General features: G+C 39.3%; 2 protein-coding genes and 3 long non-coding RNA genes across 24 annotated transcripts; 1 reads left to right on the top strand and 4 right to left on the bottom strand.

Annotated features, from left to right (window-relative positions):
• Nucleotides 1–51,079: 51,079 nt before the first annotated feature.
• Nucleotides 51,080–55,120, bottom strand: LOC114678862 (uncharacterized). The gene is made up of 2 exons (XR_003730460.2): nt 54,934–55,120; nt 51,080–52,376 (listed from the first exon to the last, which is right to left on the bottom strand). It is a non-coding gene; the product is annotated as an uncharacterized LOC114678862 (long non-coding RNA).
• A 3,821-nt stretch (nt 55,121–58,941) lies between these two features.
• On the top strand, nt 58,942–92,693 carry ERAP1 (endoplasmic reticulum aminopeptidase 1). Of its 3 annotated transcripts, none has more exons than XM_028849584.2 (19): nt 58,942–59,002; nt 63,414–63,954; nt 66,391–66,529; nt 69,900–70,034; nt 72,375–72,495; nt 73,610–73,764; nt 74,117–74,230; nt 75,440–75,571; nt 76,979–77,110; nt 77,255–77,326; nt 78,939–79,093; nt 81,006–81,085; nt 81,584–81,767; nt 83,501–83,657; nt 84,327–84,511; nt 85,407–85,568; nt 86,050–86,190; nt 86,736–86,817; nt 90,664–92,693. In XM_028849584.2, exons 2-19 carry the CDS (start codon nt 63,431–63,433, stop codon nt 90,817–90,819), a joined length of 2,826 nt encoding a protein of 941 aa, XP_028705417.2. In that variant the 5' UTR covers nt 58,942–59,002; nt 63,414–63,430; the 3' UTR covers nt 90,820–92,693. The 3 variants fall into 3 exon arrangements, with proteins under 3 accessions (XP_028705417.2, XP_001094790.4, XP_077861128.1); XM_001094790.5 differs by having other exon boundaries at nt 58,942–59,026; XM_078005002.1 differs by lacking the exons at nt 58,942–59,002; nt 63,414–63,954 and adding an exon at nt 65,547–65,801.
• On the bottom strand, nt 80,451–90,790 carry LOC106998865 (uncharacterized). Its single transcript, XR_013418435.1, has 5 exons — nt 90,650–90,790; nt 90,261–90,345; nt 82,879–82,988; nt 82,493–82,555; nt 80,451–81,069 (listed from the first exon to the last, which is right to left on the bottom strand). It is a non-coding gene; the product is annotated as an uncharacterized LOC106998865 (long non-coding RNA).
• LOC144341468 (uncharacterized) lies at nt 83,793–87,229 on the bottom strand. The gene is made up of 2 exons (XR_013418436.1): nt 85,370–87,229; nt 83,793–84,578 (listed from the first exon to the last, which is right to left on the bottom strand). It is a non-coding gene; the product is annotated as an uncharacterized LOC144341468 (long non-coding RNA).
• A 1,226-nt stretch (nt 92,694–93,919) lies between the features above and the next one.
• Nucleotides 93,920–204,422, bottom strand: CAST (calpastatin). 18 transcript variants are annotated; one of them, XM_015140464.3, is made up of 33 exons: nt 204,079–204,422; nt 203,751–203,896; nt 190,524–190,586; nt 170,412–170,483; nt 144,039–144,098; nt 139,823–139,888; nt 139,157–139,198; nt 137,431–137,487; nt 136,920–137,033; nt 135,780–135,860; nt 131,816–131,884; nt 130,144–130,242; nt 127,963–128,043; nt 127,296–127,334; nt 126,691–126,783; nt 126,470–126,556; nt 125,285–125,386; nt 121,767–121,850; nt 120,800–120,847; nt 119,416–119,511; nt 117,367–117,462; nt 113,320–113,421; nt 112,743–112,826; nt 110,044–110,094; nt 109,884–109,955; nt 105,155–105,253; nt 102,188–102,292; nt 101,376–101,468; nt 100,048–100,092; nt 99,538–99,630; nt 96,956–97,027; nt 95,456–95,514; nt 93,920–94,523 (listed from the first exon to the last, which is right to left on the bottom strand). In XM_015140464.3, the coding sequence occupies exons 2-32, from the start codon at nt 203,823–203,825 to the stop codon at nt 95,464–95,466; spliced, it is 2,391 nt and encodes a 796-aa protein (XP_014995950.3). In that variant the 5' UTR covers nt 203,826–203,896; nt 204,079–204,422; the 3' UTR covers nt 93,920–94,523; nt 95,456–95,463. The 18 variants fall into 18 exon arrangements, with proteins under 18 accessions (XP_014995950.3, XP_077861130.1, XP_077861129.1 ...); XM_078005004.1 differs by having other exon boundaries at nt 102,188–102,289; XM_078005003.1 differs by having other exon boundaries at nt 204,064–204,196.
• Nucleotides 204,423–235,627: the final 31,205 nt, after the last annotated feature.

Genomic DNA, 235,627 nt, shown 5'->3' with positions numbered 1-235,627 from the left:
TCCACTACTGATTACCAATTTAGAAAACAAAACCTCAGATTTATTACTTGTAGAGAACAATTACTTATTTACCAAGTATTTCTGTCTGGGTATTTTGACATCATTTCTGTAGCTTGCTAATGTTAAGCAAATCTCCATTTCCTAATTTACTTAGAACTAGTTTGTACTTTGGAAAGGAGTGGGGCTTTTATACACATTTTTACAATCGGAACAGGAGCAAAGGCCAACAGGTTATATTAGTTCAGTGAAGATGTTAGAAATAAAGGAAATGGACCTCCTTCAATTCTGTTCTGGTTGGTTACTTTAATCACATTTTTTCTATAAGTTGCAGGTCTTGACTAATTTTCTGTGTCTATAAAAACATTCAGAGACATTTCCCATGATATGGATACAAATTTCACTCATTTAGAAGACAAGGAGGATGGAACAGGTCATAAGTTCAAAGGAAACACCTTAGCGTACTATCAGGGACCATATCCCATCACTTCAATTGTAGTTAATTATTGGCTAAAAGACCATAGAAAAAGTTCTAGGAAGAGTGCATACAAAAGGTAAAGAACAAAAATAAAACATTAACTTTAATCCAGGGCTTGTTTTTAAAGTTTTTAGCTCTCTGTTCAATTTCCATGCCTTTCAAAGTATTAGCTCATATTTGCATTTCTGTATCAATAAGATTTTTACTGAAGACACACTTTTTTATAAATTGGACCTTTGATAATATTTTTATAGTTTTAACTTGCACATATATAAGTCACTTTGAAAAAGAATCGTATTGTTCCCTGTTCAACCTATCAAATCTTTCCAGTGTTCTAAGAAAATTACTATTGAACTTGCGTTTTCAAGATACCCAAATCAAAAGTGTAAAATATGATAGAGCTAACTAAAAAGGATAATTTCTTTTAAAGCATTGTATCCTTCCAAGGGATTATAAAGGTTTCTTGTACAATCAATTGGCTTAATTTTATTACAAATTTATTTTTTTGAAAAATAACCTTAAAACCTACCACAGCTGAAATATGATTTCTGTTTATCATGTATTGGAATAGATCTGTGTATTCTTTTTTTTTACCAATGTGATGCGTAAAAAAGATAGCAAAGTAAATCTGAGACTTTTCACTGTCATCTTGTGTGTACTAAGATACATGTCATTTTGAATGTACATTCATTTTCCATAAAATCTTCAAAACATTAAGTGTAACTTTTAAAGAATAAAAAAGCACCCGTTGGCCTCTCTAAGGGAAAACACAAAGACACATGGCTTTGACATATTTAGCACAAGTTAAATAACTTTTGGCTCAGCTACTGTGTCAACGATAAGGCAATTTCATAGCTTTGGGAGGTGAGTGTCAAATCACCACTAAATCTAAGTACAAGGAAAATGGTAACATTATTCATTTGGCAGCTTTTTTGTGTGTGTTTGCAGTACCTGCAAAGTGCCACAATAAGTATTGCCAGGGAGTGAACTCTTGCCCCTGCTTGAAGCATCTTGTGTGCATGTAAATGTGAATGTGTATATGAATGTACCCATCTTTAAAAACATCACAACAGTATATGCACATGGTAAAAAAAAATCAAGAATTTATACTATAGAACTTAACAGTGTAGCTGGAGTCAAGGAAGCCTTTGAAGATAATACACAACATCAGTTCGGCTTTAAATGATTATTTGAAAAGGAGGAAAGAGCACATAAAAAGTGATACTAAAGGAGCAAAGTAATTGAGATGAGATTTTTTTTTTTTTTAAAGATGAGATTTCTAAATTTCCTGGTTGGAATTAGGGGTTTGTACCAGAGAGGAGTGGTAGGCATGATGGATCCCGAACACATCTAGCTTGAAGAACTAGTAAGAATTTTCACATCAAAATCAGTGGGTAGTTAGAAATGTGAACAAAAATGTATGAAAAAGTCAGGTAGGAATTCACATAAAAAGGCAGCGAAGTCATGACCATGAGTGAATCTGCTAAGAGAAAATACAGAGTAAAAAGAGAAAGAGGCTGAAGGAGCTTATGTTTTGGGGAACGAGAAAAAGAAAAGAGAGTCAGAGAAATCAGGGCCGGGGGAGGATTATAAGAACATGACACAGAAGCCAGGGGAAGAGAGTTTCATGAAAAAGGGGTTGTCAGGGGACACAAATGAAAAGTTAGTGAGGATGGTGATTGAGAAAAACCCACTGAACTGGATGACACAGATCGTGCCTCTAAGAGAAACCACTTAATTTCAGGGGTGGGCAAAGGGTGAAACCACACTGCAGACAGCTAAGGGGGTGGACGCGGGAGTAGAGCTGTTGGTAGAATCTGTAGAGGTTCTGGTGTAGAGGCTCTGCAGCTGACAGAGGGCAAATTGGTGAGGAAGGGTGCAGGAAGAGACTGATTGGGGACTTAGAATAGAGAGGAGCCTGAAGAGGGCACACAGGGAATGGGAAGGTGGGGGCAGGGGGCAAACTTAGGGTACAGTGGTGGATTTAGAGAAGAGTGACTTGAGAGGATAGTGTAGGTAGATCTTCCGACAAAAGAAGAAATATTTATGTAAAAAAAACTAAGTGAATCATAAGGTTCCAAGAAGCACAAGTTAACATGGCAAGTGTGTCACTTTTAGTTATGCCCTGCTCAACCCAGATATGGGTGAGGGTAAAAGAGAGAGCTCTGAAAGGTCCAAGGCATTTTGGTAGGAAGTAACAGCAAAATGGCAGGGGGACAGCAAAAGGTCAAAATGAGACCTTTTCTTGGGGATGGGCCCAGAGAATGGCGCAGGGATGGTCTTGTAAGGAGCACTCCTCTTTCTCCTTAATCTCTCAATTGCCTCATATCCTTGGAATGAGGCAGAACATAAAGAATAATCTCTAGGCAATCATGGTGGCTTCAGGGAAGGTTACCCTGTTGCCATCAAGAAAAGATAAGCTTAAAATGAAACAACAGAGGTCCTTAAAACTCATTTGCTACTAAAAGTCAACCATTCACCAGACAATGATGGAATCTTTTAATGCCCTTTATTCATAACCACTGTAATTTCAGGGAGTTTCTGTTATAAGTTCCAGGTCTCATATCTGGCTTTGACACACTGAAATATTTGCTAATAGCTGCCTTCTGATTTTCTGTGACTACTTGGGTTAGGCTGATTCTCAGGCCATCTTTACCTGGTTGGCAGCCTCAATTTCACTAATAAGAAGGCAAGTTTATTTATTTAATTTATATGACTATTTATTGTAAAAGTTTACTGTTTATTGAGATAGCACTTGGGTAGCAATGTCTTGTCCACTAAAGAACTTATAGTATCACCTTTTGTAAAGATTGATTTAGACTGGGCAGGGTGGCTCATGCCTGTAATCCCAGCACTTCGGGAAGCTGAGGCAGGATTGTTTGAGGCCAGGAGTTTGAGACCAGCTTGGACAACATAGGAAGATCCCATCTCTACAAAAAATAAAAAGAAAAAAATAAAATTAGCTGGGCATGATTGTGTGCACCTGTGGTTCCAACTTCTTGGGAGGCTGAGCCAAGAGGATCACTTGAACCCAGGAGTTCAAGGATACAGTAAGCCATGATTGCACTATTGCATTCCAGCCTGGGTGACAGAGAAAGACCTTGTCTTGATTTTTTTAAAAAAAGAATCTCACAATATACCTTGGTTCACAAGTCATACAAGCTTTTTAGAATGGGATGCTTTAAATTTCAAGTTTATTTTGATCATTAAAAAGTAATAGGCAAGATTACTGTTGGATAAATGCAACAGAATTCCCACAAGGATGCTGTGTCTGCTCTATAGTCACAGTGGAGTGTTAAGCACATAGGCTTTGAAGTTAAATGTCCTGGATTCAAATGCTGGGTCATGTACTTCAGTTAGATGTTTATGTTCTGTTGCCTCAGTTTCCTCATTTGTAAAGTGGGGATAATTAAAATACCTGCCTTGAAGCGCTGGGGTCAAATGAGATGGCATGTGATGAAGCCTGGCATATCCCAAGTGCTCCAGAGATATTAGTGGCTATTACTACTGAGGAGGACGAATGGTATCCACAGCATCAGAGGAAACATTGCCAGTTCTGACTAAGGCTTTCAGAAATATCTTCAAGTACCTTTGGAGCTGCTTATGAACCTTGAGACTATCCCTGTGAAATCTTTAAATGAGAATAAGCATGTACCAGTCAAAAGCCACCTAGATTTTTACCTAATTTGCATTCAGATCCACTGGGGCTCAGACTGCTCATCAGAAACTCTCTTCAATTAGGCCATTCTGTCCTTTGTTACCAGAGAGTTAGTCAAAGGCTGCCTTAGTGAAGTATCCATGTGTTCGTTACCTCTGTAACATGAAGATGTCCCCAGGGAAAACTCACACTGATGCCACCTGCTTCTGGATGCCACAGCAGGTGATAAGACCTGTAGATCAGAGGCACGGGCCCTTGTTCATACCTTCTTTGTTGTGTAGTGATCAGAAGCCTTATTTGTGGGAATTGATGAAAAGATTTTGGCATTTCAAAGAATTGTCAGGAAGGCTGTAGAAACAGACTTACAAACTTCTAGGGAGACAACACCTATAATTTGGCCCCAGAATCACAAAGGCAAGGTTTTGACCTTATAATGACTGCTCACTTCAATGGGTAGAGGCTTCTGCCTACACAATTTGACAAAAAGAAAAGAAAAGAAAAGAAAAGAAAAGAAAAGAGAGCTCTACATGAAGACCGTTTACCTGTGTTGCTTACTTGTAAATTGAAGTTGTACATTACTGCATTGGATTGGCAGAGGTAAGTCACATGTCTGCAATTTGGCTGTAAAGGAGGCTGGAAATTTGAGTCTGATTTCTTTGGGGCAGTGGGACTGAAAAGTGAGGCAATCATTTAGAAGATGATAAAACAGCAACCAACTGACAAATGTGCATTAGCTCCCCCTTTTATTCCACTCCCCTGGATTCTAGCCAACTCCTTCTTGTGGAAGTCTTCCAGAAACTGACTCTTACTCAAGGAAACCTTCCTAGACCCCCTTACACTCAATTGGGTTCCCAGACAGTAATATCGTAAGGTTTGGGCTCATGTCGTTTTCATTCAGTGCTATATTTTAGTATCTAATACAGTGAGCTTGGCACACGGTAGTTGCTAAATAATTTTGTTGACTGAATGTAAGACTAGTTCTTCTCCTCTGTAAATTCAGCCTTACTGTCACCACCACAAACGACAACACAGGCCTAATTTATAATTACTTATATTTATAAATACATATCCTGTGAAACACATCCACATTATAAATTTATAGACAGGGCTAGGTGCGGTGGCTCACACCTGTAATCCCAGCACTTTGGGAGTCTGAGGCGGTGGATCACCTGAGGTCAGGAGATCGGGACCAGCCTGGCCAACATGGTGAAATCCCATCTCTACTAAAAATACAAAAATTAGCCAGGCCTGGTGGCACATGCCTGTAATCCCAGCTACTCTGGAGGCTGAGGCAGAAGAATTGCTTGAGACAGGGGTTGCAGTGAGCCGAGATCATGCCACTGTGCTCCAGCCTGGTCAACAGAGTGAGACTGCCTCAAAAATAATTAATTAATTAATTAGTATTAACAGATTGATAGACAACATGTATTTTGGGGCTGTATTTTATCTCAATATGATGTTAAATCACAAAATGGTATGCCATTCACTGTAGCCCAGCCCAAGCTCAGGGCGGGTAATATGCTAAGTATTATTTTACACGAGCTAGAGGGTATTTTAAATTTCATGTGTGAAAGATCTCCCTCAAACATTAGCATAGCCTGCTTGGCCTTACTGATGTTATTAGGCTGATGTCAATAGATCGGAGTCATAGTTGCCAGCCAAATTAATAATGCCACAAGTACTACCAGGCTTACTTAGCAGTGAACAAAAAACTTTGATATATATTATGTCTTTGATCCTCAGAACAATCTCTACAGAAATCAGGGGAGGTATTACAGATGAGAAAACAGAAGCCCAGTGAGATTAAGTGGTTTGCCGAGGTCTTAACAGTGACTAGATGAAAGGCCAAGGCAGGATCTAGCCTCTCAGCTCAGTCCCGGGCATTCCCCACACTGCACTGTGCAGCTTGTGTGACACTGAGGCTCAGATTGCCCCAATTCTGGAAAGACACAAGCGGGGAACCATCCACCCACAGAGGAGAATGGTCTTCTTTGGTTCAGCCAATCTCGTATACCAACACAAACGGTCTGGAAGCCTGAGGCAATGCTCTGGGCAACAGAACTGTTCCCTCAACTCAACCTGCACTCTCAGAGCAATGATGTGTTGGGAACATGAGGGTGAATTTGGCCCCCTGCTGTGCTTGAACCCTGTTTTCCTGGTTTTTGTGTCTGGTGTGTGTTTTTTTTTTTTGGCAGTGCGGAACGGAGGCTTTCTATTGACAGCTCCAACTACAGACCGGGATGGACAAGAAGGACACTCCTGTGTGGCCCAGAGACCCAATTCAACCAACAGCACAGACGCCTAACAAAGGCCTTGTGCTAATTACTTAGGGGCATGGAGAGGAATAGGACATGTCTGTTGTTCAGTGTGAGTGTGTGTGTGTGTGTGTGTGTGTGTGTGTGTGTGTGTATGCATGTGGCAGGGGCTGGTCTAACATAAGCTTTATCTTTTTCATTTGGAATTGTAGCAACCAATATCATCTTTTGAAAGAATCATCTTCAGAGCCAGAGTTCTTGGAACCTTTTTGTGATGTTGTTGGATTTGTGTTTGCCTGTGAACCAAGAACACAGGGAAGTTTTAAAGCGATGAGAATGCCTTGCTGATGTTCCACACTCTTCCTCTTCCTTTTTCTCACTTTTATTCCTTTGCTGGGCTTCTATTCTGGACGTGACATTTTAGCTACAGTAACTATCTATTTACATACCATGATTAATCTAATCTGGGGACTTCTCTGGGCTCTAAAAAGGCAGCAGGTATAACAGGTGCAATGCTGATGGGGTGGAAGGCGTTGTCATGCACTCTAACTTCAGTACTGCCGACAAATACTGTCACCCAAGTTTAGGGTTCGGAGAACTCTTAGACACACTCAGTATTCTTTGGCATAAATCCCCAAGTTGAATGGCTGTCATTGATCACCAAGTAATTAGTTCAAGGCTTTCAGGTACAATTAAAGTGAAGAATAATTTACAATTGGCCAGGCGTGGTGGCTCACACCTGTAATTCCAGCACTTTGGGAGGCAGACACAGGCAGATTGCTTGAGGTCAGGAGTTCGAGACCAGCCTGGCCAACATGGTGAAACCCTATCTCTACTAAAAATACAAAAATTAGCTGAACATGGTGATGAGCACCTGTAATCCCAGCTATTCGGGAGGCGGAGGCAGGAGAATGACTTGAACCCAGGAGACGGAGGTTGGAGTGAGCCGAGATAGCGTCACTGCACTCTAGCCTGGGCAACAGAGTGAAACTCCATTAAAAAAAAGAAGAAGAAGAAGAAGGAGAAGGAGAAGGAGAAGGAGAAGGAGAAGGATTTACAATTGTCAACAGTGGCTCAATGTTTGCTGTAACCAAATTAATCAGATACAAAACTATCTCCCACTGTGGCTTGACAGCAAAACCATGCTGGTAGAATCCACAGTTCAGCCTCTGTGCCCTTCCAAGCTGCTGTTCACTGAACTTGCTTTCTCAGGTCCCTGCCACCGCCCTTGCTATATGACCCATTTGGAACATATTTTGAAAACTTGATCTTCATTTTATCCTTTATACATGATTCTTGATATTTTCCCTCTGGCCCTACTTCTTTGCTTTCTTACCCTCTACCCTGCCCCTAGGATCTGCCATCAAGGCCTGGACACAAAATATGTATGCTCAGTCAGAATTAGAAAAGTCTGAATACAAAACAGGTGTTCTCACCCAATCTGTAGCTTTTAAATTTAAGGTTATTTTGAAAGTTAATGAGAAGTGATCTTTTATAATGGCTATGGTTCTATCCCTAACTCAAAAGCAAGAGGCGTAGATTATAGAGTGGCAATTAAGTATATAGACTCTGGAGGCAGACTGCCTAGATTTGAAACTCACATCTGTATTTCTTGGCTATGTAACCTTGGGAAAGTCACTCAATTTCTCCATGCTCAGTTTCCTTATATTTAAAATGGGAATGATGATAATACCCACGTTTTATGTGGTTGCATTAGTAGTATCACCTATTTTTATTAATTTTTAGTTTTGTATTTCATTACACAAAAATACTGAGAGTTTTCTATGGGCAAGGCCTTGTTCTAGATGCTGAGGCTAAAATTTTCACAAGATGAAGTTCTTTCCCTCAAGATGATCACTTCTTAAGTACTTCACTTAACCAGGGAAACAGTCAAACAAAAAGGCAATAATAACCCAGTGTGACGTGTGTGCTAGGAGTAAGACAAGGTAAGAAGCTTTGAGAGCACATGGGATGCTAATCTAACTCGGCCCTGGGGGATCAGGGAAGGCTTCTTCGAGGAAGTGGCATTGATGCTGAGTCCTGAAAGATGAGAAGCAGTTAGCCTGGCAAAGAGTGGAGGTCACATCCTAAGCAAAGAGAAGAGCAGATGCAGAGGGCAAAGGCAGAAGAAAGTATAGGAGACATTTGGGGAAATAGCCAGGGAAGTAGTTCAGTGGAATGATTGTGGTGGAGCATGAACTTGAAAGATCTACAGAGATGAGGCTCTGAGGTAGGAGCCCAACCGAAGGCATCAGGATGCAGAAAACCAGACAGGCACCAGGGATCTGGAGAGAAGAAGGGGAAAAGTGGGTGGTCTGAGCCCACAAAGTCCAATAAGAGGTAGCAGATGGAGAACCAGCAGAAGAGTGAAATGGGTAAAATGTTGATATTTGGATCAGAAAGCCAACAGTGCCAATTTGATATGGTATCAAGTGGGAGAGACCAGTGAAGACAGGGACCCAGTGAGAACTTTGCCAGAAGTGGGGAGAAGGAAAATGAACCAAGCATAATTGCAGGGGCCAGTTAGGGATCTATGGCCAAAGGCCAGTTAATGGGATGAGAACCCAAAGCCAGAGCAGAAGCAGCCAGAAACAGCAGCAGAATTGATATAAGTAATTACTGAGAACAGTGAACTAGCTCTAGCTCCATAAATGTTCTTAAGGACAGGATGGCTGCCAAGATACAAGGTAGAGTTTGAATTTGCTGGAAGGAAAGCAGAGGTTGGTGTCAAATTGCTCAAATATCATTGCACTGAAACATACTTATATCTCAAAACTGCAAATAATTTGTTCCTTTAAAACTAATGTCTTCAAGTATTGGCCATATCTCTCTCTCTCTCTCTCTCTCTCTCTCTCTCTCTCTCCATATATATATATATATATATATTTTTTTTTTTTGAGACGGAGTCTCACCCTGTTGCTCAGGCTGGAGTGCAGCGGCGCGATCTTGGCTCACTGCAATCTCCACCTCCCTGGTTCAAATAATTCTCTTGCCTCAGTCTCCCGAGTAGCTGGGATTATAGGCATCCGCCACCACATCCAGCTAATTTTTGTATTTTTTGTAGAGATGGGGTTTCACCATGTTAGCCAAGATGGTCTCGAACTCCTGACCTCATGATCTGTCAGCCTTGGCCTCCCTAAGGGCTGGGATTACAGGCATGAGCCACTGCGCCCAGCCTGCTCGAAATATATTTATAGGAAAGATCAACTATTGCATGTAAGTAAGAGAGAATAGTCTTTCTTCTGTTGTCCCAGCAATTTGGTCATGGCCGCACACAGTCATTCTCAACATTGCAGTTAACAAGGCTCACACATGCACATATGTGTGTGCATGTGTATGTGTGTATATATTTGCATAAATTATTTGAGAACTGAAAATTCCCTTCTCCTACATCTTTCTATTCCCTTTTACCTACAAGACCAAGGAGGAGATGTCTTGGGACTCAAATTCACTCTTGACTGTGAAATCAGATCTAAAAATGACTCACGCTGTCAAGTAAGTGGGAGAGAAGTGCGAATGATCCGACGGTGGCCAAAGTTCTGCTGCAATTGCCTCTGATGGTTAGCTAAAGTTTTCAAAATGCCATCACCCTTTACTTTGGAGCAAAGTGCCCGGTTTCTATAAGTCATGGAAAGGAACAGACAGCCTTCACTGTAAAATCACAGAGTTCTATGCAATAGCTGGTGAAGCTCCACAGGGAATGTTCATTTGGTTTCACTGCTACCCACTCACCTGGGTTTTTTTTCCTCCAAAGTTTTTCTGCTACACAATTGTCTCAAGTGTGAGAGATAGACAATGTATCCTGTGAAAGCAGTTTTGACAGAATCGCTGTTTACATTCTTACAGCTCAATTTCATGGATATTTATTCAACTCTGCAACGATCTATTCTTTTAGAACAATCTATTCCTTATTAATTGAAAGTGTTTTTCAATAGGCAATAAGGGTTACATTTGTTGTCATTATATTATGCAATCATAGTCTGTTCTCCCACACTGTGTTTCTTTAATGCTAATTATCTCTACTGTGACTGGTAAAGAGGAGGCTGAGTTCAGTGGAAGTTATGTGGGTTTATGCAATTTCCCCCAACATGCTAATGTTTTAAACCCATTATAGTCAAGCTTTCTCACTAAAAGAGAAAAAGCTTCACAATATATTAAGACTTTAAGATAAAACCTACATATTCTGCAGAAACGCCTTTCATTTGTGTAAAATATGACTTATTTAGTGGTTTGAAAAACTGCTAGATTTTCTGTATGTTAAGGTCTTTGGGGAGTTTCAAGAAAAGATGAAGTCTGAGGATATTTCTTTCATGTTGAAAAGAAAATTAATTATTAAAAAGGCTACCCTTGGATTGTATTTTAAGTTTTGGTTAAACTTCTTTCTATAAAGTGACTGTTTGAAGGACATTCATTTTAAAAGAAAAATAAAGCATGACTCCATGGTAAAAGGCCACAAAGGTTGGAATGACTGAAATTTTATGGCAAATGCCCATGGAAATTGAACCATAATAGCATAATTTCTTACTAGGATTCTAACTGGTTGTGTTAGAGGCTTGATTTCAAAGCTGTATTGGATTTAAGTATCTTATTAATGCATTTTTTTCCAAAGACCCTATTATTTTTAGTGTGCAATTTTTCCAAAATGTGAAGTTTTCCAGGGAAACACAAGGTGCTATTATAAGATGCCTATATTTGTCATTTGAACAAAGAAGACAAAAATGAAAATTAAGAGTGCTCAGAGGTTTTTATTTTTTATTTTTTACATTGGCCTTCAATGATTTGAGTGCATAGACCTGCTCAAGGTGATTCATCTATACACCCAAGTTAAATTATGGACTGTAAACCAGTTCAAGTATGTTTACATACTTGAGGTATCTATTGAATCATAAACATAGTACTAATTTGCAACATTGACTGCAGTCTCATAATGACATTTGCCAGATAGACACGGCTAAGTGATTCGCATGATCATCTCGTTTGATTCTCATACTAGATTTAGGAGGTTGATACTATTATCCATATTTTATAGATAAGAAAACTAAAGTAATTAGCTCTGATAACATAGCTGTGTGTGTGTGTGTGTGTGTGTGTGTGTGTGTGTGTGTTTATTCAAGATTTGGGAAGGAAGGCAATGATTAGAACAAGGTTATTTGACTCAGAACAAAGTCAGAAATGGCTGTGTTCACAGATTTCTTCCATTGAGGTGACGTCTTTCAAAACCCATCTTTTACCTGTCCTTTATAAATGAACGTTTCTTCCTCTGTGGGCACAAATGCAATTGCTATCACTATTAAGAACATGTATTATTTTGTTCACTTTTCTAAGGTGCAGAAAAGTCATCATGCTTCTTTTTTTAGAACTTTTAAATAGCTTAAGGTTGATTGATCATACTTGTAACTGTGTCTTCTGCTACCTTAGGTACTCTGCTCACAAAACACATTTAAAATACTACATGAAGCAGGTGATCTTTCCAAAGCCACAGTTCACTATGAGTTCCAAATTCTCATCTGCCACTGGCTTGTGTGCAAAATGAGTTTTGCCTTTCTAAGTTTGTTCCCTATTCTATGATGTGAATAAATACACATCATAAAACGCTCTTCTGGGAGAAGATGGGTTCATCGAGCTAAATTAAGTTGATTGTAGCTGTCCCCTTACCTAAGAGGTGCTTTTATTTCTCCTAGTTCTTGGCATTTGTTGATCTGTACACATGTCTAACTAGAGATAAGTATATAAGGCATTGATATTGACTTTTGGAATAATGCTTTTGAACTCAGTAGTGTACCTAAGGCAGGTTTGGCCTCTCTGTCCTGGAATCATAGAATTAGATTTACGTGCAGACTTCTCATCTTTTTCCACTATAGTCTAGATCCTGTTCTTTCCTTCTTCTGCCCTCAGGTTGTTTCAAACTAGGGCAGAGAGCAAACAACCTCTCTCCTGGGATCGGTGGCTACGATATTATCTTTAGAGAACAAAGGTTGGCTATTCCTTTGTCAGTAGGCTTTTGGACCTAAAGGCTCATTTATTCTTTCTGTTTTAGCAGAGTCTCTGGTCTTGATCCCTTATATGCATTTATCCTGCATATATCCCTAATCCTGCATTTGTTGAATAAATGGACAAGTGCATGTATTGCCAGCTCAGTCCAGTCTCCCAAGCCTGCCCCTGGAATGAATCCAGAAGCATGATTTTTAGCAACCCAAGAGATGGGTTTTAATAAAATATCTGAGAAAATCAAATTTAAAGTCATCTACAGTCTACTACTTGTCACTCTGCCTCATTGCGGGTAGAATACACTCATTTTTCATGGTGGATTAATCATAAGTTAATTTAAAACAGTTTAGCCATGAAAATTCCTGTAGCATGAGAAGAAGTAAGATTAAATTTAAGGCAATAATAATTCCCTGCCAAGAGAAAATGAATATATTCATCAAGGTGCTTCATTTGAAAAGTCATTGAATCACCATTTCTATTCACATTACCATCTGAACATTGTAAAGTTGAATTTAAAACTGTGGGATTTTAAAATGATTTTTTGAAAAGTCTATTTGAATTGTCAGCCTTGAATATAGGACTTTGCGTCTAAAATGTTGTTCTTTCAAAAGTAGGAAAGTACTAAATATATGGAAAATTATACCATTTGTTAAATAGGGAGACTATATCCTGTCCTTAAATTTTAACTAGAAAATTTTGGGAATGGAAGTTTTAAAAACATTTCTTTCAAATCAAACCTAAGAACATACTTTCCTAGGCTAGAAACCTAGATGTCTAAAAATCATATTTAAATTTTCTTTTCTATAACTGACTTCTACTTTGATTCCCAAAGCCACCTGCTGATGGAGACATCAGTGTTTCTGTACTACCTGGAGGTGGGGAGGGCACTGAATGTTACACACAGATGGGAGAGGTTGAAGACACGGATGTGTCCACACTCAGCATTTGTCCATGTTAGCATCCTTTCTCATAAAAACAATATTTTATCTATGTCATTTCTGCCAGATTTCATGATCCTGAGTATATAAGACCAAAACATTTTTTAATAATAACATTTAAATCATAATAAAATTTAAAAATAGTAGAAGTGGGTGTTTGGAAGTGAATCAAGTTTAAGCTTTTCCCACAGAGTAAGTTTTTGTTGAATGAATGAATGAATGAGTGAATGAGTGAATGCCTTAATTGCTACGCTTTTGAGGGCCAGGGGCCTATTTGCCCCTCTCTCCACATGACAGAACTGCTCTAAGTTTCTTTGGTGCTATTCTCAGCTGTCAGACGACTTGCTGCTTGTTTTCCACACCACCATGTCTATTCTGTGCTGTCCTTTACTCTTCCTTTTTTTTTCTTTTGTGTTTCTTCTGGCTCTTGTCCCTTTTCCCACGTGTCTCAGCTTTCCTTTATTGCCACTTTCAGTCAGAGTAGTCCTGTGCTTCTGGTGCTGGCATACAACACATACTTGAGTTTCTTGGCTTTTCTTGACTGTGCATCTGTTACGTCAACACGGGAATAGCCTGTCATAGAATTTCTCCAGTTCCAGGGCTCAAGAGGGAGATTGCCAGAAAACTGAGGCTGTATTCACTGTCTGGGATTGAATTCATAAAGCAAAACCAGTGTTTGTGTGAGGGTTTGCTGTGTCGTGCCTGTAGGTTGTTTGGGTGCAAACCTATAGAACCCAGCCTGGGAAAAGAAAGAAACCAGAGATTAGCAGCATCAGAACGATGCTTGATATCACTTCTCTAACAAGCAGTCCAGTCTAACCACAGTAGGAGACTGTGCTAAATGCTGATCTGTCTCCTAAGTTTGCAGAGAGCTCGAGATTTTTATTTCTCCCAGAGTTCATTTTACAATCTAATTAATTTGTAAATTGTGATGTCTCTGTTCATCCTTTACCTGTGAAAAGAGACACGGGATGTGAGTGAGGCACAGTGCAGCCTGATTAAGGAAACCAAGTTTACCTACGTCTCAAACTATTATTTCAACAGGGACAGAATTATTGCTTAGAAAATTACTTTTAGATAATCAACTCTCAAAGTCATGTCTTCAAGTAAAAGAAAAGTTAATTTAATTACTATGAAGCACTAATTAAACATAGACCATAATATAATTATCCTGGGCTTTTAATTACCTGAAACCCTTTCTTATTAGAAATAGTGTTCACAGATACTATTTACGTATTCAAACAGATATTTTTGAGGAAGCAGAAAGAAAAATGAAAGAAATCGAGCATGTCAAAATGTTTTCTGACTCTCCCAACCTCTGTTATTAGGTCTGTGACTCTAGAGCAACATTTTACCAAATGTGTACCCTGGGATGTTAGCGTGTAAGGGAGGTTTCTTTGGACTAATAGGTTGCGAAAGCAGTGGCCTAGATAAGGTTGAGAAGTTTTGTTTTATTTTCTAAGTTTTTGCAAGAGACTTTAGCAACAGAGCCTTTATTAGCGTGCAGTATAAATCTTGAGGAGAAAGACATGCACGCAGCATTTCCCGATGTTATTTGAACAAACTGGAGGAAGAATTTGCTGTCTTAGTGTTCTATGGAATACATTCTGGGAGCTCTACACTATATAACATTTTTTAAGGGAGGGAGGAAAAGGGAGGGAGAGGGAGGGAGAGAGGAAGCTACACTATATAATTAATAAGAGAAATTATCAAAAGAAATATTTCAATATGATGTTTACATTAAAAGGAGGGTTATTAATGGATAACAGAGCAACACAAGAGCATAAAGATCTGTATTGCGACAGTTACACTTAGTACACCTCACCAGAATTCACTTACACTTAGTACACCTCACCAGAATTCACTTACACTTAGTACACCTCACCAGAATTCACTTACACTTAGTACACCTCACCAGAATTCACTTACGCTTAGTACACCTCACCAGAATTCATTTGCGCTTAGTACACCTCACCAGAATTCATTTACACTTAGCGCACCTCACCAGAATTCACTTTCACTTAGTACACCTCGCCAGAATCATTTACACTTAGCGCACCTCACCAGAATTCACTTACATTTAGTACACCTCAGCAGAATTCACTTACACTTAGTACACCTCACCAGAACTCATTTGCACTTAGTACACCTCACCATAATTCACTTTCACTTAGTACACCTCACCAGAATTCATCAGAATTAATTTACACTTAGTACACCTCACCAGAATTCACTTACGCTTAGTACACCTCACCAGAATTCATTTACACTTAGCGCACCTCACCAGAATTCACTTTCACTTAGTACACCTCGCCAGAATCATTTACACTTAGCGCACCTCACCAGAATTCACTTACACTTAGTACACCTCACCAGAATTCACTTACACTTAGTACACCTCACCAGAATTCATTTGCACTTAGTACACCTCACCATAATTCACTTTCACTTAGTACACCTCACCAGAATTCATTTACGCTTAGTACACATCGCCAGAATTCACTTACACTTACCACACCTCACCAGAATTCACCAGAATTCATTTACACTTAGTACTCCTCACCAGAATTCAGCAAGACTGAGACTGAATATCTCTCAGTCTCACTAGTGTTTTAGGTTGCTAAACTAAACACAAAAAATTGAAGTGTATATTTAGCAGAAAATTAAATGAGTTTTTTAAAAAATCAGCACGATTTAATGGAAATCAGTCTGGTTTACTTTTAAATTATTTTTCAAGCAAGTAAGGTTTTATTTAAACAGATGGAGAGAACTTCTATTTCAATAATACAATGTATAGTCATTACGAAATTAAAATTAAGAGATCATAGGGCACTTCTCCCAATGCTGAAGTTCCTCATTAGCATAGAAAGGTTTTATGAAGAAAAGGTTCTCATAAACAGTATGTTAGTATTCATTTATTTCTCTCAATTATTCTGTGTACAAATATTGGCTTTCCAGATATCTTTGACCAGTAAATCTTTTTTAAAAAGTTATTTTTATTTTTAATTGACAATAATTATACATATTTATGGGGTACAATGTGATGTTTTGATACATGTATACATGGTGGAATGAGTGAATCAGGCTAATTAACATATCCATCACCTCACTTTCTTACTATTTCTTTGTGGTGAGAATATTTAAAATGTACTACTCTTTTAGCTATTTTGAAATATACATTATTATTATAGTCACTTTGCTGTACAGTAGATCACCATAACTTCTTCCTCCTAATTGAAACTTTGTACCCATTGACCAGCATTTCCTCATTTCCTCCATCCCCATATCTCTTAACCTCTGGTAATCATCATTCTACTGTCTACTGCTATGAGTTTGAATTTTTATATTCCACATAGAAGTGAGATCATGTGGCATTTGTCTTTTTTGTCTGGATTATTTTACTTAGCATAATGTCCTCTAGATTCATCCATGTTGTCACAAATGACAGGATTTCCTTCTTTTTAAAGGTTGAATAATATTCCATCTTGTAAAGATACCACATTTAAAAAATCCAGTCAACTGCTAATGGATACTTGGGTTGTTTGCATATCTTGGCAGTTGTGAATGGTGCTGCAATGAACATCGGAGTGCAGATATCTCTTCAATATAATGATTTTAATTTCTTTGGCTATTCACCAAAAGTGGGATTGCTGGATCATACGGTAATTTTATTTTGGACTTTTAGGGGAACCTCTGTATTGTTTTCTAAAATGTCTGTATTGACGCACATTTCCACAAACAGCATACAAAAGGTCCCTTTTCTCCACATCTTTGCTAATACTTATTAATCTCTTTCATCTATTTTATTATAGCCGTTCTAACAGGTGTGATGTAGTACTTGATTGTGGTTTTGATTTGCATTTCGATCAGGATTAGTGATGTCGAACATGTTTTCATATATCTGTTGGCCTTTTCTTTGTCTTTCTATGAGAAATGTCTATGCAGGTTTTTTGTCTATTTTTAAGTAGGGTTATTTGTTTTCTTATTATTGAGCAGTTTGATTTTTTAATATATCTTGGATATCAGCCCTCTATCTGATGTATAATTTTCAAACATTTTCTCTCAGTTTGTGGGTTGTCTCTTCACTCTGTTAATTGTTTCTTTTGCTGTGCAGAAGGTTTTTAGTTTATGCAATCCTGCTTGCCTATTTTGCTTTTATTACCTGTGATTTTGGAGTCATGTGCAAGAAATCATTGCCCAGACCAATGGGTAGCTTTTCCTTTATGTTTTCTTCCAGTAGTTTTACAGTATCAGGTCTTACATTTATTCTACTCTATTCCATTGGTTGATGTGTCTTCCAGTACCATGCTGTTTTGATTACTATAGCTTAGTAATATATTTTGAAGTTAAACAATGTCATGCCTCCAGCTTAGTTCTTTCTGCTCAAGATTGTTTGGGCTACTTATGGTCTTTGTGGTTCTGTGAGAATTTTAGGATTGCTTTTTCTATTTCTGTGAAGAATGACATGACAATTTTGATAGGGATTACATTGAATCTGTAGATCATTTTGGGGAGTATGGACATTTTAACAATATTAATTCTTCTAATCAGTGAACGTAAGATATCTTTCCATTTATTTGTGTCCTCTTTAATTTCTTTCATCAGTGTTTTATAGTGTTCAGTATGCAGATCTTTCACCTCCTTGGTTAAAATTACTCCGAAGTATTATTTATGCTATTGTAAAGGGGATTATTTTCTTAATTTTTTTCCAGATACTTCATTGTTAGTGTATAGAAATGCTAGTGGTTTTTGTATATTGCTTTTGTGACCTGCAACTTTACTCAATTTATTAGTTCTAACAGTTTTTTAGTGGAGTTTTAGGGTTTTCTACATTTAAGATCATGTCATCAACAAACAGACTACTTCATTTAATTGTTTCCTATTTGGATGCCTTTTATTTCTTTTTCTTGTCTAATTGCTCTGGCTAGGACTTCCAGTCTTATGTTGAATAAAAGCGGTGAGAGTGGACATTCTTGTCTTGTTCCTTATCTTAGAGGAAAAATCTTCAACTTTTGAGTATCATGTTAGCTCTGGGTGTGTCATATATGCCTTTTATTGTGTTGAGGAGAATTTCTTTAATGCCTATATTATTGAGAGTTTTCATCATGAAAAGATGTTGAATTTTGTCAAATGCTTTTTTTGCATCTATTGTGATGGTGATATGGATTTTGTCCTTCATTCTGTTAATATGATCAATTACATTTATGATTTGCATATGTTTAACCACCCTCGTATCCCAGGAATAAATCTCACTTGATTACGGTGAATATTTTTAATGTACTGTTGAATACAGTTTGATAGTATTTTATTAAAAATTTTTGCATCTATGTTCATTAAAAATATTTGTAGTTTGTTTTTTTTTTTTATTTCTTGCAGTAACCTTGTCTAGCTTCAATATCAGGGTAATGCTGGCCTCATAAAAACAGTTTGTAAGTATTTTCTCCTCTTCAATTATTTGGAAGAGTTTGAGAAGGAGTGGTATTAGTTCTTCTTTAAATGTTTGGTAGAATTCAGCCATGAAGTCATCTGGTCCTAGGTCTTTCTTTGATGGGAAACTTTTAAATTACTGATTTAATGTTGTAACTCATTATTGCTCTATTCAGATATTTCATTTCTTCATGATGAAATTTTGGTAGGTTACATGTTTCTATGAATGTATTCCTTCTAGATTATTCAATTTGTTGGTGTACTATTGTTCATATTAGTCTCTTATGATTTTTTGTATTTGTGTCCTCTGTTGTAATGCCTCATCTTTCATTTCTGATTTTTTATTTATTTGAGTCTTCTCTCTCTTTTTTAAGTCTAGCTAAGAGTTTATCAGTTTGTTTAGCTTTTCAAAAAACAAACTCATGGCCAGGCGTGGTGGTCATGCCTGTAATCCCAATACTTTGGGAGGCCAAGGAGGGCAGATCATTTGAGGTCAGGAGTTTGAGACCAGCCTGGCCAACATGGTGAAATCCCATCTCCACTAAAAATAAAACAATATAGACAGGTATGGTGGTGCACACCTGTAGTCTCAGCTACTCTGGAGGCTAAGGCAGGAGAATAACTTGAACCTGGGAGGCAGAGGTTGTAGCGAGCCAAGACAGCACCACTGCACTCCAGCCTCGGCAAAAGAGTAAGACTCTGTCTCAAAAAACAAAAAACAAAGCAAAAAGCAAACTTTTGGTTTTGCTGATCTTTTCTTTTGTTTTTCTAGTCTCTATTTCCTTTATTTCTGCTCTAATCTTTGTTATTTCCTTCCTTCTACTAACTTTTGATTTAATTTGCTCTTTTTCTAGTTTGTTGAGGTACAACATCAGATTGTTTATTTGAGATTTACTCTTCTGGTGTAGGCATGTAATGCTATAAGCTTCTCTGTTAGAATTGCTTTTGCTGTCACATAAGTTTCAAAATGTTTTGTTTCCATTTTTGTTTATCTTAATATATCTTTTCATGTCCCTTTTAATTTCTTCTTTGACCCAATAGTTGTTCAGGAGTCTACTGTTTAATTTCCACATAATTGTGAATTTCCTATGATTCCTCCTGCTGTGGATTTCTAGTTTCATACCACTGCAGTCTGAAAAGATACTCAATGTGAGTTCAATCGTTTTGAATTTATTATGCCATATTGTGGTTTAACATGACCTATCTTGGGAAATGTTTTGTGTGCACTTGAGAAGTATGTGTATTCTGTTGCTGTTTGGATGGAGTGTTCTGTATATATATGTTAGGTCTATTTAATCTAAAGTGTTATTCAAATCCAATGCTTCCTGATTGATTTTCCATCTGAATGATCTTTCTATTTTGTTGGGAGCAGGATATTAAAATCCCCTACTAGTATTGTACTGCCATCCATGTCTCTCTTTAGATCTCATAATGTTTCCTTTACATATTTTGGCAAACAACTTTTTAAAGCTGTATTTGTCTCATTTGTACTCAACCTTTTTTTTTTTTTTTTTTTTTTGAGATGGAGTCTTGCTCTGTCGTCTAGGCTGGAGTGCAATGGCACGATCTGAGCTCACTGCAACCTCCACCTCTTGGGTTCAAGCGATTTTTCTGCCTCAGCCTCCCAAGCAGCTGGGATTACAGGTTTATGCAGCCATGCCCGGTTATTTTTTTTTTTTTTTGTATTTTAGTAGAGATGGGGTTTCACCATGTTGGCAAGGCTGGTCTCGAACTCCTGAGCTCAGGAAATTCATCCACCTCGGCCTACCAAAGCGTTAGGATTACAGGCGTGAGCCACCACACCTGGCCCTGTACTCAACTTTTAAATGGCATTTTCCTGGACACTCTTTTATGCCATCCCAATGACCAGTTGATTACAGCATCCAAACAGAACCTTCAGTTCACAATTTGTTCCAGTTTTAAATTTCTTTACATCATCAGCAGCACTCTTCAGAGAAATCATTCATTTTTTTACCATGGCTTCTCCATTTCTGAGTTTATACTTTTTTGCATGTTTTGGTTGAATGGATGGGGGAGAAAATGCTGGGAGGGGGGTTGGGAAAGAGATATAAAATTGTTTTTCAGGACTTTAATACTCATATGTGATCCCCAAACCAGCAGCAACAGCATGTCCTGGGTGCTTGTTAGAAATGCAGGAACTCATGTCCTACCTCAGACCTACTGGAATCTACATATTAACAAGATTGCCAGGAAATTCATATGCAAATTTAAGAAGCACTGGTAGAAAACACTAGTTCTCAAACTTGGCAAAACATTGAAATCCCCTCAGCACGTACAAAAAGTACTAATACCTGGCTTTCTTTTCTAGAGTTTCTGATTGAATTGTTATGAAATGTGGGCCAGTGAAGCAGGATTACTTTTTTTTTTTTAAAGCTTCCCAGTTGATTCTAACGTGCAGAAAACTTTCAGACCTACTGGTCAGAAAGAATGAAAAACTAAATAGACCAGTGCAGTGGCTCTCAAACTTTGATGTGTATTACCATCAGTTAAAGCAATACAGAGGACCAGGTTGGTGGGTAGGATAGATCCTGGGCCTCTGTTTATACCAAGTTCCCCAGTTGATTCTAAACACACTGACATTTAAGAACTACTAAACTAGGAAAATACATTACAATCATGGGGCAACTTTAAGGACCTACAAGGCTCCTGGAGATCTCCCTTGGGTTCTGATTTTTACGACTGAATTAGGACACTGATACACACATCTGTGGGTGATCCTTCTATTACCTTACTATTTTATCCTCTAATATTTATCAATAACTGTTTCCTCTAGGGATTGAATTATGCCCTGGTTGTATGCTGGACTTGTACTACCAAGAACATTTTTTTTCATATATGACCTTCAAAAAAAATCCAAAGGTTTAAAATCATGTACTTGTATAATTTCTCTCCTTTTCTCAGAACATATACAAAACTTTGCATGTGAAAGTGTGTATAGATTCACAGACTGTTAGAGCTAGACTAGGTCTTAGAGATATCTAATCTAATTGTCATTTTCTGTTGAGGAAATAGAGGACCAGAAGGAGTGAGTGATTACCTCAAGATCATACAGGAAGTCGCAGAATATGAGCAGTACTTCTGACAATTTTTAAAAGTCCGAATAGACAAATATAACTTAAATTATTCAGACTAATTAATATAAAGATAAATTAGTCAAATAAAAGAACCAATTTTATATGTAAAATATTTACTGATATGCATATAATTAATAAGCTGCAGCCAGGCACTGTGGCTCTTGCCTATAATCACGGCACTTTGCAAGGCCAAGGTGGGCAGATCACTTGAGGCCAGGAGTTCAACACCAGCCTAGCCAATACGGTGAAACCTTGTTTCTACTAAAAATACAAAAATTAGCCGGCCACGATGGCATGCACCTGTAATCCCATCCCAGCTACTCAGGAGGGTGAAGCATGAGAATCACTTGAACCTGGAAGGTGGAGGTTACAGTGGGCCGAGATTGTGCCACTGCACTCTGGCCTGGGTGACAGAGGGAGACACTGTCTCAAAAAAAAAAAAGTTGCAATATAATTAAGCCCAAATAATGACAAGTTTGAATAAATGGTTGTAATTTTATACTGATATTCTTATTTATTAAATCAATTTTTCTATTCCTGGTTTAACTCCCTATTATATATTAATATAATCATCACTAAAACTTGGTTTTCTCCCCAGTAATATACACAGTTTATCATATTAAACATACAGACCATTCTGTAGACAATTTTGTAAAACTTTGAAAAACACAATGCTTTAGTACCCTGACGTATCTGGGAAGAGGAATCAGACATAATTTTTCTCACCCAATTTGTTATCCCTGACTCTTCTCTGCTCCTCAAAGCGGCAATACCTAACTTTCTTTAAAGAATCTAAGATGATGAGCACTTGAAAATAACCCTAGCTTCCATATTATTTGGATCAACAGCCCTTTTTAAAAGTTTGAGCAATTCTTGCCAAAGGAAGTGGAGAGTGCCAGAAGCCATGCTGGGCAGAATTCTGAAGATAAGGTTTGTTTTTAGCGTTCTCTTTTCTTCCACTTGTTTTCAGTGTCTGTCTACAAACCACAGTGCCCTGGAGCTACCATCTGGTTGCTCAATGATCACCCATTGGAACTGAAACCAGTCTTGCCTTCTAAAATATGTTCCTACTTCTCTCCGGACTTGTAAGTTACTTGCTTGGGCAAGTAACTGATAAACTTCCTCAAAGTAAAACGTTAATTCATTAATAAGTGACCATATTATTTTCAGGTTCTTTTAATTGCACATATCAAAATTGGTTGTGACTAGCTTAAGCAAAAATAGATAAATAAATAACAATAATAACTTATTGGGAAGGAAATGGGTGGTGGCGGTGGTGGTGGGAGTTGTCTCAGAAAATTTAAGATAGAGTTACACTGCTCAGCCCTGGGAAATGCAGGAAACAGAGCAGTAAGTATATTTGAATTTTACCTGAAGAGCTGACATTAAAGTGACTGAGTTCGACTGGTGTGCTGGAGCTCGCTCATAACAACTGGGGAGAACCAACTGTTGAAGAGTTGGAAGTCATCATATCACTGAACGACATTAGATTAGCAGTGTTATTGAACTGAACTGAGGTCCCCTCACCCAGCACAGAGAGACCAAAGATCCACATCAAAGTTTGCAGTGGGAGAAAGAAGGGTGTTTATTTGTGGGGCGCCAAGCAAGGAGAATTAGGCAGTTCAGGCTTAAGACCTGACCTCCTAGATAGCTTGCAAGTAAAGGTTTTTTTTTTTTTTTTTTTTTTTTTGAGACGGAGTCTCGCTCTGTCGTCCAGGCTGGAGTGCAGTGGCCGGATCTCAGCTCACTGCAAGCTCCGCCTCCCAGGTTTACGCCATTCTCCTGCCTCAGCCTCCCGAGTAGCTGGGACTACAGGCGCCCGCCACCTCGCCCGGCTAGTTTTTTTGTATTTTTAGTAGAGACGGGGTTTCACCATGTTAGCCAGGATGGTCTCGATCTCCCGACCTTGTGATCCGCCCGTCTCGGCCTCCCAAAGTGCTGGGATTACAGGCTTGAGCCACCGCGCCCGGCCTACTAAAGGTTTTTAAAAGCAAGGGTAAGCAAAATCATGAATCAGTACATGGAGATAATACAATGGTTTGGCAGAAAAAGGTAGGTTATCTTGAAGCAAGGGCTCATAGGTCATAGGTAGATTCAGAGATTTTCTGACTTGCAATTAGTTAAGAAAGAAAAGCTTGGTTTAAAAATTTAGGGTCAGTAGACAAGAATGTTAGCTCTGGCTCTTGGGCTTGACTCCTTTCAGACCCCTCAAGAAGAAATTTAGAACAATGAATGGCCGTCAGAGTTTAGTCCTCAGTTCCCCCTTACCTGAGGTCTATGTGCCAAGTGAATCCATTTGGTGGGTGTCTGAGTTTCTGAAAAACAACTCAGGGATATATGTTAATGAGGCAGGAAAATAGGGTATGAGGCAGGGAACCTAAGGCCAATTCACGCTGAATTCCTACAATTAAATTAAAAGGAAAACCCCAAATTTCTACACCCAAGTTAACAAAAGGGTTACTCCCTTTGCAACCTCCCCTCTTTTCTGCATAGCAGATGAAAAACTGAAAGTACCTCTGATTGGTCCCCTCCTGTAACCAGTCAGGCTGGTCATGGGCCAAGTCTTCATTTGTAAAGGAGTATAACTTTGTAACTTCACTTCCACCTCTGATCAGTCACTTTCTGCAACCAATAAGACATTTGAATAGGGTGTAACTTTGTAACTTCACTTAAGCCACTGAATGGTCGCTTTCTGCAACCAATCAGACTGATTGCATGCAGGCCACTACGTCATTTACTTAGGGTGTACACAAAATAACCGGTGGGAAACCTCGAGACGGTATTTAAACCCCAGAAAATTCTGTAACCAGGGTTAGAGCTGCTTGTGCCAGCCTGCTCCTACCCTGTGGAGTGTACTTTCATTTTCAAAAATCTCTGCTCTTGTTGCTTCATTGTTTCCTTGCTTTGTTTGTGTGTTTTGTCCAATTATTTGTCCAAAGCTGCCAAGAACCTGGACCTCCTGCACTGGTAACATTAAGATGTTATCTTTAACTGGCAAGCCAATTAAGGAATGTAGTAGAATGAAACTGGATCCTCATCCCTCGCCTTATACAAAATTCAACTCAAGGTGGATCAAAGACTTAAATCTAAGACCTGAAACCATAAAATTTCTAGAAGATAACAATGGAAAAAAAAAATCCTTCTAGACATTGGCTTAGGCAAGAATTAATGTCCAAGAGCCCAAAAGCAAATGCGACAAAAACAAAAATAGATAGATGGGACCTAATTAAACTAAAAAGCTTCTGCACAGCAAAAGAAATAGTCAGCAGAGTAAACAGACAACCCACAGAGTGGGAGAAAATTTTTGCATGCTGTGTATCAGAAAAACAACTAGTAACCAGAATCTCAAACAAATCAGCAAGAAAATATAAATAATCCCATCAAAAAGTGGGCAAAGAACATGAATAGACAACTCTCAAAAGATGTACAGATGGCCAACAAATACATTTAAAAAATGCTCAATGTCACTAATGATCAGAGAAATGCAAATCAAAACCACAATGTGATACCACCTTACTCTTTCAAGAATGGCCATGTATCAAAAAAATCAAAAGATAAAATATGTTGGCATAGAGGTGGTGAAAAGAGAACACTTTTACACTGCTGGTGCAAATGTAAACTAGTACAACCACTATGGAAAACAGTGTGGAGATTCCTTCAAGAACTAAAAGTAGATCAACCATTTGATCCATCAATCCTACTACTGGATACTATCCAGAAGAAAATAAGTCATTATATGGAAAAGACACTTGCACACATGTTTATAGCAGCACAATTCACAATTGAAAAAATATGAAACCAGCCTAAATGCCCATCAACCAATGAGTAGATAAAGGAAATGTGGTATATACAAATACCATGAAATACTAGGCCACGGAAAGGGATGAAATAATGGCATTTGCAGCAACCTGGATGGAACTGGAGGCCATTATTCTAAGTGAAGTAACTCAGGAATTAAAAATCAAACATCATATTGTATCCAGAATTTATTCCTTCTGGTAGGTTTTTGGTCTCGCTGACCTCAAGAATGAAGCCATGGACCTTTGCAGTGAGTGTTACAACTCTTAAAGATGGTGTGTCTGGAGTTTGTTTCTTCAGATGTTCAGGTGTGTCCAGAGTTTCTTCCTTCCAGTGGATTCGTGGTCTCACTGCCTTCAGGAGTGAAGCCGCAGATCTCCACAGTCAGTATTATAGCTCTTAAAGGTGGTGCATCTGGAGTTGTTTCTTCCTGCTGGTGGGTTCATGGTCTCACTGACTTCAGGAATGAAGCGGCAGACCCTCGTGGTGAGTGTTATAGCTCATAAAGGTAGTGTGGACCCAAAGAGTGAGCAGCAGCAAGATTTATTGTGAAGTGCAAAAGAACAAAGCTTCCCCTGTGTGGAAGAGGACCCAAGTTGGTTGCAGCTGCAGGCTTGGGTGGCAAGCTTTTATTCCCTTATTTGGCCCTGCCCACATCCTGCTGTTTGGCCCCTTTTGCAGAGCACTGATTGGTCCATTTTACAGAGTGCTGATTGGTCCTTTTTTACAGAGTGCTGATTGGTGTGTTTACAAAACTTCAGCTAGATGCAGAGTGCTGATTGGTGTGTTTATAATCCTCTAGCTAGGCAGAAAAGTTCAAGTCCCCACCGGACCCAGAAGACCACCTGGCTTCACCTCTCAATATGTTCTCAATTGTGAGTGGGAGCTAAGCTGTGAGGACACAAAGGCGTAAGAATGATATAATAAACTTTGGGGACTTTGGAGGAAGGGTGGGAAGGGGTGAGGGATAAAAGACTACACATTGGGTGCACTGTACACTGTTCGGGTGATGGGTGCACCAAAATCTCAGAAATCACCACTAAAGAACTTATCCATGTAACTAAAAACCACCTGTTCCCCAAAACTACTGAAATGAAAAAAATTTTAAAAATAAAACGAGAGTAAAATGAGTAAAGCTCAAAAAAAAAAAAAAGAAAAAAAAAAGAAAAAAGAAAAACGATGTTAAAGTTTCTGGAGGGAATAGAATATCTTATTACTCTAACTTCCTTGGCTATTGTTTTAAGTTACTGTTACCTTCTTGCTTATCAAGTTGCTCATTTACTTCTCTGGGTTAGTGAGATTGCCTGAAATTTCCCTTGGAGGAACTCAAGATTTTTGTTTATTTCCATGCTTGTGGGCATTGCGGGGGGTGGTGGTGCCAGGGTGGCACAGCCTCCTGAGAGGGATCTCTGCTCCATCTCAGCAGCTTGAAATTAGTCATGGTGTATTTATGCCAAGGAAATCAGTAAATGTTACAAAAAGCATTACTAGAACAGTATGGCTAGGCTCTAAATTTGTTGTAAACAGCAAGTTCTAAACAGAGGTTGTTGAAATGACTCCATTTGTGTACACTTGTGTTAATTATGTAAGACCAGCAGGACAGGGTTATAATATACAGATGCAGTCAACCCAGAGTATCAGTGGTGTCTTTGGGGAAGGGACTTTTTTAAACTGGGCAGCCACCCAAGGGCTTTCTGCACAGCTACTATCCCTTTTCAGATAATGTATTTGCATTTTAACCAGGGTTAAGCAAGTAGAAAATTAGGAGACATGACATATGCTCCTGGTGGGAATGAATTTATGTACCCAGCCATGACTGTGATTAATGCTTTAGCTACCCCAGTGGTCATGACTGACGGCACATTTTTAATCACTTGGTACCTTTAAAAATAGACCAATGCCTGGCCGGGCACTGTGGCTCACGCCTGTAATCCCAGCACTTTGGGAGGCTGAAGCAGGCAGATCACGAGGTCAGGAGATCGAGACCATCCTGGCCAACATGGTGAAACCCTGTCTCTACTAAAAATACAAAAATTAGCTGGGTGTGGTGGTGTGCGCCTGTAATGCCAGCTAGTTGGGAGGCTGAGGCAGGGGAATCGCTTGAACCCGGGAGGCGGAAGTTGCAGTGAGTGAGATTGTGCCACTGCACTCCAGTCTGGTGACAAAGCGAGACTCTGTCTAAAAAAGAAAAAAAAAAAAAACAAATTCGGCCAATGCCCGAGTTCCATCACACAGAGATCTACTTTAACAGAGTATCAGCATTTTTTTTAAGCATTCAGGTAACTCTAATATATAACCAGGATTGAGAGCAACTGAGATTACGAGGAAACATTATTAAGAGATTTAGAGAAGTGAAACCTTTACACATCTGTCACTTGTTGTTAGGTTAGAACAATTATCTTTTTTTGGTAGTCTATTGTCATTAGACTTCTAGACTATTGTATCTAGCAGGCTTAAATTTTATGTTATGGACTTTAAGGTGAAACCTGATTCACTAGGGGAAAGAGGAAAAAAAGAGTGAAAATAAAGCAATTAATCTGTCTTCCAGGATGAGGGGATTTTACTCCCTGAGGAGTGAGAAAGATTATAATCTGGGGCTGATGAACTGCAAAGAGAAGGCTGTAGTTAACTTGCCAATAATGTTGGGGTTAATAAGTCACATAGTCCCGACATATAAATCTTTAAAAGTTTTGAGACAGACAGTACAGATCTAAGGAGTTTTCACTATTGGAAAGATGGAGGTCCTTACGAATGCTTAAAAGCAGTATTTACTCAGTTATTGATTCCATTCTTCCTTTCATATAATAATTGTTTATTGGAAAAAGTATTATATTCAAGGAATTGTATTAGGCTTGGATAATACCTGAGATTATTGAGTTACTGTTCTAGTGGAGGAGACAAGCAAGAAACAACTCGTTACACAATTAAGCATTTACTTACAAGTATAAACAGTGAGGAGAAGTACAGATTTTATGAGAACGTACAACAGGAAGAACAGAAACCTGAGAAATATTCTGGGAACTCAGATGAGGTCAGGAGATTTGGGGAAGTAATATTTGAGCTGAGATCTGAGTATTTTTGGGATTTATTGAGAAAAATTGAGGGTAGAGATTGTTTCAGGAAGATAAAATATATGGAAAGGGCTGTTTGACAGGAAGGAGCCTAATGTATTTGAGAAGCTAACAGAAGTCCAGCATATCTGTTTGCTCCTTACCTCTGAGCAGGGAGTGAAGGAGGAAATGAGACAGGTAAAGAAGGCTGAAAAATGATCATGTGGGGCCCTGTAGACCATGTCGATATATATCCTAAAGGTAATGAGAAACAATGAAAGGGTTTTAAGAATAGTATTGTGTATTAAACAATTTGGCTGTTCTTTGTCCCTGGTTCCTGGGAGGCAACCTCTAAATCCTTAGAAGTTTCTGAGTGTCTTCCTTACTCACGGTGGGCCCCTTGGGTTACACTTGAGTTTACGCTAATGAGATAACTCAGAATGGGGCTGGTCACACCAGAAAGACCAAACATGTGATTAGAAATCTGGGATCTTGAGCCACATGATATCAGCCAGATCTCTGGGGAGTGGTGGGGAGGGGAGCTGGAGACTGGCTTCAAGCAATCATGTTTCCATAATGAAGTTTTAATAAAAACTCTAGATATCTGAAGCTTGAGGGAGATTCCTGGTTAGTGACACACCTTTATGTGCCACAAGGATGACATGTCCTCAAGACACAGAAGCTTCGAGTTTGAGACGTCCCAGACCTTGCCCTGTGAGTCTCTTCATTTGGCTGTTTCTGAGTTGTATTCTTTATAACAAAACTGTGCTTGCAAGTATAGTGTTTTCTTGCGTTCTGTGAGCCATTCTAGCAAATTATCAAACACCAGGGATTGTGGTAACTCCTGGAGTTGTAGCCAGCTGGTCAGAAGTGTGCATGGCCTGGAGAATACCCAAACTTGTAACTGGTATCTGAAGTGAGAGCAGTTTTGTAGGAGATTGTGCCTTAACCTGTGAAATCTGCACAGATTCCAGGTAGTTCACATCAGAATTGCATGGCAAATTGTGTGTGTGTGTGTGTGTGAGACGAGTGATTTGCACAGTTCTCCCATATTATTGTTTGGAGCTCCAACCTAGTTCTGGCACTTCCTCTGTGAGGCCTTTCCAGTTTACCTGGCTTCTTACATGGTGTTAAGCTATTGTCATGTGTGGACTTTGAGAGGAAATATATGGAAGGAAGTAATAAAACTGGGCGACTTTATCTACAAATTTAAGAATTCAAGTGGACTTTGGAAGGAAATATATGGAAGGAAGTAATAAAACTGGGCAACTTTATCTACAAGTTTAAGAATTCATGTTACAAGATAAGAATAATTATATCACTATCTATATGCATGTACTATTGCATACAAACAGATAAATCTACACCTCTGAACCACCATGTTATCAAAAACTGGGGAGAAAGAAAGCCTAGGTAAGAGTGTATTTTCCAATGTAGATTTTGGACTACTGGCACCAGAATCCCCCTGAGGGCTACCTGGTCCTTCTCAGGAATCTGTTCCACCTCAGAGGTGCACAGTCTGAAACTCTGGCTGGACTGGGACCTGCACATTGGCAGCCTTGGCAGCCTGTTCAACAACCCAGGCATTTGGAGATATTATTAATGATAGGGACAGGAGGCAGGAAATTCTGGGCAGAAGAGGGTAGGTTTCTGGTGAGGTCCCCACCCTTAAGCCTGGAACCACCGCCCAAAGTGAGAACATGCATTCCCGTTTTCCCGCTCAAATGTTGCCTTTCCCAAAACCACCCATGGCCCGCCCCACCCCCAATGCCCGTGCCCATAAAAGCCCCAGGCTCCACCAGGAGAGAGAGAAGAAGAGGAGAAGAGGAGAAGCAGTGGGATGTCAGAGACTACAGTTGGACACTGGAGAGAAGCAATTTGACTTCAGAGGGACGGCTTGATGGTGTAGTTTCAGAGAGGGACGGCGGGACTCTGGGGAAAGCTTGTCTTCCTACTCTGTCCCTCTTTCAGCTCCCCTTCCCACTGAGAGCCACTTTCATCGGCAATAAAATCTCCCGCATTTACCATCTTTAATTTGTCTCTGACCTCATTCCTCCTGGATGCCAGACAAGAACTCGGGTGCAGGTGTGAAAGGCTGTCACACTGACTCTCCACTGTTAACACTTAAGCCATCCACGGACAGCAAAACTAAAAGAGCACTGACTGTAACATTGCTTCTGGGGCCTCAGGGGTTGCAGACACCTCCCTAGACGCTGCCACGGCACCCACACAAAGTTTTGCTCCTGTTGGCGCCTAAAGGCACTCGCCCCGGCTCTTGCACCACCCACCTGTGCTCCCCGTCCCACTGGGGTAGAACGCAGTGGGTTTGAGTGAGTGGAATTGACCCTGGCTGAAGCTCCTGGCTAGGTCCAGCGACCGTGCACTCCAGTTCCTCTCCACGAAGGGGTCAGGGAAATTTCCTGCTTCATTGACATATAACTACTGACCTAATGTAGCTGTTGTGTTCTGTACAATAACTTTGAAAAACTATGTACCTTTCCAACACTTAAAAATGTTATCTCTATATCTAAATTTCAAATATCTTAAAGTTTTATACTTTTAATAGTTATAAATGATTTAATTCCTGGTGTATCATAAATATTGACATTTAAAACTCATACTACATTTTTAAATGTGTCCAGTGGAATGTGACTATCATGAGGAATTGATGCCTATATATCTACACTAAAAATATGAACATGTTCTTTTTTAATGGTTACAAATTCCTCCTTCCTCGCCATTTCACTTTCTCTCCCAAATTTTAGCCTAATATATTTTGATTGAAAGTCCTTATGCCATCATAATTTTTTGAAACAGAAATATGTATGTAAATTGAAATATAAATAAAAATTTAATTTTCAGTAAACATAAGGCTTAGCTATTTAAAAAATCTTCTGATGTGCATTATCATTATAATTTTTATTGGTACCAAATCACAACAAGGTAAGTACATTACAAATTTTGACATATTATTTAACATTACATATCTTTTAAGGAGAAGAATGAGTCCTGCTTTTCAATGGATGCATCTGCATATGGCTTTTTATTGCTAGAATGAGTTGGAATTCAGCATCAGTTTTATTCCTATTTTAAATTATTTTTATGTAAGTGCTAAGGAATCTTATTCATATTAGTTGGTGGTTGGGGATGAAATGAGTTTTGTTTTAGCAATGTCACTCAATTATTTGAACTCCTTGCCAATGATATGCCAAAAATCACATAGTGACCTATCATCAAAAAGTATTTTTAATGATCTACTAGTTAGGTCTCCCTTTAATTTTGTTAAAAGCAAAGATGTGGACCGGGCTTGGTGGCTTGCTCCTGTAATCCCAGCACTTTGGGAGGCTGAAGCGGGTAGATCACTTGAGGTTAGGAGTTCGAGACCAACCTGGCCAACATGGAGAAACCCTGTCTCTATTAAAAATACAAAAATTAGCTGGGTGTGGTGGCTCAGGCCTGTAGTCCCAGCTACTTGGGAGACTGAGGCAGAAGAATTGCTTGAATCCAGGACGTCGAGGTTGCAGTGAGTCCAGATTGCACCACTGCACTCCAGTCTGGGTGACAGAGTGAGACTTTGTCTCGAAAACAAACAAACAAACAAAAAACAGGAAAAAAACAAAACAAAACAAAAAAACAAAAAAAACCCCAAAAAAACCCAAAGAGGTGGAAACTCCGTGAAATGTTTTCTGGTCATTGAAGACATTCATTTTTTCAGTACCAGAAACATTATTTCACATTTCTGTCTGACTCATGCAGGTTTCTCATCTCAGAAATTGTATCATAGTAGTGTTAGCCACGGACAGAAATTGTTCCTTCTGTTGTCAAGTGAAAGCAAAGGTGAAACAGAGGTCCCATGTAACCTTAAAACCTCAAGAATGTTCGCAGATCATGTTTGGATAGAGTATGCCTGCATTGGAAATTGATGCCCTGTTAGAACCACCCGTTGGCCTGGGTGTCCCTTGGAAAACCTCTGTGGTTTCCCAGAGGTCCAACCCCTCCTTTTTAAGACCCTGCTCCAGCTGATGAAGTTCGTAGTACCTACTAGGTAGGATGGGCCTTTCCAACTTGTGAGCCTTGGTACTGCTGGTTTTTTGAAGGATTTATTCATGTTTGTATAACTGTAAATTTGTTGTGATAGTACAGTAAAACATAGTTATACAGAAGAAAAACACACTGTAAACTTAGACTTTAAGATCATACACATAGAGATGCTATTAATATATAACAAAATAATCAGCAATAATTTTTTTTAAAAGCACCTGGAATTTTTTTACAAAGATATGTGGACAGGAAAAACAGAAGACACATGGAGAGCTGAACCTGAAGAAAAGAAAATGCTGTCAGAATTCACAAGTTATTTTCTTTTTCTTTTCTTTTCTTTTTTTTTCTTTTTTTTTTTTTTTTTTTCCGAGCCTTGTTCTGTCGCCAGGCTGGAGTGCAGTGGTGCAATCTTAGTTCACTGCAACCTCCACCTCCCGGGTTCAAGCGATTCCCCTGCCTCAGCCTCCCAAGTAGCTGGGACTACAGGCATGCACCACCACGCTCAGCTAATTGCTATTTTCTTATACAAGGTGAGGTCAGGAACCATGTGACTAAATTCTACTTATTTTCATGTCTTCCCACTCCCTAAAATAGTGATCTGTATATAGGAGACCCTCAATGAACCAACATTTTGAATTGACTTTATGATTGGGAATATATATGTCCTTCAAAGTAGCTCATTTTTATCTTGACACCATTTTGATCACCAGCAAATATAACCACATACACAAAACCCTTTTGATCTCAGTAAACAAATATACATTTCCAAAAATAACCTGTTGAGAAATATTTATATGATAAAAGCACAAAAAATGTAATGAACATCTTTTATGCATGAAGCCCATGACCCCATTCACTGGAGAAGCATAATGGAACACAAAGAGATTTGCGGTTGGACAACAGCAATCCTAAACTGTCACCTTTGGCAGATTGAATAATGTAATTAATACTTTCAGTTTCCGTCTAAATATTGGTCTCCAAATTTATCAGCTATCTTAGTTTAGGCTGCTGTAACAAAGTATCATATGTTGGGTAGCTTATAAACAATAGAAATTTATTTCTCACAGTTCTGGAGGCTAGAAGTTCAAAATTAGGGCGTCAGCATGGTTGAGACCTCTTCCAGGTTGTAGACTGATGAATTCTTGTATCCTCAGGTGGCAGAAAGAGAGCAGTATTTCTCCCTGGGATCCCTTTTATATGGGCACTAATTCATTCATGACAGCTCCACCCTCATGACCTAATTAGTCTCAAAGGCCCCATCTTCTAATATCATCACATTGGGGGTTAAATTTTATCAAATAAATTTTCAGGAAACACAAACATTCAGTCCACGGCATCAGCCCAAAGGGATCATGAATGCAATTCATGCAGTGTGGAAGAACATCAATAAACTTAAAATCGAAGATAATTGTAGCATCACTGTCTCTTTGTATGTACAATGTTATCTGCTACTTATAGCACATTTTCAGAGACTTAAATCCATTTTACAAATCCTGTTCATGTTTATAAAGATGATTAAATATTTTCAAGGATAAAAGTCATAAAATAACACAAGCTGGAAGGGGCCCAGAAGGAATTTTTTCAAATCCTTTAATTTTGTGCATTCCTCATTTCAAAGGAAGACTTTAAAGACATTTGTGGAAAAATCTGAATGTGTAGTTCTATATTTTCACAACTTTTCTCAGTCTTTTGCAGCTTTATATATACCCCTAATTCCACCCAATTTAATCAAGACTTCCCAAAATATTCAACTTGGTGGTGTTCATAGGTGCAACAACATTCTATTCTACCCATTGATTTAATAACATTTTATTAACTTAAGTAACTACCTAAAGAATACAACTGGCAAGTCAGGTTTGGAACAAATGTAACTGCCTCCTGGCCAGCATTCATCTCGGGGATAAAAGTTCTATCATACACCAGGAGCAAAGTTTGCTTTGATACCAGTCAACATGTTTTACAGAGTGAATAGAGAGCTTCCGTTAATATAGTGAGTCTGTTTCTGTACCTAATTATTGTAAATTTGGTATGTTAGGTAGGACTCTTTTTTCAGCAAGATTACTCCCCCTGCATGGTTCTGGTACACTCAGACCCATTCTGTGAAGCCAGATTTTCCCCATCTCTTAGGTAAAATCACAAGCAGCTTCCATAATTTTCTCTCATTATTCACAAACGATAAAAAGTTCTAATTACTTTTATCTCAAAATACTGTCACAGTGATAGTCAATATGTCCAGTTTACTGTAATAATAAAAATGTCTGGCCGTATTCAAAGTTAAAGCTCTTCTCAACCCAGCTCGAGCCCACCACAGCAGCAAAGTCTGCAGTGGGCGAGGCGGAGGGCTAGAGAAATGGGGAGAGGCAAAGATTTGGGCTAGCGGATTCTCTACTTCACCATGTTTTGCTTCCACCTCTGCTAAGCCTGGATTCTGGAGGAAGCAGTAGCAGCATTTCCCTAGCCAGAGAGATGCTATTCCTAGGACTGATGGTAGAGAAAAGGGCACATTAGACTATATCTAATTGATTTTGAGAGATGCTATGGATAAGACCCTTGAAGATTGTATCCCAGAAGTATTGATAGATCTGGAAGGAAAGTAGCTTTTGCACAAACTGCAAATTGGCCTTATGATTAATGAAAGGAACATACTCTTTCCCTTTTCCAGAATAAGTCATACTATGCATTTGTCCCTTGAACATCATAGGTTGAAGGGCGCAAGTCCTCCTGTGCGTGGATGGAAAATACAGTATTTGCCAGTAATATGATTTGGATGTGCATCCCCACCAACTCTCATGTCAAATTGTAATCCCCAGTGTTGGAGATGGGGCCTGGTGGGAGGTGATTGGATCATGGGGGCAGAGTTCTCATGAATGAGTTAGCACCTTCCCCTCAGTGCTGTTATGGTGATAGTGAATGAGTGAGTGAATTATTGTGAGATCTCGTTTAAAAGTGTGTAGCACCTCCCTCCTCTCTCTTCCTCCTGCTCCAGACTTGTCAAGTGCCTTGCTTCCCCTTTACCTTCCACCATGATCGTAAGTTCCTGAGGCCTCCCCAGAGGCAGAAGCTTCTATGCTTCCTGTACAGCCTGAAGAACCATTAGCCAATTAAACAATTTTTCTTTATAAATACCCAGTCTCAGGTATTCCTTCATAGCAATGTGAGAAGGAACTAATAAAACCAGGATATGAAATCCACCTATGTGGAGGGCCAACTTTTCATACACACGGGTTCTGCAGATGCCTGCTGCAAGATTTGAGTATACTTGGATTTTGGTATCTGCAGGGATCCTGGAACTAATCCCTTGTGTATTCTGAGGGATGACTGTATTTGGAGGATCATTAATGATTGTCTATGCAGAGACATAACTAACATAGCTGAAGCACCCTGTGTGCACTTCCTTCCTCTCCAGGGGCAATCAGGGGCCCCAACTTTATCTTGATTGTTCCCTTGCTTTTAAACTTGACTCCAAGTGTATATATTACTAAACAATATTCTTTGTCTCGCTTGCTTTCACTTTATATTATTGGTATCACAGTATATATAATCTTCTGCTACATGCTTGTTTGCTGAATATTGTATTTGTAAGATTTATCCATATCGATGTAACAATAGTTCATTTATTTTTACTGTAGCAATAGATCACTTATTGTTTACTGCTCTATAATGTCCAATCATATGACTATCGCATCTTGTTGATGAACATTTGAGTTGTTTCCAGTTTTCAGTCACTGCTATACTGCAATGAGCATCCTTGCTCACCTTCCGTGGTGCACCATGCTACAGTTTTTTGAAGTTACAAATCTGGAGTGGGGGAATCATTGAATACGCACATCTTCAAATTTCCTAGAGACACTTCGAGGCTTAAGGTGTTATTTTCCTCAAAAGAGGATTTTTAAATTACCTTTTGTCAAGTGCCCAAAGGCATCAGCCCTCTAGGATCATCATTTAATTTCTGGAGCCAGCTTGGGGACCACAAGCTGGTCTGCAGTCTGTACATAGGCTACTTTCCTTCTAGGTTTATCCTTACAGCTGGGATGCAGTCCCATAGGCTCTCATCTCGCAGTAAGATATTTACCATAGTCCCTACCTCTGAGAGGTCTTGGACTCTAACTTCTTGAAATTTCTTTCAAAGTGATCCTGAACATCATTCTTCAAGATCTTGTTAACTCTTTGATGCATTTGATAAGATTTCTTTTAAAATCTTTCAAGCTTTTTTAGTTGTTGTCAGAGGGAAAGCTGGGTACAATTTACATAGTCTATCATTATCAGAAGCAGAAATTCCACACTTTCAATCTTACTAGGAAAACTAATTTTCTGTTCAAAATGGTTTATACACCTGTTAAAACTGAATAGCATTTCTGTTGATGAGAGATATTTACTTTTCTATGCGTATCCTTTTGTACTCTTTGCCTTTTATGCTCTGGGCATAAATTATATACTCAAAAAATCCATACAAAAATCATTAAAAATAAAAAATAATCTATCACTAATTCAGAAGGCAATTTACTCTCAGGGAAACTAAACCGCCTGTTGTAATTGCTTAACTCTGCTTCCCTGTGTCCTCACTAATTTAATATTGAGCTGATTGTTATGTTAGCCTAGGAATTTTTCTTATAGATGACAATGTCTGGATTCACAGACTCTAAAATGATTAGTGTTGCTGGATTAGCATGGATCAGAAGATCACAGTGGATGGAAATAATTCAATTCGGAAGTCTTAATGTATATTAGAGAAATGACTAGTTCATTTGTTGCTATGGGGAAAATAATGTTTTCAATTCCTTCCCTACTAAGGGTGTTCTTTGACTTAGTAAAAATCAAAACAAGTCAGTAAGCCAGCAGTATTAAGGCTGTAAGATGCAATCTTATATGTAATCATATTACATTTTGGAAATCCATAGAATTTTACTTGGTATATGAGAAAATAAGTATGTTTTTTCAAAAACAAGTATGAAAAAACAACCTATTACATCAATACTATCTGTATACATGTGTAAGTTATTCGGTCTGGGACCCTAGGGTACTGCACAGTTTATTTAAAATAAGAATTAAAATGTCATAGGCTGGGCGCAGTGGCTAATGCCTGTAATCCCAGCACTTCGGGAGGCCGAGGCGGGCAGATCACAAGGTCAGGAGATCGAGATCATCCTGGCCAATATGGTGAAACCCCCGTCTCTACTAAAAATACAAAAATTAGCTGGGTGTGGTGGTGTACACCTGTAATCCCAGCTACTCAGGAGGCTGAGACAGGAGAATCACTTGAACCAGGGAGTCAGAGGTTGCAATGAGCCGAGATCGCGCCACTGCACTCCAGCCTGGCGACAGAGTGAGACTCCATCTCAAAAAAAATAAAAAAAAAAGTCACAAAAATATTATTAAATTAATTTTTATTGCTAGTAAATGGGTAATTTCTTAAAATCTATATATTTTTTTCTGACCTTCCCCAGACCCCTCACCCCATCCCAAGTGTCTAGAATAACTGAAATGTACTACGTTCAAAACTAGGGCAAATTCTCATATGTCCAGGATGGGGTCAGTATGGCTCTCTGCTCACACAGAAGAATGGCCCTGAAAATCTCCCACTCTTTTTACCCTGGTGATTTTGTAACTATGATCCAAATGCCACCCTGCCCTATTGAAAGTGTGGCTTGATTGGTGGATCTGCTCTAATACAAGTTCTTTTTGAAAAATGAACTTTGAATGTAATCAGTTCTCATTTATTTGTTTTATTTTTCTCTTAGTAAATATTTAAATTAGTAATGTTTATAATTGAAAATTTAATATTTGAAAGACTGATACCAAAGTGCCTGACAAATATTATTATTATTACTAATGTTTATTTACACTCAATCTAGAATCTTTTATATTCTTAGTAATTCATTTACGTTTGTAGTTGGATTAAAAACTTTCCTAAATGTATCAATGTTTATTTTGTAGTTATAATTAAAATGTAATGACCCACAAAAGACCTATAAATTAGAGGCTTATCCCTGTAATACATACAAAATCAGAAGGCACTTGGAGCTAGACATCATAAAAGGCAACAGAGACGGTCTCTACTTTTCAATGGTTCTGTTTACTTATTAGAAAATGTTTACATTTGTATAAATGCCGGGGAATTTCAGGCTAAAATTTGAAATAATTTGCAAGATTAATGTATCCACTTCTAACAGGCTTAGTTTATCATGATAGCTTTAAATAGGTTAGTCTGTGAACTACAAAGTCTTATTTGGAAAATAATAATAAAACCTAATAAATTCGAGTTTAAATTGGTCTAGTAGAAAAAATAATGGCCAGTGTTTCAGAACCCACTTATCTTCTATTATCCTCACAGGGTTTCCACCAATACAGGAATCTCAGTGTCTTTTTAGATTAGCATTTGGTAACTTAAATTTTATTCAGGGTGGTGGGTAAACATAGAGAGGGTAGAAGTCAGGGAACGAAGTGAGGTAGAGGGGAAAAGTGAAATGGAAACTACTATTTAAAAAACTAAAAGAACAAATTTCCAAAAAAATTGTTTTCATTTATTTATTTTGAGACGGAGTCTCCTTCTGTCACCCAGACTGGAGTGCAGTGGCATGATCTCGGCTCACTGCAACCTCCACTTCCCGGGTTCAAGCAGTTCTCCTGCTTCAGCCTCCCAAGTAGCTGGTACTACAGGCACACGCCCCCATGCCCGGGTAATTTTTTTTTTTTTTTTTTTGTATCTTAGTAGAGATAGGGTTTCACCTTGTTGCCCAGGCTGTTCGCGAACTCCTGAGCTTAGGCAATCCACCTGCTTCGGCCTCCCAAAGTGCTGGAATTACAGGCATGAGCCATCTCTCCCAGCCTATATTTTTATTTCTTAAACAGAGGGAAGCATTCCAATTTTATTTTTAACTTCTTAATCACTTGTCTTCTACCCCTAACTGACTTTTAAAAAGGGAAACAAAGAACACCTATCCCTTATGGCTATGAATTAAAAGACTCACAAGAACTACTCTTTGCAATTTCATCCAACACTGACTTCCCCTGCCTTTGCTTTTTTAAAATCCAAGCAAAAACACAAGAGAGATCTGTTTGAAGGAATGTGAGTTAGAGCCAGAATTAGAGGGGAGTCTCGGTCTCAGATCCAAAAATTCTTGATGCAGTTTTGAATGCTAACATTGTCACAAGAATTTTAAAATTCTATCTACTCTCCTCCCCTTTCCAATACCACCTCATAAATACCATGGATATTTGAGCTTTGTGGGGATAGAGTCGGCGATTATTTTTATAGCTATTCCCTGAACTAAAAATATATCTAATAAACATTTCTATAACTAGTTTATTTCAACTTCACAGTATAGTTTTCCCTATAGTTAGGGAAACTGATCCATCTCTAATGGCAAGTACTTCAAAATAAGAGTAACAAAATTAGGGGACACAGTGAGCTGGAGTTCTTCCTGGAGAAGAAAAACCATAACATTCAAGGCAGGGGTAAAAAATTCAGATGGTTTTAAGGGGCCAGTGGGTGTTTAGGAGTACATGAATCAGCTACAGTAACATGGTTAGGAAGTCATGTACTGGCTGACTGGAGGAGGCATAGCCGACTTTCATGTCTAAAAAACACCATACTGGCTGAACCTGGCTGGCTACATTCATCCACCACAACATCTACTTGTGGCTCTTTTTTCAAAGAAGTCCTACTTTAAAGGGATACAAAGGGATAGGGCTTATTTAACTGGGGAAGAAGATCCCTAAGAATTTTACTTTCTTCTTTCTTGCTTTTCCTAAGTAGATATTAAAAATAAAGCTTAAGGAATGGCCAGTCTAGTGAATAGACAAGTGTAATTATCTATTTATTTGAAGCTTTCAGAAATTCTCTCTGCCCAAATACTCTTCCTCTCTCATTCGCCACAGCATCTGAAACCACACTGTAACTGTATTGAGGGAACGGGGACAGTGGGGGAGGACATTAATGTACCACAGTAGCTTCAAGAGCACACACGTGAGTCTGGCAGATGTTTAGTTGTACTGCAGCTAACAGCATACATCGAGTTTATTAGAAAAGTGGAAAAGAGTCAGATTTTTGTGGAGCAGAGGCATTTCAAAAGAAATTAAAATCTCTGGCCAGCCAGTAACGCCAACAGCATTAGAGTATAGAAGATATCAGGGATGCAGAATGAAGGAAAATCAGGTGGCTGGTGGTGCAGAATAAGTAACAAATCAAATAACTAAACCGAACTAATGTTACTGAGTACCTTTACCACATACTATGCTTGGTGCTGGGGATACAAAGATACATAAGGATAAATTCATCTAGAGGACCAGATAAACTTTAGCTAACCACAATATTTCATCAACTCTCTAAGTCAAGCTTTTGGGTTTTTTTTTTTTTGGATGTTTAAACACCTTTGAACTTGATGGCATTTATGATTTTGTTAGCAGCATTTATTTTTTCTTATACAGTGGTATATAAAATAATTGTGTGTTGCAACAGAAGAAATACAGTATATGGATTGTAAAATATTGCTAGGGAGTAGAAGTAACAACAGCTAAAATGTATCGCATAGATTATAGTGAAATATTGAAAGTGTTTAATCCCGGGAGTAACATGTAAGATCTCTGTATTCATTTTTCCCTTCCTGTGCTTGCCTTCTTCCTTTCATTCAGTAAGCATTTGTGGAGCACATTCTATAGGTCACATTCTCTGTTAGATCCTGGGAATACAGTGGTGAAAAAGAGAGATGTAACCATCAATCAACTGGATCTAATTTTCATTTATAGAACACTTCATCTGACAACAGCAAAATACACATTCTTCTCTGATTCACATAGAACATTTGCTAAGATACACCACATTCTGGATCATAAAACACACCTTGACAAATTTAAAAGAATATATATCATACAAAGTGTGCTCTCAGACCAATGGAATTAAACTAGAAATCAATAACAGAAAGATAGCTGAAAAATCCCCAAATATTTGAAGACTAATCAACAGACTTCTAAATAACTTCTGTGTCAAAGATAATGTTTCAGTAAATTAAAAAGTATTTTGAACTAAATGAAAATGAAAATACTGTCTATCAAAATTTGTAGGGTACAGAGAAAGCAGTGCTTAGAAAGAGAGAGACAAAGTCCTGGCCTCATGGAACTTACTGACCAATGACCAAGTAAATAGAAACATTTTTAATTAATTAATTAATTTATTTATTTATTTTTGAGACAGGGTCTTGTTCTGTCACCCAGGCTGGAGTGCAGTGGTGCAATCGCAGCCCGCTGCAGCCTCCACTTCGCAGGCTCAATCGATTGTCACACCTCAGCCTCCTGAGTAGCTGGACTACAGGCGCATGCCACCATGGCCCGGCTAATTTTTGGTAGAAATGGGGTTTTGCCAAGTTGCCCAGGCTGGTTTCGAACTCTAAGGCTGAAGTGATCCTCCTGCCTTGGCCTCCCAAAGTTCTGGGATTACACTTGTGGGCCACTGTGCCTGGCCAGAAACATTTTTTAAATGGAATAAAAATAATTATGATTACAGTCGTGTTAGAGAAGTAAGGGGATGTGACTACTTTTTGATAAAATGGTCAGGGAAGGTGACATTTAAGTTGAAGTTCAGTTGTTGGCAGATGGAAAAGTTTTCCAGGCTGAGAGAATAGCATGTGTGAGGCAGAAAACTGCTTAGCATGCTTATGGAAATGAAAGAAGGTCAGTATGATAGAAACTTAGCAAAGAGAAAAGAGATAGGAGATGGTTTGGAAGGATGGACAGGGATTAGAACACATAGGGAGGTATAGACCTCAGGAAGTGTCAAGGGAAGTCATTGAGGGATCCTAAGCAGGAGGATAGGATCCAATTTTCAGGTGGACACAAGATTCCTGGGCCAGCAGAAGAGACATTTGAATGCTGGATTAGACATGACCAAGAACTGTAGCAGAGGCAAGAACCTGAGCTCCCAACCCAGGCTGCCAGTGGAGTGTCTGAGGAATATGTTTTCTGAGGTAATTTGTACTCTCAAGGGGATGAACATTTGAACATCAGGCATTGGGTGTGAATACAGGAGTCTACCCTTATCTACATTTCCTTTGGTTTCAGTTAACCAAAGTCAATCTCTGTCCAAAAATATTATGCGGAAAATTCCAGAAACAATTTACAAGTTTTCAATTATGCATAATCCTAAGTAGTGTGATAAAATCTTGTGTCTCTCTGCTTTGACTTGTCTGGGATAGGAATCATCATGTTGCCCAGCATATGCCCACTGTCTACACTACGAGCTCAGTAGCCACTTAGTAACCATTGTGGATATCAGATCCGCTGTCATGGCATGGTCATGCTTGTGCTGAGCCCCAAAGCACAAGAATAGCGATGCTGGCAATCTGAATATGCCAAAGAGAAGCAGCAAAGTACTTCTTTTAAGTGAAAATGTGAAAGTTCTTGACTTAATAAGGAGAGAAAAAAATTGTATGTTGAGGTTGCTAAGATCTATGGTAGAAACAAATCTTCTATCCATAAAATTGTGAAGAAGGAAAAAGAAATTCTTGCATAGTGTACTTATGGTTCAGTACTATCAGCAGTTTTATGTAACCACTGGGGGTCTTGGAATTTCTCACCAGCCTAGTAGGGTAGGAACTTGGGATAGAATTTATTGATTTAAATAAAATAAGAAAATGTGGTATTTCTTGCACATTTGAGTGAAGGAAGAAGATTTTTGCCCATTTTAAGAAAACAACTTTGCCTGCTGTGTGGAATGGATTTTAAGGAGGCAAGTGCAAAAATGAAGCGAATTTGGAGGCTCCTATAGTATCTATGCAAGAAATACTGTGGACTCGAATGAGGAGGATGGCGGTGGAAATGGTGAAAAGTAGAAAGATGGGAAATGCCATCCGATATTTTTGGTGCCTGTGATAGAGAGACTCCCAAAGTGTTTCTATCACCCATGCCTCCTGGTGTTGTCTTCATGTGATCCCCTCCCCTTGACTACAGGTGGCATCTGCCACTTATTTCCTCCAAACAGAATATGACAAAGGTGACAGATGCGTACGATTATATGACTGTGTTTCATAAGATTGTAAGGCTCATGGAGTCTCTCTCTCCCTTGCTTCCTTGAGGAAGCAGGCAGCCACATTGGGGTATCCCACAGGGTAAAGAACTGCAGGTGGCCTTTAGGAGATGAGGGCAGCCTCCAGTCAACAGCCAGCAAGAAACTGAAGTGCTCTGTCATACAACCTTGTGGAAATGAATTCTGCCAACAACCTGAGTGAGAATGAAAGTGGATCCCTCTCTAGTCATGCCTCAGGTGAGACTGTATCCCTGGATGACACCTTGATTCTAGCCTCATGTGACCCTAAGCAAACGCCCCATATAAGCTGTGCCTGGACTCAAGGCCTTCAGAAACTGTGAGATAATAAACATGTGTTAAGCTATTGAATTTGTGGCAGTTTGTCACATGGAAAAGCAATGCCTGCCCAGTAAATTGACCAGTCTCGGTTATGTCTTTATCAGCAGCATGAAAAGGAACTAATACAAATGGGGTCTTGCTATGTTACTGAGGCTGATCTCAAACTCCTTGCCTCAAGTGATCCTCTTGCCTCAGCCTCCCAAAGTGCTGAAATTACAGGCATGAGCTACCATGCCTGACCAAGAAATATTTTACAGGCTACCTGGGCATCCCTTAGTCCAACCAATTTGACACATAAAATTAACCATCACACTGCCTGAGACAAAATTCTTGCATTGCTGTTTGATAACATTTGGAATTATACTTTATCTGGATTTTTTTCTAGGTTTCTGGGACCACCTTTGTTCCTGAGCAATGTTTTTGATTCTGCTTTGAAAATTCTTTCCCATGGCAGAAGTTGCTCTTCTTCTTAAATCTCTTGCCAAAATCTGGCTTCCTGATTTAGATTTCTGGGCTTCCTGCTAGCCTGGGAAGGTAGTTCAGACAGATGACAACACAAAAAAACAAAGTAAAGAAGAGAAAGAAGTTACAGATTTAAAATATTAGTTAGGAGGTGTTGTAATAGCATAAGTGAAATTATTTGAAGCCTGATTAGAGGCAAGATAAATGAAAAGGAAGGGAAAGGCTCAAGACACCCTTTGGCAGTAAAATCAACAGGACCTGCTGAAATAGAGCAGGGAAGAGATGAATGGCAGGAGATGGCACTGATGTGTTAATGACATCTAGCTTGGGTGGTCAGGTAGAAAGCAAGACAATAATCACACTTGGGATAGTTTATTCGTCCATGATCCCTTTTAAATAAATATGACACATGAGTATACCCACACCAGGAAAGATTTGAAAGGCAGGATTTCTTTCTGGAATTAACCCCAGCCTCTCCACCAACTAGTCTCTATAGCTTTCTAGCTCTGTATCTCACAAATTATTCACCTGACAGAGCAGAAATAATTGAAGATTTCATATAAATAAAGCTAGTTGATATTGAGGATGTCCTGCTTGGGACACAGGAAATGCTCAATATAAACTAACTCTTCTTATTGAGCTGTGTTCCCTCTGGCACAATCATGCTTTTACCAGCCTCAGATTTCCTACGACCTTGATGTCTCTTTCTTTGACTACATATCTCATTAGCTTTCACTGAGCACTTAGGTTTCGTTGCTTTGACCTTGGTGCTCCTTCTAGGTCTAGGACATGACCACAGTACCTGGTAGAGGATACCTCTGCCCCTGCTCTTGCCTTCATCCTGTGCTTCCCCGTGGGTTCCATCAGCCTGAATGCTCAGGCCTGCCCTTCCCCTACATATGCCCACAGGAAGGAAACCGAAAAGGGAACACAAAAGGAGATTGAATTTGTGAGCAATGTGAGGAATGTGGCAGTTTCTTCTGGAGTCTGTTTAACTTAAAAGTGTTTATAGAACATTGAGATGGTTAATTTTATGTGTCATCTTGGCTAAGCTATGGCACCCACATGTTTAGTCAAATGTGAATCTATATGCTGCTGCTATTTTTTAGTATGATTAATACTTAAATCAGGAGACTTTGTGTAGATCTGATTATCCTCCATAATGTAGCTGGGCCTCATCCAATCCACTGAAGGTCTTAAGAGAAAAGATGGAGGTACCCTGAGGAAGAGGGAGTTCTGACTCCAGACTGCCTTTGAACTCAAGACGAAAACATTGTCTCTTCCTTGGTTTCTCCAGCTTGCCAGCCTGCACTGGAAATTTTGGACTTGTCAGTCCTCACAATTGTATGAGAAAAATCCTTAGAATTAATCCCCCTCTTCTCTTTTCTCTCCTTTCCTCCTCCTCTTCCTCCTCCTCCTCCTTCTTCTTCCTCCTCCTCCCCCTCCTCCTCCTCCTTCCTCTCTCTCTCTCTCTCTCTCTCTCTCTCTCTCTCTCTCTCTCTCTCCCCCCTATAAGTTTTATTTCTCTGGAGAACCCTGATACAAATATTCAGATATTCAAGAGAAGCCTCTAGAGTAAGTGTTTATACAGATTTAGAGCTCAAAAGAGAAATCTAAGTAAACAAACAAATTAGATGTTATTATTATGAGAGTGGTATCTCTGAATCTGAGGGAGCTGAGAAAATGCAAGGGGAGCTGAGAAAATGCAAGGGGAGCTGAGAAAATGCAAGAAGGAAGAGGTTACAGACAATATCAAATATGGCACAAAACCCAACATGATTGAGAAAAAAATATTTAATCTGGCAGCTAACTAATCAGCATTTGCTTATTTGCCATTTAGCAAACAATAGAGCTTAAAAAAAGACAAATGAAAGAAAATCTCATTTTCACAATCAGTAGTAATTTTATAGGACTCACTTAAAAATTATATGGTTGTACATATTATATGATCCTCAACAGTTTAAGGAAAACTAGTAATGTTTAGATTTCAGCAAACTTTTACAAGACTGTTTAAGATTCAAATCTCAAATACCACTTGAGTATATATTTTCTCCCATAAAATGCAGTAAAATGATTTTTAGAACTTTGAGAGATCAAGAATGTTCATGAAATTATAGAAATAAAGGGGTTTTTTTTGTTGTTTCTGTTGAGATTTTATCACTTGAGAAAGTGAGTATGCCTGTGATGGCAAATGGAGAACAACAGAATTGGGTTGGGATGTGGATTCTGAGTCATTGGCACACATATGGGTCAAATGGCTCCTTCTCTTGCATCTGTTCATGTAACTCTAACCTAGGTCTTGGCAAAATTATAAACTACTCAAGCTCTAGAACTTCAGGTCACCCCCAAATAGTCAAAATTGTAAATATTAAATCCATAGGTGCTTGAAGTCTGTTACACGCTCAATCTTTTGATGATGTCCTGAGAGATAATGACTTAACTCACTAAATACTAGAATACTGTGCTGAATAAGCAGGGTGCTCAGAAAGATCCACATCAATACTGGAAATTCATCCCTAATTTAAACCTTCCTTGAGGGTGATGATTTTGTATGCAATACTTCTAATTGCTGATCTGATCTGGTCTTCAGTATGTGAAAAAACAATCCTAGGAAAAGTGTTTGGTGTTTCAAACTTAAAGTATTACAAGTTTTGAAGAAGTTTCAAGGCAAGTAAAGGAAACACACCTGAGTTTTGTTGGTAGAAAACATTTTATTTTCTCTCTCTCCCTCTTACACACACAGCCCTCTGGAGCCATAGGCCCTCCTCCCTTCCTGGTCTCACAGTAATTTTTCTTTGGCTCTTCCCCATTGTCAGTGACACAGCTGGAACTCACCAGTCTACACAGCTGGTGATTGTCTACAGGATGAAAATATGATGATATGGTGGTAGCAGCTGTAAATGAGGCTTCTGACAAATGAAGTTGTTCTTAGTGAGTACTTACCTGAAATTGAGTGATGTTACAAAATCATTGAAATAAAATCTGTTGGTCAGAAATGCAGTTCAGGTTTAGGCTTCATTGGCATTTAAGTTGACCTCAAACAATGTATGGGAAAGCAAAGAAAAAAATATCACTTTTCTCACGGAACACAAATGAAACTACCTTCCTTTAAGTGAATAGTGGAATAGCAGGTTATAAGATTGAGACTGTGGTTTATTTGTTACAACTCTTAAAACTCAATGCTACTGATTCTCACCGCAATAAAACTATCTTTATCCAAAAGGGAGGATTTATGGGATGGATTCTGGATGCCTCAGGCATTGAAGAAAGTTGCAGGAAAGAGGTAGTCCCGGGCCTTAATTAAGGATGAACTCAGAAAACCTGCACAACAAAAAAAGCCTCTCAAGCTTGGCCTCCTTTTCCTTCTTCTTTGGGGTTATTCTCTCAGCCATCACGCATAGTGGGAACTTAGCCATTAACTCTAGGGCCATATTTGTACAGTGCTGGAAACATAAAGGAAGAAAAAAAAGAGGCTTCCCTGTTAGCTTCAGCCAGAACAATCCCGGGCTGGGAGTCTGCTTGGACTGGCTTTGCCCTTGGCCTCATCACGGTGGCCAGAGAGTGGAGGTGCTGTGTTCATCTCAGACTGAGCCTGAGCAGTGAGCCTAGGCAGTGTGATTATTCACTTACAGGAGGAAAGGGAGGCGTGTTGAGCAGGCAAAAGCGGGAAAAAAGGCCCCTGGAGACATTCCAAATATACCAAATGATAACTTGATTTTTGGCAATATGCTTATGTCACAATGTTAAATATTCATCTCACTCCCAAGTGCCCTGTGTCTTTCATAATCTAAATCTACAATTGGTAGCCCAATTGTTATTTTTTATTCAAAATTACAATCAACATTACTCGAGGCCTCCTCATAATTGCTTTATTTCTTTTTTATTTGTTCAGCCTCAGTACAGTTTAACATTTATTGCAGATACTGGGATTGGCTCACTCAGCATCTCTTCCAAACGCTTTTCAGAATTTCTTGCACCACTGCAGAGCCTGGAAAGCAAATACTTTATTTTCCAGACTCCTTGCTCCTAGATTCTGGATGTGCTTTAGGTGGGAGACTTGAATTTGGAATTGAGTCCGGTAGGGAGAGAGGCAGTGCTTGAGGTATTCATTTTGTGGGGACAGATTGTGGTACACATGGTATGGTTCTGGAGCCAGCAATTGTGGCAGAGCCTGCTCAGTTTAGCAGATGGCTTCTGGATCATGGCAAGAGAAACAGTTTCACTGGTAGCCAAGGTCTGCATTGCAGTTTTGGGATATGTTTCTGGAAGCTCAGTCTAGTATATTTTTTAAGGCTTCCCAATGATTATGTAAGTTATGTAATAGCCTGCAGTAAATCCTTTTCTGATTAAATAGCTTGAGTGATTCTGTGCTCTGCCTTTGAACCCTGACACAACATAGAAATCAGTTTTTAAATGTCACTGACCTTTTTGATTGTGTTATTTTTCTTTTCCTTCTTTGTAATTGCATGGATACAAAACACGAAATGAGGTTGGCATTATATGTTGCTTTTGATGAGCAGGTGAATTAGGTGATCACAGTTGCTAACTGATGCTTGGTTAATTAGACCCATAGGAAACACCTGCTGTGGTTCAACAAGCTGAGGCTGGAGGTCTTCCATTGGCCCCTACAGGTCCACTCCTCACCCTTCTCTCACCCATATCCTGCTCTGTGCCCTGGGACTGCCTAGCAGGAATGGTTTTCTGTGCCCCCTGGCTTTGCCCATGGGGAGACTTGATTTATGCTGGTTGTCCGCTCATCCAACCCCAAGTCTTTAGGTTACCATTCACTTTACCTTTCAAAAGTGTCCTAATTGATGTAATCCTCCTTTCCGCTTAGAGTCTGTACTCTCTAAACAATGAACACTTATTAATTCCTTACTATACAGTTCCTTTCTTTTGCCAACTGAGAATTTATAGTCCAAAACTCACAAGCAGAATGGCCACTCTGGTGCTGTAGCAGTCTGCCTTTGACTCTGGAGTTTGGTGAGGTCTGGGGTCTTATCTCACAACTACAAAAAAATTAGGCACACAGACACGGAGGGTGAGTAGGGCAGAGTAAAATTTATTAAGGAAAAGGAAAGCTCTCAGTGAAGAGAGGAGTCCTGAAAGCAGGTTGCCAGTAAGATGTCTGTGTTCTGTGTCTTTTATGTGGCAGAAGCCAGGAAGTCTTCTGTGGGTTTTGCCCAGATGGGAGGGATAAAATTCCCTCCTGGGGTACTACATCTATGCGTGCCTAAGGTTGACCAAAATGACTCCAACTGGTTATCATCCCTGAATGCCTAAGTGAAACCCATGGTGGGGGGTGCCTAAAACCACAATGCTAATATTATGTTAATGGCATCATAGTGAGCTCCGTCAAATTTAGGACATTTAGGTTGATTTATTGCACCTGTGCGTAAGTTGAGACAGTCCCTGCTGAGCAACATCCTGGCATAAGGGCAAGGTCTTAACCACATTTCTTCCTGTTAGCTGCAGAGGCGGAGTAGGTGCTGCCCTGCAGTTGTTCCTCTGAACATTGTTCCTTTCTGTCCCTTCTCCCGAGACCCTCCCTCTCTATCTGCCTATCCAGCTCCTAACTCCTCTCTGTTTTCCCTCCAGTACCTACACATATTTTAATTTCCAAGTGTGCAATTTTCACGTTTATAATTTGTTAAGAAAGAATGCAAGGGAATGATTCAGATAGTTGTCAACTAACTGCAGCTGAGTCCAGACTCTGTCTACCTTTCTTCCCTCTTCTATATGCATCATTTCCAATAGTTCTTCTAGGATCCAGAACTGATACTGATGCTACCCAGTTTTGAGTGCTGGCCCTTTGAGGTTTAGTGATTCTCCCACATTTCTGGCTAACGTGTGGAAAATCTGCTTTGCTCCTAGTACAACAGTGATAAAATAATTTTTCTTCCCCCAAATTCCCAAAAGTAGCTTATACTTGCCCTGAAGTTTATGCTATATCTCGATCTCTATCTTTCCATGTATCCATCCATCCATCCATCCATCCATCCGTCTATCCACACATACATATATGTGTCTATTTACCTCTCAAGATTTACAGTATCAGAATTTTTCAGTGTGTGGCTCAGGAATCTTTTTTTTTTTTTTTTGTTAAGCAAGTTTCTTAAGTTGTTCTGATGTATTTTTTTGCTTCAATTTACTTATTGCATCTATAAATAAATTACTGCTTACAAAAACAGGAAAGAAAAAAAAAAGAATTAAAAACACCTTAATGACTGGGCGTGCCTGTAATCCCAGCACTTTGGGAGGCTAAGGCAGGTGGATAATTTGAGGTCAGGAGCTCAAGACCAGCCTGACCAACATGAAGAAGTCCCATCTCTACTAAAAATACAAAATTAACCAGGCATGGTGGCACATGCCTGTATTCCCAGCTACTCCGGAGGCTGAGGCAGGAGAATCGCTTGAACATGGGAGGCAGAGGTTGCAGTGAGCCGAGATCACACCATTGCACTCTAGCCTGGGCAACAAGAGCGAAACCCTATCTCAAACAAACAAGCAAACAAACAAACAAACCCACCACCTTAATAGTTTGGGTGTTTTATTTAGCAGTGCATTTACAAAGATCAAATGAGTGATATAAACTTTGAGTTTTCTATTTTCATCTTTTAGAATGGGAACAGTCAGAATGGTAAACTCACACAGATTTTATAAAAGTTTAGCGATCTACCACCAGGATTGGAAAACCAAGGAAAAAACCAAATCTAACACAATGCTACAGAAACAAAAAAGCCCAGAATTCACATCTTTGGCTGATCCAACCACTCAGTCTTGATCTCTTTCCCTACTCTTAGTCCTGCTGGATTGGGAGTTAGGTAATAAAAATGAGCCAAAGATTCTCAAACTTCTGCAGAGGTAGAGATGGGCTGGTCTTGCTGTCAGAGCTGGTTAGTACTTTGGGTCTTTCTAGAATATTTGGTGCTAGGCCCAGATAACTCAGCTATATCTGTAGTGCTTCTCTGTGGCTCTCAGGCCTTCTCAGGTCTTGCTCAGACCCCTAGTCCCAAGGACGCCTTTTCCTTTGTCTTTCTGTTAAAAGTCTCTCAACTTTGGGCTTCCATTGGGCCTATACTATTTTCTCCAGACTGTAAAGGCTCTTTCTACCTTTAATCATCTTCTTCACCGATATTCGAATCCAGTTATCGGGCCTTGGTCTCTTTGTTGGTCAGGATGTTGGCTGCCTTCTTTCTCCTGAATTTGGCATCACTTCTTCTGGTGAGCAGAAGCTAATTCATTTTTCCATCAGGGAAAGTTTCAGCCATCATTAATTTCTCATGAATATCTCCTTATTTGGGAGATATTCCTATTTTCAGCTCATTGAAGAACGAAATCTTTCTAATCTCTAGAATCTAGTCACTTCTGTAATTTCTTCCCAATTATCCAGCCACCAGTTATTTTCTTGATATATGTCTCCTTCCCTGCCTCAAGAACACAGACTATGCAAATCCTAAGATTATAATAATAGAAATACTTTCAATGTGCAGTAACATTAATGTGGCAGATGTAATCTAAGTTGCCTCCATGATCCTTGCCTCCTGGTATTCATTCTCTTGCATAATTTCCTTTCTTTGAGTGTGAGAGAAACCTGTGACTTGCTTCTAACCCATAGGATATGGCAAGGAACTAGTCATATCTTAGAGAAGCCTCCAGACAATAATCAGCAAAACACTGAGGTTCTCAATCCGATGGTCAATAAGGAACTGAATGCTGGAACAATTATGTGAGCTTAGAAGCAGATCCTTCCCTTCTGCTGGGCCTCAGATGAGATGGCAGCTCCAGTCATCACCTTGATTGCAGCCCACAGAAACTCCCAACCGACAGAAACTGTGAGTTAATAAATGTGTTGTTTTAAGTTGATATGTCATATTATTGATATACAATAATAGATAACTAATACAATTAACAATAAGAGACACTGTTTCCTCCAAGGGAAGGAAATGGGCCATTTTCTTAGACAAGATACTAAAAGGTGATGAGGAAAACTTCCTAAACAAATACCATAACAGTTGGATTCACTAAAAAAAATTATCACATGAGAACACATATTTGAAATGAATTATCTCTTTATGGCTTGATCTGTAATGCTATCTTTTAGAATTTCTTTTAGCTGGAGATAACAGAAGGCTGACTACAGTTTGTTAAACAAGTAAAGTAAGGTGTTTATTTTCCTCATGTATGAAGATGCCTTATGCAGGCAGTCCAGGGCTTGTGAGGCAGTGCCAAGATGTCAGTGGGGATGGGGTTCCTTCTGTCTTCCTATTCTAGCATTCTTAGTGAGTGGATTTCATCCTCATGGTTGTAAGATGCCTGTTCCATCTCCAGGTATCTGTGTTACAGGACAGTGAGTGAAGAACAAAGGTGGATTTCAGCTGATTCTCTACTTTTTAAAAAAGGCTTTTCTGGATATTTCTATGAAGAAACTTCTACCTACATCTGAATGGATAAGACAAAATAATAACACAGTCACCTGAAATGGAGTATGTAGGGGAGGCTGGGTATTTTATCTAGGTATTTTGCTGAGGTATGCATAAACAAATCAGCATCTGTTAGTAAAGAAGAAAAGGTGAGAGGATTTTGGGTGGGCTACTAGGAGTGTCTGCCACCACAGTCATGTAGTTAAATGAGAGTCTCTGCTTGGAAAAACAAAACTTACAGAATAACCCTTGGAGCCAAACAAGTCCAGATGAGTGATCAAAACTTGTTTTTAGCATAGAGGTCATTTTTTTTTTTTTTTGAGATGGAGTCTTGCTCTGTCGCCAGGCTGGAGTGCAGTGGCACAATCTTGGTTCACTGCAACGTCCGCCTCCTGGGTTCAAGCAATTCCCCTGCTTCAGCCTCCCAAGCAGCTGGGACTACAGGCACGCACCACCACGCCAGGCTAATTTTCTGTATTTTAGTAGAGATGAGGTTTCACCATGTTGGCCAGGGTGGTCTCGAGCTCCTGACCTCATGATCTGTCTGCCTTGGCCTCCCAAAGTGCTGGGATTACAGGTGTGAGCCACTGTTCCTGGCCTAGAGGTCTTTTTAATTATTTCCCTAAACCTGCCTATAAGACTACTCTTAAAATTTTACAAAGGCTTAGATTATCTTGCATTTTAAAATGTTTATGCCTAAACTGTTGCCCTTCTCTTCAATTTGATAACTAGTATTTCTTTATCTCAAAGGGTCTCTAAACACTTGATTTATTCATTCTTTAGATAGCTTTGTAAATAAAACCAAGGGTTCCTCCTATGGTCTAGCTTCTTAAGGACAGATAAAGTCAGCATTTCTAAGCACCAGGGTAGCCAAGGGAGTGTTGTAGATTTATAGGGGTAAGATATTGTCTCTTTCTTCCACTTCCCACCACTTAGTTCAAACCCATAATTTTAATTGAGATAAGGAGAAGTGTCTCTTAGGAAGAGTTGGGAAAGGAAAAAAAAGAAAAGCTGTGGTGACCTGAAGACCATTTGAGTCATTTCTTCCGTAATTACAATCTAATTTTCCAATAAATTGCAAGCATTCCTAGAACCACAGACTTCACTTAAGCCAAACTCTGTCAATTTCACACTGCCATGTATGGATGAGCATAAATGAGTTTCTCTTTTCAGGCCCCAATTGTGTATACTTTACAGAACTTCATCGAGAAAGTTATTCGTTTCTTTCCTTTTCTCCTCTGTATCATAGCTCATTTAATTTCAATATAATAAAATCCACTAACCCTCTAGAAACTAAGGTTTAAAAAAGTTATTTTTCCCATGTTTAGTTATTGCAATTACTATTTAGATATTCATCATAGCTAAGGCAAGACCACTATTTAGTAGCATAACACCATGGTCCTTCAAAAAATAACCATAAACAAATCTACCTATTTTTCATCCCAATATTTTTATCGTTTCTTTAGGCATATGCAAAGATCATGTTCACTCCTGGCTGGATAATTCATTCTTTCTTCGTGAAACAGCTGTGGCAGAGGGAGCCATAAATAAAATAAAGCCTCCTAAATGAAGGTTTGCTTTAGTGTGTTCAGATTGACACATCTAGTAAATTCTATCTAGTAAATTCTGATATTTCAAATGACTCACCATAACAGGTATAGATCTGGATTTTTAAAAAATTGACATGATTTATCGACACATCTGTGGGTTTTCTTTGAAATAGTAGAGCTTTACTGACTGTGACATTTTGCATTTTAAAGAAATTTCATTGCTTTCTCTTGTTATAGGTAATTTTTATATAACTGAATCGTGATTCTCCAGTAAATGGACAAGAAACATAAACATATAATTCTCAAAAGAGAAAACACAAAGCAAAAACAGCGAATTAATATATGTTCAGTGCATGTGTTCAGTCTCATTAGTGATGAAAGAAATACAAATTTAAGAAATATGTCATGGTGACTTACCTCCTTGTTGACACGAGCAAAGGAAAAAGCAACAGGAATAGAGAAGACTGGCTAGAGAGCAGTGAGATGGGCCCTGTCACCTACTGAGGAAGGACGGAGATGGTGGATTCCCTGGGTTCTGTAAGGCTACAAGAACTGGAAACATGCTCAGGTTACCTTAGGCAGCAGTATCTTGTGAAATAAATGCCTGAGGGAGGGAAAATTGGAAACATGTGATCAGTCCTCGTGGCACCTAGAATGTTCTTCAGGATCCACAGTTCTAGAAGTTCAAGGGCAGCTACGGTCACTCAACTTGCTTGAGTTGTTCCTACAGAGTCTGGCATACATTTCTCCCTCCCATAGTCGTCTGTCATATGGTAATACAGTACTCTCTCTGAAGACTGACTCCACTGGCTAAATAAAAAAGGAGAGCATTGGTCCTCTTGAATGGAAAGTCTAAGGACAGGGTTTGCTCAAGACAGCTGGAGCTGAGGGCTTTAGTGGAGGTATTCTCTGTTTCCATCAGCCCTGCTGTCCTTTGAACTGGCTTCGCTTTAAGCCAGGCTTTTTCCATATGGCCCCTGGTAGGTCACTTCACATCTCTAATCCTGTTTCCTCATTCTAGAAAAATGGAGCTACTAGCCACCTGCATAAGTACAATGTGAGGATTCCATGAGATAGATGATATGTAAATGCTTTCAAGCTGCCACATTTCAGAGGACTTTATTATTTGATATGAGCTCAGTGGCCTGCTTCGGAACAGTCTTTAACATGGCATCTACACCATCTTCCCTGTTTCTGATTATTAATGAGATGGTATTGCTGTTGTTAAGCAGGACTGCTCTGCAACTTGGCACAGGGGGTGAAAAAAAGTCATCCTCTTTATCAAGAATATCAAGAATGAGCGGCATTATTATTCTTTTTTAAATTGGCATTTAAAAAAATTAAGTTCTAAGGCCCTGGGAGCCTACGGAAGAGTCTCAAGGACCACACTGTGTGTGGAGGGGCCGGGTAGCAGTGGGCAAGGCTGACTGGGTGGAGCTGCCCTGTTTAATAAGAGCAGGCCTGCTTTTGTCTGTTTTCTACACCATGATTCTGGATGAGATTTTACATCAAAAAGGAGAGTGGTAATATGATTAAAATAGGAGCACCTTTGGCAGCAAAACAGAAGAAATGAGCCAAATGCTGACATTAATTGACTAAAAGCTAATGAAAGCAGAACTGAATCAATCAATTACAGCAAAATTGAACATCACTTGACAATATCTAGAATTCAATATTTTTTAAGTAGATCAGTAATAGCTCAAAGTGGTACGTATGTCATTGGTCTAGGCCTGAGGAGGACCTCTATCATTCCTCTGGCTCACCTCTGAGACTAAGGACACTGAGAAGCCTCTGCAATGGATGGGCTCAACCGGCCAACCAGCCCTCATACACTATATGGTACACAATATTATTACTGTTTACCAACCCCTCCTTATTCTGGCCAATGCAATGTGAGTAGAAGTAGTGTGTATTTTCTCTTTGACTCTGAGCAAATTGCCTACCTGTCTCATTTTTCTCATCTATAAAGCATAATACCTACATTACAAGGTTGCTGAAAAGATCAAATTATAAACACACACATGCACGTACAGCTAGCATTTAGCAGTATCTAACAGTTGGTAGGGAATCAATAAACCTAGGTAATCTTTCTCTCTGTTTCCCTCCTTCTAACTATTTCTAAGTTTGGTAATTTGCTGTTTTGATCTCACAGGCTCTAGAACTAGGACTCCTTAAAGTCCTTACTCCAAGGTCTGCCTCCTCTACATCCCTGCTAGGGCTTTGAAACTAGAAGTGAATGCTGCCAAATCCTCTGGCTCATCGCTCTTTGTAGTGCACTTCAACTCTGAAGACACAATCATGGCCAGAGTGACAGGCTAAAGTCTGAGTCAGGGTGAGCTTTTGGGGAAATAGCGTGGAGCGGGTGGCGGTCTCAGCTCTCTTCTTGCCCACACTTTAACTGCTTTCTGCCCACATCCATTCAGGGCATTGTCCTGTTTGTCTCCTCAGCTGTCTTCTGTATTAACCTCCAGCCTGTTGGGTGCATTCACTTCTGCCAGCTGGACTTTCAATATGTATTTAAAAAGACAAACAAACAAACAAAAAACTTTACTAGAAGCAAAAGGAAAACCATCATATTCAAAAATATAAATACAAAAGCAAAGAAATGTACACATTTACTGGACAAAGAGGTCTCATCTTGAGTAAACTGGTAGCACTCAGAGATGTCTGGAGGTCTTGGAGGCTACACGCTATCCATTAATACCTCCTGTCAAATTCTGAACATGCAGAAATTACCAGATCTCAAAGTCCTCATTTCTTGTTGAATTTTAGTGAAAAAACTTTCCTGGATCCCACCGTAGTTGAGTCTTGGAACAGGGTGTTAATCTTTATATTATAAAATGTGCTTGACTAGAGAGAATAGGCAGTACGAAACATTATAGTTTTCAAACGGAAACATAATATCGAAAAAAATAAAGAGAAATACTGTTCCAGTGACTTGGAATCCCAAGTTCTCAAAGGGAAGGCCAATAAAGAAGTGGGAGGAGAAAGTCTGAGAACCGCATGAAAAGGGTCCTGTTACCACTGGGGCCATGGTCCACTCACCAAATTGTCAGAGACGTTTGAACCAGAGCAACTCCATCTTGAATAGGAGCTGGGTAAAATAAGGCTGAGACCTACTGGGCTACACTCCTAGGAAGTTAGACATTCTAAGTCACAGAATGAGATAGAAGGTAGACACAAGGCACAGGTCATAAAGACCTTGCTGATAAAACAGGCTGCAATAAGGAAGCCGGCCAAAACCCACCAAAACCAGGATGGCAATGAGAGTGACCTCTGGTCCTCACTGCTACACTCTCACGAGCTCCATAACAGTTTACAAATGCCATTGTAACCCTCTATGGTCTAAAAAGGGGAGGCATGAATAATTCCCCCCGTTCAGCATACAATCAAGAAATAACCCTAAAAACGGACAACCAACAGCCCTTGGGGGTGCTCTTCCTATGAGTAGCCATTCTTTTATTCCTTTAGTTTCTTAATTACTTGCTTTCACTTTACTCCATGGACTCCCCTCAAATTCTTTATTGCGCAAAATCCAAGAACCCACTCTTGGGGTCTGGATCAGGACCCCTTTTCAGTAATAAACTTGTAGCATTTGGTGTTTTAATGTTTGTGTTTTCTTGATTGTTACATCATTTAGCCTCAACTGTTTAAAGATGGTCTTTTTGGCCACTTTATTCAGCTTTAATTGTTCTAAGGGGAGTGAAGAAATGGTCATTTACTTTGAAAAATCAGAGGGAACGTGTTGATGCGGGAAGCAGCTAATCCTTGGGGTACAGTGGCCCTTGGTAGTGCAGGAAAGTCCTGGGGGCCACCTATAACCCACCCTTCTCCTCTACAGCATCTCCCACTGTAGTCATTCTCCACCGAAGCCCCAGAGGGTGCAGCACTTTGCCACAACAGAGTACTTCTGGGTTTGTGTTTCTTTCTGAGGCGGGCCAAGAGCTCTCAGCCCATTGGCAGGGGCGAGATGACGGCCACCCAGCGAGTCCAATGGGCGTCGAGCGCGTCTAGGCTTAGTGGACTTGTCAGCGCCTGCCTGCCCTAAATCCGCAGCTTGAGCACTGGGTCTTTGCTGCATTCGCCTAAACCTGGCAACGCTGAACAACGAAAAACAAAAAAACAAAGCAAAAAAAACCCAAAAAACAAAGGCAAAACCAAAAAACATCTTAAAACACACCACACAAACACACACACACACACACACACCCGCGTTAAGAAAGGCGTGCACTTCGCACGCCTGATACCGTGCAGCGCTCATTTACCAATTCCCTTCCTGGGAGCTGCAAACTCCCTCGCTCGGCCCCACTCCGTTTTACCCTTTCCCCAGCTCTTGCCTTAGCCAGGGGCTTCCCCGCCTGCAGCTAGAGTTCGGGCCAAAGCGCCTCTCCGCGCCCGCCTGTCGCTCCCCGGGCTCCACTTTCACTTTCGGTCCCGGGGCTGCTAGGCCGGCGGCGGCGGTGGTGGTGGCGGCGGCGGCGCAAGGGTGAGGGCGGCCCCAGACCCCCAGGTACAACGCGCCCGAGCCGCGGGGAGGGGACTGCTGGCCGGGAGGAGAGCGCGGCACCCGTCCCTTCCCTGCGCCAGCTGGGAGGGCCTGAGGGCTTGGGGCACGGGTTGAGAGAGACTGGGCGCGGGAGGAGGGAGACGGGGCGCGAGACAGGGCGCGGGAAGGGCGGGGGAGTCGCTGGTTAGGCCCGACTCCGCGGAGTACCCGGCAGGTCGGCGGCGGGCCCACCCCTGCCGGTCCCTGTCCCTGTCCCTCCGGGCGCGTGGCCGGCGCGCCTGCTCCGCGGGTCTCTCCGCTATTCCGCCGGCGGGAGCCTCCCTCCGCGGTCCGCGTAGCGCCTGGATGCCTGCCAGTCCTCCAGGCCACCGACGCCCGCGCGAGGCCAAAAGGCGGGGTGGGGCGGGCGGCTGGCTCAGGCTGAGGAGGGCACCTGTCCATAGCTGCCAGAGAAACCCAGAGGCTTTGGGTTAACGACTCTGGTGGGGTGGGAAGCGCGGGCCATGTGTGTCCATAAGGTCACTTCCCTCCCTGCTTCTCCCGTTCTTCTGGTCGGCAATTCTCTCTCTCCCTTTGGCTCTGACTGGGTTTTATTCAGATAAAGCACCTCTGTTGACGCAAATTAAAAGTTTCCTATCTGGGTGCGTCACTGGCCAGGTGGGCCTACAAAGTTAATTCTGTGAGGGGAAGGGGAAGAGCACACACTTCCTCACGCTTTTGGATTTCTTTGTGTAAGCTAGGTTCGGGAAGAAATTATCTGTTTCCTATTAAACACCCAGAGTACGCGCTTGACATGGTCAACAATTAACAAAACAAAACAAAAAAACTTGAAAATTGGGCACAGTTGTCTCTTCCCTGAGGATTTGGAATTAGTATAAGTAGCACATTTTCAGGTGGTACCTGAAGAGAAACATTCTAGTACTTTTTTTTTTTTTTTTTTTCAAATTCAGCATTTTATTATTTACCTACAGTGCTTGTTAATTTCATTGTTCAGGAAATTCTGGAAGAATCTCAATTACTTCTTGATGATCTATTTCATATAGTATAGTGCCCCAATAAAAGGAGGGGAGGCAGAGGTTGCAGTGAGTCAAGATCGCGCCACTGCACTCCAGCCTGGGAGACAGAGCGAGACTCCGTCTCAAAAAAAAAAAAAAAAAAAAAAAGGATCTTGGTAAAGCTAAAACAGCAGGGAGTTTATACTTACTGCATTCCAACATTCCAACTTGTTGGACTGCATTCCAACAAGTTGTGTGAACTTAGCAAAGTTATATGAATGTCTTTGCTTCAGTTACCCCACCTTGAATGAGAATAATAGGCTATTAGAGAGAGTAAGCATGTGTAAAGTGCCTGGCGCTTTGGAAGAGCTTAGTAAATACTAGTTCTTTTTCTTCTTTGGCTTCTATTCCTTTAAGTGTTAGTGGGGTGTAACTTCAAAGAGAATTGTACTTCTCTTGGGAAGTGCTGCTTATATTGAGTAGACTACTGTTTTTGAGAGCTTTCTTTTTTTTAACTGCATCCCTTTCAGAAAGTTGTTAGTAAAACCAGACCCTAGGAGACCAGCCAGAACCATGAAATGCCATGTTTCAAATTGGAACACTTACTATTGGAAGCAAAGCCAAACAAGAGCTAATTTTTCAGGGGAAGAGCCAAACACAGGAACATGATCACAGAATCTTGGGTGTCGTCTACTGTTTGGGATTAATAAGATAATTTATCAGTGAAGCCCTTTATTCACTACATGGAGTTTTTACCAAGCCCCACTCATGCACTGCATCCTCCTTGAGACATAACTGTTTCTCTTTGGCCCCCTCATGGACCCAACCCTGCAAAGCCTCTGATACAAGGTCCCAGTACCAACCTCTTCCGCAGCCCATCAGCCTTTCTGTCAGCTCATAACCAGCTGGAATTTCTAGATCTCCTCTGGGGCTGTTGGAGAGGTCTCCGGGACTTCCAGAGTCCTTACATGCTTGAACCTGCCACCTTCACAGAGCCCTCTGGATCCCATCTTGGGGCAAGGGCAGTGTTCATTAAGCTGTTGCTGCCAGCCGTATGGAAAGCAGAACACAAGTTCCATTTACTGTCTAGTTCCTCAACTTCTAGGGAAAAAAAAAATGTTCTCCCTGTTCACACTTCCTGTCTCACCTGGGTGGTGCCTTTTGAACTGGGATTATGAGATTTCCAAGACTCTCTCTACTGTGTAGGTATCCTCTCTGTTTAGCCTCCAGATTGCTCCAGAGGTGAGGAGAAGGGAATTCCCTTGAGCTGTGCATTTGGAAAGGGTGCAAGGAAGTGAGGGGTTAGGGGAGGCACTTCAGTCATTGCCTTGAATGAGTATCCCATCACATAGAGTTGAAGGGGAAAAGCCAGGGTTTGGCAGGGATGAGCTTTTCAATCTTGGCTTCTCAGTAAAATCTCTGGACAGTTAAAAAAAAAAACAAAAACCCAAAACGAGTAATCAAACAATCCATAAAACCATACCCTGATCCTATCACCATAGATTCCAGTTTAATTGTTGTCAGTAAGGACCCAGGCATTGAAAACTTTAAAAGCTTCCTAGGTTACATTAATATGCAGCCAGAGTTGAGAAACTTGACATCTCAGAGAGGGAGAATTCCGTGTACTGTGAACACTCTGAGGGATCCACATTGTAAGGTTGCTACTTTTCCCAACTGGAGCAAGAGGAGTTTGGGCCAATCACTTGCATTCAGCTGGTATGGGCCCCTCTTGGCAAACACTCATTAGAAAGGTGTGTTTGTGTAAGAGAAATAAAAACTTATGTTTGATTCTTGGGGTATGGATTGCCAACTCCCTTAAAATTCACATTGCCTTTTTTTTTTTTTTTTTTTTAGACAGAGTCTTGCTCTGTTGCCAGGCTGGAGTGCAGTGGCACAATCTCGGCTCACTGCAAGTCTGCCTCCTGGGTTCAAGTGATTCTCCTGCCTCAGCCTCCCAAGTAGCTGGGACTACAGGTGCACGCCACCACACCTAGCTAATTTTTGTATTTTTAGTAGAGATGGGATTTCACCATGTTGGCCGGGATGGTCTCGATCTCTTGACTTTGTGATCTGCCCACCTTGTCCTTCCAAAGTGTTGGGATTACAGGCGTGAGCCACCACGCCCAGCCTAATATTCACATTGCTTATATGTCTGATGGCCTTTAAAATTAAGTGCAAAATAGGGTCTGCAGCATGACTTCCACGTGTTCTTGGCAGAATCTTGGAATTACTCCTCTCCCCGCCTTTATATAACCATTCTCCATCAAGTCCTCTGGGAGTTCCCTTCTGTCCACATCGATTGCCTGACCTGCCTATATGTCCTCCCTTTGTGCCTTAGCTCTCCTGCCCTGGTTTGCTCTACCTGTGGTGCTGTTAATGCTCTCCTTCATTTCAAAATCTGACCTATCCTTTCACAGTCAAATGCTGCTTTTGTGTGAAGGCATCCCAAGGAGTCACTGCAGCCAGAGTCTCTCTCTTTGGAAATTTAATTTCATTCTTTCCAACACCTTTTATTATTATTTAAAAAATATCTCACACTTTCCACATTGTGTTTTATTATCTGTGCGTGTTTTCTCTCCTTCCATATTTTGAAATCCTTGAGGGTGGGGCCGGTGTCTTGTGTATTGTTTCGTCCCACTCAGGACTCAGCACACTGCTTGTGTGTAGCAGGCATTCAACACATACTTGGATGATTGTAAGAGAGATTCTAGGTGATTGATAACGTTTGCCACAAACTACTGGGAAAATTAAACTCTTTAAGCTCTTCCTGGCTAAATAAATATGTAATTAACTTTTGGCATGACAATTTGAGGAAGACACTGAAGTTATTAAAGGTTACTGCTACATGTACTCGCAGGGGCAGTGGAGACCTTGTTTTAGTGTTGGCTGCCGCAGTGTCACCATTTGATTTCCAGGGCATTACGGTGGCTTTCTCCAATGTCCAGTGTCAATGGGGAGTGGTAGCTTGATCAGATGTTCCTCTAATATGGTTCCAGTTTTGCTTGTTTCATGAACCTGGCTTCCCAAATGTCCTGCAACTCTGTGACCCATTTAGTGAGCCACTCACGATCCCCTAATGATTCCTTTTCTGCCTACATCAGCCAGAGCTTGTTCAGTTGCTTTCAACCAAGAACCCTGACAGGTTGAATTAATTTAAACTTTGAACATCAAATGATGCTCTCTAGTAGGTGTTAATGATTGTTGCTAACGATAAACATCTTTCTTATATGCAACCATAACATAGGGAAGGTCCTTTTACTTTGAGGAAAAGAACTAGTGCTTTTGGAATTTTATGTCTATTTCTGTGAATGCTGGGTGGATACATTCTGAAATTTTGCTATGTCAATAACATTTTAATGACATATATTTTTGCTTTTGTACATTTGTGCCACTAGGTAGTTAGAGCAAGAAGATGGTGTTTCCGTCCCTCAAACGGTCCCTTGCAACCATGTCATTTCTACTTTCCTCACTGTTGGCTCTCTTAACTGTGTCCACTCCTTCATGGTGTCAGATCAGTGAAGCATCTCCAAAAGGTAGTAATGGGATGCCATTTCCTTGGAATAAAATACGACTTCCTGAGTATGTCATCCCAGTTCATTATGATCTCCTGATCCATGCAAACCTTACCACGCTGACCTTCGGGGGAACCACGGAAGTAGAAATAACAGCCAGTCAGCCCACCAGAACCATCATCCTGCATAGTCACCACCTGCAGATATCTAGGGCCACCCTCAGGAAAGGAGCTGGAGAGAGGCTATCAGAAGAACCGCTTCAGGTCCTGGAACACCCTCCTCAGGAGCAAATCGCGCTGCTGGCTCCTGAGCCCCTCCTTGTCGGGCTCCTGTACACAGTTGTCATTCACTATGCTGGCAATCTTTCGGAGACTTTCCACGGATTTTACAAAAGCACTTACAGAACCAAGGAAGGGGAACTGAGGTATTTTTTTTTCTCTTTTTCTTTTAAACTGCAAGTGCTGCCCATGCTAAATTCATTATTTCAGATTGATTGTCTTTTAAAATTACCTTTGTTGTTGAACTTTTTCTTCAGTTTTGCTTTTGCATCTTCTTTATAGTGTTAAAAATGGCTTTTTCCCTTGCTTTTTGAATCTCATTTTAAAATTCTATTTTAACCAATTTTCTTTCCCCCAGCTCTATCAGAGCAAATATCTATTTGTTTATTTAGTTTGATTTCTGAGACATAATAAACATGTTTAATTTTCCTGACCTATGCATTAGTTTCCTAGGGCTGTTGTAACAAAGTACCACAGTCTGGGTGGCTATAAACAACAAAATGTATTCTCTGTCAGGTCTGCAGGCTAGAAGTCTGAAATCAAGGTGTCAGCAGGCCCGTGCTCCCTCCAGACTCTGGTAGAATCCTTCCTTGTGTCTTCCTAGCATCTAGTGGTGGCCGTGGATCCCTGGCACTCCATGCCTAGCACCTGCATCGTTCTAGTCTCTCCCTCTGTTAGTGGCATGGCCATTCCGTTTCCCTATGTCCCAGTCTCCATCGTCTTATAAGGAAACCGGTCATACCGGAGTAGGACCCAGCCTGGTGGCCTCTTCTTCACCCCATGATACCTGTAAAGACCCTATGTCTAAATAAGGTCTTGTGCACAGATACTGCAGGTTAGGACTTCAGCATATCCTATTAGCATCCTATTAGAGGAAATACTTCTAGCTCAGTTAAAACTTTTTTAGAGATCTCTACTCACCTTGCTTTGGTTCTGTTTTTAAGGAGGAGACTTATTTGAGAGAGATTTTATGCTAAGTTTAAAAATGGAATTTTATTTGTTAGTAGATTATACTAATTTATTTTTCAAATTCCATCTTATTCTATCAAGGTAAAAAAGTAAAATTTGTTTCACTCATAGCCTCCTGAACTAACTACTACTTCTATTTCAGTGGAATATTCTCCCAGACTTCTTTCTGGATATGCATATATGTTATTTTATATAAATGGAATTCTTATATTTTCTCTTTTATAAGGAAATTTTTTAAATTAGTATGTTGGGAAGATGCTTTATATAAATGACTATTACTAGGTATCATTTTAATGATTTTATTAAAATACATAGTTGTACGTTAATATCTTCAATCCCTTGGGAATGGAAATGAAATTATTTCCAGTTTTTCAGTATCAACAACACTTCGATGAATATCTTTGTAAGTTATTTCTTTAGGATAATTGCCTAGAAGTAAAATTGGTAAGCCAAAGAACCTATAATTTTTTAATAAACGTTGTCATTTTTTCTTACCTCTCATCAATACTGTATATTGGCAGTCTTTTTAGAGCAAAAAAGGCCCCCAAATGATATCTCTTTTTAATTTACATAACTTTGATTAAGGAAGTTGAGCAGCTTTTGATATGTTTGTTAATGATTTGAAGGTTCTTTTATGAGTTGCCTGTTTATGATCTTTGACTTTGCCCGAGATTCCCTTGGTTGTTGGCGATTCTTTTTTATTTCATTTCCTTGGTTGTTGGGGATTCTTTTTTATTTTGTTTTATTTTACTTTATTTTATTTTTTGAGGTGGAGTCTTGCTCTGTCACCCAGGCTGGAGTGCAATGGCACGAACTTGGCTCACTGCAACCTCCGCCTCCCGGTTTCAAGCGATTCTCCTGCCTCAGCCTCCTGAGTAGCTGAGATTACAGATGCGCACTACCATGCCTGGCTAATTTTTGTATTTTTAGTAGAGATGGGGTTTCACCATGTTGGCCAGGGTGGTCTCGAACTCCTGTCCTCGTGATCCGCCCACCTTGGCCTCTCAAAGTGCCGAGGTTACAAGTATGAGCCACCATTGGGTATTCTTTTACACATTTTTAGGATCTCACTATCTGTTAAGGCTATTAAGTCTTCGTCGCATACTTCTTAAATGAATTTTCCCAGTTTTTTACTTTTTTAAAAAACTTTTTTTTGGAGACAGGGTCTGGTTCTGTTGCCCAGGCTGGAGTGCAACGACGCAATCTCAGGTCACTGAAACTTCTGCCTCATGGGCTCCAACCATCCTCTCACCTCTGCCTCCCGAGTAGCTGGGACTACAGGTGTGCACCACCATGCCTGGCTAATTTTTGTAGTTTTGGTAGAGATGGGGTTTTACTGTGTTGCCCAGGTTGGTCTCACACTCCTGGGCTCAAGTAATCCTCCCACCTCAGCCTCCCAAAAATGTGTTAGGACTACAGGCGTGAGCCACCATGACCATGCCCAGTCTAACTTGTCTTTTAACTTAGTTTATGATAGCTTTTGTGATGTAAAATATTTTTTAGTAGTAAAATCCATCAATCTTATAGTAACTTTAGGAATTATAAAGCCAACACCTGTTTTAGAGTTCCTGGTGCTTCATGCTCAATTTTTATTTCACTTGCCTTAATTTTAGGATACTTGCATCAACACAATTTGAACCCACTGCAGCTAGAATGGCCTTTCCCTGCTTTGATGAACCTGCCTTCAAAGCAAGTTTCTCAATCAAAATTAGAAGAGAGCCAAGGCACCTAGCCATCTCCAATATGCCACTGGTGAGTCTGCACTCCTGTGTATTTTCTACCGGAAAATCTACTGATTCTCTGTGACTTGCATTACCCCAGTGACAGTCCACATTGGGTCACTTGTTTTGTTTTATTGCCTGGCAGATCATTACTAACTTTTCATTTACAACCTGTGCTTTTGTTTCAAGCCACAGTTATATGTAATCAAAGTAAAAATTGCCCCTAAAAATGCAAGATTTCAGTAACAGTGCCATTCCATGTTATACATGCTGACAGGAGGGAAGTGGTATAAGAAATTCAGGTCAGGTTTAAATAGTAGTGCCCTTCAAAAAGCACTTTCACCCTCATTTGCTCATATGATCTTTTAAAATGATTTTAAAGGTAATGCTTTGTCAGGCCATATTTTTAGCATATAGTTATTTTCTATAATTTACATATACTATATAGTAATATTCACTATATAATTTGTAACTGAATGTACAAAATTGGGCGGACAGAAAAAGAGAATAAAAGTAATCTTTTCCGAATGTTATGGTGCTGAAGGTAAGTCATGATAGATAGCTTAGCTTTCCAAGAGAAATCATTATTCTCCAATCTCAATGCAGATGTGGACAGCATTCCCTCTGATTTTTAAAAGTGGCTAGAAGATGACCATGCCAAATGAATAAAACTGTTCAGTAAGTGCCATTATCCTTTGATTCTGGTAGTTTAGAAAAGCATCAGCTGGGCCGTCATTCTGCAGCTGGTATATAACACCTCCTGGAAGCACATCCTTTGTTCAGAGAAACTCACTGGAGATGAGACTCAGGGTAGAGTAGGCTTTGCCTAGAGTTGAGGGATGAACAACTTTGTCCCTGTGCTGACTGGGGAAGCAGTATCGTAGCATGGAGAGATACCAAGAGCCACAGACCGACCTCTAGTATGGTGCTTCTCAACCTTAAAACTCTATACCTACCTGCCTTCATACCATAAGGATGCCTTCCTCAAACAAGATTCGGATTTCCCACCCCCCGCCAGAGGGCTATCCTCTGTGCAAACCACTCTTCTGCAAATTTTCCTACCAGCCAAGAACTTTTGTCCCCACTCCCACTCTTATATATGAAAAGACAAGAAACAATTATGCTATTTTCCTAATATAAATTTAAGATACAGGATGTGCTTTTTCAGAATATAGTCCTCTCCCCCAGTATTGTGGCATGACTCCCTGGGACAGAAGTGAGTTCTTTAATTGGTGAATCAAAATTCTAGGAGAATAAAGGATCAGGGATGGGAAGGAGACAGGAGAGAGACTGAAGGACCAAACAGGATTAGTGGAGAAATTTGTAGGCTTTCAGAAAGCTCCAGGCTCCAGGAAGATGCTACAGTCTAAATCCATGGATATCCAGGATCCACTTATTGAAGATAGGAAAACTTCTTTTTTTTTTTTTTTGAGGATAGGAAAACCTCTAATGCAATGTTGTCCCTTTGGACAGAAACGTCTCTCACTAACAGAAATCTAATATGAGTAGCCTGACCTCAGGCTGCAGATATTGAGCTCAGGGGAAAACAATGGGGTCTCAAAACATCTTTTTGGAGACCAGAAAAACAAAATATATACCATTGGGACATTGCAGCTTTTGGGCATGGGGCAGAAATTAATCACGTTTAAATTTGAATTAATTTAATCAGGTTATTTTCCTACTAATTAACACAACTCGAGAATGGAAATTTTTGGCCAGGTGTGGTGGCTCATGACTGTAATCCAGCACTTTGGGAGGCTAAGGCAGGTGGATCACCTGAGGTCAGCCTGGCCAACATGGTAAAACCCTGTCTCTACTAAAAATACAAAATTAGTTGGGCTTGGTGGCACATGTCTGTAATCTTAGCTACTCAGGAAGCTGAGGCAGGAGAGTTGCTTGAACTCGGGAGGTGGAGGTTGCAGTGAACCGAGATAACACCATTGCACTCCAGCCTGGGTGATAGAGTGAGACCCCATCTCAAAAAAAAAAAAAATTAAAAAAAAAAAGGAAATTTTTGTTGTGGGTAGGCACAAGCAGAATGCATTTAAAAAGAAAAGATGATTTGGGATCCTTTATGAGTAATCCTAGGCTGGCTAACAGAGTTGGTTTGAATGATCAAATGGTGACCAGAAGTTGGTGGCTGATGGGTGTTAAGAAGGATGAGGGCCAGGTGAGGTGGCTTATGGTTGTAAAGGATTACAACCATACATTACAACACTTTGGGAGGCAGAAGAAGAGGATTTCTTGAGGTCAGGAGTCCAAGACCAGCTGGGGCAACATAGCAAGACCCTATCTCTCAAAACAAACAAACAAAAAAAGATGAGGGCAGAGCAATAGAGGTGAGTATAGGATTACAGGAAAAATGCCCGTGACTGTGGTTTCACCTGGCTAATTCTGGCTGGTTCTTTTTCCAAGGTCTCATCTCCGTGCTTTTTATTGCTGAGGTGTTAGACTTTCTTCTTTAGGTGCAGACCTCTAAGACTGTACCTCCATCAACCATACCCCACCTTTACTCTCTGATTGCACTTAAAAAGGTGATTCCAATGAAGCAAATCTAAGTTTGGAAGAAGCTTTGCAAGAGCATGCCCAGGAATAGGTTACTTTCAATTATACAGAAGAACAGAAGCTCTTTTAGGTACTACAGGGTTATATATTTTCCCCGTTGCGTATATGCTCAACAGCTCGACATTGCATTGCCAGATAATTCTCAAACCTGTATTTAAGGACAAATAGATCAGCCATATCTTCGCAAAACTCACAATCTTGGTTTTGCTTCGTCTCATCCGGGTTATCAATCCACATATGCCAAATATTAGTCTGTTTACAACCATCTGAATTATTAAAAGAAACTGAATATTGATAGTTGCACAACTTTATGATTACATTAAGAGCCACTGAATTGTAAACTTCAAAATGGTAAGTTTTGTGGTATATGAATTATATCTCAATAAAAAAGAAATTGAGTAGAACTGTTGGACCTTAATATCTAAATTATAATTAGGTATCAGAAAGATAACTTTTAAAGTAATTATAGAAGCGTCATTAGACAAGGTCTGCCTCTGTCACCCAGGCAGAAGTACAGTGGCTCAATCTTGGCTCACTGCAACCTCCACCTCCCAGGCTTAAGGCATCCTCCCACCTCAGCCTCCCCAGTAGCTGTGACTACGGGCACGCACCACCAGCAGGGCTAATTTTTGTATTTTTTTTTTGTAGAGATAAGATTTCATCATCTTGCCCAGGCTGGTGGCAAACTCCTGAGCTCAAGCAATCTGCCTACCTCGGACTCCCCAAGTGCTGGGATTGATATACTTTTAATATTATGTCTGATAATTAGGAAATTTCTCAAGTTCAGTGTATTACATAATTGGATTACTTGATAATTTGAATTATTCTGATTTTAGGTGAAATCTGTGACTGTTGCTGAAGGACTCATAGAAGACCATTTTGATGTCACTGTGAAGATGAGCACCTATCTGGTGGCCTTCATTATTTCAGATTTTGAGTCTGTCAGCAAGATAACCAAGAGTGGAGTCAAGGTGAGTCTGTGATTGTCACATATGGTGACCAACTTGTTCTGGTTTGCCTGGAACTGGTTTTTTTTTTTTTTTTTTTTTTTTTTTTTTTTTTGAGACAGAGTCTCACTCTGTGGCCCAGGCTGGAGTACAGTGGCCGGATCTCAGCTCACTGCAAGCTCTGCCTCCTGGGTTTACGCCTTTCTCCTGCCTCAGCCTCCCGAGTAGCTGGGAATACAGGCGCCCGCCACCACGCCCAGCTAGTTTTTTGTTTTTTAGTAGAGACGGGGTTTCACCATGTTAGTCAGGATGGTCTTGATCTCCTGACCTCGTGATCCACCCGTCTCGGCCTCCCAAAGTGCTGGGATTACAGACTTGAGCCACCGCGCCCGGCCTGGAACTGGTTTTAAAACTGGAAGTCTGGCTGAGCACAGTGGTTTGTGCCTGTAAACCCAACATAAACCCAACAATTTGGGAGGCTGACATGGAAGAATCACTTGAGGCCAGAGGTTTGAGACCAGCCCAGACAACACAGTGAGAACCTGTCTCTGTAAAAAATAAAATAATTGGCCAAGCATGGTTCCTTGTGCCTGCTACTAGTCTTAGCTACTAGGGAGGCTGAGGTGGGAGGATCCCTTGAGCCCAGGAGTTTGAGGCTTCAATGAGGTATGATTGTGCACTCCAGCCTGGGCAACAGAGCAAAACCACGTCTCTAAACAAACAAACAAAGACAAAACCAAATAACGAAATCCTGGAAGTCCTGCATCCTGGGAACCTCCTCAATCTCAGGCAAACCGGGATGTTTGGCTAGCCTGTTGTCATGGATGCTCGTTTGTATAGTGAGGTTCTAATAACAACAACGTGGAGAGAGTGTGGCCTGGCCTGAGTCGTGATCCTGGCTTTACCGCAGTCACTTCACTGACTCTCTGACCTTGGCCCTATTCTCTCTGGAACTTAGTATTTACTTCTTTGGAAGGTATAACTTGGATTAGATCCTGCAATGGCCTATAAGGTTGTTTCTGGTTATGGCTTTCTGCAGTTTGGAAGTAAATGTTACTATCTGGCAGGGGATTTCTGGCTATAGTAAGGAAGATAGAGCAACCTGCTTGGAATGGCCAGAGGTTTTGGGCCAGGTAACACTGGAATGCTGGAGAGAAAAATCTTGTTTCAAGGCACACTTGTTCCTCATTTGGGTACCATTGCATAGTGGTCAACCAATACAACCATGTGCCATAGCTCGGGAATGCAAGCTGGTTTTTCTGAGGGGAGGAAGGGATGCTTTGTTTGAAGATACCTTATGTATTTGTGCTGGTTTTTACTGAGGTCTGAGTAGATGGGGATTCCCTGCTGAATTGCTTTGGGTTCCTCTAGTGCTGAGATTTCTTATTCTTGTGGAGGTATCTTTACTTACCTGGGGATTTGAAGGTGACGCTTGAGACTTGGACGAAGGGAACATTCTTAATTCAGCAGTGAAACTAATCAGCAAAACACCTGCCCCTTGTTTTGCCACTAATCTGAATCTCTTAGAAATGATTATTTTAATAATGTCTAATCTATACTATTATTTTTCTTTCATTTCTGTAAACACATTAAGCATACATATTATATATCTGTGTCTGGTAATTGTTTTATCTGAAATCTTTGTGTATTTGATTTTGTGGTTTGTTTTTTCTGCTGGCTCTTGCTTATGGTATCTTGTTTCCTTGCTTGTATTATGAATTATGTTTGTGAGCTTATGTTACCTGAGTCTAAAGTGGATTATTCCAGAGAGAAATTGTGTTTGCTCTTGCAGAGTGTCTGGAAGTACTTACTGGTCCAGGGATCACTTTACTTGTAGTTTCCTTGACAAAGGGTAGTTATTTCTAGTTTACCTTTACATTAAAGGCCTGGCCTTTGGGTACTAGCTTTACGTAGGGGTTGTATGTCCTGTAGACTTTCTACTTTGGGCAGGCCCTGGACTTGGTCTTTTAACTCCTGAGTCCTTCAATGCCATAAGAACCAAAGCTCAAGTCCAGCTGTGTTGGGCTACTGCCATCAGGGCTAAAGCTGGCTGCAGTGCTCTCCTGACATTAGAGGGTCCAGCTGTCATTTTACTTTTGCCTCTAAATCTTGCTTTCTCATTTGCCATCTTATAAACACATTTAAGAAGACTTTATATATGTTATCCAGCATTTGTTGTTGTTTTCAGAAGGGGGATTAATCAGGAACAGTCAGTATTAATGCAAGAAATGGAATTCCCACTTATTTTCCTTAATATTGGCAACCATATCCCACAATATGAGGACATTAATGTCAGTCTTCTACACAATGTGGAGAGAAGCCACTTAAGATATTTGAATTCCTTTCTTGTGCCTTCCACTTTAGGTTTCTGTATACGCTGTGCCAGACAAGATAAATCAAACAGATTATGCACTGGATGCTGCGGTGACTCTTCTAGATTTTTATGAAGATTATTTCAACATACCATATCCCCTACCCAAACAAGGTAGAGATTTTGTACAGATACTACACATGACGTTATGACGTTTGATGAACACAGTCATAGATTTGTCATTTTAATTGGCGTATCCCTGTGGTTACCTCAGCAGCCCCTCAAGCCACAAAAACCCTAGCAAGTGACAAACCTGCAGTTGATCTTTCTGAGCATCTTCTCACCCTTGATGTGTACAGTAACTTCTAGTGATAGTGAAGAAGGCAGATCTTCATAGAGTTCCTGAGGCACATGGCATGGGGACTCTTTTGCCTTCTGATTTTATTAGTGGGCAGACAGCACAGGGAAGAGGCTACATTTTTCCTTACTGGCATCTGCTTGGCAGGAACACAGAGGATGCTCAACAAACTGTTTTGAATGAATAAATGTATATAGTGTAAGACAATCTGCATTTTCTTTCTTCCATGAGCCCTTAAAACTATTGTATGTTTGATTTTTTAGGTATATGTGGGTCTTGGGCGTTCAAAATAGAGTGGATTATTTTAATTGTTAAGTTTTTCAATTTCCAATATCCTCATCAGAAGGTTAGAAATGGAGTCAAGAGGCCTGAAGAGGCCGGGCACGGTGGCTCATGTCTTGTAATCTCAGCACTTTGGCTCATGTCTTATAATGTCAGCACCTGGGGAGGCCGGGCAGGTGGATTACTTGAGCCCAGGAGTTTGAGACCAGCCTGGGCAACATGGTAAAACCCTGTTTCCACAAGAAATATAAAAATATTAGCTGAGTGTGGAGGTGCACTCCTGTAGTCTCAGCTACTTGGGAGGCTGAGTGGGAGGATCACCTGAGCTTGGGAGGTTGAGGCTGCAGTGAGGTGTAATTATGTCACCGCAAATGCACTCCAGTATGGGTGATAGAGTGAGAGCCTGTTTCCAAAAAAAAAAAAAAAAAAAAAAGGCCTGGGCTGCAAGTCTGACTTTGCCACATTTATAACAAAGTGACGCTGAGTCACTAAGCTTCTTTTTCTCCATCGTGAAAGATTCTTCAGTCTAGAGCTCCATGATTATGCACGGTTAACTGGTTCAAATACCTATCCGTTCTGAAGATTAGTGTGTTTGGGGGAATGTGTAGCTTTGAGACTGGTAATGTATTCTATTACTTCCTTCCCAAGATCTTGCTGCTATTCCCGACTTTCAATCTGGTGCTATGGAAAACTGGGGACTAACAACATACAGAGAATCTGCTCTATTGTTTGATGCGGAAAAGTCTTCTGCATCAAGTAAGCTTGGCATCACAATGATTGTGGCCCATGAACTGGCCCACCAGGTATAAGCTCGCTCACACTTTTAAAAAAGTATGAACTACGATTATATTGCTTTTATGGGATATATAAGGCTATTTATATATTATAATTTTTACTCTGTCTTTTTTTTTCATAAGAAAAACTGTTTCTCCAAAGCATTAGTTTTTATGTCTTATAATACATGTTGACAGTTTTTTTATTTTTACCTTGATTAAATATTGGCCCTGTAAATATACGTTAACATTCATAAACTTATATTAGACATCTAAAATATACTTCTTTCTGAATGTCTTTGTTTATGGCTGCCAGTCTAGATAATAGGTATCCAGTCTCCATGGAAATGTGTGAATAAACTGAGACATGTTGTGTTTTTAGTGGTTTGGGAACCTGGTCACTATGGAATGGTGGAATGATCTTTGGCTAAATGAGGGATTTGCCAAATTTATGGAGTTTGTGTCTGTCAGTGTGACCCATCCTGAACTGAAAGTTGTAAGTAATTATTTATCCTTTACATTTTAGGTTAATTTGTTGTTTTGTTCAATATTGCTGGAAAATATTTACTAATCTTTGATTATAGAACTTATAAAAAGATTTCATTGATAACTTCCTTGACAGTTTAGATATGAATCGTGTTGCAGAAATGCTAGTGAACTTTCAAGATATATCACAAAGACTTATTTACAAACTCAGTTGTGAATCTATGATTGTTTGTGAATTGTCCAATTGTATCTTTCTTAATATCAAAGAAATAGAAATAATGGCAACCTAAATGTTCCATTTCGTTTTCCCAACCTTCAGGTTGCTCATTGCAGAATTATTAGGTATAGATTACTGATACCTCAATAGGACCCTACTTGCCAGATCAAATGAGTTATACTTAAGGTAACTGCACATTTGATTGTATACCAACCTAGGCTTCTGGGTCACAAATTTATTGCTTTGGAACTGCTATAGGGTTTAATTTTTAAATCACCATGTTTAACTTGAGAAAATCACATATAGCAAAATTAAACATATAAAATTTTTTTATCCTACTCCAATGATGCTATTATTTGTAAATATTTATTCCTATTTTCATCTGCCACATACATTATTTAAAATATACATTTGTGAATATTTATTACTACCTATTTTCATCTGCCTGTGTACATAATTAGAAAGTACATATCAATATTGCATTATAATGGATTATAAATATTTTCTTATGTTTCTACATTATCTATAGTAATAAAAATGATTATGGATACGTATTATCCTATTGAGCTAATGTGCTCTAATAAAGCTGGTTAAGGTTCTCCATTTCTTTTTGTTACATGTTTTTAAAGGTAAATATCTTTGCTCTAAAACAGTACAGACGATGATTGGAAATGTTGAAATTACTATGCAGTTTAGTTTCTTGTTTTGTTGCTGTTTGGCTATAGGCATAATCGTTTCGTTTTTAGATTAATATGAATTTTTCTTTATTCTAAAGTATTTAAGATGAACAAAATCTATAATGTTTACCTAAAATCATTGTTTCTTGGGTGGTTTTTAGACTATATTAATTCTATTTTGTTTCATAAATATTAGGAAATATGGAATAAGTTGCCCCCAAAATGTGAAGTATGGACTTCTTGCCTCAGATAAAACGTCCCACCTTTGACATTTTTTATCTAAATGTAAATCATAGGTGCTGTTTTCTTTTTTCTGTCTCAATAGGAAGATTATTTCTTTGGCAAATGTTTTCATGCAATGGAGGTAGATGCTTTAAATTCCTCACACCCTGTGTCTACACCTGTGGAGAATCCTGCTCAGATCCGGGAGATGTTTGATGATGTTTCTTATGATAAGGTACATGTAGATTGAGTAAAAGCATACAGTTTGGATACTAAAGTTATACATACTGGGGTGGAGAAGTTATAGGGAAGGTTGTGGGGTTAAACCCACATTGAATGCCTTCTCTCTTGACATGGCTGGCTGGAGTTTAACTCTTTTAGGCCTAACTTGCAGTTTGGCTCATAACCCTAAAGCCTATTTTATGGGAAATTCTTCATATATTCTTTCTTGGGTTGAAAATTCATGGCTTACAGAAACTCTGCTTTTATTTATCATTCAACAAATAGGTATTGATTGACCATCAACTTTGTACTAGACAAAAATTCTGCCCTCGTGTAGCTTACTTTTCAAGCCCTTCAGCAATGGTTAATATTGTTGAGATGCAAATAATTGTCTTGCACAGTGTGTTTAGTAATAGAGTTGGGAATTGTTGCCAACAGTTTAATGATTGATTGGGAGATTTTATGTAAAATCCAGATTTCTAGCTTCTCTTGGGGAAGAAAAAGGAGGATTTGTCCATGGTATTTCCTTTGCAGCATAAGCTGGAGCTAAGTTGTTGTTCTCTCTTTGTAAGATCAAGGCTCTGCTTTTCCACTTCCCCTACCATTCCCAACTGTTCTGTTGTCTTCTCACCGAGGCTGAGAATGTGTTGCCAGTTACCATTGTGCTTGGCTGTTGTTTTACTGGTAGCAAACAGAAAAGTCTTTCTGCTTGCATGTTTCCATTGAAAGTACAGGGGAAAAAGAATGTAAAAGAGCGTTCTTCTTATCCTTGGACTATTTCCTTTATTTATATGCCCTGTCACATGCCACTGGAGGCATTTGAGTTTGTGACTCGCCATCCATGGTAATGGGAGTGGAGGGGAAAAGAGCCCTTTACCCAGGAATACAGGGTGTCTGGGAAGACTCTTGTTCCCTTTCTCCAGCTCCATCAGCCCTCCATGCTCAAGGCTGCCTGGGCTCCCTGGACATACCCACTTTTCCTTCCCTGGCGTCTACCTCTGCTTCCATCTCTAATGCTTCACCCCTTGTTGTACCGGCCTCTCCCTAGTCCTGCCCTGGAGTGGCAGTGGGAGAGCCAGGTAGTAGCTGAAGGTCCAATGTTTAATCTGTACCATTATCCACTCACATGAGAACAAAAGGAGTTGGCAGATGATGCCAATTTGCCCCATGAGGAGGTCTGGCTACTGATAGAAAATAAGGGCCCCAGTGGGCTCAGAGCATAAACAATCACATTAGACAAATCCCCTGCCTAAACAGGTCCAGGTTTAACCTGCTTATGCTGTTTCACAAATTGCCAGACATTAACAATGTTACTGCAGTTGCATTTTCAAAGAAATGTGTTTTATTACAAAAGAATATGTGATTTCAGATGAGATTGCAACCAAACTATAGATAACAATTATTTCTATTATCTTTTCAGGGAGCTTGTATTCTGAATATGCTAAGGGAGTATCTTAGTGCTGATGCATTTAAAAGTGGTATTGTACAGTATCTCCAGAAGCATAGCTATAAAAATACAAAAAACGAGGACCTGTGGGATAGTATGGCAAGTGTGAGTATGTTTTTGAATATCTCTGCATTTGGGATTGACAGGCTCATCATCTTGTTTTGTTTCCCCAGAATCATCTTAATCCCTCTGAGGAGAATAATTGTTTTCTATAGAAATAAGAGTGATGTGTTTAGTTTTGGTTTTTAGATTTGCCCTACAGACGGTGTAAAAGGGATGGATGGCTTTTGCTCTAGAAGTCAACATTCATCTTCATTCTCAGTAAGTTTCTGTATCTGTACATGTTCCCCCAAGCACATTCTTTTGCTACATATTCTTTGAAAGATAGCTCTGTGCCAAACTTTCTGAGGTCCTTGATTATATCACCCTCATTCCAGATAAGACTGCATTTAAACTATACAAGACTCATAATCTTTTTCAATTTTTCTTAAAATGTGTCTATACACGAGGGTTGCAGAGCTTTCCTTGGTAATGCTTCTCACTGATACTAATTTCTTCAGCTTCACTTTGTAAAGCAGTGAATTTATGACATTTCTATAGCAGATTATGGCTGCATTGTAGCAGTCAAAAGGATATGTCAGTCATTTCCAGAGCTCTGCATTTGTACAAAGACAATGGCACTGAGCATTCTTGAACACTTGCCATGAATCAGGCACATGTTAAGCACTTATATGTATTATCTCCTTTACTCTTCGTAATAAACCTGTGAGCCGGGTACTATTACTATCCCTATTTTTAAAGTTGAGAACATGAAATACAAAGACATTTGATTGGTAAATTGCAGAGCAGATATCTGAATTTAGATCTAACTCATGTTTTTAACTGCTAAGCTATAAAGTATTCATAACATCTAGTCACAAAACAGCCTGAGTCTCTGTTCATCTGGATTTGTGGGATGTTTTCAGAGGAAGCTGAGGGTGAGTCTGGAGATTCGACAGAATTTTGTCTTTCTTTTTTCTTTTTATATTTTTTACTTTCTTGGCCTTTTTTGTTCCTAGAGATTGCTTTATTCAGTAGTTTCTAGATTTGACCTGTGGCGCATGTTATCTTTTTAGTGATACTCTTTTTTTTTTTTTGAGACAGAGTCTCAGTCTGTCGCCCAGGCTGGAGTGCAGTGGTGTGATCTCAGCTCACTGTAGCCTCTGCCTCCCCGGTTCCAGCGATTCTCTTGCCTCAGCTTCCCAGGTAGCTGGGATTATAGGCATGTGCCACTACGCCTAGTTAATTTTTGTATTCTTAGTAGAGACTGGGTTTCGCCTTGTTCGCCAGACTGGTCATGGTCTCCTCACCTCTGGTGACCCACCCACCTCAGACTCCCAAAGTGCTAGGATTACAGGCATGAGCCACCACACCCAGTCTTTACTACTTTTTAAATAATTTCTTAAAAGCTTTTTTAGTATTAAAAAACAGCTCCTTTTGAGTTCCCACTATTTGTTGAGTGTGGGTCATCTCCGTATCCTCACTTTCGAAACACAGGCTCTTGACTGAACATTGTTTCCACCTTGCTTGTCTGAAACCAGCATAGTTATGTAGGTATTGAAAACCTGGCACTTTCTCTCCCTTCTCCTCCTTCATTCATTCACATGCCTGCTTTGTGCCCAGTGTTATTGCCAGCCCCAAAGTGTGCCCGGCAGAACTAGGTATGCTCCCTGCCCTTTAGACATGTATGTGTAGTGGAGGAAAATGGCACGCAAACAGTTGGTGCTTTAATGGAAGTGTGATGGCTGGGAACATCACACTGAGAAAGGGATCAGAAAACACTCCAAAGAGGGGAGGTTGGCAACTGGTAGTGACTGAGCACAAGCTGGTGTTCTGTCTTTTCTTAGAGCTGGGTTAAGTGGGTGATGTGTCTGCTTTTTTGTGTACACACCAGCATTGGCATCAGGAAGGGCTGGATGTGAAAACCATGATGAACACTTGGACACTGCAGAAGGGTTTTCCCCTGATAACCATCACAGTGAGGGGAAGGAATGTACACATGAAGCAAGAGCACTACATGAAGGGCTCTGAAGGCACCCCGGACACTGGGTAATGCTCATAGAGTAAAATTTGTTTTGTTGTCTAGATAACATCTGCCTTGTAGGATGGAACCTTGTTTTTGAAATAATGCCCTTACCGCTATTGCTAAAATATTTCAACTGCATCTGTGTATCCTATGAAGTTGACTTATACTCCCTGCCCCCATCTTCCCAAAAGGATTAAAGAGGCTTTAAACCTTGGTTTTTCTCAGTAAAGTTGATGATATAATTACTTTAACATTCTCATATTTTGTAATTTGATATGATGGTAATTTCTGGTTACTGACTTGAAATCAGCTCCAACCTAAGCAACTGCTACTAGATTACAATAGCGCCTAGCATTTGGTTGGAGCTGAGGACAAAAAAATTTAGGTGATTTCTGAGAATTATGAGAGACTCAGTTGTCTTCTTCTGAGTTAGATTTGTTCATCAGCTTAATGCTATAGAAGAATATTATTAGAAACAAGATACTGCAACTTGATTGACCCTGGATGGATACCATTAAAAAATTCTTTTATCTTGAAACAATTTCAGACGTATGGAGAAGTTACAAGAATAGCACAACAAATTCCTATATATCCTTTACCTAGATACATGTTAACTCTTTATTCCTTTACTTTCTTCTATTTCCACATATGTTTGTGTGGATATATATATGTGTGTGTGTGTGTGTGTGTGTATACACTTCCCTCCCCCATCTTCCCAAAAGGATTAAGGAGGCTTTAAATCTTGATTAATCGATATCCATCTATCTACATAGACACCTATATACATATCTCTGTATGTATATACTTGGCATGTGTTTTTCTGAACTGTTTGACAGTAAGTTGGTGACATGATTCCCCTTCAAACCTAAATGCTTCAGCATAGTATTTTCTAAAAAAACAAGAACACTTATGGCCAGTCACGGTGGCTCACGCTTGTAATCCCAGCACTTTGGGAAGCCGAGGCAGGAGGATCATGTGAGGTCAGGAGTTCGAGACCAGCCTGGCCAACATGGTGAAATGCCATCTCTACTAAAAATACAAAAATTAGTCAGGCGTGGTTGTGGGTGCCTGTAGGCCCAGCTACTCAGGAGGATGAGGCAGGAGAATTGCTTGAACCCAGGAGGTGGAGGTTGCAGTGAGCCGAGATCCCACCACTGCACTCCAGCCTGGGCGACAGAGCGAAACTCCATCTCCAAACAAACAAACAGACAAACAAACAAAAACAAGAACATTCACTTATATAACCATAGCCACAGTACAATTATCCAAATTGGGAAATAAACTTGATACAATACTGTTATCTATAAATCCCATTCAACTTTTTTCAGTTGTCCTAAAAATATCTTTAGAGCAAAATAGAAAATAAATTCTGACTTAAGATTTAATACAGGATCACATATTTTATTTAGTTGTTGCATCCTTTTGGTCTCCATGTTTTTCTGAAACAACTTTTTAGTCTTTTTTGGGCTTCTTGATACTGACATTTTTAAAGAGTACAGGTCAGTTATTTTATAGAATGTCGTTCAGTTTGGATTTTCTGCTGTTTCTCCATGATCAGATTCAGTTGATGTATCATTGACAGGAATCCCAAAGAGGTGATGTTTTGTCCTTCCTAGTATACGATTCAGGAGGCACATGACTCCTGAAGTTAGGCCTCTGAGATGCAATCAGCCAATCACTGTAAAAAGGCTTTCAGGGTTCACTTGAGTCCAAATTCTTAGCTCTACTCACGGAGTCCAAGAAAAAGAAATAGTGCCTGAGCTGACACTCCCTGCAAAGTTGGAAAACAGACTGGGGATGTTTTGAGAGCTTGGCTGTAGCAGTTTTGGTACTGTCTTTTTCTAACTCACCAGTGCTTGGCACATGATAGGTGATTTAGTAACTGCTTGTTGAATTGAATCAACAAATGAACAATCCATCTCTCCTTTCTTTTAGGTACCTGTGGCATGTTCCATTGACGTTCATCACCAGCAAATCAGACATGGTCCATCGATTTTTGCTAAAAACAAAAACAGGTAATTTATTTTGGAAACAACCAGTTTAATTCAAGGAGGAATGTGAAAATGTGTAGGGTTAAAATGCTGTTTCTTTTGCTGTTTATCTCGGTTAAAGCAAAAGGGATCAGATTGGAAATACTTTCTGGTTTCAAAGAAGAATGGCCAGTATCTTGCCAGATAGAGATTATAGTTGAATTATATAATGCTAAAAAGGAGGGATTACCAGTGAACATTCCCTATTACTTTGTTAACATTACTGTTTTATATCATATGTATGGCCAGATACGTAGTTGCATTCTTTTCATAGATCTATAAATCTCACAAAATTGATGTCTAAAGCTAGTGTTAGCTTTTGTCTATTGAGTTGCTGTTTTCTGGTTTCTGAAAGAAATAAGTGATGATTTCAGATTGTTCAGTATTAAACCCTTCTCTAATTTCCTTGCCCAGTCTCTGATGAGAAAAGCTTTCATCAGGCAAGGGAGCAAATGGAGCTTTGATTTATTTTATTTACTCTAGATGTGCTCATCCTCCCAGAAGAGGTGGAATGGATCAAATTTAATGTGGGCATGAATGGCTATTACATTGTGCATTACGAGGATGATGGATGGGACTCTTTGACTGGCCTTTTAAAAGGAACACACACAGCAGTCAGCAGTAACGATCGGGCGAGTCTCATTAACAATGCATTTCAGCTCGTCAGGTAATACACGCTGCACAAAGTCTCGGTTTATTTCTGAAAGCAGATGTTATTGTTCAAATTCTTGATTTCTAAAGACAAAAATGATTGATTGACAACAAGAAGTTGAAAGGTGTTTTCCTCCAAGTTCTTCTAACAACCCAAGATTGCTTTTAGCCTTATGATTAATCTCCTGTCTGTGACTACTAAGGCACTTGAAGGAAGGAATCTGTATCTTAATCTTTCTCATTAACAGTTTAGATCATACTGAGGCAGAAGTGTAGATAACCAGGAGATCAACATCCTGGCGAAACTCCTTGCCTTGTCCCTGCGGTGGCGTGGTCCCTCAGCTTCCTCTGGCCCTGCTATACCGGATCAGGTTTCTCCCATCACTGGGTCTTTAACAGCCTTGAAGGCTTTTTAGAAGACTAAGTGACACAGGCCCAAGTTGTTTGCATTATATTTCTTGGATTAAAGAAGGGATTTTTGTTTTCTTTCCTAAACCAGATACTTGAACTTTGCAGTATCTTTATGGAATATAGCCCATAAAATGTAGCCCAACCAAATGATCTCTGAGTGTGTGAGGACAGAATTAACACTACCCCCTCTTTTTTTTAACCCCCATGACAACGGTTTTTAAGGAAATGCTCCCAAAGCCTAAAACTCAAACTTCTTCAACATGTAGGCAGATCTCAAGTCCTAAGAGGAAGCATGCAGGTGGGAAGGATTCTCTCTGTTTCTCCTCATACCTGTATCCTTCTGGCCTAAATTTTGAGTGCCTTCTGGTTCTTCTCACCACCATACTGGGCCTCCTGAAGTGAGAAAACGCAATGGGGGAGAAAGTTAAGGGTTGCTTACCTAGCTGTTTCTTTCTGCCTAAAAAATTCCCCTCTGTAGAATATTTCTGCTTGAGCCGTAGAGGGCTCTTTCTTTTTTCTTTTTTTTAGCTTATATAATATATACCCTACCACTGAGGTTTTTAACACTAACCCTTTGTAATGAAGGGTTTCTAAGGATATGCAGTGTCTTTTGAAATGGAGAAGAAAATGTGTTTCCTCCAGGGACTCATAGTTTTTACCAGATGATAGTCTGACCAGACTTCCTAAAGGGTCTTTGATGGAAATCCCTTGCTTACCCTAGAAGTTCAGCACACAATCCAGTGTTTCACAGGGACAGATGCTGATGTGCTTCCATTCCGGCTTATCCACGTTAGCCCTGGATGTTACTGTTTGAGAAACTTCCTCCCTAGTGTAAACATGCCAGATGTTGTGTTACATGTGATAGAAAAGAGACTTATATAGTAGTTATCTATTTATTTATTTACTTATTTATTGGAAATGGAGTCTCACTGTGTCGCCCAGGCTGGAGTGCAGTGGTACCATCTCAATTCACTGCCTCTGCCTCCCAGGTTCAAGCAATTCTTCTGCCTCAGCTTCCCAAGTACCAAGTACCTGAGATTACAGGCACGTGCCACCATGCCTGACTGTTTTATGTATTTCTAGTAGAGACACGGTTTCACCATGTTGGCCAGGCTGGTCTCGAACTCCCAACCTCAGGTGATTCACCCGCCTTGGCCTCCTAAAGTGCTGGGATTATAGGCATGAGCCACCGTGCCTGGCCGTAGTTATCTATTTATAAGTAGTTATCCATTTATATCTGATTGCTTGTTTTGCTAGAAGACTAAAATATATTTTGAAGCAAAATGTTGACTTCCTGGATTTACTTTTAAACTACTAACCACAGTGTCTCTTGTTCAGCATTGGGAAGCTGTCCATTGAAAAGGCCTTGGATTTATCCCTGTACTTGAAACATGAAACTGAAATTATGCCCGTATTTCAAGGTTTGAATGAGCTGATTCCTATGTATAAGTTAATGGAGAAAAGAGATATGAATGAAGTGGAAACTCAATTCAAGGTAAAAGCCTGAAATAAAATAGTTATGTAATTACTATTTCTTTTGTGTTAAAAAGAAATCGTGTGTGTGTATGTTTGTGTGTATCTTTATATACATATTAAGGAAAAGCAAATAAATATTAATTCAGTATTTAGATGGATTAGCAAAAATTTTGGTTTTATTTGGCACCAAAAATAGAAATGGCATTCTCAGACTCTGCTCAATTTGCATGGATTTGTTTTTTCCTTCCTTTCACAAACCTTTTATTTCATTTTCCTTTCCTACTATGATGGCTGACATTCAGATTTTCTGGGACTCTTCATGGTACTTGAGGAAGAGGCACAAAATTGTTATTCTTGGCAAAATGTCATGAAGTCTTGTTGCATAATTTGCTCTCAAAATTTAGTCATATAAACTCTAAGTTTGTTTTAAAAGTGGCAATTCATCCTGACTTTAAGTAGATAGGATATCTTATAAAAGTTTGTTATGAAAATATGAAAGTCATTCATCATTATTTATTGGTTTTGACCCTTTTATAATTAAATATAAACAGTGCTGCATGATTTATACAGTAAAAGTTAGATTATGCTTTAAAAATTAGCCCCTATCATCTGAGACCATAATGGATTATATTAACATGAAATGACCTGTGACAATACTAGTCCCTGTTCCTCTGTGCAATGCCGTCAGGCCTTCCTCATCAGGCTGCTAAGGGACCTCATTGATAAGCAGACGTGGACAGATGAAGGCTCGGTCTCAGAGCGAATGCTGCGGAGTCAGCTACTCCTCCTCGCCTGTGTGCGCAAGTATCAGCCGTGTGTACAGAGGGCAGAAGGCTATTTCAGGAAGTGGAAGGAATCCAATGGAAACTTGAGGTCAGTCCTTACTGAATAACCACTTTGTTGATGTGAAGGGTATCTTTTCTGTTTTCCATCATCGGTACTAAACATTAGGGAAAACAAAAAGTATAAGTGTCTCCCCTGCTGCCCTGTTTTGAAAAATAAATTACTTTTTAAGATTTATCTATGCATCTCTCAACTTTAAGAAATGCTAGGAGGGAACTTCTGTGCATAAAAGTCAAATATCTGGGGAGTTAGGATGGTATTGGAATAATTCCCATTTTTGTATAGGCAATGCAAAATCGTTTTAAACTGTGACAGCCATGCCATAGAGAAACACAGGCATTGTATTTTATAGAAGCTTCTTTGGGCTTCTAAAGTCCCTGACAGGGATGCATAGTAATTGCTGATGCTGTCTAAGCAAGGTAGGATTTTACCATATCTGGAAATCCCTATTCAGCTACATTTCAGTCCTTTTACATTTGGAGCTTAAACCCCACCCAGGAAACATTTATGCCAACAATCTACATGCTTCAGCTTAGAGAAATCCAAACAGTGGTCCTACTGCAGTCCTGACTTGTGATCATGGTGTACATTTTGAATATAGTTTGAATTTCTTTCTTTTGGCTTGAAAGGTGATCCCCTATGGAATCACCCAGCATCATTAAAGTATTTAAATATGTAGGTATTTATAAAAATGGCATTTCACATTACATTTTTGAGAAGGCTACTTAAAACCTAATTTTAGATAGTTTTCTCTTGCCTTTTTTTTTTACAAAGTGTAACTGAAGGAAATCGGTAGCTTTTGTTTATATTTTCAGTTATGCTTCTCTGATCATGGGGACAGTTTAGCAGTTCATAATTGGTCACCATTATGCCTATAAACATACTTACTGCATCTCAGATTCTCATTGTGTGTTGCTTTCTATAGCCTGCCTATCGATGTGACCTTGGCAGTGTTTGCTGTGGGCGCCCAGAGCACAGAAGGCTGGGATTTTCTTTATAGTAAATATCAGTCTTCTTTGTCCAGTATTGAGAAAGAACAAATTGAATTTGCCCTCTGCACAACCCAAAATAAGGAAAAGCTTCAATGGTGAGTCAGTCATTCATTCATGTTCATGTGGCCAAGGGAAATTAGATTAAATTAGATCATTCTGGCATCTATTTTTGTTTTCTTGGCCAGGAATTGTCTATTCTGCTGGGAACATACTGCAAGTCAGCATACATCTAATGAGAAAGGCAAATAATTAGGGAGAACCAGGTGTCAGGAAAAATATTTAAAGGCATATACATTTGTGTATCTTTAAAAAGACAACATATTTAAAATATTTACTAGAGCTACTCTTCCTTAACTATTCTTTTGAGCAAATGAGAGGGTATATGAGAATACTATATAAATGTTAGTTTTTATTACATAGCTATAGTGGGTTTATCAGGATTCTGGTTACCCATTTATCTTTTTAACCTTTGTTATTGGCAGACTTTTTTTTCTTTTACAAGTAATTTTATTGCCGTGATTCATAACTGTTTCACCACCTATTCATTGCTAACATTTCTTTTCTTAATCCTTTCAGGCTACTAGATGAAAGCTTTAAGGGAGATAAAATAAAAACTCAGGAGTTTCCAGGAATTCTTGTACTCATTGGTAGGAACCCAGTAGGATACCCACTGGCCTGGAAATTTCTGAGGAAAAACTGGAACAAACTTGTACAGAAGTAAGTGGTGCCAAAAATTGTGCTGTGACTGGATAAGTTCATAACCTTACTGTGTTTCAGCCTTGTTGTTTGTAGAAGAACAATAACAGTCTAAAGGTACTTTTTTTAATTGAAGATAGGCAGTAGAAGTACTTAAAGTATTTGTAGAAAATATAAAACTGGAATTCAGTGCTAATTTGTGAATATGTACAGGGGTATTTTCCATTCCATCTGGCATAACCCCTTCCTGAGCCCATGGACTTATGAAGCCTTTCTCCTCAGAGTTCAGCCCAGGCCTTCCACGAACACATTTGCTTGTTTGCATCTGTCATTGTCTAACTCTTTTAGCACTTCCTGCCTGTGTCATGTTCTGTTGGATACTTAACTTTTTATTAAGCTGTTGATGTGTATTCTTTAGAGCTAGATCTTTACACATTGGATAGACATCATATTTTATACTTTCACACCCATCAGTTTTTAGTTAAAAGGTATTATATATAGGAGGCCCTTAAAATATATGTTAAATGAATATTTCACAACCCATTTTTGAATATTTCCCTCTCTAGGTTTGAACTTGGCTCACAATCCATAGCCCACATGGTAATGGGTACAGCAAATCAATTCTCCACAAGAACATGGCTTGAAGAGGTAATATATATATCTTTTTAATCATAAATGAAAATTAGCTAATTAATATGGGGTAGACAAAATACTTTGAGAGTGTGGTGAGTTAGATATGGATTTTGTCATTTAGAAGTTATTTTTGGATGGTATGGTACTGACGGCAGCATAAATCAGTGGCAATTAAACTAGTGAAAACTGCCTCTTAAGACATGTTAAGAGGTCTTAGCTCTGCCATTTAAAACCTTAGGACTTGAAGAAAAATTACTTGAGACAATTAGTCCCTGTTTAAGGATGTTAAAAGTGGGCATTGAGGTATAAATGACTGAAGTGGTCATCCAGCTACTGTTAAAGAGGCAGATCTGGAATCTAGGTTCTTTATAAACCATCCAAGTTCATGGTTCCCTGTCACTTATTATATAACCATCTACCTTCAGACAGAATTTCAGGCAGCTTTAAGATCCATGTATAAAAGAAATGTTAAAATGAAGGACAAAAAGATACATAATGGACAGGTGATAACCATGTGAGGGACTTATGGCTGAGGATAATTCTCGCAATTGTCCCCTGAATTTATCACAGAGATTCCTAGAAGTCAAGGAAAAATGAGGAATCAGTATGAGTTATTCTCATTGTCTGGTAAAAGAGAACATGAAGCATACACGTTTTCTACAAAAGCAGACTTTTCTTCAGTCCTAAACTCAAGGACTTTGATGTGTGGGCCATTGAGTTCTGTGGTGTCCCTTTTATAATAAGGTTTCATATAGTAAAGTTGTAGAACAAATTTTACATGGCTCTTAAACTATGGTACGTTTAGATAAAAGCTGAGAGGCTAATATTAACTTTTTTAGGAGTGGTTCCATTGTGTAGTCTGGTTATACTATTTTCTAGCTTGAGATGGGGAGAGAGCTTTGGAAATGGAAAAGAATGAAGGGTTGTTACAGTCTCGTAGCTTTTTCCAGTTTTCAGTAGCCTCATCCAGGCTTGTCAAATTAACTTGCATATAATAATTCAACCTTGAACTCCAGCGAGGTCTAGAGCAGAGATATTCTGTGTGGTGACTGAAGAGCTGTCCAAAGACTTGACCAGAAAGGTAGTCATCCATAGACAAGATCTATAGCAACAAAGCATTTCATTCATTCATTTGTATTCATTCAAGACATATATGCCACACATGGTTTTAGGTTATGTGGCTGTAACAGTGAACAGACAGACAAAACCTTTGCTGTCATGGAGCTGAAATTTCTGCTGTGGGAATCAGACAATTATAGACAAATCAACTGATGTCAAGTAGTTACATGCTCTGAAGATGAATAAGGCAAGGAGAGGGATTGGGGTAGAGGGTTGGTGCCGTTTTATAGGATGATTAGGAGACATTTGAGGAGATATTGAAGGAAACGCTGATATCTAGAGGAGTATTGTGTGCAGAGGAAACATCAGGTGCAAAGACCCTGAAGCAGGGCATGAAAATTAAAGAGCCTGAGATGTTATCATAATGGAGAGCAAACTATGGACATATAAAATATAGGAGTCATCCTGAGTCCTTCCTTCCCCACACATCTAATTACGCAAGTCCTGCTGGTCCTCTCTCAGCACATGCACTGGATCTTGCGCACATCTCTCTGCTCTTACCCTCATCCAGTCCTTTCTCATCTCTTGCCTTGCCTATTGCAATAGTGTCCTAACTGGCCTCCCCCTTGCCACTTTGCCAATAGCAAAACATTTTCCACATTTAAGACTGCAAGTCAGCCCATAACTGACCCTGGCTTCTTGAACCCTGCCTATTGTTCTTGCAGTAAATTCCAAATCCCTCCTTCCCATGTGTCCACGACCTTGATGACCTGGCTTCTGAGGACCTCTCTGGTGCCAATTCCCACAGGCTCTCCTGGTTTACTCTCTCACAACACTGCAGCCACTCAGTCTCCTTCTGTTCCTAGGCTACCACTTGGTTCTCCTGTCTTTAAGCCTCTGCACTTTTTCTTCTCTCTGCCTGGCTTTTCACTAGAAAGTATTCACCAACTTTTCACTAGAAAGGGGCATTTTATCTTTGAGAGGTCTCGGCTCAAATCACCTTCCCCAAAACCATGCAGTTCAATGCAGGCCACATCTCCCCAGTTACTAGCGTACCCCTGGCATATTTTCTTCATAGCAGTTTATTTACAGTAATCATATTTACTGCGTGTATCCCCCAAAAGACTGTAAACTCCATGAGGGGAGGATGCTTGCCTGATTCACTGCTACATCCTCAGTGTCTAGCATGGTAATTACAGCAGACAGATGAATAAATATCAGAGTAAATATTGGTGAACAAATGGATGAGGTTAAGTCCCTGATACATGCTGGGTTTGGGGTTTTGCACTTTACCTGCATTATATAACTACATCCTTCACCACTGCTCTTCATTTTACAGATGAGGAGACTGGGTTCCATGAAAGTTAAATCATTTGCTCAAATCAAGTTAGTAGGATAAACCTGTTTTCCTATCCCTGTATTGTGCCACTTATTGCACAGAAATTGTTCTTGAAGAGCCAAGTCTGAATCAAATATTCAGTTGAGATGTTGCATTTCCAAGACAGGTGAAGACAGAAGAGATGATTTTTGGGTCAGGACAAGGGTAAGAGTAATGGTTAGCAGCTGGCTTCACTGTTGTAGAAGGTCTGTTTTTAGTGGAGCTATCATAATGAGCTCCTTCAGGAGTAATGATTTGAGCAATTAGTAAGATTATTGATGTGCTTTGACTGTTGAATAGTGCTCAAAGTGATTTTTAATTGACTGTGAATTAATCTTGTGTTCTGAGCGTGTATGAAGCAGTAGGTTGAGCTACAACTTAAGGTAGACAGTGGAGAAGTATTTTCCAGGTTGCTACAGCAGGAGGCCATGCCTTCTGCTCATTGAAAAGTTGTACCGTATTGACATATAATTTTAAAACAACTCTGCATCATTTAAAATTGAAATCTTATCTTTCTAAAACCCATTCCTACTCCCCTCTTTATTCCCAAACTAATAATATGGTATTATGACATGGATTTCTAAGGAATTGACTATCTGGAATCTATGCTGAATAAATAATACATCTTGGCCTACATTTGCTTCCTGGATACCAAATCAAAAATTGATGGATTAATGCTGTGAAAATTTATGGGAAAAGGGTCATAACCCTTTAAGGTGAAACAGAATCGCACAATGGCCAATCCTGTGGCAAAGCCAGCCTATCTGTCATGTGAGCTCAAGAGGTTAAGATACCCAGAAATGAAACAAGAACAAAGATATTTTTCAGGAGATAGACAAGAGTTTCTTATCTCTTTAAAATCATGGGGAACTTTGAGACAACAATACATTAATTGTAGATTAGGTTAAAAAAATTTGGCAAGGTTTGGGTTTTACCACCGTAACTTGCTAAGAATCCCATTCCCCACAGTGTTTCTATAATAACATACAAGGCCAGGCCCATGGAGGAAGACGGCACTTACATGGTGGAAACTGTTTTGCTTGGCAAAGAAGAGATGGCACATTCTGCTTTTTAGATATCATGTTTTTAAAAAATGAAGTTTGCATCTGTGAGTATAGAACAGAATAACACATTAAATAGACACAATTAAACCTTAATTATAAAATGGTAAACAGTGAAGTCTTTTAAAGTCTGGCAGCTGGGAATAAACAAAAGAACTGCAGAGAAAAAACACAGAACTTGACATCATGAGGCATGAGCTCATTTCATACAGCTTATGTGTACATAATCCTATTCAGACAGCTGGGACTGCCTTCTATATAGAATTTTGACAAATGCTGGAATTTTGGCTTCAGTTTTAACTAAAGTTACATCTGGTTAATGTAATAAAATTAATTTTTTAAAACTCACTTTTTCCTCACAAGGTAAAAGGATTCTTCAGCTCTTTGAAAGAAAATGGTTCTCAGCTCCGTTGTGTCCAACAGACAATTGAAACCATTGAAGAAAACATCCGTTGGATGGATAAGAATTTTGATAAAATCAGAGTGTGGCTGCAAAGTGAAAAGTTTGAACTTCTGTAAAAATTCCTCCCTTGCCAGGTTCCTGTTATCTCTAATCACCAACATTTTGTTGAGTGTATTTTCAAACTAGAGATGGCTGTTTTGGCTTCAGCTGAAGATACTTTTTTCCCCTTCAACTCATTTTTTGACTGTCCCGGTGAAAAGATTGGCTGTTAGTTTTTCATGAGTGGGCTATCGCTACCATGTGTTTCATTCATCACAGGTGTTGCCCTGCAATGTAAACCCAAGTGTTGGGTTCCCTGCCACAGAGGAATAAAGTGCCTTATTCTTCTCATTTTATATTTTACGGTTAAGCCCCCCAGTGTCCAAAACCCTGTGGCCCACATTTGTCTTCATAAACTGTTTCATCAATTTCCTCGAAAGACTGAATAGTCGACTACTGAACAATGAATACCTGGATCCGAGACTAAGCCAGATGATGGCTGGGTTAAAGCTCTGGCTCTCCCCGCTGACCCCTCCAGACCCGCTGCCCACCCCTCTTTTCCTTGCTCCATGCCCAGGGGCTGACTTGTAAAGGCCAAGTCCTCAAGCTTCCTTGCCCTTTGGATGTTGGTCAGTGGGGAGCCAGAGAGCTGGAGCTGGGGTCAGAGGAGGTAGTAGGTGTTCTTCCCTGATTCCCTTACTGGATGCCTCGGGCTGGCATCCCCTGAGGGTCTTAGCTCCTGAGAGGGGACCCTCTTTTCCACACAGCCTTCTCCACCTCTGGATTTTGGTAACTGCTCCCTCCTCATCCCTTCAGGATTAGGGGCCTCAGTGGGAGCCTGGCTTTTACTAGTCCTGGCGGGACTTGTGGTTTCCACATAATGTGCTTGTACTTTTGCAAAAAGTCTTTTTATAGAACCCCCCTCAGATAATTCTGAGTGTCATCTATTTCCCTGACTGATACAGTATCTCTTCTGAAAAAGCAGAGTGCATTCAAGTCTGTAGGAAAACCCTTTTCTTAGGGAGGTGATTCTTTTCTCTCTCTGCTTCTTATTTGGCCTAGTTTACAATTTCTAAATAACTAGTTATTGGCATTTACTGACAGTAAATTATTGCAGGGTCACCAATAAATGATAGTACATTGTGAAACAAAATATTTGCTCATATTAGCAAATAGGACATTCTTTGGCTTTGAAGTCTTTTGTGAAGACTTCACACACAGTTGCTTCAGCACACAGTTGCTGCTCAGGTTTTATGTATAGGTAATAGAAAGCACAGTTTACTAACATGGTAAACCAACAGAGTTCAAGTCAGATAATACCCTAAGAATTAGATTTTATTTCTTATTCTGAAAACTTGCTACACAGGGACTTATCTAACCCACAGTGTGCTGTGTTGCTGACTTGATTAAAGTTGCAGCGTGTTTTGTGCCGACTATAAGGTGCGGAAATCCTCACACCTGGCAAAGAATTCAAACTGAACTTTTTGAATATAAGGCAGAAATTTCAAGATACGGGAATATGATTGATATGAAAAATGTCAAAATGTGGTCCTCTAATACACGACAGAATAGAGTGACTTCTGGACATAAATCTCCAATTTATTAAACCATTCACCACAACAAATAGGTATAAAAGTGGAATTGGAATTTTTATACTTGTTTGTTGTAGTGAATGGTTTAATAAAAATAGAAATCACTGGTAATTTCCACCCTTTTAACGATTTCCCTTTTAAAAAAAATACATAACCAAGATTTTAATGTAAAATATTTTGCTTTAATTTTATTTTATGCCTTGATTAGTGAAACATGGAAATACTGATTTTCAGTTTTGGTCACCTGAGGAACCTACCTTCATTTGCTTTTGGAAAAGCCCATTTTCTAAACAGATACAATGTTGCCACAACAATGTGCAGAAAGCTTTTTGGTAATAAAAATTGTTCTTTGCCTCTAAGTGGGTATTTGCAATTATTTTCTCCTAACTAGATTGTAAAAAGGGCTGCTTTAGATCCTGTAGCTTACTCCAGTTATTAGTTATTAACAAACACCCAAGTTTTGAAGATATTTCTAATTAAAAAAGAAGGCATATTCAGAGTACCTTAAATAAATGTTTACTTTTATAGGCGTCTTTAAACTTCTGGATTTTGGTATGCCATTTAAAAATACTTCTAGATACGCATGGAAATTAGTAATACTGCAGCCATATCCTTGCAGACACATCTGTCAGTGTCAAAGGCTTCAAGATTTTTCTTAAAAAAAGAAAACAAAAAAGCAAACACCTCTACTGCCCAAATGGGAGGATTAGATACAGTTAGAAATCCCTCAGGAAAAGTGTTTTTTCTTTTCTTGTTGCTGCCTTAAAAATAGAATAATGACTATTTCTGATGGACAGAGACATAGCATTTTAAGCTGGTGGAGTGTGAAATCCCACAGGTATGTGCATGACTTTCAGAGAGTTATTTGGCGGGGAGGTTAACAAGATGTGGTGCCATTTACAAGCAGTGTTTTACTGTTTTTGCTTGCCCCGCTGCCACAAGTCAGCTAAGTCATAACAAAAGCTTCAAACTGATGCTAAGGAAGGCCATGCCCTTTGGAAACAAGAAATTCCCAATCTGTTTTATGTTATGTTCCTGACATCTTTTCCTGCATTCACTACCAGGAAATAAGGATGAAATTAAATATCAAAATTCTAATCGATATCAGTGCAATGTTCAGGAAATATTCATTCAGAAAGATCTGAGAAACCATTCAAAATGGTGGGACATCAGAACCTACTTACACTGCTGTGGGGGAAATGCAGATTTAAAATTATATATATATATATATTTTTAAAGCAGAAGTTTCTTTTTGTATTTGGTAAACGTAGGTTCCATAAAGCCAGATGCTATACAGTGCAAAGACTAATGTGGCAATAGTTCTAAGGACAAGTTGCTGCTCAGGTTTTATGTATAGATAACAGAAAGCACAGTTACTAACATGGTAAACCAACAGAGTTCAAGTCAGATTAATACCCTAAGGATTAGATTTTATTTGTTATGCTTGAAATTTGCTACACAAGGACTTATCTAACCTATATTTTGCTCTGTTGCTGACCTGATTCAAGTCTCAGTGTGTTCTGTGCTGACTGTAAGATGCACAAGTCCTCACACCTGGCAAAGAAGAGTTCAAGCTGAAAAGGGGTTTGGTGCTTCCTGGTTTGTCCAGGTTACCTGTTATTAATTTATTATTAGCAGCCCAAGAGGAGATATGTGCCCAATGTACAATATCTTATGTTTGACTTATAAACATTATCCCAAAGCAACATCAAATACAGTTCAAAAGCCCAAGAGGAAAGGGGGTAATAAGAAATCAGAACATTGAAAAATGTTTAAAGCATTGTTTTCCAAACACTAACAAAAAAATTAAGTGCAAACTAAAAATACAAATGAGATTTACAGGCACTGTGTGTAGAATGTGCAAAAATTCGCTTAGATTTTCTTTTGTTTTTTTGGTGTTGCTTTAAGAAACTTTATCAAATATATTTATTACAAATATAAAGCTTTCTTTCTCTCCCAATTGAAGGCAATTAAAAAAATTCAAAGTTTATCAATACCCAGTACAATAACACAGGTGAACCAGTCAAATTCATTTTCTTTCTGGAAAAGAAAAACAAACCAATATTTAGGATGTTCAAAGGCTCAACAAAAACCAGTCTAGAAATCACCCAGAACAATTGTTTTGTTGCCAAAGGCTTTTGTTCTTCAAAAGTCACCATCCACCAGCTGAAGATTTTATATGCAGATACCTTGAAAAATTCAAATAAAAAATGCAGTGAATCATTTAATATGTAATTTTCTTGTTACAGGCATAGTAAATACCACTTAGCAAAAGCATTGTATAACAGACAAGAAGGAATTTCCTATAAGTAAACATGAAAGTGGATTAATAGAATTTTTTTAATTTTGGGAAAAATGTTAGAACAGTTCTAACTAATAAAGCTCCTTTTTTTTATAGGAAATACAGATAGATCATGGTGAGAGAGCTGAACTCGATTTAACCTATACTTGATTTCTTTTACGCTTTGGTCAGTAAGTGCTTGTATGCTTTTAAGGCTTACATTAAGCCTTCTCCTTTCTGAAGATTAAGATAAGGGCCCAGCTCTGAAGATCTCAGAAATTCCTTCATCTGTCCAATTTCTTCAGTAACCATAAATTAGAGTCAGACACAGTACTTTACTTTCCAAAATAATGACAAATAAAAATGGCCAATTTTTTCCTTTGCCCTTGTTCCCAAAACCCTGTAATTTCCACCCGACTCTAAAGGGTACTTCTCCCCACCCCACCACGTACTGGTATTTTGGGGAATACCAATATCTTCATGACATTTTGCTAAGTTGTAACATGCTAAATTTGCTTTGCCACAATAACCTGCAGTAATGAGCATTTGGATTTCAAAGATTCAGCTAGCCTCAGATGGTCATTTTAAGTGCCTGGCCTAATATTTTAAAAAGCTTTTAATTACAAGATTAAGGTTTTTAAACATTTCAATAGCACAGTCATCCCATTTAGTGCTTTCGAAGAATGACCGATTACTCTGTAGAGCTTGCAGTATGCATTTCATGCCAACAGTGTAAAGTGAGCATGAATTACTCGAGGTGGACTTCACTTCTCTCCTCTGTAACACATGAACTGGCAGGAGGTACAGTTGTCTTCATTTACAAATAAACACCCAACTTACCAGATACTTTAACTTGTATTTCTTTCATCATCTTTTGGCTTGGAAGTTTCCTCTGTTGTCTAAAAGGGAAAGCAAAAACCATCCATGAGCTCTTTCTTTTCTGTATTAAGTGTGAGGAGACAGCCTTCTCAGAATTAGGGGACAAAAGGTGGCAGTCAGTGGGGAAAAATAAGATGGTCCTTTCAGTTTCTCTTCTTCATTTGGCCAAAACATTGTGAGTTCTTCCTCCTCAAGTTTATTAGCTAAAAATAACCTTAAGTGATCCTGATCCTCAATGTATCACTCTCAGCTTTATTGTTTTAAGGCTAGGGTAGGTTACAAAATATGCATAGATGTTCTTAAATGGCAATGTTTCATTCTATGGTGATCCTTCCTTTTCCTGTACATAGGGTCACGGTTGTCCAGCAAATCCACTCATCATATAGGGTTATTATGCTTTCTATTATTTGTTTCTATTATTTGTTAAAGGGCTGATTAAGTACTTCATATAACTGAAATTAAATAATAGGCAAATAAGTATTTAATCTGAGATATAATGGCATAATTGTCAATTATCAATGCTGTTTCCTATATCCCTTAAGGGAATCTACTACAGGAAGATTTTAATATATTTTTTAAAAGCTTGGTGTAACTGGACTATTGTCTTTAAAGCTAGCCCTTTAACTCCTTATAGCCAGGGGATCATAGTAATAATCATTTAAATCATATGTTCTTGGAATTGGAAGGGACCTAGAAGTTGTCTAATCCAATTTTTATTTCTGATCACAGCTTGAGTAGTTTTAATCATAGGAAGTTTCCAACTTCCATGTTCTAAAATCTATATAAACCACATACTATGGTGGTATTTTAATTAGGGCAAGAAACACAGGCAAAACACAGGCAAATTGAGTTGTGTCAAGAACCTTCATTTAGAATTTTAAAGCACCAGTTACTTAAAAAAATATATGTATTTATAATATATATAATATATAATATATATTTATATTTACATTTATCTTATATTTATATATTATTATTTATATTTATATATCATTTTTTATATTTATATATTATTTTATTTTTAATTTTTATTTATTTTATTTTTTTTTAATTTATTTAAAAAATTTATTTTAAAAAATTTATTTAAAAAACAAAATTTTTATTTTAATATTTTAATAATATTTAAATTATTTTAAATAATTTTAAATAATAATATTTTAATATTTTAATATTACTTTTTATTAACTTTAATATTAATATTAAATATTATTATTAATATATACTTTAATATTAATATTACTTTGTTATTATAAATAATATATTATATATAATATAAATGTATAATACATATATACACACAAAAATTCAGTTACTTTACCAAGGCATACTCTGGAATAGATAGTACTTTAAGAAATCTTTTATTCTAAATAGATTCCAGTAAGAAACTAAATGACTGAAGTGATAAACCCCACTCTATGTAACTGCTAAACTAATTTGTAGTGTATTTACTGCTCCATTTACCTTTGCTGAATCCTTTGCTTTACCTCCATTCTTAGGTGCCTTGGAGCTGGAAGCGGTCTTCTTGCGCTTATCCTAAAGCAAAGGAAATGTAATGAGTCTATGGCTATCATCAATCCATCTAGCAATTAACTAGGCTGCAGTTAAATTAATCCAGACTATTCTGAGATCTCCAATTTAATTAAATAATGGAAGACTTTGGGTGTTTTTTCATGATTTTTTGAACAATGGTGATTGTCAGAGAATTGTTTAAAGCAGGAGGGAAAAGAGGATAGAAATAAGGAGGGAAATGTGGGTGACGTCGATGCTCTGCCAATTCCCGTGATGCATGACTCACCCAGACCTTATTTTGCTAATCAAAACAGAGCTCGTCAATGAGATGTTAAATGTTGGCAAGGGTGTGGAGAAAAGGGAACCCTAGTACACCGCTGGTGGGGATGTAGATTGGTATGGCTATGATGGAAAACGGTATGGAGGTTCCTAAAGAAATTAAAAGTAGAACTACTATACGACCCAGCAATCCCTCTTCTGGGTATATACCCAAAGGAGATGAAATTACCCCCTTATAAAGATATCTGCACTCCCATATTCATTGCAGCATTACTCACAATAGCCAAGATATGGAACAACCTAGTTGTTGATGAATGGATAAAGAAAATGTCATGTATATATACATAATGGAATATTATTCAGCCTTAAAAAATGATATCCTGCCATTTGCCACAACATGGATGGACTTGGAAGACCTTATACTAGATGATATAAGCCAGACACAGAAAGAAAAGTGATTTTGCTTATACGTAGAATATAGATAAAATAAAAAGCTCAAAAATACAGAAAATAAAACATGGCAACCATGGTAGGGAACAAGAGGAGGAAATAGAGATATAGGTCAAAGGATACAAAATAGCAGATAAGCAGAATGAACAAATGTAGAGAGTTAATGTATAACACGAGGACTAAGGTTAATAAAATTGTATTAGGGATTTTTGTTAAATAAGTAGATTTTAGCTGCCTTTGTCACAAAAAAGTAATTGTGTGAGATGACATATATGTAAATCTGCTTCCCTACAGTAACCATTTTATTATTTCTATGCATCCCAAAATACCATGTTGTAAACCTCAAATATACACAATAAAATTTATTTAAAAAAAAAATAGAGCTTGTCTCTATCAGGACTGGCTTTTGTGTGCCAAAAGAGCAAAAACAAAACCCTGTTTTCAGTATTATGGAGGAGAAATGAACAATGGAAGCAATCAAGGAAAGCTGGAGCAGGTTACATATAAAAATAAAGTCCATTCACCAAAAAAGGCATTACTTACGAGTTACCAGGGGTGAGAGATAGAATGCTGAGGTGGTCTAAAAATTAAACTACCCAATATGGAAGCACTGACAATTCAGTGATCCAGAGCAGTGCCTTACAACAGCCAAAACAATAGCAACCTGAGATCTGCAGAATTAACTCTTCTGAAAATAAGGAGGTACTCATTTCACTTTTCCTTCTGTTTGATTTACAAGAGGGTGTAGCTTAAGGGAAAATGCCTCACACTTGTTGAATTACACAGTCGTTTCTCATTCACTGTTAATCACGTTTTGAGCACCTGCTAAGTACCAGGCATTTTGCTAATGAGGAGCACAAAGGTAAAAGACACATCACTACTGTATAGAATGCACAGCTCAGTGGTGTGATACACAAGCACACACAGGTAACCAGAGAGCAAGGAGGGCATGGAAGAGAGGCCTCTAACTTTGGCCTGGGAAGGGAGAAGAAGACAGACAAGAAAGTCTTCCCTAAGGAGCTGACGCTTGAGCTGTGCCCTGAGGAATGAAGAGTCAACCAGTTGGGCTAAGCAGACAGAAAAGGGGAGGAAGCTCCAGAGAGCAAACGAGCATGAGAGCGCCTGCTGTAGTTAGGCCCTGCTCTCACTTTAAATGAACACAGACATAGCATTATTGTGGCACAACCATATAGTGTGGAGATATAAAAATGATGTCTATGGAAATAACAAAGTAGCAGTTAGGAAATAAGCAGTGTTTTATAAGTGCACTGTAAGTAAAATTATGTAAAACATACATATAGAAAAAAAGGAAATCCACAAAATAATACTGTTTTGGGGGCAGTGGAATTATAGGTATGTTTTCTTTTCTTCATTTTCAGGTTCTCTATGTCATCATTTGATTCATTCTACAGTTTAAAAATTATAAGGGCCAGGCACAGTGCTTCAAGCCTGTAACCCCAGCACTTTGAGGGGCAGAAGTTGGCAGATAACTTGAGCCCAAGAGCTCAAGACCAGCCTGGCAACATAGCGAAACCCCATCTCTACAAAAAAGTACAAAAATTAGCCGGGTGTGGTGGTGCACTCCTGTAGTCCCCGCTACTCAGGAAGCTAAGGTAGGAGGATTGCTTGATTGGAAGCAGAGATTGCAGTGAACTGAGATCACACCACTGCACTCCAGCCTGGGCTACAGAGTGAGACCCTGTTACAAGATAGATAGATAGATAGATCAATCAATAAAACTTGTGTGTATGTACACATAAACACACACACATTTCAAAGAAAGTCTATGTGAAAAAGCACAGTACCTTTGCTGTGTTCTGTGAGGTTTCTGTAGTGGAGGGACAGCTGTCCAGATCTCCTGAGAGAGCATCAATGGGGTCTTGGTCATCTGCAGATTTCTGAGATATGAGTAGAAATAACCATCAGTGAAGAAGCAGAAGGCAAAATGCAATATGGGGTATTTTCCCACCTCACTTACAAATAAAAGATGTTTCTATAAGAAAAAAACTTACTGACATTCTATACTAATAATAATGTAAAGGAGATAGAAAAACAAGAAAATCTTGATGGCTTTTTTTCCCTCTACTTTTTAATAAATGTTGCTTAGTATTCTCTGAGCCTCAGTTTTCTATCCTAAAGGGCTTTTGTGAAGACTAAATGAGAGATAAACAATGGTCACACACATTTATATGCATGCTCTGGCGAAGTACCAGGCACAGAGTAGGCATTCAATGTTTTAGTTTTCTAAAATGCCAAATAACCCTGTGGCTAGAATAAAACAAAATTTAATGGAAATATATTCCTATGGTCTTTACCTTTGATTCCTCTGATTTCTTTGTAGGTGGCTTCACTGGTTTGTCCTTAAAAAGAAGGCAGACTATTGGTTAAGCATAGATATTTGTAAAGGTTTACTTAGGTTTAGGCAGTAGAGAATCTATTATCCAATGACTTGACTTGGATAAAATGGAGTGTAGACTTGCAATAACTAATAAACCTGGGTCCCCATAATTTCTTTAGCAGCTTTGCTTAATTACTATTCTTTATAATCATATCTATAGACTTGGGGAAAACATATGAAAGAGTCCTGGAAGTGAAAGAAACACTATTTGTGAACCTTCTGCCATCATGTATTGTCACTTATAATTCTACTTAAAGTGTTATAAAAAGTTACTTGTGTTTTTATATCTTATTTACTATAGTTTATTACACTTAGAAAGTCATCAGGGATTTTTCCCAGTTTCAAAGGCAAGGACCTTAAATAAGAAATTTCCCAAAGAATGGAAGCCGGGTGAGTTGGTACTATCAAAGTGGGAAGGGCTCTCGCAGGATGTGGCATTGCTATCTTGTGGAATACTGAATGCAAGCAAGGAGAATTGGTTCCTGTAATAGGAGACCCTGAAGCTGACAGTGCTATTTAAACCAGGAATCATCTCACCAAAATGAATCAGTACAGAAAGAGAAGGGTGTAATTTGGACTTCCTTGTTTTCTGTTTGATGAACAGGCATGGAAAGGGTTATTTATCATCTAATGGACTCAAAAGTTAGAAACCAAATAGGAAAGAGGTGGGGGACAGGCCTGGTTGACCTACAAAAGACTGGTTTCTATCATGTGGGAGACAAAAGGTCAGGGACTTTTTGGCAGAGAAACAGGATTTGTGATTGGGAATATTGCTTTGCCTGTCTTCACTTGCAATAGTGCTGATGGTGATGTAGAAGAAGATAGGGAGACCCCAGGTCTTGGAGCTGCCTTATTAATTTGCCCTATTAATTATGCCAACACCAGCTCCTTTTCTACTGTCCTTAAACAGAGATTGCTTCCTTTGAAATCCTATCACCTTAGTGATTTTTATAGCCTTTTCTTGAAAGAGAGAATCACATTTCTTGGATTACTCTTAAGCATCAGTGACTGACTGAACAGTATTCAACCCTGTTTATACCACAGAGCCTAGCATATGCATATACAATGATATTGGCTCAAATAAATATTTACCTGCTGGTCAGCTTTGGTGACACATTAAAAGCAGTCAGTCATGATATGTCTTTATGCTATTGTAAAAGAGTACAGCTACTATTTATTTCAAGGAGGTTTGAATTTAAAGATCTTTGTAGCATAAATCCGATCTAGCAATTTGCCTCAGTTTACCTGTCCCTTATCATCCAGGAGATGTCTGTATTCAGGTGGGATAGTGTCATCTCTTTCTCCAAGCTTGTCTCTATGTTCAGCTTTTGCTTTTTCCTATATAAACAGTGAGCAGATAGAATTAATATTCATTTCCTCTTTCACTTAGAAAATACATTGTCAAATGTAGCATTCAGCATTTGTTGTACTTTTATGAGGCAAAACATATGGTCTGTTTTTATTATTTAAGCAACAGAACAACACAGATGACTTCAACAGACTGCTAGTTGGCTAAAATATATAATCCCATATGCTTCTGTATGTCAATTCATATCTGTGAATTTTCTAGCTATATTTTAAATGGAAATAAATGATTAAATAATTATCCTCAGAAACCATGTTAGGAGATTAGAACCCAAAGGTATAAAATATCTTTTTCTTTTTTTCTGTATGGTTTCACTTTTCTAATAAAAAAAATCAGGCCACTATACCCTGCCATTTAGAGAGGTCATATTTACAACTTTGCCTATTTATAAGCGACTTTGAAGGACGACAGCTAATTTGAATGGATGTGCTGACTGCTTGTGTTGCATGGGAGGAAGCCATGCATACGCCACACCTACCTCCCAGAATCTCCTCAGGGAGGCTCCGCTGGTATCTTTGTCACAGATTCAGTGACCTTCCCCTCCAGTGGAGTACAGATTGATTTTTCTACTTCCTTATAATTTCATGTTTAAAATATAGGTTAAATTCACATCAATATTCCTACGACAATGACAGAGTCAAGAACCAAGGATTAAAATTTCACTTATTAGTGAATTTTTTTTTTTTTTTACCTTTACTTTATCCTCCATTGGTTTGTTCTCATCTGGGTCAGGCTGCCTTTGTCCTAGACTATCGGAGAGTTTATCCAAGGCATCATCGAGGTCTTTGTCACTCTGCTAAAAAAGTAAATAATGCTGAATTAGTCACTCATTAGCCAAACTGTATCAGAGGCAAATTAGCCCAGGAACTCCATCTTTTCAGGCGGGAACCTGTTTCCTTGGAAGAAAAAGACATCTGGGGCTGGGGCTGGGGCTGGGGCAGGGGAGTAGACAGGGTCAGAGAAGAGAAGGCTAGGAATGGAAGATCAGGAGAAGAGCGGCAGCATCTGTCAACCTCTGGGGTTGGAGGGCCTTCCACCCACCCCGCCCATGTCTTGGTGAAGATCCCCAGGTTAAGAAGGTCTTAGTGGAAGCCTCAGGATCCATATCCAGTGGGTGACCTGGAGGTCACATAAAGGGTCCAAAAGCAAATGAACCAACCATGTGTGTCTTTCATTTAGAAATTAAACACCATTAGAAAACGATATGAAAACAAATATCCACTAATGTTGTCAGATGGTTAGGAAGCAGGATTCTGCAACTATAGAGGGTGAGCGTTTCTTTGGTTCCGTGGGTCCTCTCTAAGACTCTAAGATCTTGAGGGGTGCATTTCATAAAGTGCAGCATGACCCGCAGTTTGTGGGAAGCCATGGAGCTCGGCACTGCCATCCTAATACCTCCTAGGACGCAAAACCCCAGAGACAATCTGGCGTCAGGAGAGTGGAAGGGGCTTCTCTGCCACACTGGTATGAGTGGCCTGAAAGACTTCAGAGAATTTCTGAACTGGTGGGGATACCTCTCTTTTCATCTTTAGGAAGCTCATGGAAGCTAAATTGCAGAAATGGGAGCTGGTATTCTACACGAAAAAAATTATGGAACAACAATGTCACTGTAACTAAGATAGCTTAATTCCTCTAACATTTATTTACTGTATGATTCAGGCAGCTTATTTAACCTCTTTCGGCCTCAGCTTCCTTGGCCATAAAATGTGAATAACAGTAGTACCTATACTCCTAAGTTGCTGAGAAAAGTAAATGATTGAAAAGGTATTTAAAACAGTACTAGTTGTATGTTAGGACCCAACAAATGGTAAATTATTATTAGTATTATTATAGCAAAATCCTAAGTTTTGTTTCAAAATATTTTTCAACACATTGCATTCAAAATTCCACCTCTAAATGAATTCAATTAAAATGTGTTTAATATCTACATTGTATAAGATACCATGCTGAACTCTGTCCAATACTGTATAGAACTTTCCAGTTGATTTTCAAAGTGTTTTCACATACACTATCCAGTTTTATTTGATGCCCACAATGGTTCTCAGTGAACTAAGCAGGCTTTTTGGAGGTAAAAAGCTCAGGGAAGCTAAGTCAGTTGTTTGAAAACAAATTGTTAAAAAGTGAATAGAACCCAGGTCTTGGGACTGATAAAGGTTTTCCCTGTCATGGCTTAGTCACATCCATGATCTTCTATTTTCTTTGAAGCAGTTTTTCCTGTTGGAGTGATTTTATTACACAGATCTTTGAAAGCATGTCTTCAGATGCTTTCAGTGTATCTAACACTGCTAATAACAATCTAATAATCTCAGCAAAGAAAGCTCCCGTGAATCATCATGGCTTGACACTTTGATTTCCCAATTTTTTATCTAAATAAAGCTTTATACCTTGTTTTAGTGACATCTTCAAATAAAATGTTAACTAAAAACAAGACTCTCTGATGGGAAATGTGATCAGAGAAGTGTCACTGGGAAACCTACTTCTTAAAGGCAAAAAAGTTTCTGATTGCAAATGTTTACTGATAGCCTCCATCAGGGCAGAATCTCTGGCCTGAATATTAAGAACTGAAGTGTAAATGGCAGCCTAGGCTATTAATGGTTCTTCCTTTCTGTTGCATGGGGACTTTTTTCATTGTGGGTGTGTTTACACACACATGCACACACACACACATACACACACACAGGGCATTTTACTGGTTTTAAGTGCTTTATTATAATCCAGGATTATAGCTGCTAATGGTAGAGCTGCCTGGGGCCAGGTCTGGGCTTTGTCATTTGTGCCTCTGGATATTTTCAGATGATCCTGAAGCTGACCCAACAGGATGAAAATCCATCAGAATCTCAGACTGCAGCACTAAATATGCTTTGATGCTACATCAAAAGGAATGGAAGCATAGCTGACTTCACTAAAGTTACTTCATCTCCATCTAGCAAATGAGGCACTGTTCTCAAGCAAAGGAGATGGGGATCTGGTTTAGGGCAATCCCTTTATAATTTGATGTTCTGTGGTCTCCTCGGTAATGTATAATTTGGTATTGCACAGGTGATTAGTCAAGGAAGTCTGGAAAAGCTTTGGTCCCACAGCCTTGCCTCACAGCATGTAAATAATTAAAACAATATTGATGCTGAGGTTCTTCTACAGCTGGTATGAAACTGACAAATTTTTACTGGTGTGAATTGGGAAGAAAACAATGCTATTCTATGACATGTTGTAAAATGTTGGTAAAATGTTTGTAGAAGCTCAAACAAAACAATTCCATAAAATACACTTGAGGTTAAATAATGGGTAGTAAATTATAGAATGTATAAGAAAAAATAGGAGAAAATCAATTATCAGGAAAGCTAAAGAACTTTTCAAATCTAGTAATTCGAATATAGACACAATGCACTTTATTGTACTTTCAATTCTTATAAAGCGACGATATTAAGGTCCTTGACTATGTGTACAATGTTTTCACATATATTGTTTCATTTAATAATATCAAAGTTAATCTCTGCCATCTCCCTAAATCATCAGTCTCGGCTCTTCTGAACTAGAAGGTGCCTGATCTTCCTAATAATTCTGCCTATTTTCATTTGCTTTAAACAGGTGCCCTATTTTCTTTCTAGTTGTGGCTGCACAAAAAGAAATATTTATCTCCCAAACAAGATGTGCTGCTTACCGAAGTATCACGGGGTGGGGCTCCAGTGTGGGTGGTTGAAGCTGGGGTTTGGGAAACCACTTCAGAGATGGCAGCAGCAAGTTTAGCATCTTCAAATTTCTTTTATGGAAAAAAATTTTATGAGTGACATGTTGTATATAAAATTATGACCACAATGCCATCACTTAACTATAACTCTTAAAGATAGCTTAATGACTGTTTATTCTCTTGATACAAATAGACTCATAACATATAATTTTAGAAGAAATTTAAACTCTTCTCTATTGTATTATTTTATACAATTTCCTATTTCTATTTCCTTCTCATATTGATTATTCTAAATACTATGCAATAATATAATAACTTAGAGTTCCATGGTTTGTTTACACATCTCCTGTTGTACATTTAGGTTATTCAAAGTTTTTAGCTCTTTTAAAATTGCTCTGAGTAAGTTCTAGTGAGTAAGTTATGGTGCTGGCTATATTTTGCCAAACTGCCCTCTCAGATGTTGCTAGGAATTCATACTGCGAAAAGCGATGAATACGCATGCCTGCTTTCCTATGGCCTTGCTTGCCAGAATTTGACTTTTATGACGTATTTTTATTTCTGATAATCAGTGTAAAATGATATACTACTATTGCTTGTATATTGTGGTATATGGTGTCAGGTTTCAGGGTTTTTTTTTCAATGTTAAATATTATTCTAGCAACTTTCTGAAATAATTTTTGTTTAAAAAATATTGAATATTTGCTTCATTTCAAATACTCCCTTTTGACAGAAACCTTAGGTATAACTGTTGATGAAAAACCAGAAAAAAGTCCAGAACTCTTTGGTGACTCCAACTATGGATAGCTTATTTTGAAAAAAGAGAATTGTAAATTTTACCGAAAGATGGAGAAAAGCACATTACAACGATACCAACATTCAGAAATTTATTGCAGCATGTTATTATTGGAGATCATTTCAACTAATTTAGATAACTATAAGATACTTATTGTCCATTTATACCCTGTAAAGCAGTTTTAGAATGTAATATTTTAGGTAATCTAAAATGTACTAAATTCATTTTCAGTTATGAGAAATCTTTGCTTATATGACAAATGAAAAGAATAACAAGTTGTCAAATGAAAAGAATGACATATTGAAACATTTGTATTGTCTCTTCTTAATCTATCTGATTGACTTATTATTTAAGCCTTTTAATACTAAGTATGAAACAACCTATGGTCTGGAAATTTGTTTTGCAAAGCTATATGTACATGTTATTTAGTTCATCTAACACTACACAAAAGCATAAGATGATTTTTCACTCTTTTTAAAAATACTAAATCATATATGTCCATTTCTCAATTTTTCCAATGATTATGCTTTGATCAACATTATTGTATTTTCTATTTATTATTACTGTATAACATATGCTAGTGTTTAGTTGGATTAATCTTACCTAAAAGTATTGAAAAACGCTTTTCAGTATTTTTTTCAAATTTTATAATTTATTTTTCAAATATATCATTGAATAATTTTATTGAGTTATAAAAAGTATCTTATTGCTATTTAATAAAAAATTAACATAAAAAATGACTTGAATTGTCATCATTCTTTTTAAGATATTTAGTTAAACTGACAATGTATGGCCTACAATTTTTTTGTGTCCTTATTTTTCTGATCATTTCTCCTTTTGTAGTTTACGTAAGTCTGATCTCATATTAATTACATTTTCTCATCTGTTGTTACTAATAAACATGGCATAATATTACTTACAAATGTATTATCTACAAGTAGTGCTATCCACAAATATATTCAAATGTTCCCTTTTAATGTTTGTCATTTCTTTTTCTTGTGTTGTTAATGATTCTTCCATGCGATAATAAGCAGAAATGACAATAAACTTTTCATAGTTTCTGCTTTTAAGGAAAATGCCTCCATGATATTGAATATTTGATTCTGAAAACTAAAGACTCTTTAACACGTTAGGGGATTGCCTACTTTTTAAAACGTTTTTATTTATAATATGAGTATATGTAAAATTTTAAATAGATCTTTTACATGGACATAAATAATTGTTTCTATTTGATATACCACTACAATATATTGACAATTTTTCCAATAATCAATCAATACTTATAATGGCAAATAATTTCTTAACTGTTTGTTATATTCTATGTATGTTGTATGTAATTTTTACATCTACATGTTTAAGTAACTTTAGCTGATACAGTTATATTCGTCACATTTTAAGATTAGCACCATAATTACTCATAGAAGCAATTAGGTGACCCCATCTTTTTCATGACATATTTATCCACATAAGAACTGAGTGTTCAACAGCTGCAGGAGTCATCTTTAAACCTTCAGTAGAAGGAGAGTTTGAAAACCAATGCAATATTTTCTTCAGTCTTTTTTTTTAGGTTTTGTGAATTATGCAGTTTTATATTTTTGTTTAATCTTAGAAAATTGTTGTACATAGTGTTTCCTAATAATTTAGTTGTACTCTTGTACTGATTATTGTATTTTCTCACATTTATGTTACATTTTATTAGTAAGATTATTTTCTCTATTATATTTACCAGTGTTTTGTAAAATCTTAAAAATTCATAAAAACCAACTGACTATTGGCATTAAACTAGCAATAATTTAGTTGATCTCATACATTATTATATTACTCTGTTAAAATTTAACTGTATTTTTCATAAGGTTTTTTTTCCTTTTGCATTTGCTAGTATTTTATAAAGTATTTGTTATTTCAAAAGAAACAACTATTGGCCAGTTAACTTTCATGCTGCTAGTTTCATTTCCTGGTATGCTTATTGCTACTTTGTTTTGGGTGGTTACCTTATTAAAACTTTTAGAAATTTCAGTTGAAAATTCAATAAGCATTTGGTTTATCAGGTTTCTCTTTTTCTCTATCTCTATTATTGATGAAGGTATTTTATGACAATGTGTCACAGGAAAACTGCTTTGACTGCTTCTCAAAGATTTTTACTTGTAATATCTTTGATGTTTTAAAATAGTCTATTATCAATGTGATCTCAGTATTATTAGGGGAATAGTTTTAAGTGTTTCTTTTTACATAGCATTTCTGTTCTGTTTTATTATTCTCAAAGAGCATGGAGCTACTTTTTTATAGATGAACATTAATTATGAGCCATATGTGATACTTTTCCCCCAAAGTTCTTGAAACTTTCCCTTAAATAACTTTCTATTTTGATTATTTGGTTCTCATGATGATTAGTTATTTCCACTTTATTAACTATATTGTTGACACTAATGTTTCCTTTGCTAATTTTCTAAGATTTTTTTTTTTCATGGTTGTTTCATCTCACCATTTCACTGCCATATATCTTTGAGGGGGGCATATAAATTCATTGTTACTTTTTCCAAATCTTTGAATTTCTAAAAGAAAAAACACCCCTAACTATTGTAATAATAATAATAATAATACATAGGAGGAGGAAGGGAATTGAGATCTTGTTCCCCACTATTTGTTCATCTGTTCTGCATCACTGTAATGCTATGACTTCACATTCCTGGGGTACTCCTCACATTGTATTCTTCACCATGTCTTACAGTTTCTAAATCAAGGCTGGAGTGCTTTGCTGTGATGTGGTCTGTATGGAAGAGGATGAGAGGAAGGTCACAGGATGAGGTGACTGAGCAGCATGATGCTTTTACAGGGGTACGGAGAAGAACAAGCTCTGGTTAGCAAGCTCTTCTTTGAGGGGCTTTATTGCTTCATTCAGCAAAAGCAACAACTTCAGGCAATTCCAAAGAATCATTATTTCTTCCAGTTGTCATTCTGTCTATTCTCCAACTGATATAAATATATTTTCCATGCCACTGTCATAGAAACTGTTATAATCCCTTTTCTAACTGACTGCTAATAATACATTCAGTGGTTTAAAAACTGAGTTCCCAATAAATAGGTAAACTAGACTCCATAAGAAAAGGTTCTGCAGTTATTAAGTTTGGGAACTCTAACAGACTCACTATATATTTGCATATAAAAAGCCATGAAAATCCTACAGTAGAGAAACCTGCTTAACATTACCCAATATTGTCCAAACTTTTCGAGTAACAGAGTTCCCTTTAAGGGACTCTATATTCCACACAGAGCCAAGTTCCCTTAGGAGGCAATTTGGGAAATGGTAAATTGTAGAAATATCAATTGGTAAAGTTGTCTGAGGAGTAATTTTGGATAAACTTACATTTAAATTCTCTTTTCATAGGGGTACTGGTACTTGATATTAGTTACACTACTAAAAGCATCCACTGTGTTGGGACAATATTTCATGGTGCAACACATTTTGAATGGCTACAGTGGGTTGAGGGCCACTAATTTTATGATTGTTCCTCAGTCCCCCAGTCAGATTCTAAGTCACCAGTTTCCATTTATTTCTGCCACTCTAAAACTAAAGAAATAGGCCAGGCGCAGTGGCTCATGCCTGTAATCCAAGCACTTTGGGGGGCCAAGGTGGGTGGATCATGAGGTTAGGAGATCGAGACCAGCCTGGCCAACATGGTGAAACTCCATCTCTACTAAAAACAGAAAAATTAGCTGGGCATGGTGGCACATGCCTGTAGTCCTAGCTACTCAGGAGGCTGAGGCAGGACAATCGCTTGAACCTGGGAGGTGGAGGTTGCAGTGACCGGAGATTGCGCCACTGCACACTCCAGCCTGGATGACAGAGCAAAACTCTGTCTCAAAGAAAAAAAAAAACTAAAGAAATAAAACCAAGACTTTTGGACTTACAAGAGATGAAGCATTTTGTGGACCAGAGAAGTCCTCAGACAAAGCATCCAGAAGGAAGTCTTCACTCATGGGCTGCAAGGACCAGGAAATGTATCAACAAACACCATTGCAATCAGGGCCAAAAGGAAAAGATATCCTTAGAGAAAACTGGTTTGCTTACTGGAAGCTGTTCCTTAGACTCTTTCGGCAGGAGTGGCTTTCCATCTTTATCCTATCCGGGGGGAAAAACATGGCATGAAATCATTTTACATTTTATCCAAGTTATGAAACCTTGCAAAAATTACAAAAGGCCTGCCTACAGGCTATACTTGCTGTCGTACATTTTAAATTAGATCCATCATGTCAGGAAATAGATTCTCTCACCAGAGACTAAGCTCTAATTAGTTCATGTCAACAAACAGCTCACAAGCACCAGGCATTCCCGAGTCACGGGGGCTGCACAGTGGACGAGGTATGGCTTGTGACCTCAGAAGCCCAGAGACTATCACAGGAGGAAAAGGTGCAAGTCAGCATAGTGTGGTATGTGGTGCTGTGATTGGGGTTTGCAGGACAGTGCGGGACAAGTCCTTTACCTACATGGGGGTGGGCTGGTTAACCTTGTAAGCCACACATCTAACTCATCGGCAAGGACTACATGCCAAGGCCTGACCTAAGCATTGGCAATACAACAGAAAATCGCAAAGACAAAGGTCTTGCCCTCAGGGAGTTTAACCTGTCGGTGAAACGCTCTGCAACTTATGGTTCAGATTATGTCAAGCTGTAAACGACTCCAGGTGCCACACTTGAATAATAGGACAAAATGAAGAAAGCATGTGGGCTCTTTAGTAAAAGAAGATCTATATACTAATAGGAAATTCCATTTATCCACCTACACAAAAATAAGTAAATACAAAGATATACATATATATTTCACCTGAGAAACTGGTTAAGGTTGGTTTTTGTTTCATTGAAAATGTGAAGTGCAATGGTTTAGAGGTACAAGCTGAGTAACAATTTAAATGCTCCAAAATTTGAAACTTTTGGAGTGCTGACCTGACAACTCAAAGGAAATGCTCACAGGGGCATTTTGGATTTTCAGATTAGGGCTCCTCAACAGATATAAGGCAAATATTCAAAAATCCAGAAATGTCTGAAATCTGAAACAGTTCTGTCCCCAGGCATGTCAGATGAGGGATATTCAACTTGTATCACCTGCTTCCCTCATGACTGACTTGCGCCTTCTGACCATTCTTCAGGTACAGGGGAAAGCTGAACCTGTGCTTGTTCTCCACCATCTCTTAGCTGTAAAGGCAGAAAATTTCCTAAGTGATGCCTAGGACTCTGGGGGCACTTTTGCTCCCTACTCAAACTTAAATCGATTTTCCATCACTGCATCATTCTGTGTCTGGAAGGGGAGGTTGTGTCCTGCCCTTGGGGAGCTGAATCTCACTGAAGAGACCTGATGGGAGCATAGCTGGTGAATACCAACATAGGATTTAAATGAGATGAAGCTATTGCCTGAAAATATTAATAGGTAATTACTACTGTGTGAGGTAAGTCAGAAGAAGATGAAATGACTACAGAATAAAGTGATCAGGGACAGTGAATCAACTGCTTCCTTAAACACTACTACTAAATTCAGTAAGGGGAGACAGCAAATCACCAACCAATCACCTATCATGAAGAGAGTTTACCTGCACTTGACCAGCCGCTACTGAATGGGCACTCAGTGGAGACAGAACGTGTGGCCCTTAGCACGCTCTCTAGGAACTTTGCAAAGCAACGTACAAATGAGCCCAAATTAACAGAAACGCTGTGGCTGCAAGTGAATTGTAAAACACAAGAAGCAAATATAAAGGTATCCAGAATAATAAACTTTCAATCATGGAGAGCTCAGTCTAGTTCCTGTGTCTGCTAAATAAATGGGCTAGTGCACAAGGATGAGTGAGAAGCAAGAATTTGATATTCTAGAATTGTTAATGAAGTTTACTTGAATACTCTTTTAAATCTTGGCCTGCTACGAAGATGACTGACATTTCTTAAACTGTCCGTGAATCTGCCTCATTTAAGTGACTGCACTTAAACCACAAGACTCATAATGGGGTCTCCTCCTTTGTTCTCTATAATCTGTACTTTCAAAATAGAGGAAATGGGGCAACTTAACACTATACTCAATGTTAGATAGGTTCTCTTATTTTTCCAACTTACATCTGAAAGTTGCTAATTTTTTTTATATAAGATAATAGTTCCTTATTTTAGTTTTTTTCATTTCTTCTTTTGAGTCAGGGTTTCACTCTGTCATCCTGGCTGGAGTGTAGTGGTACGATTATGGCTCACTGCAGCCTCTACCTCCTGGGCTCAAGTGATCCTCCCACTTTAGCCTCCCAAGTGCCTGGGACTACAGGCACTTGCCACGATGTCTGACTAATTTTTTTGATTTTTTTGTACAGACTGGGTCTCATTATGTTGCCCAGGCTAGTCTTGAACTCCCGGGCTCAAGAGATGCTCCTGCCTTGGCCTCCCAAAGTGCTGGGATTATAGGCATGAGCCACCATGCCCGGCCTATTCCTCATTTTAGTTCTCCTATCTACATAAGGTTTTTTAATATTTCTGGTATTATAACAAGCTGTGGGTTAGAAAGGAAAACATTAGGCAACCTAGACATTAGATTTCTTTCACTTGAGGATCAAGTCTCATTAGGAATATTTTAGCTTTGTATCTGGTGTTCTAACACTATTAGGAGTAGACTAATACTATTTGGTGTTTGAAATACAAAGAAATAACATCTTTATATTCCAGGTCTGTTCCCAAGTCTCTGTGTTCCGTGTATGAATTCAGTATGAATTAAAATAAAATAGAAAAAGACTCCAGCCTGTTTACCTTGACTTCTTCTAATCTATAGTCAGGGGGAATTGTTTCTTCTTTTTCACCAAGTTTTTCACGGTCTTCTTCTTTGGCCTTCTCCTGAATAAAAATTATACCATTTTCATTGTTAGTATGTTTTTTCTCCCCATAAAATTAATGCTGAGTGACTAGATTTGAGGTAAACAAATTTGTCATTAGGTTAGGAAGTACATATGGCCATATGCTTAGTGTTCCTACAGCAACTTAATCTGGCAGGTTCAGGCACCAGCAGAAAGCCTGCTGGGCTGCAAGGCAGCTGTGAGGAGCAGCAGGCATCTGCTGCTTCCTTCCCAAGTCCCAGCAATGTCAATGCAGGTGGGCAAAGATGAGACTCAGGCCTCTGGTCTGTGCATGTCGTCCATCCATGGTGGGGGTTCAACAATGTGGCTTATTCAGGTTTAGCTTATTAAACAGGATATGTGCAATAATAGAAAAAGCCAGCTGGTCATGTTTTACGGGAAATATAAAAAACAAAACAAATGACTAACTTATTTGCAGGGGGAGGAAGTGATCAATGATAGTTATTTTCCAGAAGCATCTCAGTTGCCATTACCTTGACTTTATCCATCACAGGTTCTCCATCTTCTGGATCTGCTTCCTTTTTCCCCAGGCTATCAGCCAAGGCTTCTACAGCATCGTCTGGCACCGTGCCCTTCTGAAGTGCATTAGTGGATATATTAAGTAGGTGGTTAATCACTCCCTTTAAAACATATGCTATCAAACAATTCAGAAAGGCATATCATTATTTCAGACAAAAGGCACGTTATCTTTTAATAACTTATCAACTGAATTAGAATCCATGTTTAAAAAACAAAATGTTTAACATTTGAGCAAATTTGTTATATTAAACATTGTGTACAAATTATATGTTGATACTGTGAAACTTACAAGACCAGACCCACAGTTGCTTTAGAAATAAGAAAGACCATGGATTGAGGTGTACCACAGAGAAGCTGAATACCAGGAAAGAAGAAAGACGTGGTCTTTATGGAGATCATTCCATAGATGGCACAGGAAAGACTTTCAGAGCCCACAAGAGGCCATTCCTCTCCATTTCCTGTGGGACAGCCTGGCTCGTCTCAGAAGGGGAGGCTCGGATGCCTGTTTTCTCCAAGGGGCTTCTACTGACCAAAGGGGATTCAGGGCTGGTTCTGGTGACTCTGCCTGTGACCAACTAACCTGCATGGCACAGTGAGAACTGTCTACTTTTGGTCCGATTGTTCAAAATGAAATGTTCTCCCTCAAAATGTAATGAACTCTGGCCATGCTGGTATTTAAAATGACATTGGATGAACACAGAGGATAAATAGTGTAAAGGGAAAATAAAGCGAATGATCTGTACATTAGTGGCTCATAAAAATCAACTTAATGATTCATGACCAGGACTTTTCTTTTTTAATGAAGAGAACAGGACCAGGCACAGTGGCTCACACCTGTAATCAATCACAGCATTTTGGGAGGCCAAGGAGGGAAGATTGCTTGAGCCCAGGAGTTTGAGACCATTCAGGGCAACACAGTGAGATCCCACCTCTACAAAAAGTTTTTAAAAATTAGCCAGGCATGACGGTGCATGTCTGTAGTCTCATCTCCTCAAGAGGCTGAGGTGGGAGGATAGATTTGACCCCAGGAGGCTGAGGCTGCAGTGAGCCGAGAACATGCCATTGCAGTCCAACCTGGATGGCAGAATGAGACTCTGCCTCAAAAAAAAAAAAAAAAAAAAGTGTAACAGTGTGTATATGTGTGTGTGTGTGTGTGTGTGTATTTATAATGCATCATGCACAGAAGGGATAAATACTTTTTTTTTTTTGAGACGGCGTCTCGCTGTGTCGCCCAGGCTGGAGTGCAGTGGCGCGATCTCGGCTCACTGCAAGCTCCGCCTCCCGGGTTCACGCCATTCTACTGCCTCAGCCTCCGAGTAGCTGGGACTACAGGCGCCCGCCACCACGCCCGGCTAGTTTTTTTTGTATTTTTAGTAGAGACGGGGTTTCACCGTGTTAGCCAGGATGGTCTCGATCTCCTGACCTCGTGATCCACCCGCCTCGGCCTCCCAAAGTGCTGGGATTACAGGCTTGAGCCACCGCGCCCGGCCAGTACTATTCTTTAAACTGCTGCTTCCAGTGTATAGGGATGGGAATGCAATATCAATGAATTTCCCACTGTTTTCTTGGTCAAACAAAAGTGTAAAAGTCCTTGGGTTAAACAATCTCAGAGTTTAATCTTATTATTAAAATCTCTGACCTCACAATGAGCACCTATTAAAATTTTAGGGTAAAAAAGTATGTTTCTGTTTTATATTTCTTTTTTTTTTTTTTTTTTGAGACGGAGTCTCGCTCTGTCGCCCAGGCTGGAGTGCAGTGGCCGGATCTCAGCTCACTGCAAGCTCCGCCTCCCGGGTTCACGCCATTCTCCTGCCTCAGCCTCCCGAGTAGCTGGGACTACAGGCGCCCACCACCTCGCCCGGCTAGTTTTTTGTATTTTTTTAGTAGAGACGGGGTTTCACCGTGTTAGCCAGGATGGTCTCGATCTCCCGACCTCGTGATCCGCCCGTCTCGGCCTCCCAAAGTGCTGGGATTACAGGCTTGAGCCACCGCGCCCGGCCAAGTAAAGCTTTTTTTCTGATAAACTGCGCTGCAAAAGGAAAGATGACCAAAGAGAGGGAGCCTAGGAAAGTGATTTAGCACCACCTAGTGGCTGAACACTGTATGCGTTTTATTCCCAAGAGCTACAAAAAAAAAAAAAAAAAAAAAAAAAAATCCCTGAGGCTTCGAACCTGTTTGGGATTATACCTAAATTAAGCATTAAGTAGTAACAGCTGCAATACTCTAATCAAGGACATCAAGAGTTGCACTGGTACCCAAGTCTTATCCAAGCAATGTGAGTTGCTACATGATTTAAGACACCTGCTCACACTACAATTCTGTTTTCTCATACTCTATGCTACAAAATCCTTGGAAACCACTGCTTCCCCAGACCTGTGCCCTTTGCCAACCTCTTGCTTAATAAATTACTGAAACAGTTAAAGAAAACCTAGGAGAAGAAGCAGACTTAAGAACGAAGGAATCTGGAAACAGGAGTAAGGACTAAAATTTCTATTTCTGTAATATTTGACATTATCAAATTCAACAACTACAACTCAGGTCTCTGGGTTTCCTTAACAAATTTTCTTTTTATACACACAAGAACCACCCAGGGAACGCATTCATCTCCTTCCTCTGGTCTGTCTTCCTTCAGCTCTCTAATCTGCATGCCTTTCTTGAGTCCTCTGACCTTTATTACACTCTACAGCTATTCTTTCTGGCTTTCGAGGGTGTCACAATCCCAGAAATGCCAACTGCCTCAGTGACAGTAACCTTGGCAACCATGGCCAGAGTTGGTGGAGTTGAGGCCCTGGAAAGGAGGATGAGGAAGGGGAAAACAAGAGCTTTTTTTGTTTTGTTTTGTTTGCTGTCGAACAATCCAATGCTCAGCTCTACAGTCAGGGTAAAGTTGAGAAGGAATTGAGCCCTCTAAGGCCCTGGCAGTCACACTTGGCAGATGAGGTAGGTGGTGCAGGTGCAGGTTTTGGTTACAAGAGTTCTCCTGGGGAATGCTGGCTACTGTTGTTTTGACTCCAATCACGGCCTCTGTGCCTGCTTTCTTTACCAGAGTCCTTCTAGAGTCCCCCCTCCTCTCCTGTTCTTTACCACTGTGGCCGGGCACCCATGTTGTAAAAAGTACCTGAAGAGTACCCGGAAACCCCCCAAAATTGGGGAGGTCTCATATCCACACTAGGCTTGAAGACAGCTGAGAGCAGGGGCCATATCTTTCATTTCAGCTGAGGCTCTGAAACATCAAGTGGATCAAGGTCAACTCAAAGCCTCACTTCTCTCATCTATTATAGGAGGATGATCAGGACAGACTTCATAGTGTCCTTGTGAAAATTTAATGGGAAGACACTGCAAAGCATTTAGAACAATGGCACAGTAGATGATGAAAGTTAGATGTTCAGAGGGAAGAGGTACTAATTCTGCAGTAATGAAATATAATTCCCTCAGATGTTATTCCCTGAGTCAAATTCTATCATTAACTAATTGGGGGGGGGAACTCTAAAATCAAAAGAAAACAAAGATTCAGCTTGTTATATATTATACTTCATATGAAAATTAGAAAGTGAGAGAGACGCACGAAAAGAAGAAGGAAAGAGAAAGAAATTGAGTCAGTCTCACCTTCTGTAGTTGGGAGAGTGGGGAGGAATCATAATGATTTTAGTGCATGTTATTCTACCAGGAAAGTCAGTAAAAAGTAACTTTGGGCTTTCGGTGGAAATCCAAATAGGCTTAAAAGATGCAGAAAAGTGAAAAAGCAGGATTATCCACAATAGCTGAGGAACTAGAATTTCAGAAGAGTAGAGAAAAATACAGTTGGGAGTAATTTAATTAAAAATTTAAATCTTAGTCTGAATTTCTACAACATCTCTGAAGCCCAAAGAAACAACAGATACTATAATTATATCAGATTTTATTTTTAATTTGTCAGAATAGATAAAATGATGGTAGAGAGCGATGGGAGGAGGAAGAGCACCTTCTCAAGCCACTGCTCAAATGCCCAGGGAGTCACTCACCAAGGTAGCTGGCTCAGGTGGTGCTGACTGTATACTACACATGGAGGTCCGAGACACAGCCTCCGCCACGGGAGCTGGAGCAGCGGCCTTAGATTCCTGAGGAAAGATGCAAGTACTCTCAACAACTTTAGAAACATTTGGTTAATAAGACTGAGCAATGGTAGACCAACAAGACACTCTGCTATATTATATGGTGTGAACATGATTCTCTTGAATACCTAAGGATTGCTGAATAGTAAATAAGTCAAAGCATGCTAAGACTCTTCAGTTGCCATTTTTTCCAACTTGGTTTTACTTCTCACCTTAGGCAGGTTACTGAAACTCGCGAAACTGAGTTTCCACATACGTAAAAAGAGAACAATGAAAGTATCCACAGCTGAAGGGTTCGTAAGGGGCCTATATGAGACAATGCAGGCAAAGTGCTATGCATAGTACCTGGGAACACAGTAAGCTCAATACATTTGAGCAATTATTGCTATTATTTCTATTAGTTAGTTGTCATTATGTATAACAAATATGCCTATTATGTAACATAGCATTATGTAAAATACTGTATTTATATAAATCTAAGAGCACTTTATATACCGCTATGTAGGAATGGAAGGTAGTAATAATAAACCACAAGTTCTCGAAGTGTAATCCCTGAACAGCCTCAGCACCATAAGAGCACCTAGAAATGCAGATTCTTAGACCCCCACCCCATGTACTAAGTCAGAAACTTTGGGGGTAGAGTCTAGCAGTCTGTGCTTAAAAAAACTCTCCAGATGATCCTGATGCATGCTAAGGTTTGAGAACCACTGTCCCATCTTATTTTATCACAAGAATGAAGTTTCAAGGCTGGGTGTGGTGGCTCATGCCTGTAATGCCTGTAATCCTCCCTTTGGGAGGCCGAGGAGGGTGGATCACTTGAGTCCAGGAGTTTGAATCAGGCTGGGCAACATGGCCAAAGCCCAGCTGTGCAGAAAATACAAAAATTAGCCAGGCATGGTGACATGCACCTGTAGTCTCAGCTACTCAGGAGGCTGAGGTTGGAGAATTGCTTGGGCCTGGAGATTGAGGCTGGAGTGAGCCAAGACTGTGCCACTACACTCCCAGCTGGGAGACAGAGTGAGACCCTGTCTCAAGAAAAAAAACAAAACAAAACAAACAAAAAACAGAAGCAAACCTTTAAACAAATTGTTTTAAATCTAGATATTTATGGAAGCCTATCCTATAGGCAAGGTGCTCAGCAGATGGTCATCAATAGGATATGATCTCTTCGTTCAAGGAGCTTACTACCCATTTAAACTTGGCATAAATGTTAGCGTTAAAGAGGGACTAAAACAGCTAAACTCTTCTTTGTAACAAAGGCTTGAATAGTGATATATAAAAAAAGAACTACAGATCCTCTGCCATGTTGTGTTCTGCTTAATAAAGGTTGGATGGATCCAGTTTAGGGAGGGAAAGGCAGGAGATAAAGAAAGCCATATCTTAGCAGAGGCTTGAAAGGATGAGTAAGACTTTAGCTGATCTAGAATTAGAAAGAAAGGTCAATCAAGACAGAGAAGCCAAGTGAGAAAAGCCAGGGACGCACACATACTTATTGTTCAGTTTATTGACACAGGGACACAGTTTGGTAGGAAAGAAAACAGGGTCAAGAATATGGCAATGGGCACTTTTTTTTGTAGGGATGGGAAAGACATGACGACAGACATACTTGAGAAAGAATGAGTCCAATGGACATGAAGGAGACTGCAGAAAGGCCACTGCAACCCAGAGGGGAGGGGTGATGACAGCTCAACCAGGTCAGTTACAGAAGCTGGGACAAGAAGGAAGGCATGGCTTCCAGAGCTTTCCTGAAGGAGTCATTGCAGGACTTCAGTTGCAAGAATATCAGGGTTAGGTTGGGGCAGAAAGCACATCCAAAAAGGAAGACAAAAATGACATGGAAAAACGATGGCATATTAGGCTTTCTAATAGACTGCTTCATGCTAAAACAGTTTGTCTCACTTTTTTTTTTTTTAAGATCACAAACCTCAAAACTAGAGATTAATATGTTTAGAAACGTACTTCTGTCTTTTCAGTTGGCTTAGATGGTTTTTCTTTATATTTAGACGGGTCAAAATCTTCTGAAAGTTCATCAATGAGCTCTGATTCACTCCGAGCCTGTAATATAAGAAGTTCTGTATATTACAAGGGGACTCTTTTTTATTTTGCAAAAAAAAGTTTTCATGGAACAATTATTTTCCCTGATTAACACAATGAGGCCATACTTAACACCCAAAGCTAATTTATAAAGGGCGTATTTTTTCATTTATCAACGTTAAGATAAAATTTTCATGAAACAAATAAGAAATACTTACAAAACACTTCAGTACCGCAAAAATATTAATGGTTTATTTGGTCAAATGTTTCCTTGATATTTTAGTTTCAGAAGAATTTTGTTCAAATAAAATTGCCTGTTCTCTACAATGAAGATCTGTATAATTTTTTAAAATGTGATTATTTTCCTATTTCCTCATGACTTCTCTTCTGAATAAGTGAAAACATGGATCATATACTCTGTTCATATGATTATGTGGGATTTTGGCAGGAAAGTTCTGCTACCCCTTGTTCTTTCAGGGGAGTGGTATTAGTTTAGGGCATGTGGAGACTGTCACTAACAACAGTAACATGATAGAAGGGCATGTGACTCAGACGCTGGGACTCAGACTGGACAGCCTGAATTCTAAGTCCTGGGCTTGGCTTGCTATTTTCTAGCACCTTGACCTTGGGCTATTTACATAGGCCCTCTGTGTCTCAATTTCCTCACTGTAAAATGGGAATAACAACAGTACCGTCCTCATTCACTGAGGACTCACAAAGATAATATCCAAAAAGCATTTGGTGCAGTGCCAGGTACATAGCAAGTGATTAATAAATGTTGCTGATTATATGTGACAGGTCACTACCAACTTAAGGCAAAACAGAATCATCAGAGAATTTGATCAGGATGGACAGTGAGAGTTACACACACAGCCAGAGCTTTTCTTTTCCTTTTTGATCTTTATATTCTTGAAATGCCTGCACTGTGGTTTGTATACAGTAGGCATCAAAAAAAAGTGCTAGCTTAATCTGACTTAAGGGCCCTCTTGACATCAGTTTCTAGTGTGTAATAAATTTTACTAGAAATTTATAGTCCAGTAATGATTTTTGAGGAAGATCATCTTTTTTTAGCAAATTTATTTTATTTTATTAAAAAAAAGAAAGTATATAATGAAAAAATACAATAAAATAAGATCATCTTTAAAATATAAGGAAAGGAGCCACAGGTATCAGCCAAGTGTTACCATCTCCTCTGCACTCGGTTAGCATGCAAGTCTGCACAGTGAACTCCGGACTGTCAAAATTATCTTAATTCATACTTTACATGTCTATTGTTCTTTAAGTATCAGAAAAAAATGTATTTCCTAACCTTGGGTTTTTCTTCAGGCTCTGGCAATAGTGGTTTTCCATCTTTATCCTGTAAATAAAATTAAAACTCATTGGAAATGAAATAGAAAATTTTGCTTTCATGTCCCATCAAGTTTGTTTCTGGGAATTCCAGGATAAGAGATGTCAACTAATTTTTTTTCTTAGATTCACATGAGTTTGTGTTTCAAATTTACTTTTTATAAAGTATTTAAAAAGCAGCTGAGCTGTAAAAATCAAGATGTTACCAAATAGAACGCACATTTACTTTAAGTTATTAAAAAATGTTTTTCATCTGTTGGATAGAGTAATAGGAAAAAAAATTCTTTGGCAATAAAGATGTATGTTTATGAAAGCTTTTAAAAAATCCCAGTTCTCCAACCTAGAGTGAAGAGGTGGATATCATTCCTATAACACTATTTAGTTTTTTTGGATACGAGGTTTCATAATTTAGAATTGTAACCATTTTCCAACATGTGTTTATATGCATGATTTCAAAAGTAAATGACAAAAATGTAATGACAGGAGTTAGTCTACCATCCTCACCATAATCAAAAACAATAGCAACAAAACCACCTTAACTTAGCATATTGGTAAAGCCTCGTACATTCATATCTACCCCTCAGAAGACCTATGGTGCTTTTATCCATATAGCATTAAGAAAAAAAAACTATCCCCAGATTGTTCCTTCTGAGTTTAAGGATCTTTTGTAAGAATTGTTAATAAATAAAACATTTAAATTTGTGGGAATTTTAATGACCACAGGGTCACTACTTAGGAAGCCAGGCAGGGACAAACCATCCCTCAAGGGGTCTAACTGTAGGGAGCAGAGAAAAAAAGGTTCAGGGTTTTCAGAGTTAATATCTGAATGGGGGACAGGTATGTCCTTTGACAGTGTCAAGGGTACAGATGCAATAAAACAAGATGCAAAGGCAAGATGCTGTTGTCATGCACTGTGGCTAAAAATTTACCGTGGCTGGTTTTAATCTGTACTCAGATGGGATTGTTTCATCATCCTCACCACACTTCTCTAGTTTTTCTTCTTTAGCTTTTGCCTGATGAAAATGGAGGGGAAAAAAAAGTAGTTGGATAATGCACATAATGAGATGATATCACTTCCTCTGTGTACTTCCTGAGTGTTATAGAGAAGACCAAATCTGGTAAACGCATCTGGAAGAACTTTGTAAACTACAAAGCACAAGACCATGGTGGGCAGCTGTGAGAAAGGTAGCAGTGGGTGACTGAGCAAAAGCAGCCCAGCCAGGGATCCCGGGGAGCTACCCTGTTCTGCTTCCAGCTGCTGTGACCTTGAGAAGCCACTTAGCCTTTCTTTGGTCCAGTCTCTTCAGCTGTAAAATGTGGCTACTAATAACCCTTATCTAGCTCACTAACTTGTGAAGATCACCAGAGAAAAGTAAATAAAAAGATTCTTTGAAGACAGTAAGCACAGTGCAGCAGTTAGTTGCAATTATTTTAATGGCTTTCATCTGTCTTACTCAACGAGGCAGCTGTCTAAGGAAGGGAGAGGAAATACGACTAATTTTCACATTAAACCCAGTTCAGAAATGGCAGAAGCAGCCCATCACAAATCTTGGCTGATCCATGTATAACTTGTTTTACCTCTTTTAAAAGGGCTCCCTTCAATAATGCCAGGACGTCTCTAGCTTACTAAACCATGAACAACTAGCTGCATTACCAATAAAAGTGTAGTTCTATAGTAGATCACTGACTGCTACGACACAACACTTGCAATTTAACCTGCTGGTGGGTAATGTGAGTCCCATAATATGTAAGGAGTACCTGTATCAAGGCGTGGATTTAATTTACAAATCAAGGTAGGAGGTTCACTTGGCATATTCCAACCCAACCCACGGCCTCCATCTGCATCTTAGCCTAAGAGTGTGGTTCTTTACTGATTGGTTAGTTGATTAATTACTACTTATTGAGCACTTTTAATGGAACAGGCACTGTTCTATGCTTGCGTTTAGTTTTACTGTTTTACAGAAACTCTCATTAAAGGATGAAGTCATGGTTTCCTTTTAAACATTTCCAGTCATGCTCTATTTGGGCATCTGGAGAAATCCTATCATGCAGCAGCACTCCCCAGGTCAGGGTACAGCAGCCTTCAGGAACATCCAGGGTCACCTGTATTAAGATGGTCCTCCCCACTAATCTCAGGCTGTGGACAGTGAGAATGACACATGCAGCCAGAGCTTTTATTTTCCTCTTTGATCTTTATATTCTTGAAATGCCTACTCTGTGGTTTGCATACAGTAGGCATCGAAAAAAAAGAGTCTACTGAATTGAAATGGCACTAGACTAGGCAGCCACACCTAAAAATGTGGGAGACTTATAATGGGGTATCATTATAGAATAAAAAACTTTTATTTTATGTTATGGTAGATGACAGGAATACTAAGTAGGCATGGGTTTCCTCTCTGGAGTACTGTGTGGTTTTCCACAGACAGCTCTCTATTCTGGGGTGTGCTGGGGTGTGCTGGGGTGGCAATGGACACTCCTACAGGCTGATAGCGACCTTCCTGAGCCTTCTCATCACATCAGACTATCTAGGATGTAAAGGACCCACTAAGTCTGGTACTAAGAATTCAGGTTAAGAATCTGGAGGACTGACAGATTCTCTTTAGAAACATTTGTACTTTGTATATGATTAAAAAGGAAAACTAGTGATATGGTTTGGCTGTGTCCCCACCCAAATCTCATCTTGAATTGTAGCTCCCATAATTCCCACGTGTCATGGGAGGGACCCGGTGGGAGGTAATTGAATCATGGGGGCAGAGCTCTCCTGTGCTGTTCTCATGATAGTGAATAATTCTCACTAGGTCTGACGGTTTTATAAAGGGGAGTTCCCCCTTCCACCATGTAAGACGTGACTTTGCTCCTCATTCACTTTCCACCATAATTATGAGGACTTCCCAGCCATGTGGAACTGTGAGTCAATTAAACTTCTTTCCTTTATACATTACCCAGTCTCCGGTATGTCTTTATTAGCAGCATGAGAACAGAATAATACAACTATTATGTCATAAGAATGGAAAAGAAGAGTTCTTTTTGCTGGAATATTAGTTTGCTGCTACTCTGAAGTTTTCTAGAGGAAACTTAATACATTCATACGCATTCCCAAACTAGTTACCCACATGCTTATTTTATGTCACTTTTTTTTAAACATCTGCTTATCTGCTTTTAGTCACTCTTAAGACTCCTTTGATCCTGGGGTTTATAACATGTTTATACCCTCCCTTCCCACATTTATTATCTCTCCTTAAGGGTCTGCAAAAAGCCTGAGACAAAAGTGCAATATACTTGTGGCCCCGTCACCCTCAGGTGGTAAAGCCACAACTCAGCTTGGCCTCCTGACTCCCCCCAGGGTTCTGCCAACACCACCCTTTCCTCAAGATGACACTGCTTCTGTCGGCTGCTCTAAGTAATGTATATCTCACATTGTGTTGTAATTAAGTTTCCCTTCTTCCCAGTACATTACTTGGTCCTGGAAGATAGGAACTGCTTCTCTTGCTCCCCTGCGTTCACCATCACAAAGCTTATCATGCCACACTGTGGCCGGTGAGCCCTCCAAGAAAGTCGAAGATAGAAACTGGCCCATCTTAGGCCAGGGTAGTCCTAGACTCAAGGATAGTTGCTGGTAGTCAGGGAGACTCCCCTTCCCTGATGACTCAGAACAGGAAGTGACAGCAGAGATGGGGCATTGTGACAGCAGTGCCTACCAGCTCCCCCAGCCTGAGCTGATGGAGGCAGGGTGAGCTCCTGTGGATCCCAGGCTGCCTTTCCATCTCCCCACAACACCGCCTTGTCAGGAACGGGCAACTCTCTCTTTTCCTTCCTCTTTCCCCCAAAAGGACCAAGTTGAAAAATTCTACAAAAATTATAATTTAATATTAAAACTTTCCTACACCAGATATAAGCTTGTTTTGGTTCAGAGGCTTGTTAAGATCTTGGAGTGTGGTGGGATAAACACTTATCAGCATTATTCTCTAAATATGCAGGAGCTCTAGTTACGGAGTAATCGTTGCTTGATTTTAATTTGAGACAAAATTTTCAACATCTTTCCCCACAGTGATAAATGAAGGATCTTCCCACTCCTTGTATAGACATCTCCCTCTCTTATAAAGAGAAGCACCCAGAACCCTTCTGAAAATACAAATTTCCAATTGCCAAACTTCACTATTTCCCGCCAGGCACTGCCTCCTTGTTACCTTGTTTAGTCAGGTGTCATTGAAGCTCTAGCAAGGAAGATTCATGCTCATTTCAAATGTTAAAATTCTAGCTGTTTCACAAGCAATCACTTAACTATCCCTCTTAGTTGCTAACGACTCAGCAATAAATAAGGCACAATGAAGAATGTTCACTTTTACTCTCCAGCAAAAGTTGTGCAAGAATTCTAAACATGCAGAATGCATCCAGTTTTGTAATGTGCAGACTAACACGCTTTGTAAATCAACTCTAAGGTCAGTACCTCATCGACTTCCTTAATCGAGCTGAGGTCGAGCTCAGGTTCTGCTTGCCGGGTGCCCAGTGAAGCCGACAGAGCCTCCAGTGCTTGATCGCTCATTGTATCCTGTTAAAAGTAAAAAATTCTGTGCATGAGAAAAGACATCTCTGGAGCCTGAACAATCCATTTACTTCTTTGTGAAATACATTTTAGATTATAAACTGAATGTGGATTGGGGAAGTGCTCTAGAAAGGCAAGTTTATTTGAAACCTTGCAAAAGAGAGAAAGGAAAAAGAACTTACCAATGAGTGGAAATTGGGGCTAAGACACGTTTCTATAGTAACAGCGTTCTCTGGGGCACACTTCACCCCTTATTTGGTAAGCTAGACATAAAGCTATAGTAATATTATTATAAAATACTCTTAACAACCACAAAAAAGAAGCAAGTAGTAAACTGTTACCACCCTGTTTTTCTTTTTCTAAAACTGTGTCTCTAAAAAGGCTTCTGATAACCTTTAGCAAACCTGCTAAGCTGAAAGCAGGGAAGCTTGAAGTGGCCCCCGCTGACTTCTTCTCTGAAGGCACAATGGCTGATCGCTGGAGGAACTCCCACTCTCAGGGGTGTGGTGCTCACCACTGTTCCCCAGCCTGCCAGATAAAAATAAACTGTCCACTCCAGGAGGGGAGAGGCACAAGCAGCTCTGATAGAAACTGTTCCTGGGCATTATCTTGACTGTTTGCAGAGGAGACATGTGTTCCCAGCCAGCACAGAGCTGCAGGATTGCCTTTGCGATTTGTGAGAATTATGTCATAGTGAAATACAGCTGAGAGTGGGGGGCAGTACCAGCGACATGGTGTCCCTCTAGTGATCCTCAGTGCTCAAAGTCCTTTAGAAAATCAAACTTGAAGGTTTTATGTTCCAAGAGTGCAATTTCTCTGGTTTCTGCCCTTCTGTGTATCATAATGGTGAGATGGTCTTAGGTGACAACCAAGACAACTGTGCTAAAATAATTCCCAGGCAGTTACAGAAACACACAAGGCTTGCCTGGAGATGATTAATATAACCCTCATTGGCTTCCCTATTCCGGATAGACCTGAGAGGGAAAAAATCATGGCTTCTCCTCATGGGTAATGCGCTACTGGCAGCTTCCTGAATGAGCTAGATCAGGCTCTGGAAAGCAACTGCTGTCAGGTAGACTGTGATTATACCTTCTCCACCTTTCTTTTCTTCTCTTGGGGTGGAGCAGCACTTCTGACTGTCCCTGCTGATTGAGCTTTTAAAACTTCTGTAGATTCCTGAAAATAAAATACTAAAGATGAGATTTACGGATGAGGAAACTTTAACTGGAATAGCCTGAACTAAAAAGTTATTCTTTTAAAGTTCAAAATAGTTCCTAACAAGTTTCCCTTAACAACACTAAAAACAATACCTCTTTTTCAGTTTTCTTTCCAGCAGCTGTAGGCGACCCACAGGTGAAGTCAGATGACAAGGCATCTATAGCATCATCTGGCCCCATGGGTTTCTAAAGAAACAGGCACAGTGATGGGTAACTTATGGGAACCGCTGAAGTGGAAGAATGGATAATAAAGCTAGCAAATGAAGAATGCATTTTTCTAATTCCTTTGCAACCAAATGAGATGTGTTAATAAAACAACTTAGATCAAACTGTATGTTTTGAAGCGAGCGGCTACTCACTAAGTAGGTTTAGTGAATACTCACTAAGTATTATTTTCCACTTCCCCGTTTCTAAAGGAGTTACATGTTAGAATATTCTCATTCTATTATTATGAACATGCAGTTTATCCTAATACTTTCTTGCCTTCATTCTCCTTCCCCTCAGAAACCCTACTTATGGGACTCAGGAGCACTGAAACAACCCTCACACCAAGCCCTTTCTCTGAACACACAGAAACTCCATTTGATTTGGAGATGAGTTAAATCATAATCCTCAAATATAGAATTGATAGCCCTGTTCCCCCAACCAAAAATATAAAACATATTAATTTAGATCAGAAGACATGTATGTAAACTCACCAAAGAGTCTGGAGGAGGCCCTGTGATCCCTTCCGTTTTCTGAAACAAATATTAATTTGATGACGTTGAGAAGGCAGAATTAATCCTTAAGATGGGCAAAATGTATGGCCCATTGTGGGTTGAATTGTGCCTCCCACCCCAGATCTATATGTTGAAGTCTTAACCCCAGTACCTCAAAACGAGACCTGATTTTGAGATAGGTTCCTTATAGAAGTAATCAAGTAAAGGTGAGGTCATTAGGGTGGGCCCTACTCCAATATGATGCGTGTCCTTACAAAACGGGGAAATTTGGACCCAGAGATATGCATAGAAGCACAGAAGGAAGATGGTGTGAAGAGACGTGGGGAGAAGACGGCCATCTATAAGCCAAGAATAGGCTTCAAAGATACCTTTCCCTCACAGCCTCAGCAGGAACCAGCCCTGCTGACACCTTGATTCTAGACTTCCAGCCTCCAGAACTGTGAGACAATCAATCTCTTGTTTATGCCCCTGATCTGTGGTACTTTCTTACAGCAGCCCCATCCAACCAATGCAGTGAGCTTCAGAGTAATGACAATTTCACATGCACATTATGTTTTCTAACTTTTAAACATTGTAAAAATAATGACATGAAATTATATTCTAAAGAGGAAACAGTGAAATAAAAGTAAATGATTATTTAACTTACAGCCAATAGTTCCCTGTATTTTGGAGGAATTGTGACTTCTCTTTTACCCAATTCCTCTATGTAGGTGGAACTCATTGGATCCTGGAACAAAATCATACACATAGGGATATTATATAATTAATTAGCTGAGAATGCTATATGCATATTCTGAAACTAAAGCATGATTCCATTATTAATTTATGGAAGTACTGAGATGAATGATAAATCATTAAGAAGCCAACAATTTATACAACTACATTTCTAAGTTTACACAAATACCCATATTTAATTGGCTTAACTCATATGTAATGCCAGAAAATATTCAAAATACTAAAGTTGACTTCTAAATACATTTTGTTTTCAAATGTTTTCATTATCTAAGGTTTATAACCAATATAAAAGAACAGTTAATAAGATAATGAGTTTCTGTATAACCCAACACCCAACTCTATTAGCTTTGTCATTTCTAAGAAAACAAAATCATAGAGTGGATGTCTCCTGTTTAGCATTCTCAAACCGAATTCCCTTTCCCTGTTAATCAGAAACAGCCACCATTCCTAACGTTAGCATATCAATTTAAAGTTATTTTAGAACATTTTTTACATATCTAGGTATCCATAAACAATGTCCAGCATTACTTTGCTTATTTTCCAATGTTACATAAATGGTATCATATTCTACATATCATTCTGCATTTTTTATTCAAAATTATGTTTTTGTAATGTATCCATGCTGATACATGAATAAGCCATTTTAACCACTATAAAGCACTGAATTTTATTATCCTGTCCTCTATTGAACAAAATTGTTTCCAAACATTTCACCAGTTCTTATAACTCCTTGCACACATGGGCAAGGCCCCCTCCTGGGAATCTCTCTAGAGGTGGACTTCCTGGTTGAAGGGAATGTTCATCATGAACACCCACCAACTATAGGAAGACTATAGGAACTGTCAGACTTGCACGCTTTTGCTGATCAGATAAATGCAAGGCAGTGTTTCTTCTGTGTTTTAATATCATTCTCCTAATTACTAAGGAGAGTTTCATTTTACTTGCTTATTCGTCAGTCAAGTTTTCTCTCAATTTTCTATTGGGTTGTCTTTTTCTGTTTTTATTCTTTACAAATTCTAGAAACAAATCCTTTGTTATGTTGTTGCAAATATTTTTGTCTAGTCTATGGCTTTTTTTTTTTTTTTTTTTTTTTTGAGATGGAGTCTCCTTCTTGTTGCCTAGGCTGGAGTGCAATGGCACGATCCCAGCTCACTGCAACCCCCACCTCCCGGGTTCAAGCAGTTCTCCTGCCTCAGCCTCCTGAGTAGCTGGGATTATAGCCATGCACCAACATGCCTAGCTAATTTTTTTTTGTATTTTTAGTAGATACGGGGTTTCACCATGTTGGTCAGGCTGGTCTCGAACTCCTGACTTCAGGTGATCTGCCCACCTTGGCCTCCCAAAGTGCTGGGATTACAGGTGGGAGCCACCATGCCGGGCCAGCATATCTTTTTTATCATACCAAGGAAAATACAATTTTAGGAATTAGGAATAGGGATAAACTGAGGGTGGAAAATATTGAGAAATCAAAACAAGTTCTAGTCCATTATACTTAAATCTTGAGGATGGAAAATAAGTGTGTGACCCAGTGGACCATGTCCCAGTGTCAATCTTAGCACAACAACAAATGTTTGCTAACTCAATGTTATAATGCAGCTGCTAAAAGACAAACCATTTCCATCCCCAACACTAATTTCTAGTTGCTGTCTTGATACTGACATCATCCTGTTTCTATGCAAATGACAGAACACTAGACATTCTTTTTTTTTTTTTTTTTGAGATGGAGTCTCTCTCTGTCACCCAAACTGGAGTACAGTGGTGCGATTTCAGCTCGCTGCAACCTCTGCCTCCTGGGTTCAAGTGATTCTCTCCTGCCTCAGCTTCCCAAATAGCTGGGATTACAGGCGTGTACTACCATGCCCAGCTAATTTTTGTATTTTTAGTAGGGACAGGGTTTCACCATGTTGGCCAAGTTGGTCTTGAATGCCTGACCTCAAGTAATCTGCCTGCCTCAGTCTCCCAAAGTGCTGGGATTACAGGTGTGAGCCATCGCGCCGGCCTCACTAGGTATTCTTTTGTATTTCATGACCATGGCCTTCTTTGCTCTCCTACCTACTAAGTATGAATTTTTACAGATATCAAGATCACATACTGAAACTTCTGGTCCAGTATACGTTGTATTTTCTTCTTCAGTTTCTTCAGGTCCTCCTAAAGTATCTATTAAGTCATCCAAAGCAGCATCCATGCCTGACTGGAAAAGGAAGAACAGATATTTAAATGTTATTTGTTACACATATTTCACTTTTAGTTTAACTACAAAAAAGCCATTCTGTGTAGAAAAACCACCAAACACCAAAAGTTTTTCAACTAGTTCCCCAAAATAGTTAAAATCTGGTCTCTAACAGACTTTACTATTTAAGTCTCAAAGTACAAATTCTGGGTGGGAAAGATAAAAAGCCACATTCAGGCAAGAAGCACAGTTTCAACAAGTCTACAGGCATTACATACATGAACAAATGTATAAGTTCATTAAAGCTGCCAGTCCAATGCACTGATAGTTAAAAAAGGAAAAGCAAAACAAAATACAGGGAATTATAACCATGTTGCTCTAAGTGGTAAGGGAAACGCTTGGTATTTATTGCTTATCAGTACTTTTACAGAGTTTCAAAGAAAGAGCCCCTAAAAATCTCTATATGGTACCTCTTCCAAATATAATCTATTTCATGAGTGAAATCACTCTGTATTATTTCATTCACGTTTTTGTTGTTGTTGTTGTTCACTTGCTTGCCTGAAGAGGTTTACAAAACAGAAATTACCTGAGACATTAAACTTACAAGAACTCACAAGTTTACTCTGTCAATATGAGCTTAAATCAGTATAATTGATGTGGTTTAACTCGTGTCTCCACCCAAGTCTCATCTCAAATTGTAATCCCCATGTGTCGAGGGAGGAACCTATAATCTCCATGTGTCGAGGAAAGGTGGTGACTGGATCATGGGGTGATTTTCATGCTGTTCTGATGATAGTGAGTGAGTTCTCATGAGATCTGATGCTTTTATAAGTGTTTGACAGTTCCTCCTTCACACGCTCTCTCTCCTGCTGCCTTGTGAAGAAGGTGCCTGCTTCCCCTTCCAGCATGACTGTAAGCTTCCTGAGGCCTCCGCAGCCACACAGAACTATGAGTCAATTAAACCTCTTTTCTTTATAATTACCCAGTTATTTATAATAGTGTCAAAACGGACTAATACAATAATAAATAAGAGTGCCTCTATTTTTTATGTTAAGGATGATTCGTTATGAACAATAACCTGCATTGAAAAGGAGAAAACAACAGTCTAGGAAAGGACCTTGTATTATTTGATTTAGATGAAAAATAATTATTTAAATTGTCTTTTTTTTTTTTGCAACTACCATATTCCCCTGACAATTTTAGGACTCTCCTGATCATGGATATGTGGAATACGATTTGAAGGTTTAGACTGATTCTTTTAGGAATTTCAGAATAAAGAAGTACCTGACTTCTTTAGTAATACCTCTGGTTAAATAAAGTGTATTTGCAGGAGAGAAACTGGAATGTAAACTGCATGAGATGAAACTGGAGTTTTGTTTGTTTTTTTTTAAGGATTATAATATCAAGTATTACAAATATGAGTGTGAAAATCGTACTTCCAACCCACACTTTCAATATTAGCTTGAAACAATAATTCATTAAAATGGTCCTTTAAATTACCCCCTCATATTATTTGCCCACAAGAAATCAGATTTGTTAAATAGAGAGCATATGAGTAACTATCTCATGTAGAAGGACACTGCTGTCTTCGTACCTTTCCCGATGGTTTATCCGGTTTAGATTCAACTGGCAGAGCTGGGGCTAATGATTTCTTTTCTTTTTGCTGGTGAGAATTGAGAAATTAAAAACTCATTCTTACATACCTTAATAAAACTCAATACTATTACAAATTTTAAAATAAATTCATTATATTAATAGCATTGATCATACACCGAACATCTGCTCTACAGCAGACACTGTGCTTGTATGTTTTATATCCTTTTTCAGAAGGGCTTCAATTCTATTAGTCTCATTTAGTGATGGGCAAAGCAAAGCTCAGATTAGGACACTTTCCTCAGGTTACACAGTAAGGGACAGAATGCAGATTTGAATCTAAGACTGTTTCTTTCTTCGCTGTTCTTCTCCAGGACCCACAGCCAGTCTTTGCAACATCCATGAATTCTTGCTGTAGGCTGCCACTTTTGGCTTTCCTCTCTGGGTCTTCGCCCCCACACATCAAGACCTCCATATTTCTCACTTTGGCATCTCATTACCTTCTCTTTCCTTAAAACGAGTTTATCACTCATCATTGCTTCCAATGCTCTATCAAAGATTGCAAATAACTTTTCCATCTGCAGTTTCCATGCTTTTATCCAGATACAATCTCTGAAATGTGACCCTTGGAGCATCTCTCCCTCCCAGCTGCCATCTTTCAGCACCATTCTGATCCTATTGTGGCATCTATGCCCTTTGTTCTCCATTACCTCTGGCATCTCTTTTACTTTGGTCCCCACTGTATACACTGCACATTTCTGCCCTGTGCTGGTGGTCTTATCCAAAATCATTCTCTATGGTCAAGGGCAAATGCTTTCAGAGACTGGCAGAAACTAAATGGGTGAAGTTGTTGGGTTAAGGAAAAAGGGGACCATATCCCATTTGAAGGTATCCAAATTCAGGCAACAAAGCACAGGAAGAGCACAGGCTCTGATTGCCAAGGTTTGCATGACAGTTGAGACACGCATGGCTGCCTGAGGCTTTAGCAAGTCACTTCTCCTTGGAGATGTTGGATAAGTGAATCTATACGAAGTATGAAAACTATTGTTTGGCACATGCTCGCCACTATGTAAGTACTTGCTATGTAATTGTAAGTGCTAAATAAGTGACGGTTACGATTGCAATGCTAGAAACACTGTGGGGGCCACTAGGGTGTGAGCCTGAGTCTGGATAATTGAAACCACTTCCATGATTCAGCCACTACCTCATGCAGATATTCACTCATGTTCTCTCCCGCACCTTCCTCTTCCTTCTCAATGTCTCTCTTCCCCTCCTTCTCTCCCCACTATCTGTCTATTCCATCCACTCTTTCTCTTCCTCTCCCTTTCCTCTTATTTCATTCTTTTCTATTAGAAAACAGTATTTTAATTGTCTTGCTACACATATTTCTTTGGACATTTCAAACACTTAAATTCAGCCCGTCCAAAATCAGATACATCCCTTTCCTCCTCAATTCCTCTGACATCTGTACTCTTGTCAATGGTACCCAGGGAACTTAGGGACTGGACTGCAACGTGCCCAGCTCACAAAGGCACTCATTCTCAGGTGCCAACTCTGCACTTGCACAAACCTGACAAAGAGCTCCTAGGGGCCTCCTTTCCCTTACCGTGTGGCTACCAACCTCGTGCAATCAGACTCAGAAGCACCAGGTTATCTTAGATTTTACTTTGTCTTTGCCCACTTTAGTCAATCATTTCCTAAAACCTGAAGATTTTTGCTCTGCAATTCGTCTTGGATAACTCCCCACTTTCTTATTCTATCACAGCTGTAATTTAGGCTAAAATATCCCTGACCAACCTTCCATCTTCCTATCTCTATGCTATCCACCTACTGCAGTCCCTTAATCCTTCTGCAGCTCGGATTCAATTGCATAACCCCATCTGTTCTCTCGGGTTCTCAATGGCTACCTGCTGTCAGCTGAATCACTACATGTACAAACTCACCTTAGCATTCTCCACTGCAGTGCTCAACCTGTCTTTCTGGTCTTACAGCCCCACCACTCACTTCCTCTGTGCTTCACCCACGTTGGAATGTACTTTGTGACCAGAACACATCTTACACTTTTCAACACCTTGATGCATTTGCAAGCCTGCAATCCCAGCTATCCTTCCATGCCTAACTGAACTTGGATCTACTCTCTCAAAGCCCTTGTGGATTCCCTGAATTAGATAGAATCCCTTCATTCCCCACCAAATAACACCCTGTGGGGGCCTTTCTTAATCTGATTGAAATACAGTCCCAGGTATATTGTCTTTTCCCCAACCCTTAAGACAGGCCAGCCTACAGCTAATGCATCCTGCAGAACCAACTATGGTACTTTATTTAGTTATTTTATTTTTTTGAGACAGTGTTTTGCTCTTGTTGGCTAGGCTGGAGTGCAATAGTGCAATCTTGGCTCACCACAACCTCTGCTTCCCGGGTTCAAGCAATTCTCCTGCCTCAGCTTCCCAAGTAGCTGGGATTACAGGCCTGCGCCACCACACCTGGCTAATTTTGTATTTTTAGTAGAGACGGGGTTTCTCCATGTTGGTCAGGCTGGTCTTGAGCTCCCAACCTCAGGTGATCCACCTGCCTTATGGTACTTTAAACATGCTATGTACTAAAATAAGAAGGCAAGTCATTAAATTCTATTTAATGGGAGAAGAATCAGAGGCAACGTAAAGTAAAATGAATTGCCTCAAGTTCCAGCACAAGTCAATGCACAGAATTCCACATAAGCCTCTCTTAATTTTATTGTTTAGTTTTCACTTATAACCCTGGTTAATTTATATCTAGCTCAAAACTGAAAATTTTGATTACATTTAAAAATCTATTTTAGCGGGCCTAACGCTCTGCCTTAAATCTATCCATTTTCAAACTGAAAACATTGATAACATTTAAAAATCTATTTTAACGTATCTAATCTTCTGCCTGAAATGTATCCATTTTCAAATGATTTCATCTAAGCATTCCTCATTGGCACAAGAGCGTGCTGTGTCTGCCTGGGGTGAGGCTATGAGTCTCAAGGTAGTATACAAGTGATCTATTGCAAGAAAAAAACAATTTTAAGTTTGATATTTTCATTTAAAAGTTTTTGTAAATGTTGCCTTTGCTCCATAGGAGACCTGTATTAATTTGGATAAAATAATGTGCCTTTTCTCCCAAAATCCCAGGGGAAAAAAATGATGTTTCAGGGAGATGTGCCATATTTTTACCCTAAAAATCATTTACCCTATGACTTTCTTTACCATTTAACCTGTAGCAGGATATCTGTCCCATTTACAGAAGCAAAAGTATAGATAAATCTATATTAGTTTTAAATTTTTCATTCCCATCTTCTCATTCTTCCTTCACTTGATTACTTGTGGCTTCAGATTGATTACATGCTCTCCAAACTGATTACTAATTCTATATTGCTATGGGTAGAAAACGTAGATAACTTCTCATCTTATATTCCTGGGCAGGGATCGGAAGCAGCTCTTCAAAAAATCTAAGAAAGCTATGCCCACAATCACCCAGCTCAACACATCTACTTCATCCAGAGAGGGCTTGAAATATTTCCTTTGGAAACTTCTCATATCCATTCATGTTGATGTCATGGTTGTGATACACTAGCATCAAGACAGCTGACATCAACATTGAAAGCTGAAAAAGTCTATTCAAATGCTCATGGAAATTTTATTTGCTTTATTTCATACCTATAAATTTGGAATGCAGAGTCTGAGTCAACTCACATTTTAATGTACTTGGTATTGATATCAGTACCTTATATATGGCATGTACTCAGTAAGCATTTATTGAATATATAAATTTAAAAATTATTCTTGGTATCTTGTTCACTCTCTATCCCTTAAATGCATGCTCTTCATAAAATTTTATATATAAACAATGTTCATTTTCCCAAATGATAGGTTATTTGAGCATACGTTTCTTAGAAACTTGAGAAGCACAGAGGCCCATGTTGCCATCTGCTTGTGTGTGCTCACCTTGTCACCCGGCTTGCCAGATGTTGCAGCGACACCAGCAACACTCTCTCCACCAGCAGAAACCGTGTCTTGTGGTTTAGTCTAAGACAGTGAGGATAAAAGGTTGACAGAGCTAAGTATCTCTGTATGGTTATTATCAAGATTATGAGTTTCAAATGTCACTAACATCTGCCAGTTCACCCACATGGACACCATGATAAGGCAATGTTTACTCACTTCTGTTGTACATGGTGCAGTGCTAGGCACCACGTAAAGCTGAACTCAAGAGCCTAAAACGTTCATGCAGGTAACATGAGTAGGTCAATCAGGCTAGGTAGTGACTGTGGTAAACTGGAGTACACATACCTGGTGTAATGGCTGTAGTCAATCGTTGCCAATGTGAGCTCACTGTTGCTAGACAGTCCGATTTTTCAAGAGAAGTTACAATTTGGGATGTTATGTGAAATACCCTGACTTTGATTGCTGGCAATTAATTAAAAATAATTTTTTAACAACATTGTAAGCCAAACAAAATACACATGTGCCTTTTAAGTGGTAGATCACAAATCTGTGATCTCTGATATAAAATATATTGTGAAGCAAGCCCCGTTATTATCTTCCAAGTGCTCTCCATGAAAAAGTATTTCTTGTAGATGTTAATTCTTCTAAAAGCTGGCTGCTATTAACCACATAATTATGGAAGCAATTTCTAATTTTTGGCTCTGTAAGTTCAACTCTTCTACAACACGACCCTAAAAATGCTTTAGGATTTCCATTTAAAGAACCAGATAATTCAGGGCACATATGTTCCCCAGTCCAGGTGTGGGGGGGTCCGGGAAGCAGCCTCAATCCAAAGCTGCCTGTCTGGGAGACAGCAGAGCCTGCTGCCCTGCAGTCACAGCTGGTTATTGCTGGGCAGTGGGAGAAGGATGGAGAGAGCATCCCTCAGGCCAATCTGATGCCCTTCTCAGGCCATCCATACATCCAAGTTTCTATAAGTCTATTTGAAAAACCAACAAAATAATAATACCAAATCACTACAATACAAAATATATTCAGCACAGCCCCACAGATTTAACGACACACCTCAGTGTTAACAGGGGAACCGCATCTTATTACCCAGTTGATGTTAAGGTTTTCCTATCAATCTGCTTCATTTACCTTTGGTTCTGTTGATTTCTCTGATGGCTGCTGTTCAGCTGATCTGGAAACTGCTTTTTTATTGTGAGCATCCTTACTTCCTGTATCTGATGCCTGCTTGGGTAGGCTTTTTTGCTGAAAGTACATACACAGGTGCCCACACACATATAAAGACATCGTTAACAAGATGGTAGTCTTAAACATAATACTGATACTTTATAGAATAAAAATTGTTCATAACAGTTGTGCTGTCTGTGGTTCTAAAGTATGTGAATTTGAATTAGTGTGATGTACATGTGACAATTTCACTTTAGGTACAAAATCTGAAATAGTGCAAATCCTTCCCCCAAAATTCAGCAAGAATCACACAAATTGTAAACACTGCTATTGCCACATGATGGCACCATTTTAGCTGAAGAAACTAATATCCAACTATTCATTGTAGGGATTAGTTTTGAATTGATGAAAGATTTTAATTATATCCCACCAAAAGATCTTGCCTTATAATTAAGCCCTGATGATAATCATTTACCTCTGTGTGTTCTTTTGGCTTTCCTTCTTGGGATTTTTTCTCATGAACCACAGACAGCTGTCAATTTCAAAAGATTAAACTTGATTACATTGCAATCCAACTTGTAATACTTTCAGACAAGAACAAGAACAAAATTCCAACTAAAACATTCTGCCTTTTTTCAGGAAAAGAACACTTAGGCCCACTCTTTAAGGTCGCAGAAGTAGACATGTGTTATCAGGTTAATAGTAACCCTGTCAGCAGTCTCTGAGAATGGTGATTATCAGAATAATGAAAAATTTAGTATTTCATCTGAATAATATTTTCAAATACATGTATATCTCTAAATTACTGGTTGTTTTTCACAAACATACACAGATAACACATGAGCCATGTGACTACTGAGTTTGTTGAGAGCTGATCCCACTCTAGAAAATATATTTTAGGCCGGGCAAGGTGGCTCACACCTGTTGGGAGGCCAAGGCAGGCGGATCACGAGGTCAGGAGATCGAGACCATCCTGGCTAACATGGTGAAACCCCGTCTCTACTAAAAATGCAAAAAAAAAATGAGCCGGATGTGGTGGCGGGCGCCTGTAGTCCCAGCTACTCAGGAGGCTGAGGCAGGAGAATGGCGTAAACCCGGGAGGTGGAGCTTGCAGTGAGCCGAGATCGCGCCACTGCACTCCAGCCTGGGCGACAGAGCAAGATTCCATCTCAAAAAAGAAAAAGACCAAAACAAAACAAAACAAACAAACAACAACAACAAATATATATATATATATCTTTTTAAATCTCCCTTCATAGGATTTACAGAGTTTTTTTTTTCTTTGTTAGTAGAGAAGATCTCATCACCAGAAACTCAATTTTCTTGAGATTCAGTAGATAATCAAAAGTATTTAAAGTGGAATAGAAGACAACTTCTACTTAGCTGCAAATTCTTCACTCTGGAGTACCCTGTGTTCTACCATCGCCAGGGCCACCAGGAGGCCTTCTACAAAATCAGACAAGCCTCACCTTTCACCCTCACCTGTGCTTGAAGTACCTGAGCTCAAATATCTATGCTTTTCCACAGGAAATCTTGTGGTCTTATCTTAGTACTTGCTTTAAGTGCTTGACAAAATAAAACGCAGCACCTTATTGAAGAGAAACATTTGTGTTGCCGTACACACCCTGGTGTTCACCTCCACACACAGGCAGAATGGCATTCATTCTGGACAGTCATGGGTCAGGAAAGCAACAGAAGCTAGCCTTCTGTGTAACTGTTAACCAGTTCCACCAACTGAGATAAGACTGTCACGATAAACCCAGCCAGCCTCTTAGGAAAGGTTCTCATCTGTAAGTCATCTAGGTGCTGAGTTCAGCAGACGCCTTATTCTTGATGTCTCACTGGAATTGGAATTGGATATTCACTACTCTTTGCCTTTTTTCCTTTGTTCCTCTTGCTTTTTTCTTTTTTAAAACAATCACTATACATATAACAAAAAACCAGATTTGAACAAAATACTTCTGAAATAGAGTTTTCATCTATAAATTATTGTATATTCTTTTTAACAATATATGGACTTAATGTTATGAATATTTTATATATCCTACATGTACACAGTCATTCAAAAGGGTAGTCCAAAAATTAATTAAATTAGCCAGCAACCCCCTTTACCATTCACAGCAGTGCCAAGGTAGGAAGTTGATTATTCATTATTATTAAAAAGAATCCAAATATCTCACTAGCAGACTTAAACTGTTTACCTTGGTTGATTGTGACTTCTTCTCAGGTTCTGTTTTTACAGCCTAAATTCAGAAAAAGAAACAAAAAGGAAGAAAGAAAAGAAAGATAGACATAGTTTACAAAGATTATCATAGATTTTCTTCAACTGAGGAAACTCAAAAGAGATGATTTTTAATGTAATTATAAACAGTATCAGTTAAGTTTGTCACACTTTGCTTGAAATTGCAACTCTTTAGATAAACAATTATGTATACTAGTTAATATTCTGCTCTTACTATTCAGGGAGCAATTTATATCTTCTTGCTAGGTATATCAAAGATACATAAAGATTTATTACTATTTACATTGTAACAAATACATGTGGTACAGAAAATAAAAACCCTCATCACAAAGCCAAGGGCACTGTGTTTCCATGCCACTAACAAGGTGTTTTTATCAGTGAAATACTCATCACGGGTTTTGGCTGACAGTGTAAAACAATGGGTTGGTGACAGAATTGAGGGCACAGAAAGCAGTGAAAATTATTTTTAGTGCCAGAATGTGGCTGATGGGCAGCTAAGCCTACAGAAAATCCATGATGGGATCTCTGTTAACAGAAGACTGTGAATTGCAGCTATTAGCACATGCTGAGCGGGTGATGTAACCATTAGTAAACAGAGATGCCCTAGTACAATGAACAACATCACCTGTTTTTTGTGTTTTTTCTTGTTAGGAAGATGTGGTCCTTCCATCTGTTGGCTGACTGGAATGGCCTAATATAAGAGCACAGCCCCAGGTATAATTTTATTTTATCTGTCAGTCAAATAAGTAACATGTACAAAAAGGGTTAAAATGATTATATCAAGATTCATTCTATTCATCTATTGCATCTACTCGATGCATGTATGTATGACTCCAAGAAGTAGTAGGCACACTTACATTCTAAGGTCCTAAGCAAATGTTTCAGTTTGTGTTTACATTTTTTCAGTGAAGGTTTTTTTAGCGAAGGTTTCCATTAATAAAATTAATTTCTCATTCCTTTCCCTTCCCTGTGTAGAGACTACATGAATAGTATTTTTTCCTATGTATCCAATGTTTAGTTATGATCAAATAGTCATAGATATTACTGAAAGTTTTATGAAATTCTGTCAACATAATCCCCCCAAAATTGTAAATATTTAGTGCATGGATTTTTATTGTGCACATCATAGTCCTGTATGTAAGGATTAATTTAAAGTTCTAGAAATGCTTCTAAAGAACTGGTTGTAATTTAGCATCTTTGGTATGGTATTTTACAGTTTTATCCAACTAAACATTATTTGTGTAAAAACAAGTACATGCATGCATTCTCAATATAGGCAAGATATAAAATCATGACTAAAACTTGATTAAACATTTCATGAACTTTTCAGTCAGAGATTACAAACTAGGATCCAGTGCTTCCTGCCGTTTCTTTCCTTTTTATCTGCTTGGTGGTATCAGCACAAACTAGTGGTTTTTATTTATTTTTTTTTTAATTTGAAGAGGCTAAAGTCAAATGTCCTCTTAATTTGTCATGTCTTCTACTTCAGTAATGAAGACACACACTTTCCTCAAATAATGGCCCCTTCCTATGCCAACACACTATTTTTGGAAGGAAACAAAGCTTATGATTGAAATATTTTTAAAGAAATTTTAAATTTTGGATCCTTTCACACTACACTCTCATTAATGAGTTTCTATTTATGGTACTATCCTTTCAGTTTATGCAAATATCACTTATTAAATGATTAAAAAAGAAAATAAGCCAGCTGGTAGTATAGTGGTTTGAATCTATTAATATCTTGCAATTTGGCAATCAAGATTTTGCATGGGAGAACTCTACACAGTTAAATAACTCCCTAAAGACATCCATGGTGGACCTGAGGTTGTGTATGTTCTAGTTACTGCACTGCACTCTTTGCCCAGTACTGGCCAACAGACAATCCAATCTGGACACTTGCTTAGGACAGGAATTGTCCAATATACATTATGTTTCCTTACACAGTCTTGTGAGGCAGGTACTATTATCACCTTCCTCCAAACTGGACAGATAAGGAAACCAAAGCAAAAAGGGATTGTCCAATATCACAGCTGATGTGGAACCAAGTTCCAGGGAAAGAGACTTGAGGCCAAAAATGGTCCCTACTCAGCCACTGGGGACACTTCATCACGTGCATCTTATTTTTGTTTCTCCCTCTCTTCTCTCTCCTACTTTCCTCCAGTTTCACAGGACTGCCAAGAATCCTCATGATTAATGCTTAGAGAAGGGTGAAGAGTTTGCTGACATTTGTTCTAGGTAACAGGCCACGCTTGAAATAAACATTGATCATTGAGCTGAGGCACAGGGGATTAGAATCAGGCAACAGGATGAAAAAGAATCAAAAGAATAAAAAGGAAATCCTATATTTCTGGCTCTCCTTCCTATCACTTTTCTATGGTTTTCATGATCTCTAAATTCAATGAGATTATTTATTTATTTATTTTTGCTCTGTCATCTGGGCTGGAGTGCAGTGGTGCAATCAGAGCTTGCTGCAGCCTTGATCTCCTGGGCTCAAGCCATCCTCCTGCTTCAGCCTCCCGAGTAGCTGAGACTACAGGAGTACACCACCACACCTGGCTAATTTTTTATAGACACGGGATCTTGCTATGTTGGCCAGGCTGGTCCCCAACTCCTGGGCTCAAGCCATCCTCCTGCCTTGACCTCTTAAAATGCTGGGATTATAGGTGTGAGCCACTGAGCCTGGCCTTAATAAGAACTTTTATTTTGTAGATGCTTCTGGAATATTTTTTAAAATTAGGATTTTTTAATTTTAGGCTGCATACAGTGGCTCATGCCTGTAATCCCAGAACTTTGGGAGGCTGAGATGGGAGGACTGCTTGAGGCCAGGAGTTTGAGACCAGCCTGGGTAACATAGCAAGATCATGTCTCTACAGAAAAACAAAAATAATAGCCAGGCATGGTGGTGTGCCCCTATAGTTCCAGCTACTCAGGAGACTGAGGTGGGAGGATCACTTGCACCCAGGAGGTTAAGGTTGCAGCAAGCTGTGATCATGCCACTACACTCCAGGCTGGAAGACAGAGCGAGACCCTGCCTCAAAAGAAAAAAAAATAAAAGATTTTTAATTTTTTAAGATTAAGCTTGACATAATAGAGACAGCTAACATTAATTATAGATTATGTAATGTATATTTTGAAAGCAATTTATAAGTCAATGTAAATTTAAATACTAAATTTTAAAAATGATAATTTTAGATTAAAATTTTAAATGAATGCTAAATGACATTTGTAAGAACTTAGGTGTGGATAGTGTATTTCTAGATATTTGTAATGTTCTCTGAAGATGATTCAAGATGAGGTCATATAATCCTTTGATAGTACTAAGTTATAGTGACACATCACCTGGGATAGGAAACTACAGGGATAGCACAGTAATACGAAAGACAGAATACAAAAGTAGGTTGGTAATTTTAAACAAGGGCAATTTAATAATAATGGAGTTGGGGTAGCTCTTCAAGGTATTAAAGAATATTAATGGCTGGGTGCAGTGGCTCACACCTGTAATCCCAGCACTTTGGGAGGCCGAGGCGGGTGGATCACAAGGTCAGGAGATTGAGACCATCCTGGCTAACACGGTGAAACCCCATCTCTACTAAAAATACAAAAAATTAGCTGAGTGTGGTGGCGGGCACCTGTAGTCCCAGCTACTCAGGAGGCTGAGGCAGGAGAATGGCGTGAACCTGGGAGGCGGAGCTTGCAGTGAGCCGAGATTGTGCCACTGTACTCCAGCCTCGGCAACAGAGTGAGACTCTGTCTCAAGAAAAAAAAAAAAAAAGAATATTGGCACACAAACATTAGTGGAGAGAATTTTGAAAATGTTCCCTTTTTAATTCCCTCCCCTGAAATATTCTCAAGAGACAGAGCTTGAGATAGAGTAACTTTAGGGAGAGGGTTTACAAGGCAGCTGCTGCCAGCTCTTCGGAACAAACTGGACAATCCCACTAGAGGAAATTATTTTATTTTTAATTCTGAAATTCAGAAAAATAATTTGAAGAATAAATCCCAAATAGAGCTCAAGAAAGGTTTGTCAATAAAATGGTACCCCACAAGACTCAAATTTCACACACACAAAAAAAACTTGAGAAAGCATCCGAAATAACCAGTATGTTTTTATGTTCATTTAGTATAATCTTTCATTTTTATATTTATTTTTAAATGACCAGAACAGTAAGACCAGTTTAGCAAGAAATTAATAATTTATATTCTCATTTCAATGTAGAGAAATGTACTTAGAGAAATATTTTCAATTAAAAAACTCAATCAATATAGGATCAAAAACAAAAACAAAACTGGCCACGGGCATGGTGGCACATTCCTATAATCCCAGCACTTTGGGAGGCCCAGGTGGAAGGATTGCTTCAGCCCAGGAATTTGAGACCAGCTTGGGCAACACAGTGAGACCCTGTCTCTACAAAATCAAAACAAAACAACAATTAGCTGGGCATGGTGGTGTGCCTCTGTAGCCCCAGCTACTCAAGAGGCCGAGATGGGAGCATCGCTTGAGTCCAGGAGGTTGAGGCTGCAGTGAGCGTAATCACACCACTATACTCCAGCCTGGGTGACAGAGCAAGATCCTGTCTCAAAACAAAGCAAAACAAAACAAAACAACTCTAGGTGACTCCACTTTTCTAGATAATCTAAAACCATGTAGATGATGTGTAAGGTAAATATTGGAAGGAAGGCTGAGTTTTCAAAGACCCCCATAAATTAGGAAGAAAATGTTTACTTCCATAATTAAAACTTCTTAGCATATATAACTCATCGTCAACAATTAGTCTACATTTGTTTTGCTTTGCAGCACAATCAACTTAAATTAGCACTCACTCAATTAGCATTCTTCATACCTTGGTTTCTGTGGGATTCATACTGGAAGACTTGCTGGTCACACCAGAGGAAGCTGATACCTAGAAAGGAAAGAAAGAAAGAGAAAGTTTGATTCTATTTAACCTACAGTCTACATGGTCCTTCAGCTCCTCTTAACCACACTGCCTTGGCCCTTTACCTTGGTTTTACCCAGTTTAGAGCACAAAAATCTAGTAGGAGGTGGTGTCCAGTAGTGAAAGCCTTTGTAACTAGATCAAATAGGTTCAAAATTTGGATCTGCTATTTACTAAACAATCTCGGATAAAATACTTAAATTTTATAATCTCCAGTTTCCCAACTTCAATTTTCTTTAGTAGTTAACAACTACCTTGTAAGTTTATTATAAGAATGACTCCCTGGCACATAATGACTGCTCAGTAAATATTATTATAATTACTGTTTATGTTATTTTCAGGAAAAACATGGACTTTGCAACTAAACAAAATTTTGTTCAAGCCCCAGCTCTGTCAATTATAAGCTCTGTGACTCCTGAGCTTTAGTTTTCCAGGTCCACTTACATATAAAGGCCAGTAACATCTATTTGCAGGGTTGTATTTGAAATAGTGTGGCAAAACGTCTGGCAAATTGTAGGTGCTCATTAAATTGCCAGTGTGTTATTCCTAATACGTAAGATAGAAGGACAAAACTCCCAGAAATAGACTTGGGTGGATGCGAACTGTCCTTTCAGTGTCACGTAAGAAAGAGAAGGTGGAGACAAGGTTGCAGGAGGAATTCTGCTGCGTTATCTGTCTCATCTAGGCTCTTCCTTAGAAGGCAAGAGGTGATGAATAGTAACTATTCAAGAAACACCCTTCCTCGAGATGCTTGCAGTGGTGCAATCGGCCTCTGTGATCCAGTCACCTAAGTACTGGGACGTGCGTGTGGATACTCGTATGGCTTGGAGTACTATTCTAGTACTTAACTTGTATTATACTGGTTAATATTAAACAGATAATTATCATCTTTGCAAACTCCTACCCAGACTCATTTAAACTTCCTTAACATTTAAGTCCGTTAGGTTTTAGAACCCAGGGATTCCATCTGGCATGAGCTGCCTTCTGAAGTAACTGACTGTCAGTAAACAGCTGCTACACTGCCAACACCACCCAGGGAAGCCTATAGGATGAACCTCACTCTGTCTCTGATGCCTGGCCCAAAGCCACTTCAGAGGCTGAGTCACAGGGCAGCATGACCCCATCCCTGCTTCTCCCTCACCTTCCCCCACCCCCAATACACTACCATTGAAGGTGACTGTATGAAACCCACTATAGCCTATGGCCCATGAATAAAATCACCTTCCCCACAAACCTCAGTTAATGTAGAACACGCTGACGCTTGTAGTTAAACTATGATAATTTACAGATAGAAATACAAAGCTTTAGTATACTTATTTTTCAAAAATAATCATATAAACATAACTATTCCTGAGAACCCTTAGGCACCAACCGGACACCCCCTTCAACCAAAATACACACACACACACACACACACACACACACACACACACAAGCCCCAGTCATTGTAGCAGGGCATGGAAGGGCCCCTCTCACATTCTTTTTGGTGTTGAAAACTGGAAGATGTACCAAGGTAGATTTTCCCTCTATCAAATTAATGGATAAATATATGAATATCTGTATTTTTCCTTGAAAATATTTTTAAAATGTTATGGGGATTAATGTCCCTGTGTTTATATAATTCTATCCTTCCACAATTGGAATTGGTTGTACAAACTTCTATTCAAACTCAAGAAATTCCATTTAGCTGCACTCCATTCCTTTAATGATTCCCCTCAACCATGCAACACCAACACAGAAACCAAACACTCTACATGAAAGTGCTTCTGAAGCTGAAAATCTTTAGGTAGACATAAACTTATTTTCCACACATCCAAATGTATTAAATCATTCCTAAAATCACATTGCCCTGAATTGTCCAGCCTGCCTTGTTACTTTATTAAACAATAAAGTGATCCTCAAATTCCAGAAAGGAGAAAACTTTCAGAGGGCCCCCATGAACAGAAAATCTCTATACAGAATAGCTGAAAATCAGCAATGGCGCAGGGTATAGTGGGAATTCAGCTGAGGGCCTTGGCCCCTGTTGGCAGCACAGATTCCTGCATGAAAGTTTTCTTCCCTCACTAAGGCACTAACCATTTTAAAACTGAAATATGAAAGCTGCTTCATGGGAGCTGGAAGTACGGAATATGCCCTTTCGATTATTAACCCATTCGATTCTGGCTACAGCTTGTTCAATTTTTATTCTCTCTGTAAAGACAAGCAACTTTCAATATTTGTCATCTCTGGTGAAGGACTGAATACACTTTCATGGTATATTCTTCTGCATTGTTTGAATTTCATATCATTGATGTGGATAACGTTTAAAATAAAAATTGTGAAGGGTTAATCCATAGCTCTTCAAAGAGAAAGCACCTTAGTGACAAGGTTTAATACAAGCTTTAATATACAGGCTTTAAACAGATGAGAAAAATGGAATCTCATGTCCAAGATTTTACCAGAGGTCATTGGCTCCCCAAGTGTTTACCCAGAATATAGTCTGTGCCAGGTGCTGTGTCAGGTGCTGGGGACACAGAGGTAAAACCAGTAGGCATGTCCCTGCCCTTAGGAAAGCTATAGCCTAGTCAAAGATGGCATTAGTAAAATAATCACTCCAATAATTACTTGCTACAAAGGAAAGTCACAGGGTTCCATGAGAATATAGATGAGGGAACCATAGCTAGTTCAGGAGTTAGTTGAGACAGGCAGTTCTGAGAACGTGACCAGTTATGCGGTGACAGGAGGATAAGGAGGGATCGCTCAGGCTGGAAAGGAGCACTCTCTGCACGAGGACCCTCCAAACTGTGTACGCCAGGCCTGGGAGCTTGGCCATCTGACTTCTAACCCAGGGTCCCTCTACTGCAGTGCCTGCCTCTTGGCTGGTCCTCCTAATATCAATGGGCTGCCAATTTTAAAGCACAACCATCAGTGCTCATATACACCAAAATAGCTCTAAAGAATTAATACTGTAAATCAGAGTATAAGGTGCTGCTATCAAAATACTACCCCTCCCAAATGACCCATGTACCTATCTTAATATCCTGAATATTGGTACTCATTTATAAACTTGAATTAAGGCACAAATCAGAGTGACAAGAAGCAGAGAAAAGTTCCTTAATAGAAACCACTCTCCACTTACCCACCTATTCAACAATTGTTATTTAAAAAGCAATGTACAGATGGGTGCAGTCGCTCACACCTGTAATCCCAACACTTTGGGAGGCTGAGATGGGAGGACTGCTTGAGTCCAGAAGTTGGAGACCAGCCTGGGCAATATTGTGAGACTGTGTCTCTACAAAAAAATTAAAAATTAGCTGAGGGTGGTGGCATGTGCCTGTAGTCCCAGCTACTTGGGAGGCTAAGGTGAGAGGCTCACTTAACTGTCTTATGAGATTGGATGGGAGTAGGGAGGGTTTTGAGCTTCCCAGCAGGTCCTGGCAAGTGGGCCAGGATGGAGGGTAAGGGCTTCTGTAGAAGCTGGAGGAGGGGGGACTCCTAGAATGCGGGCTTGTCCATTGTGCCACTACATGTAGCTGATGGAACAATCATTCCCTCAGCTCCTTACTTCTTTGTCTACCACACATTAGCGTCCCTTCACGTCTTCCTGGCCTCCTGCCAGGCACCTCCCACTGGATTACAGGAATCCTCTCTGCCTCCCCTCCAGCCATTCAGCCTCCCCGTGGTCTCTCCCCTTGACCCCAGCTGGCTTGGCTCAGAACTTGCACAGAGTGGGGCATCGGATGCGTCAGAATTCTTTCTCCTCATGCCAGACCTTCCTTCCCTTCTCCACCCCATCACTGGCAGCACTCCCATATCCTCCCACCTGCAACACTACTTGCCCTTCACACCTGAATCTGCCTTTGTTTGTTGAGGGTTACTAAGAACATCATGCTGCGTGCATGTTCCCTCCTCCTCCACTTGACAATCCATTGGCAGTTTCACTTTGAGTCACTGACTGTTCTCTCCTTGTTGGCTGCTGTGGCCTCAGGGGCCCTAGGTTCCCTCCCTATACCTCTGACTTGTTTTCTTCTGGAAGCCTCTTCCACGTGCTCCATTCTTCTCTGTACTCTTTTTTTTTAACTTTCAGGCTGAGGGGTGTACGTGTAAGCTTGTTAAACAGGTAAACCACGTGTCATGGGGGTTTGGTGGACAGATGATTTCATTGCCCAGGAGATAAGCACAGTACCTGATAGGCAGTTTTTTAATCCTTACCCTCCTCCCTCCCTCCAGTGTTCTTTAATATTCAGTCTCTGCCTTTTCTCTGATATTGTTGCTCCCCCTGAATGTTGATTTCTCCCCATGACTTTAAGTATCTCTTATTTGGGGAGCAATTCTTCAAACCTTATCAGCAACTTCACTTTACGACCAGACTGCATTATTTTGCCTTAAAGAGAGGAAGCCAAAAAAGATAGATATAGGCCCAAATTCCCGCTCCAATGCTTATTAGCACAAATTAACTAACTTCTTGGAGCCTCTGTATTTCCTCATCTGTAAAATGGGGGTAAAACCATGAAGCTGCTCTCAGGAAATCACCTGGCCTTGACTCACCCATTAATTTAGTGCAGTTCCAGTCCTTATCACCATTACATCCTTTCTACTGCTACCCTACTCCAGGTCTAATCACCTATCACCCATACCTGGATAGAAACCCCCTTCTAATAGTTTCCATCTAATAGTTGCCATTCGTACCCTTATTTGTCTCTCAATCCTTTCTTTCTATGGCTGACTAATCTTTCTAAAATAAATGTCTGCCATGTTTCCACACTGATGAAATATCAGTAAGTCCAGACAAAGTCTAATGCCTTCTGCCTGATTTTTAGATTCTCCATTATTTGACCTCTCTCACCATGGCTGCACATCGAGTCTCCCCTCTAGCCATGAAGGTGTCCTTACCATTTCACCAGCATCACATCAGGCAGCATAACACACAGGTTAAAAGAGATAGAGTGGATTCTAGTCTCAAGAACATGGTGGAATCCAGCTGACATTTAATGCACATGCAGCCTTGAGCAAGTTGCTTAACCTCTCTGTGCCTCAGTTTCCTCATATGTAAAACTGAAATAGTAACAATTCTTATCTGGTTCAATTGTTTTGATAACTGTTTTATGGATAAGTTAATGCATGTGAACCAATAACTGCTTGGCAAGTGATAAGCGCTGGGCAAATGGCAGTTATTGTTATCATCATCACCATCATATTCCCTTCCACTTCTGAGCCTTGCAACTTGCCATTCCCCCTGCCTAGAAGCGTCTTCCCTGCCCAAGTCCTATCTTCCCTACCCTTGAAGATTTAGCTCAAGATACACTATTTGCATCTGCTTTAGCTCTTCTTATCTTCTCAACTCTTGTGTTGGTATTTCTCACTTTAACACTGAACCATGTATTCTGAGTTGGAGGGTTACTGAGTTCCTTTCTAAGTGTACATTATGTCTTATCAACGAAGCTATAAATTCATCAAGAGGCAGAGGTCATTTCTACTCCTCACAGTGCCTATACAGTAGCAGAGAGGGGCTCAAAAATCACCGTTGATTCACATTTTTGTTTCCATTTTCCAGCTGTCAATTAAAGTCTAATTTAAACGAGAATAAAATACAGTTTTAATATTTTAAGTTTTTTTTTTTTTTTAAGCTGGAATCAAGAACATACTTAATAAATCAGAAGACTTAAGTTTCCATCCGGATGGCTGCTAAGTAGCCAGGACTCCATGGGAGGTCAATTAGGCCTGCTGAGCATCTAGTTTCTTATCATGGGAATACCATGCACCCTACAGGGTTATTGTGAGAGTCAAATTAGATACCAAATGTTACAGCAATTTAGGCAAACCACAAAACAAATACAAAACATTTTCTAAATTAAAAAATCTGACAAATCAATAACTAATTTTTAACTTTTACAAATAGCTCTGCTAGATGTACAAGAAAAAAACAAATAATTTGTCCCGAGTCATGATCAGATTCTTATGTAATAACACATCTCAAATACTGAAATAAAGACAATCATGGCTGAAAAAAAATCCTTTCCTCACAACATTTATAAAACAGCCAAATGTGAACTCCATGAGGGCAGAGTCCAGGCCTGTTTGAGTTACCACCCATCCCCATCCCCATCCCCAGAGCCTCAACATAGTAGTTGCTTAACAAGTATCTGAGATAAATGTATGAATTTGTGCATGAATAAACACAAAAGTATTACTTGATGGCACAAAAGCAACATTGTCTGAGTTTTATTATTTGATCATCAGAAATTCTGTTGATAGCACAGGTCAGAAAACTGATTAGAATAACACAATTTAAACATTAGGTCATTTACATTATTATTGTCATCAACTAGGAGTTGTACAAGTTAAAAAAAAAACACATATACGCAAATTCCTGAGCTGCTTCCTGTAAGACACCTGCAACAAAACAAGGCTACTCATGAGGGGTTTTCTAAGGAAGACATGGACATTCTTTAAACACCTTTTATAGGTCTATTGAATACAGGCTTCCATTTTTCTGTAATGATGGATTATTCACTTCAGGAAATGAATATTCAGACGTCTGTTGTTTGCCATGCTGTCACACCATGACATACATTCTTACAATCCCTTTAATTATGAAGTATAATAATGGCGCTTTTAAAGAGACCTGCAATAGAGTCATCTAACAAGGTACAGTGTTTATGATAACAGAAAGTGTGATTCTGATGAGAGATAAACAATGGATCATCTATGAATGAAGTTCAGCTGTCTCTTTTGGGGAGAATATGGCGTTGTGCTAGCAGATCTAGTTACAGTGCCAACTTATATCTCAGAACATAGTATTTGACAAGTTTGATTGTGGTAAGATCTTAGGTACAATACAATGCTACAGGCGGTCAGAAGAGGGAGACTATTTCTGAGGTGCCGGTTTGGAAGATGGTTAGGAAAGGCTTCATAGACAAGGCAGGGACCATTTATTGGATGCTTATTGCAGTGTCATCTACAGGGAGGCGGGGACTTACAGAATCTTCCAAATACCAGGAACTGTGACAGGTGCTCTACGTATCTGACTTCAATATATCTTCATAAAATCTTGATAGGTAAACATTATTATCTGCATTTTATCAATGAGAAAACTAATGCTTAGAAAAGTTAAATAACTTATCTAAGATTACACAGTTAAGAAGGGGCAGAGCCCGAATTTGAACACAGATATGACAACAATGCCTATGAACTTTTTGCTGTAACAAGTTGACTGCCCTCATTTCAAATATTAAAACAAAATATTTTGATTTTACAAAATGTGTAGATAGAGGCTGGATCAGGCAGGCATTCCAAGTGAGCAAAACAGCTTGTGCAAGATTTAGGGGTAGGAAAGTACCAGAGATATTCAGTCTAGAATGCAACCGGTTACATGAAGTTGAATGCAAAAAACTAGAGATTTTGGACTATTAGGGAGAAACTGAAGATAACTATAGCTTGGCAAAGCAGGCTGTACATTCATAAAACATATTACAAAGAAACAGTTTAGTTAAAAATAAAGAGCTCTACTTGTTCTGGGGAGTGGAGAGCACTCTAATGCAACAAGTGGGCAGACCTCAAAATAAACATACAAACGTTCCCTAGCAATTGCGACAATAGTCACAGCTGATCTGTGATCTAAATCCAAGCTAAAAGGACACCTAGCCATATTCTCTGAGTGTCTGATTATGAGCTCTGATACCAGACCACCCCAAGAACTTAGAAAAAAATCCACATAAGGCATGAAGTTGAGCTTCCAGTTCTACAAGGCAACTGCTTCATTTTCATTGCTTTCTAAACTCTAGTTTTCCAGTGCTTTTTTATGGGATAATAATTTTGTAAGTAAGGAGAAGAGCAAGCCACACAGCCTAGGTCAGTCACCAAAGAATAGAAAAGCAGATTTTTTTCCTGAAGTTGTATTCCTGTCTCTAGGGGTTCCAGTTGCTTCTTTTGACACATGAAATAATTCCATCTATGTCTAATCTCTGGCTGCCCAAGATAAAGCAAAACAGGGGAGTCAGGTCCAGAAAATGCAGCCTACTTTCTGCTTCTTGTCCCTCCCCTAGAGAAGGTTTGACAGGTGAGGATTTACCTAAGCCTGTGAATCAAGCAATTTCTGTTAACAGGCACTACAGGAGCCATGAGGAAGACTGTACTTGACTAGCCATGTGACTTGGAGCTCTTAACCTTTCTTGCACTCCTTTTCTTTATTTGTAAAATCTGTTGGCCTTGAGAATCCTTTAGTTCTGCAATTCTAATATTATATGCTATTCTTTAGTGAAGGGCATTAAATAATGTGCTTAAGGACAGATGTTCAGTTGGGAAACACAGGGTTTAAGAGCATGGGCTCTGGAGTCCCATAGACCTGAGACCTAATTCTGGTTGCACAACTACAGGCAGGCTGCTTAATCCTTCTAAAATGTGACATTTTTAGATTCATTTAATGGCTATAAAAAAATGATAACAACTTCGTAAGATAGCAGTGAGGATTAAATGAAGGTATGTGTATAGGTGCATGGTTTGGTGCCTGGCACATGGTACATCAACAGACAGCAGTGATTTTTATTATTTTATGAATGCCAACAGCTTCGAAAGAATCTTTGCTTGGACTCAGAATGACAGAGTAATTCTGAATTCTGTGCTGACCACTGTGTGTGTGTGTGTGTGTTTTTTTGTTTTTTTTTTTTTTTTGCACAGAATCTTGCTCTGTTATCCAGCTGGAGTACAGTGGCATGATCTCGGCTCACTGCAACCTCCACCATCTGGGTTCACGCAATTCTCCTGTCTCAGCCTCCCGAGTAGCTGGGACTACAGGTGCACCCCACCACACCCAGCTAATTTTTGTATTTTTAGTAGAGATAGGGTTTTATCATATTGGTCAGGCTGGTCTCAAACTCCCGACCTCAGGTGATCCACCTGCCTCAGCCTCCCAAAGTGCTGGGATTTACAGGTGTGAGCCACCATGCCCAGCCTGAGCACTAGTTTGAGAAGTTACACATATCATATTAATCTTGCTTATCTTCCTCAAAAAAAAGAACCTGCACAACATTATTTTACATTGTGGCATTTTCTTTGGATTCAAATGCATGGTTGGTTTAGGTCCATGTTCCAGTCAAATAAAGAGGAATCTTGGTAGCAAGAGCACATACTTGTAACAACCCTGACAGATTAAGAGCTTATCTAAAGCATATATGGTTATTGATGATATGATTATGGTATAAGAACGAGAAATTCTGGCCAGGCACGGTGGCTTACACCTGTAATCCCAGCACTCTGGGAGGCCGAGGCGGGTGGATCATCAGGTCAGGAGATGGTGACCTTCCTGGCTAACACAGTGAAACCCCGTCTCTACTAAAAATACAAAATGCACCTGTAGTCCCAGTTACTCGGGAGGCTGAGGCAGGAGAACCACTTGAACCCAGGAGGCAGAGGTTGCAGTGAGTCAAGATCGCGCCACTGCACTCCAGCTGGGTGACAGAGTGAGACTCCTTCTCAAAAAAAAAAAAAAAGAATGAGAAATTCTGAGCTCTGCTGAACAATTATCCCAGAAGCCTTTCTACTTCCTTCCATAGGATATTCATTCCTTAGGTGTAAACCAAACAGAGAGCAGTTTTTGTAGTGGCTCTGTGAAAGGACCACCATTTTCTACAGTCTATTGTTGTACATTAGTGCTTTACTCCTGGTGACAATCTCTGTCTCTTCACACTTACATTTGGTTAAAAGAAAGGATCGCATAAGATACTAGGATAAATTTGCAAAATGACTCTTCAAAATTACGTTCCAGCCAGCTTAAAATAAGATTTTTGATGCTAATATTGCTATCCCAGGTTACTGAAGAACCTAAATGTTCCCTAAAAAGACTGGGACAAAAGCATACCTGCTTGTCCTGAAGCACCTCAAGAATACTTGTCCTCTTTAGTCTTATGTCCCTAAACCCCAGGAACACTGATACTTGTGACTTTCTGTTTCTCTGTAGCCCGCGTCCTTTCTTGCACCACAAGGAAATAGTAATATGTTGTAGACATTATCAATCCCAATATTGCTATCATTTTATAGGCAGATATTCTGGAACTAATATTAGGGGAACCCCTAATGTTGCACACATTATACACCCAGTATACAGCCCGGCTGCTAGGGTATTTTTAAAAACAGGATGCCATTTTCAAACGGTCAAGTAATTAAATATTCAGAAAATAATATATGTCTATTTCTGTAGATCAGGAGTCTAAAAAGCAAATGAAAACATGTATAGGGTGATGTGAATACTATCAGACCATTATGAAGATCAGGCCAGTATGAATATCATAAGGCCAGTATGACGATAAGATAAGCATGTGACAAGCTAGTACATGTACTCCCCAACTTAAAGGCTTTCAAACATTTTAAACACGTAGTTCAGGTCTAACAAAATTAGTCTATGTTCTAATAAAAGAACCCCCTTTTGTTCCAGACATGAAAATACTGAATAAAATTTAACATAAAAAATAAAATACATAGGTAAGCTTTAAAGAAGAGAAATTCCCAAGTAACCTAAAGGGGAGGGAACTCGAAGTCCTCTGGTGAGCAAGGCTGAGAGAGAATGACTCACGGGGATATCAGAAACAGATATAACAGCTGGGAACTAGGAATTGAATTCTCTAAATGAGAAAGGAATCCTGGCTACAGGCCCTGTGTTGAGTTACTAGCTTAAAGCCAGGAGCTACTCAGAACTGATGATCCACAAACATAAGCCTTGACAACTGCCCACCTGTCCAGAACAATAGCAAGGAAGTTTTCTTTCTGGCTGGAGCCATGAGTGTAAAAATGTACAACGCCTGAGAAAAATAAATTTCAAACCTGTGACATTGGGCACTCAAGGACCAAATTTATTCCTGTAGAGTAGAAGCACCAAGCCAAGATATTAATGCCGTTGAAATCTGAATGACCGCAGGCAGCAACATACTAAAAACCACTTGGTAGAGGCAGATCTACAACATAGGAGAAAAAGGACCCTCATGGAAAACAATCTTCATTGAAGATGAATTTCAAGTCACATTTTTAAAACCTAATCAGGAAGTAAAATAGCATGCGAGAGAGTCAGTGTTACAAATATGGGAGAAATTTTACTTCAAGAATTAAAGACAGGCTGGGTGCAGCGGTTCACACCTGTAATCCCAGAACTTGTCTATCCTCTTTTGCACCTTGGGTTGAGTAGTGAAGAAAGAAACAGAGGTGAAGAAGGAGGCTGACGCAGGTGAATCAGTTGAGCCCAGGAATTCAAGACCAGCCTGGGAAACATGATAAAACCTGGTCTCTACCAAAAATACAAAAATGAGCCAGGCATGGTGGCTCTCACCTGTGGTCCTAGCTACTTGGGAGGCTGAGAGGTAGGAAGATCACCTGATCCCAGGAGATCAAGGCTTTAGTGAGCTGTGATCATGCCACTGCACTCCAGCCTGAGTGACAGGCCAAGATCCTGTCTCAAAGAAAAAAATAACTAAAACAATAGAAAAATGTGAAGGAGACTTTTAACAAATTTAAAAAATAAAAGACACAAAAGAAAAAATAAAAAACCCAAATCAAAAATAGGTGAAAATACAAACTACACGTAACTGCATAGAAACTTAAGTGACTGGAAGATAGATCTGAGGCCTTTACTCAGAATACAGCACAGAAAAATAAAGAGATGGGACATATGAAAGATAAGAATCCTGAGAAACAAAAATGCTGGTTACCAGTTTCAGTTCCCTGATGCAGACTCAGCTCTCTAAACCTGACATATCTTTTAAAATAAAACACTATAAAATGATGCATGTCTACAAGCAGGAGGCACTGTTTTAAACATATTGTTAGCATGAGAATACTTACATTCAGGGACTCTGATGATTATTAGCCATAGTAATGGAGTCCTGTAAAAGGGTTTCATTTTCCCTACTGGATACAAACACAATTTTCTACATTCACAATAAGGAAAAAGCATACGTAACTGAAAAATGTGTAAGTGATTCTATTCCCTGCTACCTTCCCTGGCCACTCTGTTAGTGTAGTTAATAAGCAAACAGTATGTGCAGGAGGCTGAGCTCCCGATTTCTTGGTGGGAACAGCACTCACAGCTCACAGTTTCCCCAACAACTCTATCCTAGGCAACTCTGGAGGCCCTGAGGTGTGGCCTCGGTCTTTGACTCTTAAGTCACTTGTGTGGGGAACCTCAGCCCATTACAGAGTTCAGGGAGTATGCTTGCATACTGAGCGCTTCAATCTGTTATGGCAACTTTGATTGAAATGTGAGTGGTCTATGACCTTGCTCAGGCTCCAAACGTGGACCATGAACATCAGTTGGTTTAGTTCATGAAAGACCTTCTCTGTGAAGATTTATTGGATCATGAGGTCAAGAGATCGAGACCATCCTGACCAACATGGTGAAATCCCGTCTCTACTAAAAACACAATATTTAGCCAGAAGTGGTGGTGCGTGCCTGCAGTCCTGGCTATTCAGGAAGCTCAGGCAGGAGAATTGCTTGAACCCAGGAGGTGGAGGCTGCAGTGAGCCGAGATTGTGCCACTGCACTCCAGCCCAGGTGACACAGTGAGACTGTCTCAAAAAAAAAAAAAAAAAAAGAAGTTAACCAAAGTTAACACACTCAATAAAAGGAGACTCAAAATCCTTTTTTCTAACATATAAAATATCTTCCCCAAATAAAGTTAAATGTTAGTTTTTTTAAAAAAACAGAGTGTTGTAAAGGCATCTGTAGGAAAACGAATGGCAACAAAACAGACTAAACAACAACTTTGAAACCAAGGTGTGCTAACCATTCCTGTGAGAGGAACCAGGGAAAATGACAAAAGATGAGTAAACTGTGTGTGAAGTTTTTCTCCTCTAGCTAAGGAGATGTATTTACCAGGCGGCAGCTGCCAAATAGAAAATTGGAAACTAGATTGAGAAAAATGAGTCATTAGAAAGAATTCAGGGGCAGGTTATTCTGATTGTTGATGAACCTGTCTTTGTACTTTTGCACCTCGGGGTGAGTGGTGAAGAAAGAGACAGAAATATGAGCAGCAGAAACGCATAACCCTCAGAGCTTGCCTGGAGGACTGACAACACACACCCAATCAGTTGTGGCAGCTCCAGTTAAACTGTGTAGAGCCCCAGGACAAAATGAAAATCGCAGGTGTTACTGACACCTGATGGAAATCCAGTCTGTTTACAAGGGAAGAGTAGCAAAAACATCTCATCAGAATGTCCTAGAATTAACCAGAACTCTCAATCCCACAAAAAAGCACATGCAAAGGTGTGCAACAGAAATGGGAGTGTCTCAGGGGAAAGCACGGGAAGAAGAGACTGACTGGGAGCTGGAAGTATTTCACACTTACGAGCAGTCCTGCCTTAACTGACTGTGCCCCACCAGAATAACATCTCAGTCACTAGGATCTGCAGCTGTTGGCATTTTCTGCTTTAGCCTTGCCTCCTGGTTGCAGGTTTCCTTTAAGGAAATCATATTTCTACTGTATATTCCCAGAAAAACAGGCTCCCAAACAACCTCAACCCTCTTCCTTTAACCTTTCACTCCACTTTTACAGCATCGTGATAGCAGGGCCATTTAACACTTTTCACATTGCCCTTTATATTTGTTATGTGTGCCATACCTCTGTATGCCTAGCATCATGTACAGCTGATTGCAGAAACTCCAGGAAAAAAAAAAAAAAAGAAAGAAAAAAGGGTTCCTTGCTCATATTTTTTTTTGATTATCCACTCTATAATTTTTAGACAAAGCACAAATAGATATTAAACTTCAAACACTCTACTTGTAGATCCTAGAGAATAAAAATGAGTATTATTTCATCATTTCTACATAACCAGGAATAATCTATATTAATGTAACAGCATCTTAGGGCTCTATTCATATTAAGATAAAACTAATCTTTTTTTCAATCCAATAAATATTGAGCAATTACTATGTGGAAGACACGAAGTAGATGTTATAGGGGAGTCTGTCTTTAAGGGGCTCATGGTATAGTAAAAGTTTGCATTCTGAGAGAGGAAATCACTGTAGCAGAATGAGAATTTAGTGTGTGATAACTTTTCATGCACTGAAGCTCATTCTTTGAAAAGTGTTCATGGCAAGCTGTTCAATATGTCCTGAAAAACAATACAGAGTGGTAGTTCTTGTTTTCTTAATCTGTAAAATGAGCATAATAGGAGCATCTACCTCATAGTTACATTATCATCACAGCACATAAGGGCTCCGTATGTGCTTAGAATATAGTGTTTTCAGTAAACGTAGCTGTTACTATTAATGTGTTACAGCCACATTAGAACTATTATTAGAACTATTAATACAAATATTAATATTAGAGCTATTAATACTCTTTTCTAATACAGATTATACTAATCTATTCTTTTACTAGAACCTATTACAGTCGCCTTTTAATAATCTATTATTATTGCTTAGGGTAGACAATAGAGTACTACAGCACATGGGTCCAACAATATCACCTTGCTAATAGTATGATTACACACAGTTTCTGCCCACATCGCAATGTTCAAATAAACAGATTTACTCAGAAGCCATCAAGTCTTAGGAGATGTAAAGTGGCCTTAAAAATTGGAAATCATGTGACTGGGTAATTATTTTTATGGTTTTCCATCAAAATGGTATGGCTCAATTCTTTTCTTTCTTTTCTTTTTTCTTTTTTTTTTTTTTTTTTTGACACAGGGTCTCATCGCTGTTTCAGGCTGGAGTGCAGCAGCACAATCACAGCTCACTATAATTTCAACCTCCCAGGCTCAATTGATCCTCCCACCTTAGCCTTCCAAGTAGCTGGGGCCACATAGGTGCATGCCACCATGCCTGTCTAATTTTTAAATTTTTTGTAGAGACAGGGTCTTGTTATGTTGCTCAGGCTGGTCTCAAACTCCTGGCCTCAAGTGATCCTCCCTCCTCGGCCTTCCAAAGTGCTGGGATTACAGGCATTAGCCACCATGCCTAGCCATTTTTAATATCTTTTACCCAATTAAAAAAAATTGGAGGTAGTACCCAACCAATTTAAATGCATGAAAGTGCTTTCGGTCACACTCTGACATTCAGTGGGAGCAAAGAGCTCTATCTAATTCAGAATTGTCACCCAAAATGCCAACAGTATGCTTTTTGAGAAACATTAAGATGACATTTTTAAGTCAAGAGCATCCACAAAGAAAAAATAAAATGCAATGTTTGTGAAAACCTCCTGTAATTTTCTAGTATGCAGATTGCTAATTCAATGTATCAGAAACACTACGCAGTATGTTCTTATGAGGTTAGACACACCTGTGCTAAAACAGATATCTCAGATTCGTATGATCTCCAAATTGAGGGAATTATAAAGTATAATGAAAGAGGAGATACAAAGATATATATGAACATAGGAGAACATGGGTTGGGTTATGGAGTTTTTATTTGAATAGGACTGATTAAGATAGTTCATATTTTGAGAAAAAGTAACATGTTTCCACCTAAGAAGCAGTGATCACTTAAAGTCAACTGTGATTATAAACAATGAATAACAACATAAATACTCAGCTGATTTTAAGAAGTTATCCAAATGAAAAGAAAATGTTTTCTTTTTCTTTTTGGTTTCACTCTTTCAAACTGTTATTTTACGTACTATCTTTTATGTTTTCATTGCAGGAGAGATGTTATACTCAGTCAATTCTACCAGAGAATAATCAAGGAACCAAAACTCCCCACTAATTCTATATAATCAACTATTCTCATGCACTGGGACTCTTCTTTCAAAGCATCTGAACTGAACCACAGCCAATATGTATACTTGAATGTGCTACTTCATAAACAGTTTCACAGTCTACAAAGCATGCTGATTTGTAATAGACACCAGGAGTCCTTGCTACACACACACGGGATCCCTAGTCAGCCCCATTGCTATAGGTGGCTTATTCCTTCTCCATCAGTCTACAGATGTGGCCCTTCCTTGTTCAGCAAGATTTTGCTAAATTTCACTACTTCATTTTAATCCTATGCTGCCTCCTAGAACCCAAGCAGCACACCCTCCCCACCATATTCCCAGCAACTCGATATTCCTTTTAGATACTGAAAAACCAGTGCGCAAAAGTCGAATTCATTCATCAGAAAGAAGCAATCTATATTAATATAAACTCTATTACTGATTAGGAAATAGACTTTCCCCTTTTGAACAGTAGATGCCACTCCTTGTTGAGCTTCCCTGCAATGCAGAGGTTTTTACCTCTGAAAAACATGTGAAACAGCAGGAACTTTCCAGAGCTGCTGATTAAGCATTTCTGTCATTCTGATGCATAGGTGGTTTCCTAGAAAATTAAAGAGGCCCCAAAGTCCCGATCCTTAGGAAAGCTGCCTAAACTCTCTGCCTCGTTTTCTGAAGCTGTACAATGGGAATAAAGAACTTGCCCCCTGTTTGTGTGTGCGTGGAGAATGCCGGGTCCCTAACCATACAGAAGAGATAGTTAAATCTCTGTGAAAACACTTCGTATTCTTAAAAGATAGACACAAAGTAACCCTCAGTGATGTTATACTACAACAGTCTCAGGTTGTGTAAAGGAAATGGTACCGAAACAGGTTACAACACTTGCCACGCCACACCCAGCATGTATCAGGTACGCAGAAAGGTCAGAGTGAGCTCACGCTCTAAAACGGAGGTCATCACAGGGTGGCGGCAGGGCTGGGGAGGAGGAGGGCTATCTCCAACCCTAGAGATAAAGGTGCCAAACCAAATTGACATAGCTACTGCTTTCCTTCTTTTGGCACTTGTCCCAGGCCACACAAATCCCGTTTTGTAACCCTACGCGTCCGGTCACCAGATACATTCCCGGAGGAAGGGGCAGTAACAGTGTTACCGACAGAGAGGAGGAGCCGCCAAGAAACACAGTTAAACTCCGAACGCACAGTATTGCCTGGGTCGCGATAGTAGGAAGAGCGCATGTCCAGAGCCTGGGGAGTCCGCGGCAGGGTCCAGGCCCCAGACACGCAGGGCCGGACGCTGGGGGACACAAACCGCTCGACCCGGGAGCACGCGCGGCCTGGAGCAAAGCGGCGGAAGACAGTACTCACTCTGCGTGGACTCAAGACCCTGGAAACCTCGGCTTGGTTTTCAAGAGGTCTGCATTCCTGGCTGGGCTCGGCTCCCGCGGTTTCTGCTTGGAGCCCCAGCCCAGCTCTCTGAGTGAGACCGGGCGGGGCGGTCCCGAGAAGGCGACGCAGGATGCTCCCCGCCCCCCCTGCCCGGCGGCCCCGCCCCAGGAGCCCGGGATGCGTGGGGAGGGAGGTACCGTTCTGTGGACTCGTCATGCGCCTGGCATCTGGGGACTGGCTCACTCAATAACGCAGCCTGTGATGCGGACCACGTGCTGTGTGGGCTGCGCACCGCCGGCTGACGACAGGTTACCGCTCCCTCGGCTGTCACCCTGTGACTACCAGAATAAGGGAACGACGGTGGGTGCACTTCGCAAATACGCTCCCCCGAAGACCTCTTTTGAAACTATAAAGTGGATTAATAATGACTACAACCAGGGATTTGCAAATGTAGTTAAAACTGTGTAATGGATTTCTTTAAAGAGTAGTTTAACAGTGCGAATTCTACCGGATTACTTTATATTATATTACAAACTTCAAAATTAATAAGAATAGATTTGAAGCCATTGAATACAATATTAATTCATGAGTCTATACTGATGTAAATAAATGAATGAATAAATAAATAGAGGAGTTAAGCCACTCTTTCATATAGAAGGTCAACTAATAAATATTGAATGAATGATAGAGTCGGAGAAAATAATTATAAAAATTTAAAAAATAAATGAAAAGCCGTACACCAACCACATTATAGGCTCTGAACCCTAAACTTGGGGTGTGAGTGAAGGAGATGGTGGTGGTCACTGTTTGAGGAACAGAGACCTCAGGACAGGCTGGACAGTGCTGTGTTGAGTCATGACAAGTGATGGCCGGTGGCATGAAAAAGGTGAACTCATCCACACAGCTTTGTACCCCACCAGGCAGCCAAGGCAAGTAGGGCCCTCTGATGTCCCCTTCAGGGTACTCCTCACAGCCACCTTATTTTTTTTCTTTTATTTCTGTCAAAAATGTAGTGAAATAACAGCCCTTCCAACTTTAAGATTCTAACATTTCCAGAGCAGAACACCCCATCCTTATAATTTTTTTTTTTTGAGATGGGAGTCTTGCTCTGTGGCCCAGACTGGAGTGCAGTCACGTGATCTCAGCTCACTGCAAACTCCGTCTCCTGGGTTCAAGCAATACTTCTGCCTCAGCCTCCTGAGTAGCTGGGATTACAGAGGCGCACCACCACACCTGGCTAATTTTTGTATTTTTAGTAGAGACAGGGTTTCACCATGTTGGCCAGGCTGGTCTCGAACTCCTGACCTGAAGTGATCTGCCCACCTCAGCCTCCCAAAGTGCTGGGATTACAGGCATGAGCCACCACGCCCGGACTTAGAATTCTTCTTGATGGAAGTATAGCTTATATATCCCTTTTTGTTGTTGTTGTTGATCATTAGTATTGTTATTCCTTTTTAAAAATAAACTAAAACTCAGCTCATCTAGGTTTCACTGACATTAATTTCTCCTGTGACAAAAACAGCACAGGGTGACTAATTTGGGCCACACCCCATAGGGATGGGCCCTGGGCCCCACAGCTTTCAGAGTTAGGCAGCTCAATGATGCCTATCTCTGAATGTATTTCTGTGCTCCTGAAGAGTACAGATGAGTAATCACATGGTTATAAAACAAATTTTCTGGCAGGGCATGGTAGCTCACTCCTGTAATCCCAGCACTTTGGGAGGTCGAGGCGGGTGGATCACCTGAGCTCAGGAGTTCGAGACCAGCCTGGGCAACATGGTGAAACCCTGTCTCTACTAAAAATACTAAAATTAGCTGTGTGTGATGGTGTGTGCCTGTAATTCCAGCTACTCGGGTGGCTTCAGGCAGGATTATCGCTTGAACCCAGAAGGTGGAGGTTGCAGTGAGCTGAGATCACACCACTGCACTCCTCCCTGGGCAACAGTGAGACCCTGTCTCAAAAAAAAAAAAAAAAAAAAAAAGAAAGAAAGAAAGAAATTCGGAACATTCTTCCGCTGTAAGTCAGGTGGCAAGGGGCTCCTTTCCTTAGAGTGAAGGGAAACAATGTTGTTCCACTGCTGTGCTGTGGCCATCACAATCCCTGAGGGTGTCCTTCCTGCCAGTGTGGTTCTCAAATCATCTGCATCGGAAACTCCTGGGAATGCCTATTAAATATATGAAATCCTGGGCTCTTCCCCACCCTGGTGAATCAGAATTTCTTGGCTTGGAACCTGAGAATCTGCATTTTAACCAGATTCTCCAATTGATGTTTAGGTTATGGGTAACCTAAACTACCCACATTCAGCACTATTCAGTCTCCTGGCTACTCAAAATGTGGTTGCCAAAGCAGCGGCAGCACATCAACTGGAAGCTTGTTAGAAAAGCAGAATCTCATCCTCATCCCGGACTTCCTAAATCAGAATCTTCATTTTATTTTTATTTTTATTTTTATTTTTTTTGAGACGGAGTCTCGCTCTGTAGCCCAGACTGGAGTGCAGTGGCCGGATCTCAGCTCACTGCAAGCTCCGCCTAGCGGGCTCAGGCCGTTCTCCTGCCTCAGCCTCCCGAGTAGCTGGGACTACAGGCGCCCGCCACCTCGCCCGGCTAGTTTTCTGTATTTTTTTAGTAGAGACGGGGTTTCACAGTGTTAGCCAGGATGGTCTCGATGTCCTGACCTCGTAATCCGCCCGTCCGGCCTCCCAAAGTGCTGGGACCACAGAGAATCTTCATTTTAATAAAACCCACACTGACTCATTATGTACATTAAAAGGTGAAAATTACTGCTCTGGATCTTATTTCTCAAGCCCTGGTTATTATTTGTACATTACTTAGATAGTATTTTTTAACCTGCCATAGTTATATAATGTTTACTTAATTTAAAAGAAATAGATTTACTTTAACCTTAAATTCAGTCTCACCATAAATGAAAATAGCCATGGGATTAGGAGTTGATGTGCTAGTTTACTTTTTATAGCACATTAAAATATAAGCATAATTATTAAAAGAAAAATGCTTTCTTGTCTAATACACAGTCATCTCACAAACCACACATGGTAAGAGAGTACTGTGGGCTGATGCTGGCCCTGAATGTCAGCATACCCTCCACAGTACCTGAAGAGTTAACCCAAACCCTCACTCCTATTATGGATGAGAAAGTAAGAACCTGGGAAGAGAGCTGTGTTGCCAAAGTTAGCACAGCTATTTATGGCAGACCCAGGACCCAAATCACAAAAGTATTTCTCTGATAGGTGCTTATTCCTTCATAGATCTCCTCCTGTCTAGGCTGGGAGGAAAGTTGTTTGTACTTTCTTCTGTTTGAAAGGCCTAGTGTTGCTGAATAACCTATCATCTACAGTTTTCCTCCTATTCTATTAGGTAATTCTCCTGTTTTCCTTTCTGTCATGGATAGCTGTCATTCAGCAGGAGGCCACACATTTGAAAACCCTCACCACATATTGATAATTTCCCACCTCATCAGTCCATGCCGTCCCAAAGCAGGATCCAGAAAACTCACACCCCTAGATTCCCTTGGAGCAGGGTGAAGGCATGTGATTTACACTGGCCAATCAGATGTGCCAAACAAGAATGAGCTTGGAGGTGAGCAACGTGTGCAGGCTGTTGCCCACCAGGAAATCCATGTTATAATAGGGATTTTGAGTCTTCTGCATTGTTAGTGGCAGAGTTCTGGCACCCAGTCCTCCATGTGACAGGAGCTGAGCTGTGGTGGCAGCAGGAGAAAGCCTGATACTGTTACTGTGCATTGTTCCCACTATAAAGCTTTAGATTTCTTCTGCTGTACTCTCCTGGATTTCTCTACCAGCTACCCCCTGTTCCTTAAGAAATTCCTTTTTGGCTTAGTCAGAGTGGGTTCTAATTGGAACTAACAACTTTAACCAGTACATCTGCTTAATAGCATGGTCTTCTACAGAAACATTCCTAATGCAATTTGAACCTCGGTTTCCTCACCTGCACAGTCAGGTTGGTGAAACAGAAGTTGTCTGACAAGTCTTCCAGAAATAAAATTGCATGACTGCTTATGGATCACAACTATTTTCATATAGGCTTTAGTAAGGGTCTGTATAATTTCTGCAGCCTCATCTTCACTACTGACTTACCAAAAACTAAATTTTATGAACTAAATATTTTATAATAATTATTTTGAATTAGAAATATTTACATCACTTAAGAGCATTAGATCTTTGAAACCCAAAACTGCATAGCACAAGGGATATTATTTGAGGGCACAAATCCTCATTTTGTAAGAATTCTCATAAAACAGTTCTACAATATACAGAAACCATTCTCTAATGCATAGCTTACACATATGCTTCAAATTAAGTACTAACTTTTTAAGACTTTAAAGTTTGATTAATAATTGTAAAATTATCACTTATTTTAAATTTCAAATTAACTATTTCCAGAATCAAGAAAACTAGGACTAGTTCTCACTCCCAATTCTATCTATTCTGTCACGCCTTTTCAGAATGTGTTGGGAGAATATTATTCTGCCTGTGTGTGCCATGATAACTGTGTAATAAAAGGCTTCAAGTTATGCTATTACCCCCAGCTTTTCTAAATGATGCATGGGTATGTAATTTCTTAAGGGATAATGCTATGAGTTACAACCATTCCAATCTGGCATCAAAAGAAGAAATAAGCAATTACATTTCTTCAAAACTTTATAAAAGCAAAAAATATGAGAATGAAAGGGGTGAAGAATCAAACCCTGGAGAACTCACATTCAGAAAACTGGCAAAGGAAAGTGAGTCAGAAAAGCATTGTGAAAAAGAGAAACAGGAGACATAAGAATGGAAATGGGAGAGGATGGTGTTTTTAAATCAAAGCAAAGAATTTCAATTTGCTGTTAAATACTAAAGCAATAAACATGTGGCTAAATTATCTCTACTTCCCAGTTATGCTCTGCCCCTCCCAGCTCTTAAGACAGAACAGGGTTTGTGGGGAGATGTTCAAATTCTTTATAACTATCCCATCTCAGAAAAATAGCGTTAACTTCTGCCTTAAAAAAAAAAAAAAAGAAAAAAGAAAGGGTCTGATTCTTATGATTATGTTCAAGAAAAAACTGGGTGTGGTTTTCCACAATGTACTAAACCTTCAGAAGTTTAGATAATAGCAAGTCTGGGAACATTTACAAATAACTCACTAAATCTCTTTGGGTGGGTGTTTTGCTAATGAGGTGTATCATTTTTGGAGGCATAATTAAGTGAATGCAAAATACAAGTCCTAATAACAATAAAAGTTAATCTTTTTTAGTTAGAGAATCTCTTATTTGGAGACCTGGAAACAACAGAATATGAAGACTAACAAGATCAATCATAGGAGAGGTCCATTCCCCCAGCAACTATTAAATGCCAGGGCCAGGCCTAAGTGTTAGTATTTATTTTCTTTCATTTAAGCCTCTCAACAGCTCTGACAAGAGAAGTCCAACCCTCATTTTACAGATGAATAAACTGAAGCTCAGTGGGGCTGGACAAATAATAGTGGCAAAGAGGAAATCCAAACTCGTATTTGTTTGTGTAAGCAACTGTCTCTCACTCAGTGACCATCGATGAATGCTGTGGTGTCTCCAGCAGCTGTAAAGAATGGCTAATTAATTTTCATATAAGGAGTAAGGAAAGGATCCAGTTTCAGCTTTCTACTTATGGCTAGCCAATTTTCCCAGCACCATTTATTAAATAGGGAATCCTTTCCCCATTTCTTGTTTTTCTCAGGGTTGTCAAAGATCAGATGGCTGTAGATGTGTGGTATTATTTCTGAGGGCTATGTTCTGTTCCATTGGTCTATATATCTGTTTTGGTACCAGTACCATGCTGTTTTGGTTACTGTAGCCTTGTAGTACAGTTTGAAGTCAGGTAGCGTAATGCCTCCAGCTTTGTTCTTTTGACTTAGGATTGTCTTGGCAATGCGGGCTCTTTTTTGGTTCCATATGAACTTTAAAGCAGTTTTTTCCAATTCTGTGAAGAAAGTCATTGGTAGCTTAATGGGGATGGCATTGAATCTATAGATTACCTTGGGCAGTATGGCCATTTTCACGATATTGATTCTTCCTATCCATGAGCATGGAATGTTCTTCCATTTGTTTGTGTCCTCGTTTATTTCACTGAGCAGTGGTTTGTAGTTCTCCTTGAAGAGGTCCTTTACATCCCTTGTAAGTTAGATTCCTAGGTATTTTATTCTCTTTGAAGCAACTGTGAATGGAAGTTCATTCATGATTTGGCTCTCTGTTTGTTTGTTACTGGTGTATGAGAATGCTTGTGATTTTTGCACATTGATTTTTTATCCTGAGACTTTGCTGAATGGATTAGAGACTTAAATGTTAGACCTAAAACCATAAAAACCCTAGAAGAAAACCTAGGTAATACCATTTAGGACATAGGCATGGGCAAGGACTTCATGTCTAAAACACCAAAAACAATGGCAACAAAAGCCATAATTGACAAATGGGATCCAATTAAACTAAAGAGCTTCTGCACAGCAAAAGAAACTACCATCAGAGTGAACAGGCAACCTACAGAATGGGAGAAAATTTTTGCAATCTACTCATCTGACAAAGGGCTATAATATCCAGAACCTACAAAGAACTCAAACAAATTTACAAGAAAAAAACAAACAACCTCATCAAAAAGTGGGCAACGGATATGAATAGACATTTCTCAAAAGAAGACATGCATACAGCCAACAGGCACGTAAAAAAATGCTCGTCATCACTGGCCATCAGAGAAATGCAAATCAAAACCACAATGAGATACCATCTCACACCAGTTAGAATGGCGGTCATTAAAAAGTCAGGAAACAACAAGTGCTGGAGAGGATGTGGAGAAATAGGAACACTTTTACACTGTTGGTGGGATTGTAAACTGGTTCAACCATTGTGGAAAACAGTATGGCGATTCCTCAAGGATCTAGAACTAGAAATACCATATGACCCAGCCATCCCATTACCGGGTATATACCCAAAGGATTATAAATCCTGCTGCTATAAAGACACATGCACACATATGTTTATTGTAGCACTATTCACAATAGCAAAGACTTGGAATCAACACAAATGTCCATCAGTGACAGACTGGATTAAGAAAATGTGGCACATATACACCATGGAATACTATGCAGCCATAAAAAAGGATGAGTTTGTGTCCTTTGTAGGGACATGGATGCAGCTGGAAACCATCATTCTCAGCAAACTATCGCAAGAACAGAAAACCAAACACTGCATGTTCCCACTCATAGGTGGGAATTGAACAACGGGATCACTTGGACTCTGGAAGGGGAACATCACACACCGGGACCTATTATGGGGACGGGGGAAGGGGGAGGGATGGCATTGGGAGTTATACCTGATGTAAATGACGAGTTGATGGGTGCTGATGAGTTGATGGGTGCAGCACACCAACATGGCACAAGTATACATATGTAACAAACCTGCACGTTGTGCACATGTACCCTAGAAATTAAAGTATAAAAAAAAAATGGCTAAAAGAGAGCAGACCTCAGTTTTGAATTTATGTTGGTTCCAAATGTTAACTAACTCCCGGTATTTACAATTCATGGTCTTTCAATGATTTTTATATTTTTATTGACTGGTAGAACAGAGCTTTGAAAAGGTCTTTAAAAGGCACGGGTCTTAAAGTGGCATGGTATTTAGCATTAGAGGGACTGGCCTCTTCTCACTTCTCAGCTGATTATTGGTTTGGGCCCCATCAGGGGCTTGGAGAACAGTCAGAACTCTGAGTGACACTAAAATACTAACTCTTCATTGAGCAAGTGACATCTATGAGAAAGTCTGACTTTCTTAAGATAGCCACCAGTTTTAAAGAAAAAAAAAAGCTTATGTTAAATAGTTGTAGAGATAATCCTGAAACATAGGTTGAGGTTTTAGATAATCTTGGACTTACTAAAAGACCACAAAGTTGAAATGGGCTGAATATAACAACTTTTTTTTTCTTTTTTTTTGAGACAGAGTCTTGCTTTGTTACAAAGCTGGAGTGCAGTGGCACGATCTCAGCTCACTGCAACCTCCACCTCCAGGGTTCAAGCCATTCTCCTGCCTCAGCCTCCCAAGTAGCTGGGACTAAAGGTGCATGCCACCACACACCACACCCAGCTAATTTTTGTATTTTTAGTAGAGATGGAGTTTCACCATCTTGGCCAGGCTGGTCGTAAACTTCTGACCTCGTGGCCTCCTTGGCCTCCCAAAATAATTTTATTTATCAAAAACTACTAGCTAATATTATAAAATTATACTTTCTTTTTATTTTTGAGACAAAGTCTTGTTCCGTTGCCCAGGCTGGAGTGCAGTGGCACTGTCATAGTTCACTGCAGCCTTGACCTCCCAGACTCAAGCGATCCTCCCACCTCTGCCATCTGAGTAGCTGGGACTACAGGCACGCACCACCACACCTGGCTAATTTTTAATTTAATTTAATTTAATTTTATGTTATTTTATTTTATTTTGTAGAGACAGGGTCTTACTATGCTGCTCAAGCTGGTCACGAACTCCTGGGCTCAAGTGATCCTCCTGCCTCAGCCTCCCAAAGTGCTGGGATTACAGGCATGAGCCACTGTGCCTGGCCATTTTCTTGTGTTGAAAGGTGAGGTTTCAGTGATTTTTATAAGTTGCAAAACTTTGAAGGGTTATGTTACCAAAAATTGCTTAGATGGAGCTTATAAGACCCAGCATTGTCAAAGACCTCTTGACAGGAAACCTGGGTTCAAGTCCTATCTCCATCTTACTGGTGTTGTGAGCTTGTCAAGGTTATTTAACCTCGTTGAGCTCTGGTTTCCTCAGGTATAGAGGAATAAGAAGAAGATTGTGAGGGGATTACATGATATAATTACATAAAGCACTTAGCAGCACGCCTGCTGTGGTTAATGCCCATGAGAAGGATTTGGATTATTTTCTAAAGTGGGAGGACTATGTTTTCACTCACAGTATGTGCAAAAGTTTAATATTATCTACAGATAGTCATGATAATAATTAATATTTATTTAATGCTTATTATTATATGCCAAGAAGATTTATACAACAAATGGTTTTACTAGGTTTTAAATCATTCACATCATTATTAAGAAATTATATTCTCTCTTCCAGCACAGAAATGATACTTTGTTCAAAAACCTTCAGTGATACCCGGACACTGTTTGCCATTCCTACAGGCCACACCCACTAACAATATCCCTGTAGAACACAGTAGGGGACTTTTCGTGTTCAGGAAATCACTGACCTTGGTGGCTGAGGCTGTTCCACCAGCATAGGTTCTGGAAGATTGACTGCTGCCAAGACTTGCTGCTTTTTTCTTGAAAATAGAAAATATTAGTTTCAATGGGGGAAAACACCTTACCAACATAGTCAAATGCAAACTTACATATCAATACAAATATTTTCTCAAGTAACAATCAGATTAATATTTGAAACATACCCAAAATAAACATATGCTTTGAATTTTTCATAACTTTGCCTGGAGATGATACAAATATCGAAATGAAGAGTAAGTTGAATAAGTCTCAGTTGTTCAATATTCAGTGATTTTGGAGAACTGCAAAAGTCACTGAGGCAGTTCTTATGTACTTCCAAAAACATCACTCACCCTTACAGTGCCATAGAGAGTATACAAGGTTACAATGTCTATGCAGGGTGATTTAGAAATATGTATCAAAGATGCTATTCTACTTGCAAAAATGTGTCTTAGGGAAATAAGAGAAAAAGTATTTTTCTTCAAAGATATTCGTCACAGTACTATAACCTAAAAAAGCTGAAAACAATATAATAATGTTTATTGAGTACTATGGTTTGCCAGGTAATTATTCTATCAGAATAATAAAATAATAGATAATAATAGGATAAAATGCTCCAAGAATAAAGCCTCTTAGAACATTATTTATGTACTCTCAGTGTTTTAAATACCATGCATAACAACATAAACCAATATAGACCCAATACTATTGTTATCTCTATTTTATGGGTGAGGGGACTGAGGAACAGAAGGAATAAATTACTTGGCCATAGTCACAGTTAGTAAAAGGCAGGATATCTGCTCCAGACTCTAATCTCTCACCTACCTATACTGCCTCCCATAATAGAGGGTTATGTTATAGGACAGCCATAGGATGAAATATCATCTGGTTATTAAAAATCATGTCTTAGAAGAACACTTCATTAAAAACAAATTATTCATATTTTATAGAAAGAAAAGTCAAATTATAAAATAGTATGTATCGTATGATCCTTTAAGGTCATATGAGGTTATTTTCTGATGGTGTGAAGAGTAATTTTTAAAAAATCCTTCCTGGGCTTTTTTGTGTTTTCTTATGTAACTATTTTAATTGAGATAAAGAAAATAAATGGGGGAAAAAGGAAAAGTAAAATACACAGTTGCTTTCTCAACAAGACCTTCATATCCTGTATCTCTTTCTTATGAATATCTATATTCTAAAGAAGCAAGCATATAAAGTTTTTCGTTTCTTTTTTTCTTTTTTTTTTTTTTTTTGAGACCGAGTCTTGCTCTGCCGCCCAGGCTAGAGTGCAGTGGTGCGATCTCGGCTCACTGCAACCTCTGCCTCCTGGGTTCAAGCGATTCTCCTGCCTCAGCCTCCTGAGTAGCTGGGATTACAGGCACGTGCCACCACACCCACCTAATTTTTTGTATATTTAGTACAAACAGGGTTTCACCGTGTCAGCCAGAATGGTCTCGATCTCCGGATCTTGTGATCTGCCTGCCTTGGCCTCCCAAAGTGCTGGGATTACAGGCGTGAGCCCTGTGCCCAGCCAACTATAAAGCTTTATAATGTAAAATGGGGATACGCTCCAAGGTCTATACAGTGTGAATAATGTACTGTAAATATTGAATACATAAGGTAAGATAATACATAAATTAGCCAGCATATAACACATTAAAGTGTTCTATATCTATGCAATAAATATTTTATATGTATAATTGAGAATAATTTGGTTTCATTCTTTAATATTTAGAAGAAATATTTAGCCAAATTTATATTTTCTGATTTATTGAAAATGCATGCCATGGAAGTTTGAACTGAAGTCTTCTTTCCCTTCTGGGTAAATTTTGCCTTAGCATGCCCCAAACTCAAAACTTAGCTTGCTGTCCTCAAAGCACCATCTCTATGTGTCCACTCATCAGCCACTCTAGGGGCCTCACAGGCATTTGCAGGAGTTCAGGCTCCCAGGCATCATCTGTAGAATAAATAAATAGTCTCTCCCAAGCATGCACTTACTGCCATCAACCAAGGAAAGAAAAAAAATAGATAGGTGGGATAAAAACACAAGAGGCTGCTAAGAAGCTAGTGATGCAGGTGTGATATGTGAGATGGTAAAAGGAGGGGATAACCTACATTTTATCCAGATTGCAAGTCTTTTTAAAATTATCACAAATAATAACAAATAGCTTCTGACAACCTTAATGTACAAATGGATTCTGTGTAAAAGACCAGACATAAGAAATAAAGACAAGAATACAGCAGTAGCATTATCCATTTCAACTTCATTACCTATCTCAATCTCTCATTTTCCAACGAGGAAACTGAAGGAGGCTAGGTCAGTTTTCAATGTGACATAGCTGTCCCAAACTCCAGCTATTAGCTTTTGATCTTAACTACAATTGAGGAAGGCCATGTTCCAATCCTGGGCTAATTACAGATTCCATTCGCTACATCAAAGCCCACATACTGGACCTCAGTAAAGTAAAGCTCACCTGTAAAGTCTATAAATTGATTCCACTACTTACAATATGCCAAATAGGATCTGCCAATGAGAATTTAAAAACTCATATTTTGGCTGTGATGAAACTATTAAGTTAAAAATAATAACTGTTTAAACTTAATATACATGCTGAAAATGACTTACTAATAAATGAAATGTTTTTTAACTTAACAGAGGGTCCCTCAACTTTCTTATGGGTATGATCTGTTCCCCTAAAGACTGGCTTGCTCTCAGCTGCCTGGATTACTTAGTCCACAAAGGACCAATGTAGTTCAGCTGAAGTGAGAGTGGAATATGTAAAATGATCTTTCATTAAATGTTTATCTAACAAGTATTTATTAAGCCCTTTGTTGACATCTGGCACTGAAAATACAATGCAAAAGCCTAGAAATGCACCCATATACAGAGCAGACTCTTTACTTTCAGAATGGTAATCGGAGTTTAATTACATGTTGTTTTGGCTGATGTACAAGACCTGGCCCCCTTTCTTCATTTGCATCTGACTTCACATATTCATTTGTTCATTTATTCATTGGGAAAACTGTGAGCCTGGTCCTATTCTAGGCAATGGGGATATAATGACCAATTAAACAGAAAAAGCTCCTGCTCTCATGGCACTTACATTCCAGTAGAAAGACTCAGTCTTTAAATAAGTCAATAAAAAAACAAGATGACTTCAGAGAGTGGTGAGTCCTGAACAGACTGTGAAACAGGATGAGGTAACAGAGAGTGATTGGCTCAGGATTGCTTCAGACAGGATGGATGAAGAAGTGACATTTGACTAACACCTGACTGCTGTGTGGAAACCAACCATGTAAGTATGGGATGAGGGAGAGAGGCATTCTAGGTAGACAGGGCAGCACATGCAAGGGCCCTGAGGTAAGAATGGGCTTGGTAAGCAGGAGTAGCAGAAAGAAGCCAGTGCAGCCAAAGCATGCTGAGTACAGGCATGTATGGTATGAGATGAAACAAAATGCAGGATCAAGATATTTATTCTGAAGTGACGTGGATTCGGAATAGCCCTATAGTCACATGAGTTTGGGATCATCAGTTTCTTCCAGGATCTGGTTTGTTTCCTGGTCTTCTCAGGTTACTGTCTGACCCCCATGAGTCCTCCCTTGCTTCCAGGTGCAAGGTTCTCCACGTCCTCTGGCTTCATGTCACCTTATGCTTCGCTTTCCTTGTGCTAAGTTTTTCTTCACACTCATACTCCTTAACATCAGCATCAGTCCTTAGAAATTCTACCCTGCCCTGGACAGATCTCTCAGCTTGCTAGATCTGCATATTCACTAACTAGTGATAGGGCGGGATCCACCCCTCAGGACAGAATTCATCTACTCACAGTAAGTAGAAACTCTCAAAACAAGCTCATTTATACATGATATTGCATCATCTCCTGCAAGAAGGCATGAAAAGAATTAGTTGCATACTTTTTGGTATATCTATTGTAGTTCAGAGAAAAAACAATTTTACTGAATCAATCAGAACTCGAGTCTTTAAATTTTTCAAAATAACAATGAAGTTCCAAGAGCCAGGCAAAGAGTTGCTGTGTCATTGTCACCTAAAATCTCAGAAAGGGCTCCCTGAGTGAAGCCACATGTTTTACCTTGAGACTTCATGACTCTGTGAAGAAAGGCATCACATTCTCTAGGACAATGGTCCTACCTTATGATTTATATAGCAAGAGTCCTGTTCTACCAAATGCCAGCTATGAGATCTTAGGCAAGTTTCTGAATATTTCTCAACAACAGTTTTCTGAGTAGGGTGAATAACTCTGCTCATACCACAGAAGGTGATTTTGAGGGTTAAATGAGTTACAACATATCCTGAGGTCTGTGACCCACAGGTTGAAAATCCTGGCTCTAAAGGAAGAGACCCAAAGTCCTTGCCCAGGTAGCAATGGAACAGACTGACCTCTGCAGGACAACTCCAGTGGGTCTGGTTTTTACGCATGAGAAGACTTAGTGGCTGCTGAAAATTTTCTATGAGTTTTACTATATTTTCAGTTATAAAAATAATAACTTCTTATGGGATAGAAAAATATAATTTTTTCCTTAGAACTAGTTCATGATTCTAATAATGGGATACTGTTATATTACTTGGAAACAGTTTGATTTTTTTGAGATTTGCTTTTAAGCTTTGTTAGCTTGGACCAGATCAGTCTTTAGAGTATGCGATATTATGATATAATAAGAAACATATATAGTCACGTGCTGAACAAGGGCATTTCACTCAACAACAGACTGCATTTTCTGTATATGGAACAGTGGTCCCATAAGATTATAATGGAGCATATACAGAAACTCGATATATGGCACATGATATTGGCATTGTAGGTCAAGTAGGGGAAATGACTAATATTCTGTCATGATGCTGAGACATTTCGTTTTCCATATGAAAAACTATATCTAAATAAAGCTGTATCTACCATCTAGGTTTGTGTAAGTACACTCTGGCATTTCCACAATGATAAAATTGTATAATGACACATTTCTTAGACTCCATGAAATGTATTTTTCAGGATAAAAACGCTCATTAAGATATGTAAGTTTTGACATATTTGTTAAGAATCTACTCCATAACTTAGTAGTTTTCCTATAAAATGGCAAGAAGTATTGTGTTTCTACATGAAAAGACATGCTTTACTTGAAAATAGTGTCTAGAAAAAGATTGTCTTTCAAAAGTGTAGGCAGATTCTCCAACACTAGCAACTATAAAACTGTGACTCTTATTTACAAATGTTCTTTTAATACCATAGCTTAAGTGGCGACCAAATAAGTACAAATTGCTTTTATTACCAAAAGAAGTATAAATGTGTGCTACTGCAAGTGCAAAGCAGTAAATATGATATGCTAGCTCCAAAAAAAACACTAACTAAGTCATAATGAATAAGCCTTATCATTAACTCTTAACATTACATAGAAATTCACATACTGAGGCCAGGTGCAGTGGCTTATGCCTGTAATTCTAGCACTTTGGGAGGCCGAGGCAGGTGGATCACCTGAGGTCAGGAGTTTGAGACCAGCCTCGCCAACATGGTGAAACCCCATCTCTACTAAAAATAAAAATTAGCTGGGCGTGGTGCGTGCCTGTAATCCCAGCTACTTGGGAGGCTGAGGTAGGAGAATCGCTTGAACCTGGGAGATGGAGGTTGCAGTGAGCCAACATTGCGCCATTGTATTCCAGCCTGGGTGATGGAGCAAGACTCCATCTCAAATAAATAAATAAATAAATAAATACTTCAGATACTGAATGAAATGTCCCATGTTCTAGGGCCATAATAACACCCACTTTGGTGAGCACACTCCAGTGAGTTTTTCGTTGTTGTTGTTGTTGTTGTTGTTTTCTGATTACTCAGTTTCCGTGCGTCATCTCAAGTGCAACCCCTCAAGGTAGTCCAGCTCAAGTCTTTTTAGTCCTGAGGTTGCTGCACTGACCAGGAGTCAGGAAAACACTACTCTTCTAGGGCTCTGCCTCTGCCTTGCCTCTGCTTCCCTCAGAGCCTCATCTCCTACCTACAAAGGGCCAATAGCTATACCTACATCATGGGAATTGGAATGACTGAACTTGCTATAGAATCTTCTTGAATGAAAAGAGGGCATCACACAAGGAAGAAAGAGGGAAATGAAGAAGCAGAGAAAGGAATAACAACAACAAAAAAATGACAACAGAAGTAAGAAAGTCTATGGAGTTGGCCTCCATCTTATAAGGCAGACTTCATAATATAGGTAATTTTATGAGTATCAGATACTAGTTAAAAGCACAGACTCTGGAAAGTGATTTCAATTCTGAGTTCTATTATTAAAAAACTGTGTGGCCTTAGATGGGTTATTTAATCAAGCTGTGCCTCAATTTCCTTATCAGGAGAATGGGGTTGCCATAAGGGGCATGTGTGTGCCCATGTGTGCACACAGGTATTTGCATGTGTATATAATGCCTATGTAAGTGTTAGCTATTTTCATCAAATGATCTCTAGTTCTCTACTACCTTTACAGAAAATCTACAGAAAAAAATGCTTACATTATTCTCTTCCTTTCCTGCCAAACTAGTTCTCTCAAGGATATTAATAATGAATATATTAACTAGAAATACCTACAGTTTAAAACAAGATGCAGAAAAAGGCAATGAAAGATTAAGGAAATTGTTAATGGTAGAATTTCAGACATCAATAAGCCATCTAGGAAAATACTATTACATAGTGTCTCCTAAATATACCTACTTGATAAGATTGTCCCTGCAAGTGTGGGGATGGCGTGTGCATATAAACCTCTTTAAATTGTATGTAACATTTTGGAGGATATTTTTTGTATTTGTATATGTGTGTAGCTTTCAGAGAAAAGATCACAGTTTCATCAGATTCCAAAGAGAACATGAACTAAAAATATTTCAGTATTCTTGCCCTTCAAGTTGTTTTTGTTCTTAAGCCATTATTTTCTGTCTATATTTAAGAGGTGCTTTTCTACTCAAACACGTGTTGTGCCCCCACCCTCACACACAAGCACACAAAACATACACACATGTACACACACACATATAGCAGCAGTAGCCTTGCTCTGAAAGTATCTCTTAGGGGCCCCAAAGTAAAAAAACTCAAATACACAACACTTCTCTCTTTAAGGTCTAAGCAGACACATGCATGGGTACTTTTCTGGTCATTGCTAAAACACTCTTATCTTACTCTTTTATTATTTATGCTGCTTACTGTTCTTTTTCTTCTGGTTTAAAAAATACATTTAAGATAAAGAAAAAGTAGGAAGAAGAAATAATAATTACTTAAAATCCTGTCATCCAAGACAACTAACTTCAGTTTTTTCCTATTTTTATACAAATACAAAAATATGCACAAGATAACATATTATAAGTATATGAATGGAATTGTAATCTTACATTTAGAAAGATTTTTACCTAACGTAAGCATTTCGCCTGTCATTAAATGTTTTTCAAAACATAGTATTAAAAATGCCATTGTCAGTACATCAGTGCCATGATTTTACTTTACTTCCGTACAGGTGTTTCCTTCTTAGTTTGTTATTATAAATAAAGCTATGATAAATATCCATGAATATAAGTAAGTAAGTCATCATGTACACCTCTGATTATATACTTTGAATACATTCCTAGAATTGGAATTTCTGGGTCAAAAAGACTTTTATTTATGATGCAGTCACTTGTTCCACATTTCTAAATATAATTTGTTTTAACTAAAGGAAAAGTGTAATCATATTTCTAACATTTTCAAAATTATTGGTAAGTGTTTTATTATTCAAAGAAAATTTATATATAAAGTCAAGACCAAACATTTTATCAAAACACACAAACACCCTAACATATACTCACTGAGAAAGAAAAAGTTAACAATGTGTGATCACTGCTGAGCCAAGAAATATATTTTTCAATAATTTTTTAACACTGTACCACAGCAAGGAATTACCTACTTTTAACCACTGGGTGTCTCCTGAACTATAAGGTTAACACTCAGGCAGATAGCACTGTACCACATCTTAACAAATGTCTAACCTTTCTTACTGGCAGCTGGTAGTAAGAATCCTCACCGTCTTTTAAATTCACTAGTCATTCAGCTTTCAATTTCACTAGTGAAATAAGTATATTGTATCAGACTTTACTGAGTCTACTTGCTGTAGTAAGAAAGTAAACAGGAAAAAAAGTGACAAAATTATATTCAGAGAATCAATTTTTATCCCAAGTACTAAGTGAAACCAAAAATGGAATGTGATTATAAGATTGTTTTAGCTTTCAGTTTCCTATAAATAGTTTTCTTCAAAATTGTAGATTTCAGATTTTAGAGTGATATATTTCTAGAATGTTACTAAAGTCCAAAAATTCTGGTGCTTAAGCTCGAATTAGATCCTTTAGGAATGAGAGGCTTGATGTGCAAAAGAGAGAGCCCAGAAATGCCAACTTTAATGTGAATAACAAAGTACGAGGTCTAGAATCGTAATGATTAAGATAAATAAATTTTTAGAATTCACTTGTTAGTTCTTTCCAAACAACATCTTTCTTATTTGATGTTTCCTAATTAATAAATGAATTCATTTACCAATAAACAACTGGCAGAGAACAGTACTGAACAATCTGAGACATCTATAACATGTGAAGCGTCTCAGTCATACTGACAAAGATTCTCTCCTTGACTAAACTCTAATCAGGCTCCTCTGAGCTCTTTTTCAATTAGGCCTCATTGTTGGACTTCCATGTTCATCTCTGCACTGTCCACTCTTACCAAGAATACTGCTATGTTACTTTAGTTAGAATCCTCCATTCTTGATATCCAATAAAGTCCTCTCACCCTCCACCACTGATCACCCACTTGCCTTAAGCAAGAATCCTATAGGTCACTTTTCCCAGAATCCGCCTTATCCCTGATGTTTCCTCTTAATTTTCCATCCACCAATCCCCGACCCTACTCCTGGCTACAAATCCCTACTTTTCTTCATTATATTTGGAGTTAAATATTACCAAAGCTTTGAAAAACTATAATAGAATGCACTATTTGAGAATGATGTGCATAGAATTAGATTTTTAAAATTAAGGGTGGCTATGGAGTCAATGTTTACAAAAACCCTCTTGGAAAAACCAGCCACTCCTATAATCTCTCCTTCCTTAATACAAAATTCCCTTGCAGTGGTCCCTACACCTATAGCAATGGTCTGGAATGAAGTCTGCCTTACTATTGTTTAACAAGTATCATGAATATTACAAAACTTACCTCTTTTTGTGTAAGTAAACACTGACTTCAACTTCATTTTTCATTTATTTATCTGCTGTTCTTTACATAAATCTACATACACTGGAAGAAGAGTCTTCTATGCAAAATCTCCACATACTCAGCACCCTCTCAATCGTAATCATAGTACAATGGAAACCTTCTGTTACTCCACAAAAACAGCTTGGGAGAGAACTGATATTATCCCAGTCCCCAATCAGGACCTTATCTCAGCCCCCGTCCCTCTGGAAATACCAGCATTTCAGCCCTGCTGACCCTCCACTTCTTCCTGCACCCCCCACACTGACACAGGGAGCACCCAGCTTCCTCTACCCCTTTGCTCGCTGCTTCAACTTGAGTTATCCTTCCCACTCCCTACATGTAGGCATTTATCAACACTTGATTTTAGTTTCTCTCTCTTCTCTCTCTACACTCTTTTCTTCAATAATTTCAACCAGGAATTTTGGTAGTGAAATTTAGAGACAGAGATGGAATGGGAGCTTGAGCAATTTCAAGGGAATTGCTTTAAAACAGTTTATGATGAAGACTGAGCTAATATGTAGTCTAAAGAGAAGCCGTGAAATAAACAGTAAAAAATTAAAAAGAACAATCAAAAGCTCTAAAGGACAAGATCCTGGGAGAAGTGGGAAGAAATAGGATCAATAACTGGTCCCTCCAACCAAAGCCTCCCACACGGTCCACCAACTCTGAGACTGCAACTCTCTTAGTGTGCTCTACTGTATTCCCACAACATGGCAGAGTGAGTTGGTCGGGGGAAAAAGAGGGGTCATTTTAAAAAGAAAAAAAAAAGAAAAAAGAAAAAAAAAAAGAAATAAAGAAATATTTATGTGTGCTAGGCACCATGCTATGCACTCCACAAGAATTATTTCAGTGTTACTCAAAATGTGCTCAAAATACCACTGGCATAAGAGAAGAATCACGTGGAGTGACTGGCAAAAATACTGATTCCTTGGTCACACCTTAGATCTATATCAGTCTCTGGAGATGGAGCCTAGGAGTCCGAATTTCTCATACCATCCCCAGGTGATTCTTAGGCACATAAAAAGTTGATAATCACTGCATTATCTCATGTCATATCCTGAAAAATGAGAAACAGAGAGTTTTAAATTTGTTCTGGTACTAATACAATGTTCTACACATTTACTAAGCATTCTGTAATGATGATACTTGAAAATAAAAGACTTTGTGAGGTCAATTTGCCATGAGGTTTTGCTTTCACAAATGAACTATTTTTTAATGCACAAGCCATTATGTATTGTGTCATATGGAAAAATAATATTGATATTACAATAAGAATCATACATATTCAGTCCTTAGATAAGACAGGTATCTTGCTATGGGTATAATTTCAGGTTATTGTCCCTTTTGAACCAGTCATCCCAATATTTTTGAGAAGCTAAGAAAGTCTAAAGAATAAAAAAATTAACTGTAAACATGATATTTCTGGAATAATATTTAATCCATCTGTCCATGAGGTTTCCAGTGCTTATGATGTGCTGAAGTGAACTTGAATATCCATTCAATTCCGTCAATATTTTGTTAGTATTTTATTCTGATTCCAAATGCAATAAAGTATAATCTTTTCAGAGACAATTTGATGGGACCTAAGATCTTAGATAGGTTCAGCTCATAAATCTGAAATAAGATAATGAAGGGTATATTATTGTTGTATGCTATAATGTTGGTATATTTATATATTCTCTCATAGAGGCAAAGTGCTCAGTTTTTTTTTAATACCATTTACTATCCAATGATACATTTTATATATCATAGATTCTTAATTTAAAGGCACATTATTTTCATATTCTTTTTAAAAAATACATCCTTAGGTTCTGATAAAACAGCTCATTGAATAGTGATGCATAGGGTCTCGCATGGTGGCTTACACCTGTAATCCCAGCACTTTGGGAGTCTGAGGCGGACAGATCACCTGAGGTCAGGAGTTCAGGACTATCCTGGGTAACATGGCGAAACCTTGTCTCTACTAAAAATATTTTTTAAAAAATTAGCTGGGCATGGTGGCATGCACCTATAGTCCCAGCTACTTGGGAGGGTAAGGCAAGAGAATTGCTTGAACCCAGGAGGCAGAGTTTGCAGTGAGCCAAGATTGCGTCACTGCACTCCAGCCTGGGCTATAAAGTGAGACTCTATCTGAAAAAAAAAAAAGATAGTGATGCAGAGGTCTTTAGTTCTAGCTATTGGCATATGTTTCTTCCTGTTGCATGTAGTTGGTTTTATAACAAAAGTGCTACTGAAGTTAATAAACTATCAAACTTCCCTCATTTTTCAATGGGAAGGTGCTGTGATATATAATCAACCAAAGAATTTGAGCCCTGCCCCATCCCCTAGGTAGACATCAAGACGAGACTCACCTTTATTGCCAAACAAGTTCTCTTTACTGACCTAATAATAATAATAATAATAAAGTAATGCCAATAATAATAATAACAATAACAGGAGCTAAGATTTAAAGAGCACCTCCTATGTCCCAGGAACTGTTCTAGACACTACACATGGATGGTCTCATTGTTCTTCACATTGACTCTTATGTAAAAACTATTATTATCCTCATTTTATAGATAAGGAATGTGCCCTTAGTGAGGCAAAGTAACCTGCCTAAAGACACAGGGCTAGGAATTAGCAAAGCTGGGAATTAAATCCAGGCACTGGACTCTAAACCCTACACTCAGAAAGTATCATATGCTGCTTCCACAGAAACCACAGATCAATAGCAGGTTAACTGAGCTGTGAGTGTGGCTCTTCAAAGCTTTCACAGCAGATGAGAAAGAAGATGCTCTCACTGTGGTCTCAGAATGGCACAGAGTTTTTGTCCTGAATTTTGTAAATTTTCTAAATTTCTCTCAGAATTCAAACTGAATTTGTATCTTAGGATAAACAGATTGCTTTAATGTCTATATAATGCCTGGAGTTTTAATTGTAGCTTTGAACTTAAATTCACCCAGTGCTCATGAAAACCTATCTGACACATTCCACATAGGAAAATAATTCTAATATCTATGTAAGTAAGTTTTGCTCATAGGAAAACAAGCAGTGACAAACATTATTTCATGATGACTTACAGAGAAAGACAAATGTACCAGGACCACACAGAGAAATCCCACAAAAGAGGTGATGCAAATGCCCTGTGATGATTAATCATCTCTTACTAATAATCCTCCTGCCCCTCTGTTAAAACTCCTGAGGGGCTGAATGATACGCAGAACAGAGTTTAAAGTGAGAAGCCATTTCACAGGTTGCACTCAAAGCAAACTAGAATAGAGGAGCTTGATTCAAAAAGCTGAACACTGTCATTATGAGCCAATTCCAAGAATTCCTAGTATAAAATATTCTCTCTAGAAGTTTCTGTTTTTTCATTTTCTCATAGAAGAGAGCAGAACTTAACTAAACACTAAAGGAAGCCCACCAAATGCCAAAAATCTAGGCAGAATCTCCATCCTAATCAAGCCAATGGAATTATATTGAAAAACACAATGGGTGAACCACTTGTGTCATGCATCTGAAACGAGCAAGCTTACATCCCTGAAAGACCCCCTTCTCTCCTGAATGCTCAGACTTCACACAAATGTAGACATCTAGAAAACCTAGCAGTCAAACCTCTTTGGTAGGAGTCCTCCTCATGAGGCAACCTATCTTTATTCCCCATTAGTGCCTCTCTTTCTAACCCAAGTCAAAGGTTCCAAATTATGGAAACCAACTAACTAGAAATCTGGTGGGTTCAGTAGAGTGGGCAGGGCGTGGGAGGATGGGTTGTGCGCAGGGTGTGGCAGTAGGAATGCTGTACCTGGGGGAGTAGTTGTCCTAAGTACAAAGTGGCCTTCTTGGGGATGGAGGTAAAAAGAGCCCCATTAGCAGTCCATGCTAATGGAGAATGGAGTTCTTCCCTGCATCTCATTTCATACAGTGGATGTTCTGTAATGAATGAAAGTCCACTAGGTAGTGGGGATTTTACCAGCATTGTGCATATTCACCTGCCCAACAGCTATAGACCTGAGGAGATTTAGTTAGCATGGACATGAACAGAAAGCAGGGCTAAGAACAACGTGCTCATCACAGCGGACAAACTCTAGGAGTAGGTCAAGCTCTCCTTAAAAATAAGTCAAAAAAAAAAATGAGTCACCAGAAATAAATTTTGCCTCTCAAAACCATCAGAGAGAAAGGCAGAGGGCACCATTACCCTGAAGACTGAAAAAGACAGATCTCATAAGATGATACAGGTTAAGAAGAAAATTCAGACACAAGTGTGCATCCTTGATAGGAAACAAGATGGTATTACCTTCATGAAATGGAGTAAAGAGCTACAGATTGAGATGGAAAGATAATGGAGTGAGACAAAGAGATAAAAGAGGATAAGAAGGGGGCACAAAGAAACCAAAACCCAAAACCAAAATTTAAATCTGTATTAGAAGTTTCAAAGAGCAGAATTTAGAAATAAAATATGTGGCGGGCAAACTTCAGAAACTCTTCCAGAGTGCAAAGGTAGATGTCAACAAAAGAAAATTGTGAGGCAGATGATCAGTGAATGTTAATGTCAGAATTACAGTAGTCTCTCTTATCTGCAGGGGATATATTCAAAGATTCCCCAGTGGATGCCTGAGACTGCAAATAGTACTGAGCCCTGTACTCACTATGGTTTTTCCTATACATATATACCTATAATAAAGTTTAATTTCTAAAATAGGCACAGTAAGAGATTAATAACAATAACTAATACTAAAATATAACAACTATAGCAATATACTGTAATAAAAGTTATGTAGATGGGGTCTCTCTCTCTCTCTCTCTCAAAATATCTCATTGTATTATACCGTGGATAACTGAAATCATGAAAAGTGAAACAGTTGATAAAGAGGAACTATTGAATATGTATGTTTAAGAAGAAACAAGGGAAACTGAAATAAGAGCAATAATTAAAGAAATAACTAAATAACAGACATTCCAAGACAAATTCATATAGAAAAACACATATTAATATACAGGCACATCCTGGCAGTATTTTTAAATTGTAAAAACAAAAGAAAAAAAATCTTGCACCAAGGTGAGAAAAATAAGCTTCCTAAAAAGTAAGTCAAAAGTAGGCTGCCTCAGACATCTCTGTAGCACAAAAAGCCAGAAAACCATGAAGCAATAGATACAGAATTTTGACGAACGAAACTGTGACCCGAGAATGTTGTACAATTTTGTATTGATTGACTTCCTTGTGTGTCGCCAACGAGAAAACATGCTTACATTCACGCACACTCAGAAAATCATCATTGTGCTCCCTCCCTGAAAAAATGATCTTAGAAAATAATCAATGAAACAATAAATGAAAATTTCAAATGAAAAAACGGGGAAACCACAGTTGAAAAGAAACTTGTAACTTCCCAGAGTCAGTTTAGCCTCCCAAGTCAGACACCCAGTGCGAGCCTCTGGTGGCCACTTGGGGCTGGATCTCCTGGTGAGCCAGGCATGACTGCCTCGGTGCAGCTTTTCAGCTTAGCTTTTCTTGGCACTAAGACATGAGCTTGTGCAGCCACAATCAACTCCCTGCAATTAATATGAACTCTCTTGTCATGACACATAAAATGATGTTAAAATAATGTTTGCTGCAGTACTCTTCTAGAACTTGCTAATGACAGCTAAATCACTTGTGGGAACACTGTCACAAATTACTTCTTGAATAAGAAGTAAATTTCTCCCCCTTTCAAAAACAGAGCACAAAACAATTACTATTAAATGCCATATTGAATGCCAAGGTACTTGAATAATGGTTTTCTATATACTTAAATGCCACACACACTGGTGGGTCTTTTTTTAATTGGAAAAGATTTATCCATCACAAAGCACATGATTTACCATTTTCAGACTATAATGATGTTCCTTTGCTATTTCTGCTTAAAAATCAAGATATGCAGCATTTCACTAAACAAAATATGCATACACAGAAAAAAGATGCAGGAAAATACACCAAGATGTATATCGTGCCCATCTCTTTAGGTGCTGGAATCCTAGATGAGGGTGTTTATTTTCTATTTTTCTTTTTTTTTGACACAGAGTCTCGCTCTGTTGCCAAGGCTGGAGTGCAGTGGTGCAATCTCAGCTCACTGCAACCTCTGCCTCCCAGGTTCAAGCAATTCTCCTGCCTTAGCCTCCCAAATAGCTGGGACTACAGGCGCCCACCACCATGCGCGGCTAATTTTTGCATTTTTAGTAGAGTCAGGGTTTCACCATATTGGCCAGGCTGGTTTCGAACTCCTGACCTGCTGATCTGCCTGCCTCAGCCTCCCAAAGTGCTGGGATTACAGGCGTGAGCCACCACACCTGGCCAAGGGTGTTTATTTTCTTTAAATTCTCTGGTACTTTCTAAATGTTTTTCAATAATTATATTTTAGCTGCGCAATCATTAAAAAGTACTAAAATTGGCATATATAATAATTATAAATACATGACATCATGATAATTTAAGAATATACACACAATTTTAGAGCAGTAGTTAGTTAACTAAGTGGTAAGACTCAGGGTAATATTGTTTTTCACAAGTATGTATTACTTTTGTGATGAAAAAAAGTCTAACTTTATTAAAAGAAAAAAGTTTAAAAAATGTTTGAGTCATTCAACATTGAATTCGTGCATTTTAGAAGGAAGAAAGGTAAATATTGAGGAAAAGCAGGCCACCAATGCCATTAGAGTAAGGAAAATGTAACAAACATCTTTTCCTTCAAGGCAGAATTTGCATTCTCTTTCGTGTCTTCTTTCCTTTACTCATAAAAATAAATCCATTGTTAAATTTGAAGCTTTTAAAATTGGCTCTCTGAGATCATGCCCGTTTTATACTTTAAATTCCATTCCCCAGGACTTTACTGAAATATGTTGCCAAAAGATTCACAATCCCCCAGTGTGGCCAGATGTGTCAGTTACATCCTTTAAATAGATTTGATTGCAGGTTTGGAAAGACTTATTTGTTCTACTGTATTTAAAGTTGCTGATGGTAAGTGTTTTCATTTTCCTTTTTCCTCCTCTCTGGTTACTTTATCTTTGGTTTGTTAGTCCATTCAACTTTTGGCCCTATAATTCATCTCCATCTGAGAAAAAATTGAAAACTTCGTAACAATTGGTATAAACAAGCAAACATAAATAAATTCTCAGACACTTACCTTACCCTGTCCTCAAGTATTTGTACTTCAAATGCAGCATGACAAATGATATACTAGTTTCAACGTTCTATTAAAATTGCTGTAGGTAGCTGGGCGTGGTGGCTCACACCTGTAATCCTAGCACTTTGGGAGGTGGGAAGATTACTTGAGCCCGGGGAGGTCGAAGCTGCAGGGAGCCATGATCACGCTACTGCACTCCAGCATGGGCGACAGAGTAAGACCCCATCTCAAAAAAATAAAAATAAAAATAAAATTGCTGCAGGTATCTTAGGATCACTTAAAGGTTGTGTTGGGGTAATATTCCGAAGAAAAACAACTATTGACAAATAGCAAGGGAGAAAGAGCTCTGAAATTCACATGGCTACATTCATCTCCATGTCTGTTTTGTTTTGTTTGTTTGTTTGTTTGAGACAGTCTTGCTCTGTCGCCCAGGCTGGAGTGTAGTGACACAATCTCGGCTCACTGTAACCTCAACCTCCCAGGTTCAAGCGATTCTCCTGCCTCAGCCTCCCAAGTAGCGGGGACTATGGGTGCATGCCACCATGCCTGGCAAATTTTTTTTTTTTTTGGTGTTTTTAGTAGAGACAGGGTTTTACCATGTTAGCAAGGATGGTCTCGATCCCCTGACCTTGTGATCCGCCCGCCTCAGCATCCCAAAGTGCTGGGATTACAGGCGTGAGCCAATGCACCTGGCCCTCCATGTATTTTTACATACTGCAATATAGTGGTGGTTCTCACCTAACCCTCATCAATTTTTTCTTCTGGTTATATCCTCCCAAAGTCCTCGTCTGTGCCCTTTTCTGGCATCTCTAATTGAAATGCAGCAGAATAATAAAAAGAGAAGAAAAAACTGTGAAGAAGTACCCCTAACATAGAAAGCAAATTTTCAAACTGATTTTGTTTCAAAGACCCTGATTTGTCCTCAGAGGACTAGGCAGTATATTTGCATATGCTTGGGGACGGTAAGTTATTTAACATGTCAGGTACATGCCAGTTTGAAAATGGATTACTAAAATCCAAACTAAGCTTCTTAATCTCACGTTTTGGTCAACAGAGCAGTAGGTAAGAAAATATTTGGAAGAAATAATTAGTTTCAGGAAGTCTTTCTCTGGTAATTTTGAGAAGAAAAGGGGATGGCAATAAACTGTGGATGGTAGGCAGGACAGATAACAAATTCAGATTGCTCATGGTTTTATAGTTGTGAACATCAAGGCTAACATAATGCCTAAAGTGGGACAGTTTCCTCGAACTGTCTCCAGGACACAGTATCTCATCAATGACTTATTTGCGCATAACATAAAGAATGAGGACCTTTGAGGCAGACCATTTTGGAAACATACCCTGACTACCAAGTATACCCACCCTCATGCTTGGCCACCTTAACAAATACATACGGGCAGAATTTAAGGAGAGAGAAGAGCTCTAGGAACCTCTTCCAGTTTTGAGCGCTGCCCAATTCACAAATCATTCTTTGCTCTAACAAATTCTGTTAAATTTATTTTGTCTAAAGTCATGATTTAAGCTATGGGGACAGAGCAAAGTCTCTATCCCCTTTTTGCTTCTGCTGGTTGGGACAGAGTCAAAACACTGATTATGTCCAGGCTCTGGCACAAGGGCAGGAGTCATGAATGTGAATTTACCAGAAGTATAATAAAACAATGTCAGAATTGCTATGCCAATAAGGAGAAGAAAAATTCCCTGTTCCTTCATTAAAGTGGAAGTTCAGCCTTTCAATGTTTTAAATCAAAGTCAAGTCTACCTCTTATAACTGGGCTTCTTAACAGTGTTTTCCTTTCTAAACCTTTTATAAATATGGAGATGACAGACATTATAATCCAGACATTAAAGAGTTAACTATGTGCCATCACTTGTTACATACCAATAATGCCGGTACATCCTGTATATCCAAGCTGTAATATTAAGTTTCCAAGTTACAATTGGCAAGAATGACCAAATTAGTATTGGCTTTGTATCCACTTGGCCATATTGGAAAAGAAAACTTCCTTTTTGGGCAAATAACCTTGATTAACATTAATAGAGAGTAACATCCAAAAACATTATTTACTGGTCTGGAGAATAAAGGAACACTATGGTTTTCAATCAGGAAGTGTTCAATATTTGCTCAATATTAATTTGATAGATAACCTATCAGAAAATATATTTAAAGGGTAGGGTTGATAAATGAGTTAAATGACACTAGGTAGATTTTCTTTTCTTTTCTTTTCTTTTCCTCTTTTTTTTTTTTAGACGGAGTCTCGTTCTATCACCCAGCCGGAGTGCAGTGGCGCGATTTCGGCTCACTGCAACCTCTGCCTCCCAGGTTCACGCGATTCTCCTGCCTCAGCCTCCTGAGTAGCTGGAATTACAGGCGCACACCACCACGCCCGGCTAATTTTCCGTATTTTTAGTAAAGACGGGGTTTCACTATGTTGGCCAGACTGGTCTTGAACTCCTGACCTCATGATCTGCCCACCTCGGCCTCCCAAAGTGCTGGGATTACAGGTGTGAGCCACCCCACCCGTCTGACACTAGGTGGTAGATTTACATGCTGGGAAAAGGAAAAAATTGTATGTTTTTTTTTTTTTAAATGGAAATGTATCTTTTATTAATTTAACCAGGAAACAGGATGAAATCTTAATATGTTTACTTCTACTTTCTATTTTTAAAGAATCATTTGCCTTTCATGGCTATAAAAAATTCACTAAAAACTTGTTTGGTAAGAAACAATCTAAATTACATTTTCATGGGTACTGGTAATGAAAACAATGGTAGAAAATGTAGGCATAAACTTTAGTACAGAATGCATAGCAGGTTCTAGCCATAACAGCCTCCTTACATATTGACTATTTTGAAACTGCAGAAAATAAGCAGAAAGAAGAACTAAATTTCAGAAAAACACCTGATTAAAGTTGATAATATAGAGAAAAATCAAATGATCACTTGATGTTTTCTAGATTTCCATATACCTTTTAGAACCTGGCTATATGACGTTTACAAGTTAGAAACGACTCAATTTCTACTCGATAAAGATGAATATATTATCCAGTTATATTAAGATTTAACACACAAAAAGCAGGTAAAGGAAGGCAAATCTTGTACCCTTTGGAAGGGCAGAAATTTCACATGACTCTTCCGTAGAGAAGTAGGTCATTCTTAACAGTGCAAAGAATGGTATGTCATTCAGTGAAAGAGGAAACAGCCTCAAAGAAAACCCATCTCAAAGTGGGGAGATTTGGTTTTACTAGTTTTCCATAGAATCTATGCAAATTAAATAGTTATCTCTTCCTTTTGTTTATGAATCTGAAGGACTGGTTAATCTGGCTTTCCCTGTCCTCCTTGCATGGCTTATGTTACAAAAAAAAAAAAAGATTTTTCTTTCTACTACAGCATGTGTTTTCCCTTCTACACTTGACATGTTCATCAACAAAACAATTTGGATTCACCAATTCCTATAGGGAAAACACCCTAAGCAATAGTACCTTTAGTAATAGTTCTATTACTAAAAGGAAAGTATTCATACAAGCTCTATTCCCAGGAACAACTTTTTTAATTGATTTTTAGTGATTTCTCTCTATATTCTTGAATCAAAACTTGGTTAAATCAAAATTTCCCAATATTAAGCAAAGCAGAAGCTCTTCGCTACATCATTATTTAATATTTCAAGGCATATTTCACAGTTTAAAAGCAAGAGAAAATGAAAGCCCAGTATTGTGGAAATTACCTCATCTGATCCTTTCTTTTCTCCTGGTTTGGAAGGCGATTCACTGGTTTTTTCACTGACATGCTATAAAAAAGTAAAAAATAATGCTTAATAAAGGAAGATGACACAGGTGATAGTAACTTTAATCCCCAAAGGCTAAATGCATACCCTTTTTTTTTTTTTTTTTTTTTTTAACAAAAAGACCACTTTAATCTTCCTCTGAGAATGCTGGTAATTCACACCAATGTAGGTGGCTTTCAAAAATCAAGGGATGCTACAGACATTCATTTGGGATCCAGAAGGTCAGTCTGTAATTAACTAGATGCAGAGCTGATTATGATGCCAAGGCGGCATCTTATCTCCTAAAAAATGCCTCACGAATTTTAAGCTCAAGTTTTCAGCATGGTAGACATCTCATTCATCAAGGAGATGAGATCTCTAAGAACCATGTTTCATCTGAAGCCATACTTAAGGCTCAGTTCAGCAGGGACTCAGGAGTCCTCCAAGGGAATTCCCTAGAGTTCTTCCGCATATTCACCAATGCAGAAAGATAAAACCTGAAGGACAAAGACCATACCTGCAACTTCTTCTATGTATTATGGCTTTAAGATTTCGTTATGTCTATAAACAGAATTATTTTTCTTACTAGGACACCGAGGATAAATGCAATTTTTAAAAGTGTTATTTTATTTTTAATTAACACATAACAATGGTACATATTTATGGGGTACAAGGTGATGTTTTGAATGTACATTGGGTAATGATCAAATCAGGGTAATTACTAAATCTATCACCTCAAATATTCATCATTTCTTTGTGGTGAGGACATTCAAAATCCTAGTTATTTTAAAGCATATAATGCATTACTGTTAACTATAGTCACCCTACTGTGCAATAGAACAACAGATCTTATTCCTCGTAACTAACTGTCTTTATACCCATTGATCAAACTCTCCCTAATGCAAATATTTTTACGTGGGGCATAAAAGCTTCAAGTAGCTTACATATTCATTTGTTTTGGCGATAAGGTAAAATAAGCCAAACTTCACTGAAATTGTTTGAGAAATGAAAAAATAGTTATATGTTCCTGAATAGGGGTTACAAACAATTATTTCATTTCTGTCACACTGTGGGATGTTCAAGAAAGTGGGAAAAGGGAGCCAAATATGAAAAAACAAAAGCTTACCATTGGATTCAATCCTAATCACCCTCAATTGAATCAAAATATAAGATGCTATTATGTTCCCTAAAGCAGAATAATAACCTGGATATGTAGGTCAGTGAAATTATTTGAATTAAGAAGAATGATAATAATAACAATTTATATTATTATATACAAGGCACTTCCATATAGTCTTATTTGATACAAAAAAAGAAGCTCATGTTGTTTTATAAATGAGAAAACTAAGAATAATAGTGATTTGATGGTGTTTACATGGAAACATAACTGGTAAATGGGAAAAGGTCACAAAACAGCCTTTCTGACTAAAATCTGTTGTTTGCCATTAGAACATGCTAAATGGAATTAGATAATGTTTTCTTTTTTTTTTTTAATTTATTATTATTATACTTTAAGTTCTAGGGTACATGTGCACAACGTGCAAGTTTGTTACATATGTATACTTGTGCCATATTGGTGTGCTGCACCCATCAACTCGTCAGCACCCATCAACTCGTCATTTACATCAGGTATAACTCCCAATGCAATCCCTCCCCCCTCCCCACTCCCCATGATAGGCCCCGGTGTGTGATGTTCCGCTTCCCGAGTCCAAGTGATCTCATTGTTCAGTTGCCACCTATGAGTGAGATAATGTTTTCTTTAATCATATCAACAGATATGCTACTAAAAATTGCCAAGGAATACCAGAACCTGTGGCTGAACTCCTTTCTTAATAGTGTTTTGTATGAACAACTGGCCATAAGGCACATTCATGAATGTACAATTCTTACCCAGAAGAAACACTCTCATAGATTAGTGATTGGAATCCCACTGAAAAGCAGCCAGGGTGCAATAGCTTGGTGAAACCCTCTACAGGGCTTCTTTTTCCTATACATCCTAGTCAAGGGTTTGTTTATACATAGCTGAGGGCAATCAGTCTTGAATAATTAAATGAATCTTTTAAAAATGAACCATTTTAAAGCCCACTTAGATATCATGGCTATATGGCAATTGATAAATATTAGAATAATTGGTGACAAAAAATTTGTAAAAGCCAGACTTGAGGGGGAAATATTACTTATCTCTGTTAAAGTAAATAAGGGGGCCATTAGCCTGAGGTAGTCTCTGTCCTCAGATACCTTACTAAGCACACTGAAACTTAACTTGAAGGCATTTCTTGTAAATGGCTTAAAACAAAACAAAAATGAGCCTCAGCCAATCATAACCAGCCAACCAGCTGACTGGTTGTATAACTACAAACCTCTCATCAGGCCATACCTAAATAAGGCAAATGCCTAGTTGTAGCCAATCAAGTAATTTCTTCGCTTTGCTTCCACATGCAGCTATAAAAGCTTGCTGCTCTTGCTGCTGGAGTGTACTGAGCTCTCTGAACCACTTTTCATTTTCAGTACTGCCCAATTCATAAATCATCCTTTGCTCAAATAAGCTCTGTTAAATTTGCCTAAAAGTTTTCTTTAAACATCTCTAAAAAACTCATTCTACAAAGACAGAGATTACTAAATCTGTCTCCCTCCAGAACTGGCAATTTTAGAACCATGATACCACATTCATAATCTGTAATTCATATTTTTCAGATGACATAATATAAGTAATAACAATAATAGCCACTGTTTTATTGGGTGTTTACTATTTTGAGTGCCTCATTTACTTGTCAAGAGATTTTACAAACGAAAAAACTTTAAAAGGTGACTTGCTCTTGTCTGGTACAAGGTTCCATGCTCTCCTCAGGGTCTCACTCTGCTTTCTGCTCATGTGGCAAATATATATCATAATTTATTACCCCACAGTAAATGCATGTACAGCCTTTTCTCCCTTAAAATAGTAACTTAAAATAACTTTAAAATTATGTACTATAAGCATTGTTATTTTTTGACTTCAAAAGAAAAAGTTGCTCACAATAGAAAGCTATTTTAAAATACACAAAAGTATAATGACATAAATAAAAATCACTTATAATAAAAGGCCAATTTTTTTAGAACTTCATGAATTATATTTTTCCAGTTTTTTTTTCTTTTCTTTTCTTTTCTTTTTTGAGACTGAGTCTCACTCTGTTACCCAGGCTGGAGAGCAGTGGTGCGATCTCGGCCCACTGCAACATCCACCTTCTGAGCTCGAGCTATTCTCGTGCCTCAACCTCCCAAGTAGCTGGGATTACAGGCATGCACCACCATATCCGGCTAATTTTTATATTTTTAGTAGAGATGGGGTTTCGCCCATCTCTGTTGGTCAGGCTGGTCTCGAACTCCTGACGTCAGGTGATTCACCTGCCTCGGCCTCCCAAAGTGTTGGGATTACAGGTGTGAGCCACCGCTCCTGGCCCAGTTCCTATTTTAAGCCCAGCTATTTATCATGAAAAATTTCCAACAGACAGAAAAGTTGAAAGAATAATACAATGAATGCACATATTCCCCCCATTCAGATTTCAACAACGATTAACATTGTTGCCACATTTTGCTGTTTGCATACACACACAGGCATACATACAGACACACACACACACACACACACACACAGAGAGAGAGAGAGAGAGAGGGAACAAGAGGGCGCTACATGTTTTTATATACCTGTATTGGAAAGTAAATTACAGATATCCTGAACTTTTAACCCTAAACTTTTCACCACGCATCTCCTTAAATTTGAGAACATTTTCCCAAACGGTATTGGTATATACCCAATACTATTATCACCCTAAGACAATTAACAAGAATTTCCAGTAAATAACAAGTTTATCAATTAACCACTGCCCTGATCATTTCTTGAATATTATTCAATATTCAGCAGTCTGTTAATGATGTAAAGTCAATTGTATCTTTTCTCTGAGAGAGATTCATGAAATAATTGAGTACTTTTCACATAACTGAGAAGACGGAATGAAATATTTGGGAATGACATATGTCGAATTTGATCCGGCTCAGGAATCTGCAGGAGTCTAAACAGCGAAGAGAGAAAACTCTGCTGACCACTACTACATGTAACTGCTGGGTTGAGGAGAGTGAGATGAGCAGGGAACAGGGAAGGAGTGACAGCTGGGGAAAGAGAACTGAACCACAAAACTAATTAGACAATAGAAACTAACACCTCCTAAGCATCTACTCTGTGCTAGGCCCAGTGCCAGGCATCTCCTATGTGGTCTCCTTTGCTCCCCACAGCAGCTCTAGGGAGCAGCCACTGTCGCCTTGGTTCATGAATAAAGAAACTGAAGATCTGAACAGCAATGTTCTCCATGGTGATACCACTCAGGATTACGTGGGCCAGAGACTAGGCTACTTTGGATCTAGTTGAAAGCTAACTAGGATCTTAGGATTTTCATCAAAAAAGTCTTTAGAGCATGCCAGTGATCTGAAATGAGAACAAAACAAAAGGCGCGAAAAATAACAAAACACAAAACCTTCCTATTCTAAAATTTGTTTTATAAATGAACAGAACACACAATACTTATGAATTCTGTCCTGTATTGGCAGCTAGAGAGGAGGCCAAAGACAGGAGGAGCAGGACAGGATGCCGTAGAAAAGAATTTCATTGGAAGGACAAGGCCCTAGAAGACAGGAGACTAGATGGGGGCTAAGATGAAGAGGGTATGTGCTCCAGAAGCTCAGAGCCAGGGAAAAAAAATCAGATCTAGGGCTTTGCTGTCTTAACTCAAGAAGGAATAATTTTTCAAACTGTTTTCATCCTCATTTTTATCACGTAGTTGGCAAGTACAACTGTCGTTTGTCCTCATTCTAGGTGACAGCCTCTATACATTTAAAATCTGCCATTGCAAACCCATAAATCTGAAAAAAGTCAATAAGAGCTAACTGCAATAAGGCTCAGAGCCTGAGCTCTCACCCAGCTAAGGGCTTCTGCCAGGGCGAGGTTCAACTCTGCCGCATTTAGGCACCTGCCCTGTTATTACCCAGATACACACAGAGACACAGACAGCCGAGGGAACATGTCACACAAAATAAGATAAAAATCAAAGAAAGTAGGCCAGGCGCAGTGACTCACGCCTGTAATCCCAACACTTTGGAAGGCCAAGGTGGGCAGATCAGGAAATCAGGAGTCCGAGACCAGCCTGGCCAATATGGTGAAATCCCATGTCTACTAAAAATACAAAAATTAAATTAAGGGGCATGATGGTGCGCACCTGTAGTCCCAGCTACTCGAGAGACTGAGGCAGGAGAATTACTTGAACCCAGGAGGTGGAGGTTGCAGTGAGCTGAGATCGCACCATTGCACTCCAGCCTGGGTAACAAGAGCAAAACTCCATCACAAAAAAAGGAAAAAAAAAAAATCAAAGAAACTTCTTCACATATAAAAGAAGCAAGAGGACAGAAAAGCAGCCCTTGCCAGCGTTAAGTCCAGCTGTGAAAAGACTATGAAATGCTAGTGTGCTTCTGAAATGCCTTTGCTTTATTATTAGTTTTTTTTTTAAGTATGAGGCTTCTTTTAGGAGGAAAGGAAAACATTCTGAAGTAAAATTGTGCTGATGGTTGTGACCACCCTGTGAATATACTAAAACATATTGTATCATACGCCTTGGTGGGTGACTTATTTGAAAACTTAAAAATTTTCCTTCTTCGATTTGGTGAGAATTTCATTGCAATAGTATTTGCATGTCCAGGGACAGCTGTGGAAAACTCATGGAGCAATAAAAGGTTATCTTGGTGCCTCTGGACTCTCCAAGCTCATGGAACTCATCTCTGTACCGTCACACACATGGAGAAAGGCTTGTACCAGGGGCTCCCGAGGATCACAAAGCCTTCAGGTTAGCAGTAGGTCCCATCCTTCAGTGCCTGTCACAGGCACCTGGGAAGCTTTTAGAAACATTTGTGTCAGGGCATAGGGATTTAGATTTAGTTTGAATAGAATGCGGCCTGGCCATGGGTACATTTTTCTAAAGTTCCCCAGCTGATTCCAATATACAATCAGGATTGAGAACCACTGGTTTTAGGGGAAGATTTGTGGGCACCATGATAGGAAGTGGAAGTTTCTGCTCCTCAAACCATCCCACTGAGTCGGCACCCATGGGGAGGTTCCTAGGGTCAGGCAGACTGGGGCGGCTCTGGGCTCCTCCTGGGTAAACTCGGATTGCTCAGTGAAGTTGCACAGTGCCCTATGTTCACACCAGTGTTTCCTGTCTAATTCTGAGCTTTGCCCTATTAATGGAGCATTGTGTTTTCATATTTGCATATTAATCTCTATTTTCTCAGTAAAGCAAACAAATTAGCACTCTATTGTACACTCTATTGCTTACTGATTACTTTATAAACCCATACATCTTGCCTTCCTAATCACAGGGTAAATTACATCCTTTTGTTCCTAGATGTGTGGTAGGACCATAACAAATAATTCTTGATTGAAAGACCATGTTTCCACAAGCCCATAAACATTCCCTGAGAAGTACTTTTGCTCTTTTCAGATCAGTAAACTAGACAAAAGAGAAAGAGGCCAAGAAGGTAGCTTGAAAAATTAAGAGATGATGTGCAAATTGGTATTTCCCACAAAAATACCTTACGATATATTTGTATATGTATTCTACTTGCCAAAGCAAAATTATTCAGCAAACAAGCAGAAGGACCAAAGCTTCTGTAAAGCTGGTTTTGCTTCATAACCGTCTCCCTGGGTGCAGATCCTAGGAGTGTCCCCCAGGTGGATTCCTTGTTCCACTTCTGCTGTGTTCAAATTGCAGTGGAACTTTGCTGGCTGCAATTCTCCTGATGGATGGCCTCAAGTTGGGTTTAGCCAACAGCAGGCACTGCCAGGAGACTAGAGGTGGTGGGTGGGTGGTATTCCCTTTGCTCCACCCCCTCCTCTGGTAGCACCTCCTGCAGGATGGGTCGGCTGTGGTTCCAGCTTCCACAAGGTAACCCTTGTCCTCCCTGTGTCCCTCTAGACTAGGGGTGGTAGCAGCTTCCTGCAATTTCTAATCTCTGGGTTGCCTCACCCTCCCTTGATGGCTTCCCAGCCTTTTTTATTGCCTAGGTAAGCAATTCCCCTATGTTTCATTCCCTTTGTTTTAAATACTCAGAGTCATTGCCCTCTGTTAGTTGACTGCAATAGACTCTAATAGGGCAGAAAGAGCACAGATTTGTAAGGCTATGTGACCATGACCTTGGGCAGATAATTTAATTTTTCAGTTTCTTCTTGTAACATAGGGCTAATAGTATCTATCCCAGGGGCTGGCAAATTTATGAAAAGAGTTGACATTAGTGAGGAGCCTGGCTCATTGCCTTGTTAATTTTAAGAATACAGTTAAAATTATTCCACTCCCTTCTTTTTCCCTGGCAGCAATCTAACTGTGGTGAATTAGAAGCCAGTGACTAAAGGTTTGAGGATTTCATTTCCTAAGGCTGTAAACATTAGAACAGAAGAATTTAGTATTTTACTTTCCCTAAAGTACAAAGGAACCTTATCAGGTTCATCTGATAAAGCTTTTGTTTAGTACTTTGTCTATCTCATGACTGTGTATTATATATTATTCTCACATCTTCATATTACACTCAAGGAGATAAACTACATGGGGGTTAAAGAATTCACTTTCCCAACAAACTACAGCAATTTGGTTACAAGGATGAAACTTGTATTTGCAATTCCCATACTTTAAAATATGTTGAAAAAGTGTGTGTGTGTGTGTGCTTGTGCTGGCAGCTGTGACAGTTAACAGATAAAACAAGATTGGCACAATGTTGACAATTATTGACACCAATGATTGGTATACGAAGAGGTCATTATACTCTTGTATTTATTTATTTATTTATTTATTTTTTGAGATGAAGTCTTGCTCTGTCACCCAGGCTGGAGTGCAGTGGCGCGATCTGGGCTCACTGTAAACTCCGCCTCCCAGGTTCACGCCATTCTTCTGCCTCAGCCTCCCAAGTCGCTGGGATTACAGGTGCCTGCCACCACACCCGGCTAATTTTTTATATTTTTAGTAGGGATGGGGTTTCATCATCTTGGTCAGGCTGGTCTTGAACTACTGGCCTTGCGATCCACCCGCCTCAGCCTCCCAAAGTGCTGGGATTACAGGCGTGAGCCACCGCCCCTGGCCTCATTATACTCTTCTCTTATTTTGTGTACTAATGCTTAATATGTATTAAGGATTAACTGCATAGCTATAATTCTGAAATCCCTATGTTTCATTGAACCCCAAGTGTTCGTTTTTTTCCTAACATTTTAAGATTTTAGCAGACATGACAAGATGCCACCATAAAGGTACAGGCCCTATGTGTCCAGTTTTCAGAGGTGGCATCTACTGCCTGTCATAGATTAGCTCCTGGGATTCACCTGAAGTAAGGCTTGATGAGTTTTCCCTAAGTCAAAGGGGGTATCATGAGAACTTAAATAGTTACTTTGTTGCCACAGCAGTCGTCATGAGAATGAACTTGTAGTTTTATCTATGAGACATGCAAGGGGAGGCCAGGCACAGAGCACTGCACGATTTTTTTGTGTGTCCACTGCACTCTGCACAAAACTGACACACAGCAGGTGGACAATAAACAACTGTGAACATCTTTGAGCTTTACCAAATTTATTCTTATGTTCTATGAGTTTTTTACAATCAAAACAAATTCCATACATTTTTAGAAAACTATAACTTTAGACCTTTTTCTTCCTGAGTTAACTGACTTGTCCATTTGAGGAGATAACTTACATAAACAGTGTTTATTGGATGGAGCTGTTCTTGCATTTTTCTTAACTGGAAGACATCTGATATACTTTTTCCCCCTTTATGGCGGCTGTAAAGCTTTCTGGGTATGTTTTCATGAAAGGAAAATGAGACAACTTAAAGAACAGAACTTTAGTATCTGTTAATATGATTTTCATCTTTAAAATACCTCAAGGGGGAAAAATGATGGACTACTTAGAGTAGTCTTGTATCTGCTGAGACAATCTGGTCAGAACTAATTACCCACCTATCCATGTGGAATCTCACATGACCAGCCACTGTTCCCACCCCCAGAAGGCTATAGCATTCTTTAAAAGGCACTTGTAGAATATAATTAACTTTCTGGGAAGTGCCAAAACTGATTTTAAAGAAAAATATTATCAGATGCTACTCTTAGTTTTAAAGGCGTATACAAAATGGGGAGCAAACTAATTCAAAGACTGTCAGCTGAAAGAGAAAGGCTGTATTTGACCTCTGTGCTTCCATTACCCTAAAGTCTGAGCCCTTTTTGCAGGCCCTGTTATTTGCCTTCCTTAGTTCTAAAATTCACTGTGAGCAAGTGATCTGTCCTGCCATGGGAGGCTTGCAACACCCTTCCCAGGCTGGTTGCAATGACGGGGCCTCCCAAATGACTGGGCTCCTTGATCATGCTGTCACTAGGTCTATGGATCTAATTAGGCTAAGAAACACCTTTAATTAACATAGCCTAATAGAATCAACTTATGATTCAGGAATGTGATTACTGGTGTGGGCCAAATTAACCTTCGTTCATGCTTGATCGTTACATGGCTCATAAGATGTTCTTCAAATTTAGCTTTTCAAAGTTGTGTGTGTGTGTGTTTACTACAACCACATAATTCTTCAGAAGATAAAGTCAATAGAATTGATGGCATTCAGTGTGGAAATACACATTGTAATGTTTCACTGACTAGTTTTATAGGTGGCATGCTGTTAAACAAATGCATCTTAGACATTCTTTTAATTATTTCATTTTATTCTGCCAAAATCTTGAAAGTTAGATCATTTACAACCTTTTCAGTATTTAAGGATTCCACAAAGATATTTTAATTATAGGATTTATCTGAAGTATTATGAGATATCTGTGTATATACAGACATTTGTGTTTATATCTGTAGATACATACACATATAAATCTGTCTATATATGTATTATACATGCATGTGTATATACAGACATCTGTATTTATATCTGTAGATATATACACACATAAATCTAGTTATCTATATATGTATTATACATGCATGTGTGTATTATATATAAGTATGCACATATATGTACATTGGATTGCATATGCTTGTGTGTATGTGTGTATGCATATATGTGTGTGTATATATAAATATATGTTATAAACTGGCTCCATGGACCTTTGGGGGATTTATGGGTGGTCTTTTGGAAATCTCTGAACTCCCTGAAGCTATATTGGAAACTGCATTTTGTGTACGTTTGTACGTATTTTGTTGCAAGGGAAAGCAGTCCATAAATGCCATTTGATTCTCAAAATTGTCTGTGACCACCCACCTATCACCAAAGGAAAAAAAGAAAGTTTAGGAGTCCATGGTCTAGCGCTATACCGTCCATTACTATAGCCCCTGGCCACTTGTGGCTACTGAACACTCTTGAAATGTGGCAAGTGTGAATTGAGATATGTTAGTGTAAATATACACTGGATTTTGAAGAATTAACATAAAAAAGAATGTAACATATCTCAATGGCTTATACATTGATTACATGATGAAATAATAATATGTGGGATATAATAGGTTAAGTAAAATATATCGATTAGCACAAATTTCACCTGCTTTTTGTTGCGATGTTGTTGTTGTTAAAGTGGCTCCTTGGAAATCTGAAATTGCAGATGTGGTTCATATTATATTTCCATTGAATAGCACTGGTTTGGGAAAAGTTATAGCTTGATCACAGGCATGTAGCTGGTTCTAGGAGGGCTAGCAAAAGGTTTTCATGATAGTACCAAAATTGGATTCTAAGAGAGGTTTTAGCAAAAACATCAGACCATGACTAAACAAAACAGGGTTAAAAACATAGATTTAAACTACTTTCATCCAAGTAATCCAGCAGAGTTTCCTTTAGAGAATCATGAGTCTGGAAGGAGAAGTCTGATGTCAACTCTGAACTATCCCTATCCATATTTGCAGATAATGTACATGGTGCATTTTGATAAGAACCTTAGGCCAATAATGACTCAAAGTAAACGTTTGCTCTTACCACATCAATAAAATGCTACATGTAAAAGTCCAGGAAATGTACTGGAAAACACTCAAGAAGAAATATCTCAAGGGAAATTGGAATTCCCAATTCTTAAAAGTATATGTATATTGTATCTTGATTTTTGAATCTAATTAGTCCTCACCAATACTTATGTAGTGCATATGATTTCTATTTTACAGATGTGAAAGCAGATGGAAAAGGTTGACTTATTTTCATTTAAGAAAAACTCTTTGTTCTCCACAGTGTACATGGAGGCTTTAAAAAGAACTTGTAGGCCTGGTGCAGTGGCTCATGTCTGTAATCCCAGCATTTTGGGAGGCTGAGGTGGCAGGATTGCTTGAGACCAGGAGTTTTAGACCAGCCTGGGCAACATAGTGAGAGAGACCCTGTACAGTGTATGTGTGTGTGTGCATATATATATATATATATCCTATAAATATACACACATACACACACTATACATATATACTATATATATAGAAAGGGAGAGTAAAAAATAATCTAAAAAAACCACTACTTTTGGGATATAATTCTGCCTGGCACATAGTAGATGATCAATAAATGTCCATTGTCTGATAAGTAACAGTTTCTTTCTTGATTCTTATACAGGGTTTCTAGCTCTAAAGTGTGTCTGTTTCCAACATCTTTGCTTTTTCCAATACCACATGCTAAGAAAAAGACATACCTAACTAATTTTTTAATTCTCACCATAAATCCATGAGACATAAACATTTTGGCTCTCACTGTCAACAAAACTGTGTGTGGTTTTGTTTTTTGGTTTTTGTTGTTTTTGGAAAGCAGTCTAATGTTAAATCATGCTTCCTGGTTCCAAAACACTACAAGTGCCAGCTAGACTGGATATCACACCTAATTGGTAGGACAGACATTCAATGCACCAAACAAATGGAACGTTCTTGTCCCTCATCCAAAGTAATAAAGTGCAGAGCAGTTCGCATTTGTGCGCGCTCTCTCTCCCTCCCTCCCTCTCTCTTTCTCGCTTTCTCTCCCCAACCCCTCCACCGCTCTCTCCAAGGGTCTTGGTCTTAGATCTCAGTTGCTTCTAACCCTTGGTGTTTGGGATTTTCTCCCTGCCTCACATTGCATCTACCTTTCCTTTGCTTAAGGGTTAAAAACGAACCCTAGATCTAAGCTCTTGCGAGCTGCGTCCGAGTTCATTCAGGAATCCACCTTCTAGACAGAATTCCTCCAGCAACAATTCCAGTTCCATCCCACTTGTGAGCGCCAGCAGAGCACAGTGCTTGACACAGGGGCGAGAAAGGTGCATGCGCTGCTCACGCTCGAGCGCGCTCACACATACCACAAGAGGGTGAGTCCCCAGCCTCTCCCGGAGCCTAACCTGAAGGTCTGTGAGGAGGTCGCATCCGGTTCGCACCCGGGCCGCACCCCTTCCACGCCAAACCCCGGACAACGCTTCATCCGCACGCCCAGAAGGGCAAAGCAAACACATTCCCTTCCAACACACTCCCTTCCCAGTCTTGCCCAGGCACAACCGCTCCTATTTACCGTCTTGTACCACCAGCTGGCGAATGCCATGGCAACAACCGGCTAACTCCGATCCGCACGGCGGGGGACCCAGCGAGGGCGCGGGGTGCTGTGTTGGAGGCGCCGGGCTCGCACTCTGCCTGGCCGGGACCTGGCTGGCACTGAACTCGGCACATCCCGCGGCTGCCAGGTGGGCAGAACCCTGGGGGTGGAGCCCGGCGCAGACCCCGCCCCTCCCCGCCCGCCCGATTTGGCTCCTGCCTGGTTAGGGAAGAGGCTCTGCGTCTCCAGGCAGCCACGCCCTGCGGCCCGGCCTTAGCGCGGAAAACTAGATCCCGCTGTCCAGTGAAACCAAGGCACTCACTCGGGGGTCCTGAGTGAACCTCATTCCCCGTTCACCCACGTCTCACCAGCCAACTTTTCTCCACGCGCCCCCACTACACTCTACCCGGCCAACGCCACGCCCAGCGCACTGGACCCGGCCGGGGAACCGCAGACACCTCCAGCCACCTGCCGGACAGCGGCCGAGCCCCGAGCCCTCTCCCTGCCCCGCAGGGGCGCCGGGGGCGGCAGACCGGCCAGGCTGGCAACGCCCAGGGAGGGCGGCCACAGCTCCGGGACCCGGTCCCCCGTCGCCCAGCCCCGCGGCGCCGACAGGAGCGCCACTCACCTCCTGGGTGCGGCGGGCGGCGGCTGCGCGCCGGGGACGCGGGGAGGCGGCGGGCTTCTGGCCGGGCTGGGACATGGCGAGGCCGCTGCGGGCGCTGCCTCCGGGAATGCGCCGCGGAGAGTGGCGGGGAGGCCGGGCGGGGAGTCCTGCCAGGGAGGGAGGGAGGGAGGAAGCGGAGGGCCCGGGAGCGCGCGGTGAGGCAGCTTTTCCGACCCCACCCCAGGTCTGCGCCGGGGTTCCCCTAGCCCCGATGGGCCCTCCCCTTCCTGCCCGTGGAGGGACCCGGGCTCCTGCCCTGTAACTTAACACCCACCGCCCCGGTCCTCACCCGGTGACCCTCCCCGGTCCCAGCACTGCTCGGGTTCCGGTTGGTCAGAAAGAAGGGGTTGGAGGTTACATCGTTCCTCCTTCGATGCCCAGATCTATCTAGCAGTTGTGCAACGAGAGAGCGGGACCCGGGCGTGGCCAGTCTACGCTTCGACCCTCCTCCCAATAATCCGGAGAAGTAGATACTCTTTCTACATTCTTCTCTGCTTTAGCTGTGAGAGTTTACCAACTCAAATCTGGCCCAAGCCTGGACAGTCTAGATAAGGAAGCGGATCATAAAAACAAATTAGTCTGTGTGTGTGTGTGTGTGTGTGTGTGTGTGTGTGTGTGTGTGTGTGTAAGTGCGTGCACGCGCCTGTATAGGTCGTATATGATTTTACTTTGTTTTTTGGCAGTTTCGAATTTTAATAAACTTTTATGGGGAGGAGACCATAGGTTCCAATGCCAAGCGGAGAACAGTCCCAAATTTAAACCCTTATTAAACTCTTATGGTCTTTCTAGAGTCTGGCGAGTTTTGTTTCTGAAGCTAGATTGCTTTTGTCTTGGGCTCATCTTAAACAGCACTTCCTGGTTTGGGGCTAGAAGTGAAATTTAACAAGCCCTACTAGGACATGCTTATGTGAGAGACTGTCAGCCTGCAGTCGCTGCTGGTTCACCATCAGGCCTGACAGAAAACCTGTTTGTTACCCTGCAATAGCATCGTCATTTTGGGACTTGGGGTCACCGCTGTCTGCAGTGTTGGGATTTAGACAGTTGAAGAGAGAGAAGGCAGATTTTTTTTTTTTTTTTTTTTTTTTTTTTGAGACCCAGCCTGGCTCTGTCGCCCAGTTTGGAGTGCAGTGGCGCGATCTCTGCTTACTGCAATCTCTGCCTCCCGGGTTCAAGTGATTCTCCTGCCTCAGTCTCCTAAGTAGTTGGGACTACAGGCGCGTCGCCACACTCAGCTAATTTTTTATTTTTTATTATTTATTTATTTATTTATTTATTTATTTTGTAGAGACGAGGTTTCACCATGTTGGTCAGAGTGGTCTCGAACACCTGACCTCAAGTTATCCACCCACTGTGGCCTCCCAAAGTGCTGGAATTACAGGCGTGAGTCACTGCACCCGGCCAGAAGGCAGATTTTAAGGAGAGATTTGTCATGCTGTGTGGAGCCTGACAGAACAGAATTCTGGTTTCCTTTCTACCTCCTCATTTTAGAAATTCTGACTTCTTCCTTAAAGGATAGGATAGCAGCATTCTTAATTTTGAGGGAGGGGATGGGGGGAGAAGAGGATTTAAATGCATTTCCTCTTAAAGGATTCTACTTACTGCCTGTGTATCTAGCATTTCAACAAACAGGTAGCACTGCAGGAATTTATACATAAAAATGAAGCAACTTAGATATTGGGACTATGTTCACTCAGGAAAAACAAATGTTTGTTGGCATCGGTTACATTCAGAAAGGAGGGAAAGTATGCCATAAGTCTGAAAACAAGATCTTCTTATGATTGTGACCACACCACTACAGTAATTTTAAAAAACACAAAAGCTGTAGGGGTGAGGTGACAGGCAGCTCCTCCTTCCTGGCCTCCACCCCAGGAACAAGAATGATTTTCTTACTGGGGAGCCTACATGTCCCAGATTCAAGGTTTTAGATCCCTGGAGTACTTTATTCAAACTCTGGAATAGTTTCCACTGACTTGGTGGCATTAAAGTTTGAGGTTATTTTCCAACAGAGTATTTAAAAATTGAGTTTAACCCGGTTATATATTTCTTGAGAGTATTGTATGTAAAGCATTGTGAAAGGACTAGTAGAAGGAGAGATACAGAGATTAAAAAGATACATTGCCTGCCCTCCAGGGACTGACAGTTTAGCTGAAGTCATATGGCATTTGTAACACATGATTGTTTAGGGATATTGAAAGACATAACAGTGTGTGAATAAGTACAAAGGTGCTTTGGGAGTTTGGGGTTCCACAGGGGTTGTATCAACAATAGGAGGGAAAGGAGGAAGGAAGCATGAGCAGGCCGGCTGGCTGGTGAGGTGTGAACAGAAGGAGAACAGGTGGGGGCACCTGAGGAGATGAAGAGGAACCCACTCACCTGGCTGGGGCTGAGGGTCTATGTTCAGGAGTAAGTAATCGATCTATTCACCAGCTCATTGTTCTGCTTATGTGTAGCTACACTGTAATACAGGATATATTAGATATCAAAATCTATAAGAGATAATAACCCTAACCTTCAGGCTTAGCTTAAAAGTCAGAACTCACATAAGCAGAACAATTGCTAAACAATGCATTCATGACTATGAGTAAAGAAGAATTTCAAAGAAGTTGAAGACCCTGATGTTTCACTTTCCCTTGTAGCTAGTGAAAAATTATTGGAACTTTGATATCGTGGACCAGCGTTTACTAATTTAGGGAAGCTCCTTTTAAATATAGATGGCTTTGGGGCCAGGCGTGGTGGCTCATGCCTGTAATCCTAGCACTTTGGGAAGCTGAGGTGGGCAGAGTGCCTGAGTTCAAGAGTTCGCAACCAGCCTGGGCAACATGATGAAACTCTGTCTCTACTAAAAATACAAAAAACTAAGTTGGGTGTGGTGGCATGCGCCTGTAATCCCAGCTACTCAGGAGGCTGAGGCATGAGAATCGCCTGAACGGGGGAGGCGGAGGTTGCAGTGAGCCAAGATCACCTCACTGCACTCCAGCCTGGGTGACAGAGTGAGACTCTGTTTCAAGAAAAAAAAAAAATTCAATATAAATAAATACTTGGCTTTTGCTACATTATTGTCTGCACATAGGTAATCATTTATTCCTTTATTTGCTCAGTAACAGAGCAAATAAAGGGAGGTACTGTAGACCTCTTACACTAAAGGACGTTACAATTAGAAGAGACAGACAAGTAAATACAGGCATACCTCGTTTTATTGCTCTTTGCTTTATTGCACTTCACAGATACTGTGTTTTTTACAAAATGAAGGCTTGTGGCAACCGAGCCATAAGCATGTCTATCAGCACCATTTTTCCAACAGCATATGTTCACCTCATGTCTCTGTGCCACATTTTGGTGATTCTTGCAACACTTTAACCTTTTTCATTACATCTGTTATGTGATCTCTGATCAGAAATCTTTGATGTTGTTACTGTAATTATTTTGGGGCGCCACATACTGCACCCATAGAAGACAGAGAATTTAATCGATAAATGTTGTGTGTGTTCTGACTGCCTCACCAACTGGCTGTTCTACCTAGGAATCGATTTGCATATACATATACACTTGAAACTGTATTCCTATAAAGAAATAAAGAACAGAGCCAAATAAACACCCAGGTAGATATCACATCGCATTTGCTGGAGATGGCCATATTTTGGCAATACATCATAGTGGGTAAAGCGTAAGAATTTTAGATCCACACAACTATGTTTAAATCCCAGTTCTGCCTCTTATGGACTGCAAAGCTCAAGCAAATTACTTAATCGCTTTGAATGTCAGTTCCCTAATCTGTTACCTGTGGATGATAAAGCTGAATACCTACATCCTAGGGTTATTCTAATGATGCAATAAGGCAGTGTATTGAAGCCCTTGGCACAGTGCCTCGTGTGATAATTGTGCAGTACATGCTCGTTGCAGTTATTAAATTGTATTTATTATTAATAGTTAAAATTTCAAAACCCCTGAATGTTCTTTGGACAGGGGCAAAGCATTTTTGGTTGGATCCCCAGTTAGAAGCAACCTCCTGTCCAATCAATGAATGTTATAGATCTGTTTCCATTTCCAACCATAGATCTGTTTCCATTCAACCAACATTCCAGACATCCTCTAGACCGTAAAATGAGCCATAGCTGAGCAGTACCCTAGGAAAGCTCTAATCCAGACCCACATACCTGAGCTGGCAGCCAGAATTCACGGTGATGTGCTCATTCCCAATAATGGGTGCTTTTTCCATTTTTCCATTTCATTTTTTGTTTTCTTTTTTTCTTTTTGGTTTGCTTCTTTTGTGTATGTGCTGATAGACTGGCTGGTTATTTGAAGTAACTTTAACATTTGTTAGGCCACAAGAAACCAAATTTGGGATGATGTGTGCATGGGAATGAACCCAAAGTACTGCCGTGCTCCTGTCCTGGGATAGGTGCAAGTTAATCGTGGCCCCTCAGACCTGGAGGCAACACAGAAAACAGAGTCACAGAATTACATTTTTTTTTTTTTTTTTTTTTTGAGATGGAGTCTCGCTCTGTTGTCCAGGCTGGAGTGCAGTGGCACAATCTTGGCTCACCACAACTTCCGCCTCCCGGGTTCAAGTGATTCTCCTGCCTCGGCCTCCTGAGTAGCTGGGATTACAGGTGCACACCACTATGCCTGGCTAATTTTGTATTTTTAGTAGAGATGAAGTTTAGCCATGTTGGCCAGGCTGATTGTGAACTCCTGACCTCATGTGATCCACCCGCCTCGGCCTCCCAAAGTGCTGGGATTACAGGTGCGAGCCACTGCGCCCAGCCTACAAAATTACATTTTCAGACTAGCAAGTATATCTCTGGAAATCGAATTATATTTTTGAAATATTGTCACTTTCCACTGACTTTCATTTTCCTCCCACTCACAAACACCATCTTATGGAATTAATTTTCTATATAGAAATTTTAGCAGCCCAAATATCTCTACAGCCAACTGCTTGCTTCAAATACTTACCAAAGCTAGATTAATTTTTTAATGTGCTATTTCTGTCTGGAATGTATCTAGACAAAGTTACTCATAGGAATCAATTTTTATTATAAGAATTCTCATATTCCTGTCATAGAGAAGATTTTGAATCAATTATCTTATCCTTTCTTTATATCCTAACCTACTCACTCCCACTTAAAAAATTGTCACCTAAATTTTCCCAGGCCTAGTCTTCATTTCCTCCCTCAGCCTGTCTTTTGTCCATTAATAGGTATTTCTTGTAGTCTATCCAGAAGGCATGTAGACTGGGATGATATGCTGAGCAAGCCACATTTCGTTACTATAGAGAAAAAGAAACCACAATTGGTCATCATGGTGACTCACCCCAGGCTTCTACCACCACACCCAAACCACACAATAGTGCAAACTCTTTGGTTAGATTTAATGCAGAAAATAAAGCCATTCCTGCAAAGCAAGATTTTTATGTTCCAAGGTATGCCTAAGGTCACCTCTCTGGTGTTTGATTGTAAAATAGTATTGATCCTTCTTGTTGCAGATCACTTCACATTACATATTTATTGGTGTCAGGTTTGTTTCCACTTTTGTTTCTTTCCCTGCATTTCTGTTTCCAGCTCAGATTATTGTATAAAGAAATGTACCATTTCTAAGAGGTTCTTCAATTGCCTGCAAGCCACAATGTTTTCTTAATTGAGAAAAAATGTCTCTGGATTTAATACTCAAAGTCATTTGGGACACATGCAGAATATTGATTTCTTTGACTCGATATATAAGAATTCACTAGTTTCTAGAAAGAAGAGTTAAGAGCATGCACCAGGGGCCATTTGGAATATCTGCCCAGCTCACCCCTGTTCCTCCTTCTTTGAAGTAGAATTCCAGATCCCATCAGGGCTCCCCATTGCTCTATCCCTTTTCTCCACAGCCCACAGTTGACTGGACCAGCGGTAGACCTGACTTGAACTGACCCAAACAGGCAGGTTTTCTTTCCTCATTGGGAGATGGGGACTGAGTAATGAAATTAAGATGAAGACAGAGGAAAAAAACTTTCTGGGTGCTAAAAACCGTAACATGAAGCATGTAGACCTGGGCTTCACTGTGGAAACTGAGGACCCAGAAAGCCAGCCTGCACAGGAAGAAAGAACAAGTCTGCCAGGAAAGCAGAGATGGGAGGAGACAAAAAAGGGCTGAGCTTCCTTACAACCTTCCACTTATGAGCTCCACTCTCTAGTGAGGCCCAGTTGCATTCAAAGGCTTTGGTTCTGGGAGGTAAGCTATAGCCTTCAAAGTAATCTCCCCTTATTTTTGTTTTAACAGTACAAGTTGTTTTTTTCTATTATTTATTAACCAAGAGAGTCTCAACCAATTCAGAAAATAAGCAGAATATTCATGGAGCATACAAATTGTTTTTAAGTAAAGTTCTCAGTAATTTTTCTAAACTTTTTTCCCCATGGTCCTCAGTAAGAAACACATTTTACGTTGCAACTAGTACATATAAATGCACATAATTAGAACATGAAGTTTCATGAAACAGTTCTGATCTTTATTACCTATGATCAGGTAAAAAAAAAGAATAATGTGAACTATGTTTTATTAATCTGTAAACACAAAGTGGAAACAAATCCAAAAAAAACAATAAAAATTAAAAATTAGGCAATATTTTATTTAATGCTGCAGCTATGTTTGCCTGTTCATATTTATTACAGTCTGGGACACATGAAGATAATGATACCTGCATTTCTGGTGCACTGTCGAGCCAGGTTTTTTTGTTGTTGATGTTTTAATTGGCTCAAGATGGAAAATCCCAATTTACACATATCGGCTCTTGAGAATGTTAACAGTGGCAGCATATTCTGATATTTAACTTCTGTTCTACTTTATTCAAATTTATTTTTTAAACTGTTGATGATGACTCACTAAATGTCATAATCGACCCTTGTGCCCACAGTTTGAAAAACAGTAAGCCAGAATATATTGTTAAATTGCCTGCTACTAAGATGATCTAAGATAAGGCAAATGCATCGCAAGTATCTACAGTAGATCCTTACTTGAGCTCAGACAGCTGTCTTTTCTAAAGCTCTCTAGAGGGGAATCCCAGTTTTTCATTCACTACTGCAGATCATTTGTAACAGTTCTCTTTATGTGGAGAGTCACTTGTATTTGACTGCGGACTGCCATTCAAATCCATTTCTTCTTGTCCAGTTTTCAGAGAAGATAAAGAATAGGTACTCTAAAGCTTCTCTTTGCCTGGGTCTACCCTTCTCCTTGCCTTCCCCCGCTTATCCACAGGAAGCCAGCTTCCCAGCCACACTGGTCTCCCTACTGGACCATGCATGATCCATGCATGCACTTTCCCTTTCCTGCAGTTTTCCATGTTGCTGTTCTTCCGAGAGACATCTCCTATCTGGTTATCTAAACCTTGCACATTCTTCAAGTAGCAGGATGTGTTTACCCACCATCAGATCTTGCTCCTCACTCTGCTCCATATCTTTTTTGTCCTTTTCTGATCACTCATATATCTTGAAAGGTTTCTATTCCATATTTATTGATACAGAAAACTATTCATTATCCTGTTAGAAAAACAATGTATTTATAAAATAGCATGAACATTGTAGAGCTAAAGATAAAGATAGAACTATACATCAAGAAATTAACTAGATGTGAGCATTTGGGTAATTCTATTTTGGTTTTATTTTCCCAGTTTATGTTTTCTTAATGTTTCTTATATTTCTTAATGGTTCTTGCAATAAGCACATAGTATACAATAAAAATAATAAAAGGGAAGTCGTAGCTTTTGAGCTAGCTATGAAGGTCTTTTATCATTTGAGCCCTCCCCATATTTAACACAAATATACATGGTCTTTATTTTCTCTTCTCATGTGCTCAGCTTCCACTTCCAAATGTATTGCAATATTCTTGAAAATCCAGATGCCCCTTTTTTGGTTTTTCTTACTTTTCATTTTCCAATTTTGATGTAACAGCAAGTTATTAATGAACTTACTCTTGATAACATCTGAGTGTAGTCAAGTAAAAGCTTATACTGTGTATGTCTAGAAGATATTTGTGTTATATTTTACTTCCTTCAAACCACTGAAAACTCTGCAAATATTGCTTCTCAGATTAAAACACAACATCAGAGAAAAAGAGAGTGCTTTATTTTTGAAACTGATAATATACAGTAGCTATGCACACTATACATGTGAGGTTTTTTTGCTTACATTATGTAATCTACAGTTTGGTTTTCTTAAGAAAAAGATATAGGAAGGAAAATGAGGAAAGCAGTGAAAGCGAAAGAAAGATAAGAAAGAGAACGAAAAAAGAAAATGGGCCAGGTGCGGTGGCTCACATCTGTAATCCCAGCACTTTGGGAGGCCGAGGCAGGCAGATCAAAAGGTCAGGAGTTCGAGACCAGCCTGGCCAATATGGTGAAATCCTGTCTCTACTAAAAGTACAACAAAATTAGCCGAGCGTGGTGGCCCATGCCTGTAATCCCAGCTACTCGGGAGGCTGAGGCAGGAGAACTACTTGAACCCGGGAGGCGCAGGTTGCAGTGAGCTGAGATCGCACCACTGAACTCCAGCCCGGTAACAGAGTGAGACTCTGTCTCGAAAAAAAAAAAAAAGAAAAAAAAAAAAGATAAAGAGAAAGGAGAGATACAAGGGAAGAGAAAAGGGAGACAGGAAGAAGAAGAAAAAGGAAAAAACGATAATTAAGCAACAGGAATGAAAAAGGGGATATGAAGCAGTATTTTTAAGGGGAAACAACAAATCTTAGACTAAAACTACCACTAGAAAAATACAAAATAAGACTCACAGTTATTTACTTGTTTATTTATTTATTTGTTTATTGCTTTTCAGTCTTTCAAATATTTGAAGATAATTATTTTGGCCCCCAAATTCTTTTTTCTTTTCTTCCTAAAGAAGTCAAAATGAAATATTCCTTAGTTTTCTAAATACCGGATTAAGATACAAGATAAAGATCTGAGAGAAAAGAGGAAAGAGAAAAGAACTTTTAAATAATTTTTATTTCATCTATGATTTACTTTTTGCTTAATCTAATCTAGGACTATATATGCATTTTGTAAAACCTCACAGCAATGTTATGAAGTTTTATTTGTACCCTTATTTTACAGAGAAGGAGATGGATGTTTTAAAAAGGTAAGACTTCATCCACAGCCAGGAGGTGGCAGAGCCAGATTCCAAAGCCAGGTCTGCTAACTACAGTTCCTCTCCAAATTGTTGCCCTTTCTGGAGCAACAACTCAATTGTTCTTTTTTAATCATCTGTTTTTCTAGGTCTCCCAGAACTCTCTAGATGAGACAACATTTGTTTATTATGAATTTAGTATGCGGTTGACTTTGAGGAAAAAAATGTGATTAAAAACACCTGTCTGGCATAACTTCAATACCAGGTTGGGCCTAGCCCTACCCCAAAGCAATGAATCTGGACTGGTTTGCCTACTCAGACCCAGAGACTCCCTGTGAGGTCTGACCCCACCCTGGAGATATAGGATAACTGTGACACAGAGTAGATATGTCCCTGGAGCCTGTGAGAATATACCAAGGCAATCACTAAACTGTGGAAACACTGCCATTAATTTGGGAGATAATGGCTGTGGGAAACTCAGGCTCAACAGGGACCCTGATGTGTCTCAAGGATTAGGAGACATCCTTCAAGCACTGTGCTCAAACCAAGCCAGTTCCTCACAGCAGGTGGGTAAGAGGGTGTGGTCTCAGCTGGTGCCTAGCTACCTCTCCCAAATCTGTTGTCCTGCAGAAAGGGATTATGGTTCCCATGCAGTCTGTGCCCCTTCTGAAGCATGCAGTAGTCAACCTCTGACTGTTGGAGTCCCTGTGACCACCAATTTCTGTCACGAGCTCTGTTTTTCCTGGGATACATCAGATATCACATCTTATATTTTGCATTGTGTCATTTTAACATAGGCAAGATGATCTCATGTGCAAATAACACATCCAAGGGAAATCTTAAAATGAACAAATGGCACATACCTCACTCCCTGAGTGGGTTAGGCCACATGCTGTGTGTCAGGAGGCTCTGTGACACAGAGCATTTAAGTGGAGGTTTCACAGAGGAGTCACCTAAACATAGGGTTTCCTCTTTGTGGGTGTGCCATGAGCTGATTGGATGAGTGGCTAAATGCATAATTAGGTACTGTGGGTTACTCAGCTAGTTTTTCTGTTTATGTCCCTCCTCTAGAGTTTTAATTGAGCACTATTTAGTACTTAGGCTAAAATGGTATTACACCAATTATCTTTGTTTTAAAAAAATCCCTGTGACCCATCAATTCTACATTTTTCCCTAATGTGTGTTATTTTTACACCATGAATATTCTAATTATAGACTCCAAGTAGGAAATCATTTGTAATTATCAAACAAAGCAAAGCCAATTATTACAACCTGGGTTGGAGGAGACTTAAGGGTTGGTCTGGTCCTCGTTTGCCACGAACTGTCTTCTTAGAACCATCCCCAGGAGGTCCTCTGACGCTGCCCTAGTGGCCACTGGCCGCTGCATCTGGTGAAGAGCAGGGGTTTTGGATTCAATTGCATATGGATTTGAATCCTAGCTCTGGTCCTTAACAGTGAGCTCTTAGGAAGTTTACCGAAGCTCTCTGAGACTCAGTATCTTTGTAAGATGAGCCTACTAATATATACCTTGCAGGGCTGTTACTTTTAAAAACATGTCACAGGGAGATTCTGATTTAATACACAGATTAAATATGTGTGTCTTTATTCCTTCTCTCCCCTGAAACTTCATAGAGAGTAAATGAAATTAAAACAAATAGGAAAGCTCTAAACCCACAGGATAAAGGGCATAGAACAGGAGACAATTACAAACATGATATATCAACACATTTTTGTAAAATGTGTAGTAGAAACCAAATTTTACAGAATGGAGAAAGCTACAGCCTGAGAGTCTGCTGGGGAGATACGGACAGAAATGAGCAAGGTCTAATGCCAGTTTGAAAGCTCAGGGTTTGGAGGTGGGGCATGGGCTGAAAAGAGAGAGATGGGTGAAAATCTTTACAGATTGCAGTTAGAACCTTAGTCTCTTTCTCCCACTTCACACTTCAAGGCAACTACCCCTTCCCAACCTCAGGTGAGATGGGAAGCTTACAAAGAAAAGAACAGTAGAGACAGGATAAGAAAATTATATATCAACTCAAGACATACAACATCTATCCAGTAGGATTTCTGAAAGGACAGCAGAGAAAGCAGAGAAAATACAACCAAGTAATGATGTCTTTAAAAATCAGCATTGACTGATATTAGTACACACACACACACACACACACACACACACACTTCCCTAGGCACATCACTTGTGCTCTGTCCCACATTAGAATGTCTCAGAGGCTGAAGGGACATCCTCTGCAGTGTTGTGGAGAAACCGAAGTTCTTGTCCCAGTACAAGTTGCTGTTCTGCTTCCTAACTAGACAGTGCTTTGTTGCTGAGGAGCCCAGGGCACAGTAGATTTTTGTCTGATTTAGATAATTAAGATGGGGAGGCTGGCATCAGCAGCATCATTTCTAGTACTGCTTGGATCTATTGTATTATTAGTTCAATTTTTTCTCCAGAATGTCCTTGGAAAGAAAATATCTACCCACACTGTTATCCAAGTTCAACTGTGAGACAGCACAGCAGAAAGACGGATCACAATACATCAGCCAATGAATGCTTCAGTGTCAAGATTGGAAAACAAATTTCCAAACACAATTCTAAATATCTGTTTTGCGCTAGTCTGTTGAAAAAAATCTTTCCTAAACCTTCTCTATCTCCATCTTTAAAAGGATGGTATACATCTGGAAAGCAGTAAAGACTGTTTTAAATAATCTTTTCTTCTTTTCTCCCACCTATCCTCCCACGAATGCACACACATACTACACACACAATTAAGTGGGTAAGAGGTAGGGAGACAAATTACATATATGGAAAGTACATCTTAGGCTGATGGATAGAGAAAGTGAAGGGGAGAGCTGCAAATTACATAAAATAATTCTGAAAGGAAGATTTTTAGGAGGAAGCACGTTAGAGGACAATTGTCTGATTGTTAATATTGGATTTCAAATTCCAAGTTACAATGTATAATTTCTAGATTCAGAAATGAATATATTTACTTCAACAAGTAGGATAATCATCAGGATAAGATAGGCTATACTTCAATAACCAAAAAACCTGAAACCTAAGTGGTTGGTCACGTGAAAGCACATTCCTTTTTCATGCAAGGTCCGCTGCAGGCCCAGCAGCTCCCCAAAGCAGCTTGCTTCCAAGTGACCCACGCTTTCATCGTTAACATCATCATTTCAACCCGAGGCCTCTAACAGGGAAAAGGAAAATGTGTGAAGAATCCTAATTATTCTTCTATGCTTCAAACTGGAAGTGGCCCTCATCCCCAGTACTTCCAGTCCATTGGTCAGAACTAGTTCCAAGGCCCCAGTTTAATTACAAGGGAGTCCAGAAAATTAAAGGGAACACATGGGTATTTGGGGAGCATTAAATATCTCTACCACAGGTTGAAAGCTTGGCTGCAAAGGGCTGGTTCTGCCACTTCCTCACTGTGTAATTTATTCAATCTCTCTGACTCAGATTCTTCAACTGCATAAAATAGAGACAGAATAATATCTAACTTATGAGGTTGCTATAAGGATTACGTGAGAATATCCAAGTAAAACTTTTAGAACAGTGTCTGTCAGAGAGAAACTTTTATGACTGTTAGCTGTCGTATTACCATCATTACAGTATTACCTAACTCACTATATGCACCAAGGATTGACTAATCTTTACTGCCTCTGTGACTTGAAATTTAAATGCAGTTCTAAGAGGAACATGTTACATTTGAGTGGTATTTTACAGTTTGAATGCCGACAATAAACCTGTGATGATGCAAGATGAACATAATTTTCATTTTATTATTTAGGAAACAGTTCAGAGACTGCTCAATTGGGTCAAAGTTACATCCCTAGTTCTGGTGGAAAACCAGAATCCAGTTCTATTACTCTTTCAACAGACTTATCCATTAGCCCCAGAATGACTGATCAATGGGGAAACCAAGGTGGCAAAGGTGGCTTGATCCAAGGTGGCAGAGGGCCAGAGAGCAGATCAATGAAAGAGAGTTAGAAATCGGGCCCGCTGACTTCAAATATTTACGGGAAGATGATAAACAATGGATCCTGGGAGAGGTTACATTCCCAATGCTTTCTCATTATTCGACTTCTGTGAATAACAAAATTCTTTCATGGGAGAAGAACTTTAACCCTGCTTACTAAAAGAAAACATCGGCAATGTCAGACAGATGCCAGGGTCAGGAATACATGTTTGTGTTGACTGTATAATGACAGAAACACAGTAACTTATTGTCCCTGTCAGAAACCAAGGGCTGCAATGGGAGTCTGAGGCTCACTGATGTGAAAAAAGTTTTTTTAAAACTAATCTAATAGCAAAAGACTGAACCTTTTATTAATTTTAAATTCTTTTGGCAATTGTATAAGACTGAACAGCATGAAACTGCCATCTCTGTAGGTTAAAACTTTGAATATAGGCAATTTTATGTGACTTGAGCTAACATTTTAAAATAGACATGTCTTGCCCTATGAGTACCTCTAAAAAAGCCATATGTCTACAGAGCTACAGACTGTTTATGCAACAAAAACATGAATCCTGTATCCACCATGTGCCAGACAGTATTCCAGGCCCTGGGGGCAGGTCAGTGAGCAAGATGAAGTTCTTGACCTATTAGCTGGTGTCAGGTGAATGGCCCATCTTTACTGAGTAGGCATCTCAGAGCTAGGGCTTCAGAATCAATTCAGCCTGGAATGAATTCCTGGCTCTGCCACTACCTAGCTGTGTGACTATGAACAAGCGTCTTACTACAACACACACGCATGTGTGCGTGCGCATATATATATATGTAAAACTTCTCCCAGTTTCACAATGCTGAGGTACTAAGTACTCATAAATGCAGCAGTTGTAACTATTATGTTTATTATTACTTGCTGGTTGAAAAAGCTTTTCCTTCAAAGATGTTGCCACTTAAAGAAAAATAATACACAGATATACTAATTCCAGTGCTGAATCTTAAATATAAACTTAAATATGAAATATACAGAGAGAAATAAATAGTTTATGAGGAGAGGAGTGTAAACTTGGCAATATGAAGCATTCACAGTCTTGCTGAGTGACTGTATACTGAAAGACTTAATCTAGAAAGACCAATAAGGAAGTGAATCTGCAGACAAGTTCTGAAAGCGAGTTTTGAAAGAGGGGAAGGCACACAGTTTAGCAAAAAGAGGGTGGTAAGTCATTCTAGGCAGAAGAAACAACTTGAGTAAAAACATCCAAAACCTAGTGGAAAATATAACCTAAAGGATAGATGAGTTCACACAGAGAGAAGTGATGTTGTAGTGTTTCTTCCTAGAAATACTGGGGAAATACAACCTAAGTCGAAAAAGCAGTTATTCTTTCCAGACTAAATTACCAAAAACAGAATTCAGATTCACAAGGGGTATTTGCTAGTAAAGCACTGGAGAAAGTCACAGCTCATTTTGAACTGGGGTCTATTTTACTTTTGTCCAGTTATTTCCCATCCTGAGTCCTTAGGCTGATATAACAAAGAGCTGCAAACTAGGTGGCTTAGAACAACAGGAATATATTATCTCACAGCTCTGGAGGTTACGAGTCCAAAATGAGGGTGCACGCAGGGCCATGCTCTTTCTGAAGGGGCTCGGGAAGGATCTGTCCTAGCTTCCTGCAGGCTTGTGGCAGCATAATTCCACTCTCACACGGTGTTCTCCCGGTGTGTGCTCCAGTTTATTTTATGTATTTACTTATTATTTATTTTTAACAAGGAAATCTGTCATATTGGATTACGACCCACCTTAATGACCTCATTTTAACTTGATTACCTTTATAAAAACCCTGTCTCCAAATAAGGTCGTATGGGGTTAGGACTTCAACTTATTCATTTTGCGGGGACACATTTCAACTCATAACACTTAGAAAAAGGAAAACGATCTAATCACAAAAAGTGATACTGGCTAGAACAGCACAAGGTGGTATAATCCAAGGTTCGTATAAGTAAAAATCCTATTAAATCTAAAACTTTTTTTTTTTTTTTGCTTTTACAAAGCAAAGAAACTTCTTTGCAAGAAGGCTATTTTTACCACAGAACTGTACTATGTGTTAATTTGAATAAAAAGTCATCCTCATCTTGCACATCATCTTGTACAACCAATGCCTTTGGAGCCTGGATGGGATGTAATTAACAAAAACAATATACTGAAACCTAAGGACTCCTGTTGAGACTGCAGGTGTGGAAAATGGAGCTGTGGGAGAGTTGGTGTTTTTTTTTCCTGCAGTCTGTGTATGTCACTAAGCAGCAACAAACCACCCAACAAGCCAGTGCCCCCAACTCCATCACAAACATGCCAGTGGTTCCCAGCGGAAAAGTCTAGCCACTTATAGCAATAAAAAAATCCAAGTCTCAAAATGATTCAAGAAGATGGTGAAATGGGAGATGATATGATCGTTACAACTTTTCATTTGGGAGTCCGCAACAGAGAGGTTGGGCATCATTGCTGTTTCACCTTCACCTCCTATCGTTTGGCTAAGTGATTTCTAGAAGTACAAGTTACTTCAGCCAAACAGAGTTGGAAATTCTGGAGATTACAACTGATAAGCTTTAACCTACACATTATACATGCATTTGATTTATAATATTTATTTTTTATTGGATATCTAAATTTATGATAGACAAAGAAATGCTATGTGTGGTTTAAAACAAACAAGTTGAATAATAAAAACCAGTGGATGATGAAAGGCAAATATTCCCTGTTTACATGTGCAACCCCACAACACCTCCCCAGAGGCAACCACTATTTATAATTTTTTAATATTTTAATTCCAGAAACAGTCAATAGAGCAATTTATATGTGGTTATGAAGAAAATTTATATAAAGTGTGTTTCTGTTTTTACAGACATACTAGAATACTATCTACACCGTTTTTCACACTGCCTTTTCCATTTAACAATACATCTTGCAAGACAGTCCACATCCCCTTATAGAAATCTACCTTTTAAACGACTGTATAACATCTTATGTAATTGCTTCATACTACATTTAACTGTTTCCTAGTGGTAGTCACTTAGCTGGTTTCAGTTTTTCACTATTAAAAACAATGCTGTAATGAACAGTGTTGCAGGTATCTTTGTGCCTGTGCATACGCAAATATATTTGTTAAAAAATTTCTAGAAGTGGAATCCCTAGTCAAAAGATGCATAATTACAATGTTTTGGACAGATATTTGCCAAATTACTAACCAAAATTTTTGCACAAGTTCAACGATGTGGGATAGTACCTCCTTCTCTTCAGTATTGACAGTGGGGTGTTTTATCAAACTTTTTTAAATCTTTGTAATGTAATAGGACAAAAACGTTATCTCCCTGTGGTTTTGATATGTATTTGTCTTATTTTGAATCAGGTTAGAGCATCTTTTCACATGGTCATAAAGTATATTTCTTTTTCTGTGAATTCTATATTTGTGACCTTTGCCATGTTTCTATTGAATGGTTGGTTGTATTATTGGCTTATAGTTATTTTTTGTCTTTATAGATTTTTAAATTTTTATTTTAAAATATTATGCAGAATTTTAAAATTTTAATTTAGTCAAATTTATTCATCTTTACCTTTCAAGTTTCTATATTTTGTGTCTAGACCTTTGGAGATCTTTCCACTCCAAGAATATAAGAAATACTCTCCTTTATTTTCCTTTGGTATTAGTAAAGTTTGATATACTTTCACAGCATTTTCCCACTAATTGATATTTTTAAATAAAAAAGGTAATTGTTTAAATTTACATTTTACCTCTTGAAAAGCAGCAGTCACATTATCTTATAATTTAAAATGTATATTTTTCCAAAGCATTAGAATCCAAATGTTTTCAGTATTACAGACTAAAGGAAAAGAGAATCCCAATTAATTTTAATAATCTTAGAAAATCTTACAAATGGATGTTATGTTTGAAACAAAATAGGAATAATTTTCACATTTAAAAATTATTTGAGCATGGACTGGACTTAGTGACTTGCTTCCAAATATTATAGAAAGGGTGAAATAATAACATTGAAGTGGAGAAACCTGAAAGACACCACCTTCACCGAGTGATGAATGTTGACGGCACCAGTGATGAGTCATGTGGATCTCATGCAGACTGGTAGAACGTGACAAGAAGGCTGCTTTAGCACTATGATAATCTTCCCCAAACTCATAACTCCAGCCTACTCATGAGAAATACATCAGATAAGCTCAAATGGAGAGATATTCTACAAAATACTAGATGTACTCAAACTGTCAAGGACATGAAAAATAAGAAAAGTCTTAAAAACTGTCACAGACTACACAGAGTTAAAGGGGACATGATGACTAAATATAGTGAGTATGTAATATTGGATTGGGACCTCCAACAATAAAAGGGAATTAGTGGAATAATATATCCAAATGAAGTCTGGAGTTTTGTTTTTTATTTGTTTTGTTTTGTTTTTGAGACAGGGTCTCACTCTGTCGCCTAGGCTAGGGTACAGTGGCCTGATCTCGGCTCACCACAACCTCCGTGTCCCAGGCTCAAGCGATTCTCCTGCCTCAGCCACCTGAGTAGCTGGAATTACAGGCATGTGCCACTACTGCCTTGTTAATTTTTGTTTTAGTAGAGACGGGGTTTCACCATGTTGGCCAGGGTGGTCTCCAACTCCTGACCTCAAATGATTCACCTGCCTCAGCCTCCCAAAGTGCTGGGATTACAGGCCTGAGCCACTGCACCTGGCCTGGAGTTTTGTTAATAGTAATATACTGATGTTGGTTTCCTGATTTTGACAAATGTGTCACCATAATTGAAGATATTAACATCAGGGGAAATTGAAACTGAGTAAGGGTATAGGTGGATTCTCCGTACTACCTGCACAACTTTTACGTCAATCTAAGATTATTCCAAAATAAAATGTTATGAGAAAAACAATTTTATGTTTAACAAGAATTTTCTGGGAATAGACACCCCAACATGTTTGTAGTAAATTTTTATTTGTAATACTAATTTTTAAAGGTTAAAGATAATTTTCCAGCAGTTGCTGGCTGTAGCTGACCAACACACCATATGAAGCCACTAAGTAACTAACCTGCTTCTGCTGTGAATGCCTTATCCTTGGAGAAGCAGAAAATATAAAATCAGTAAAGAGAAATTTAAGTGACAGACTTTCACTGTACAAGAATTGTGGGAAAAAGAAAGAGAGATCTGACAGTTGCTGTGTCTATGTAGAAAGGGAAGACATAAGAAATTCCATTTTGACCTGTACCTTGAAAAATTGCTTTGCTGAGATGCTGTTAATTTGTAACTTTGCCCCAGCCACTTTGCCCCATCCTTGTGCTCACACAGACATGTGTTGTATGGAATCAAGGTTGAAGGGATCTAGGGCTGTGCAGGAAGTGCCTTGTTAATAAGCAGTATTTATATAAGCAGTATGCTTGGTAAAAGTCATCGCCATTCTCTAGTCTCAATAAGCTGGGGGCACAATGCACTGCGAAAAGCCGCAGGGACCTCTGACTTGGAAAGCCAGGTATTGTCCAAGGTTTCTCCCCATGTGACAGTCTGAAATATGGCCTCGTGGGATGAGAAAGACCTGACTGTCCCCCAGCCCAATACCCGTAAGGGGTCTGTGCTGAGGTGGATTAATAAAAGAGGAAAGCCTCTTGCAGTTGAGATAGAGGAAGGCCACTGTCTCCTGCCTGCCCCTGGGAACTGAATGTCTCGGTATAAAACCTGATTGTACATTTGTTCAATTCTGAGATAGGAGAAAAACCGCCCCATGGCGGGAGGCGAGACATGTTGGCAGCAATGCTACCTTGTTATTCTTTACTCCACTGAGATGTTTGGGCAGAGAGAAACATAAATCTGGCCTACGTGCACATCCAGGCATAGTACCTCCCCTTGAACTTAATTATGGCATAGATGCTTTTGCTCACGTTTTCTTGCTGACCTTCTCCCTATTATCACCCTGCTCTCCTACCGCATTCCTCTTGCTGAGATAATGAAAATAATAATCAATAAAAACTGAGGGAACTCAGAGACCGGTGCTGGTGCGGGTCCTTGGTATGCTGAGTGCCGGTCTCCTGGGCCCACTGTTGTTTCTCTATACTTTGTGTCTCATTTCTTTTCTCAGTCTCTCGTCCCACCCGACGAGGTATACCCACAGGTGCAGAAGGGCAGGCCATCCCTTCAAGAATCTTAAAGCATTTTCTTGAAACTAAGTCATCAGTTAAAGACAAATTTGTAGTGAAGTATCTTTTTAAATAACGGTTTTATTCAAATATAATCACCATACCATACAATTCACCCATGTGAAGTATACAATTCCATGGTTTTTAGTATATTCACAGACATGTGAATGATTAATCAATTTTAGAACATTTTCATCACCTCAAAAAGAAACCCCCAATTTTTTTTTTCTTTTGAGACAAAACTTCACTCTGTCGCCCAGGCTGGAATGCAGTGGCGTGATCTTTGCTTACTGCAAACTTCGTGGCCCGGGTTCAAGCAATTCTGCCTCAGTCTTCTGAGTAGCTGGGATTACAGGTGCACACTACCATACCCAGCTAATTTTTTGTATTATTGTTATTATTATTATTTTTAGATGGAGTATCACTCTGTCACCAGGCTGGAGTGCAGTGGCACGATCTCGGCTCACTGGAATCTACGCCTCCCAGGTTCAAGCGATTCTCTTGCTTCAGCCTCCTGAGAAGCTGGGATTACAGGTGTGCACCACCACACTCAGCTAACCTTTATATTTTTAGTAGAGATGGTGCTTCACCATGTTGGCCAGGGTGGTCTCCATCTCCTGACCTCATGATCCACCTGCCTCGGCCTCCCAAAGTGTTGGGATTACAGGTGTGAGTCACCGCGCCTGGCCAGAAACTCCAAACTCTTTAGCTATCACCTTCCTATCCTCACATCCATCCCCCCACCAGTCATAAACAACTACTGACTTTTCTGCCTTTATAGATTTAACTATTCTGAGCATCTCATAAATGGAATTGTATAATAAGTGATCTTTTGTGATTTGTTTGAATATTATTTTGTATTCTCCAGATAGACTTTGAAGAACAGATAGCAAAAGTAACTTAGAAAAATGCACTTTTAGGGATACAGATATTATATCATTTTGAAATATAATCTCAATGCCCTACTCCCAAGGGGCCTTGCATCCCATCTGCATGCAAACATGCCACTCCACATTCCATTATAAACCTTGGTTTGTATGTAGCAAAAGAATAAATATAAAGTAGTGGTTAAGAGCACAGCCAAGAGGGGCAGACCACTTGATTTAAATGCTAATGCTGTCCCTTAGCAGCTGTGTAACCTAGGGCAAATTACTCAACCTCTCTGGTCTCCGGTCCTTAATTTCCTTACCTGAAACATTGGGAAAATAATAGTTCCTACCTCATAAGGGTGTTAGAAGGATAAAATGAGCAAATAGATGCAAAGCCTTTGAAACAGTCCGTAGTACATATTAAGAACTATATGTACTTGGCTGGGCATGGTGGCGCACACCTGTAATCCCAGCACTTTGGAAGGCCTAGGTGGGTGGATCACTTGAAGTTAGGAGTTTGAGACCAGCCTGGCCAACATGGTGAAACCCTGTCTCCTGTCTCTAATACAAATACAAAAATTAGCCGGATGGGTGCTGTGTGCCTGTAATCCCAGCTACCTGGGAGGCTGAAGCATGAGAATTGCTTGAGCCCAGGAGGCAGAGGTTGCACTGAGCAGAGATCAGGCTACTGCACTCCAGCCTGGGCAACAGGAGTGAAATCTTGTCTCAAAAAAAAAAAAAAAAAGAACTATATGTGCTTTATTTACTATCATTATCAACTATGAGAGCCATTCATTGTGAATAGTGGCACGAAGTGTTTAAATTGTTCTCCTCATGACCCCCTGGTCCTATTCTGTAGCAAACCATTTCAACTAGAAGTGCCTTTCTAAATTCCCCAGTCTATTCTTCTCATCCTTGGAAGAAGAAAGTTTAGCCTGGAAAGACCCAATAATGTGTCCTTATCCATTTAACAAATATTTATTGAGGACATATTATGTACCACGCATTATCTCAAGTTCTGTGAATAAGATTGAAATGATCCTTTTCATCATGGAGTTTAGTGGTAGAAACAGGTAAACAGTTATGACAGGGATCAAAGAATGTAGTAAAGAGAAGAATTGTATCATTGCATAAGGAAACAAAGAGCAATCAGGCAAGATAACATCTAGTTGGTTTTTGGAGAGCTTATAGAAGTTTCAGTGCATGGGGAGATAATGGAAGTAAGATAAAGAGAGGAAGCATTTCTGAGATGTTTTGCTGAAAGTTTAGATGGTGCACCCTCTCAAGCATTTTCAATTGCAGCAAAGAGACTTCAGTAAATATTAAAACACTTAATTACTTTGTGAACATTTGACCACTGTTTCTTTAAATACAGACTGCATTTAGGATGGAGTTGTGAGGATCCTGGGCTTTATATAGGTTCTAGCCTGTTACAGTATCATACAATGCTGGGGAAAGTTAGAGGGAGCTTTGTGAGCATGCAGAAAAGTGGACTTGAGCTTAGAAGATCCTAAAAGAAGCAAGAGACACCTAAACTGGCACTTGGAGGATGAAGGGGTTGCAATGGGGAAAGATATTCCAGGAGAGGGTAAATGAGCAGAGGCAGGAACTGGGGAGAGCCAGGCATGTTCCAGAATCCAAAAGTAGGAGGGCATGCCTGAAACACATTAGCCAGAAGGCAGAAGGCTGTAGATGAGGTTGCAGATGAGGCTGCGAGGTCGTAAGGGTCTAAACTCCATCCTCTTGGTATTGGGAAACCATCAAGGACTGTAAACAACGAAAAGGGATGATTCACGTGGTGCTAGTTAGTTGTTGCCCCAGCAAAAAGCCTGACTCTTGAGAGTGGAGTGAGTTTTTTTCATTACCCCATACTGACCCCACATCCCACCCTCAAGAATGGAAAGCTGCGAACTTCAAGAAAATTACCAAGGAACCAGAAGATGGCTGGAAAGTTTCCATAGCCTTCTAGCAAGCAGGGGGTATTTTATACCTTCTTGCCTAGTGCCAGACCTAGAGAGGTAATTTTTATTATTATCACTAGACAAAATTATAAAAGAAAATTTTATTTTCCCTTTATTCTCAGCAATTCACAGTTGCAAAGTTGTTTCTATATCTCTAAACAGTAGTATTAATCGCATTGCTGCTCTGTGAAACAAATTATTCTTTGGTGACCCCTTTAAAGGCAAACATCATTGTAAAAGGAGGAGAAATTTAATTAAATGGGTAATATTTTCAAACCTAATATTCTGTTATGTAGCAATTTGACAGTACGCTTTTGCAATATTTATTTTCTCCTTCATTCTATTCACAAAGTTTTATAGTATGATACAGCATTGTGGAGTGTAATGAACATGATAAGCCATCTGGGTCCCCCTCAGGAATAACGGAGACTTTACCTTAGTTTCTGGGAGTGCTGCCAGAAGAAAGCCCTCATCTGCAAAGGTCTGCCCCCTTTGGGGATTGCTACATCTTCAGAGAGTCACCTCCCTCTCCTAAAGTCATGATTCTTCCCCATCAAGCATATCCAGTGACTAGGTGATGCAGGCATAAAAAGGCCTCTCCTGTCTCCTGAACTCTGGACAATTCTAAAGGGCATTCCATCCCATAACTCCCTGCAGGGTTGTCTGAGGCATCTAGCAGATCTGCATCCCAGCTCAGCTCCCCTTTTGTCCATTCCTCCCTTCCCTTCCATAGGTGTTTATCACAAGGGTTCTTGTGGAAAGGAGATACAATCTCAGTCCCCCTTGTTCACAGAGGCAAGAAGCAGGACATTTTGTCATGCTGAAGAACAAGGCCGGAAGGTATTTTGTAGGTGTTTTACTGTCTGGAGGAGAGTAAAACAGAAACGTTGAGAAATATCTCCTGAGGGCCTAGCTCTGGGTATGTGTGTGACTTAAGTTCTTGCTTGCTAGCAGTGCAAATTCAACATATTTCACATGCTATTTATTCTCTCTTTCTTCTCTTCTTCCTTTGTCCATCCATCCTTCCATCTCTAGAGTGTTTCCTCCCCTGGCCTCATCTGCTATCCATGCATAAATCCCAGTGTAATCCAAGAAGCACCACAAAGTCCCTGTGGCCTAAATGTATTCTCCACTGGCTAACATGCCTTCTTTTCCTTTATGCACAAAATTCACCACTAAAGCCATCCTTTTGGATAATTCAACAGCCAGAAGCAAGAAGTTCCTATTCAGATCCATGCACGTTACATGGCAAAAAAGGCTCTGAGAGCCTTTGCCTGGTTTACTAATTAATCTTCGCCTATTTATAAGGATTCCTTTTTTTTCTGGTTTAGCCAAGAAAACATCATTATGGAATGAACTTGATTGAGAGGAGATGGCAAATAGGACAGGTAAGATTTAGTGGCATTGTAGGCAACTGGTTGTCAATTAGAAGGTCCAGGCTTCCTGGAGTGGCTTCTCTTCCAGGAGTGTGCAATGATGTAGAAATAAATGCCATCCAAAGTGGAGGGAACTGCCCAAACTGTGCACACCTCACACAAAACAAAACAAAACAAAACTCTGTCTCTTTCTCAGTTTTACCCACTGAGTTACCAAAAAACTCTCAGCTGTCAGATCAAATGGATACTCATTACAAATTGTCTGACAACCTTTGGGTGACTTTTTATGTTGATACGGTCCCTGCATGGCCCATGCTTGCCTTTGAGAGCGCCCTCCTCCCGGGGCCCGGTGCCAGTTGTCTACAAGCTCCCTTGTGCCTCCGCAGATCCTGCTCAGGCGCCATTGGCTTCTCCCTCTCTGGACTTAATTCTGCCTTTGTTTTTCTCATTTTATACATTTCCTGGGGAGAAGTGATGAGTTTCTGAACAAGTGCAGAAGCAGTGGGGATGAAGAAGAGGAGAGAAAACGTGCAGATTACTTAGGATGGGGTTTCAGCTCACTCAGGCCAAACATGGGAGGAAGGAGCCCCTAAGCTCTCCTATCTCTCCAGCCAGCCCACCCCTCAGTCAGGCTCAATGAGAAGCCTGTCTTGGAATCCTTCAGCGCTCTCCAAATACCTCTGCCTGCCTCTGCCCTCTTCCTAGGATCACGTGGCTGTGATTATACACTCTATGTTGGTCACAGTATGGGGGGCCCTGTAGTTCAGGCTTCAAGGTAGATCCTTCTCTGTTTGCATGACCTCACTGGATTAGGGTGATTTTCATCTTTTTTGGATGAACGGGATAAATAAGTCTAGAAATAGGAGTTATACAATGTTGGTATATGATCTATTGTCATATACAGTAGATCAACAGGAATAAGAAACAGGACCAAAGGCCAAGACATGGGCTGAATATCAAAAGATGGAAAAGATCCCAAGAAGATAGGAGGCCACCTCTGAGGACTAGTGTGTCTAAAGAATGGATGAAGTCCTCTGAGGCAGGCTGTCCCTCTTTGAGAACAATGTCCCTAGATGCTGTGGTAGAGGAAAGGAGATGGCACTCAGAAGGGATAGGGAAGTTCTGCAGTGGTAAAAGATTGTTCAGCAACTTATTTATGCTTGATTCAGAAAGGAAGCCTTGGAATTAGATGGAACTGATACAAAATATTGAGACCCATGAACTTAAGCAGCCCACGGGAGGAGAAAGTTTCCTTAGTGTTGACAACAGGCATGAATATGTTCGCTGAGAGGGACTTTGAGGGTTGAACTGCTTATGGTGTTCTTACTGGTGTATCAGAACAAAGCCGTTCAAGCCCATGTACCAGAAGATAAGGGAAGGAGAAAACTTCAGCTGCCTTGGTAACCCTAATCTCGCATGCACTGGCGCAAAAATCACCAAGGTGTTTGGGGGAGGTATAGAGAATCCTCAGAAGAATGTCAAAGGCTTTTCCAATGGAAGAGAAGCAATTTGGATGAAGGGCCCAGTAAGGCCATTGCTTACAGATGTGCATTTTGTTTTTTTAATTTTGTTTTGTTTTCTTTGAGATGGAGTCTTGCTCTGTCGCCCAGGCTGGAGTGCAGTGGTATGATCTTGGCTCACTGCAACCTCCACCTCCCGGGTTCAAGAGGTTCTCCTGCCTCAGCCTCACTAGTAGCTAGGATTACAGGTGTGTGCCACCACAGCTGGCTAATTTTTGTATTATTAGTAATTTTTTAAAATAGAGACAGGGTTTCACCATGTTGGCTAGGCTGGCCTTGAACTCTTGACCTTGAGTGATCTGCCCGCCTCGGCCTCCCAAAGTACTGGGATTACAGGCATGAGCCACCACACCAGGCCCAAATGGGCATTTTGTTTAGTGCATAAAAACACCAGGATGAAGGGCACAACCTCCTACTTGCCAAGCTGCATGCCCTGCCTAAGACTTCACTCAGTCAGAGAAAGTGACTTTTCCCAGATAGTCTACTCAGGGGAGAAGTTTCTTCAAAATTTGTACTCAGGCTTTCCAAAAGATAGTGGTAGCCCAGGGATCCAGCCATCTCTTTCCAAAGCCCAGTCACACTTCTTCTCGTACTATAAACACTGTATCTAAGGCCACTCTTTAAATCTTTGAATTTATTTAGATAGACAAAATATTGTATGTTTCTTACATTACCATATTTTTCTTAAATAGTAAAATTTACTTATTTGGTAAGATATTGTTTGGTCCAAAAAATGCAACTAGTGATTAATAAAAAAGAAAAATCAGTATTTAGAAGCAAAAATAAGCTATTTAGCTTTTATGGATTTTAGTTTTATGTTATTGTTCTGGGAAGATATCTTTACCCTAACTCTCAAGAGTTGGTAACATGGCAGCAATGTAATTTCTAAAGGAAAGGACATCTGTTTAATGTCACTTCTGGGGGCTTGAATTTCCTTGATTACTGGCCATACAACAGTTCATCATGGGAAGTTATTTGCAAAATGTGTCCTAAGAAGCTGAATTCATTTATCCACTCACAGACTAAAATTATTGAAAATGGAACACTGGAATGTTGGAAAGCCACATGCCAGAAAGGTAGTATAAATCCGTGGTTACATAGGGTGCTCTGGGGCTAAACCTCTGAGTTGCCTTGTGAACATACTAGCTGAGTCAACTTGAGCAAGCTACCTGGCCTCCCTGTGCTTTAGTTTCTTGTTTGTGAAATGGAACTACCCCTTATATGGTTGCTACAAAAATTAGCTGAGAAAATAAATGTAAAGTGTTTAGGCTTGCATCTGACACATAGTAAATATAGTAATAAAATTACATTAGCAACAGAACAACTAATATTGAGCTGACCTAAGACGTAATTGGCCAAGCCTCAAAGCACCCTATTCTGCCCTGACGCTGCTCCTAATGCTGAGCCTGCAACTCTTTCATAGTCACAATAATGGTCTTGAACACATGGAGAGGCAGAGAGTTAGGAAACCCCAGAGGGGGACTGTGATCTATTCCAGCTCTGACTCCCTGCCAGGATCTGCTGAAGCTGCACCTCCACCTCCCCCTACACCACATCTCAACCCCCAACTCTTATCCCTCTGCTCCCCAGGAGTGACACGATGTTAGATGTGGCTACTCAGGTTCAGCAGCTCTAGAGTGGAGCAGAAGAACTTGTCATCCCTCTCACACTTGTGCAGATGTCTTAAGGGAATTCCAGCAGCCACATTTGAGCCCTTTCCCTGACCAGCCACAGTCACCACTGACCACTTTTCCTTCTGAATGTACATTTGAAAGTGATTCCAAATGCTACTCAACCTTTCATTCATTTAGCATTTCAACATTTTTATTTTACTTTTTTGTGTTGTTTATATTTTTCCCAAATACAACAAAGTATTTTAATATTAGGGGATCAGCAGCACGAATCTTAGGGTATCTGAAGTATTTTATCTTTTATTTTTTGCAAATAAAATGGTAGTCCATAATCCTAAGCCATCAGCACCACTACGATAGCTATAGAACACTTATGGGACATCTTAAGGAATCAGAGAAAGCTTTGGACATAGATGGGAAATGCCTGTATTTAAGTAGATGTTTAACCCTAAAATTGGAGTCATTTCCTTTAGTATAAAGTAAGGGTGGACATGCCATTGTGAATACCAAATTTTTCTCACTAGTAATGAGTCCATCCCTTGAGTGCTGCTGTGTGTCAGGAGCTTAACAATGTATTAGACAGATCTTATTATACTCATTATCAGATGAGGAAACCGGCTTACAAAGGTCAAGCCACAGCTAGCATTTAATGGCATGAGGCTTTAAAAAGTGAACACTAACTTCTATAGAGTGCTCACTATGGAGCAAACTCAGTGGGGAGTACTTTTTGTAATTCCCACACAGCAAACTTATGAGGTTGGTACTATTATTATTAATTTTTGCAAATAAGGAAGTAGAGTCATAGAGGGATCAAGCTGGAATTCTAAGCTTGTTTATCTCTCAACTCTTGCTTCTTCCACATGACTGTATACCTAAATGAAAAGGAAATTGACATTTCCAAGATTAAACACTAGTTATTGAGAGAAGCCGGCATTCTAGGAAGCAGTAGGGAAGAAGAATTGATGATAGGGAAAAATAGAAAGAAGCCTTCTAAATTTATCTATTGTGAGCCACATTGAAGAATCTTTAACCTGAAGCAGAAGCAATTTTCTAAGTAAGTACAGATGAGAGTCATTTAATATTTCAAAAAGACAACTGAATGGCAATAGCTCAGTTTTGGAGGAGCTAGTGGAATTGACTATGAACATTGACTGTTTCTGATTTCCACTAGGACAGAACAAATGCACAGGGCTTAGGTAGGTCACAGTGAAAGATACTTCAGTACACTAGTAGCAAGATTTTCTGATGTGAAGGTTGCTGTGGAATTGAAAAGTTACCAGAGAGATTGCATCTATATATCTAGAAACTTTAAAATACAGCTTTAAACCAGTATTGGATGGCTTGCATCTTATCCTGCCTCAACTCAGAGAGATGGAGTCCAGCCATTCAAGATCTCATCCAACCTGTAACATCCTGTAACATCCTCATCCAACCTGTAACATCCAACCTGAAACATCCTGAATTCCCAATCAATTAGGAGAGGAGTATCTAGACTTTCCTTCAATGTGTGCATAACAACACTTGTTCTTTGTAGGCTTTGTTATCCTCTCCCCTTAAAAAGAGAGAGGTTGACTCTAGAAACAAAGAGAATAGCAAAGTCTATGTAATTTGGTCCCATTTCCTACTATCTTCTTGTAATGCCCCAGCAAAAATGCCTCTCTCAGGTAAAGACGTTTCAAATCTCTTCAACCTGTAGAACATCAAAACCCTTATCTAGGTGCAATGTCTCTGCTCACATTGCTCTCCCTTGCCAGGGATACTCTTTCTCTTAGGAAATCCACCCACCTACTGTGTCATGTTCTACTCAGTGTTCAAGGTCTCGCTCTAATCATAGAGCCTTTAGTCATACTCTTCTCAGAATTTCTCTGATACTGTAAGTCTATATCACAGTTTATTGCCAAATTACATTGTTTGTGATTCTTTGGCATTATACAATATCCATCTTTCCAACCAGATTGTGAGTTCTTTAAGAAAGCTTACCCAATGCTCTTCTGAATCCCCCAAATTGCACAGTCAAAATGTAAGGATTTTGTGGTTGTTGTTTTTAGTCACAAATAGTTTTGAGAACTTATTTTCAGTCTTGAGTTTTCATGAGCTTAAAAATAATAAAAAAAAAAAAGATAAAAATGCACAGGGGTTAGGCAGGGATTATTATGTCCTTGTAGAATATATTAGGAATTAGACAAACTGCAAACTATGTTGGGCACAACATTATCTCATTGCAGAGGGAACACTATCTGATGCTTTTTACCGAAAGGATTTGGAATGCAGATGCCCTTGACATTTTCATGTAGGCATCCAGGAAAGATTCAGGAAATGAGGCTGCTCCTGTCCTCTGAAGCTCCAATTCTCTGGTCTCCTATGTCAAGATAAGAGTCCATTCTACTGGAATCAGTTTATCTGAAGTTTAAGTGTAGAAAGAATGTTGTATACTGAAAAAGAAGGAAGAGAAGAAAAACTAACATGTGTGAATATGTATTTGCCAGGAGCTTTATATACATAATTTCATAGAATCTTACAACAATCTTGCATTGTAGAACCCTGAATGTCATGAAGATTAGATGATGTGCACAATCAATGAGTAGAAGAAGGAGTTGAAGCCCTTTTACTCTTGTTGATCCCTATGATAAAGGTTGAGCCAACTGATAAACATACTGAAAACAAAATGAAATATACACTCTCTGCAAAAGAAATCTGCACATTCTTCTGAAATCAAAGCACTGTTTTGTATACTTACAGAAGATTAGTAAATGCGTTATATTGTCAGTCAGCACAGCCATAATAGACACAGTATAAAATTCAATTTTCCTCAAAGAATTTATACTAGGCTAGACTGAACCCAGAGACATATTGAGGAAATAAAAAAATCACTTCTCTCCATTTGCAAAACAGTTTTGGGGAGTCAGGATGAGTCATGAGTTGTTCTAATTGGTTGGAAAATTAGAGAAGAGATATACACTGGCTGTGAGTAAAAGGAGAGGATAGATTTTTTAACAAAGGAAGACCTGAAACACCATCTCTCAGAATGACTGATGTAGAGTGTGTTTCTGGGTGAAGCTGAGCCTTTCACTAGGATTATCAAGAAACCATCAAACTCGTATTTTCCCTCTAGCTAGCTTCATTCCTAGGCTTTGCTATTTCTGTTCACACTTTGTCCTGGGTGAAAAAAGGGAACAGAACATGATGGTCTTTGCCCACAAGAAAGGAAAATTGGCATAAATAAATTGGGCCTTAATAAATTGGCATTTGGAATATTGTAATAGGTTATAATACAGGTATATGCCAAGTACAAACATGACATTGAATGGAGTTATCAATTCTCACTTAGGGGAACTAAAGGTCAGGGAGTTTTACCTGAGAGAAGATACTAATCTGAAAGTCCAATTAAGAAAACATTCAATTTAAATGGCATCAAAATAATTAAAAAATAACCTTAGAAAAAAAATTTAACCAAAGAACTGCAAGGCTTATACACTGAAAACTACAAAACATTATTGAAAGAAATTAAAGAAGACCTAAATGAACGGAAAAATATACTGTGTTCATGGATTGGGTTGCTATTGTTAACATGGCAATACTACTTAAATTGATCTATAGAATGGCCAAGAGCAGTGGCTCATGCCTGTAATCCCTGCACTTTGGGAGGCTGAGGCAGGTGGATCACCTGAGGTCAGTCAGGAGTTCGAGACCAACCCAACCAACATGATGAAATCCCATCTCTATTAAAAATACAAAAAATTAGCTGGGCATGGTGGCGGGCACCTGTAATCCCAGCTACTTGGGAGGCTGAGGCAGGAGAATCGCTTGAACCCAGGAGGCGGAGGTTTCAGTGAGCTGAGATTGGGCCACTGCACTCCAGCCTAGGCAACAAGAGCAAAATTTTGTCTCAAAAACAGAACAAAACAAAACAAAAACATAAACAAAAATGGAATAAGTGCAATCCCTATCAAATTTCCAACAGCAAGGGACACAAAATAGCAAAACAATTTTGAAAATAAGAGCGAAGTTGGAAAACTCACACTTCCCAATTTAAAACTTACTATCAATACAGCATGCTACTGTCATACAGATAGAAATATAGACCAATGGAATAGAATTGAGAGTCCACACATAAACCACATGTTTATGGTCAATTGATTTTGACAAGGATGCTGAAACAATTTAATGAAGAGGAAGAAATAGTCTTTTTGACAAATAGCGCTGAGACCACTGAATATTCACATGCAAAAAAATAAATTAGCACTCCTTTCTCACCCTGTGTATAAAACTCAAAAGATCAAAGACTCATAAGAGCAAAAGCTATAAAACTCTTAGAAGATATATAAATGGAAATCTTTAAGACCTGGGATTAGCAAATGGTTTTTTAGATAAGATACCTAACACACAAGCAATTAAAAATATGTGTGTATAAAATATATTTCTTTATATTTATTTATTTTAGTATATTTATGTATAAAATTGACAAAGCCTAATTTTTATATATAAATTTTTATGTATAAAAATTGGGCTTCATCAAAATTAAAAAATTTTGTGTGTCAAAGGACACTGTCAAGAAAGTGAGAAGACAACTCATATAATGGGAAAAAGTATTTGCAAATTATAAATCTCATAAGAGTATAGTATCCAGAATACATAAACAACTCTTCTAACTCAAAAACAAAGACAACCCAATTAAAATCAACAAAGGACTTAAATGGACATTTCTCCAAAGAATATATACTATACAAATGGCCAACAAGTACATGAAAGGTGATCAACATAATTAGTCATTAGGGAAATGCAAATCAAAATCATGATGCTACATCAGTTCATACCCACTAGGATAGCTATAATAATAATAATAATTATTTTTAAAAGGACAATAACAAGTGTTGGTGAGGATGTGGACAAATTGGAATATCCATACATTGCAGGTAGGACTGTAAAATGGTACAGCCTGTGTGAAAAACAGCTTGGCAGTTCCTCAAAAAGTTAAACATAATTACCATATGACCTGGCAATTCCACTCCTAAATATATACCCAAGAGAATTAAGAACAAGCAGCCAGGCGCGGTGGCTCACGCCTGTAATCCCAGCACTTTGGGAGGTAGAGGTGGGCAGATCACGAGCTCAGGAGATCGAGACCATCCTGGCTAACAGGGTGAAACCCCGTCTCTGCTAAAAATACAAAAAATTAGCTGGGCACGGTGGCTGGCGCCTGTAGTCCAGCTATTCAGGGAGTCAATATCACGCCACTGCACTCCAGCCTGTGCCAC

Source organism: Macaca mulatta, chromosome 6 (genome assembly GCF_049350105.2).
Source record: "Macaca mulatta isolate MMU2019108-1 chromosome 6, T2T-MMU8v2.0, whole genome shotgun sequence".
In the NCBI taxonomy this organism is placed as follows: domain Eukaryota; kingdom Metazoa; phylum Chordata; class Mammalia; order Primates; family Cercopithecidae; genus Macaca; species Macaca mulatta.
The sequence above is the reverse complement of the archived record's forward strand: the minus strand, read 5'-3'. Positions and strand labels throughout refer to the sequence as shown.

What these genes read in the sequence shown, in the direction of transcription:
- ERAP1 (XM_028849584.2), top strand. Translation starts at nt 63,431, where the DNA reads ATGGTGTTTCCGTCCCTCAAACGGTCCCTTGCAACCATGTCATTTCTA. An exon ending in CCCATGAACTGGCCCACCAG is followed by an intron (nt 73,765 to 74,116) that starts GTATAAGCTCGC and finishes TTGTGTTTTTAG; the next exon opens with TGGTTTGGGAACCTGGTCAC. An exon ending in TGGAACAAACTTGTACAGAA is followed by an intron (nt 86,191 to 86,735) that starts GTAAGTGGTGCC and finishes TTCCCTCTCTAG; the next exon opens with GTTTGAACTTGGCTCACAAT.
- CAST (XM_015140464.3), bottom strand. Translation starts at nt 203,825, where the DNA reads ATGTCCCAGCCCGGCCAGAAGCCCGCCGCCTCCCCGCGTCCCCGGCGC. An exon ending in AGTCTAAGGAACAGCTTCCA is followed by an intron (nt 109,956 to 110,043) that starts GTAAGCAAACCA and finishes TGGTCCTTGCAG; the next exon opens with CCCATGAGTGAAGACTTCCT. An exon ending in CCCCACCCCGTGATACTTCG is followed by an intron (nt 102,293 to 105,154) that starts GTAAGCAGCACA and finishes TTACTTTTTTAG; the next exon opens with CAGAGTGACAAAGACCTCGA.